The 237222-nt window shown below is 38.9% G+C and overlaps 3 protein-coding genes across 10 annotated transcripts; 2 read left to right on the top strand and 1 right to left on the bottom strand.

The window, feature by feature from the left end:
- Positions 1-2796: 2796 nt before the first annotated feature.
- On the bottom strand, positions 2797-15469 carry COMMD6 (COMM domain containing 6). The gene is made up of 7 exons (XM_071549959.1): positions 15379-15469; positions 14829-14887; positions 14148-14213; positions 13912-13988; positions 12472-12640; positions 11244-11396; positions 2797-10220 (listed from the first exon to the last, which is right to left on the bottom strand). The coding sequence occupies exons 1-7, from the start codon at positions 15425-15427 to the stop codon at positions 10170-10172; spliced, it is 624 nt and encodes a 207-aa protein (XP_071406060.1). The 5' UTR covers positions 15428-15469; the 3' UTR covers positions 2797-10169.
- Positions 15470-19602: 4133 nt separating this feature from the next.
- Positions 19603-60446, top strand: UCHL3 (ubiquitin C-terminal hydrolase L3). Of its 2 annotated transcripts, XM_071549944.1 has the most exons (9): positions 19603-19753; positions 19980-19991; positions 29186-29314; positions 32421-32577; positions 32937-33022; positions 34112-34159; positions 56368-56443; positions 58922-58980; positions 60220-60446. In XM_071549944.1, exons 1-9 carry the CDS (start codon positions 19712-19714, stop codon positions 60301-60303), a joined length of 693 nt encoding a protein of 230 aa, XP_071406045.1. In that variant the 5' UTR covers positions 19603-19711; the 3' UTR covers positions 60304-60446. The 2 variants fall into 2 exon arrangements, with proteins under 2 accessions (XP_071406045.1, XP_071406052.1); XM_071549951.1 differs by lacking the exon at positions 19980-19991.
- A 5894-nt stretch (positions 60447-66340) lies between these two features.
- On the top strand, positions 66341-202103 carry LMO7 (LIM domain 7). 7 transcript variants are annotated; one of them, XM_071549904.1, is made up of 34 exons: positions 66341-66490; positions 108155-108225; positions 111647-111716; positions 130235-130341; positions 157720-157750; positions 158151-158264; positions 158718-158916; positions 160072-160324; positions 161420-161707; positions 161977-162171; positions 162631-163347; positions 164882-164911; positions 167202-167319; positions 168422-168564; positions 169836-170277; positions 170995-171321; positions 174306-174420; positions 179887-180048; positions 181432-181616; positions 182280-182340; positions 183565-183606; positions 185526-185551; positions 185863-185967; positions 187773-187865; positions 189235-189605; positions 191309-191374; positions 191678-191743; positions 193443-193495; positions 195118-195337; positions 196219-196491; positions 197805-197913; positions 199600-199702; positions 200216-200262; positions 201994-202082. In XM_071549904.1, the coding sequence occupies exons 1-33, from the start codon at positions 66353-66355 to the stop codon at positions 200239-200241; spliced, it is 5319 nt and encodes a 1772-aa protein (XP_071406005.1). In that variant the 5' UTR covers positions 66341-66352; the 3' UTR covers positions 200242-200262; positions 201994-202082. The 7 variants fall into 7 exon arrangements, with proteins under 7 accessions (XP_071406005.1, XP_071405989.1, XP_071406012.1 ...); XM_071549888.1 differs by lacking the exon at positions 183565-183606 and adding an exon at positions 183355-183411 and having other exon boundaries at positions 66342-66490; XM_071549911.1 differs by lacking the exon at positions 200216-200262 and having other exon boundaries at positions 66344-66490; positions 201994-202103.
- The last annotated feature ends 35119 nt before the right edge of the window (positions 202104-237222 follow it).

Below are 237222 nucleotides of genomic sequence, written 5' to 3'. Positions count from 1 at the left end.
TTTTGGTTTATCAGTTGTAATTTTCAGTTTTAAAAATCTGGTTTGGTAAGACCTCAAATACATCTCCTCTCATGGCATCCTACAAGCCTTAAGAGACATCCTACAATGTCCCTTGGGACAAGAGAGCTAATGCAAAAAGTCTTATGTAGGCTGAACAGCAGCTAAAGCCAGACTGGCACTGCCTTTCTAAGCTATTTTCAAACACTTTAATATCTGCACTGTGTTGTTGTACAGTAGATTTTACAACCAGGGTGATTAGAAGAATAATGGCCAAATTTTTTAGATCACAAACCTAAAAAATTTCTTGTCCCTCACTCTGCACAGTTAGCATTAACCTTTGGCTGAGAATGGTCCTTGAGATTTTGTGCTCCACCATTGCAGGATGACAATTTGGGAGCCACTAGGATCCTCTTAACAGTGCACCTGGGAGAAAGACACATTTGGCTGCTTCTGGCAGCAATGCTGGCACTGGATTAATGCTGCAGTGAGCTGCTCCTTTTCTGCCAATTCAGTTCTGTGAGCCGCCTCTAATTTAAGTGACAGCACTCACAGAGATAGCACTGCTGGTGCAAAGGAAGCGGGAATGCCTGCTCACGGGTGAAGAGGGCAGCGAGGCTACTCACCCCTTTTGGGAACGGTTGGTTAGACAATTCATCTAGAGCGTGAAGCCGAAATTCAGTCACTTGAGCGCAGAGACCAATTTAACCTACCAGGGAAGCGAACTAAACACTGGGATTGCACTACAGCAGTGACAAAACCCCCTCATACATTATTTTGCAATGGTTTTAGGCAGGATAATCATTAAATGGCTCCAATGAAGCAGCCCAAGGGAAGAGGCTGCAACAGACTGGATAGCTGCAGCTGCTTACCAACACCATCTCCAACACTATTAGATCCCGTTTATGTTTGTATACAACCTACCAAACCCAGTTTGCAGCCAGCCACTTAGGCTTTCAGGTGCTATGGCAATACAAATAATTAATAATAATCAGGAAACTTGAAGACAATCATGTGAATACAATAAAAAATACCAAAAAGAGGCTGAAATTCTTCTAAGGAATCACAGATCCATTGATGTTCTTGCATCATTCAGATGGAAAAAGAAGCCTTGAAGATGCTACAGAGCAGTGTTTTCAGCCGTTAAGGATGCACGTCAATTTTTACAAATTACCAGGTAGAACTGAAATTCCAAAATGTGAAAAATGAATGTGAAATTCTTCAATTGTCAACATTGTGCCTGTTCAGTAAAGCTGTTTAATTTCTCCTCCAGCTTGGTGATTTGCTTAGTATGGTATGAGATCTGGTTATTTTGACCTAATTTATTTTTATTATTTAATTCTTTATACAAATCCCTTTTAAGATGAAATTATATAAACTCTACCACTAATATTTTAACTACCTTCAAAATCAAATTCTCAGATATTAATACAAAGTTTTCATGCTTTCTTCTCGCTTCAGCTTTTTGTCTCTCTGAATCGATTCTTCATAGTAATCCCTTTTAGCTGTACAGTAATTTTATCCGTTTACTCATTTATCCTTTAATCTGCCTAATATTTTTTATCCCCCCATCTCATTAATAGTGTTTCATTAGAAAGTCCTTTTGTTACATAACTTTTCTCCATGAAGTTGGTTCTCTTTTCTCATTTCAGTTGTAAGATTTTATTCACCTTTAAGTTAAAAATTCCTGGTTTCTCCCATTTTGAGCACTGTATTCCTGTTCCCATGACATCTGACATGCCTCTCATGTACTTTCTAGTGTTTAAAATTAAAATGGTAACAAGACCATCTTTCTCTAATTTTTTGCACAATATAGTTGGGAATTAGCCTGAACTATATAGTCATTATAGCTCAGTAAATGGGAATCAGAAACTCCGGAACAAAGAAGAAAGCAACTTTCCATGGCCCTTATCCACAGAGCTTTGAAAATGTATGTCTGTTCATAATAAAAGAGCAGCTTCTGTCCACGTCAACCCAGATGGAAAGAAGTGTAAATGTGGCACCCATGCCAGAGACATAACAGACAAAGTCTGTGATGAGAGGCCACAATTTTTTAATACTTTCTTTTTTTTATTATTATCTTTGGCCAAGCTTCTTGAAACAAATTGTAAAATTCAGAGGGAACACTGTATTGGAAGACATGAAGTACTGTGCATAGTAATTACCATAGCATGGGCTGCAAGTGCGTGCTCAGTTGGTCAGAGAAAACCAACTACCTACTCAGTCAGACTTTTCTGAATTGTTGATAACCTGCCATTATTTTTTGTTGAATAGACATCAGATTCAAAATCTCTTCAGGTATGTTATTGAAGTGACTAAATACAGATACAGTTAACTAAATGTAAGTAAATGCTTCTGAACATTTTGGATTTGATTAACTTGTCAGTGGAGTACTACCTGTAAGGATTATTTAAAAAAAAACCAAACGTGTAGGTTCATTTCCTTGATTGTATCTGGATCTTCAGTTCATATTCAGTGTTAAAGGATTTAGACCTGCAAAATGGTAAGCAACTACAGCTCTCAGCAATTTCTTAAGCAGCAGAGACCTCATCATCTCACATGATCAGACTCCTAATTGCCAGTAATTATCCATCGCCTTAAGCTTTCTAGCCACAATTTTAATTGCAGAAAAAATATTAAGTTATTAGAGGAGCTGTAGGCTTGACTTCACAATCCCATATTTATGCATAACTTCAATCACCTTGGACTATTATTTCAGTAATATGCCATATAGTTGGAATTGCTTCTCATTCTATTTCTTTTCTAAGAATGATCTCAGCTGTCTGGAATTTCAAGATCCATTTCCATATTTGCAGTATTTGTAACAAGTCAAATTTTATTATACTTTCAGATCACCTTTTTGTAGGTTCCAAGATACAGCCATTTTTACTTTAAAAAACCATTTAATTAATTTAAATTACCCAGTCTTATTTGAAGACTGTAATGAAATGACTTTTGGAAATACAATTGAAGCATTAGCAAGTAAGTTCAGTAGACTGGACATATTACCAAGGCTTGAAATTTCAGCTAGAGAAATTCTGGTGTGTCTCCTCTTTTAGGTGCATAAAAAACCCTCACTAGAAATTATGAAACTTACATATTTTGAAGGACGTATAGATATTAAAACAGTTTAAAATGCAGTGTCAAATGTTTGACTAAGACATATTGGTCTTACAGAGACACATCAATAGCAGGAGACTCTCGCTGCATTTTGTACACAATAAAAGGGATGAAAAATTAATTTGATGGGGGGGTTGGTTTTGTTTTTTTCTTCTGATATTAATCTTTCTTGATGGTAATGACAGATTAGAATTTGTTCTGCCAATAAGACCCACTCCAAAACAGATTTAGGGGAACTGGAATGAGCAAAGTTTGTAAGGTAATAATCCCTAGGTATAAGATCATAAACAGCTCTAGAACTTATGGCAACTTGCCACATTTTATGTCTCTGTTCAGTGTATTGTTATTCAATTTAATGTAGCACCTGTTAAGAGAGACAGTGCATTGAAATATTACATTTCTCTTCAAAGAAGACAAATTTGACTGTGGAAAGATTCTTGGTTTGGTAATTTTTTCATGTAACAGCCATACCATGACACTTTTCAGCATAGAAGACTTTGAATCCAGTGAAGAACCACAATGCATTTCATTTAAGTTTTAATCTCGAGTCCTGTGCACATACATGTGATCATAGCATCTTTCCAGGTGGGAACATTTTTAATTTTGGGGGATTTCTTTGTTCCTTTTTTTGTTTGTTTTTTAATATAGCTCCTCCCCCCCCCCCAAAAAAAGTATCAGATCATCTTACTAAAATCCCTGTTGTCAAGATAATACAGTTTCATGGCTGTGAGCAACTCAGATCAGTTGCAAAGCCAGTTACTGCAGGAGATAGAGTGACTTCTGCAACAAGAACGCCCCTATTCCAAGTTATTTCTGCTTTTATATAAAGGAGCCATTTACTTCCCTAGCATTCCCCAACCACTGCAGTAACAGTAACATACAAGTAAGAGAAAAAAATGAGGAAGAACAGTGTTAAGTACTGCAGCTGCTGGAGTCTACTGCTCTCCCTGACAGTGCCTACTACATCTACCTCATCTTATGGTTTGGAAGGGAACCTGGTCCCCTCCAACTCTCCAGCAATGGAAACTAAGACAGAATTTCTTGCCATTGCCAAAGCTAAAAGGAACATCTGATATTATTCCACAAATATATTATTACAAACGATGAACCACAGACTAGAAAGATTAGCAAATCTGCAGCAGAGTGCAGAAATAACACAGACAAGATGCTTTTGAAGACAAGTACTTCAAAGGGCACAAATTATGTCTATTCAAGAGGAAAATGCAAATACCATTAAGACTTCGACATCACTATTAAAATGTTATTGCAACTTCACAACTTGGTACTGTATGCCTGGTAAGAGAAGGTATAGCTTACCATGAACAGGGCACTCATAAGCCCAACACCATACCAAAAATGGTGCCAGTCTAGTCTAGCTGCCAAAAACAAACAAAAAGAACAGATGGGAACCCCTTAATCCTCTTTCTCATCGTCCTTGACTCTCTCCTAGGTAAATCAACATATGTTGCCTTGATTCTGTTGCCTGCAGAGCATCTCTTGTCTTCCCACATTCCCAACTGCAACAAGCAGCATGGTACAGAATCCTGGTGATTCATTCAAGACATGCATTTACGTTCCTCTACTTATTTTAAATGTAAACTTTAGCACCACTCTCAAGCTTCATGTGTGGCTGCAATATCCAGTGCTTCCCAGTTCAGAAGCATCACTGGGAAGGAAACCTATCTTGTTTTAATTTGGCCAAGCTCTCAGATTAATATTTTTTACAAAAATCTGTAGACTGCCACAGACACAGCAGTGATGACATGCTAACAGAAAAATTCTTTGCAGCTTCAGTAGTACCAAGAACACCTGATTTTTCAGATTTAGAGGTAATTCTCAGGGGAATTAAGCACCCTGGGCCACTTTCAGTGGCAGAGAAGTGTATTCCTAAATGTAGCATAAAGACACTGGTAACTCGGCTGCATAACAAAATAGGGAAGAAGGATTTTAGAGGGGTCAAATTGCATGAAAACCTTGGACAGAGAAATGCAAATGCTTATTCTTTGAAGATACAGATTTAGAAAAGCTCTTAGATGTATGAAAAGGGAAAAAGCAAAATGAAAGTAGGCCCCAAATGCAACATGATACTATTAAAAGAACAAGCCATAATGCAGAAACATTAGTATAATTAAATTACTGTTTTAACCTGCTGCAAATATACAATGGTGTGTATTCTGTTATCATTAAAGTGCTGAATGTTTTTTATGTCACTGGAAATCCTTATGCTCATCCTTTTAATAATTAAAACAGAAGTTAGAGTGTTTCCATACAATGTAAGAAGTATGATGGAAGTTACGGTGACATCAATGCATACAGCTCCAAGCAACACAGGAGAGAAAACCAGAAGTGCTTATCCCAATTGCCAGACGTGCTCTCAAAGGATTGCTGTGTAGCAAGACTCTATGAAGCACTGCCACCTGGTGACCGATGCTATGACGAAGTCCCCTGGAAATAGTACCTTGAACAGATACATTGTATGATATAGTAAATTTCCCTTACTGTTCCAAAGCTCAGTATGTGAAGTATGAAACTGACATTGAAACTTCCAGTTTATATAAACATAACAATATTTGTAATGTAAACACTGAGAGAGTATTTGGAAACTATGACACTTAGGCATATCAAACAGAAACGGTTCTCAAATTAGGGCAACTAGACCATAATTAGCCATGGCAGGTCAATGAATTATAGGGAAGAGAAAACCCAGAACCACTACAATTTGTCTTCATGGAGACGATCAGCAATCTCAGCTTCCTCGCTGCCTCAATGACACAAAGTCATACATAATTGACATAACCCAATAACTTGGTTGAAATGACAGGTCATTTCTTCACCATCACTCAGAAAAGCCTTGGAAACAATTATCAGGATGTCTTTCAAAGGTATGAGTACTGAGCATCGTCCTTCCAACTTGCATGCTTCCTCATGTGCTTGGGGTAGAATTAATTGCTAGTATGGGGCTGTTCTGGATTTATGCTGGAAAGAGTATGGATAACATTACAGATGATTTTGTTGTTGCTGAGCAGGGCTCACACAGAGCCAAGGCCTTTTCTGCTTCTCACCTCATCCCACCACCAAGGAGGCTGGAGGCGTGTAGGCTGGGAGGGGACACAACCAGGGCAGCTGACCCCAACTTACCCAAGGGATATCCCAGGCTGTATGACATCATGCTCAGTATATAAGGGGGGGGGGAGAAGAAGGGAGAACATTTGGAGTGACGGTGTTTGTATTCCCAAGTAACCATTACAGGAAGGCAGCCTGGCTTTTCTGGAGACAACTGAACACATACATGCCTGCCCATGGGAACTGGTGAATGAATTTCTGGTTTGGCTTTGCTTGTATGCACAGCTTTTCCTTTACCTGTTGAACTGTCTTTATCTCAATACGTAAGTTTTCTCACTTTTCTGACTCTCTCCCCTATCCCATAGGAGGGGAGTGAGCGAGTAGCTGCGTGGTGCTTGAGCTGGGATTAGACCACACCACCTCCTGCGCTAAAGAACTAAGAGTAGACCTGGATAAATAGGTATGGACAGAGCTGCACAGTAAAAGCAAAGGTGAAGGAAGTATTTGGACAAAATTTCCCTGTGACAGGCAAATCCAGTAATGAACTGGCTGAGCCTTAGGAAGGTAGCAGCATACCATGCAAGTTCAGGTAAAGGCACTTGGGTCAGGTACTGGTCTGCACAAATCCAGCTTCCTAATGAAGCAAATGCCCAGCAAGCTAGCAGCCAGGCCAACAGGCATAGAACTCCTAAAAATCTGTCTGGAAAACGAGCCCCTACCATGATCAAGCACAGAATCCTGGACAGAATAGAGGCTGCTCAATTTTAAGTGCCCGCCCTCCATCTCCATTATAGAGATGAGGCATCTTTTTGCTGCAGGTAGATCAAATGACTCAAGCACTTTAGTATATTACTCTAGTATCTGCAAGGGCTACCCAGAACCACCCTGGCATGCCCCTGCAAAGGCGTGGAAATTACCCTCTCATTATACCTAGTTAGGAGGGTAATAAAACATTGAAATATAACAGGGAACAGAGCAAACAAGAAAAAGAAACATTCTTTCCCCAGTTTATCATCTCTCTGTTTTTAATTGGTCCAAGGTAATGTATCTTCAGGTGTTCAAATAGAGTGCAAAGGCTTGAAAAGGGGAACTTAAAAAAAATCAGAGCTGGGGCTCACAGTGAACAAGAAGGTTACATACCTTTACAATGTGGTTAAAGAAAGGCAGTACAATTTTACTTGGATCATGACTAGGCCAAAGTGTGCAGAAGCTAAATATATAAAAGACTAGTGCATAGACATACTGCATCTGTTTGTGCACTCTGCTGTACAGCATTCTACAAAGTATCTTTCTGCAAGTGGGCTGATGTGATTGAAATGAATGCAAAAACAAAGAGTCGTGTGATGAAGGCAACAGTCATTGCTAGGACATTCCTTCATTATTTCCTCCCCTGTGTTTGTTGACTGTCCAAGACCCTACTCCCCTTCCTTCCTCTTGCTCTGTTCTAGGCAAATGTTGAAAAAAATAAAATGTTTACTTGTTTCCTAAATACAGTTAAGGAAATCATTTAAATGCAATCTCATGCAAAATTCCATTAATCTTGTATGTCCTCTGTCTTTTCCTGGTTCAATACAACATTCTGTCTAGCTCTGAGTAATTGATACAAATAGTCCTTGCATCCTGCAGTTACCCATCAGCTCCTTGGTACCCCATCACAAAGAAAGACTGCATATGTCTGAACTCCATCCTGATAGTCATAGCCTGGTCCTGCACTTTACTCTGTTACAGTATTTACATGACAGACTTCTATGCACTAGGTTTAAAACAAAATACAGACCATCTTTGTTAGCTACATGTTTAATGACTGTTTGTGGACTTAGAAAAATATTCATATTATACAGTTTTTTATTAATCTGATTTCTGCACAGATAGACAAACAGCTTGTTTGAACATGTTAGTATTGCTACCCTGGAAACTGATAGGTTTTTAGCTTGGTTTCTTTTAATGAAGTACTTAATTCTTCCATTACTCATTATAGGAGTTCCCACTGATAGTGATCAGGACATATCTCAAAAGTTTGAGGACACAGCCAACTTTAAATCGTAACTCCTCTGAAAATTCTCAGACAGTAAATTGGTGTAGCACACATGTCCAAGTATCTTCCAGACAGAATTACAAACATGCAGTAGTTCAGGGACATTTAAAAAAACATTTATCAGTATTTCTAGGATATCTGACTTGACAAAATGTAAGTTACAGTTTATAAAGGCTGACAACTTGCTCCTCTTCCTGATGGACCAAGCAAAAAAGTGGAATTTTCTTTTTTACCTTCCAGCATATACCAAATTGTTAAGACATGATTAATTAAATCTTCTTTTCCATTCAGTTCCAATGAAGGCACAAGTACTTCTAGCTATATAAAGAATTTATGTGCATTAGAGCACATGGGAAGTATTTGTAAGGCTCCAGCTTTACTAAAAAAAAGCTTACTCTTTTTCTGGAACTTTTGCATTGATGTAAGACAATTTATTCACTAAGCCAAAACCAATGTTTTCCAATTATAGCAGCCTTACACTCCAGTTTTTTCAAATCAAAAAACCAACAACAAAAAATCAGCTGCTCACATCACTTTTCCATACACAGAGAGGATTTATTTACCCTATGTTCATCCCTGAGCCCTTGCAGACAGACAAGGGAAGAAGCAAACATGAAGTTTGTTCCCATTACCATTTCATGACATTCTATTCAGAGGGTCCCAGAAAAGACCAATCTGCTCTCCCCAGCTACAAAGCAAACACCTCAGACTTCAAGCAGCATGAAGAAAAAAGTATGATCCAGATCAATGGCCAGCTGAAAACTTTTGTTAAAGCTAACACTGTTCCACTTATAAATAAGCAACTCCCAGTACTGTTTTTATGCACCATGCATAATACCCAAATAGTGGGGGTGAAAATCCTTTCTTTCCTGAAAGGACTGCTGCATGCACAATGTGCTACAGTTTATGTTATAGCACAAAAGGGCAGGCATAACCATTATCAATACTTTTCTGCCAGCTTTTAAAAAAGTTAATGAAAAAAAAATTGAGTTAGGAAGGTGTATGTTCTCCCTTTTAAGGGGGCCTGAAATCACTTGAGGATCTTTCAGTGTGGTCCTTTCCCTGATGTACCTGACTAACACTTCAGCCTGAATTTTCAAGTTTCTTCTTGACTTTTCTAGTTCAGAACTTGGAGTGAGGAAACTACAGCAATATTCTAATTAGAAAGCAGAATGAAAGCATCAAGCAGAATGCCACAGAGTAATACTGGATGAAATAAAAAGCAAAAACATATTAAAATACTTTTGAATTGAATTTGCCTTTCTACCTTTATGTAAAATTAGCCTCTGGGCTTCAATTCACAGAATAAGTGTTGGGTCTCTGGAAAAACTTAATGCATTAACTCAGTTTTTAGAAGCCTAGCTGGTGAGAAATAAATATTTGAAATAAACAAGCTGTTAGGACAAGTTCATTCTCCAGTTATTAAAGAGTGGAAACCAGGTTTGCAAATACCTGCAGCTTGATGATGCTATTCCTCAAGAATAACTGTATGCTTGTTACACGTAACTTCGTATTCTTTTAATATGTAATACCATTGTTGAGTCCAAGTGCATCCCAGTTTTACAGACAAAAGCGTTACCATGAGATTTACACTTCTCTCTGTATCTTCCTAGTCAACATTTTCAGGTGTCGTTCTGCACTACAGAGTTCAGTGTGTAGTTTCTCACTTGAGGGTATTAGAAAGTCTGCAAGGATGCTTCTCCATACACATCCTGATCTTCTGTCTACCAGGATGAACAAAGCTGAACATGATTTCACAAACACTCCAGAGCTGGCTTCAAGAAATCAAAAGCAAAGAAATCTTCACTGCAATGCAAGGATGGTGCTGACCAATTCCTGTCAAACAGACAAGGATACATACCTTGCTGAACAATGGCACTTTATTCCCTGTGCAGAACAGAAAGTTTCCTTGATCTAACTTTGTCCAAAATTGCACTGTAAATAGAAGTTCTCTTCAAACTGTTTCAAGAACAGATGCCATTTCCTTGAACTGTCTGAAAAAGTTCTAAAAAGCAAAAATTAAGATAAATTTCAGTTCCTTGTAGAAAAGCTTGAACAGCAGTTCAAATTAGCCTGTTAGACAAAAAGCACTATCCTTATTTCTCACATTCCCCGTTTTCTCCAGTTACAATGTGCAACTAGAACTGAAAGTTTCTTTCATTTTTGTGGGCTGGTTGGCATTTGGGCACATTAACTACTAACTCTACAAAGGTGATACCTTATTTTCATGGGCTTGCCTATTAATATGAAGAGATGCTAGGAAAGAAAAATACAAAGTAGCTCTCACACCATGAGAAAATAAAATTAACATTCCCTTCTCACACTAATGTTTCTACTCCCAGGTAAATTAATCCAAACTTCTCAAATGTAGCATTCATTTCCTATAGCAGCTGAAAAGAAAATTATTAAATAGGTTTCAACCAGAATGAATACATTTCACAACACCAAAGGATTCATAATATCCTTGTCAAATTTCTGCCAATCCAACTCCAAAGATCTATTTATTTTACTTTTAAAAGATATTCTAGGTGATGCATTGTTCCTTTAACAGGAATGACAACACAAGTGCCACGTGTATGCAAAATTAAATAAATTCATAGATGAAGACATAGCAATGAAGAGTCAGTGATGACAAAGCAGACTGATCTCCATTCCTCCAAATGTTAGGCTTAAGCCAAGTTTTAGATTTTGAGGCTGGGAAACAGTTCCAAAGAATAAGAATATTCTATCAATTTTTAATAAGCCATAATGATAGCTGAAACGATCTGAAAAATGTTATGTCTTTACTTGTTAGTTTATTTGTAAGAGAACAGATTAATTACTACTAAATTAACATTTCTGGATAAGCAATACGGAACTATATACTGTGAAGTATTTAGCTGCTGTGTCTTAAATAGTTAGTTAATGCTTCATCTTTGCATGACTGTATTAGAAAACAAGCAACAGAAACGTATGGGTAACAGTTCCTGCCTCACAACATCTCACTGTTATTTTTAAGAGACTGAGTCAAGTAACACTCTCTACAGACCTTGAACTGTGGGATTGTCATTTCAAAAGACTTGTCTGTTATTTGTCCTGAAGGATCTGCCATGGTTAGTGTCACTGTGACATACGGGTACTTCAGAGACCTGCAGGTGTCCGAGCTCATCGCAACTCCCAGTCTCCATTTCATATCCACAAACTGCCAAGACAAAAATCAGTGGAAACAGTGTCAAAGAAAGAGATTTACCCTACCATTGCTATTCAGTTGGAGGGATGTTTCACAGACAATATAGGATGTCTAGAGTTCTTACCCAAATGGAAAGCAAACATACATATTCAGATATTACTGTGAATACAAAACCATCTGCCTGTCCTTTTAATGGTGAAAAAATAAGCAATTTTGTAAGTTATTTCACTTAATCTGTTTTCCTGTACAGTCAATAGTCAAGTACACTGTACTTAAAATTCTAGTAAGAGGAGCTTAAGGCACACAGTTCACCCAGGTTATACACATGAACACTTTTGTCATGTTTTCATTCTTTTTTAGAAGTTTCTAAGTCAGAAACAGTTTCTAGGTCTAAATCAAAGAAGTTATAATAGCAATAATGGAGAAAAATTATGGCATCTTATAACCGTGTTTTAGATAAGTCAAAGTACATAATAAATATATTTCAAACAGGTAAGTTACAAGTTTTAGCCTTTTGTGAAGATAGCCTTCACAAGGTTACTATAGACCTCATGCAAAGATTTTGGTTTTTTCCTCATTCTAAAGTCTTTTAAACTGTTGTTAGAAAAACAGATCTTAAAATGCAAATACACTGCTATTTTTTCAAGAAAAAAACTATGCTGGAAATTGACAGAAAGTATCTTTAAAAATAATGTCTAAACTTAAAGAAGATAAAGAACAACCAACCAAGTGCTAGTGTTATCAACTTTAAAGAACAATTTCCATTACATTTAAAACAGATTTACAAAAACAGCCAATACAACTGTCTGCCAGACTGACTGCCACTTACCCTCCCTAATAGTACTACAAAGCATTGATTTTTATAACAGTATGAAATGCGACTTTATCATCCAGACAGTAACACTAGAAAACTGTTCAGCACGTAGACAACCTTCATTGCTTATGCTGCTTTATCTGGATAGATATTTGGCAACATGTACACACACGGGTCGGAAAGCTTTCAGCAGCCAAGACAACATACACAAGACGGCACTGACACTTCTGATGTATTCACAGTCAGTTCAACTGCACTTGGTCATTTAGTTACCTGCCCCACAGTGGCCATATTTCTTGCATCTTCTGACATAGTAATGGATTTGCCCTGCTCATTCCATACGTGACGAATAACTTGAAGTGCATGTTTTGGCAACGTGCTGACTGCACTGCCCAAGGTGGTGATGAGTTCTTCTGTAGAGAGATTGTTTCTGGCTGCTGTGCTGTAGGTATACCCAGAGAACTCTGCATCAGTGTCATTCCAGACAAATTTAATAACATTTCTCACCTCACCCCAAATAGCAATTGTTATTTCTGCCTTACGTGTACTTTAAAATATTTTGGCAGTCTGAGATGATTTTTTTCAGAATGTTACTAATCTTTTGCATCCATGTGCAAAAAACGTGACTTTAATATGTCTTAGTACACAATGCCAGCTTTACTGGGCCTGCACAACACCCAGCATTAAAACAAACATAACCACAGCCTCCAAATGCTGTAGCAACAGAAAGAAGGCATAATTCAGTGAGAGATGTATGCATAGAGCAGTTAAACAATATTATTACTTTAGAAACAAGGCAATTTAATTAAACAGTCAGGAAATGTCACTTAAGTATCACTAAAAGGCAAGTGAGAACTTCTAGGTCACAATATAATTGGTGCTAACAGGAGTCAACTGATGCCATAAACTCTCAACTGAAAAGGCAGCAAGTCTAGAAGAAAGTTGCCAATAGATTTCCTCCAGAGAAGGAGGTAAAAAAAAATATTCCTTGTCTACGTTTGTTCATGCAGGTCCACTCCTCTTAGAAGAGACATTAATAGAAGACAAAGTGAGTTAATCCTTCAAGTAGCACCGTCTAATATCATTTAAGGCCTTCTATTTTATAGATAGAGAAGTAGTATTTTAAATTTGTACTGGTATTATTTTCTTCAGTTGTATTAATGTTACATAAAATCTTTTGATACTGAATATTAAAAGAACAAGACCTTGAAAATTTTATCTGAAAATAGAAAAACTTAGAGCAACACAACAACTGAAAATACCCCTAAAAACTCTACTCATGACAGAGTGCAACATTATAAGCTGTGTGTCCTTCAAACAGGTACAAAGGCCAGTTTCTGATTTCCAAGAAACAACAAGCTTTAAAAACGCACTTCTCCCAAGCAAAGGCCCAGCTGACTTAGCTTTAAAAGTGAGCTTAACTTCCTCCATTTTGCCACTAGTTCTAAAACTTGCAGACAAGATCCTGGAACAATTTCCTCTCTTTGTTTTTTTTTATTACACAAAGTGATACTATGTATTAAGTAACTATGTGATTTTAAGGACACAAACTAAGCCTAGAGTTCTTTTTTGTGTCCTGAGACCTACAAACTTTTGCCCTTTTCCCAAATCTGTTCATTTTATACCCACATTTGATGTATCTTTTTAATACTATTAATGAGCTGGGGTAGGGGGCAGAAAGACATGTTAAAAAGAAAATTATTTTGTGCTTACCTAAATAGAAAGGAAAGAATGTTAGCTATTTTTGCCAGGTCACCAATGTATATCTCAATCCCTGATGTTTGCATTCTCTAGAAACAGAATGTTCAAACAGTTACAAATAATAAATGACACATTAATAAAAGCCTCTTTGCATACACAAAAAAATCCCTACATTGACTTGGGGATTGTATCCTTAAAAGCATATACAGCTACTGTACTTGCTTACAAGTACCAGTATCCCAACTTACCTGACACAATTCAGCTGTATTTACACCCGGGATCTTATGGCTCAGGTGCTGAATTATTTGGTCACACTGTGAAGAAAATATGTTTGAAGACATTCTTAATGCATATTTTAATACACAAAACAAAGCTAGTTCAGATACTTGGGCAATTACAAAACAAAAAAGAAAACTGGTTAGTACAAAAATGGACAACAGGAGGATGCTTTTTTAAAGAGTGAAGAATAAAGACTGCAGAGTGAAGAATAAAGAATAAAGTAATTGAAGTGGCTGATTTTAAAATTACATCAAATCCGAGAAAAGAAAATAAACTCAATCAGGAGTTTAAATTTCTACCTCACTGGCTATTGCTACTTAAATAGACGATTTTCACATTAATTGAACAGTCATCCTATTCAAGTGTACACTATGATAACCAAACCGAATGTATTTTAGGCAACCTTGATATATCATTTAGATGACAGGTGAAAATAGATTATTAAAAATATTCAGTGATAAAAACATATGTATGAGGCAATTCCATTGCTCTTAGCAGGCCTGGTCCCCTTTATCAGTTATGTAAGTCAGGCTACCACATGCATAAGATACCCTTTGCAACAGCCAAAAGCCAGGAGAGCTTTAACAAAAATGCTTCCCAGGACCAGAGTGCCAGAAGCACTTCCACATCCCGTTTATGGCCCTGCTTACCAGCTCTGCGAAAAGGTCTTGAGGTATTAAATTAATCTTATCTGCTGCACCAGCAGCACCTGAAAAACACAAGCAGTGGCGAATCAGAAACAAATACTTAATGGATTACAGTAATAAACCTCCTCTTTCTCAGAAAAGTCCCTAGGCCATCATACATACAATTACCTACATTGGATTTAATTAATTTGAACCTAAATTTTACAGAAAAACAAAAGCCCTCCCCATAGCCCACCTGCCCCTCAGTTCACACCCCGTCCTTTCAGCCCTGTTCCCTCAGCCCCCACATCCAGCTCCCCACATCCAGACCCCAAAATCAGTCCTCCTGCCCTCAGCCCCCCACATCCACCCACCCCTCCTTTCAGCCCCTCATCCAGCCCCTCACATCCAGTCCTCCATATCCAGCCCCCCCCATATCCAGCCCCCCCGTCCTCTCAGCCCCACCATATCCAGCCCCCCCCATATCCAGCCCCCCGCTCCTCTCAGTCCCCCCCCCCCCCGCTCTCAGCCCCCCATATCCAGCCCCCACCCCCTCCAGCCCCTCAGCCCTCACCCAGTGCCCCCAGCGCCCGCGCGAGCGCCCCCGCGGACCCGGCGGCCATGGCACCGCGCGCCCGCCGCCCCAGCCGCCGCTTCCGCCACACAGCGCTCGCTGCGCTGATTGGCTCCGAGCGCTGCCAGAGTGAGGGCGGGCCGGCGACGCCGTCCCCATTGGCTGCGGCGCAGGGCGCACGCGCCGTTCCCGCCCCGGGCGGGCGCTCTCGCGTTGGTGGCGCGGGAAACGGGACCGGCCGCAGGGAGAGCCACGCGCGGAAGGGCCGGGAAAGGCCATCTTCGGTCACGCCTGGATGGCGCAGCAAGCTGTTCGCCGACTGCGGTTTATTGGCAAGGCTTTCGTGGTGCTCGTTGTTATAGGCTCAGCTACTCAAATCACCCAATCATAGAATGTTAAGGGTTGGAAGAGGCCTTATCATCCAGTCCCAACCCCCCTTGCACACCTTTCACACCTTTCACTAGCCCAAGTTGCTCAAAACCCTATCCAATATGGCCTTGAACACTGCCAGGGATGAGGTGTCCACAGCCTCTTTGTGCAGCCTGTTCCAGTGTCTCACCACCCTCATGGTAAAGAATTTCTTCCTCATATTTACTCTAAACTTACACTCTTGCAGTTTGTACCCATTACTCCCTACCCATCACTACAGTTCCTGCAGAAGAGTCACTTTCTGTCTTCTCTGTAGGGCACCTTCAGATACTCTAAGGTTGCTATGAGGCTGAGGGAGCTGGGGTTGTTTAGCCTGGAGAAGAGGAGGCTCAGAGGTGACCTCATCACTGTCTATAACTACCTGAAGGGAAGTTCTAGCCAGGTGGGGGCTGGTCTCTTCTCCCAGGCACTCAGCAATAGGACAAGGGGGCACGGGCTTAAGCTCTGCCAGGGGAAATTTAAGTTGGATATCAGAAAAAAATTCTTTCCAGAGAGAGTAATCAGGCATTGGAATGAGCTGCCCAGAGAGGTGGTGGATTCACCATCCCTAGAGATTTTTAAACACAGATTGGACGTGGCGCTGAGTGCCATGATCTAGTAAATGGACTGGAGTTGGACCAAGGGTTGGACTCGATGATCTTGGAGGTCTTTTCCAACCCAATCGATTCTATGATTCTATGATTCTATATTCAATCAGCACTTCATATTGATCTTAACTGAATTAGGTTTGGTATGTGGCTGGAGTACTAAGGCAACAGTGATTCTTCACCAGTTTCACTTTTAAAAATAATATTTTTACACTTCTCTAGTAATCAGTTTTATTTTTAACTTTATACAGTAATGTTAAAATCTCAGTAGATCTAATCTGAGACTGTGACAGAGTTGTGAAACATAATACACAGTAGTGCTGACTAGTTTAAAATTACGTATTTTCAACTATTATTAATGAAAGAATCTAGAGTATATTCCAGGAAAAGAGTATTATGGAACATAATTGTGTTTATGAGCTTTATACATTTATGGCCTGTCTGACCTTGGCCTCTCCCTTCTAAAGAATCTAATTAAGTGTTCAAATGATTTTGAGTAGTGTGTGTTTTTATGACCTCATGGTTGTCAAAACACTAGCAATGTATGCACCACTAAGATTTGTCTCTGATACCAAGGACTTGACTGTTTAACAATCTCTTTTTTCTTGAATTACGTAACTCTATTACATAGGTTGTTTTTAGAGAACTTCACATTTTATATTAGAATTGTATTCAGTCTCTCAGTAGTGCCTTTAGCACTATGACTAATATTTGTTACGGTACTTTTTTTTCTTTCTCTCTCCAAGATGTAGAGATGAATGCAAAGTTTAATAGCTTGGTGTTTTGCTAATTGCAAAATCTTTTGCTGAAATTTGAAGTTATTTTTGGGTTATTTTCATCAACATGGAAAGATGCTTTTAATTCTTCGAATATGGAACTGAAGGTGGTAAAGTACAGAGTGATTTCAGCTTATCTGCTCATCTACAGTGTTAAACTGTGTATCCTTAGAAAATTCTGCCTTTTGGAAGTGTGTTCTATGAAGTTTCTCATGGCAGAGAACAGAGATGCAGACTATGATGGTAATCTGGCAGTACAGACCCATCTATTAGAGAAGGACCGAGAACTTCATATGAAGAGACACTTAGTATAGAAACTAGAAGACAAATGTCATGAGCTACAAGTAGACTGGATAGAGACATGCTACAGTATTGTTGATAGGACAAAGCAGAAGCTTCAGGCATGTAGCATCACCATAGTCCTGCTAAGTGATTACAGGGGGCAAAATAAAATAAAAACTTCATTAGGTAATGTCTTTGGTTAGTAAACTTAACCTTTACAGAAGGGGATGTAATTTGCATCACAACTCTCTAAAGAACTACATCAAGTTCTTCAAAAGGCTCTTTAGGCAGACAGGAGAAAGTGTATCTGTGAACTGGGTTCCTCCAGTGCCTGGACACTATCTCCAACACCCTGACCTTCTGGCCTCCTGGCACTTGGATACTCCCAGGTACCACAGTTCCCAGAGACACCATCTACTCCTCATGCTGCATTCCTTTCTTCTCTTACAGCACCCTGACCAGCCTGTGAGCTGGCACAGTTCATGGTTTTCCTGCACCCCAGATGTAAATGCATGCTCAGGCACCTACTTCCTGCTGCCTCAGCTTTTTGTGCTCATAGGCCGGGCAGCCTGGGAGGCCCAGCTCACAGGCTTCTACAAAAACCTTGTCTGAATGTCTGCCTCTGGAACACAAGATGCTGTGCAAGTGCTGCAAGGGGCCACACAGGTCAGCTGCAGGCTGTAGAGAGTTGTGGGCAGCAGCAGTAAGGGAGGGCTGGGGCTGAGAAATCACAGTCAGTTGGGTTGGAAAAGACCTCTGAGATGATCAAGTCCAACCTGTGACCAAACACCACCATGACAACTAGACTATGGCACTAACTACCATGTCCAGTCTTTCCTTAAACCCCTCCAGGGATGTGACTCCATTACCTCATTGGACAGCTCATTGCAATGTCTAATTACACCTTCTGTGAAGAAATTCCTCCTAATGTTTAACCTAAACATCCCCTCACACAGCTTAAGACCCTGTCCTTTTGGCCTGTTGCTAGTTTTCTGGGAGAAGAGGCTGACACCCACCTTGCATTGTGTCAGGCAGTTGTAGAGAGCAGTAAGGTCCCTGCTCTACTCTAGCCTAAAAAAACCCAGTTCTCTCAGCCACTCCTCATAGGAGATGTGCTCCAGACCCTTCACAAACTTCATTGCTCTTCTCTGGACCTCTTCCAGCACTTCAACATCCTTCCTAAATTGAGGGGCCCAGAACTGCACAGAGTACTCAAGGTGCAGACTCACCAGTTCCCTGATCGGTTCCTTCATTTTTAGCCTTTCTGAATTGAAAGAAGGCACAACACTAAATCTGGTGTGTGTCCATATATAAAATGTCATTACACTCTATATGCCAGGTATATATTACACTACGATTCATCTTAGCCAAAAGGCCAAGAAATGCCATGTTTACAGTCCTGATATGGGAAGTATGAGGGGATTTCCGGCTTTAGAAGAGAAATGCCATTTTTAATCAAGTTTACAATCATTTTCAGCAGGTGACCACCCGGGTCCTTACTGCTACAGCGATTGAAATCTTCTCAGGTGAGGGGAAGAGGTGGAGCAGGCACTGATCTCTCTTTTGTCTGGTAACCAGTGACAGGACCCGAGGGAACGGCCTGAAGTTGTGTCAGGGTAGATGTAGGTGAGATATTAGAAAAAGGGTTTTCAGCCAGAGGGTGGTTGGGCACTGGAACAGGCTCCCCGGGGAAGCTGTCACGGCAGACAATGCTCTCAGGCACATGGTGTAACTCCTTGGATGTCCTGTACAGGGCCAGGATTTGGACTCAGTGATCCCTGTGGGTCCCTTCCAGCTCAGAACATTCTGTGATTCTGTGATGTAGGGGGAGCTCACTGTGACTGGCGCTCCCGGCTCTGCCCCCGACATCGCGCCGCGGGGGCGCCCCCTGGTGGCTGCTGCGCGCCCCACAGGCCCCGGCGGCGCGGCGGGCGAGGCACCACCCCTTGCCCCGCTGGGAGAACCCATTGCCGGGGGGAGACGAGACGGTCCGGAGCGGGAGATCTGCCGGGCACCGCCGCCAGGAGCACCGGGGACGGCTAGCGGTCAGCGCCGTGAGCGCCGCCTCGGCCGGCGCTGCGGGGCGGCGTGGAGGTGCGGGCGCGTTCCCGAGGGTTGTTTGCTGCTCGGCACACCCACCCCTTGCCGGCGCTGCGCGGTGGCGCGGCCCCGGGTCAGGATGGGGCGCGGCGCGGGAGGCGCTGTCAGAGGCGCGCTGTGAGTTCGGCCCAGCCACGCACCGCAACCGCCGCCGCTGCCATGGAGCCCCATCGCTGGCTGCCCCTGGAGGCCAACCCCGACGTGAGTGCCCGGCCTGGGCGGTGAGAGAGCTGCCATGGGCGCGGGAGGGCTGCCCGCTCGACAGGCAGCCTGCTGGGGGTGGGCGGCACGATGACGGAGGGCAGAGGGCTCGGGGATGGGCCGGGCTCGGCATCGCCGCCTCGGGGATGTCAGGGTACGGGAGACGTCTTAGCCCGTACATCCGACTGGAGTCTTAACTCGCTTTTGTTTTCTGCTTTCTTTGCAGGTCACGAATCAGGTAAGCACCTTTTATTTGAGGTAACCTTTAGTGTCTCTGCAGATTTGGGTCGTCTCCTCTCGTTTTCATGTATTAAAGGCTCCTGCTTCTCCAGGGAGAGTGCCCCCTTCCTCCCTTAGGCGTGTCTGCGCTCAGTCTTCTCCTGTTAGATGGTACTGAAACCTCTCACGTAAAGATACTATATGAAAGGAAAAAAACCCAAAAAGCCACCAATGTAAAGAGAATAGTTATGGTCTGGCTATTAGTGTAATGAAGTCGCTGATGTCTTTCGAGGTGGGTTTTACTGAACTAATTAATGATTAAAACATATATTTAACACGTGCTGGTTGTGGGCATGTACATGATGGTTTTGTTCATGTTTATGGACCTTGCGTCACTCTGTCCTAGTCTCATTCTTCTTCAACCGACAGTAGGAAATAATGTCATTTTACTATAGGTGCACTTTGCCGCTTAGGCATGACTATATTTGCCTGATTTGTTGCTGTTTTTGTTAGTGTGGTAGAACTTGCATTAGAGGAGGCTTTTTCTAGTCCACAAAACAATGCTCGCCCTACTTAAGCTCTGAATGGAAGGAAATCACACATATTCCAACCCTGCATCATGTTCTCAGTGATAATTTTGAGCATCTGTAACAAGGACTCGAGATCAGATATTGATTTCATCAGGCCCATTGATAATGTTAAAGATGGTGTTTAAGCCAAAAGGCTCAGAAGCTTGCAACAGTAAAATCACATTGTTAAAACTATATTGGCTAAATATTTTGGAAACTGGAAATTTTTCTGTGTGAAGAATGGGCTTGTTTAGGTTTTTTGTTGTAGTTGCCTGTTATGTACAAAGTGCATCTGCAGGAGAGGAAAGGGTTATTTGATGCTGGGTCATTTCCTAGAGCAAATAATTTTACAATTCTTACAGTATTGCTGCTGTGGAGCAATTTGAAAAGTTTGTAATTCCAGTCTCCTCAGTTAAAATTGGCAGCCTTTCCTAGGAGATCTTCTTGAAAATGTGCTATGATTTCTTAATGTTTCTTGGTTTTCTTTTGTTTTTCTTTTTTTTTTAATTTTGAAATTTGAAGCCTGAATTCCAGTTTGGAAGAAAATAAGTGTGAATAAATGACTAGTAGAATTTCAAATTCTCTAACTTTTTTTGACCTTCCAGATGCTGAGGTGAGCTTATCATGGTACAAATCAAGTTGTCAGCTGTAAAGTAGAAATTGAGGAGGAAAAACTAATGACTTTTGTTTAATCTGAAATATATCACTATGTTTTTATGTTATACGGAGAAAATTCTAGAAGAACGTTAACTGAACAGTTCTACATGTGTTCAGAATCCATCTTTCTTGTCCATTCGCTTTTCATTGGTGATGGATGATATCTCTCAGTTGTGCATGATTATGGATTATAGGAATTTGTACTCCAGAAGTAATTTCTTGTTAATATTCCTGTGTAGAAAAGGCCACTTGCAACCAGTTAGACTTTCTGTGCAGTCTTAACTGAGCAGATGTTATTATCTAGACTGACAGATGTACATTTAAAGAAAAAAAAGGTTGAGAATTGAATATGAATGCACCTGGCCTTATTAGTAGTTGTTGTTTTAATCTCATCAGTACGGGAGTGAGCTGTGTAGCAATAGAGCTGTTAGTCACAAGTTACTCATATCCTGCTTAAGTTTAGACCAATGATAATAGTAATTTGAGATTCAAATGAAGTTGCAAACCCATTTTTAGAAAATTCTGTTAAGGGATGTCTGCAAGGACAGACATTTTTTGCAGTACTCTGTGCTGTGCCTTGTGAAATAGTCCAGAATTCTTTAGGATTAAAAAAACCCAGTCATATGCATCTACAACTAATGTTTGTGTCTGGTAGTTTAATACATGCTAAGTGTGGTAGTGAATTCTTAAAACAAATTCCAATGGCCTGTAAAATGCATGGCTTTTTAAGTATTAGATTGTAGTTAGAAATCTCATTACAATTTAACAAATGCTTAGGCTGTTTTCATTATTATAGCAATCACTTTATTCTTTTTTTAATACTAACTAAAAAAGAAATGTATTAAATGCAGGTTCAGTTGCTTTTAGTATGTTCTTACCATACTATGTGTTCTGTAGCAATGACACATAAGTTCTATATTTGAGGATTTCAGTCTTTGTGGTAGAAATTCAGGCAATAGAGAAGAACTGGTATTTCTCAGTTACAGGGTATGTGAAATCTTTCAAAAAATATCAAAAGTTTGGCTGTATTGAGGGTGTTTATATTATAATGCAAGTCTAGGAATTTCTAAGTGCTTAGTGTGTATAGAACCTCTCTTTTGCCTATGTGCTAAAATGACTTAAAGCCTCAGAAAGTGGCTGGTGAGGATAAAGAGGAATATTATCTGTTAAGTTTTAAAGATTTCCAGTGGCAATGACTCTCTTGGAATACCACAGCCGTGTATCTCTAGTTCCTTTTCAAGAAAGAATGTACCACAGTTAAATGTACTACACAGTGGTAATTGTAATGAGTCAAGTCAGTAGTTAAAGGTACCATACAGTGCTAATGTAATTGTCACAGTACTTGTTTTTTTCTCCTTCACTTCTACAGTCTGACAGAATAAATTGTTGTCCACCTCTGGTAGAGAATGAGTTGATGATTCAGTATTTATAAACCTTCACTTTGTGTACAGTGATGACAGGGAATAGTTTCTTCTCTTTGATCTTCAGCTGGGGGGGTCTGCCATGACCAGTGCTGCCCTTCTGAATCTCTTCAAAGTGGGAGTCTTTCCCCACTAATGGGAGAGAGAAGACAAGAAAATTGTGTTTATCTGCTCGCTGTTTACCACATTATGCTTGTATGTCTGTGTATCTTGTTCTCAATTTCTTCTACCACCCCAAAAAAACACAAAACAGATGGCGTGCAAATCTTTTGAGTGAAAAGATGAGAACACAAGGTAATTGTTCTTCATCATGATGTTGCTTCAGTCTGGCTTGCAACCCACAATTGATTGCCTGGCAAGTGTGGATAAACAAAAAAGTAGTATTGGTGGATATCTTTCTTGATCTCCCACCTTTTTTCATGCTCTTCCTATTCTTCATCTCACGCATTTTAAGAAATATCCTCACTTCCTGGGTAAGGTACCATTTCAGGTCCTGCCTTCATTATGTCCAGATAAGGGTAGAGTAGTTCACTGCATCTGATTAGTGCCCAGACAGAGGCTTCAGGTAGCTCAGACATAAACTACTGAGAGTTGGCTGTGGCTTGGGTTTCTCTTGTTCCTCAGGGCAAGAACTTCCTGGTTCTCAGTTACCTTCCAACATCATTTTCAGGCCTTTGATTCTCCGTTTTTGGGGTTGTCCTTTTTTTTTTTTTTAAGCCATTAAGGTATTGAGAGTCACCCACATAAAGAGATTTATTTTAGCCCATGAACACCCTTGACAGCTGTGATTTTGAAGTTATAGGGCAATAAAGATCACAAAACATAGAATAAATGGCAGAAACTGGATGCGGTGTCTTCACCCATTATGGAACATGTATCCTCAGGGTGTTAGGCAAATGCAGAGATTAATTCAGTATCTCAGAAACAGACTTTACTCTTCCTAAAAGGTCTTCCCATTTCTGAACTCTGAAATGCTGCCCCACAAGCATTCCCAAAGGAAAGCTGCACTGATCAAAGTAATGGAAAATGCAGTGCACACGGTTCCTGAAGTGCGTTGGGAAACAGTACTTGTAGATGAACTACTGTGTTGGAGTGAAAGGATGTCAGATATGAAGAAACACAGATGTCCTTCTGCAAATGCTTAGTTAAACTGGGTTTTTTTTCAGGTGAGGGAGTGGAGTTTAAGTGTTCAGTGGTAAGCAGAATGAAAACAGTGCAGATAGTGTGCATGCTTGGAAAACAGCCTGTTGTTATGGGTGTAGCCTCAGAAAGTGGAAAACTAGGACTGTATGTGTGTCTTTCTGTAAAGACAACACCTCAGAGAGCCTTCCACAGAGCCAGCAAAGGGAGACTGGTGGGGCTGTGGGACAGCACAGCAAATACTAAGCACAAGGAGAAATATGAAGGGATTGTAGATGTCCGCTGTGAGACCACTCCATAAATGGCTTCTTCCAGTTTAAAATACCTCTAGCTATGTAACTTTCTTGCTGAGTTTAACTAGATAGATATGTTGCAAAGGGAAAATTGTAACTTGTTTTGGGGTTTAGAGTATTACATGAATAGTTGGAAGGTTGACATATTTATCTTTGTATGTTCTTCAGTAATTGAAAACTAAAAAACCCACATATTTAATTTCTCTATTTGTAGTTGCCACTTCTGTCCTTTTCTTAGGCTCTTTATTGCCTGGTTTCTTAGTTCTTTTAAGTAGGAAACACTGTCTTGAAGATAGAATGGGATGCTACAGAGTGGAAAACATGTGACAGTTGTTTATGCCATACATTAATCCTGTTGCACTGAAAATGCTGTTCCCCACTTCCATATTTTGTTTCTGAAAGGACCAGCAGTTGTTGTTATAGTAAAGCTGTAAAAAAGAAATATGTATAATAGCTTATTTAGAAGAGTGGATTGGTCCAGCTTATCCCTGTTATGAATAACTTTTTAGATTATGGAAACAGGTCTCTTAAGTGTTTTTCACAGTATAACATGGTATCCTGCTTTGAACCAGTGGCACAGTAGCTGCATCTCAGAACTCTGTTGGAAGCATTCTAAAGCTCTTTCTCACTGGGATGGTTTTGAAGGAAGCCTGGGTCAGCTGGTGTCTTGGGTTGAGCTGGCAAAAACGCCAACTGCCCAACACAGAATCAGAGCTTCCCTCCCGCTCTCCAAGAAAAGCAAGGAAAGGGAAAAAACCCCTTCAAACTAGGTTTATGCTTAAACTAACTATATATATTTATACAGAAAAGAGAAAATTAAAAGAAACTACAATACACACACAAATTAGAAATAACAAGAAATAACTTTTCACTCCCCAGTGAACACAAATCCCACCATTCTAACTACAAATTACTTTAGAGAAGTCAATTCTCCAGAGACAAGCTTAAGCACAGAGAAAAACTAAGAACAAACATTTTACTTCCCTAAGATAACACGGTGGTGAGCCGGTGCTCTGGGCTTGGTCCTCCCATCCCTGCTGGGATGGCACGGTGTGTCCTCCTAGGACCAGAGCTGTGAAGGAACTGACCAAGCCACTCCTACACTGGCTCTTACCCCCTTTGAGATGATGTCGGAATATAGTATGGAATACCGCTGGCTAGAAGAAGTCAGCTGTCAGCTAGCTCAGCCCAGCTCAAATCAGCTGACAGTCCCAGGCCTACCCTGAAATCTAAAACCTAAATTTAGGCCTACTTAGCTAAACCCATAACAGCTGGTTAGTCCAGTTTTGTGAGTGCTTTGCGTTGCTGCCTCTGGGATGCTCTGGGTCAATGTATATGGCAGTGCCTGGACATACTGTGTATTAAGTTTTGAAACTGCTCTATGGATATATTAAAAATATGTACCTCTCATTGTGAAAAACAGGCACTAACTATAAGGCTCTATTGCTCTTTTAGACACCCTAAAGAAAGAAACACAATTGAAATGATAAGTATTCTGTAGGTGTACATTTTCTCACATTTTTGTTGATTTTGATGTTGAAAGTGTTCTTTCTCCCTCTTTTGTTGCAAATTTTGAAAAACAAATCAGTGATGGTGATAAATGGGCTGTATTCTTTGAACTTCGTTATGAGGTCCTAAAATAGAGAGCTGGAGGATATTAAGGAATTTGTAATAAATCTTGAATTTCCCAAGGAAGTCTATTATAATGGAGCATCTCTTGTTTGAGCAAGATCATATTGTGGCCATCCTAAGTGAGGAGTAGGTGGTAAAGAAGAATAATGCACTTCATGTAAATTCCAGCCATATGTTTGCTCCTGGTATGCTGTTTGACCTCCTGTACAGAACTAAAGTTTCTACAGCTCCTGCATGTGACTGATGTGATGCATTCTGTAAGATTTATTGAAAAATGAATCCTTCTTTTTAATGCCATAAATATTATGATAAAAGAATGAAGAAATATATCCTTATAATGCCCTAACAATAAAATATTGTTTGGGTGGTTTCCTTATTTTTAGAAAGCAATTTCACTTCAGAAACAGACTTGGTTTTGTTATATGCCTCTGGGAGTAGTGTATAAAGAATTGAAAGGAAAATATTGTGCATTTATTTTTTAATATAGATTATTTAATAAGAATAGGATACTTTAAAGCATGAGTATCAGTTACATTTTACTCAGTACCTTACTGCTTTTTAGAGAAAAAGATTAGCTTTAATTCAATACAGTGGCAAAAATTCTTACACTTTAATGAAAAAGTTAGAAAATATTGTCTGATTGGTTTATTTAGATGTAGTCCTTCCAATTTCCTAAAGCCATAGCACACTTTGGTTTTGCATAACAAAGTGTTAATTGTAGTTTTGTTGTGATACAGTGATGCTTTAATCCACTGAGCAGAAGTACAATAAAATATAGACTTTGTTGGTGTCTTGGTTTGCCTTTGTGCTTAGAAGAGAATTACAATGGTTGGTTCTTCCAACAGAAGCTCTTTGACTTTTGCATGTGAGTGTCTGAAAATGTTTGTGCATTTTGCCCAGCTTTATGTTTACACAGTTCCAACTTGTATACAAACACCTCAGTAAAATGTGGAAAACTCAAAGTCTTCAGTATGATGCCTTAGTATTTAGAATGTAACTTTCGTGAAATATTTGCAGATGGTGTGTAAATTTAATTGCACTTAAATTTCCAAGTCCTGTTTTGTTTCGATTTCTGTCTTCACTTTGTTTTTACATGCAGGTGACTAAGTAGAAAAGCACATTGCTATTCTAGACAATACTAAAGTTGTGCATTTACTGCTTCAGAAGTTTTCTGTTAAAATAAATTGCATCCTTATGTTGTCTTACCCCACTTACCTTTTCCACATCTCCACAAACCCACTGATCAAACCTTCCAGCTGTCTCTGCAATTGTATTGGCAGTAGTATTGTTAACTGCTGAAGTCAAGTCACCTGTGTTGCCTTTGTCCACTGGGTTTCCCTTCTACTTTTGAGGTTCTTTAAAAATCAATAAATGAGCACAAACACTTTTTCTATTTTTTAAATTGAATAATTTTCATTAACTTAAAAGATACGTGGTGTACCTCAAAATAGAATAGTGTATTAAAGGTAACTGCTCTGTGCTTCTTTCAATGCTTAACACTTATTAGCTTGAAATAGTGGTACTAAAAGTGAAAACAGTATAGGTTATACCACATGCTGCATAAGTAACGTGCCTAAATGTTCTTATTTTAATTTTACTATAAACCAACATTTAGACATGCAGATTTGCAGTTTGTTGCCATTTATAACAGAAATAGGTAGGCTGGAAGTGACCTTTTGAGTTCTCCAGATCAACCATGCTCTGTTCCAAACAGATTCTCAGCAACTTGTCAGGTTCTGAATTGCTCAAAAGATAGAGACTCCACAGCTTCATGGGCAATACTTTATCATGTTTGTTATTTTTAAAATTTATCTTTAAATGTCTTCTTTATCAAGTTCAAATTTACCTGTGTTTCAGCCTGTTTCTCATTGTCTTACGTGCTCTGCTGAGATGATTCCTTCATCATCTCTGCACTCTCCCTTAGTTATTTAAAAACAGTAATAATCAGGTGAAGAAGGGCCTTCTGGAATACTGTGGGAAAAGAGAAATTCATAGGAAGTGCAGATAAGGGGTGTGTGTAAAGTAATTTCAGAACTGGCTTTCTGATAATAGTTAGCTGGACCAGTGAAAAACCAGGAATTGTTTTTCAGGAAGGTATTTTAAAACAGCAGGAAAAGAGACAACCAAAAACATGACAACAATCAGTGAAAATAAAGTTCTGAAACAGTTAATACTAGATACAGATGTGTGTGTAGGGGGGTTGTATTATTCTTCCTGAGCTCCTGTAAGACTTCTGTAATACAGCCAAGTATTTTTTTAATTTTCTAAGGTAAATACTCAAAGACCTATAAATTAGGAATAATCAGCAGTGTCTGAAAAAGAGAATCTGAGACTCTCTTGGGCAGATTTAGAGAAATATAAAGCTGCTATTATAGGCTATCTTGAGTACATAATATCAGTGAGTTAAGAGAAGTTAAGCAGCTGAATGTGAGTGAGCCCTCAAAGTACCGTAACTGTTCCTTCCAGTAGAATAAAATTGTTTGGGTCGTCGCTGAATAATTGGAACACAAAGCAGCTGAGGTCTCTCCCTGTAAGTCACACTGTCTAAAAAGCATGGAGAGCTGCCTGCTGTCCTAAAGCAGGAATGATTTCGCCAGTGGGCTAGTGGGTGTGTCACTACCTGCTGCCTGCCTAACTCCTTTTTGTACCAAAATCTTTTTCTGGCCTTGGAAAGAGCTGGAAAAGGACTGAAAGAGGAGGGAAATGGAGTTGTTAATGTAACTTACCAAAATTGAAGCTGTTGCTTTTAACATTTCTTTTTCTGATCTTCCTGTGTCACATCTAATACGGATTTTTGTCCCTCTAAAGAACTTTACCTGGTTCCTAACAACTTGGTTTAGTTCCTACAAAATTTCTTCTCTCTGACCTTGCTGAATACAGGCTTGCCTTCTTTTTACCCATTCAGAACACAGTTTGCAAAAGATTACGTATCTGGCTGTTACTGACTCAATTTCATCTTCTTTGTTTGCATGTATCCACATTAATAATTAGCTCCATATGTTTGTTTTAAGAAATCTTCCCATCCTGACATCTGTTGCTTGTCTGTTACCCAACTGTCAGTCTCCTACACAGGGGCTTATGCTGCACAGTTTTCAACGTCTACTTAATAATTTTTAGAAGAATATTTTGATCTTTTTTTCCCAGGCCTCAGCGAAACCCTCTTGATACACAGAGTGGTATCTTCTTTGCCTGTTTTGGGTCTTTCCTTAGTATTTTATTTTTGTTTTATGATTGTACAGTAAAGGTGTTAGGCTCATTGTGTGTTAAGATCACTGCTTGTCAGACTAAGCCTATGCTCTTGCTCTTCTCTGTAGTGCTAACCATCGCTTTTTGTCATCACTCTCATAGTTTACTAGGAGTCATAATTTCTTAGATTGTAAAGTTTCTAGGTGACATTGTAACCCCACATCCATTTCATATTGTGAGTATTCCATAACGCTTCTGAACAGATACGCTTATGAATGTACTTATTTAATATTATGCTATTCTTTTCTTTTTCAGTTCCTCAGGCAGTTGGGTATACATCCTGACTGGCAATTCGTAGATGTTTATGGTATGGAACCAGAACTGCTCAGCATGGTTCCAAGACCTGTATGTGCAGTCCTACTTCTCTTTCCAATAACAGAAAAGGTAAATGTTTATTTTATAATCAGTTAATTGCTTCTGTTGTAAATGAAATGGGAATCAATAGTTTGAATCTTGTCCTTTGGTGCCATAATAGAATCAGGATGAGACTGATGCCTTATTCAAGAGCCTTCTTAATTAAAAATAATGAAACAGAATGCTTCCTTCAAAACCTTCTTTTGAGAACCTTATATGTATATTGCTGATTTTTCAAATTGGAATGGGAAAAGCTAATATACAAGCACAGAAAAATATACCTCATGTTTTCCTTTTGCAGACAATTTAAGCCTTTTTTTGTAATATGCACTGTGAAATGGCTCAATTCCTACTTATAGCAGAAACCTGCAATACCATAAGCAAAATGAGAGATAGAGTCCAGGGTGCAGGACTCTTATGAAATGCAACTCCTTTTTGAGTTTTCATCCTGTTACACTGACCAGGTTTCAGTCTACTTTCAGTTCAGTCATCAGTACTGATACGGCTTTTGCTTCTTGGAAAGATGGGGCACATTTCTACGATGAAAGAGCATTTCCACGCCTTCTTTCTCTGTCTTATACTTAGAAACTGATTTGGTTAAGCATGCAAGTCTGCTTATTTTGTGTCATCATATGCTTTTACATAGTGTTATTCACACTGATCTTTCAATTCATAAAAACCTTACCTTACGTGATTGTGATAAGGTCAACCAGAAAGTTTAAAGGGATCCTGCTCAAACTTAATTCTTGTAGTATGTTGCTCAAAAAGAACATGTGGTTTACAAGGGCAAACCACTTAGCCATTAAAGTTTAGCTTCTACAACAAAATATGCTTAAATAGAGAAAAGAGTGACAGGTCAGTCTTGTTACACATTAGGTCCTGTAAACTTCTGCATTCTGAGTTTCTCCTAAACAGCTATGCAGGCAATCCTTTTCAAGCTTTATTTCAGCCACCTTGGTAGTTTTGAGCTTAAGGAAGCTCTTAACTTGCCTGTCTTCAGGAATTGTCCTTTCTGTCACCTTTGAGACATTGTTTTGTGTGCTGTAGTTTGTGTCTGGCTTCTTGAGCTGCAGGTTTGAGCTCTTTGCATGACTGTCACTTTTGTCTCCCTGCTTATGCAAACCTTCTTTTTTTGGATCGTGTTGTGGGAGCATCATCCTGTGGGAAAGAACAACCTTTGTCTTTTTTACAGGAGGTGTATCCAATTTCATTGTAAAGAAGCATATGACTAACAAAACCGGAGAAGAAACATATGCTCTGTTGCATCAATCAATTGAATTTGACCACCAGCCAAATATTCAGCATGTTAATCCTAAAACACAAGGGACATGAGTTTTTCTGTCAACTGTTTAGCCTGAGTGTATGAAGGCTGGATCTTTCATGTGAAGTCCAATGTTCTGAAGCTTTTGTTGTTCTGTGTGAACTCCACAAGACCCTTGAGCATTATTTTGTATTTCTGGAGTAGTTTTCTGCTCCTTAACCTCCCTTTCAAAATGGCCTGTAGTAGTATGCTTTTATTTAAATTTATTATTTATTTATGTTTTTTGGCTTTGTCTACATTTATGAAAGGGCCTCTTAATTAATTATGCTGCCTTTGTAAACACTTCTAACATGTCTGTTCTTCTGTCTGAAGTTCCATCGTTTCATGTTGGCTGTATGTCAGTTTTCTCAAACTTGCTTTAAGGGCAAGATGCTCTTGTTAGCATACAGATAATTTTAGGGTTGTTGTCCAGTTTAAAGGTGCATGACTTTCCTAGTCTGCATTGTTCATTGTAGGCAAAGTGAATACTGCGAGTGTTGGCCATTTTGAACATGGTCTAATGTATATAAATCATGGAGTAGCTCAGGTTAGGAGATGATCTGCTCTACCTCTTGAGGTGATGTGGCTTACCCTTTGCTCAAAATTCTATTTTTGGTATTCTCAGCATTTATATATTTAATTTTTGCCATGGAGTTTATTTTGGTTGGCAGACAATGAATGGTTTATGAATATTGTTTACCTTCTCTACTCTGAGCTTTTTGTCCAATTAAGCTTTATGAAATTTTAATCTCAATTAAGCCTACTTTTGTTAACTTGTTAGGTAAGTGGTGCCAAATTAAAATGCTTTGTAATGGTCTTGCTATTACTTAGACTCTTCAAAACATGTAGTCGAGCTGCAAGCGTGGAATAAGATGCTGGAATAATTTCTTGCCTTTGTTTGTCACTGATGGTAAATAGAGTCAGCGGGAAATTTCTCATGCCTTTTCAGAGGGAGTTCCTGGATAAGATTCTACATTCATATTTTACTTCTGTCATGCTTGTATAAATGCCCCATCTACTTCAGTGGTTTTTTGTCTGCAAAAGTACCTAGTAAAAAAGGCAAAGGAGGAAGCATTGTCTGGAACATTTGAGGATTTCTTTCTTTTTCTGTTTGAAATTAAAAAAACCAACCAAACAAAAAATCAAACAAAAACCAAAACCAAACAAATCCAACAAAGAAAAACCCCAGCCCTCCCCCAAAAGAACGAACAAATCACAGCCAACAAAAAACCCCAACAAAACACAAAAACAACACACTGTTGGGCAGCAAAATTATGATCTTTATAAAACAAATACTTAATTTAGTTTGACTAAACAATCTGCTTTTTTTACTACATTTACTTCATGAATATGGCTTTTGAAGGGCTTGTTTTGGCACCAGAGCTGTTATATAAATCTTATTTTATGAACCTGGGAAAAATTAAATGTAACAATGGAACTTTTAAGAATGCTTCATGATGATTAATCACCTGAAGTGTTATGATTTTCTTGATAGCACTTTAGACCTATGTCTTTAAAAAGCTTTTTGGTGAATTGAAGACAAATGATGACAGGTGCTGAGATCAAGCAAATATTTTAAATATTTTTGAAGTTATGTAAGATAACACGTATTTCAGAATGATGTTTCAAGTGTGATGGTTTTTTGGCTATTGTCGAGGGATTGGTGTAAGAAACAATATAGAGCTGTTCAGTTGAGTAAATTGACAAGTACTTGTTGGACCACATGTGTTAAATATTTCAAATTACAATATTAGCTGTTGCTTTGTATAAATTATTTTTGCTTGAATAATGTAGCTATTTGTGCTATTTGTTAAATGTCTTTAACTTTCTTTCTAGTATGAAACCTTCAGAACAGAAGAAGAGGAGAGAATAAAAGCTAAGGGGCAAGATGTCAAATCATCAGTGTATTTCATGAAGCAGACCATTAACAATGCTTGTGGAACAATTGGGCTAATTCATGCTATTGCAAACAACAGAGATAAAATGAACTTTGGTATGTTTTTTTAGTTGGGTTTTCTATTGGCTTTTCCTTTTTTTCCTTAACTGTGGGAAGCCATGGAGGGAAGGATACATTTTGTACTGTTTTCTCTGAATATAACCATTCATAAAGGATGAACTTTATTCCAAGTACATTTCTATCTATAATAATAAAGCCAGTATTTTATACTAATTCACAAACTAAAGCACTTGAAACATTGCAGACTGCAGCAGGTAGCAGTTCCTCTTGCAGTTAGCCTTTCGTGTCTTAAAAATACAGTATAATTCTATCTTCAAATCTTTTGTTGGATTCTGTAAGCTTTGAATGAAGGTATAATTAAAACATGACACTTACTATGTCTTTATTTTTTTAAGAAACTAATTCTTCACTGAAGAAGTTCCTAGAAGATTCATTATCTATGACTCCTGAAGAGAGGGCCAAATATCTAGAAACTTACGAAGTTAGTATGTGTTTTTACTTCTATTTAAAATGGTAAAAGAATTACTTGCATGAGCAAGTGCTGTCCACAGAACTTGACTCAGTGAGGCACCCAAACAATTTGGTTTCACGATGAGCTTGTGATCAGACAGTTGCTATGAAGAAAACCCTGCTTTGGTATTTGAAAGTATTCCTGCCTGCCCACAGCTCCATCAGCAGAATGGGTTTTGTCAATGTTCTTCATCCATATTAAGTCACTGGCTTAGTTTAAAATTACTTGGAAATGCATGAGAAATGTGTGCATAATCTTTTTTGGGGGTTCAGGATGGAGTTTAATGGTCAATTTAACCTGATCTGCTATTGCTGAAAAGGTGGTCCTTCTGCTTCCTCTTTTTATTTGTGCCTTCTAGTCATGGCTTTGGCGGTAGAGGCTCACAAAAGAGCTGATTTGGCTGAAATATGATCTCCTCCGCCCCCCCCCCCCGCCCCATACAATGAGATGAACGAGCTGGTAAAGTGCTTAGCCACATTATTAGTGCTGTTTGAAAAGATGTCACAGAGACATCTCGCCAGTGGTAGGAGAACAGCCTGGTTGCTCGTGACAGTAATGATGATCCTTTTTTAAAAAATTAAATCCTTTATGATTTCTAAACCTGAGTTCAATTTAAGCTCATTGTGAAGCCCTGAGGAATTTGAGTGTTAACATGTGGCTGAAGGAAGTAGTAACTAACACAAACAGCAAAGGATTGATGACATTTTCTGTACAAATGTGGAACACAAAATATCTGATCAGAGCTTTTGTCTACATTATTTTGACTGCTCAAGAAGTGATAGAGAAAAAGCCACTCATTTGTAGTGTTTTCTTTGTGTAAAAGTACCATTACAAACTGTCAGATATTTGATCTGGATTGACTGTAATGAAACATGAAATATTGGCCTTCCAAGATCCTTGGATGTAGAGATTATTTGTTTATTATCTTATTTATTTAATACAAGCACTGAACAAAAATAGTTAAATCTATCGTATTTGATAATATGAAGAGCATAAGTGGATCTTAAAACACTGAAAGTGTCTCATTTAAAGTCTGATTGAAATATGTTTTAATTTTAGGCTATTCGTGTCACTCATGAATCCAGTGCCCATGAAGGTCAGACTGAGGTATTCATTATTTAAAAAAGCCTTTGTTAATAACTAATTTGAGTTTTATGTAATTAACATGAGAAGAATCATATATTAAAGATTTATAGTGAAATTGAAGTTATTGCTTTGTTTGCAATCTCATGTTATGAATCCAGAATCGGGGTACAAAGTCAAATGGCATTGTTGGGGGAAAATCAAACTTGAAGCTTGGGGAGGGTTTTTTATTCATTGTGGGGTTTTGTTGGTGATGGTTGTTTGCACTGGGTTCTTCAGATCTTGCACAACGTGGAAGATCTTCTCGGGCTTCATTTCAGAGTAAAACAGACAGTAATTGTATTTTTAATGAAAGTTGATGTTGTGATGTTGCATATTTGTAGGTAAGAAACTGTAGGATCCATAGTGAATCATACAATTGGAACAAACAGTTTTTATGGGAGTCCAAAGGCTTTACTTCAGGAAAAGAAATAGTACAATACTTGGTTTGTGATTGTGTATGTGCTGTTTGTATACAATAGAAACTCAGATAAATTCTCACTAACATATATTTATAAGCATTTATGCCCCAACAGACTGTGTGATATGGAAAGTAACCTAAAAGCCAACAAAGGAAACTTAAAATAAACATAAATTTCAACATTCAACATTTTTCTTCTTCAGTTATAATAACTAAGTCTGTTTTCTGTCTTTCCTGTTCAGATTTCAGTATCTGTTCCACAAAAAAAAAAAGTCAGGTTATAGCTAGCACTGCTTTGACAAAAAGAGAAAACCTTCTGTCTTGGGCTGTGACTCCAGTGACTCATCCATTCTCTCTTTTTGAAGTACAGTAGGTGAGATTTTCTTTCTCTTGTGCAGTGTTTTCTAAACAATGCAAGAGAAAGCCAAGCAGTCCTTTCTGCTGTCCCTTACCCTGTAGGGAACTAAGAGAATTGTTTTAACTATTTTTATTACAGAATCTCAACTTCCTTTGTGGTATTTTCTTTAAAAAACCCACACCATTCTCTCTCCTTATCTCTTTCTCTAAATTAATCAAGGGTCAATATTTCAAGAAGAAGCATCAGAATAAATTTATATTTGTCTTCCTTTTCTGTGTGAGGAACTCAGATCTGGTCTGTTGTTTTTTTTTTTTAAATGAATCTTTTCTAGGTATTCTTTGCAAGCTCAGTAAGAGAGATTATTCCAGCTGGTTGATGAAAATAGAATCTTTTCCTAAGATCTTGTAAAAGAGAAACTTCTTCAGTTGTTTTTATGTACTGTGACATTCATCCGGGGAGTGGTCTGTCTATGCATTCTTCTTGCAGATCTTATGGAATATTTGGGAAAGAAAGTGCAAGGGTGCAGTGTTCTGAGAGTCCTAGTGAAGATTCAAGAAGCATCTTAAGTTATAATGGAATCTCCTAATACAGGGCAGTTCATTTCTTGAACTTCCACTAATTATTTTGTTTCCTGATCAAGATAACCACAATACAAAAGATTAATAATTGTCTGGAAAGATGAAGACATTTTTTCATAATAAAAATTTGCAAGAATTTCTTAGCAATCATGTCTAAGCACAAATATTGAATGGGTAGTTCCCTTGTCAAATATTTATTATTACATTTTATATAACTGTACCTGGAAACAATTCAATATGGATATTCCTTAGACTGGTAAAATGACTTTTTCCTGTCTTTTTGTTTCCTAAGTTGAAGTAGTACAAAGGCTGAATACGTTTCTTAGGACCATTTTTTCAGAATAGTCCTGAAAAACCATCAGCCAAGGAGGGAAGAAATAAACAAGTGGTCTTACTGCACCATCTAAGTGGCCTGGAAATCCTGTCCTACCTTATGTTAGTTAAACAGGCAGCAAGGTCTCCCCTGTCATCTGTACCCGAGGAATGCTTGACTTTAAAGTACTATTCTTTCTAAGCAAAACAAAATATGAAACATGACTATACTGAGAATTGCAATTGAGAGTTGGATTGAGTTAATTTCCTAGCCTTTTTCCTTCCATTGGTGCATTTTAAATGTCACTGTTTAGCTGTTCATGTAGTGATTGAAGGGACTTTGAAGGGACAGCATGACTTCAAAGATGCTGAAATTACCATATATAGCTTATACGAGGTGGTTGACTTGTCCTGTGGGGTAAGTTGGTAATTTCTTGCACCTTTGGAGCAAGAAAGAAGAGAATTACATTCCTGCTGCATATATTTTATTGTTACGATTACGTTCCTGAGAATTTAGATTTCCTTTGAGAGCAGTGGAAAGGAACATGGTTGCCTTCTCGTGGCTCTGTTAGGTTTTGTTCTCCTGCTGACTCCATACACTTCCCCAGTTGTCTGAACCACCAATGCATTTTGCATCAAAATCTTTCCTTTGAGTAACGTGGCTTGGTTAGTTGCTTAATGATAGTAAGTGCTGTAGCTTTGTGACCAAAAAGTTCTTTCTAGGTCTTCTACAGATTTAAAGATTATAAAACCATGCAGGCCTACTTTTTTTTAAGATGATTAACTTGGCTTGCTTACTTCATAAGAATAGCCTGCTCTGAGGATAGTTCTGTCCCTTAGATAGGTATAATGTACTACTGTCCCCTCAAATTCTTCTGAAAGTGTTCCTGAAGCTTAACTGTATGAGACAGAAGAACTTCTGAAAGTGGGATGTGTGGTAGTCAATTTTGCTGATTTGGTTAGGAAGCTTTGTAACTGCTTTCAAGATTGTGTTTCCTTCCACCATGCAAAATGCACAATCACACGGTTCAGATATAATTTTTGAAAGTTTAAAAATAGCACAGACTACAGACAGGTTGTCTTCTGATAATACTGTTTGGTTGGAAATTTTTACTATGTTCTAAAGCCTCAGATACTTGAGGATTCAGCCTTTAATGCTTCTAAGTAATGCCTTTATTTTTTGATTGCTCCTGAAAAGTCTTGCTAACTCTTCACAGCTTTTTTATAATCTTTTATAATAGTTTTTACAATATGCTAGTGGATTTTCTGCTTTTGTTTCTGTTTCATGTATGTGAGTCTTTCGAACCTCAAAATAAAGCCAGTTTAGCTAGAAATAAAAATGAGAAGAAATAGAATAAAGCAATGCTGTCTTTCTAGTATCTGTGTATTCTGTCGTCTGGTGGGTAGGATTTGTTTCTGTTTTAGGATAATCTGTAATCAGATTTTTTTTCCTAAATTCCATATGTTTTGAAGAAGAGTTCTATTTGGGGAAAAAAATACAACCCAAAAACATTTGGCAAGATATTACTTGTATTACTTCGGTTTTAATGGGCTTCTAGCTTCCAGTTGGTAATTTCTGGAAGAGGAGAGTTACGATGATCAGTGTGTTTCTGGGATGTATCATTCCTGTGTGGTCTGTTGGGATGAAGCCTTAAGATGAATTGCTAAGATGAAAGCTATAGAATGTTCTACCTTGATGGGTGCTTTAGCAGCCTTCCCAAGTTTGAGAGCTGTGATTTATCTGTCTAGTTTTACAAAAAAAGAAAAGCTGTCTTTCTTTTTTTGTCTAACTTTCAGTGTTGCACTTAAAACACTTACAGGCCATCTACAGACTGAGTTAGAACTGAGTACTCTAGAGAGGTTTTTCATAATGAATCATGTTAGTTTTTTAATGAAGTTTACTGAATTTTATTAAGCTACTTAAGTATTGTCTTAAAAATAGAAGGAGTTTTTTGTCTTTCAAGGAGCTTAAACTTTAATAACTGTTAAGATGTTTTCATTTTGGTAATTCTTTTCAAATTTGCAAATTAAAAGGGTGTTAAATTTGGTCTTATCCTTCAGGCCAGGTTTTGGACCAGGTTCTGTTGCTCCATGTCTCACTTTATTCCAGTAGAGCAAATAATTAGGTGAAGCAGCCTTATGGGTACTTCTGTGTGTGAAAAATGTAGGTCTGTTTAAAGTATTACTTTGGTAGACAGCAGTGAGATCTGGGAATGGTTCCACGGGAGAAGCATCGTGTTGGCTTCGAGGATGGCTTGATTCTGGTCATGTGTTCAAGTATCATAATGAGGGCAATTAATGTCAGACTCCTGTAACAGTCTTCTTTATGCTGCTGAAGCTTACACTTTCTCAAGTGACAGATATTTCATATCTAAAGCTGGATATGAAAAAAGGATCTAGGTCTCTACCTTAAAGCTTCATAGATCCAGCTCACTCTTTTCTGTGTGATAGCTCCTGAAAGGCAGGTATTGCTGATATTAGAGCAGGTGCCAGCTACTCAAAATCATCCTTATTCTTCCATGAGTCTTCTGCTGAGCATATACTTTTGTTTATAGTATCTATGATGTTTGAACCTGTTTCTCTGGAACCTGTTTCTTTGGAAAACTTCACACACTTTTTAAGCTGATTCTTATTTCTTCGCGCTGAGCAGTGTGAATTTTCTTGATTGTTTTGTCTTTTTTTTTATTTCTTGCTCTTTCTATGCCTCCTTCAGCAGTTCATGAGCTGCTCAAATCCTGCACTACCACACATCCTAACATTTCTGATACCCTCTTATGAAAAAACAAAAACACACCCCCCTCAAAAAACCACAGCCCTTCAAAAATATTAAAGTGCTGTACAGTTTGTGGATTTGCATTAGCCATCTCATCGACAGTGATCAGTAATGACTAAGACATGGCAATATCTGAGAGTGAAAGAGAGTAGCAATCTGTAGAAGTGATCAGGGTTAGGTTCGTAGCTAACTTTTTTTTTATTACTATCTTGGGTTTCTTTCTTTCAAAACAAAATAGTAACTATTTTAACATAAGAGATCAGAAAATCTGACGGGAATTTTTTTTGAAAATGGGAAGACATTACATGAGAGAAACATCCAGGTCTAGGGTCTTTTGCAGAGCAAATGGCCCTTTCGAATTTGGAGTTGGGGAAGAAACTTATTTTGTATACTATCTACTTATTTGCAATAATAACACAAAATTATGGTACAGTTTCCTGAGAGTGCAGGAAAGGAGGAAAGTGGAAAGGCACACGTGTTATAGAAATGAAGCAGTAGAAATTGCTTAGCTCAGTTAAACAATGAAATGCTGTGACTGGTTGAGGGAAGTTATTCCAGGTAGAAAATATTATCTGTACTGATTCCTGAACTAAATGACCTTTTTGATATGTAATATAAAAATGTCAGTAGAAGATATTTTTGTTTTTCTATCTTTGTACTGACATCTATATTCACTACTTTTGCAACTGAGCTTCATTACAGCTTAATCCTACAGTAAGGAAAATGACAAGCTATGCCACATAAAGTTCTTTTTAAAAGATAAATTGGCCTTTAATCAAGGAATTAGATCTGGAGAATAATTTGTATTAGATTTCTACATTTCTGAATAGTTTGACATGATTAACTCTTGTTTACGTGCTATTTTGGTAATAGTATCTGAAGTTTTAGCCATCTCTGTGTATCTGTGACTTGAAATCGTTGTAGATTGTCAGATTACCTGTCGTATCTTCTGTCTTCCATGAGCTCCCCAAACACCTTCCTGAAGTTGTTCCTCCTGTAGCTTTGTTGGAGCTAATGCTGGCACAGAGATGTTAAAGGCACACTCCTGGGAGGAGAGAAGAAAATTTTAAAAGACTAGACTTGTATCAGCTTTTGCTTCTGTGGGCAGCAAATACTGAAATAGTTGTGATGTTAAGTAACTGTCAGGCTGTTTGTGCAACATCAAGGTATCACTAACTGCTGACAAATGGCTTTCCATGTCACTTCTTGTTGTAAAGTTCAAATGATGGAGTGAACTTTTTATTACGTTGTGTGGTCCCCGCAGCATATGCAATCACTTTTGTGTTTGAGGTTAAAGTTTTTTTTGGACAGAGGAGTTTTAGCAAGATTTATGCATTACTGCTTAGCAGAATGTGATTTGTGGTTTTTGGGAAGTTTACTTGTTTAAGTGTTGTTACAGCATGGCTGAAAATAATATTTCAGTCAAGCAAATAAACACAAATGACACGGCCATACCTGTATTGGATATTGGTTTGGGAGTAACAAAAGCTTTTGATTTTGTCCATGGCCTCAATTTTTAGGAGACAATTAGGAGCTCTGATATTTGTATATTTTCTTTCCTCTTCCTCAGAGGGTGTTGAGAATGTGCAACTAAGTGAAATTTAACATAGAGAGTTTCAGTTATTAGTTGTTACAGTTATTAGTTGTTACAGAAGACAGAAGAAAACAGAACTTAGAATACAGTATAAAATACATCAGCTATTAAGGGGGAGACAGAAAATACTCTCTTTGGTTCTTTTTGGGTGTTTTGGTTATTTTAGTACATTTTGTACATCTATTTACCAACTGACAGCTTTGGTTACTAGAACTATACATTGAGCTAAGTGAAGTTCAGAATTGGATGAACTGAGATCCTGAATCTGAGCTGCTACTTCAAATGGAAACAACATTCTCGAACCTCATTAGACCTTTATCAAAAATACTGATGGCAGAAAAATCAGCCTTTGAAAATCAAAACTGGTTTTGACAGAGTCAAAAGTCACAAGTAAGAAGTCTCAGATGTTCACAAAAAACCTGAAATGCTTGCACACATCAGTATGTTTACTTAAGAGTTTTTGTTCACAAGTATGATGGGGAACATTTTTAACATGAATTGAAGTTGGCAGCCACTAAAAATGCTACCACAGCTTGATTTCTTCCTTAACTCAAAACATAACTGCAAACTGCAGTCTGTAAACTTGTTCAGTGTGCCTTGAGAACTATAATCTTTCTTGGAATGCGCTAAGTTAGACTTTGATCACAGTAACAGTCGTTAACGTTGGCAAGAACTAAGTAGAGTCAATGCACTCTGTTCCCAACTGCTATAAAACTTGAACTTTCAAAGATCTCTGGTTCCCTAGGTTGTTAAAATTTATTGTTAGAGAAGAAACATAAAGAGCTTCCCTTTTGCTCCTGCCAGGAGCATATGTGGTGGGATTTTGTTGTTAAATCACCCATACTCCTCAATGTTTCTTCTGAAAAATCCGTACAGTTCAAAAGAAACATTTACATCTTGGGAGAATATAAAATCAATTATATAACTGTTTCTTAGATGATTTTTGTGTAGCTTAACATTAGAGAACAAGCATGTAATCTTTCCTGTAAGGGCGGTGAAGTTACCTAAAAATGTTAGCTATGGCTTTTTCTCTTTCACAGTCTACACAGTAGAAGTGTAAAATGTGCTTACTAGAATCATGTGAAGTGTTTTCGAAATTGTACTTGGTTGGTCTGTGACTCATTGCATTGCCATGTTATCTAACGTGTCAGTGCTTGAGACATGCATTACTCTGATTTCTATACTGAGCAAATACCTAGTAAGGCGTTAATACAGTATTGCTCTGAAATGTTATTCTGGATCTTAAGCTTAACTGTTATATCTGTCTGAAGGAATTCTGATTTCTAGGATGAAACATAACTGTAGAGGATATTCGCACCCATAAAGCAACCCATGAATTTCAATAACAAGTTTATAAGAAATAAATAACAAGTGAAAGTAACAAAATGTTTCTACAGTTTTGCATCCAACATCTCTACCAATCAATTGCCAAAACTTTAGTTTTGTTTGTTTGGTGGGTTTTTCTGCATCTCTCCAATCCATAATACTTCCTGTCTGTGTTAAGAGATAGAAAGCAGCAGGGTATAGCCAAGTGTGACAGGTGATGGTTGAGTTCACACTCAGCTGCTTTCCCCCAGCTAAAAGAGAAACTGGTTTGGCTCTCCTTTTTTTTGTTTGTTTGTCCAATCAGTAATTTGTAGGGGAGAATGATAAGAATTTACAATTCTTAAGACTGGAAACATTTCACCAATATGGCTAAAGCTACACAGTGAGCTAAAACAACTTGGAGAATTGATGTTGCATTACCTAATTTTGCTCAAGGAAGCACTCTAAAAATGTAGTGTTTCATGTGCAACAAAATTTATTTAAGGCAAAAAGTCTTGTGAGGGGAAAACTATTTGAAAGAAATCTAGTTATTTTAGCTTTTGGAGAGCTTCCTAACTTGAAATTTTCAGGTTTTGCAATTCCAGTAATTTCTGATCACAGAAGTCGCCATTGTGATAATCTAGCTTGACTTTTGCCTAACATAGGCCATAGAACTTAAATCTAGGTCTTTAGAGAGAGAGAAATTATCACTAATTTTGGAAAGATATTTTTGGGGTTTTCTGATCTCACCATTTTTCTTGTCTTTACCCGTATGTCTAGTAAAGTAATGCTCTCGTGATATTGTCCATTCTTAATCATGGATTGAACTGACATGAAGAATACTGTAAACATTTTATTTTTACCAGCTGCAGAAGGACTAATTATACTTTCTGGTGCAGATGTTGATCACGTAACACATGTAGCCCAGTTTGGTTTGAAAACTGTAGTCTCCACTTAAATACATGTTAATGTTGATAATTGTAGTGTTGACAAAACAAGTAGGTCTGTGAGGACTGGAGTTTATGAACCTTAACTTCCCAAGAATTTGCATGTTGTACAGGCTTTTGTTGCATTATAGTTAGGAACAAGGTTTTTCTTGCAGTTGAAATACTCATAATGCCTCTAGTTCATGCGAATTTTGTGGTGTATTGTTGGAGATGAGTTCATGAAGCATCTTCTGCCTCTGGAATTCTTCATTTTTCAGACTTCCTCTGTCTGGCTGCTTATCTTCACATAAAACCTTAAAGGAACTTAAAATCTCTCAAGATTTCACCACCACCACCACCAAAACAGACTTGAAATGCTGTTAAAAGATTTAAAACACTTGAGAAGGAAGAGGATTTTTTTCAGGCTGTAATACATAGATTTTATTTGGATATAAAATACCTTACTAATGATAATGACTTCTAAGGAAGAAAAACACTTAGTTTTTCTAGGTCTGTAATACAGACCTTTTAAAACATCGTGTTTCATTCAATAATGAGCAATTATTTAAGCAAAACAAAAAAAAAAAGCTTCAAAAGGTGGTGGGCAAAACTGATAGATATTTAAGTGAATCCTTTCTGAATATAATCTTAAAGCTGTAATAACCCTTACATTGCAAATTTGGCTGGAAAAGTTGCACTTTTTATTGCCGCTTCAACCTTTTCCCATCTCTGCTCTGGGGTTTAGTGTATGGAAACTGTATAACAAAGTGTTTGTTGGGAGGAGTTACTGTGTGCTTATGCAACAGTGCAACTGAGCTGATGCAGAACATGTGTCAGTGCCTCTGATCCCAGGGTTGTGCCTGTGAAACAATGACCAGGACTGAAAGTATTGTATCTCCTTCCGTTTCCCAAGTTTCCAGGGATGTTGGTATGCAGTTGAAGCTAATTTGATCTCTGTCCCAGTGCCACGGGCATTTCTTTCTACAGGGTGACTGACGCAACCTCAAAACGGAGGAAAGAAGAAAGGCCCAGTCCCAGGGTAGTTTGTCAGCTGATAGGCAGGGAAGCTTCCTAAGAGGAAGGTGGCATGGACTTGCACTTTCTCCTGAGAGGATGCCCTGAACTTGAGCTTTCAGACAGACTGATTTTTGTAGTCACTATCAAGTAAATCAGTAATATATATTTCTTCTCAGAAAGAAATGGTCATGCAATACCAGATGCTGTTTTGTCATGTCAGATCTTTAGTGCATTAGTTGTGGACTGAGATACTTTGCTGGATTGGGTTCCTCAAGCAAGATGAGCAAACAGATTCCTGTTTCTGAAACCTGACAGGTTTGGGCATGAGCTAAGTCATAAGCTTCTCGGCACTATCAAACTTTGGCACTTTTAGGTGTGTGCAAAATGACAGCGCTTGGTGCCTGGCAAACTTTATATGTGATTCTTTTTACATCTTTGATTTAAGTCCCACTAGGTTTTAATAACTGGCTATATATAGGAATGAGTTTGGGATTGGGGCAGATGGTAATTGCATGAACATTTTTTTAGACCTAACTTCTTTATAATGTATTTTTTGCATTACAAACAATAAACTTAATGTGCTTACTGGTATCTATGACAATAGTATTCAATTCTATTTCAGGGCTTTTGTTTTACCACTTCAGATGTTTTACCTGTTATAATTTTCAGCACAGGAATATGGTCCTATGATCTTTTCATCTTGTGAAGTTAGACTAATTCTGTCTTCTCTGTAGTTTCTAGCTGTTAATAAGTCTTGTTTAAATAGAGTATCTCACGTTATGATTTGTCTCTCATATTTTAAATTAAATGTGAAATGTATGACTGTATCCTTTATTTAGAGATGTGTATTTAACATTAATTTCATATTAATATTGACATATAATTTGAATTTATTTGTTTTTTAATACTCAGTTGAAGACAACTTCTGTTCACATAGCTAAGCAATGCATAGAATTTTCTGGCTATTGCAGCCTTGTTAATAGCCATAATCCAGTATTAACTTTGCTTTTTCAGAATTCCTATATGCTATTTCTGAAAATTTCACCCCTAGAAATGTGAAAGTATATTTTAAATGGAGAGGAAGTTTCTCTTTGTTGATCTCACCAGGTGACCCACCAGTACAGGAAGTAAAGGACAAAAAGATTCAATGAATGGAATTTAAAATTAGGACAAATACTGACTAGACATATTAAAATATTAGTTGCCCTAAACTTCATTCTACGCTGCAAATTCAGTTTTGAAAACTAAAGTCTCTTCTGATATTGTTACATTCAGGCAAAGGGAATTTTAATATATTTGCATTATTTTAGGAATATTGGCCAGAAAACAAGTAAGTAGTGCCATCAGTAAGAATGGTAATAGTGTAGAATTGTGGTAAAAATAGTAACAAAAGTGAAAAACACTTCACAAAAAATCTTTCCCCTGTACTGTTAAACAAATCTTAAATTTGGTATTCTTTGGTCTTTTAAACGGTTTCATAGTAATTACAGATGAGTGCTAAAGGACAGGATATTTTTTTTTAGAGCAAAATATAGAGTTTAACATCTTCCAGTCAATGGAATGCATCAAAGCCAGACTAAATTCATACTCTTAGCAAGTTTTTTGGTTACATTTTTTTAATGCTGTCTCAGTTAACAGATTCTTGGAAGACTTAACAATCTTGTCTGTTTGGATGGCAGCAGCTTACAAAATTGTAAAACATACTGTAGTGTCTCTTGCCTTTTATCATGAACTGTCTAGTCAGCAAAGCTCTTAAATTAGTGCCTCACAGCAGGTTCTAATCTTACAGGTTCCTCCCTCCATGGTGAGGTCTGTGGGCTGTGAGGACTTCTAGAAGCAATGTTTTATCAGTCATCTTTTGGAACTTCCTAAGACAACCTGAGAATAAATTGTTTTAAAGCCATCTGATATGTCATCTAAACATAAAATGTCTCATTTTAGACCATTGCTTCAAGTGAAGAATATGGAAAAAAATATCAGTAGTACAGATCAATTGTAATAGCCATTAAATTCTTGTGAACTTCTCTTGTAGAAGTATAAAAGTATTGTCATTGCTAAGTTCCTCTTGATTCATGCAGCTCAGTTTTTGGACTGGAGGTTTGCTGGTTTTGTTATCTTTTATGAGGAGCTGCTGAGATATAGGGGTGGATCAGAATGACAAACCTGTGGAAAACTACTTTTGATGAACAGGTTATAAGACTTGGTAATGTTCCATGTTTATCTTTGAGCTCTACAGTTTCTACTGTACTTGATGCTTGCTCTTCGTGAAGAATTCCTAACCCTGTCTTCATTCTTTAAGGTCAGCAATAGGGGAGCAGAAAGAACCAATTCATTGTCCCACTCTTGATAGAAATAAAGAAGAAAAACTGACAAAAAATTAAGATGAGTTGCTTCAAAAATAATAAATAATACCAAGAAAGTAAATAGTTTTGATTGGCACTTATGCACTGATTAATGAGTGTATTTTTTTTTCACAACCCCTGCTAGAGTCAGTCCATTGAATGTATAATTTGGGACATAGCATAAGGAACTGCAGTTTCTGTTCTGCCTGCATAACTTTAATGGACTTGTAAGCAGCTGGCATGTCTCAGTGCAGATAAGGGGGGTATCACTGAGGGGTATGTTTGCTGGCAGGTCTCTGCAGGGATTGGTTCTAAGATCTGTGCTGTTAAACAACTCCTGTTAGTGATGGAAAACAATAACAGAGTGACCTCATTGCAGCCTTCCAAGTACCTGAAGGAAGCCTGCAAGAAAGCTGGAGAGAGACTATTTACAAGGGATGGAGTGACAGGACAAGGGGGAATAGCTTCAGACTGAAAGAGAGTGTTTAGATTAGATATTAGGAAGAAATTCTTTACTGTGAGGGTGATGAGGTGCTGGAAAAGACTGCATAGAGAAGTTCTGGATGACTAATCCCTAGAAGTGTTCAAGGCCAGGCTGGATGGGGCTCTGAGCAACCTGGTCTAGTAAAAGATGTCCCCTGCCCATGGCAGGGGAGTTGGAACTAGATCATGATCTTTAAAGTCCCTTCCAACCCAAACCATCTTATGATTCTATGATTAAAATACACACAAAAACTGATAGGCAGTGTAGAAAGATCAAGAGATAGTAAAGCACAAGGACGATCTGGATTGCCCTTTAGATTAGCTTCAAACAAAGGAGTATTCCTCTGATTCCAAATAAAAGCTATGTAATTAGCATAAAAGATAAACTTCATTTCTTGACAGAAGGTGAGGGGTTCTCTAAAAGGCTGAAGATTACATTATGCATTTTTATGTATTCTAAAAGGGAGAGTAATATTGGGTGGTTATACACTGAAGATGAGCTCCTGTTTTGACATCATGGCCAGATGAACTAATGTAATCCATTGTTCCGTGTTCATGTGATCATTAAGCAGAAAGTTTCCCTTTGCATTTAGCAAAAATGTATTTAGTAAACTGTATGAATGTGTTACTGTCTCTGTAACTGTAGGCAGGATCAATAGAATTTTTTCTGATTTTTTTCAGTAGTAAAAAAATTGTTAAGCTTGAATGTTTGTTTTTTGTTTTGTGAGTATGTCTGATTCAAAGAAAACTTCAATTTGTTTGGTCCTGTGGCCTGTGTGGGACAGAAGATCAAAACTAAATCATCACAATGGTCCTTTCTGATCTTAATATATTTACTATAACTTTGTCAGTTGGAGCTGAGAGTCATTTTTAATACTTCTGTGGTCTTTCTTCTAATAGTAACAATTTGAATGGTTTAACATAGTCCTACTGCTTCCACGGATACTAAAGGGATCCTGAGTGTTAATGGCAGTACTGCCACTGGCCTGCTATTTTAGAAGAATAGGTGAAAAACTTAGGAAGTTGCATACCTCACCACGGTAAGCTTCCCTTTTCCTTTGCTTTCCTTTTGTGTTAGACATGGAATAGTAAATAACTCTGGGCTCAGTTAAAGTAGTTACTTGATTCATTTTAAATGCCAGAGTAGCACAACCTAGCTTTCCCAAATTATCAAACTGTTGCTCACAGCTTTTGTAGCTGTAGACGAAACTGATTCATTCTCTGTTTTCAACTATTCCTTCCATGAGAGGATATTTAAATCCCTTCCCTCCTCACTTGCCAACAGTCTGTCTCTTGAATGAGTCAGTTAACTTGTGTTCATATTATGAAGTTCCCTGGGTGTGAATAACCTCTAGCTTATCTGATTATTAACTTCAGGTTTGGACAATGTCTTTGCTTATTCTCAGTGTTCTTTTGTCTTGTCATTCAAATTCAACACACTCTTGATTATAATATGTGTGGTTCCAGCAGTTAGAGGACAGTATAACTAAACAGTGGACGTTTTTGCAGTTGCCTTTTTAGCGATGTTGCTTCAAGTTTAAGTGGGCTAAGTATGTTCTTTTTTAATGTTTATGTAGTCGTCATCGTCCTCGCTGTCTTCACCACCATCCTCATCGCAGCCTCAGGTTAGCCACAGCAGAACGAAGGCTTCACCATTGTGTCACTCTGCATCCCTCTCCTGGGCCAAACGTAATCATGTAGGTCCTGCCAAGGCTACCAGTCCGTCAATCCGTCTTCGTCGTTGGCGGCCCTTGATACGCCTTCCATCTGTTGGGCTTCATTCTGTTGTAAGTGTAGTCCATCTTCAGTCTTTTCTTACTCTGACACGACTGGCCGCCTGTCATGTAGCTTCCGTCTTCAAGGCATCATTTTTTGTTGGTGTCTTTTCTCAACCATTCTTAGGATTTCTTTCTTCCTGTTTTTTTTTAATCCTTTCCCTCATGTCGGACAGCAAAAGTACATCATGCCATGCTTTGCTGTCCGAGTATTTTTGATTGAGTACACATGCCAAATCATTCTCAAAGCATAGAGGAAATTTGCCTTTCATGAAGTGGCTTGCTTTTTTTTGCCATAGGCTCCACATCCAGCCTCTTCTTTTCACCTCATCTTCATGGTCTTCCATTTGGATATGCTAAACCAGGGGGCTTCTAATTCTTTGTCACATCATATTATTTCTTCTGTGTTTGAGACCTGATTTAAGTTCTCTTATCCTAAACCTAGTCTCCTTTTCTTTCATTACGTCTTGCTTAATGGTCCCTGGGTATTACAGTAAAGATAAAATGTTTACTGTAATCCCAAGGGGCTGATTACATTTTGCTTGACATCTGCTTTATCCAGTTTGTAGGCATACATTCTGATTTAAGATGAAGACATTCTAATAAGAAAAGCTTGTCATCAAATACTTCTACATTTTTCCTTCTTCAGTCATAGAGCACAGATGTATCTTGAAAATCTGGAAAAAAAAATTAAATGCACAAATAGCCAATATTTCTAAACTGTCCTATGACCACCAACAGAAACACTGAACTGAAAGAGTCATGTAGTGGTATTTCATCCTACTTTAAAGGAGTGATCATACTTTTAGTGCACACACAAATAAAAAACCCGTCTTTATACGTAGAAGTGAATGGTCTTAAATGCAAAATTGGGACATTGATTTTATCATTCTTTGATAATGACCACATTTCACCTGTGTTACTAGAAATTCTTCACTGAGGTATGTCGATCTTTTATTGAGGCAAAATAACTATTCTGATGGTAGTTCAAATAAGTTTTTTTTCATTTAGATCTGTCTTTCCACATGTGGAAATCCTTAATGTTTTACTGCTATTAAAAATTAGTCTCAAATGCTTCCATTTCTTTATAGCTTATGTATTTTTATCCTGATAAATATCTCAAGATGAGACCTTTTCCCAGACTCTTTTCTCTTCAGTGAATAACAATTACTGTTATTAAGTATCAAGCTCTCTTATAATATTCAGAAGTATGGAACATTCTTGATGTTATCATTTGGAGCCAGTTAAATACCTTGGGATTTGAGGAGGCGTGGAGTGAAACACAGAGTTGAGTTCTCCCCAACTCACGCTTCTTCCCCTTCATTTAATATTTATTCATTATCATTGACAAACATCTGACATTTTACCTGAGGATTTTATTGTTTAGCAGAACTTGGAAAATTTTATGACATATTTCTGTAATTTGAGACTGGGTTCTTGTATGAATTTGACTTCTATATGCTTGTTGTTAGCAAAGAGAAAGGCTTGAGTTTTGTGTAACGTGCCTATCCAATAAAATTTAAGAACACACAACCTATATGTAAATTAGTTTAATATGCAGGAAACCAGACAGCATTTTTTGCAGTAAAGCTACCTTAAGTGGCTTGATAAAATTTGAATAAGGTAGTATTTATTGTCCTCTGAACAAGTAATATTAGTACAGCTCTTATCATTCTGCTAGATGTACAAAGAGCTGAATTTAACAGGGAGAGGGGAAAATATCCTGTATATTCTTTTTAATATAGAGTTGAACTTTCTTGTAGTTCTAAGTACATTTCTCCTACTAAAACATTGGCAGACAGGCAGTAGATTGTTTCAAAATGTAGAGCAAAACTCTCGGTGCTGGGAGACTCTATTTATGCTCCTTGAATAAACTCACTTTCCCTGCGTGAAAACTTTCCTTGACTTCAGTGATGTTGGCCATGGACACAGGTGCCCATCAAGCTGCTCTATCACTCCCCTCAGCAGGCCAGGGTGGGGAAAAATTAGGGTGGAAAAAGATTCATGCCAAGGTAAAAGCAATTTAATAAAGCAAAAGCTTCACATGAAAGCAAAGGAAAACAAAAGATTTATTCTCTACTTCCCATCAGCGTGCAATGTCCAGCCACCTCCTTGGAAGCAGGGCTTAAGTATGGGTAGTGGTTGGTCAGGAAGACAAATACCGTAGAAACAAATGCCCTTCCCCTTTCCCTCCTCCTTCCTATTACCTTTTATTGCTGAGCAGATGCCAGATGGTATAGGATATCCCTTTGGACAGTTTGAGTTGGCTGTCCTGGCTATGTACCCCCCCAAGATCTTGCCCACCACCAGAGTACTAATCATGGGGTTGAAGAGACAGTGCTGATGCTGTGCCAGCACTGCTTAGCAGTAGCCAAAGCACTGGTGTGTTACCAACACCTTTCCAGCAACAAATGCAAAGCACAGCACTGTGAGGGCTGCTGTGGGGAAAATGAACTCCCATCTCAGCGAGGCCCAATAAACCTATTCTAGAGTGGGTCTCCAGATGAGTTAAAAACATAGAATAGGAGAAAAAAAGTCGAAAATACTGTCCTAAAATGTTCTATAGAAATTTGATAAATTGTAGGAGATGTAGCAAATTTTAAAGCTAACATAACAACATACTTCATTAGTAATTTTGACTTTTCCTCAGTCCTTGTAATATTCTCTTATTTTTCTGGCTCCTCTGTTTTTTCAGTGTCTCTGCTTGTCTTATGTTTTGCTGCCTTTTATATGTCAAGCTAATCTCCTTATTCTATGAATCTTTCATACACTTTTCAAGTTTGAAAACATGCTCTTTGCTTTCTCCCATTCACTTTTCAGATCACACTGAAATTCCTGTTCTTTAAAGAAAAAAACAGGAAAAAATGTTTAGAGCAGCATACTACTGAATAATTCCTCTTGCTTCTGGATCTAAGATGTGTTTGTATAAGCATTCTGTATCCAGGTACTCTGATCCTTGATAGAACCTCTCTCTGAATTTCACCTTCTTGCTTGACATCCTCCCATTCAAAATCAGATGATACTGTCCAGCAGCTTGGAATTGTACCTCACCTGACACTTGTGTATTCTAGCTATGGTTGGAGACATAGAGGTAATAATAAGCTCAAGACAGCTTGTCTACCATGGCAGCAGACCAGAAAAATACACAAGGAGGCCATGCTTGGCAAAGGAACTTCTCCATTTTTGTGCCAGCACTCACAACAGATCCTCAACATCTTTCTCGTAGAAATTCTTTTTAATTATTCTGGACAAGGGATACTTTGAGCTAAATTAAGCTGTATATGTTCAACTGTGAAGCTCCAGAGCATTTCAAGTACTGTAAACTTACTGCACTATACTAAGCATGAATAGAGATATCACTGTTTTGTGAGAATAAGCCAGAAATAAGCTTGCTAAAACTTCGATCACGATTCCAGCGATCTTTAATTGCAGTACTTCAGCCAAGATTCAAATGCCTTTCGCAGTCCTACATTGTATATTTGTCCAAGCATGTTCCGTGCTGCAAAATGAAAATTACAGACGCCTAATGTACCCAATAGCAATTGCATCACTTTTTCCCCTTAACTTCAGAATTTATTGAATCTAAACCATACGTTGTGTAAACTTCAGGTTTGGATATGTTTTTCTTTGGCTTCTTGTAACTCCTTTATATAGTTAAACTCCTAAGGTTTTTTCTTCTCTTAGAGTGCAGTTACTTTCATCATGATCTTTCAATTGGTTGTATCTGAAATTCTTTATTCCTTGAGGTTCTGCAAAATGGTCTTTTCCTTATCAGTCTTTAGTGCTCTTTTTCCAGAACCCAACAGACTCTTGATGCCAGTTTCTTGACATAACACAAGTGGCATTTTTTTCCTTTCCCAGTTACTACTTGTATTTCATTCTGTTGCACACTTGTGTTACACACTAGTAAAGCATTCTACTAACTGGTTTATGAGGCTTCTTGCTTTGCACCTTTCTTTCCAAAGCAAGTGTAGGGAAACAGCAAAAATAGAAGATTTAGTTAGAAGACGTTTCCTGAAATCTGTTGTAACATTGAATCTGCTTTTATAATGTCGTCTTTCATAAATTTTAAGCAGGATGTGGTGAGGCTTGTTCAGTAGATCTGTGTAAGGAAGACAGTGTTTTTTTCCAGTTCTGGCTTTGTCCCAGGAATGCATCTTTGGGGGAAAGAAACTGGTTGCACATCAAATTTGATGAACAGTTTTGTTTTAACTTTGCAACATTTGAAGATAAAAGGATTTCAAATGCATGAAAATTGAATATTGTCTTTCAGAATGGTCTAAGTGCATTAGCAAGATAAACTGTGTAGGTAAATACATATACTTGATTGGACAGTTGATATGATTGAGCAAACAGTGATATTGAGTGTACCACTGAGTTTCTGATGTTTCAGTGCAATAAATAGAAGATTTAGTTCATGAGGAGAGTGCAATATGCAGTAGTGAAAGGTAAAATTAAAGGAATCTCTCAGTACAAGGAGTAGGAAGGGTTATGGTTTGTGTAGTAAAAACTTTTGGAAATGCCATTTTAATTACTGATTTGAGATCTGCTAGTGAAGAATAGAGTAAGAAATGGAGATGGTTCTGTTTGAATAGCATAAAGTAACAGGTATTGACCTGAGAGAAGTCAATTAAAATTGACTTCTCTCAGCAGTGAGAAATTGTTTATCATTCAATTTGAATGTCTGGGTTAGCAGAGAACCTAGTCAGATCCTCTGAAAAACTGGGACTTGGTCAATTAAGTACCTTTAATGTAGTGTCCAAAATTAGAGGGCATGACAGCCTTGACTGTCACTTTTGTTGTTAGACTGGGTTTTCATGAAGATATGCTCTGTTATTATCATTGAGCATTACCTCAGTTACTTGAGTAAAAATTACAGTGGAGATGATGTTCTCAGAACCATCACTTTGTGCACTAAACTTTTTGTATTTTTTCTCTTTAAATCAGTTCCAGGTCTTCCAGTCTTTATTTTTAAGGATGGTTTTTGTTTTGAAGAGATAAAGTGGAAAAGTGATGTCTAGTAATCATACTACCAAAACTTATTTCTTATACCACGGTTGCAACCATAACACAGGCTTCTTAAGCTGTCCAAATGCTGGTATTTGTCCTCTTTCTCTCTTTTCTGGATGGGAAAAAAAATATAAATTTCCTTCACTGTTCACTATGACTCTTCAGAAGACTTGAAAACTTTCCTTGTGGTTCATACCTGTGGTGCTTCAAATGTGCTGTCTCCTTTTGCACACTGATTTGGCTTCTAAGTAAAAAAATGTAGAGGAACAGGTCATTGCAACACTTGACTGATGTTTATGTTACTGTGGTCTTTGACAAGAGAGTAATCAAGAGAAAATCCTCTGTAACCGTTCTAAAAAATACTACCTAGAAATGAACATGCATGCAGACTTCTTAAAGCTATGTTCTCTTCTCTTAAGCATTCACACAGACACTTTATTAGAAACTTGAAAACTTGGCCAAAGGTGTAGCTTTTCAAGGAGACCACAAAAGACATATCCTTGAAGCTGACATTCCCTCTTTTTTCCATTCCTTTGAAATTTAAAATCATCTGGTTCAAGTGTTGGAATTTCCAGAGCTTCCCAGTGAAGTAAAAATTGGCCTGACTAGGCTTCTTTTCATGTGGGGTGTGTGTGTGTGTGTTGGTGCACATATGAATGTGTTGGAGTTTTTCCCTAAGGAGGGGAGGGGTGGGGGGGGGGGACTTTGAATCAGGTTCATCACATTAGGAAAGTTTAATCCAGTTACTTGTTTGCCTAAGTTATAAGCAACAGATTTTTATAATATACAGTTTTAGGTCATCATTACTATTCAGACCCTCTGTGCTTATGATTATGCAAATAGTTCTCTGTCATAATCTATTGAAATTCTAATTTTTCAAGAAATGTGACAGATCTACTTTACTACTGTCTAGTTGAGAAGAAAAGAAATCACAGGGGAAGGAGACTGCCTATGTAAGAACATGTGGTAGAAACTTAATAACGGCATGGTACTTTCATTCTCTCTCTGAGGCTGGGGAATTAAAAATATAAAAACACAACATTTCTCACAGGTTGTGGCAATAGCACAATGAAAGCATGTTATTTAGATTAGTCATGTACAAAAACTCAGCAGGTTTCTATAGAAGTCCGTCTCTAAACTCTATGAAAAGTTAATCATGCTTTTTCTGATGGCTTCCCTATCCATCTTCTTTCTGTATATGGCCTCAGCATTCCAAGCATGCCAATTGTGTCTTTCTAAAGAAAGGGTGTTAATTAGAATTTGAGAACCTAACCCTCAAAATGGTCAAAGGAGCAACTGTGTCTTGTCCTATATGTGATAAAAATCAAATCCTGAATATCTCAAAATCCTCTGAAATAGTAATAGTTTGTGCTCTTCTACTTATGTCACTTTGAGCCCAAGTAGAGTATGATCATATGCAAGGTTTTAAATGCTAAGCTGCTTCCTTCTCACTGATGTGGGCTTTTCCCTATCCCTGAAATTCCTTAAGCCCACATTTCTCAGTTGGTAGGTTTAGTTGATAAGTGAACATCTCTGAATTCATATGTCTATGAAGAGAATTAGGTGGCAATGTGGGATTTTACAAGGATGCTCGGCGTTGCCTGCCTGCACATTTTTGGAGCACAGAGATGCCTGTAAAAACTTGATTGATCAGTGGGAATAACAACAAGATGCCGTTGGTTCTTAGCTACTGTCTCATGTGGCTTTAAGGAAGTTAGGAAACCTGTGGTCCTTTGAAGTTCGCAACTGGGTTAGGCAAGTTCTTGAAGCTGCTTGGTTTTTGCTAAGCCCTGGCTCTATTTGGCCTTCTGTGAAACAAAATTATGAAAGGCCATTTCACTTAGGCTGCTTGGAGTTCTGGTGGAAAGGTCCTCTTGACCCTCATCTTCAGTGGCTGGAATGTTCTTTCTCCATTCTAGGCTGTCTGAAGCAGTGATGAAACAGGGTATTTGGGCTTTTCACACGTTAACTCATCATGGAGATAAATCTCACATGAGAATGAGAGAAGGTTGTGTGGAGTCTTGTCTTATTTTTCTCTTGTTTTTGACCTTGCTACATAGAATTTCTGTAAGCTGATGGCAGTTCTTTCATAATGCTGTGTTCTTTGGCTGCCTTGATGTATTGAAGGACTTATGGTGACTTCTTGTCCTTTGCCTTATTGTTCTGGTTGTTTGCTAAATGTCTTCAATTTATGTCATCTTTTAAAGTCTTTTCTCGTGACTTCGGGGAAAGGAACCTTTAACTCACTCTAATCTGTTTCTGGCAAATTTTTAACACTTTTCAGGTCTTTTAAAGCTAGCAGTAATTACTAGATGAAAGAAAATGGAATGAAATATATTTTCACACAAGACAGAGTCTTGATAGTCAAGAAAAACTGAGATGCTTTTTCCCATTAGCTGAAAACAGTATCATATTAAATTGTGAATTGAAGTTCAGATACAGACTGGATGGACTGATAAGGAATTAACACCATCAATTGCTATTGAACACAAGAGTAATGATGTTCCTTTTGGCTCAGAAGTTCAAAATCCACTTCTCAGTGGGTGCTAGGAGTGTGTGTTGGTGAAGCATTATGCAGTGTGTTCTGAAAAAAACTTTTGCTTGTTGTAGTTGGCAATGCAGTACTGGGTTAGATCTTTACCAACAGTAACCCTTTTTTATCTGATGTCACTTGGTGCTCTCACTACACTTCAGTCCTTTCTGGGTATGATCACTATGCTACCACTTTGAAAATTCAGTTTAGGCACTTGTGGTTTTTTTCTTTCCTCGCCACCTAAGGTGTGTGGACTGTTTCTTTTGATTCCTGGTGGAGAGAGAACAGGTTAACTCAACTGTGTTTGGTTTACGAGGTAAAAAATATTTTGACTAAGTGAATATTTTTAGTTCTAAAATACTACGGGTTCAGAGTTGAGCCCTGCATCACTTTATTATGGGAGATGGGTTAGTGAAGGTGTTGCTATTTATATGAATATCTATTTTTGATGTTAATGTATTTGAGCTGATTCTTCTTTTAATTCAGTAATGAAAAATAAAAACTTTTATGTAAAGCTATAATTGAAAATACTTCCCAATACTTTACTGCATGTATTATTATTGATCTATGTGTTGCAGGCAGCTTCATATTCCAAAATGATCTGCACTGTGAGTTCTGCCATTCTGTATAGAACCAGAATGTGCTTCTCACTTTTTATTTCTCTTGTCCGAGTATTTTGCATATTATAATGATATGTGCTCATTAATCATATTGTGATAGAAGTTTTAGTGAACACGATTTCTTTTTGTCTTGTTTTGTCTTGCAGGCACCAAGTATAGATGAAAAAGTAGACCTTCACTTTATTGCATTAGTTAATGTAGGTGGTCATCTCTATGAATTGGGTAAGAATACCTTTTTATCCACGGTCTCCATTTGTTTGAAACAAATGCAAGTAGTGATGCTGTTAACTGTCAATGTTTCAGAGAGATTTCTTGATGTTATGCAGGGCTTAGGCTTTTTTCAGCTGCATCTTAAGGTCTGGGGGTTTCTGTGAAACAATTGCAGCCTTCTCCCTATTTTTTTTTTGGTTCTACTTCCCTCAACTCCCTCCTATTAAGATAAAATGGTACAGAATACCAGACTGCCTCAAAACTTCTGTTGTCAATTATAAGGACAAGAAGCAAGAAAGAACTGATGAACACTCACAATTTCAGAGGAAACTGGTTATATTTATGTCTCTGCATTGCTTGTATTAAATCAACTGATGCTGCTTTAGAAGTGTTAGCTGTATTATTAAGTAGTGTGATACAGTTTAAACTGAAAGTAGGTAGTCAGGATACTAACAGATAGTAATACTCTGCAACTCATTTATAATAGGTTGGTCATTTTTTCCTCTATTTTTTGTGGTCACTAGACAGCTAACTGTACAACAGTAGTTTTTATTTTCTGAATTGCAGCTATTTTCTCCCTCTTCAGATTGTGTAGCACTGGAGTTTTGCTCAGATACTCTCTAATGACTCCATCTTAAATATGTTGCTGGGCAACTACATTTTGCTGCAGATTCTTCAGAAAACCAGCAAAGTAGATCAGCATTAAAAAAATGCAAGTCACTGGTCTTTCCTAGTATAATTTTTGCAATATTTTGTGATGATAACATTTTCGTCTTTTGAAAATCAACATGTAATTAAGCAATGCCTTTAACAGGTGATAACTAATCACAGCCTGGGCATAAGTGGTTTATAAGAAGTGCTTATGTTAATATTAAGTTGATCTAAGGGGGTATTATCAGGGATAAGTCATGAACAGTAGGCACACATTTCTGTGTTTTATGATGCTGCATGTCTGTCAGTGACCTAGATCAAGAAGGTAAGTACTCTAGGATGCAATATAGACGGTTTATGACTAAATTTCAAGGCATGATGGATGGCTTGGTCTTCTTTTAATGGTGTGCTGCTATTTCCATGACTCATTTTCATTGTCCATTAATTTATGCCACTTAAAATACACACTACATAGTGTGATGACCACATTTAGCTATTTTCTAGAGGTATGATGCAAGATAAAATCTATTTGAATTTTTTCCTCAAAAAAAAAGAAAATAGAAAAAGAAGAGGCATTTAGCTCTGCTGTACAGTGGAATGCCAATACTACAATTTTTTTTTGTTCTTAAAATAACTTTTCTGTGTACCAGCAGAAGGAAGCAAAAAAACCCCACCTTAAAAGTAGGAAAATTGGAGAAGGTTTTTCAGTTTATTCACTGGCTTCAGTCACTGTCGGCAGCATGTGAGCTTTGGCAGGCAGAAAATGCAAAGGAAGCACATAGATGCTAAATGCTTACAATGTTTTTGTCACAGAAAATGTGTTACTTATAGGCACATGAAATTAAAATGTTCTGAAGGTATATGTAAAAAAAAAGTCAAATCTGTTTCCTTGGCATTTTTTGAGGGTTTTGCATTGTTGTATCTTTGGTCATCATTGTTACAATAGTGAACAGTTTCTTGCTCATGCAAATCCAAAAGTTTTCCAACATCAAATCTCTTTTTAGATATGGCAAATATAGTCTGCAAGTATTGTCAACTTTGATGGCATCTTTGGGAGAGGGAAAGGTCTTTTACAAGGAGAACAGAGCCAAAAGGGATTTTGGTCTAGCAAATATTTAGGATAAGCTGACATATACTTTCATACTATTAACTCTTTGAAAGTAGCCCAAAACATATTTCTGCGAATTAAATTATTTTTACAACTCTGACAATGATTATTATATTGCAAAAAGGAGGAAAAAAACCCCTGTAGCAACTCTTTTTAAATGCTGTGAAAGTACATAATACTTAGAGCTACTGTTTGGGGTTTTTTAAATGAGAGGTATTTATTTTAAATGAGAGAAATGCTTCAGTTATTCCAGAGTTTTCAGACTGGTAGGTTTGTTACTGTGTTCTGTCATGGAGTCCCTGGTCACAGCTGTCAGAGACCACAGATGTACAGCTGTCTGTCTGGGTAAATCCATCAAGCATAGTTGAAATTTTTCTACTCTGCTGGAAAAACTTAAGTACTCTGCCAGCAGTAAAACAACAGCAACTTACAGCCTTGAAGTTTTAAAATAAAATATTATTTTCAAATAAAATATTAAAAACTATTTCATAATTTTGATTGGATTATTTTTTTAATGTAACAGCCTGTACATAGTGATACTGGTTGAAGCAGTCAGGAGTGGAGGAGAGGCCAGGGAAAAGCTTGCTGCATGTGTGATTCCTTTATGAAAAATGAGATAGCACTTTTGAAAGTGAAGTACCAAAAAATCTGTTCAAATACTTTTAACTGGGAAAATGAAGCTTTTATAAGTTTATAAATGTGTTCTTCATTCTTGCTTTGTCTTTCAACAGATGGGCGCAAGCCATTTCCAATAAACCATGGGGAAACTAGCGACGATTCTTTTTTAGAGGTAGGAGTAGAGAACTTTCTTGTCATACAAAAGTCTTGTTGCATTTCCTCAAAATGTATAAAATACATATATGAAAATACTTACATAGGTCTTGCTATATTTATGGTTGGATGTGGAATAGAGCAAGTGGAATAGTGAGACAAAATTAGTTTTACTTAGTTGTAGAAACAGATATTTTGAAACATGTAACTGACATAGTATCATAAGAGAAATGTCAGGAAGGGTGACTGTAACAGAAGAGCAGACTGACTTGTCTTCTGTGCTGAGATTTTTATATATATCCCCCTGTTCCTTTCAAGTTGTACACGAGCTGAGGTTATCAGATTGAGAACTTAAAATTTTTGATTCTCTTTCCTTTGGTTTAGTTATAGTTTGATAGGTGTCTTACTAGACAGAAGTTGATTTTCTTTCTGAGTTTTGCTAATAATCGTTCTTCTCCAGCTTCATGGCCTCTTTTTGGTGCTTCTTTGTGTCAGGAGCTGTTTAGTTGAGAAATTAATTGGAAAGGGATATGCTCAGCTGGGAGGATAAACTGTCATCCCCACAGAATGATGTAAAGTTGAACTTCAGAGGAGGCAATGCATAGATCTGACTTTTATGGTATCCAGAGTAGATTAGCATTACCAAAAAAACCCAGAAAAACTAAAAACAAAAATCCAAACCATTTTATATTTTAGTAGCATACTCTAATATCTGTAAAGTTTGCATACAATTTGTGTTTGATTGAACAGGGGAAGACATTGGATAAAGCTTTCGTTAGTTGATATGTAGCTATTTTCTGTTTTACTGATAACATGTGTTCTCCAGATTGCACCCTTAAGCTAGATGAAGGAATTACTTAAAATCTTTAAATAACTCCACACAGTTTAGATTCATCTTGAAACAAAGGAGAAATTTCTTAATGCAGCAGTAAAGGCAAACTTCAGAGATGCATTTAGAAAGTCAGACAAGCAACATGTTTGTTGCACAAAGTAATATTCAGTCAGAAAAATCATCGTTGCTAAAGTTTGGCATAAAACTTTTGCTCTTTTAAGCTGTCTTGAATAGTGGTAACTCACCTCAGAAATACAGTTTATGCAGATTTGTTACACTATTTAGTAAACTGTTATGGAAAAATCCATTTTGAGCAGAGTTTGCATAAAGCACATCTTCATATTTCAGTTGGGGGGGATTTTTTAACTTAATATGATTTAAATTGGTTTTCATTTTGTATTTTTTTGTTTTTACTTTTTTCCCTAGGATGCAATAGAAGTTTGCAAGAAATTCATGGAACGTGACCCAGAAGAATTAAGATTTAATGCAATTGCACTGTCTGCAGCTTAAAAGCTTTTTCCAGTGAGACTACTCTATTGCAATGTATTGTAACAATAAACTGTTGCCATATGTTAATAATACAAATTTTGATACTTCCCTAACATGTTGATCAATTGTAGTATCCATGGAATAAACTTTGCATTTGTCCTTGCTATATTTTGCTGCTTGTTCCTACAGCAACTTTGGGTATTTATATACAGGCATGCATTTTGTGCAAGATTTCTATGTGGTGGGTTTTTTCCCTTCTACCCTCTTTAAACTTTCAGAAATTACTCTCTGTGATATTTCATCATAATAATGATGAGCTAGTTCGGAACAGGATCATTGTTTGTATCATTCACACATAACATTCTGAGTGGAGTATATTGTATGTTAATGGGTGAAAACTTGGAATATGAGGCTATCTCCATCTATTATTTATAGTGGTGCAAGAATATTATAAGAACTTCTTCAGGTGACTCAAATGACAAAGACTTTTTTCAGTGTATTATTTATAAATAAATACATGGAAGAAAAAAGGCAGAAAAAGCACCATTCTTCCTGTTGGTGAGCACTAACATTTTAAAATTATCTTAATGTTTACATTTCGAATAAAAATTCACTTTGTTTCTCAATCTTATAATGTTAATAAATTGTCAGAAAGCTTTAGTTAAACCAATGTTTGCTATTTGTATATGTGGAAAAACAACATGGATTTTTTGCCCCAGAAAAGGCACACTAAGTAGATGAAATGATAGGACTGCAGAGGGGACACACAGGTGAATACAGCAATGTGAAGTATCTTGCCTAACTGAAATAAATGATAGAAAAGTAATAATTGTTGTAATGAATTTTTGTTTAACAAGAACAGGAACAGATTATAGATTTTAAAGTAGCTGTGATGGACACATACTTTTCTCCCCTTTAGGAATATCTTTTCTAAGTTTCTCGTGTGACATTACCGAATGCTGTGTGATACCCTTCCCCTATGCCATCCCTCCCATCCCACTTTCTTTAAGGTTAATATATTACTTAAGATCTTAAGGTACTGTTGACCAATTTCTTTACCTGAATTAGTAGCACTGTGGTTGGTTTGGGTCTGTTCTGTTGGTTTTGTTTTGGGGTGGTTTTTTTGGTTAAGCAGTCTTATACTTTAGGATTCTTGTGAAGGTTGGTTTTGGTTAATGTGCGTGTTTTTACATTTCAGAAAAACGCGCCTTATCTGTTCCTTTGAACTGGAACAATTTAGGTTTGCTTCCAGTCAAACCCACTGCCAAAGGAAGCTGAACCCTCCATGTCCCAGAGGGTGCTTTAATTCTCTATCAATTGTCATTGCAGGAAAAACAAATGGGGTTATGCCAGAAGCAGTCTGGCAGAGTTTTCCTTCTTTATAGAAAAGAAAGAGGCCTGTGAGTCTGTCTTATCACTTAAGAATATCTCTTGCACTCTAAAGAAAAAGCCGTGAGTGTCTGTCTAAAACATGTCACCTGGAGAGTCCACTAACAACAACAGTCTGTTTTCTATAAGTGAGCAGGTTGGAAAAGCGAGGGAGAAAAACAAGACTAATGAACATCTATTTTTGAACACTTTTTCACCCCAATAAAATGCAGTAACGTTAAGACTTGCTTTATGTTGCCATGCTCATTAGCAAAGCCCTGAAACTTGCTTTTAAATAAAAATCAATGGCTTTAGTAACTAAACCAGCTGCATTGTCTTCTTGCGAGTATCAGAAAAATCAAAAAAAGTTGGCACAATTGAATTGGGATATTGCATATTTTATGCTGAAGGTGACTTAGAGGATTAAATTTCAAGTAAGTCATAGTTAATATAGATAAGGCCCTTTTAGGGTAGGGAGGGTAAGGAAAGAAAGGAAGTGCAGTTCAAAGCTGTTAAACTAGCTACATCAATTGTCTATGTTAAGAAAATAGTCACACCTTACATGCTTTTCAGTGTTCAAAAGATGTAATAAATGGAGGGGCTCTGTTTTTGTGCAATTGTTTATTGCAAAATCTGTTCAGAATGGAAGCTCCTCATTGAGTATAAAAACTCATTAGACAAATGACAAAGTCTAACAAGGTTAGAGCAGTAAATTTGGGATGGAATTTTTCATGGACACAGTGGAAAAATACATCTTCAATGTAAAAACTTAAGAATTCCCACTATTTTGGCAATATGGTGGTTTTGCTCAGCATCTTCTACATAGTCCTCAAATCAGTCATCCTGCAGGGTAAGTTTTCCTTCTATTTTGTTTTATTTTCAGTATTAACTGCTGTGAACACTGCTTTGAGATACTAAAGGAAGAGCAATGCATCGGTTTTTATGCCAAACTGTATCTGCTTCCTGTGTGGTCCCTTGAAAGATTTAACTTTTGAGGGACTGCACTGCAGAAATACCATCTCACCTAACATACATGGTTACAGCCTTCCAGAGCTTGTAAGACCACACTTTGGCACAGGCATTGGTGACTATCTTGAGGAGCAGAGGAAGTAAAGGGATCTACAAGCTGCTGGAATATCCTTTTCATTAACAGAATCTGTATAACTTGGATACAAGGAGTGAGGTACAAACTTGGCGTACTTTTAAAGTTCAGCAAGGTCGTGACCAGGGGCTAAGCCCTGCGGACCACACAGTGCTTTGGCTCTGCAATACCTCAATGTCTGCACTGTTGCCTTAGCTGTGCAATCTCTGCTTATTGGTTCAAGCTCCGTGGGAAAATAACGCTGTATTTTCTAACTTGTTCAGCCCTGCCAGAGCCTTGCCAACTTTGTGTGGAGGAGCATGGCTTGGCCACAGGCACACAGTGCTGGTGACTGCTGGGAAATCCCTCTTCACCTCCTGCAGTCCAGGCCAGCCATATACATCATCTTATGGAAATGGTGCATGTAGGAGTGAAGAGATGATGCGTGCACTGCACTTATATTAATTTTAGCTGAGTGGGGTTGGTGTGCTATTAAGCACTTGGGATTGTTCAAGCTCTTTTAAGTATAGCAGTGCAAGTTTTCCCATGTTATTATAGGCATTTTGTTAAGATACTTTTAAGAATTTAATAACCAGTACAATGCACTTTCCTTTCAATCATGACTGCATGATTCAGTTAAGGAAGAAAAAGAAAGAAGTTGGTTTTTGACAGTGAAATGTAAGTTTTGGAAAATAAACACACTTAACAGCCCACATTCAGAAAATAATGCTCTTTCCTTAAAGGAAGTCTGCCTTGGTAGAAAATACATTGTGTCAAATATTTGTAGAACTCTCCTTGAAAAGAATATGATGTAACTGTTGCTTGACTTATCCCTAGGAGCACACACATATTGAAAGTGTTTATTTTTGCCAAATAGAACAGAATTATGTTTGCTACTTTTGACATCAACAATTAGCACTTGTATCTGGTATATGTAATCTTTTTCTGATGTAGGACTAACTTACCTTGTTAGTGTAAAGGAATAATAAACTGTTTTGGTTGCTCAGGCTTACAGAGATAACTTTCTGTGATAATTAACTTAAAATTGACTTTAAGAATGAAATTTGCACATTGAAACTGCTTTTTGCTTTGTGAATAACTTTGACTTAAAAGCTGCTGTGATCCATGCAGCTTTCTTAAACACTGGCTTATTCAAGTTACTTGATTACTCAAGTTACCCCTATTATTTAATCTAAGACATTAAAACCTTAATTTGTAAGAAAAATTGATTTCCCATGAAGTGAAATAAGCAACCAGAGTGAGAATCTGGAAATCTTTTTTTCAAACATGACCTCTTTTGAAACCCATTTCATTGAATTTTATTTTCAAATAAATTTAAACTTTATGGAATACTAAGTTACTTTCTCCTACTTAGGGATAAGCATTGTATTTTTAAGTGAATTGAAAAGACCATAAAGTGGAGAAAGGTTGCTATTGTTCTCTAGGACAACGTTTGGTCACCTCAGCTAATGCACACGTGTCAGCTAGCAGCAGCAGCTCATATGTGCTTCACTTAGACTTTTTTAAGCCTTTGTAGTCATGGATGCTAAATAATGAGGTGAGAGGGTTGCTTTCTGATGTTCATTCGGATTCTTCATTTGTATTTGGTCTTGTGGCTGATCTGTCTTGGAGCAGAAAAAAGGAGTAGAAAAAAAGTTCAAAATTACAGCTTTGACTATTGTTTCATTCATTGCTGGCTCTAAAGCATAGATGTCTTAAATCATGCTATAGCGAGGAGCTAAATACATAATTTCTATGCATGTGTAACTTTAATCAATGTCAAGTATCTCCCGTGGAACTCTTTCAGCCAGAGTCACTGCATTTTTCTTTCTGTGTGTAAGACTAGCAACACTGACTTCCACATACTGCAGAAACTGATGGCTAATAGTTTCTTGGTATGTTGATCTCCTAAAAATTCTCATTCCTATTCTACGAAGGTATTTTGTAGAGGAGAAATAAAATGTGTTCCCAAGTAAACATCTCAGGAGAAGCAAATTTGTCTGTAATGCAAATTTGAAGTTCTCTTTTCTCAATAGTACTTCAAAAATTACAGATGTTTTGCTGTGGGTCATAAAAGCAAAAGATACACACAGCAACTCAGTTTTAGTTATGGAGAAGACATGGAAAGAAAAATTCTTCAAGTAGGAAAGCATCATAGAATTAGAAAGGTTGAAAAAGATCTCTTAAGATCATCAAGTCCAACTGTCCAACTCACATTGCTACATTCACCACTAGTGCGACATCCACGCATTTGTTTGAACACTTCCAGGAATGGTGATTTCCCCCACATGCGTGGGCAGCCTGTGCCAGTGCTTGACCACCCCAGCCTTGAAGAAATTTTTCCTAATACCCAATCTAATCCTCCCCTGGTGCAACTTGAGGCCATTTCCTCTTGTCCTGGTGCTTGTTACCTGGAAGAAAAGAGTGAGTTCCACCTTGCCACAGCCTCGTTTCAGGTAGTTGTAGAGAACTTAAAATGTTACAATAAAATCAAGTACTTAAAAAAAAAACAAAAAAAAAACAAAACAAAACAAACAAACAAACAAAAAAAAAAAAAAAAAAACAAAAAAACAAACACCAAAATCTTACTGCTATGCATGAGCATTCCAGAAAACAGCTCTTTTCCCCGCTATTTCTTTAACTTTTCTGTTTAGCACATGCGCACTCCCGTATTGAAGGAAAAAAAAGGGGGGATTTTGCTGTGTTACTCAGCACACGATCTCTCCTGGCTCCAGTGCTTGGGTCAGGATGGGTGAACCTTTGCTGCAGCACAGCCTAATCCCAACTGCTCACCATTTGTGGTTAGCGCAGGGGCCAGAGCTCGGCACAGCACCCACTCAGGCTCAGGGGCCAAGCCGTGCTGAGACTGAGCTTTAGGTCTGAGTCTGGGATAGCATGGGGGCAGAGAAGTCACAAAGCTGCAGTGTCCTGTAGGCAGAGAAACGGCGGAAACAGAGCAATGGGCACTAGCGCGGGTGCTGTGAGCGAAGCCAGAACCGAGGGCAGGGGTGCCCGGGCAGGACGCGCGTGGGCCGAGCTGCGCGGCTCCAGCGCTGCCCGGGCATCTCTGCCTTGGCCACTTGGTGTGAAAAGCGCTCAAAACAAAGTGTGGCTCTCTCATGTCTCCCAAATCAGTGAAAAAGGCTCCCAACTTTATCCCGAAAGGGGACAGCGCTGCAGCGGAGGGTGGTGCCGCCTGCCCCGGGGCGGCGGTGCGGGGATTCGGGCTCCCGCTGCCCCAGCGGGGGTGGCGGCGGCGCAGGGCAGCCCGATCGGGCCGGCAGGTGGCCGGGCCGGGGCGGCGAGGGCCGGCCCTGAAAGGTGTGATTGTCCCCAGCTATTCCTGGTATGCGGCGGGGCGGGAGCCGGCGGGGGCGGCCTCCGCCGACCGGGAGGGCGAGGGGCGCCGCGTCCCTGCGGGACAGGAGGGAGCGCCGCTGCCACTGCCGCTGGGGTGCGGCCCCGCCCGGCCGCCCGCGGCGCCGGCGCTGCGCTACAGCCCGCGGCTCGCTCGGATTCCTGCGGCCGCGGAGCGCCAGCCCGCTCCCGGGAGGGGGAGTTCCGCGGGGAGGAGGCGGAGGGGGAGGAGACGCGCGGGGAGCGTTAAAAGGAGGCGGCTGAATGACAGCGGCTCTCCCCGCGCCCCCGCCCCGCCCGCACCGGCCGCCCCCCGCTCGCTCGCTGCTGGACATGGACGGGAGAGAGGACGCCGAGTGTGACTGCCAGGCGGCGTTTGCCGAAGCCCAGCGATGGGTAGAGGTGAGGCATCTCTCGGTGCTGCTGGGTGCCAGCCTCTCGCTGCCCCCAGGCCGGGGTCCCGCCGAGCCCCCGCTCCCGTGGGGCTGCCCTCCGTCGGGCAGCGGCTCCGGGGACGCGGCGCCGAACTTTGCTTCTTTGTCAGCAGCTGTGCGCTGCTATTTTTAGAAGGTATCGTGGCAGCTTGCAGAAATCTGTCTGAGTAGCATCGCCACCGCCCCCTCCTCACAATCAAAATTAAAGGCTGACTCGGCTGCCCTCCTATCATTAAGGCTTATAATTTCTTGCCGTCTTGTAAATTACTTCTGTAGCGCTTGCTCCGAGACAGTCTGAATTAGAGGCACTCCTTCCTGTCACGAAAGAGTTCAGGACAGAGAGCAACCTGAAATTAACACTCATTTTCTTCGCTCCTATTTTTAAACATGAAGGTCTGACTGTGCACAGCACTTAATGTAAATATCTGTGTTTCTGTATCGTTGCGCCGAGTCACACCGGTGTGGTACGTGCTAATGCCTGGGGACAGAGGCTGCTCCGAGGTGTGTACCCGAGTGTGGGTATGCTCAGGCAGTGTGCGGCTGAGCGAGCGAGGCTCATGGCGTGGAAGCTGAGAAATGTTAAAATACTTACTTAGAGTCGTGGTGTGTTTTAAAAGAGGAGCTTCAGAGTGCTGGTTTATGTATTTTTTAACGTATTAAGCTTATTTCTGTGTGCCTGTTCACTTGAGGTGAAACTTACGTTGTCAGAAGCTCTATCCCAGTAACTTTCAAAGCAGTTAAGTATTAAAAAAGAATGTTTGGTACTTTTTACTTCTCCTGTTTATAATATTGTCAAGACCTGAGTCCAGGCTTGTTTCCTCTGTAAAACAATGACATCTAGTGCTTAAAATGTTTTGAGAATTTTGAACTGAGAGCACCAAAGGCAAGAGTATCGCAAATGACCTCCACAAGTGTCACTTTTGTAAGTGTGAATGTAGGTAATTAAAGCATCCTGGCTTTCCCATATGTCAATTTTGTAAGAGCTAGCTAGCTGTGAGTTCAGGTAATTAAGGCATTCCTTTGTCACGTATACCTTTCTTGCATTGCTTTTAGTAAATTGGCAAAGCTTATTTTAAATAGTTTCATTAAGGTGATGTAATGTTGTCTTTGAAAATCCTATTTTAATGGTTTGGGGATTTGTTTTAATTATTCCTAAATTTCTTATGATACTGGCTGGTTGTACTATTCCTACAAAAAAGGTTTTGTCCTACCCTGTCAGTAGCACGTGGGAGCACTAGCAAAGCAATGTCAGTTTAAAGTGTGCACTGTTCATGTAGAAGAAAACAACAAATGCTCAACTTCCCGCCTTCTCCATGTAATTTGTGTGGCTGTCCTTGATATGTGAAAGCTGTTCTCATTTTAAAGTAACTTTTAAACTTACCCCTTGAAGAAACATTTTATTATAAAGTGAGTGACTTGAAAACCTGCAAGTATTGATAAACAGGATGTTAGGAATTCTATAATGTTAACAGCAAATATAAATATTTATTACCCTAGAGAAATAAGGTTTGCATTTCAGAAAAACTGCTGTGTTTCTCTACTCTCTACATCCAGATGGGTTAAAAAGCCAAGACTAACCATTTCCGTTGTTGTATGAGAAGAGTAATGATATTTTTAGGGCAATGAGACGTGTCCCAAGGTTTTGTGGGTCTTGGTGAAACGAAATGTTGTATACAAGATAGAGTGAAACTCGGGGAGCCCTAATGATTAAACAATTAGTTTTGAAGATGAGGCAGATATCCAAATATTTATGAACTTAAAGTTCTGATGTTTTGGTAAGGTTTTGTATGCCAGCTTCTCCCTAACATTAGAGGAGATGAAAGCATACAGACACTAGCTACTATACATTTAAAAAACAAGCCAAAATCTCTTTGTAAACTGTTACTCTTTCCCTTTGCTAATGAAATCTGTGTTAACATCTTTCTGTATTTGGACTCTGAGTCTTGAAAAACCTCAGAGGACCTGAGCTCGAACCTTGAAGCTGAGGGATTTTTGTAACAGAAATGAACAGCTGTATTTGACAGATCTCAGTGCCAGTAAAAAGCCACCCCAAAACATAAAAAATTTTCACCCTGTATGTTCTTGAAGCTCTTTATGAGAGGCAGTTGTGTCCTGGTCAGGTCCCTCTTCTGCCTGTTCTCAGGTGAATTTTCCACACTAGGGCAGCCACTGGCTGATGGGAGCTCAAACATGTGTTCCTAGTTGTAATGCCAGTCTTATGCTACAAAACCCAAAATACTGTGTTCTCTGCCCCCCAAAAAAACCCCAAAATTGAAAACCCCAACAACTTGAATAAGAGTAATAAAAACAGGAAATTGCATCTGATGCCTGTTGTTAGTTAATGAAAGACTTGATTCCTTAATTCAGATTCATGTTGGAGCATAATTTATGATAATACAGACAAGGCAGGCCTGTAGTCTTCACTGTCCAAAGACTTCTTCAAGCATGGTACCCAATCTCTTGTGTTTTGTGAATTGTGAGGGGAGACGATGGTGTTTGTTTCAGTTACACTACCTGGAGTCACTCTGGGAGACCTGGCTGTTGAGGTCAGCTACTTCTTTTCAGGAAAGATTAGTAATTTTCTGTGCAAAACTCAAGCTCTTCTCAGGTGTCCTTTATTCAGAAGCCTGTACTGGTTAGTGATGTTGACTTCTTGCATCCGAGACTTTTGGAGTCTTCTGAGCTCTGCCTGGAGCAGCTGGTGTTAGTCAAACCCACGTGCAGGCCAGCCTTTGCTTTGCACCTCAGCTGGGCAGATGGTGCATGCTGAGACCAAAGTAAAACACTGGAATGCCACAACTTAGAAACAGTTTCTCAAAGAAGAAGAAAGATGAGACCTCATTGTAGTCTACAACTTCCTCATGAGGGGGAAGAGGAGGGGCAGGCACTGATCTCTCTCTGTGGTGACCAGTTACAGGACCTGAGGGAATGGCCTGAAGTTGCGTCAGGGAAGTTTAGGTTGGATATCAGAAAGAGGTTCTTCTCCCCAAGGGTGGTTGGGCACTGGAATAGGCTCCCCAGGGAAATGGTCACAGCAGTAAGCCTGACAGAGTTCAAGAAGCATTTGGATGGTAGTCTTAGTCACATGATGTGATTCTTGGGGATGGTCTTGTGCAGGGCCAGGGGTTGGACTTGGTGATTCTTGTGGGTCCCTTCCCGCTCAGGGATTTCTATGATTCTATGAAAGGTAGAGCTGTGTTTGCCAATGCCAGAAATAGCTGGGTTAAAATTGTTTTACTGTGTTCTGTTCCATATTATAACTTAAGCAAGCCAAAAGCTGTTCCTCCAAACCAAAGCATTCTTCTCCCAGCTATTAAATATCCCAGACTGCCGACTGTTTTCCTGCCTCAAGATGTGGGAGGGCAGTCTGCCTCTCACAATCTGTAGTCCACCACGAATTTTCCTCTTGTGAATGAAGGAGAACTGTAGTCTTTCCCCCAAAACACGCTTCTCCATTTTAGGAGTGATGCCTCTCAGTGTCCTAGAGGAAAGAAGTGTGTGCTGTTTTCTTGTAAAACATCCCAACTTTTGATTCCTGTTCTGTGTCTTAAATGAACCCTCATGTTCAGGTAGATGTTTATGGTTTGAAATTGTTCGCTAAAGCAACTTGAAACCTGACCCACAAAGTCTGTAAATCTTTAGTTAGAGTGCCCTGAGGCAAATAACACTTGAATTTGTTTTTTCTCCCCTGAAGTAGTCAAATGTACAGATCCAGTCTGTGGGAGGGTGGCCAGCGAGCGTGTGCCTGAATGAATTGTTGGAGTGAAGCAGCAGAGCTGTAGGAAAGCATGTGCAGCAACCTTGAGAAATCCACTGAAGTAAAAAATAGGTGTTGGGCCAAATAGCTCTTGCAAACTATTACAGCTGCTCTTGTGAGCTGTATTTATTTCTCTAATAACTCATATAGAGTTGTTAAAGTCAGGTGTTATGAGAGCTACTACTTTCATCAGATACTGTTGTCAAGAGTGTCAGTCTCAGAGTCAGGACATGTCAGAATCAAGATTGTTTCTCACACAGACAGACTGCAGCAGAACAGAAGTCCTTCCTGGTGCTAACACTGCCCAGCATTGATGGAGAGAGGTTTCACCATTAGGATTTCTGTAGCAAGATAAGGTTTTTGTCATATTTGATAGGCAGCATGAGAGGAAGAAAGCACACCTTGTCTGAGTGGCAACCAAAGATATCTCTGCTATTCCTATCTGTCACAACCATTAAATAGGTACTGAAAAAGCCTAATTTTTCTGAATGCTGTTGTGTGTGCTGACAACTGCATGCATTATTGCATTACAATGTGCTTTTCAGAGTCCATAACTATCTTCCTTGTGATGTAAAAGTATCTGTTACATTTTGAATGTTGAAAGATTATTTGGAGACTTTTTTTTTCTTTTTCCAGGAAAAAACCCAAATTTGTGTATATATGCATACACTCTGACACACACACCTGGTCAGAAGATTGAAAAAGCAGATTTGCAAAGTAACTTGGTAGAAAGAGTCTGCTTGAGCATAAAACTTGAAACCAGGACAACTTACTGAAATCTTTTGGTTTGGATCAACAGTATAGCAGTCAAATCCAGTGAATGGTCTGACATGTGGTCACCAAATGTTTCTATTTGCTGAAACTGTTTGAAGTCTGCATTTCTACTGTATATTTTTATGGCTTCTGCAAATGCAGCAAGAGGTCTGGCAGTGATGTTTTCCCTGTATTTGCATAGAGATCTTACCTCAGTGATTATTTTGTTTTGTTTTTCCCCCAAGCATGAATCTAACTCATACAGTCTGGTATGGCAGATGGGAGGAATAACTGTAAAGAAAGAAAACTAGTCTTACTGTTCAAATCCTCTTCTTGTAGATAGCTTTATTTAAGTTGAACTAATCATTATGAAAATATTTTTCTCAGTTCTGACTAATGTGTTCTTGGATACTGTGCAGAGAGCCAGTCAATGTCCTGAATAGTGTCAGAATGAAAGATGTGTGAATAAAAAGGGAAAAATCTATGTATTTTGTTGCCTAAGCCATGTTTAATACTGGGTAATTCTGTCAAGTCATAAAACCTGGGTGGGCTGGTTTCTGGAGAACTTCTTACAGTACAACTGCCAAAGTCCTGGCTCACATCTACATAAGGGATGTATTTAATCCTCTTTTAGGTGGCTGCATCAGTATTTCATTATTATGTGTAGATTCTTGGCAATGAGTATTACATGGAATAAATCTAAGTGTATCCAATTAATATATAAATATAAATTGATACATAAATACATGTGTTGCTAAGTAAATACTGTGTGTGACTTTAAATACTATAAATAATGTTTCCAGTGCCTGCAGACTATGAAAGTGCTGTGGTAAAATGTCATATAATAGAGCTAGCAACAATGTTTTAGAGGGAGAGGGTGACTGTAATACTGTTCAGTCTGGCGGAATATTGTTGTCTCCGTTACTTTATTGTCCCCTTGCTTCCAGGCCTCAGGAAAGGTATCTGTATTGTGTTTGAGAGAAAAATGAGGCTAATTTTTCTTGGGAGTAAAATCTATTTACTGGTTTCTACAAGGTGAGTTTATGTATTTTCAAGTCTGTATTTGGAAATTCTTAGGGTGAATCAAAAGTCTGTCTTCACACAATGTATGATGGGCATGCATAGCTTTGAGCTGAGTTCACAGTGTAGTTTCCTTTATGGACAGTATCTCTTTGTAGTTTTGAGCATTGTTTTGATATTTTCCATGAAAGCACCATCTGCAGGCACTTTTAAGAGGAAGAATTAACTTGTTGACTATAGAAGTGGGTATGCTTTCTATACCAGGGAAATGCATTGCAGCTTAAGGGGATCTACAGTCAATTCTGATGGGACATTTGTATTTTTCCATTCTGAATTTTGTGGTCACCAACTACAGTTAGTTCTGGTATTACTTTTGTTCTTTTCCTCCTGTCTTTTTGATTTTTTTTTTAATTTTTGTTACTTTTTAACTGTGTCCTGATTCTTTCTGCAGTTTTGTGAGGTCATGCATTTTTTTTCTGCTCGTAATTTAGCAAGAAGGCAAGATGATACTGATTTCCACATTTACCATATTTTGCTCTGCCCCCCCCATCCTATTACTATGGGCTCCCTTTTAGCACCTTTTTCTTTGTCAGGCACTTTATTTTAGTCCCCATTTTTAAGTTTTTAATGAGCACTTGTATACAGTACATTAGACGGTGACCTTGCTGAGCTTTGGAAAACACTTGGGTTTTATTGTGCTGTAAGAACCAGATACATTCCAGCTGTTTCTTGTACCTACCACTCCTCCACTTTAAAGTTCCTTTATCCACTCCTTCAGGACATTTTTAAAAAGCAAAACAAACCCCAACCTTTTTTGCTTAACAAGTCTAATATAACTTAACTATCATTTTTTAAATGGGCTTTCCAGCTACAGCAGTTTAATGAAAACCAGCATGTGCTCTCAGACCCAGTGTACTAGAAATGCTTCTGCTGGTCTAAGGTGTGCTTGACACACCTCACTTTTTATCCAAATTACCTTAGAGGGAGTGTTTTGGGTTTTGCTGTTTTTCACATATCTGAATACTGTCAATCCAAGTGAAAATCTAACTTTAAAGGAATGTAGTGAATAAGCTGCTTTAAAATAGGTTTCGTGGTTCATGTTGTGAGCTGCTGCATGAAGTGTTATATTTAGCTTTTGTGAATAGTGCTAAATTTTTATTTTTCCAATGAAAAGAAAGATGTATGGATCTGATTCACATCATGCTAACTTCCAGTTGGATACTTAGCTGTAAAGCTTTCATTTGTGTTATACTGAATGGAGAAATCTAATTTCAACAGTGTTTTCCATTTGTAGTACAAAACATCTGGGATTATCTTAGAAGGGCACGAAGGTTATAAGACTTGCTTTTTACTTTTTGCCAGGGTGGCACATGTTGTGCAAATGTTGGCACATTTTTTTGGTACCAGCTCATGTGAAAGTTCTGAGTTTTGTTTCTGGATGTGATTCAGCTTTCAGTCATTACTATTAGAAAAGAAACACAATATACTAACTTTGGGAAATAGTTATCACTCCACTGGCCAAAAAAAGTCAAAATAATTGTAATGTAACACCACTTTGAAGGAGTTAGCTGGGTGGGGATCAGTTCAGCTATCACAGACAGTGAAATCTGTTGTTTGGGCCAAGCTGTCCTCCTACAGTAGATCCCACAACAATGTGGTTTTGTGTTAGTGCTGAGGTATTATCGCAGGAAGGTGTCATTGAAGTTCCTGTGCTTGGCCTGTGCTTCTCCTGCCTCCTTTTGTGGTGGCAGTGGTGTGTCCCACTGCTAATTTGGCTCAGGGGGTTCATCTGATGGTGGAAAATCAGCCTGTTATGTGGGATTTGGTACTTGATTGGCACCTGGGAGTCAAGATGGGGATCAGTGCTCATGCCAGGGAAGAGGTGGTGTTGGTGGAGACAGCTTTTGGTGCCAGCTCACTGTTGGGCTGTAGCTGACCAGTGGGATGAAGAGAGGCAGGCACCTGAACTTAGACAAGCCATACCTTTCCCTGGAGGCTTCTCCTCAAGTCACCTGCTTCTGCTCATTGCCTGGCTCTCTTCCTTACATGACCTGTTTACTTGGTGCCCAGTGTTGAGGTAGAAACTAGTTTCAATAACTTCTTCAGGATGAATTTCATAAGGCTTATAAATACAGTTGGAGCTGTTTTAAATAGAAGTTTCTGATCCAAAGGAGTTTCTGATCCAAAGCATTTGAAAGTATTTGATAGCTTACACACTGACTTCTGCTGTGGCAGAAGCAGTTGTGTCTCGCGGGAGCTGTGTTTGGGAGATGGTCCTTCAGGGGTATTGGGGCATTTGACCCAGCAATTCTGCAGTTGTCATCACCTGTCCTTCACAGGGGCAGTCCAGTCCCAGATCTAATCTTCAGTATTATTTGTAAATTCTTTCCTGGAATTTCTTTATTGACATTGCTATTTGTTGTTTATTTATTATTTTTTCCTTCAGGAAGGAATTTCAAAAATCTAGCTTGTGCAGTTTGATCTGAGGTTTTCCACATGTTAAAATGACCGCATCAGCTAATAAATCAAGATGTGATAAAGAACAGAAGCAAGTGTGGGATGTTTTCTATTTACATTAAGGAAATGGATGAAAAAACAGCCAGGGCACCACGGTGCTCCAAAATGCCTTTTATTCAGCTGGTAGTGGCGTAGTGTCAATTTTTTGCCAGTGGTAACTGCCTGCCTGAGTCAGTCATGATAGCACTGAGTCAATTGCTGATGCCTCCAAAATTATGACATAAGTATCCTCTTTCTGTTAGTTATTAGCTGTTTGATATTGAAGGATGCAGGATGTTAGAGCTGATGATCTTAAGTGTCTTTTCCAACCTTGACAACTCTGATTCTATGAAGCCAGATGTCAAAGTAGTTGTGGAGAAGAGGAAGAAAAATGGAGATCTGGGTTTGACACTGCAGGGTTGGAGGAGTTTTGTTGCAACACCTGTTGCACTACTTTGAAACTCCTCTTTGGAAACTATTTAAGATTAGGTAAAGCAGAGGACAAAGTTAGGCATTACTGCATTTTTGCTCTAGGGAAAACTTCTTTTCTTCCTTGTGTCACCATGCTCTGTTTGCCTAAACAGTGCCCCTGACAAAATGCATCTTTTTCGAGGCACCTGAAAACGTAATCTTAGGTGAAAATGGGCCAGACATTTGGTTGCATGATCTTTGCAAATACAAGAGGTTGTAACAAAGTGACACTGATGGTCTTAATGAACTACAAGTGTTTCACCTTTATGTGTATATCTATATATATCTATTTATATATTTTCTTTTAAAAGGCACATAGGCATTCTCATTGCGGGTTCGCAGCATTCAATAAAAAAGTTGCTTGGAGTTGATCTTATTTGGATTGAGTGGAAATGGAGTGAGAATGAAGGCATAAGGTCTAGGTACAGATGGATATCTTTCACAGACATTTGCCTGATGCTGTGAAGAGAAAAAGACATCCTTGATATAATAAACATCAACTTGATGATTATTCAGGAGGGTATTGCTTCACAGCTATGAGTCTTATGTGTGGACGATTTTTTTCAAAGACAAACCCCCATTAAAATGCACAGACTGGGTTGCTCACTAATGATCCAGCTTTCATGTGTCTGATAAAATCCGAAAGTCTTCTGTGACGTTGGAGTAGGTCTTGCAAAGTAATCTCAGACTCCAGGAAGGTGTGCATGTCAGGTGTCAGTGGACAGGGCTGGGAGCTGTGCGCTATGGAGAAATGACAGAGAAGCTGGAAAGGGGTGAGGACAAATGTGCACCTAAGGTTATTTGTAAATAACTACCTTTTCCTTCTTTCTCAAGTGGATTTCTTACCCTGTAAGTATTTAAATTGTGAAATTTAGTAAAATTGACTGGCTTTTTAAGTCTGGGTTTGGGGATTTTTTTGCATTTGTTTTGCATTTAGTTACTTAAAAGATTGGGGTAATACAGTTGCAGACTGTCCTAAATTTCTGAATGTGTTATTGCACTTATTTTAATTTTTTCACTTACATATTTGTAAAATCAGTATTTCATCTGCTTTACCTACCATGAGACATGGAAGCCTACTGTTAGACCTGACTGAAAAATGCTTGTATGTCCATGCTTATGGTTCTTTTTTTGTTTTCTTCTCTTTCTTACCTCTCCAGCTAAGAATTTCTAAAATTATTGTTTATTTTTTTTATTGTGGCACCTAATATCTTGCATGAGTCCATTTTCCAGGGCAATCTTTGATCTTTCCTTGTGAAAATTGTCTCCCCTTGAAAATTATAATAAAAAGGTTAATGTTTTTCTCCTGAACATATTTGTATATACCATAATTAAGAAGGGTAATGGTATTAAAGCATGTCTGGTTCTCAATATAATGGTTAATTTTGTCAGAACACAAAATACTTAACATGCACATTTCAGCAATAAGATTTAGTCTTTGTATGCAAGCAAGTTACTTGCAAGCACCATATTGACTGGTCGCAGTAATAAAGTGTAAGATTGGAGCAGCGGTTTCCAGCATCCCAGGAGATGATCGGGAGGTTGGTGGTAATTTGGTTTCCTGTGTCTGGTGCATTGATGGGTTAGATGCAATTCAGTCGTGCAGATTTCTAGTGGTGACTCATCTGATTATTTCCCCTTTCCTCTGAGATCAGCCAAGGAGGTAGGATAGAGATGTCTCTCTGGCAGTAGAAGACATCTCTGGCATATTGCCTTTCCAGTATGGGGGAGTGAAATGTGGAAAGGATATTGGTGTGTCTCAGCTGTTTTTAAAGGTATACCAGCCTTCCTCACCTCCCTTTATTTTATTTTTTTTAAATTTCCATTACAGTGTTATCCCTAACCCAGCTGTGCTGTGGCTGTAGCTTGGCCATATCTTAAACCTTTATTTTTGCACTCTTGCACAGTATGAGAACAGATGAATCTTATGCATGCTCAGTTGAACACACATTGCTCCTGAGGAGGGGATATGGAGTTGAAAAGTGGATGTCCAGGTCCTTCTCATTTCAACCACATCACATGTTTCTCCACTCAAGAAGTGTGTGTCTTCTTTCCTCCCCTCCCCCATCCCCTGCGCTTTTTTTTTTCCTGGTGGTAGAGAATATGTGTTCCCATTTGGACAGGGTCATTTTTCTGCAGACTACTAGTGGGGGTAGATGTGATGTGCACCAATTTCACCATTTTTTTAATCTATCAATGCATATAATGTTGCTTAGGTTGCACATAGTTGTTTGAATTTTTCACAGAGATGCAGATTCAAACCTCTAAGTACTTTGACTGTGTCTGCCTACCTGATGTAGGCTGGGAATTGAAAGGAGTGTGGCTGCAGTCACACAAAAATCCATGTGAGCCTGTGTAGGTCTGGCAGGAATACCCAGAGCATTAAGCAATATAAATATCCTTTGAGATTAGGTTGCTTTGCATTAATTGCAGCCAGACGAAGTCATCATTTTCATCTAAAGAGCCGGAATATTGTTTGCTTGTTTTTTGGTTGTTTTTGTTTGTTTGTTTTGTTTTGTGAGGGAAGATTTAAGTATGAATCTTGCTTCTGTGTAACTTCTTTTATCTGTGAAGACTGTTTGCCAGAACACTAATAATGCATAGGTGAAAATTATAATGTCTGTTTGTCCCTTTTCAAGAGCTTATAGCCTTAGTTATAGGATGCAGCATCCTTACCATGAGAGGTGTCTGTTGGAGAAGCTGTTCTTGGAAAAGCTGCTTTAAACACCCTCATGTTTAGGGGTGGGTATGCGGATTTCCTTTGCCCTTTTCTTTCTGGTACTAGATGTTTAATACCACGATAGAAGAATTAAAGTCCATGTGTAAATATTAGTATTATATATCCCCTCCTATCTACTTTTAAAGTCATTTTAATCCTGTGATTTGGAAGGGAAGTAGATAACATAAGGAGGTTGCATCATGTAGTTGGGACCAGTCTGACAAACAGTATGGCATATTGAGGATCTTTGCATGCAATAAGGAGGACTTTGGGGATTGAGTGGTGTTGTAACAGCAGCAATCAAGGACTGAATACAGTTGCTCGTGCTTCTCATGTTGTCATGTTCCTTAGCAAAGTAAGAGAAGTTTTGGTCATTTTCTCAACTTCCATGAGCAGCTCCTGTTTACTGGTTCAGTTTAAATGATTGCCTCTTTTTTTAGTGCAGGCTTTATGGCCATGATGCTCTCTGGTTTTCTGCCAGGAAGAATCTGGTTTTAATCTTGAATTCTGAGCAGTGTTTTTTTGGGATATGCTCAGAAGTAGGCACAAGTTTTCAGTATGAATTAAAATGTTTGATTGTTTCCTGGATATAATTGCTAGGATGCTTTCTACTTCACACTGAATTTGACCAGGATCTTTTGCAGTAGCTCTCAGTGGTCACTCAAGCATCACCTCTGCTGTCATCATTTCATTTTGACACGGAAGTAAACTGACATGTTTTGGAATATCTACATAGGGCACTTCTCTCTATTTAACTTTTTAGCATAAAAACACAGTTTTAGTAATGACATGAAATCTTTAGTGTCCGTTGTGTAAGTACTGTTAGGTCATAGCTGTCAGGCTGGAGCTGTGGAAAAAATCTCTGAAGCAGTGACTAGTTTCAGGGAGAGAGTAGACCTTGAAGCCCCTTGCTTTTATTCATATATAGTGTCGGTGGGTGCTTGCTGATGATGCTCGTTGCAGATACCACGTGCTGCTGTCTCAGATGATGGGGAGACTGCTGCATGGGGCAAATGAGCAGCCCCATGTTCTCTCCCTGCATAGATTCATTACTCGAACCAAGTCACTCACATATATGCAGTCTGGAAATACTAGGAGTCTTTGATCTTTAAAACTTAATGTTTGAAAATGTAAATGATGTACTTCTTTTGATCTGCTTCTTAAATTAAATGGTAATTGTGAAAATTACATTTGGCAGTTTTCCACTTAAGGGTTTGTACTTTTCATTTCACACTATGTTAATTTTAAGCTGTATGTCCTTGCTGTTTTTTCATCAGTGAATTCTGGCAAGGGAGTGATCTTTGTTTCTACATGGCCTAATTATCAGCAGTGCATGTATTTCATGATTAGACCCTAATGTGCAATTCCTCTATCACTGATGCCAGGGATTGTCAGTTTTGCTTGCCTGAATGTCCATCATTAAAGCTGAGCAGTGGAAAACTAGGAGTTTGAGCTATCTGTGCTCAGGATGCGAGGCTCTGACTTGTTCACTTAAGGTGTCAGAAAATGCTTGGGCACATGCTCCAGTACAGTCTGGTGGTGGGTCTTTACAAGCATCTGCTGGCAGCAAAGTAGCAGAAGGTTTTTGTCTGCATTCTTCTATGCTCCTGGACTATTTGCTGTTGCCTTGCCAAACTACGGGCATCTTCTAATCAAAAAACTACTGGATAATGCAGAGCTCCTAAAATGTTGATGAAGCTCATGCAACATTCAGTCTTTTCCTTAGATCAGCTTTCTAGTGTGTAGTGGATTTGTCTGTTATTTAACATAAATGATGATAAAGACCTCCCTGCCTTTGTCCTGTTCCATTATGAAAGGAGACTTTGAAGTCTGAGGGCCACATCAAACTGCAGCTAGTAACTCACAAGGTTATTCAAAAACTTATCCCCATGTAATAGGTTCTTTTAAGCTCCTGTTGGTTTAATGCCAGCTAAAAATCAGCTGCTAAACTGAAATGAAGTTGTTAATTACCCCCTTAGTAAAATTACTTTGTGTACTTTTAAATTATTAATATTTGTTTAACTCTGCAGAGATTAAGTTTGCGGGGGAGAAGGTTCAAGGTGGTTAGTACTCAGTGTCTGCCACACCACCTTTTAAGAAGTACTCATGCCTGGAGGAGATTTTGTGTGTTTTTTGGTTTGGGTTGGGGTTTTTTTTGGAGCAGGCATTCTTTGCTCCATATCATAAACTGTCTGTGGAGTGGAATTTTCTGTTTTGAATATCATCGTGTGGACCTTCTATTGTAATTCATGCTACAGTACCCAAATTGGTTTTGCTTCCTATCTCTTGTTGATTTCCTTTAGAAATGTTTGCATTAAATTCGGCATCATGCTGAATTACCATATTGCTGATTTTGCTGATTTCTGTTTGTCTGTGCACTGCTGGATTTGAACATTCATCTTCAGTTATTTGCATAGGATGTTAAACAATCTGATTGCTTTAGTGGCACCCATCAGAGTTAGGAAATTTTCCAGCCGAGTTGAACAGGAACGTCTCAACTCAGACCTGCTACAGCAGCCTGCCTGTGAATATGAACTTTTTGGTTTTTTAAACACAAAATAGAGAGAAAGTATTTCCAACTGGGAATAAAAACAGCTGCCAGGGAAAATAAATTAAGTATCTTTTCTGAGGTTATGAGTATTATTTACTATGTGCTTGAATGCTTCTGTGTGACCTTTCCTCATTAAACTTTTTTTAGTAAATAATGACTTAAAACCCCCTTTCAGATAACTTTTCAAAATGAAAATGAACTCTCTTAGATTTATTTTTGGGTTTAAGTTGGAAATTGGATGCTTACATTCTTTGTCTCTTTATCCAGTTGTGGGGGATTTTGGATCATCCTTTCACAGAACTTTTCTTCCTTGGTATGTTGTCCTGGTTGAGCAGGAGGGACCAGTTGACACTGTGTGTGGGATGATCAAAGCTGTGTATTCTACCCCCTCTATGCGTTCCCCAAGGACAATGGGCCATTAGCAGCAGCTGCCCAGGGAGTCATTATCACCCTCACACTCAGCCTGAGGGGGCGGAGCTGCTAATGGGCCATCAACAGTTCAATACCCCCTGGATCCCAGAGTTAATCATAGAATCATAGAATTGATTGGGTTGGAAAAGACCTCCAAGATCATCAAGTCCAACCCTTGGTCCAACTCTAGTTCATTTACTAGATCATGGCACTCAGCGCCACGTCCAATCTGTGTTTAAAAATCTCTAGGGATGGTGAATCCACCACCTCTCTGGGCAGCCCATTCCAATGCCTGATTACTCTCTCTGGAAAGAATTTTTTCTGTTATCCAATTTCAATTTCCCCTGGCAGAGCTTAAGCCCGTGCCCCCTTGTCCTGCTGCTGAGTGCCTGGGAGAAGAGACCAGCCCCCACCTGGCTAGAACTTCCCTTCAGGTAGTTCTAGACAGTGATGAGGTCACCTCTGAGCCTCCTCTTCTCCAGGCTAAACAACCCCAGCTCCCTCAGCCTCTCCCCATAGGACTTGTGCTCCAGTCCCTTCACCAGCCTTGTTGCTCTTCTCTGGACCCGCTCCAGCACCTCAATATCCTTTCTGAACTGAGGGGCCCAGAACTGAACACAGTACTCAAGGTGTGGCCTCACCAACGCAGAGTACAGGGGAAGGATCACTTCCCTGGTCCTGCTGGTCACGCTATTTTTGATAGAGGACAGGATCCCATTGGCCTTCTTGGCCACCTGGACACACTGTTGACTCATGTTGAGCTTCCTGTCAATTAGTACTCCAAGGTCCCTTCCTGCCTGGCTGCTCTCCAGCCACTCTGTGCCCAGCCTGTAGCGCTGCAGGGGGTTGTTGTGGCCAAAGTGCAGGACCCGGCACTTGGCCTTGTTGAACTTCATCCCATTGGAATCAGCCCATCTCTCAAGTCTACCCAGATCCCTCTGCAGAGCTCTCCTGCCTTCCAGCAGGTCGACACTCCCTCCCAGCTTGGTGTCATCAGCAAATTTGCTGATGATGGACTCAATCCCCTCATCTAAATCATCAATAAAGATGTTAAACAGGACTGGACCCGATACAGACCCCTGGGGAACACCACTGGTGACTGTCTGCCAGCTGGATGCAGCTCCGTTCACCAGCACTCTCTGGGCCCGACCCTCCAGCCAGCTCTTAATCCAGGAGAGGGTACACTTGTCCAGGCCATGGGCTACCAGCTTTTTCAGGAGTATATTATGGGAGACAGTATCAAAGGCCTTGCTGAAGTCCAGATAGACCCCATCCACAGCCTTCCCCTCATCCACCAGGTGGGTCACCTGATCGTAAAAACAGATCAGGTTGGTCAGACAGGACCTGCCCCTCCTAAACCCATGCTGGCTGGGTCTAATCCCTTGTCCACCCTGAAGGTGCTGTGTGATTGCACTCATGATGAATCACCCATTGTGTGAGTCCCCGCCCGGGGGGGGGACTGGGTGCTCCCTGAGGGTACATAAGTGGTGGGTAAGAAGACTTTGGTAACTTCTCCTCAGATCCAGAGGAGCAGCAGGACCTCGACAGGAGGAGATCACCGCTCTCACCCAGACCACAGCCCTCGCCTGCACCAACAGGTTTTTCATTTCCTTTTGCTCTGTACTTGGGGGAGCCACAGGGGTCTCAGCACAAGGGCAAACAAACCCCCTTGTGTTTGTGCCCCAGAACACTGGGTTATACTGCTGGGTTTTTGTGAGTTGAAAGCAATTTCCCTTTTTTGTCAGTGTTTTTATTGTAATATTATTATTAAATTTTAGGTCTGACTTACAATCTCTCTCGTGGTGAGTTCATTTCCCCTGCTGGTTCGCCTTTAAACCAGAACATCTTTTGGTGCCCAACGTGGGGCTACGAGAGAGAAGTCAGAATTACAATTTTATTTTGTGTATTTGGATACAGAAACTCCCTGACTACCATGTTGCTTGATGTATTCATGTGGATGGTGTATCTGGGCCTGTTCATATTTTGACACATGGGGAACCATTTGCCTATTTTGATGCTCTCTTTAATACCAGGGAGAAGGATCAAAGTTGCTTCATTAATATACTATGTTTATGTTGTCATAACATCAGAAGCAGTGAATTTCATTGTGAATGTATATTCAGTCTGGTGTGCCTGTCCTGGTTTGGGTTGTTACCTCTGGGGTCTCATTAAAAATAGCACTCAGCCTGTGGGGAAAACAGGTGGAGATGGTTACTTCCACCTTTTCACCTCTGCTACAACAATCATTGAAAATATGGAGCTTCCTTTTGATGTTAGGGACAGCATAATCTTACTGTTAGTGCTGTTAGTGTTGCTTTGTCTCCTCTGTACTGTATACACCATGTTTAGGGTCAGAACTGGGCTTTCTAAGGAGGCTTACTGGAGGCCTGCCCTGGGAGCGGATGATGTTGAGTGGCACGGGAGGTGGGAAGATATGGGCCAGTATTTGGAGACCTTCTCTCCTCAAATGATCTGGAAATTCACCCCAGAACAACTGCAGGACCCTGCCAAAATGCTAAGCTATGTGAAAGGAAGATGCTCTGGTAGTCCCAGAGATGTGCAGCTCACAGCAACCTGCTGGGCCCTGGCCACTGCCTACCGCACACTGCTTGGGGTGGTACAGCATCATCAGGAGGAGGAGAAAAGGAGCAAATCCACAGGCACCATGTCCACCCAAACCACGGCTGAGCCAGAGAGGAAGAGAGATACATCAACCAGCAGCATGTCCACCCAGACCATGACTGAGCCAGAGAGGAAGAGAGATACATCAACCAGCACCATGTCCACCCAAACCATGGCCGAGTCAGATAGAAGAGACACATCAACCAGCACCATGCCCACACAAACCACAGCTGAGCCAGAGAGAAAGGGAAACAAATCAACCAGCGCCATGTCCACACAAACCATGGAGGAGCCAGAAGGACAACAGAAACCAATAGCAGTTGTCCCTGTCCAGAAAAGAAAATCAAAGACCAAATCAGTTCGTATAGCGCATGACGAGGAAGAGTCAGGGCCTTCACCTCAAGCAGAAGAAATGGAACCAGAAATAATCACCCGGTCCCTATCCCTGGGAGAGTTGCATGAGCCCCGGAGAGAGTTCACACGACAGGCAAATGAGTCCATCTTGACCTGGCTGCTTCGTATCTGGGATGCAGCAGCCAATGATACAATTCTAGACGGGAGTGAGGCAAGGCAGCTGGGATCCCTGTGTCGAGATGTTGTCATTGATCAGGGCATTGGAAAGAGACAGGAAACTCTCAGCCTCTGGCGGCAACTGTTGTCAAGCGTGAGGGAGAGATATCTTTGTAAGGAGGACCTCCACGTACAGCAAGGGCAGTGAAACACGATGGAACAAGGTATCCGGTGCTTAAGGGAATTAGCCGTACTGGAGATAATCTTTTCAGAGGATAAGAGATTCCCTAAAAGTCCAGATGGTGTCCAGTGCACATCCCAGATGTGGTTAAAATTTGCACGACTTGGGCCAGAAATGTATTCTCGCTACCTTGCAACATTGCAGTGGAGAGAGGGAGAAGACAAGGTGGGTGCATTGGTCAGCAAACTCAGGAATTATGAAGACACTGTCACTGCTCCATTACGAGCCCACGTCTCAGCTGTGGAAACAAAACTGGCTGAACTGGAAGAGAAGATTAAGGAAGGACTCTTCCATATCTCTCCAGAACAAACGAGAGTCTCTGCCATCAGAAGCAGGCGTCTTCCAGCTAAGGAGAAAGGGTACACTCCATGTGGCAATCTGTGGTTTTACCTCCATGAGCATGGAGAAGATATGAGGAAGTGGGATGGAAAACCCACCTCTTCCTTAGCAGCTCAGGTACGTGAATTGCAAAGAGGCACAACTAACACAGGGAATTCTTCAAGGTTGAAGGCTGCTCCGGTCTCTCATGGGCAAGGCTCCAGACAGTATAGGAATGATGATGCTATGCCCGACCCTCTTGAAGGAACCTCCCAGTCATATTCACAGGGAGAGCGCAGTGAGTACCATGACCAGAACTAGGGGGGCCCTGCCTCTAGCCAGGTAGGGGAGAGGGACAATCGGGACTATTGGACTGTGTGGATTCGGTGGCCTGGCACATCAGACCCACAGAAATACAAAGCTTTAGTGGACACTGGTGCACAATGCACGTTGATGCCATCAGGATACGTCGGGGCAGAATCCATCTCTATTTCTGGGGTGACAGGGGGATCCCAACAGCTGACTGTACTGGAAGCTGAAGTCAGCTTGACTGGGAAGGAATGGCATAGACACCCCATTGTGACTGGTCCAGAAGCCCCATGTATCCTTGGCATAGACTACCTGAGGAATGGGTATTTCAAAGACCCAAAGGGACTGCATTGGGCCTTTGGCATAGCTGCTGTGGAGACAGAGGAAATCAGACAGCTGAGCACCTTGCCTGGCTTCTCAGAGGACCCTTCTGCTGTGGGACTTCTGAAAGTTGAAGAACAATTGGTACCGCTGGCCACAGCCACAGTGCACCGTCGGCAATACCGCACTGACCGAGACTCTGTGACCCCCATACACAAGATGATTCGTGAGCTGGAGAGCCAAGGGGTGGTCAGCAAGACTCACTCACCCTTTAATAGCCCCATATGGCCAGTACAAAAGTCCAGTGGAGAGTGGAGGCTGACGGTGCATTACCGTGGCCTCAATGAGGTCACACCCCCCCGAGTGCCGCTGTGCCGGACATGCTGGAGCTTCAGTATGAGCTGGAGTCCAAGGCAGCCAAGTGGTATGCCACCATCGACATTGCCAATGCCTTTTTCTCCATTCCGTTGGCAGCAGAGTGCAGGCCGCAGTTCGCTTTCACCTGGAAGGGGGTGCAGTACACCTGGAATCGACTGCCCCAGGGGTGGAAACACAGTCCCACCATTTGCCATGGACTGATCCAGACTGCACTGGAAAAGGGTGAGGCTCCAGAACATCTACAGTACATCGATGACATCATTGTATGGGGGAACACAGCAGGGGAGGTTTTTGAGAAAGGAAAGAAGATAATCCAGATTCTCCTAAGAGCTGGTTTTGCCATTAAACGAAGTAAGGTCAAGGGACCTGCTCAGGAAATTCAGTTCCTAGGAGTGAAGTGGCAAGACGGGAGTCGCCAGATTCCAACAGAGGTGATCAACAAAATAGCAGCTATGTCCCCACCGACCAGCAAGAAGGAAACTCAGGCTTTCCTAGGTGCCGTGGGCTTTTGGAGGATGCATATCCCTGAGTACAGTCAGATTGTAAGCCCTCTCTACCTTGTGACACGGAAGAAGAATGATTTCCAGTGGGGCCCTGAACAACAACAAGCCTTTGAGCAGATTAAACAGGAGATTACCCATGCTGTAGCCCTTGGGCCAGTCAGGACAGGACAGGATGTGAAGAATGTGCTCTACACTGCAGCCGGGGAGAATGGCCCATCCTGGAGCCTCTGGCAGAAAGTACCTGGGGAGACTTGAGGACGACCGCTGGGATTCTGGAGTCGGGGATACAAAGGATCTGAGGCCAGCTACACCCCAACTGAGAAAGAGATCCTAGCAGCTTATGAAGGAGTTCGAGCCGCCTCAGAAGTGATTGGCACTGAGGCACAGCTCATCCTGGCACCCCGACTACCAGTGTTGGGCTGGATGTTCAAAGGAAAAGCTCCTTCTACCCATCACGCCACTGATGCCACATGGAGTAAGTGGATCGCTCTGATCACGCAGCGAACCCGGATAGGGAATCCTAATCGCCCTGGGATTTTGGAAATCATCACCAACTGGCTGGAAGGTGAGAGTTTCGGATTGTCCTCTGAAGAAGAAGAGGAGCAGGTGACACGAGCTGAGGAGGCCCCACCATATAACCAGCTGCCAGAAGAGGAGAAGCGATATGCTCTCTTCACAGATGGCTCCTGCCGCATTGTAGGGACAAGCCGGAAATGGAAAGCAGCTGTATGGAGTCCTACACGTCGAGTTGCAGAAGCAACTGAAGGACAGGGTGGATCAAGTCAGGTTGCAGAGCTGAAAGCTGTTCAGCTGGCCTTGGATATCGCTGAACGAGAGAAGTGGCCAAGACTCTACCTTTACACTGACTCGTGGATTGTGGCCAATGCTCTGTGGGGATGGCTGGGGCGTTGGAGAAAGGCCGGCTGGCAGCGCAAAGGGAAACCCATCTGGGCGGCTGAGATGTGGCAGGACATCGCTGCCCGGGTAGAGAAGCTGAGTGTGAAGGTCTGTCACGTAGATGCTCATGTACCCAAGAGCCGGGCTAATGAGGAGCATCGTAACAACGAGCAGGTGGATCTAGCTGCCAGGATTAAAGTCTCTCAGGTCGATCTGGATTGGCAGCACAAGGGAGAATTGTTTCTAGCTCGATGGGTAAGTGGTGGGTAAGAAGACTTTGGTAACTTCTCTTTGGATCCAGAGGAGCAGCAGGACTGTGACAGGAGGAGATCACCGCTCTCGCCCAGACCACAGCCCTCACCTGCACCAACAGGTTTTTCATTTCCTTTTGTTCTTTAGGGGGAGCCACAGGGGTCTCAGCACAAGGGCAAACAAACCCCCTTGGGTTTCTGCCCCAGGACACTGGGTTATACTGCTGGGTTTTTGTGAGTTGAAAGCAATTTCTCTTTTGTGTCAGTGTTTTTATTGTAATATTATTATTAAATTTTAGGTCTGACTTATAATCTTTCTCTCGTGGTGAGTTCATTTCCCCTGCTGGTTTGCCTTTAAACCAGCACATCTTTTCCTTTGGCTTCTGCATCCATTTTGATTAGGAGGACTTGTAGAATTATTAAAAAAAACCCTAATTCTTGTATATATGTGAATTAAAATTATCTAATCAAAATGTTGGGGTTGGGGGTGGAGGAGCCACAGGAGCCCCCTTTCCCCTCCTGGTGTGTGGGCAGAGACCCTCACCGGAGAGGGCTGGCTGGGAGAGGGACAATACAGCAGGACCCCTCAGCACCACTTGTGAATCTTAGGCCTCTATTGTTACTCAGGTCTCAGAGTCCTGTCAATGTGGGCAGCGCTTCTACTTTCTCTTCTTCTCGAAGCCTAATTTGAAGGTCCTGTGGCTCAAAGTGGGGGTTGATGAAACAGTGCAGTACCAATTTAAGATGTTACTTTAAAATATCAGGTGATGCTGAACTTTTTTTTCCACTGTTTTTCATAGTGATTAAACTAAATAAAAGTCAAGTTAGAGCAAGTCATTAATTAAAGTAAGGAATTTTTGAAGTCCAGATTTTTTTCTCAAACTTGAAGAACTTGAAACAAATGAACTTCATATGTGCCTAAGAGCAGATAACTTGTATTTCTGGTGAATGGTGTTGCCAGTTTTAAACCTCTCTCGCTGCTCCTTTAAGGCTAGCCCAGAACTAAATAAAATAAAGACCTTAAGCTTCAGACCAAAGCTTCGACTTCGAATGAATTGCTCAGGATGAAAAGGTAAGTAGTAGGTGTGTTCTGTTTCACAGATTTAAAAAACAAACAAACACAAAGTAGCATCTGCTGTCGGGAGTGCTTCTTTCCTGGAGCCAAACTTTCATAAACTTTCTGAAGCTCTTCACTTTTCTCCCCGTAATTTCATTTTTAGCCCTGTTTGGGGGTACTTAGAACCTCTTCAGAGTCTGAGGCTTTTCTAGAAACCAGAGCTACAGAGCTGCCATGGTCCTGTAACTCTTTGTGCAGCCACCTGTGACAGCAGGACAGCCAAGGACTTGTTATTTCCTATAAAACTCAACAGGAACAGGAATCTGATAGTACAAGTCTGTTTCCTTTTTAATCTGTGAGGCTCCCATTTGTCTTGTAACCAGAAAAATAGTTAAATAGTATTATGCTCAATTATATTCTTCTTTCCCTCCCCTCCTATTGACACTATAAGAAAAAGTTTGGCAGTGACATCTCAAGCTAAACTTGCTCCTCAGGGACTCTTATCAGAAGAAATGTAGGTATTTGTGGGAAATCTTGGAAACCAAAAGGTCCAAGCTCTAGGCTTAAAAAATTAAAAAACAGAAGCAAAAATTGCATAATATGTACCTACAGGAAGATATCAGACTTCCTTCTCAGTTTTATGATAAATAGCATATGCTGGGTTTTGGCATTAGATCTTGGAATCATGTTTAAATTAAATGCTAGTAGTTGGATGAAATGGGCTTAGACAGGCTTTACTTTGTTTTGGTGCTCTAGAGCTAATAATTTACAAATTGCTGAGCTAAGGGGCACAAATTAACGATATTCCAGCATCTTAAAGTATCCCTCACTATGTCATACTGAAAAAATGTGTATTTGGCTTTCAAATGCTATGAATTTCACCAATGTTTCATTTACGTGAAAAAAAGAAATCAGGACAGAAGTTCAGTTGGTGTTTTGCCAGTTACTTTCAGTTACTCTGTACAATGCTGTGCATTTTTGAGTAGCACAAAACTCTTTACAATGTTTGTGAAATTACTTTACTATCAAGACCTACAAAGAATTTTCTGCCACAGTATTTTTCCCATGTAGGTTTTTAAAAAGATATTTTAGCAAGCTGTTGGTATCACAAATTTACTAAAAAAAAATCACTAGCCATGAAAATCTTTACTTCTTAATCCAATTTCACTTTGTGACAAGTTTTCAGATTTGCAAAGGTAACAATGTCTTCCATTGCAGTGTATTGTGACTTTCCAAGGATTCAGAAGATAGTTTGCAGGGATTCTCAACTTGCCATTAGAGTGTTAATAAAGGCAATCTTTCATTCTCAAATCTTACCATATTCTTTCATGTTCAAACAGCTTACGTTGTTTTCAAATAGTATCGAATGTATTTTCAGAACTGTTTCATTCTACCCATTCTTTTGTTTTGGTAAGATGTGGTTTGGTTAGTTATGTTGTGCTGTTATTCCTTCACGTAGGCAAGAATATTAACAAGCTTTTTGGTTTTTTTGTTGGACATTATTTAATTTTAATTTGGTTTTTCAAAGTCAAATGAACAATGGGCCATTTACTTTGTTGACTGCAAATTCATCCTTTGACCTCTATCGATAAATCTAATACAGAGACTGACAGTCGATTTTCATAGACATATCTTTTGATACAGACACATATCAGTATGAGTTTTGCACATTTTAAAGTGTATGTGGCCTTGACTACTACAAATCTTTCTCCGAAACCTTGAAGGGCTGTTTCTGATTCATCTACCAGCTTTTAATTTTAATATTTGTGATTTTTTTTTTTTGAGATTCTGGTTCCAGCTGCTATTACTGTGAAATATTTAGTCATCAAGCCTTGGGGTTGTTTCAGCTTGCCAGGTTTCTGCTTAACCTCCCTGAATTCAGCAGTTATGTTCCACAGGACTACTGGAAGCAGCAGTGGAACTGGAATGATCCAGGCTTTCCCCTTCTCTGGCACTTGGTTTAGGCAAAGGCAGGAGAACAAGGTGTAGCAAATGTTATGTCCCCATGGCAGATCTGAGGCAGGGTTATGTGGGGGCTCTGCTGGATATTCTGTCAGTGTGTACTGAAGAGGATGGGGCAGACAACAAAAGTGGCTCTTCTCATGTTTCCACCCCTACGTTTCTCAAATGCAAACACAAATAGCACATCTTTCAGGGCTTTCTACTTTTTGTCCTGTGTGTATTCTGTTCTGACCTCTGGCAGCAAGACTGTGTTGAGTTTTTCATGTCCTTCTGAGGTGGCAAAAACTTGATTTTTCCACTTTTTTTTTAAACGTGTCTATAATGATGCCTTGAGCAGGTGGATTTATGTAGCACCTGTGACCAAAACCTATGTAATGAAGTCTAGATCTGCTTTTACTTTGAATATTCCTATTAAAAAATATGATATTTTTCTTATGTGGTTTCTGGAGGTTCTTCAAAGAAAACCCTACAGTAGTTGCAGCTATTCCCTCCACTGGTACCTGTCTCATTCCCACATAACTCTGTAATTGGAGGTGCCTGGGAGGAGCCCTTTGTCCTTCAGAACTTGTAGGTCAGTCATTTTTACTTCCTCAAGACAATCTTCCATCAAGGAATGGGAAACCAGATTTTGTTGTTGTCTGACAGTATCACATAATCTCTGTGGAAATTTAGGAAGTGCCAGTGGTGGTGCATAGGCGTCCTCAGCACCACCACCTTGCACTTTCCCAGCTCTGCAGGCATCTCCAGTGGTTCCAGGGGAGGAGGTCACTAAAGAAGCACAGGTGGATCATTAAGAGCTTCTCTAAGCAGTGTAACACTAGTAACTTTGCATATAAAGACTAATCAGTTCCTTCCTCCCCATCTCCTGTGACTAGAATTAAACAGGCCATACATAGGAATTGATTAGAGAATTTATTAGCATAAATTGGATGTGACCAGTAACGTAGTCTTTAGATTCTATTAAATCATAGTTTTCTATGCAACTTTTACCACAACATTAGTTACAGAGCCTGCTGCTTTGGTTATGTATGATACTGTAAGTGCCACTTAAACTGTGTGTCTTCAGAGTTAGCAGTTGTCCCGATCTGAGTAATTATGGGTACTTACTTGTTGGGGTGCTACTTGTGTCTGTAACCCCCCCATGGTTATACAGCTTTTCTTTTTTTTTGTTTTAACAATGTCATGTCATAGAATACATTACAGGTTTGAATTTCTGGCATGGCACTTAAGAGTATGTTTCCTAAAATAAACTTATTTATTTGTAGACATTTTTTGCATCTCATTTTTTGTATGTTTTGAGCAGTTGCTGCAAAGTACCTAATTTCCAAAACACCAAAGCTCCCCATGAAGCTCTTTGTTCTGTCTTGTCCCTTAAATCCTGGAGACACGTACATGCTTAACTAAGACTTTCCAATGGGTTTGGTATTTAGATGATGAGACTGAGCAGTAATAAGCCCTTTTATGTGAAAATTGCATATATGGCTTGAAGGAGCTTACAGGTCATGTAGTTCATCACTACTGTCTTGTAAAACTAGATATTCTTTTACCTAGACCATTCCTGGCATATCTGTCTGTCTATCTATGTAACTATCTCTATATATTTTAACCTCTTAAAAACTGGTACTTAATTTTTCTGATTAATTTTTCTTTCCTAAAAGTAACTAGTCCTCTACTACTAATACTCTTAAGCCTCTTGTTGAAGTGCAGTATGTGAAATAGCATGTACCAAACTAAGAGTGGGACAAATACTGCACCAATACAAACTGATAAATAACCACTTAAAGCAGGGGCATTGCATAAAAGTGTGTGGGGCTGACTGGCTACAAACTGACATCAAGCCTGTTATATAAAAATAAAAAGCTGCTCTTTACATGTCTGGTCTTCCTACTTTCACCTAAGTCTTTTAATTTCCTTACCTAGATAGCATTTCCATAGTCACTCTTTAAATAAAATAATGAAGTTTTTTCCCAGCTGCATAACTTCAGTTCATCTGTAGCCCACTTAGTGATTTTTCTGGTGTGTCAGACCAGTTGATTTGCCAAGGCAGGAAAGAGGAAAGGGACTTTTCAATCCAAAGTGTTACTTCCTCCCATAAAGCTATGGCTTGGTGGTGGTGGTCAATTAGCAATACTTAATGTCCTTGGAGAAACTGAGGTTGATGAGAAGAGTGAAAATGCTATTCTAGCCCTTATTATTCTGGTATCTTTCTCATGTCTTCACACATCAAAAGGAATCTTTTAATTTTTTTTTTTTTTCAGTCAGTGAGACCTTTCCAGCCCTGTGAGTTGGAGATAATTGCTAATGGCTTAGAGCATGCTCTAGAACAGACAAGAACTTTAATTAAGCAAATTCTTCCAGGCTTTGCCATCTTCAACACTTATACTCTCAGTGATTGTTTTCCTAGTCCATGGTTCTCTGAAGCATCTGCCATCACAACCATCTTTTCATTATCTATTTTTCCAGCTTCATCATGCCTGATCTGTCCTTTCTGTTTCTTCCACTATGGCTACTTTTTTTAGCTAAACTTGTCTGACTCCTTTTATTATGCTAGTTGTGAGAATTTTGTTTGCTTCTACTTTTGTGTATTGGTTTCTCAAACTTCCTGTTTAATCAAGCCTTTGGTTTAGGGTATTAAGTTTCTCATCATAGAATACAAAAGTGCACTAATGCTAGTACTTTACTGGTTTCATTGAACACTTGCCAGATTCTATAATACCCTTGAAAACAATAAATAAAGTTTTGAGACCACTTGCAGGATACTGCTGGTGATCTCGGTATAAAGAAAGCACAACTAAGGCTTCCTCCTTATATTGTCCCAAACTGTTGTCTTTATTAATAAAATTTTAGAGGAGGAAACTGAACTGTCTAAACACGCTTTATTTGAAGTAGTTCCATATTTTTAAAAAAGCAATTGTAGTGCTAAAACCAACAGGACACTTGTGGTAATCTGTATAACTCACTGTTTGGTATCCTTGCTGACAGTCTAGGTGTTTGTTACTGGATGTGCAGTAACTTTTTGAGAGTCCATTTTGGTTCAGTTTCAAGCAGATGATGGTTGCAACTGAAGGCAAAGGAAAATGTGTGAGGATGGTTATTAAAACAAGTAAAGAGGTTGTTGGGGGAGTAAACTAACAGACTGTCCTCAGGACATCTTTGCAAGGGAGTAAGGTGCTGTGCTGAGCTTTGTTGGCTGTTTGTTTTGTAGTTGCAACTGAGGATCCTTTAAGGTTCACTGGTTTTATGTGTATTATGCTGTTGCGTTTCCTGCTTTTACTTCAATAAATTTCCATATTTGTCTCAACGTAAGCAAAATCTTTAATGGTTTAAAAAACACGCCCAACATTTAACTGTATGCATGAAGGTAAAAATAAAGTTGTTGCATGCAGAACAATGAAATCTCAATTAATTTTAGTATTGCTCAGAAAGAACACAGTTGAGGGTGAAAACATACTGAAAAGAGCTGAGTAAGACTATTTCCTACCTGTAGCTCTAAAAGAGGTAGGTTCTTGGCATAAAGGTGAACTAGCTGATTTTAAATTATGGTCTCTTTCCTAGTTAAACATGAAGATTCTGAAACACTTATTTTGCACTATGCTGCTGTCTTTCTATTCCTTAACCAAAAATGTTTTCTGACAGGGAGAAATTCTTAAATTCATACTGCTTATAAATATTTGATCAAGTACTTTATCATCTCCCAAGCCAGGGGAAATCAGCAAGGCTGGCAGAAATAATACAAGCTGTACATGCAATTTTATTTTGAAATGTGACAGGCGTTAGGATGGGAAAGGAAGAGCAAATGTTGTTTTAGCATTTGTGATAAGTATAGTACAGGTTCACAAAGTAATTTTCAAGATCAGGGTCTAAGAGAAGACTTCTTATCCAGAAGGGAAAGAGAATTTTGGAAGCAGAGCATCATGATGGAGACACCCTCTGTTTCTTTTCCCCTCGGTGTGTACCTATCACTTAAAAAGTGCAGTGTGTTTCTGTCTTCAGAATTTTACAAACTGATACTGCCACTGTTCATTCAGATTTACACTTCAACTCATGTTAGTATACAGCATGTTTAGAATATGATTTCTTTGCTAACTAGTACTATCAAAATTCAGTAGACTGGTACGTAATTGAGACCTTGATAGTCTACCACAGAATGTTGTTGTAGTGAAAATGCAACTTAAACTGGAAAAAAAATGCTGCCTAAAACTAGTTGAATGAATAATTTCAGATTAGTGATAGTCTGTATATTGGTATGTGCTGGGTGGATTTCCTGGTATCTGTCATAAGAGCCTAAAACAATGCATTGAGAGAGAAAGGTGATGTTGGCACAATTTGGTAGCATACAGTGTGTGTAGCAAAGTATGTGTATTAATGTAATAAATGATGATGCTTATAATGTCAGGATGGTAGGAACATGAAGGGGAAAGAAGCTTGGGCACTTCAGTGTTGTGTTTCATGGTGTAAAATAAAATTGAATAATTTCTTCGCCCCAGATAATTTCAGATACTGAACATTTTTATTCAGCTGAGGGCAGTGTTTAAAAGAAAAAAATTGTCAAAATAAATTCCATTTTATAACAGTAGAGGTCAGAATATGTCAAGAGATAGGAGATCAGTTTTGCAGTGGCACCCAGATTCTGTATGAATTCACACTTTTTAGCAGTGCAGACTTTCAGACTGAGGCACCAGGCTTAGAGGATATTGGCCAGCATAAGATACATGAGTTTTTAGTAGCATATTCATGGTTACATGCCTTAGTTAAAAAGTCATTGTATGGATTTAACACTGTGGACTTAGCACAGGTTGGACTTGGGTTCAGGTTCATCTGGATACAGGTGTATATGTTGTATAGTACAAACAAATGCTTAAGCAAGCAAGTATCTAAAAAAATTGTTATGTGGGGACAGGAGGAAGTGGTGGGTGATATTTTTCTTTTCTGTAATGATTTCTGATGCAAGAGAACTGTTTATGAAAAGATGTGTTGCTCTCTCTATCTGTATTTTTTACCATTTAATTATAGAGAAGGCTAGAACACCTCTGCTCTAAATGTGAAAGTACTGGTATCCTCCCTCCCCACCCTGCAAATGTGCTGACATACCTGGTATGGGTCATTGTCAGACCGAGGATGTTGGGTGAGATGGACAACTAGTTTAACTCATAGGGATAATTCCTTTGTTAGTCTGTAAATATTATGCAAGTCATGTTTGAGTGCTTCAAGCTGAAGTTACAACCAACTTCTTGTTCTAATTGAAAATATTTAAGAGGACATGTGCCCAGTGAAACACATACTTTTGTGATGCCCTCAAACAAGATCAAATCTTGCATTGGAAATAGCATTGACAATACAAAGTACCATTCCTTTCTCTCTGGAATTTTGAATTAGAAAAACACCAAAGACATCATCCTGCTTTGATAAAGCAGGGACTTAATGTTAAAAGCACATCTCAGTTTTGGTTTTGTTATGATAGGGAAAGTGTCTTCAACTGCTCTACTGAGCTGTAAATAACATGGTAAAAAATTTCATGTAGAAATGGTAATCACGTAGATCAAGTAGCAGAAATTGGCATAACTTCATGCAATATGTATGGAGGAAAATGTTTAAATTGGGGGCAGTCTATGCTTTGTCCGTTGCTAGGCAAAACTTCAGACATTCTTGAAATCTGCATACCCTAGAAGACAGCTGGTCACAGAAACCATTGTGGCTCAAACCCGAAATGCCTGAAGCATCTTGCCTATGGTGGAAGAAAATCTCAGTCTTCTCGTGCGTAGATATTCTCTGTCTATGAAAAACTGCATGGATTACTGATAGTATTTCTCTGTTTAATGCATTGTTATTTTTAAAGGCAAGACAAAGTTAAACTAGAGACAAAAAATGCCCAAAGTACATGCATCTGTTTATAATCCAGAAAGTGTGTCTTTTCTGTGGTTACAAGATACCAGTATAATCCTACTAAATGAATAGAAGAGAGTAGTCTTTCAAGACTTTTTATAGCTCTGGGTAGATTTTCTAGTACGAGTTGCCTTGTGTGTATTTTCTGGGACTTTTTTAATTACTGTAGCTGTATCTTTAGGGGCAATTATATGAATATATGTGAACAAACCCAGTACAGATTGGAAACTCTGTTTTTGATACACAGGACTTACAGTCAGTGTGTGTCTCTGAGAAAGGATATATCAGCCATATGCAGGTAAGTTCTTTAATACATTACTGACTTTTTTTGTTGTTGTTGTTCAGAGGAAAACAATTTTTTGCCAGTAACATTGAGTTTTCTAATGATATAAAAAACTGGACTTTGAGGGTTCACATTTTAAATGCTTAATGGGCTGAATATGGAAACTGATATAAATTTTTGCCTCTCCCTTGCAGAATATGGAATTGTTTACAAATAGTCAGAAACATTTCTTCAAGGATGTCATAATAAATACAAGCAAATTATAATTATCTTCCATAATAAGGGAGAGATAGGCTGCGTTTGACTTGTAATTAAATCCCACCTCTGGGCAGTGTATGTAGCAACTCTGTGTAGCTGCTATGACAGTCAATCTTATCTTGGGTTCGTCTAAACACACCCAGGCAAGGAGGCAAGCACTCTGTCAAACCTGTTTGGCTCCTTAAATAATTAAATAAATGCAACTGCATTTGCAGAGGAGCAATAAAATGGCTGGAGGAAGTGCCATGCTGGAGGTGGTTGAGTAATGCTTGGGTCATATGCAATGCTGAGCCTGGATCAGAAGTGATGAGTGGTGATGTTGAAGGGGGAAATGTTAAGAGTTTGAAAGAGCAGCAGTTGTCACTCATGGCTTCCCTTCTGGACCTCCATACTCTTCACCTTAATTCTTTAATTGTAGTGCAGCAGTTATCCCTGTGTTCGTTGCAGAATAACAGTTGGCTAGTAAATGTATTTGGCTTAATAAATACTCAAATGACAAGGCCAAAATGTTTTGATAGAAAAGACATATGACTGGGCAGTGTGGTGCATAAAGACAGAACTTTTCATTTCCTGTAAATTCTTAAGTAGGGTGAAGTCCTGATTTTTGAGGTTGACGGTAGCCTGATCTCTGACTTCTGCTAGCAATGAAATTTCATTTTTGTAAAGGCACATGTATCTCAAACAGCCTAGGAGTTAGATCTTGCAGGGAAATACATATATAATTATAAATAAATGTTGAGTGCTGTTCAGGATGGCACTGTGTCTGCTGTGAGATGATAGAAGGGTCTTGAAGAAGGTGTAGCTAGAATAGGATCCTCTGAAAATCTGAAAGCTGTGTGGTCAAGCACAAGGGCATATTAATTTCAGAGTTCTCAAAGCATAAAGACTCTTGACATACTTGCTACATGTTCCTGAAGTATTCCTTTATATTTAAATATTCTAAAAGGGCAGCATTCACATTTTGGAATTGTTCAAACACCTAATCAGGGACAAATGTTGGTCAGCAGAATTTCCTGAGCCTAAACTTCTTTATTCCTTTGCCCAGACTGATATTTTGACTCCTCTAGTTGTTCTCCTGTCATCTTTTCAAATGCACGCCATCCTTTTGTGGCTCCCTTGAACTTCAATTTCCTCCATAGCCATTCTTCCTCCTCTGACTGCAATTATTTAATTTCTTTGCCAGAGGCAATTTCTTTCATCTCCTGCCAAGGAGAAGGACTGCATATAAGCACAGAACTTCTGGTCATATGTTGTACCTGCTGTCTCTCATTAGATGGTGCTGTGAAGCAGTGGCAATGGCCTCTGCCGTCCAGCAGTGTGGCACAGGATCTGTAATGCACTGTATCGCTGCAAGCCGTGGGAAAGGGAGCCTTTGAAACTCTTGCTCCCAGCATAGTAACTTAGTTCACTCTGATATCCCAATGTAATTAGTTTTTCAGATATCCCAATGTAATTATTTGTATGTGTTTATATTCAACTTCATATTTTAAAAATTCCTCATAAACATCCAGAAAAAGCTCAAAATACAATTTTTATTAGTGTCACTGTTCTATATAGCTTCTTTTGTTGCTTACCCACTCTCACGTCTTGAAACGTAAACATAGTTTAGAAAATCCACAACTACTGAACAAGAGCTTTATAATCTCATGGGGTTTTTTATTTAAACAGGTCAGATCTGTGGAGTTCTTCTAAACTAATCCTTTCCCTGAATTATTCAAACTCTAGAGTAGAGCATAATATTTCTTCAACTGAAGTTCAGTATTTTCAGTGACTTTGACCTGTTTTACTTGTACGTAACTGTCGCTAGATAATATTGAAATTTCTAAATTACATTGTTTAAGCACCGCAATTAATGCCAAGTGTCACAGTTTACTGGGAAGTGAGGTTGTGACTTTTTTCCAGACTCTGTCATGACACTAATTGGCTTTATGGTGTCTTTTGACCCTGTTAAATGTTCATTTCCGCACCATTTCTTTGCTTACCGTCCGTCTGTTGCCTTGTTAATGAGCTAAGAAAATATGGTGAACTGGCTTGAAAGCCAGTAGGTGTAGGAGAGAGATATATGTAAAAGTCAGGAGATGTGGGGACAGGAGGGAAGATGTGATGACAAGGCTGTTTGTTTCGCAAACCCCATGGGCACACAAATGGGTGTATTTGGGAGAGAGAAAGGGGGATTGTTGGTCAGTACTTTTGGCTGAAGCAGACTCAATCCACATCTCAGTATGTATATTGCTCTAAGTACCATTTCCAGAAAAGGCTGAAAAATTTGAAAAGATTGACAAGTCTCCAGTAATAACAAAAAATTACTTCCATGCATGAATAACCTCACTAAACACGCAAAAGCAATTGTATCTAAAGCATTTCCCTTTTGTGTGCACTTTCTTTTATCTGATGCCTTTTTTCTGCTCTTGCTGAATGTCATTGCAAGACCTCGTGGTTAGCTCCCTGGTTCGCTCATGGCACCGGCACTGCCCGCTGCAGAAGCACATGTATTTAAAATATATGGAAAATCAAAGTAGTAAATGCATCCAGGATCAAGGCAGTGGATTTGTAAGACAATTGTAATTTAGGGAAGAAGCATGCTCTGCTCTTGGCCATTTCATCTGGTATCTCTGTATCTCTCTGCCACTTACATAAATAATCCCAACAGGGACCTGCTTGCAAATAGCAGATTTTTAGCATGTTTTTGTTAATCAGCATAAGCAAATACACTGTTTTCTTTAGGAACCTTCCTGTAAAAATAGATGCTAGTGAACTGACAGCCTGTAATGAAACTTGCAGCATGTACACAGACCAGGAATGATATTAGTAGTAAAACCGAACTTCAGAAATACAAACATCAAAAAGCTTTTTATAGTTTGCATTTATCTTTTGTTATAAATGAACAAAATAAAAACATTTAGAGATTCAATTACAGTGAAATGGAAACATTTAAAATAGTAAATATAAAATAACAGATGAAAATGATAGACAAATGTGATTTTAGTACATCTACAGCTGAAAGTCCAAGCTTGTATTTGCTTTAATACTTTTTTTATGTTTGCCCCAGACAAATGTGATTTCTATTATCACTAATATTTTATCTGGTAATACTGCGAGTAATGCCTCTATTTGAACTAAACTTGTAAAAAAAATTGATTTTCTTTCTTGTTCACCTGAAACAAAAATGCTGCAATTGTCATAGACTTTGTTTTCCTGCTTTAGCAAAAAAATTATATGGACAGATTTTATACAGAGGTTTTTGGGGTGGAGCTTTTTTATTATTTCTGTCTGAACTTGAAGTTCTTTCTGAGGGCATGTGGCCATCCATCCCATGGGTCACGTACTGCCTGGATGCCAGGGTGCTGCATCACTGGATCTTTGGGTATGCTAAGCCTCTCAAGAATCTGCACAGAAGTCCACATGTTATCCTTCTATCTCCAGCATGCTGTGGCTCCAGCCCTTTGTCTTTCTCTGATGCTTGGAACCCCTGTTTGAGTTCACATGGTCATTTTGGTTCAGAGGATAGATAGTAGGATGTGTGAGGGAGTTATATGGAGATGGGGTTGGTTTGGGGTTTTATATATATATATGTTTAGTACTATATTAAAGCACAAATAGTCTGGATGATTGCAGGACACTTTATAAATGCATGGGCATGAGGAAGAGAGTGGGAAAGAAGGCTTTGATGCCAGTTCAGAAATGGACAGCAGGAAGATCATGGTTTTCTCCTGGACTACTCAGCCAGCCTTACAAAGCCTTCTGTGTCTTAAGTCTTCTTCCAAGTCCTCTTTTCTAAGCTGTGTTGTTGCTGGTATTTTTCTAGTCTTTTTATTTCAACATCTTGAAGGAGGTATTTAGAACGTACTGACATTCTGTCCAGGACAATCTTTTGGTATGCTTCAGGTGGACACTACATAGAAGTCCAGCTGTGACAGCTCTGCATGGATTCATTTATTTCTTGAGTGCTTATTCCCCAGCTTGGAAAACTGTTAATAACTTTAGGTCAGGTAACAAACAGTGCAGTGCAGATGATGTCGCTATTTCAGAAAAAAGAGTAAGAAATGGTGTATGGAGTGACTGACTTTAACAACGGCCAAGTTCAAAAATTGGCTAGCATGAGAATTCATATATTACAAAACGTGGTCATTAAAAGATACCTAAGCAGTGAAACTGGAATCTGCTTGTCATTTCTTCTGTTATCTCAGTTGATGACTTTTCTGGAAACCATTCCTTCATCATTCTTGTTCCTTGGGTATGCTTAACTATTTTCTATGGCAGAAGCAAACATCAAAGTGTTGTATGCCACCATTTTACTGTAAATTACTTGAAAAAGACAACTTTCACTAAAATGTTTTTTCATACTTATGGAATTCAGTGGCTGCTCTCTGCTTGTTTCAGGGGTGAACAGAATGTTTGAATGTTTTTTCATGACTTTATCCTTTTCTCTATTTAATAAGGAACATTTATGGCTAAGAAGCCAAATGCCACCATTCTTTTACCACAACCCACAGAAATACCATGGAGCTCAACTGTCAAATTTTAAAATAATAATGTTGGTCTTCTGTTCTCTTGGGAAGATGCATAAATATCCACTTTTATTTAACTAAATTTAGTTTTAAATACATATGAGAAAGTAAATGGTTAAAGTTGAAATCGGCGTGTGCCACTGAAGATGGTGGCTTTAGAGATTGTGTGCATTTAAATTGTTTATAGAATTAGTAGTTTCCCAGTAAATCAGATGTATCTATAGAATTACAATAAAATGTCAATGATTTCTTTTTTTCAGAGATGCCTAGTCATTTGAATTTCACTTTGCATTTGCAAATCTTATGTCTTACTGGTAAAACTACCTCCATCTAGCTTATGCTGCCCATATCTGCACATATTGTGATAATTTTATCACACAAGGTATTGTCTGTTGATTCTCCTAGTTTGATACCTGTCAGTATAGTCATCAGCATAAACTAGAGTGGGCTTATTCATCTTGTTTTTCTTTGTGGGATGATCTTGTTTGTGGGGGAAAGGGGAAAGCTTGACTGATTTTTATTGACCCCACATGTTTATCCTTGCTCTTTCTGTAGCATTGTTTCCCTAAGTCAGGGATTCCCTGAACTCTTGGAAGAGAAACTTCACTTCTCTCCTTTAGGTTGTGTTTCTGTATGTGATTTGACAGAAAGGCTGAAGAGGACAAAGTATAAGCAGCTTATGAGCAGAGATCTATGCTTCTCATACCTATTACACCAGTAATCATGTCCCTTCTTGCTTACCCCTTATTCATTGTTTTTTTTCATCTTTTGCAAAAATGTAGCTGTATGTTATTTCAGGAGTCTTGGCATGTTTGTCCAGCAGGCATACCACAATAAGATCCCATCATTATGTTGATGATGGAAAATAACAGTTAAGACTTTTTCAATAATCAACCATTTCCTTTTATAAATATCTGTTCTGTTTTGTTATCAAAGGCATTTTGGGCTAAGACTGAAAAATTTCCACATTTTCTGAAATGTAATAATACTTGGGGATTTTGGGGGACGGGGCTAAACAGGGGAATACAGCTTTCCATTGAGCAATAGAGTGGGAATTGCTCCAACTGAAAAACATTAGTATTGTGGATATAAAGGGGAACATTCACATGGTCCAGCATAAGTGATCGATGGCAAAATAGTAATTTTCTTCAGCCTTCTTACTTTTGCTCTGCAGTTAAGTTATATGACAGATTTATTCATAGATCTTTTTCTTCTTATCTTCGGCCACCCTAGTTCTTCTCCTCAGTGGAATCATGCCTGTCATGGATTTTAGTAATGAGGTGTGAGGATTTGAAGTTAGGAGCTTTCTTTTGTAGAAATCTAAGCTTTACTCTTTACTCTTATGCAGTTGTTAGATTGGGTAATGTCATCATTTCATTGCTGGAGAGCTGACTAGGAAAGTCTCTGTGGGCATCAGCTTCCCGAGCACTCCTTGACTGACCTCTCAGGAGTTTGTTGGACTGTGAATTAAATTGTTGATAGAAAGGGAAGATAGCAGCATGGTTCCATATTCCACAGTGACCTTAACTGCTTTGGACCTGGCATCCCTGCTGCTACCTGAAGGGAAATGCCAACAGTATTTTCCCATGGAAGGAAGAAATGAATGCCTGCTCTTTCTGTATATCCTCCTGGGGCTCAAAATTCAGGGAGGCAGATCCTCCTTGCCTCAAATATGAGCTGCTCTTTTGTACTACTTGACCTTGAGAAATTTATTCATCACTTTGGCTGGGCTGTTTGCTGCAATGCTGACATTTTTCTATGCAAATGGCTGATTTTACCATTTATGTTTAAGATTGTGTGCAGCAATACTCTAAATATGGCTTCTACCACCTGCTCTTTGGGAGGTATTTGGATAAAGCAAATTACTGCAGGAGAAAAATGTGGCAATGTTAATGTTTTTTTGGTTTGGGTTTCTAAAAAAGAGGAAGACCCAGTTGGGAACAGAAAACTGAATGGGAAGTCTGCAAAAGCCAGACAGCACAAGCTATTTCAAAGCTATCTCAAACCAAGACAACTTCAAAACATGATGGGAGCATTTCCTGGCAGCTACTGCATATGCCATTCAAAGACAAGACCATATTTTGCATGGCATTTAAATGGGGCTACAAACAGCCATGAAAGGGGGAGGCAGAACCTTGGGTAGTATGTCTGAATGCAGGAGAGGGAAACATTCTAACTGCCTTTTTTATTTTTTTATGTTGTTGTTTTCTTTTGTGGTAGACACAAAAGATAAAATCTGTCAAGCTGAGGTATGGCATGTTTCTGAAAACTGTATATAAAATGCAGTGGACTTAAAATACCATAAGTAGATGTGTTGTAAATCTGCTTCCAAGCCTGGCCAAACTGTACAGATGCCAGCAGGTTGGGAGTTGCCTGCCTGCTTGCTTGTTGGCTGGGGTGTAGCCTATGTATCAACTTGTGCATCTTACAGTAGCACTGCTGTTCTGGAGTGGTACACTGAATGAGGGTGGTTAGAGCCAAACCAGTATTGTAAATGGACGTACATAATGCTGGAATTATGTAAGGATGGAGCCATTTGCCATGTAGTCTCATCCTGATTTGTGGTAATGGGTAGGGGGAGGAGAGGCCATTGGAAAGGTAGTAACGCAGACAGGATATGTGAGGTGATCAGCTGCGGCAGGCACTGTGGCAGCAACTGGCAAGCATAGCCAAAATTCTGTGCTGGTGGGTGGAACCATTGCATCACACTTTTATCAGTGTCCCAGTTCCCCAGGGAACACAGGCAGTTCTCTCTGCAGCATGATAAACTTGGCTTTTCTTGCTGCAGGCTCTGCTGGGGACCTGAAGTTGATAAATCAGTGTACTGTCCTTGAGGTTGCCATCAGATTAATTGCTTGCCCTGTGAGATCCTGGCCTAAGCCTGCCTTCAGGCTGTCACTACCATGTGTGGTTCAGTATCTTTCTTGAATCTTCCATCCCTAGGTGTGCTTCATGCTGACGCAGGTAGCATTTCTCTCAAATTGATGCATGGGGTCCTTGCATGGTTTGAAATGGTGTAGTCTACATGGAGTTGGGGGCAGGGGAGTTCTGAATGAGGCCGAGAGAGCAGACTGAAGGGTGAGTGCCTGTACCAAGGCATCATTCAGATTACAGGCTGAGCATGACACAGTGCTGCTTGTTTCTGAGCAGCTAACACTTCTGTGATGGAGAACTGGTCAACCAGCATACCTGCATATGTGGTATGATTCTTGAATTGGATGGGGAGAGTCTAGCTTTGTTGTTTCCATCACTGCAACATTAGATTGAGAAACCTACCAGACGCTTGCACTTTGAGTTTCATATGATGGTAAACATCTACTGGACTGTGCCAGAGATGCCTTTTTGCCAAAGGCATTTAAACCAGTGTAAGCCATGGAAGCAACTTGACATGAAATCCCTTAGTATTTTTTTATTGACTGAATAGTCTTTCTAGTTTGGATAGCTTTTAATGCAAAGAAGGTCTGTTTTATGATCACCTACATTTGTCCTCTAGTATGACAAGGCGAAGAAATGTACTTAATATTAATTTTGGTACTGAGGCGTATAATTGTATGTATTCTTCTGTGCTATGTGCATTTTGTTCAGTCTGTGATGATGTTGATGTCGTGCCATCCTCAAAAGAGTTGATCTTTGGTTATTTCTTCTTGATTTATCTCCTCCTACAGGAATCAGCAAACGTGAAAATAAACTAGCCCTCTGTGTAAGCATTTTTGAAATGTCTGAATTTAAGTAAAGACTTGATTTGCATACAGTTTGAAGTCAACTGGTTGGACCTGGCAACTGTGAGTTACCAAAGTATTAAGGGACACTGTCCTTCAAAAACAAAATCAAACTGTTTTATAGCAGCAATTAAATGTGATTTTATGATTCAGACTTTAATTATGTCATTGCTCTCTTTATATAAAAAAGCAGTGAAAGAAAACTAATGCATTCAGCTAAATGAAGGAAAGAAGAGACATAATTTGAAAAGAAATGTTGTTCAAACATGGATAAAAATCACTTTTGCAAGATATTTTCTCTATTATTTGGTGGCTCATGTGGCCTAAGTGGTTGAAAAATTGTCCAAAATCAATTATGCTTATTACATAAGAGTACCACACCCAGTATAACTAGTTTTAATGAATAAACAGTGACTCAGAAATCATAGACCTAGTTTGAAGATGTAATATGTTAGGGTGGGATTCATTTTGTCTTAGGTTCTTAAAAGTGAGGGAACTCTGAGCTAATCCATGTATTTCCATTATTTTGAATGATACCTATTTCCTCTGTAGGCTTTAATTGTTACAACTGACCTTGATGCCCTGCACTGGGTATAAGCCAGGTGAAAGTTCAAGCTAAGAAAAGTTTTCAGCCTCTGTACAAAAGCAGGTTTTAAAATGGAGTACTTATTTTTGAGACATCAACAAATTTAACATGTTGTGCAATTTGGAAAATGTTTCGGTTTCAAGTGCCAGTGTTAAATTGGTCTTTGAGAATATCTTTTAATTACTTAATTATTAGTTATCCTTTGAAAGTCAATATTCGTGAAACCTAACTTGGCAGTACCGACGCTTTTATTTTAATATCAACAAAGCACGTAGTCGTCAGCATCTGTGGGTCACAAGATTGGTCTGACAGCTCCATCCTGTATATCAAATCAGTGTTGATTGCTGCAGTGGCTGCACAAATAACTTGGTCAAAATGCTTCCAGTGTAACATCATCTAATGTAATTTGAAGAGGTCTGCAAGTCTAATAGAGGCATTTTACAACCTTGTACTCAACTTGGACTCCCTTGATGTTCAAGGATGGCTTCTAGTTACCTGAGGTCATGTGCCTGAAGACTTTGTGGTAGTCACAAATGTTCCCCATACCATTTTGGAAACGGAGGTATTGGGCTTTTCCTGTGGAAAAGACCACAAGATGCCTCATGAAAACGTGAATATGCACTGCAGCATGGCACTCTTGTGTTCTTCTGGATGGGCTATGCTGAAGTTTAACTTGTCTTCAGTGACACATGCTCCTTGATTTCTTGGGAATAATTTTTCAGGAGTGTAGGCCTTAGCTACATGCTGCAGTTCTAGGACTTTTTTCCTGTTTAAAAAAAAAAAAAAAGAAGAGGAATTTCTGCTTGAAGGCAGTTTGTGGATAGAAGGCGTTGCAGCTTTGGGATGGTTTGAACTCTAGTTGAAGGAAACTTATCATCTATTGCATGAATGACTTACCATCAAACTCCCCATAAGCAGAAACCTTTGGACCCTCTAGTCCTGTAGATGTCAGTGACAACTCCAAAAGGAGAATAACTTTTGGACTCTAAGCACTGACTGGTATTTGAAACATAACCATAAAGCTTGACCTCAGTTCTACAGCCCTTATATACAGTACTTACATACAGCTGTATGACATGCAAATGTAAAGTGTGTAACTTGCAGAATGAGGGGTGTAACTTAGAATCTGTATTCCCTATTACCTAGGAAGTATAAATATTTATATTTAAACTTTCAGTGCTGTTATGTTACATTGGCTAGTTTCCTTAAAAATATTATCACTGAATACATTAATTTGGAAGCAAAATGACATATTATATTTGAGATAAGGGTAATATTCATGTTCTATGTTTTTAAGCAATTATTGAAAATTGTATTACCTAGATACCTCTACTTTTCTGTAAGAATAGACCATTGTTACAGGAATATTGTATAAAATGCAGTTTTCCCAGGGGAATCATTGTCATCCTTTGTTGTTGAAAGTTGGTGTGTGTGGTTTTTTTCTTTCCCTTAATTTTGATTTTTTTCTTATCTTGAGTTGGTGTGCCATCATTCAACCTCTGTTATTATTTGTTAAATCCTAGGAAAAAGCCTTAAAGTCAAATGAAGATTTTTGTAACATCTAATTTTGTCCTCAGTAGAGAGCTTGAACTTGCAGCATTTGAATGAAAAAAACCCCTATTACTTAAATTGTAGGATTTCTGGTGTTTAGTATATATCCCTTTTGCAATTTAGAAAAGAGTAATAGGGTCATAATGTAACAGATCATAAAAGAGCTGCATCCTCTTTGTTGCTCTTTTTACCAAGCACTGCTCATTTGTTTCATTACTAATTTCCTTAATTACTGTGGTAACCAGTAGCTTTGCTCTGGATGCACAGGTTCCATAGCATGTTTAATTGTGTGTCTGAAGTTCTGCACAGTATTGAGGATGGTCAGGATCCCCAAAAGGAGGCTCATAATCAGCTGGTGACTGAACCTGGTGACGTCTAAGCTCAAATAAATACACTTTGTAGTGTTTGATTTCTGTACTTAACTGGGATAAAACCTTTCTTTTGGACTGTTTGTAGAATATTGTCTCTTTTTCTGACTTGCATGTGGGTTATTAATCTGAGTGTTTAGAAGAAATCTGCCAAATTTGGTCTCTTAAAGGAATGTGGGCAGCGGGAGAATTTAGCAGTGACTCCAAGGGAATATAGACTTGAGTAAGAGCTGTGTTGATGATCATCTTTGAGAAGAGAGAGAGTTAATGCTAGGAGTACTGAAAATATGTAGGCAATGCTTTTGACATTGAGCGTCTCAAGTCTTTTATAAGATACTGTTCTTGTTCATCACTTTTTCACTCTGAATATAAAAGTAGTCCCATTAGTACAGTCCTGCCATTTGCCAAGTAATGGGAATTGATGTGAACATGGTAGTGCAGACTTGACGGAGTGGTTCTTTAGTCACACTGCCTTAGGTGCAAGTGGCATGAGAAAAACTCCTATTAAAGTACTTTGTGCCAGATACCATGAGTATCCATGCTGTAACATGAAGTAGGAGATAAAAAGAGCTCTGTCTTTTGCACTTCTGTGATATTTTTTTATGCTTTTCAGTGTAATTGGTATTGCTTTAGAAAATAGTAAGTATTCCCACAGAATATAGCTGAAGATTGATCTACACTAGAGGAAACTGCTTTAAGGTGTTGGATCTGACATCTTTTGACACATGAAGAACTGCCTTTTAAATACTTATTTCTTTTGAAATTAATATAAGAAAATAATAGTATGAACTAAATGCTGAATCAGTTTCTTGGTTTATTGTTTTGTTTAGATTTTTTTTTGTTTTGTTTTGGGGGTTTTTTTGATGCTACTTAGGTACTCTTGCTAGTCCTGATTTTGTGCAATTAACTCTCAATTGTTATTCTTATAGGCAGTTACTGGGAAAAGCTTTGGAGCCAAGGATTTTCGAGCAGCTCTAGAAAATGGAGTCCTGTTGTGCGAGTGAGTATGGACTTACCTATATAAACATTCTTCAGGTTAACATCAGCTGGCCTCTCTCCTTCCTGGCCTCTGAATTTTTTTTGAAATACCAAAAATACTTTTTTTTTAATACCTGTTGTTTTTCACATGAGAAGTAAAAACAGCTTTTGGACATTGTCTTTCTCGATCTACATGTGTTGTCCCACACACTTCTTTGTGTGATACTGAGAGGATCATGTTGATCCTCTGACCAGCTGATTGATTTTATTGGGTATAATGTCCATGATATCACTGGACTTTCTCTTTGGCTTGTGCAAAGTGGTGTGGCCACAGCTGGGATCAAAGCACTCGGTTACCCCTGTACCCACTGTTTGGGTTTGCTTTTTTTGTCCTCCCTCCCCAGCCCTTGAGTGTCGTTCTGTAAATCCTGAAAGCTGTCTGTGCCTATCAGAGAACTTTATACTCAGAATTTTTCTTTTTAAATGTACTACATTGCAGAAGTGAACTTTGCAAAATTGTAAATTAAAGATAACAGGCATTTAATTTCATGTGTCTATTACTTATTGCTTTCATGGTTGCATCCAACTATTCAATAGTATTGAATCTGTTGAATGTCATTTGACCTCCTTTATAAAAATATACTTAAAAAAAATCCCAGAAAGTCTATAGCATGATAAAAATAAAAATACTGGGTCTCTGCATAATGCAGAACTATGTTGTCATATATGTGAATTTTCAGTCCAGATTGCAATACTTTCTGGACTGAATTATTGTTTTCAACAGTAAACTCTGATCTTGGCTTGTTTTGGAGCACTTTCTGCAAGAAGCGTCCTTGTGCTTTTATATACTGTAGGCTTGGCAAGAATGGGACTTGTCTGGTTTCATTGCTAGACTGAGTGAGAGGTGTAAAATGTCCACTCGTCAGGTCTCATCCACATATCTGTAATTGGTTTTGTACTTACTGGAATAGGTTTCCAGGATTGGAAGTGGTGCTAATCCCATAGTATTTTAAGGAACAGCAGGTGTAAATGTCATCAGAACACCAGTGAAAGAGAAGTCTCAGGTAGAGAACTACCTGGGATGCTAGAAAAAATACCACGAATCTCGGAGCCTCTCTAAAAATCAGTTCAGCCAAGCCAACTTTCAGAAATTACTGACCAAGGTTCAGTTCTCTGAACTTTTTTTCCTATATATAATTTTTTTCCTTCTATGAATATTACTGTGTTTTCTGTCCTTGCTTTGTTTTTCGTTGGGCCCTTTGCCTATCCAGTCTTATCTTGCTAGTTACTTCTGAATTTAACTTTGTGATATGAGGAGTTAATTAACTTCCAATAATATTGTAGAGGTGGATGCTGTATCTTCATTACTTATGTGATTAAATGTTATTGAGTGTGAATGTAATAAAAATAGCTTATACTTTTAATAAGAAAGTATTTCTTCAAATATGTGTTCAGTGGAATTCGTATATTGTATTCAGATGTGACTTTGAAATAGCGTGCTTAAGAATTGACAGTTAACTGATACATCCTAATCTTCTGATATCTTAATTGCTGACACTTAGTTGGCAAAAGAATATGAGCCTCCATCTGCCAAATGCAAATCAGTTAAATTTATCTGTAATTAATAGTAATGCAAGAGAAACATCCTGTAATTTCTTCAGCTGAGCAGCTTGCCTTAGGAGGCATGCAACTTTGTTTAAAGCCAAAGATGTCTCATTATGTTGTACTAAATCACATAGCTGTTATATTAAATTCTCCTGATAATTTTAAATGTGACGTACTTGAAGTACAAAGAGGAGTGATTTTCATAGAAATTCTGTAGAAACAAAAAAGAGCAGATGGCAAAGCTTTCAGATGTCCAATTTTCTCCCAAGAAGAAAGTGCAAGGTCTTAAATAATTGAGACAAACTAGGAATTACATTGCCCTTTTCCTTGGTTCACCTGTGGCATGGCTAATTTAGTGTTCATGGATGTATTATCTCTGGAGATTGTATATTTGACTTAAACTATAGCATGTAAGACCTATACTTGCACCACATAGACCTATAGCAGTCCAGCTGGTTTGTTTGTCTTAGTGACCAAGTACACACGTGGACTGAATGATCAATAGTTGACAAAATAAAGCCTTTTACATTTTACCAAATCTCATGTGCATGCATTAGAGGAAGAAACGCACTAAAGTTTTTCTGATCATATCTGTTCTTCAATAAAATAAAGCAAATAACAATTATGCATTTGGAAGATTAAAAATAAGAAAGGGAAGGGACTCAGACTTTTTTTTTTCAATTCTATCCCAACAGATCACTATTTTTTTTTTGTGGAAGTCATCAAATGTGTTTTGTTTACTAAATAACTTAGTTCAATTGAAAAGTCTCAGGACTTGCAGCCCTTATTTTTTTGTTCAACAGGCACTTAGAAATGTATCCTCCATTCCAGTGTGTAGGGGTGAACTGTTCTTTGTGTTTATTTTCCAATTATTTTTGCTGCTTGAGATAAAAATACTTTTTCCCCACATAGAGTTTTAACTTTCAGGTCTTGTCTCTGCATTGGTGTGGATAGATCACAAAACCTTGCTGATGCTTTGTGTGGGGTCAAGGCTCTGGCCAGACAAGCAGCAACAAGAGGGAGTAAGTCAAAAATCCTCCAAGATATAGGCAGATGAAGTCTGCAGGGTGTCCTGAGGTCCCTGTTCTCTGTTGACCCTGTGGTCTCTAATTTGGTGAATGACAATACTTCCCTATCTCTGTAACTGAAAACCTGAGTAAAAAGGTGCAAGGAATCCTGTGCCTCATCCTCACTGCGGGACAAGGTATGCATTTGGACTTGTGTATTCAACAGTGTTGTATTAGTCTGTCCTATCTTCTCAGTTTTATTATGAACTTTATATAAAGACTGATATCAGCAGAATTCTGAGACTGAAAATTACTTGTACATGTAAAGTGTATGTGCCAAAACTGATTGTTGCCCACAGTATACTGAACTTGATAGCATTATGAAAACTGAGTTTATTTCTTGCCCTCACAAGAATATTAGTGCTTTCACACCAAACTCTGAACATCACTATTCTGATACATTTTTGACATCTACATCAGAACTTTTATGTGAAGAAAATCTTTAAACAGGAAATTTGAGTCTGATTATCATCACCACCCATGTAGCAGAAACATAGATCCACTTCTGCCCACACCTACCCAGGCACCTTCTTTTCTTCTTTCTCAGAAATCGCTTTGTGTATGTGTGTGTGCAACTTGTCTCATTTTTCCTTCTACAATCTGTTGTGGGTTGTCACTTCTTGAGAGTGTTAATACGTTCAGATCTAATTGGTTCAAATCATGTTAAGTTAGGACCATATGCAAAATATTTCTTAGTAAGCGTTGATGCTCATGCATCATCAAGTACAGTTGATTATGTAACAGAAAAATCATATGACTTTTTTTTTTTAGTTTGATTAACAAGATCAAACCTGGCATTGTTAAGAAGATAAATCGTCTGTCAACTCCAATTGCTGGCTTGGTAAGTAATGACATCAAATCTCCTGTCTGGGGTGTGACACAAAGTGCTTTCCGTTTTTAAGGAGCACTTTTGCCTACTGTTCTTACATTGTCTTGAGAAAAAACCCCTATGAATTTCTAAAAATTTTAGCTCCATTTTATTTTTTTTGGTTTAAAATTTTACCATTTATATGTTGTCTTAAACCACAAAGGTTACCTGATCTGTAATTCATATCTGTAACTTCAGTCATCCTGTAATTGTGTGAAACTTCATCATCCCCAAATGTATCAAGCACTGGCTTCTGTGCGCAAACCTCTGCAGTATTATTTGTCTCTATTTAAAGGCCACCATCCTATCTTATATTCCCAAGTGACTTCAGATGTCCCCTTCTTAGGGAATGGGCAGAGTAGGAAATGTTACGTGCAGTTAAAATATTTTTAGAACCTGTTTCACTCCACCCACAGCAAAGCTCCAGTTACATTAAAATAACTCTGATGCAAAGATCTCTCTTTAGTCTTCAGTTGAGATATTTGCCAATGTTTGGGCTGTAAATCACATATTTTTGGGGGATGGGGGTGGGATGTATGTAGTAATTCTTATGGGAAATTTCAAAGGTTTTCTTTATGGTGTTTGGAAAATTTGCTGCAGGATAAATTTTGTAGCCATTTAACATCAGAAACTTTTGTGGGTAGACAAATTCTTTCTTCATAATTTTTTTTTTTACTACAGACACTTTATTGGCTATTCATGTCACTAGGGGGTCTAGGTTACTCAGTCCTGTCACTGGAACTACTGGTCTCATATTAAAAGATCTGAGGTGAACAGGGACATATGCATGATTCCTGAAACAAATGGAAGATCCCACCTTATGATAAACATGCAACTCAGAGTTACCTGGTTTCTTGGTAGGAGTAGAATACAAAACTTCTCTAGCTACTTTTGTTTATATGTTTTAATGGGATGAGCCAACAGAACATTAGCTTTTGCTGGTCGACCATGTAGCTCTTTGGAGAATAAGTGTAGTTAACTTGGCTGGAGGTCATAAGATTGGGTTAAATTGCCATATATTATTGCACAAGCTGAGAACACACATTTCCGCATCAAATGAACGTAGAAAGTATTGGTTGCTTTTGTCCCAGGAAAAGCTAAGGTAGTAGGCTTGCAAATGAGACTGTTGCACGTTCTTTTCTTGTGAAGCATACAGAAAGAAATTCAAATGAAGCCAAAATAATTCTTGGGAGGACAGTACAGTTATTTGATCAGCAGTTGGATTGCCTAAATGGCCTCTAAAGTAGTTATTAGATTCAAACCAGAAAACCATAGGCTAGATTTCATTTTTGTGGTGATTTGAGCATCGTCTTGAGTCATAACTGTAAGAACTTGTTTTTATATGCAATTTTTTGTTTATTTGCAGATGCAAAAATGTGGAGTATTCATTTAGTGTGTAGTTTATATCTTACTTGTAGCGTATTATTGTTTCTTCAAGTTGTTGCTGTTTGCTACAAGTCTTCAAAAAGAAAGGAAAAGGGAGTAAAGGTGAATGATTGTTGATTTACAAGATCACTCAGTGTTATTGTTGATAAAATATGGCTTAAAGCTTGTATTTGAGAGAGCTGATGTGTTAACCTATGGAAAAGGTTTTACATAAATATTTCAGTTTCAGGAGATGGTGATTATGAGGATGATTATTGGGGTGGTTTCAGGAGATGGTGCTTATGGTGACAATAGTGGGAAGTCTGGTTTTCCCAGACTTGAGGAACCTACTCAGTTAAACCAGCTTTGAAGAGTCCAGCTTTCATCCTGGCATATAAAACTCAAACTCAAAATTATGGGAGTTTGCATTTATAAAAAAGTGAACATTGATACCTGACAGGCTCAGGATACTGTGGTTAATGAACCATAGGATTTAGAGATGGAAAGAGCTTGCTAGGGAATTAACCAGTAGGATTGCTTGCCATGTTCTGGGAATATTTTCATTGCTTGTAGGTTGCTTCTCTTACAAACATGCTTCCAGTGTTTTCTGTGGCTTCGTACGTATTCTATATACTTCTGTGGCTCTCACTTCTGTTTTCAGGATCTTTCAGTCTTGCACTGATTGCTCCCTAGGAAGCCTTAGTGAGACCTAGAAATCACACTTGGTAGGGGGACTTCTTTATTTTTCTCCTTTCATTTTTTCATTTTTTTTTAACCCAGATGGAAATTTTAACATCAAGAGACAGCAGGGGATTTTTTTGTAAAGTACAAAGAGATGCTGAAACTTTCAATTTGAGTCCAGCAAATACTATAATCTGAATATCTTCTGATCATGTTCTTTCTACAGCTTCTTCATGGTCCTCTAGACTCAGGTCCTGAAGTCCATTTTCAAAACATTTTATGCATTTATCTCTGGGTAATTACCATGCATTTTTCTCCTGATTTTTCTGGTTAAAAGAAAACAACCCCCCTGTGTTCTTGACAGTTTTGTGGCAGGCTGATTATCAGAAGGAAACAAATGCTTTGAAAGACATCTTGTTTCCCTTCCCCCTTCCCCCCCTTTTGTTTTTCTTTACCCTCCATGAATTTCTTCAGTTTTGGTTTTTGTCCCTAGGGAGTTAGTATATTTTACTTCCATATAAGTATGTCATTTAGGCATTGTGTTCATGTCAACTATTTGACAGGGTTTTTTCAGCAGTAGAGAAATACAGTGTTGAATAGCTGGTTTTGGTTGAATCTCCAGAAGGGTTTCATTATATTGTTTCTTTGATTTCATGGTTATTTTGAAAACAAATTGTTTCAGTTATATACTAAGTGAAAGCCTATAGGAATAATGAAACATTCTGTTTTATGTGGAATATTGTGTGCCATACTTTTGGTTTTGTATTGAGTTAGGATGAGGTGCTGCTTTTAATGAAGTAAATGCATTACTGATTTTTTATGTCTTATTTACTTTTATGACACCTTACTTATCATAAAATCCAGTAGGGGCTTTATATTAGCAGTATTACCTCAAATCCAAGCACATTTTAGATGACTGAAAGTAAGTCTTAGCTTTCATCTTTAGTTTGATTATACTGCTGCGTAGTGATTTTTCAGGTGTGAATTGCAGTCGTTCAGATAAAATCATGATGGAATGGAAAAATAAATACACATGTTTTGATGATTAAGTACTCAAATGAAACTTGGCATTCAGTTAACAAAAAATGCTCAATTGGTACCAGGAAGGATAAAAAAAAAGTTAGTCATCTTCTCTCCATTTTGGCATGGCATGGGAAATCTGTGCTGTAGCTTGTGTGGGAGGGTTTGTAAGAACTCTTTGGAAGGAGGGTTGGATCTGGCCATAACTTGGTATCCATTTAGAAACTTACTGCTCTAGTCCCTTCTGAGGCACATACCTCCCATGGTTTGGGTGAGATCTAGCTATCGTCTTAGCTGTATTTGCCTATTCACTTTTGTTCCAATTGGGGAAAAATGGAGCTGCTGGGGGTAAGGCAGGTCCCAGAGTGGTTGCAGGGAAGAGGTGATCAAAGGTGGGCTCTTACAGTGGTTTCCTGGACAGTGAGGTGTGCCAACTGCAGGGTGCAAAGGAGTAACTCCAGCAGTAGCTGTAGAGAGTTGCCACTTGCAGTAGGTTCATTTTTAACAGCATGTGGCAGATTTTTGGAGACAGTGATGTTCCCATAAGTGTCCTGAAGGGATTGACTTGGGAGGTTGCTGTTGTTTTCTTTAATTTTGACCATTTTTAAAAAATGCAGTTTTAAACCTTTGCACTACAATAGTTGCTAGAAAATTAAAATTTAGTTTCTGACTATATTTCCAACTGTCTAAAATACACACCTTGTGTAAAGAGCAAGGCATATATTTTCCCCAGTACAGCAGAGAGACAAGCAAACTGGTACAGAGTAGCAGTTCCTCAAGCATCTCTAAGGGGATATGGGAAGGGTAACAGAAAGGTCAGAGGATTGTGGAAGCTGAGATTTCATTATGAACAGTAGTGCAGATTGCACTTTGTCACTTAAAATCCACTTTTTCTGGTCCACACATGTGTGAAAGAGATGTTGTTTAAAGAAAATTACTCTCATTGATAAATGTCACTATATTCAGAGTCTGCAAAATGTTTTTGCTTAGAGTTCTTGGGCAATATGGATGGTGAAAATAAAATGAATGCTTAAAAAGCAAACCCCCCAAAAACCCTACTTTCTCAAAAAATACAGTTTTCAGTTTGAATCCCAGCATGTGAGATGGTTTGTTTACAATCGCATGTTGGGGAGGACATTGTGGTTCGACAACATATCCAACAAGGCTCTGCTGAGAATTTCAGAGGTGCATTTCTGGCTGCAGCGCCGTTGTTCCCCAGGAGCCTTCTGTTTGTAACTTAGTTGACTAAACACAGAGAATGATAAACTGGAGTGAAACTCACAAGACATCATGAGACAGCGAGAAGATGAATGAGATATGTATAGTTTATGCAAGCTCACCATATCTGTCAGAATAATATATTGCTCATGTGGAATAAGTGTATGCTCTTCAGCAAGGCAGAGTTTTAGTTTAAGTATGTTCCCAACTGAGACCAGGTGGTGAAGCAAAGAGTATGTCTTCTGAAGAGGGGTAGCGAGTGGAAGTCTTGCTGCTTTGCAATATACCAATTTGGTCTTCTAAGACTATCTATCTTTGCTTGCAGTTTCTGTGAGTGAAGTGGAACTGCAGTGCTTTGCACTGTGGTTGGGAAGCCTTTTCTCACATCAGAGATGTGAGGGCTGTGATCATAGGACAGGGAAGAATAAAAAGCTGTTGGGTTTTCAGAATTGTAAATGAAATGTCATTAGCACTTTTGTTTCAAGTTGGTCCATGATTTCAAACAAGTCAAGATGTTGCTAACTCAGACTGTCTCGGTGTGAGGGCTGGATGAGTATCAGCAGAAAATGTCACCTTCATAAAGTTCATCAGCTTTGACAGAGAGGGGTTTTTTTGGAATATTTGTTTCACTTTCACACAAGAGAATAAAACTTCATATCTCTAGGCAGTTCCAGATTTGAACATGTTTATCTGAAATATTGTGGAGTGGGATTTTGGGAATTAGGGTTCCCTTAGGGTGAAGAGTGTCTTAATGGTTTTCCATCAACAGGAAACATCCTTCTGACAACTGATACTCAAACATCATGGCTTCCCTTTAATGCAATGTAATATAACATCACTGTATTCTATAATGTACTTATTTAATGTGTCAGTAGGTATTAATACCACTTACACTGAGTCAACAACCTCCAACAGTGCTACTTAGATCAGTGGCATGTACCTTGTCAACAAGGGAAGTAGGGAATAATAAAGGTAAGAAGAGAGAAATATCAAAGAAAGCTACACTAAAATGAACAGGGAGATAAAGAAAGGGGTGGAGAACATAAAAAATAAAAAAATGTCTATTCCTTTGTGCCTAACACTTTGCAAACCCTGGAACCACCCTGGTACTTCCTTATCTCTTGGCATCAGGGAGAGCTGGCCAAATTTTTTTTTCTGTGGGAAAATTTTCTTGACAGGGTGGTGAGGGCTTTTTGGTGCTTTTTTTCCCCTCTTTTTTTTTCTTGTGTTGCAGGGGAATGGCATGCAGATGACATTTTGACTTTTTTTAGGACACTTTCAAAACAATTTTTCTGGTAAAATTCTTACTTGTACAGATTATTTCAGTTGTATGTTTTGTTTAGGACTTAGATACAATGTTCCTTCTCTGGATGATTTAGAATCAAATTGTTTGTGGTTTATATTTAAAGAATTTGATGGTATATGAGAGGCTTTAATACTATTTAAAATTAATTCCCTGTTTTTCAAAGCACACATACTTCCAAAGCTCATTCCTTCATGCTGAATATCCTCACTATTTTCTCTTGCTGTTCACATCCTTGTCTTCAGTATGGCCTTTATATTGGCCCATGCTTTCTGCTTCCTGTATTACACGTATATTTTAAAAATAATTATTTTTTAATCTTAAGCTCCTTCTCTTTGAATTTGACCAGTATAGGCTACATTAGTAATATAATAGTAGCTTGTCTGAGAAATTGACTGTAAGAGAACTTCATGTTCCTCTTGAAAAACAAGGAAGGGCAAATACACAAATACATGGACTAAGTTACATAAAAGTTGCTGTTGTTTGCTTTGCTTTGCTACCAAACACCAAAAAATACAGACTTAAACCTTCTGGTTGTGCAGCAACGAACAGTGTCCAAAAATGCTTGTAAGAAATAGCCTCATAAATTTTGGTCAAGATCAAACTAATGAGCTGATAAGCATTTGATGTGATGTTTGCTTGTCCAACTGTTTTTTTTAACCCTCCAGTGATGAGGCAGTATTACTTGATGTGGAGTGTTGCTATTTTTTCTGGAAGTTTAAGTCACCTTTTTGAAAAGTAACAGAACATGTAACAGCTAATGGAGTGGCCGTGAGCTCTGCCTTGAGTCCTGCCTCTGTTGCCCTCTCCTTTGCCTTACTGGGTCATGTGATTTTGATTTGTCAGTACATTCAGAGGTACAGGGTGAGTGCATATGCAACCCTACTGCTAAGAGTGAAGCTGCATTTTCACCTGGAAGCTGATTAGTCTGGTATTGCTTTTCATAAGGCAAGGCACAAGATGATAGGTGTATTTTTCTGAAAAGCTGGTAATTTCAACATGTAAACAAACATACAGAAGCATCATTGACCATTTTCTGGATGAGTTTGCTCAGCAAGTTGTTGGGGATTTCAGAAAGACAAGTCTTTTAAAAGGCTTATTACTTGACATAATCCTTACTTACATGAGTCGAAATTCTTGTTTTGCAATTGCAGTTGATGTTTCTTACAACTGAACTTCAATATATCTAAAACTAAGAGGAAGAAGGAAAAAGTAAAAGTGGGTATAGTCTGACCAAACTCCTGCCCTGCATCAAACATGCTTTCCTTTATACGTCTATACACTTAATGCAGGCTCAGGAGCATTTTGGATGACAGAAATGAGGCCAGGTTCTTCTTGTTTAATATCTCCTTTTAATGCTACAGGTAACAAAACTTCCCAGAACTGTTCTTGTTCTTTTTCTTTGGGAAGCAAGAGATTTGTGGGAAAAGAGAACCATTGTACCCATTTTTGATAAGGGTAGAAAGGAGGATCCTGTGAATGATCAACCTGTCAGCCCCACCTCTCTGCCTGGGTAAATCATGGATGAGATCCTCACTGTGCAAAGACACATGGAGGACAGGGAGGTGCTTTGGGACCACTGGTGCAGCTTCACCAAGGGCAAGTCCTGCCTGACCAACCTACTGGCTTTCTGTCATGGAGTGACTACATCAGTGGACAAGGGAAAAGCTACCAATGTCATTTATCTGGACTTTTGCAAAACCTTTGACATGGTCTTCCAAGGTATCCTTCTCTTTAAACTGGAGAGAGATGCATTTCGTGCATGGACTGTTTGGTGGTTTAGGAATTGGTTGGATAGTGGCACAGAGCAGGTAGTGGTCAATAGCTCATGTCCAGATGGGAATTAGTGATAAGTGATGTCCCTCAGAGGTTCTTATTTGGGCCAGTACTGTTGAATGTCTTCCTCAAGGCCACAGACAAAGGGACCAAGTACAACCTCAGCAAGTTTGCAGATGACAAGCTGAGTGGTGTGGTTGACATTCCTGAAGGACAGGATGCCATCCAGAAGAACCCAGACAGGCTTGAGAAGTTTTAATGAGTTTTAATAAGACCAAGTTCAGGGTACTGGACCTAGGTTGGGGCAACCCTGCAGTGTCAATACAGGATAGAACATGAAGGGATTGAGAACAGCTCTGCCAAGAAAGGCTTGGACATACTAGTGGATGAGAGGCTGAACATGAGTCAGCAATTGTGCAGTTGCAGCCCAGAAAGCCAATTGTATCTTGGACTGCATCAGAAGAAGGCTGACCAGCAGATCAAGGGAGCCCCTCTGCTCTTGTGAGACCCCACCCAGAGTACTGCATGCAGCTCTATGGTCCTCAGAATTATAAGAACATTGACTTGTTGGAGCAGGTCCAGAGGAGGGCCACAAAATTGATCAGAGGTTGGAACACCTCTCCTGTGAAGACAGGCTGAGAGTTGGGGTTGTTCAGCCTGGAAAGAGAAGGCTCTGGGTTTCAATATTTAAGGAGAGATTATAAGAAACATAAGAACAAACTTCTTAGCAGGGTCTGTTGTGATAGGACAAGGGGTAATGTTTTCAAACAAAAAGAGTATAGATTTAGACTAGATATAAGGAATACTTCTAGCTTACTGTGAGGATGTCAAGGCAGTGGAGGCTTCCCATTCAAGATCAAGTTGAATGGGGTTCTGATCAGCCTGACCTAGTTGAAGATATCCCTGTTCATAGCAGGGGGGTTGGACTAGATTGTCTTTAAGGTCCCTTCCAACCCAAATCGTTGTATGGTCCTATGTTATTAGTCTAAGAAAATATCTTTTCACCTGGTAATTGACACAGCATGGTATTTCAAATGTAGCCATCACAGTATTAAATTGCGTACCTAATGAATTTTAGTAGGATTTTGTCAGTGCTATGAACAATGCAACTGGAAATTAGTATTTGTTTCCATTGACAGCTTCTGAAAGTTCTGAATTTTGCATTACTTCAAACTCCTAAGCAGAAATTTCTTCAAGCTTTGGAACATGGTGGACAAACTAACTGTAGTATGAAGCATTTTAGAAACCTCATTGTTTTGCTTAAGAATTTAAATGAAGTCTGGCTTCTTATGCAAGAAGTTTTTAATATGTCAGATCTTTCAGTGCTTCGCAAAGATCTCTCATTGTTTCAGTTCTATATGTAAAGATAGTAGAGTGTGGTTAGTGGGAGTTTTTCTGACTTTCCTGAACTTAATCAGCAAGTCAGAGCAGGGTGGGGGTTAAATTTTGACTCTCAGTCCACTTCTCTCATAGACTTACAGTGTGAAGGGAAAAAAAAAAGGAAAATTAGCAAATGTCAGAAATAATGTAAGACCTTACAGGAATGTATATGGAACTATAAATCACTTCTGGTACACTTTCTGCTGTCTCATGGGAAAGAGGAATGTGGCTTTTATGGAAATACCTCTATTAGACAATTAAGAAAAAGAGTTGTGTGCTAGAAAGGAAGTATGTTTATTAATAGTTAGAGATGACATTGTTCTGTCGTCGTTCAATGCCTGATAGTGGGAGTATGTAATCTCGACAGTGGTTTACTGATGTTTTGTGTCCTTCTGCTTGAAAACATATGGTACATTTCAGCCTTAGCTCTGAATTTCCTTTAATTGTTTTCTGTTGCTGCCTAAACACTTTGAAATGTAGGGTGTGGGGAAAGAGAAGGTTGATGCAAACTCTTTGTGACATTTTTAGTAGCTGCTCAAGACATCAATAAGGCAGAATGAAACTCGGACTAAGGGTTGAACTTGACAGGTTTTAGGTTAGTGATGATGAAGTGAAATGTATCTACAAGGCATAAGTAGGGAGAAATTATATGGGTGCAGAAGACACCAGAAAAGGGGGTTCAGCTACTCACCTTGGCCTCTTGTTGGGGGACAGTAAATGCTGTGTCTGCTGGTTGATCTCCATGAATCAAAAGCAGTATTTTGGGATGCTTTAAATGAGATCAGGTCTTCCAGACTGCTGCTTTCAGTGTGTTACTGTGATGAGATGTCGAAATGCTAAATTAATAAATTTTAAAAAATCTTGTCAACTAACTGTAAAGTAATGATTGGCACCAAGAACTTTTTAATATGGAAAATTTTTATTCCTCCTCCTGCTCTAAACCAAAGCTCTGAGAAAGTATGACCCTTTTTGACTCAGCTTGCCAGCACTTAACAAAATACATAAATATGGTTGCCAAATAAACTGCAAATAATTTCCATTTATCAACTCAGTCAGTCTGTGGCATGCTCTGTCATTTGTGTGCTATTTTTATTTTCTTAAGTAACTGATGACTCTTTCTGTGTTTGTAAAGAAACATTCCTTCCGAACTGGAAAAAAGAAGTCAACCACGTAGAAAAAGTGCACACCTTAACTCATACTTGTGACGCTTATAATCTGATTTCTCCTGCCTTTGCTACGGAAGTGTAGATTTGAGATTTCTTGTGGCAGTCAGTGTTTATTTGTATTAAGTCTTCATAAGCTGGATGCTATCGTAGTTTTTTTCCCTTCTAGCTTGTCAGATATTTATCAATGTGCAATACTTAAAATTCATGGCATTTTTCAAAGTTAATTGCAGTGGTGATAACTTTTTCTGTGGTATTGGTGGTGGAACTGTACAGCTATGCTATTTACCCTCTGTTTGCTACAAAATCCTCATACCACATATTTTAACACCTGTCTGAACACCTCCACACCCATGTGCCTGTGCTGAATCACCCTCCTCCCGTGATGTATGTAAAAGAACTATTAAGTGTGATGCCAGCACCAAATGCTGCCAAATGCAGGGTGCTGTGCTGCTGCAGCTGGGGTGACCAAGCTTGCTTTCTGGAGGGCCTGAGGATGGAGAGGGACATGAGGAAGCCTGGAACTGATGCAGGAGTTCAAGTGAGCTGCAAGGCAGGTCATCTCCAAACCCACTCATTGATCTGGGGTGCTGGGCTTACCCTATGCTGTGGAGAAGCTTTCCCATGTAGGGCAGCAAGGATTAAATACAGTACTAAGATGCTACTCCCTTTAAGAAACAAAAGATGTCTGGCTCTTAAAGGAAGCAAAGTTAGAAAAAAGTTTCAAATTCTGTTTTAGGAATAATGAAGTACTAAATGATAGTCTAGTCATCAGGGGCTACATGAACTGAGGATCTGAGGCTCTGTTTCAAGCCCTGTGTACAGAGGGGCTGAATTTCATCTGTATCAAATTGTTACCTGTGTAAGCAAAACAAAAAAACCTTACATATACAAATAAAATGAAAAAAAAGAGGGTGGAGGAAGAAAGCCAGCTCTGCCAAAACTTTGTGTTTCAAGAACAAGAGGTCTTTGCTTTTATTACTCATTAGGCTTCAGGGGAGTTTCACCTTTAAGTGGATTACTGTCATTCCAGCTCTGTCTAGTGGGGTTACTTGGCCCTGGAGTATTTAACACACTTCTCTTCCAAAGTCTGTTTTGTATAACTTGTTTGGTGTGTAAGGCACATCACTACCTTTTTTTTTTTCTGTTTTGGTTTGTTTTTTTTTTTTTTCCCTTGACTTTGACTGAAATGCACCTAGCTGGTGGGAAGGTTAAGGCTTATCTAAACAAGGAAGTGGCCCAGGATGGTTCCTCCATACTGGCTTTCCAAACCTATACTTTCTTTACAGTAAGAATGCCTGTGAGTGGGTGAGTTCTGTTAACGAGACATGTCTGCCAGTGTTCTGTACTTTTGCCCTTCTGCATTGTAACTGGCCTTATTTGGTAGCAGTGACATCCCAGAAACACACCTGTGGTTTATAACGTGTTATTCACTCTCTCATCAATAAAAGGCTCATCGTTGCCTTAATATATTGCTTTAATGTCACAGTGAAGATATGTAGCATGGTTAGAGATATAGGCCTGGGAGGGATTTTGAGTCATTGAGGACAGCTGGCCCTTTCTTGTGTTAAGCACCTCAAAAGCTGTCAATTCAGAAGTCTTGTTTAAAAAAACAACAACAAACAAGCCATGTTAATTTATGTTGTGTGTTTTCCTTAATCCAGTTACTCTTGCTGCAGACACTGTGGAGCTCAGTGCTGCAAGAGATTGCAGGCAATGAGGTAGGCTGCGCTGACATGTCTTCTGCTGGCCCTTAGAGATGGTGGTGGACAGTGCCAGGAGCTGGGGAACAAATTTTGGGCGAGGATCCTTCAATACACACCCTGGTTTTGTAGCGGTCCATGCAGCTGCTGTCACTGCAGATGGAATTGGGGTCTGGGGCCCAGTTGGACCTTTTTATCCCAAACTAGAATGATTCTTTAACTAAGGCTGCTCCAAAATGTAGTTTCCATAATGGTTGAACCTTGAGGCTCTCAAATTACAATGGTGAAAGGGAATGTTCCTCTTCCTGGCTGATCTACAGTTATTGATACTGACAGCCCCAAGGTAACGGGAAAGTTTGTGACTAAAGTTTCATTCCTGCATTCTTGCAGCAGGAACACCTGCTTTTTGAGAGGAAAACTGCAAGTGAATCACTAAAGATTTAGTATCTTTAATCATTCATAGAGCGGGGGCAGGGAATCCCTGTGCCAAAGATCACAGTAATTTATTATTTTACCCAGTGTGGAAAAACAACGAAGGGCACACAGAGGGGAGTGGCAAAGCAATTAGCACAGTTTCTGTTCTTTGGCCAACACAGTGCTCTGTGCACTCTGTTATAGGTGGGATAATTTACTGAACAGAAGCCCTGAGGTCACTCTAAGTCAAATCATGTCTGCAGGATGATTGTTTTAATTACTATTTTTAGTTTTGAGCCCAAAATAGAGGGGAAAAAAGCAGTTTAGGTACTATATCCACTTCTTCTACTTTCAGTTGGTTGAACCCGCTAGCCTTTAGAGAGCTGTAGGAGCTGGGATCGCAATCTACAGATGGAATGAGTGGGTGATGGGCACCAAACATCCTGATGTGCAAGGCCAAGGTGGTAATGGGGAGTTCCTGGCTCTCAGGCCTGTGGTTACGCCACATGGTTGGTGTTGAGCCCTATTCTCTCCTATCCTCTCACCCCTTCTGCCCCCACCTGCAAGTGCAGCCAGAGCTAATAACCGAAACGTACCTCCAAGGAAGAGCAAGTTACCCAACTTGTTCAACGAGCTCTTGCTGTAGGTTTCTTCCTCTTACCCCAGCTCTGAATATAAACAATGTGTAGCTGTGTAGTGATGCTGCTGCAATATGTAGCTCTAAACTCTCTATTAAGCTGATTTGAGCTAACTTGAGTGGTCAATATGATGCTGTATCTATGAAAAACATTTTTGACTTTGAAAAAATACCATTTTTTAAAAATAGAAATAGTCCTAACTTAAGGGAATGAGGATGCTAATAAAGAGGGTTTGTCATGGATGCAGAGCTGAAGGAGATACAATGTAAGCTTTCAAGATGACCCAAATATCTTCATAAATGCAGTACTAAGAAAAATGTCTGTTAAATATGATGTATTCAGATGATTTTCAGCTGTAGCCAAAAAATGCATCAGTCTCTCTAAAATGTCAAAAGTTTTTGTTGCTAGGCTCTATAAGTACTTTGGTGTCTTTTTTCTTTTGAAAATTGAAAACAACTTTTGGCATCAAGTCATGGTCTGGATGGTAGTTTAATACTTCCATGCAAATGTGTTTCATAGTCCTGCAAGCCCCTTCATACTCTGAAAAAAAACGCCACCACCTTAAAAGCCTTCCCCAAAAACCACAACAATCCTCCCCCCAAAAAACCCCAAACCAAAACACCAAACAAAAAAAAATCCTCAAACAAAACTAAAACAACACACCAGCCTACCTAGAGCTTGAGTGGCAGTATAGCAGAAATAAGGGCTTTGACTGAAACAGTGGGTATTTGCAGAAGAATAGGAGACAACTTGGAGGACTGTCTTCATTTATTGGCCAATGCAGTCGGGAAGAACAGAAAAACATCATGTTAATTAAATTGTTTTTCTCCTAGTTGCCAAGTCACTTGGAAGATGTGCCATAACTTGTATGCCTAGGAGATCTCACTGTTTTTTGTGCATATATAGGGCTTTAGAGAGACAGTTAACTAGGGAGAAGACAGGCTTACCACACAGCATTACTGCACCTTAAAGAAGGCAAATGTATTTACACACTTGTTTAAATTAATATTCCTGTCTCACCCAGATAATAATGATAATGAGGGATTTATTCTTAATAAAATTGCAGCTCGAATAGACAAGCTGAATGTGATGTTGCACTGCATTTAAGTAGTCAAAATAAGGTGGTATTTATGTGGAGATCTCCTTTAATTACCTGTTAACTCCATGCTCTTTCACGTTAGAGATTTTCTTTTTTTTTTTTTTTATTTTGCATACAATACATTCCTTCTTAGGTTGGTGGTTTGGGGTTTTTTTCTTACTTAAGGTCAAATTTTTTTGACCTGCTTTGCATATTTGCTTTTTTCTTTTCTCTCACTATCCTGTTGCTCATGCTAATTCTTTTTTTCCTGTTTTCAAAGTGCTCTTTTTCCTCTGTATTTTAAGGTTTTGAGGAACCTGTGTACTTGCCCATCACCAGCACTTCACCAGTGCTCTCTTTGCCTTTATTTTCAAGCTCTTGCTCTGATGACATACATTATACACTGATTACAGGTGCAACACAGAACTACTGTCCACTGCCTTGCTTTTTACTCCTTAAAAAGTGTTATGTTTTAAGGAAAGTGTTCATATTCTAGTGTTTTCCCATACAATGACTGGCTTCTTTCATCTTTGCAGTCTGGAGGATAGTAATTGGAATGAGGAGCCATTCAGTGGTGGCCCTGCTCTTCCCACCCCATTCACCTGCTGGAGGTGCAGAGCTCTGGTTGAGCCCTCTAGCCCCTTTCCCTAGGAGCAGAGGCAGCACTGAGGAACAGCAAGGCAGGACAGGAAAGACTCAGCTCTTTCCCCTCCTCATGTCCATGAGGTTGCAGGAGTGAGAAAGGCTCCTACTCTGCTAGGATGCTGAAGAGAGGGTATGGACCAGAGTCTCATTTTCAGTATTGCCATTACATCTTGGCTCCTTCTCAGCGTTGTTTAGAGGGAGATGCTTCAGAAACAGAGGGAATGTTTTGTGCCTAGTGCTGCACCATGGGGGTCAGAAAGTCAGGAACATTGCTGAAGGTGTGCAGTATCGTTTGTCGTTTCCCCAAATGGCAGTATTTAAATTCCTGCTCATGGATGACCTGTTTCCTACTGGCAGCTCTGTCTCTCCTGCATTATGACTTTGCAGAGCTTTTGGGTGAGGTTCACTTTGAAGTTTGAGACAAAAATGAGATACTGAATGGTAATAGCTCTACCTAGTCAGCGTTCTACATTGTGTATTCACTATAAATCTGTACAGCATGTGGGAAAGTTAAGTCATGTTAGGAACATCTGAAATGCTCTTGTTGTTTCATCATGCACATCATTTGGGGAAAAAACCAGCCCTTCCCACAGTCTCATTTCAACCTCCCCACCCCCTCTCACTAGAACACTTGGAAGTAATAGTAGCATACCAGAAATTAATTACACTTGAATTTTGTGGTTTAGACTTCAGGCTTTATTTTTGTTGTGATTTAAAACCTGTAATTGTATGATGCTAGTTCCAACTTCAGATGTTCAGGGAAATGCACTGATCAATCTCTGTTAATAACATGAACAAAAATAAACCAGATTATTTTATCCCTCTTAGTTCAAGAGCTTTCTCTATTAATGGTCAGAACCTTATGCTTCCTGTAAAAATATATTTGATCTGCTTGATGATGAATCCTTGCTTTTTGGACTGGGTAACTTTCTCCTTCTGGTTTTTCTTCTCTTGTGCTGATAGGTGGCACCAGTACTGCCTCTTGTGCTTCATTTTATTGGTATAATAGAATCAAATTCTCCAGTTTTCATTGTATTGTCCCTTGTATTCCCTCATCATCATAATCCTTTTTTGTTGCAACTCCACTAATTTGAATCTTTCTTAAATTTAAAATGGCCTGTCCTCGTTTACAGAGATCAGGAACACCTTGGTGGCAGAGGAGAGTGGCGGACACAAGTATGAAGCTTTCTGCCTCAAGCGCATCACTTTGACTTTTGTCATCTGGAGATAGCTCTTGTGTGTTGTGCTTTTCCAGGCTTTTGACTTCTGAATGTTTAAAAAAGAATCACTGTTGTGAAGTGTGGTGAGATTCAGATTGCAGTATGTCCTTTGAAGCTGAAGTGGTAGCAACCATTAATCTTATTAAAGTACAGTTACATTGGTAAAACGGAATAGTGTAATGGCTTCTATATTTGAGTGCATTAATCACTGAAAAATGTTCCTGTTCACATCTCTAATGATAAATCTAATTGCAAGGTTGATAACTTGTCATTTTTTTCTACTTATTTCTGTGGTGCTATTTAAGGTTAATTTTCGTATTCATTATTCTGGTAGAGTTTAAAATGGCTGCTAGCTATTTTGAGACCTGTAGCTTTGCTGATTTACTTCAATGATTAGGAATGGTCCAGAATAACTTGGCAAGGACAGTATTTAGAAGTGCTGATCTGTTGAAATAATATATTTTTGCATCAATATTCCAGCCTGAGGAACAGCCTATTGTGTATCGTCTCTTGGGGCTCTGAGGGTCATTTCCAGGCCCTGACTGGAGAAAAGCTGGTGTTGGGGCAGTAACCTGCGAGATGGCCAACATGATCAAACTTCTGGCTTGGGAGCTGGGGGAGGGAGATTTTGAACCATGTTTTACCCTGCATGTGAGTGCCATGACTAGCTGTGTTCTGCCTCCTGTTTTATCTCCCCCTGCTTCTGAAACCATTTCTGAAGGTCTCGACTCCTGTCAGTGATGATATTCTTCGGCTGTAAGTGTTATTTGTCAGGAGGTTGTTGCTTGATAGGTTTAATCATTGAGTCACCTTCAAAATTATTTCTCTCATGTGCCAGCAAGCATCCACTGAACAGCAACTCCTCTGCTTGTTTTCATTGCTCTCAGGGTGTAGGCAGCATCTATTTCTCTAAATCTGACTCTTCCTTGTTTACCTGCACAATGTGCTCATTTTCTGCACTTCAGTTGACATAACCCATCAGTTTGGGAGTTTGCTCTGAGTTTTGGCTACAGGTCAGACCAATCAGACCATGTTGCCTTCACCAGCGTTGGTGTCATCTCAGTGTGTTACCATGCAGCTATTCATTCCATCTGTTCTACTGCTTTCTTCTTGTACATTATTTGCCAGTTTCTTGGACTCCCTAGACCCTGGAACACTGACCTGATAGTTGTTGTTTAACAAGTAGTTCTTCTTGCACTGAGACTGTAGCTTGTGGCCTCTTCCATGCAGATGAAATGATGCCTTTTCAAGTCCTCGGGGTTTTGGTACTAACATGACCTTCAAATATTAACTGAATAAAGCTGACACATATAGCCAGCTTTCCTCATGATGCATGAAAAGGGAAAAAGGGGCACTGCATGGAAAGGAAAAGTAAATACTGCTTCTGAGGGTGCATCCCGCAGCATGAAGTGCTACCTTGGCCATATGTGCAGGCAGCCCCCTGGGCACTGCAGGGACTAGTGCAAGTGCAAAGTGAAGTGGCCTGTCCTCCCTCCTTCCCAGCCCCCTCCTCTCATCTGCCACCACATCATGTGCCCCATCACTGTCATAGTGTTGCATGCCCCTGCAGAACAGCAGCCCCACAATGGCACATTGTGCATCAGGCTTTGAGGCATAACCTTCATGGTGTGAGATATTCGGGATTTTTCAGATGTGGTAACACGGAGCCTGCAGCCAGCATGGGGAATACCTTGCTCAAATATTTTCCTTGAATAAAGACGTATTTACAGACTGATAAGGAATACTAGAATCCCAGGGACCTTCAAAACAGAAGGTTGTGAGGATTCTTGGGTTTGTTTTACTTTCTAAAGTCTATATTAGAAGCAGCTGTGGTTTTTGTGACTATTTTTTAAAATAAATTTTTAATGAAGGAGTAATTGTTACATCCAGTGATAATGTCCAAAAAAGAAAAAGAAGTTTAAAGTGTATTAAATTGTTAAAGTGGAACTTTTCCATACTGTGAAACCCTGATCCCACTACCCTGACTTGCAAACCCTTAATGACAGGGCTGTGCGTAGTTTATGAATTAAGTAACTTTGTGTACGTTTTCCTTTGGCTTCCAGCTGAAGGGAGCAAGTGCGCAGAGGGCACATTCTTTTGTTGTTGATAGCATTCCGCCTTAACGAGAAGGAATTTCTTGCTTATTGCCTATTGTTTATGAAGTGGAAAGGGATCACAAGTTCTGTAATCTCTCTCTCTATATCGTTGGAATAATTACTTTTCAACATTTCCCTTGTGAGTCAGTGGATCCTGCAGCAGGTGCAGTGAGTGGGTGCTGCACCTCTATTTTGTTACAGATTGGTGTGAGGTTGGGGGAGGAGGGGGAAGGGCAGGAAGAGGAGGAACTGTAAGGAGAGCAACCCCCCCAAAAAGGCAGTAGCAGCAGCCCTGAGTACAGTTTGGTTTCTGTCTCTCCGGAGCTTTGCTCAGCAACCAAACCCAGACTCCAGGTGCAGTATTCCCTCATCAGTCTGTGAGCATAGAAACGGCGTGTCCCTCCTCTTCTTCCTCCCCTGCCAAGAGTTTCTGGGTGGTGAATGTCAGTAGCTGGAGTTATTTTTAAAGGCAAGAGGTGAGGCTTGCCGTGCAAAGCTAGGAAGAGGGCGTTTGTTTGCTGAGCAGAGCTGACATCAAAGTGGAGATTGCTGCCTACTGGCTCACAGCTGCCTTATGCCAGGTAATCTTTAACATACCCCTCAGTGCCCGTGCTCACAGCCCAGCCTGCCTGTGTGCATGTGGAAACGACCAGCGTTTATGATCCAGAAGATTGCTTTTTCAGTATTATTTTCGTGAGCTGGACTTTGACATTTAAAGGCTCGCACTAATCATCTTGCAAAACCTGCTTAGTGCTTTTAACTGAGCAACTGCTTTCTACTTCTCTTTGCAGGATAATATAAATGTTTTTCTGAAAGCGTGCGAAAATATTGGACTGAAAGAAGCTCAGCTTTTCCACCCAGGAGATCTTCAGGATTTGTCCAATCGAGTTACAGTCAAGTGAGTTTTAGTTTTTTGTTTTCTTCTTTCCCTTCTTCTCGGAGCTTTATTACAGTCTTTTTTTTTAATATTTGCCTATGGAAAATTCTTTTAATCTGGTATGAGCAGTTCTGAATACTGTAGTGAAGGTTTAAGCCTTGTTAAGAGCAGCAGTTAAGATTTGCAGAAGTGTAATTTTAAAAATTAAGTATTATTATAATACCTTACAAGCAAACTAATTGTTAATGAATATTTACAACATTCAATATGAGGTGGAAACTGTTCACATTATTTTAGACTTGGAGCAAAATTGACTTCTCTATATGCTCTGTGGTTTCCCATGTAAAATCTGAAAGACTGAGATAGTACCTCTGGTACTTAGCTGAGTGAATTTGGGGCTTAGGGACAGTGTTCCTAAAGGAGCGCTGGTCTTGCCACTCCAAATATTAATCAGGTGTTTGTCACCATATGCTGTGTCCTGTGTCAGGGGCGATATGTGTGTATGTGCCTAGAAACTACACACTGAGTTGCACAGAGGGTAACTGTTATGTTTATGGAAAAAAAGAGTTTTCTTGTGAAATAGCAGTGGTTTGGTTCTGAATATTATAGTTATAGTTAGTGTTTTAATATAAATGTGTCATGGCAAAAATCATTCTGGGGCATCTTGTTTTGTTACAGTATGAACTGTTTTTATTGTTACAAAGGGTGAATTTATTTTCTCAAAAAAAAAAAAAAAAGCTTTAGTGAGCTGGAAACCTGTCAGGTTAAATGTTAAGTATTGATTCCTGTCTTAAATTACCAGTTTTATTAAAGAGGAACGGTCAGTAATCCTTCTGTAAATACAATGAAAAAAATATTGTGAAATGACTGCTTTAATTAGAAAGAAGTCTCTTGTAGGTGGATTGGGCAGTAGCATGTTGACATGCTCTCTTCCTGGTTTCAGAATGAAAATTCATACTGTTTTGAGGTCTGATATTTGAGATGGCGATGTGTTTTCCAGTCTTTGACTCATACCCAAAACGTAATTTCTCACTAATCTGGTGTTTAGGGACTTGGCATCTTTCCAGGATGTTGGTATTCTCTCTGCCCGTTCCTACGTCATGCCAAAAGCCGGAGGGTTGGTAACCTCTGCCATGATTAAATTATCCACAAAGCCCTTGCTAAAGTTATTTTGGTGGAAGTTTGCTTGGAGGGTATAGCTGGGGAGGGTTGGAGGTGGTTAGGAGTTGGTCTTCAACAGAGTCAACAGTGACAAACCAAAACCTTGGGGAGGTCGACTTTAGCAAACTGTTGTGCAAGGTATGTTGTCCAACTCCTCCCTACATTAAACCGTGCACCCAAGTGAGGTCAGCCATGAAATTCATAAAATGTAACTGTAACCAAGAGGTTTTTAGGTCCTTTCAGCACCACCAGTTCCCTTCCCAGCTCTGTGAGCAGAGAGTAAGGCTGGAATTTGAAGTTGTCATTAGGCAACAGAGGTTTTACATCATATCTATTCAGCAATGGTCTAATTAGTGTGTTTCAAAAAAGGAGATTTCACTATTGAGTACTTCTTAGAGACAGCAATGCAGGGGGTCTGGGTTAGTCAAAAGAGCTGCCAGCCACATAACCATGCTCTTTTAATTTGTTTCAGTGTAAGTTTGATTCTCCACACATTATATATCATATGACAGTCCCACAGTGTGTGTGAAATGCTTACAGAGTAATTCAAAACTTCTGTATCTGAGCACACTGTAAAATGGTACCCTAACTTTTTGACATTTTTAGGAAGTAGAAGAGAGACAGGAGGGAAGTTTTATTCCAAGAGATGAAGGAAATAAGTTACACAAAGATAACTCTGTCCACTGAAAAGTTAATTATAGAAATAATTTGGCTACCCAGAGGGCAAGCTAGTCTTCAGAGGATTTTCAAAGAGAGCTATATATGTGTGTCAGGAGAGAAATGCTGTCTGATCAGGAATTTTATCTGATGTGTCTTTTTATTATTTAATAGAAATAAGTAGTTTCTTACATTCAATCTGAATAACAAATGTCTTCAAAATTTGTAGGATCCCAGGGCTCAGAAAAGGGATACTGTTTCATGTCTTGCTTTTGTGTTATCCTTTGTTGTTTTCATAATTAGAAGTAAATAATTTTTTGTCACAAAGAAGGTAAACTCTTTCTAAAATACTGCATTTAACTTTTGGCTTTCTGACATTCCTAAGCAAATTCATTTTGCTGCCATTACCTGAGGCTAATTGCCCACATCTTAAAACAGCTGCAATATGTTGTATGGGATAACATTAACGTGTGCCTGAAGCTGTGTGTATTTTGACATTGTAGCAGGACTGCTGTGTTCTGCTGTTACACCAGCATTAGCACATGCTTTTTATGTACCTAAAATAGATTAAATAAAAAGCTTGACAGGCTGGGATGGCAGCGAAGAGAGCAGTGGTAGAATACATGTATATATGGTCAGTGCCTGATTTGCCTTGGATGTGGAAAATAGGTAAGACGAAAGTGCTATTAAAAGGGCGGGTCCACTTCTGTTTCCAAGAAGGACATGAGACTTGTCTTCTTATGTCAGAGAAAAACCAGTCTCTCACACTGGCTGGGATGTTGTTGCAGCTCTGTCCTTGTTGCATTTTGATGTTCTGTAGACTTGTTTGGCTTATCTGACACTCCTGGTGCTGGGGAGGTCCTCAGGAGGAACACCTGCCCTTTTAAGGGGAATGAGCTCTGTGAAGAGGTGTTCCATCTGCTTCTCTTGTCTCTGCCACCTGGCAGTTAAGTGTGGTATCTTCTCCTTTTTACCTTGTGGGAAGCCATAAACCCTTAGGCAGTTGGCATCTCAGACTGCCATCCTGTCCTACCTGGCCAGTCTCAGACTGCCATCCTGTCCTTCCCAGCAGGAAAAGTTATTTTGTTCTGGTACTTTTTTCTGAGTGTGCTTGCTGCCTTCTGTACCTTTGCTGATAGCACTCCCTCTAATCAACATCACAAAGCCATTCAGAGATACCAAACTCTTTATTTGTGTGTGATGCAGTGTTCTTGTGACATCTGACTTGAGGTGAAGACCCCCATTGTTCCTCATGAACAGAATCTGTTCTGAGAAAATAATCTTTCTTATCTGGTAAGGAGGCTACAACTTTTACTTGCATTTTGTTTGCTATTGCAACTGAGATGATGCACTGCCGTGATGAAAAACCCTCCTCTATAATTGCTAGAAGTAATCTGGGACAGGAGAAGCAAGAATCCTCTTATATACCCAGACTCTCAGTTCCAAGTGATTATGTGATTATCCTTTTTGCAAAGAAAAAGCTCCTTAAAATTTTATTGTTTAGAAGTTTGTGTGAAGAGGACTGGCTAAAATTACTGGTTGCCATCCAAGCCTTGCAAACTTTATGCTTTGCCAGATCAGCAAGATTAGTAGTTGGGTGATGTGGAAGAAGTATACTGGCATGGATGGTTTCTTTTCTGCCTGTGAAAATTGGAGTGGGGATTAACGTCTGAGATTTATAGTTCAGTCTTTCTGTAAATCTGCAGAAGTTATTGTTCAATGGTATAGTACAGTCATATGTCATGTGTTTCAAAAAAAAATCATCCAGATGGACTTACTCCTCACATATTATGCTTGGCAGTCATATGCACATCATCTTGTTCAATGGCTACTTATTTGTGTAAATGCATGTGTGTCCCTCTTCAATTCATTCAGTATATTTGATTTTTTAATTTTTCTTTTTAGCCTCAGATTTTATTATTTCTAATTGAAGGAGGTGTTATTTTACAACCCAATGGTTTTTAAGTTTATTCTTTATTTGTACTAATGCAAGATTGTCTTAACAGTTCATTTGATTCTTTTTTAGTTCTGTCAAATAAGAATGTAATATGAGCTTAGTGACTCTCAGTTGTCAGCATGGTTACTATTTAAAAATGTTAAGCACTTCCTTAACCAGCTCTTTAGGGGTGACACACCCAGTTGTTCCCAGCTGTTGAAGGGTTCCTAGTAAAATCACACTATGGAGTTAAAAGTGAGAGTTCTCATAGAGAGACACTATAAACTTTAATATTGATGGAGTTTATTATTCCAATTATCAGTTTTAAAGGAGGCAGCCTGAACAATCAGATTGAGTGTAAACTCATATTTGTATTTCTTTCAAATAAATTAATTCTCCTACCTGAAAAAAAATACAATTCTGTAAAATGAGGTATCCAGCTAAAAATCTCATTAAATTCCAATAATAAATCAAAACAATGGTGTGTTAACAGATTAAGATATTAAACTAACCAAACGAAACCAACCACCACCACCATGCCCCCCCAAAATAAACCCCCAAACCAAAACACCAAAAAACCCAAACAAACCCAAAGAAACAATTCACTGCAAAATCCAAAATATCATACTTTTTTAAAGGTCCAGCCCCTGAGTTCTGATGTTGAAGTTTTACCATACTGATTTAATTCTTCAATACAAGAGCAAATTAAAATACTTGGCATCCATTAGTATTATAACTACAGTTATATTTAAAGCATGTCTTGAATTAAACTCAAAAACTGAGACCCCACCTGGAACACTGTGTCCAGCTCTAAGGCCCCCAACATAAGAAGGATGTGGACCTGCTGGAGTGAGTCCAGAGGAGGCCATGAAGATGATCAGAGGGCTGCAGCACCTCTCCTGTGAAGACAGGCTGAGGGAATTGGGTTTGTTCATCCTGGAGAAGTGAAGGCTTCAGGGAGACCTCAGAGCAGCCTTCTGGTACCTAAAGGGGGCTGCAAGAAAGAGGGAGAGGGATTTTTCACAAGGGCACATGGGATGGGACAAGGGGTAATGGCTTTAAAGTGAACGAGTGTAGATTTAGATTGAGATATTGGGAAGAAATTCTTCCTGTGAGGGTGGTGAGACACTGGAACAGGTTTCTCAGAGAAGCTGTGGATGCACCATCCCTGGAAGTGTTTGAGGCCAGGCTGGATGGGGCTTTGAGCAATCTGGTCTGGTGGAATGTGTCCCTTCCCATGACAGAGGGGATAGAACTAGATGATCTTTAAGGTTCCTTCCAACCCAACCATTCTGTGATTCTTTCTAAGGATAGCTGAAGGTATCCCATTGCCTTGCAGAACTTGGTAGTTTGATAAGACCTTCGTATTTTGCTGCTCTGTACTTTTTCATGTATTCATTATCAGTCTTGTACACTAAATGAAGTGTAAATTGTATAAAGACAAAAATAAAACCCTGTTGCAGAAGTATTGCTGAAGTGGGACTGAGTGCCTACATGAGAGAGAATAACAAATCTCTGATTTTGGTCCTGGTATTTCAAAATTCAGAGTAGCTTTTAACTTATCCATTTAATGTTTCTTTAGAACAATTTTTTCCCCGATTTTCTAAAGCAGAAAGCAATCCTGGAAAAATGTGAATGCTGTACTTTTTGTAGCATAAAGCTCTATATAACTAAAGCCAACTGGAGAGAAGTAACAACTGTTATGTTTCATGTTCATCCTTGTGTTCCTGTATTTCAGCTGAGTTTTTGAGACAGCCTCTTTATTTCAGTTCAGAGAGAATACTTTCTGAATTTAAAATACCACCAAAAACTAGTTGTTCAGAGAAGAGATGCTTTCAAAATAGAGCCTGAAAAAATGAAATTGTTCCTTGTGTAATGTGGCTGCAAGCACATACTCTGCATCTCCTGTTTCATTTGGAGCAGGATGCATTTCATCAGGTTTTCTTCTGATTATATAAGAGTCAACTATTACAGCATATGTACCACTACCTTGCACATCACTGCTTTTGTCCCTTACTAAGCAACTCTCTCCTTTTAGGGGTTGTCAGAAAGGAAGCCTTCTAGCAGGGAGTTAATCTAAACACAAAGCATCCTCTAGTACCTATCTTCTTTATCCCATAATTTAATTTACAATACCACCACTGCCTCCTTTCAGTGATGAAATTGCCTCACTTGTTCTTTTGGGTGCAACCACTAAATGTGCAGGTCTAATAGCATTCCTAAAAGTAAGAGTGAAGGAGTAGCAGAGGGGAGTTGAATGCAGATGTAACTCCTTCCAGTGCTAAGTTTAGTCCCTTAGCAAGTTCCTGATCTTGTGTTGATAACACAGAAGAAAAGTATTTCACTCTATGGTAGATACTAGATTTTAATTAGAAAAGATTTTTTTTCATAGAAGTTGATGTTTCTCATTACTTGATTGTTCTTCCTGTGTAGTCCTGGGCAATATGCTGTGTTTCCTGATTCCACTTGTGTTTCCTGCTCAGAGTGCTTTCTTTTGCAGGGTCAAAAAAGGCAAAGTGAAATTTCTGTTCTATGGGATCAATGTTAGTGCTGTTGAGTAGACCACTGAAGAAAGTAATCTTCATAGCAGCCCCTGAAATATGGTCTTTTTGAGTGGAGAACTGTCATCAGTGGCCTTAGAAATTTGTGTTTTGGAGAGGAATTTTTTGCTATACCAATATCACTCAGCTCTTTAAAGTGTCTGGCAAGTGACCTGCCTGGAAGCTGTGTTGATGACACGCTTTAGTTCTTGTATTCTATCTTGTCCTTCAGGAAGATCTGCCATATATTGTTCAAAGGAAACAGCATCAAACATCCTGAAACTAAAAAAACACAACAATGAAGGCAGAGAAAGAATGAAAGTCAATTTGTGGACAGGTAGCTCAGAACTGGTGTTTGCTGTTGATAATACTGAATTCATACTTAGGTCTTCTGCCATATCTAATATATTACAAAATTACTGCATCATGTTGAAATTTATTTTTTTCTCAAGAAGTTAGTGCTTATAATAAAAATGCATGATGGAGCCAAACCTAAATATGCTGTGCTGATTTTTCCAAGAAACATGCATTTTAGTGAGTTGAAAAACTTATTTTTAATTTGGCTTCAAAATAAAAAAAAACAATCAAAACACTCAAACACACAACATGGAACCACCCTTTCCTGCCTTTTTTTTTGTGTAGAATAGAAAGTTGTGAATTGGGTGAAAGCCAAGTACTTCAGTACAAGAAGGATGATAATACTTAGCCCAAAACTTGTACCTACATAAAATCTCCAGCTGATGCCTATGTGACTGAAAAGTCAATCACCCCAAAGGCTTGGGCATTTTAGAAACTATCTTTGAATTCATGTTGAGATGAAAAGAGTAAAAGAAAGCTTTTTGCGGTTCTTGAAAGCTGAAATGCAAGCCATTAAACCAAAACTTAATTAGAACAATGAATGATGCTTTTCCCCCATTTATATCCAGGAAAAATAACATTTTTTGCACATGTGGTTGTAATAGGCCTTTATTGTGGTGACAGTTTCCTAGTGACAGTTCCTTTGAAATGGAAAAGTACAGCACCCTCACTTCAGAATGACTCTAGAAATGTTCCTACAACTTTGTAAGTGTGTAAATTTTCTTTTGGCTATTGGCATTGTCATAGAAATGTATTAACTTCCTGGGCATAACCATATTCTAAACCTTGAAATTGCTATATTTATTTTGTTCATGATATGACTAATTTCATGATCATTCATTTCACAATTTTAGCTTTTATTAATAAGGACAATATGCAGAGATAAAGAGAATGAAAAGAGTGTGTTTTATCAGTTTAGCGAAACCGTTGTGCTTAAATGTAAAATATTCATGCTCATGTTATTACTCTGCGTAAGCTGTAAGTCACTCTAGTAAAACTGTTGTAGGTAATAAAATATGTTCCAGACTTTGGACTATGCCTGCTAGAAATTTCCCTCCAACTCTTCAGTGTAAAGTCTATAAACTGTTGGGTGTGGTGCTATTTAACCTTTCTGCTTTATCTGTGAATTTTCTGACCATTATGAAAAATGTTTAAGATTGATAATTTTTGCTGTTGAGTGATTTAACAGTTAATAATTTATACTTCCTTTATGAGATTATACTTTTGATGGTGTTTGATTTTGCCATTTATCTGTTTTGTGAAGATGATTCTGCTGTAAGCATGAAAAACCTCTATACTTGTACTTAGAAGTACACAGGAGGAGTCTGAACAAATTTGAAAAAAAAAATTATTTTGCATTAGTTGTATTGAAAGCAATTCAGGTATCTCCAGTGACACTGATTCATAGCCTTATAATGAAATTCAAATACTATTATTAGATTACAGTAGCAGTCTGCTGAATGATGTTGTTTTGTTCAAAGTCCTCATTTTTAATCCTATTACATTTTAAAAGTATTTCTGGGATAATTTTTTTTGGGGGGTGAGGGTATGAAACCATTATTAGTAAAAGCCTTTACAATACATTTTCAATGTTTGTTTGTGTTAAGAGAAGTTTCTCTAATCTTTTAGGATTCCCATGGGAATCCATTTAAACCTTAGGCATCTGCATTCATTTTAATCCCCTAACATCCCAGTATTAAAAGCAGTTTATAAAACATTACAGAATAGAGAGGAAAGGATTTTGGATGAGAAACAGTGAGTTACAAAAGAAGGTAGAGAAAATCTGAATTTTTTTGATAGTTGTTCTTTTTTCTTTCATACAGGAATGTTCTTGTGTCTGTTGGAAGTTGAAGGACTTACGAAAAGAATAAGCTTGTGTTAGTAAATATCAATTAAACAGAAGCACATATGCAAGCTTGCTATCTTATTATTTTTAATTGTATTTTACTGCTAAATTGCTGAAGATTAGTTAGTTTTTCTGCAGACAGCTCAACAGAAAGAACTTCTATATTTAAATAGTGGGGGAAGCTGACTTGAAGTTTTCCATGGATACAGGAGTTTGCCAGTGAACCATACTCTGTAAATAGAGAAAGTAAAGCTGAACAGTGTATTTATTAACACTTCTCGATCCTACTTCATACAAAGCCCTACTTTTGGCCATTTTTATTCCTGAGCTTTCAGATATTTCAATTTTAATTATTATTACTGCTTAATTGAAGCACTTGTAGTAAAAGTGGCATTAGCAGGTTTTCTGCTATAAATACTACAGAATGCAATTGGTAATGCAATAACAAATTCAAGTATTCTTATAAAGCACATTTCCACAGGGTTGCAGGGTTGTTTTCGTGTTGTCACTAAAATCAGTTAAATAAAATAATGTCTCACCACAACATGGTTAGATGATAAGAAAGGAAGGAGGGATGGAAAAGAGTGCTAGATAGCAGCCAAACTTAACCACACAAAGGCATGTTCTCTTCGTGTTTCTTTTAAATGATAGAGATGTTGTCTTTAAGAAACAAAAGGGAAAAAATACCAACAGCAAAAGAAAATCTGACTGGAGAATTGTTTTCCACACTGAACAAGCTGGATGATCAAGCTCAGGATCTCCAGCTCTGACCATTATATTGATTTCCACTCTGCTTGCTCCAGTTAATTAACATCTTTCCTGTACTACAGGACACCAAACTGGGAACAGCAGCATTATAGACATGGTGTAATAAGTGATAAAGGAAAGGGGGAGTGATTAAATCTGTCAGCCTTCTGGCCATGCTCCATTTTGTATGGCCACACATGGTTTTGTACAGCCCTGGATGCTGTTGGCCAGTGTTGCCAAGGTTTGCTGCTGGCTGATGTTCAGCCCAGCAGGACGTCCGGGCCCACGTCCTGCCCCACTCTGCAGTCACAGGAATTAGGTCCATCCCGGGAGCAGGACTTGGTCTTTGTCCTTGTTGAATGTCATATGAGGTTCCTGTAGAGCCAGTCCTCCTGCCATCCCTGCCCTCTGGCATATGTATCTCCTCCCTGCGTTCCTGTCTGCCCAGGGAGGGAGTGCAGTATCGCAAACTGACTCAGAAAGAAAAATTCTGAAAGCTGCTGCAGCCCATTGCTGGGACTAGAGTAAGAAGGTTGACTAATGCAGATGATATTTCCTCTTTCCTTTACCTTCTAGAAAAAATGTCCTGCAAATGTAAACACGTACACACCTTTGAACCCAGTATGTTCAGATAGGCATCAACTGACGTAGATTCCAATGCGTTATATGATAAAATATTTGACTGGGGTGGGGAAAGGGAGTCTTAGTTCAAAATACTTCTGCTTTTGCAAAGGCTATTAAATTACAGACAGCCACTTGTTCCCTGTGAATAACCACTGAAATACGCTTGTCAGATTTATGATGCAGTACATATTCTTTTTAACTCTGTGACCTGATGTTTGTAAGATGCCCTCAACTGTGATAATTTTCTAGGTGAGGGCTGTACTTGGTAAAACACTAGCTAAAAATGCCTGAGCTAACAGAAGGCACAGTATATTTATGGTTTGACTGAAGATGTGATGTATTTTAAACACAGTTCTTGGGAATTACTGTACAATTACACAAACTAATCCTAATCTGTCCAAATTTACCTGTGTTGACTGCTGTAGTAAACAGCTTTTAGTAGTTGTTTTCAGGTTAATTTTTTTTCAGAAATTATACTCCTTTATGAAATAGAAGAAAACTTGGATTACTTAAGTGAGAACAGGAAAATCTGAACAATTCCAATTTTATACACAAAATGATGAGTTCTGGAATAACAGGGACTGCTCAGGGCTAAGATAAAGAGGTCAGGAGTTTGTAAATCCATCTATTCAGTGTTCAGTGCCAGTCAAAAAACAATGAAAACAATAACCAATCAAAACAACCCAAAACCCCAAAGAAACAAACAAAAAACCCCAAACAAAAACCCATTTGATAATTCAGTCAAGCAATCTATAAGTGTTAAGTTTTAGCAAGTATGGAACATTTTATGCAGAGCTGTCTGAAAAGATTAATAAAATCATGTTAGGTCTCTTAATCTAGGCCAGAATCTGACTACTTCTATACCTGACCAGGTTGTGCAATCCCAGGGAAAAAGATTATAATGAATTATTAGTAATTTAACATATGAGTTTTTCATTGATCCATTTGAAATTTCAGTAAAAGTTGCATAAGAATAATAAGAATGGCTGAAAGTCTCTTGTAATAAGCTGGTACGTGTATTTGCATATACTATATTCAGCATCATTACTTAAAACCTACTTTTGCTCTAAAAAGATCAGTTAATTTAAGAGGTTTTTGTTACTGATTTTGGCACTGGAAATATAACTGTAAGATCACACATCAGATGGTTATGTAGAAGGCACGCCCACACGGGTTGAATAAGCACAGAATAAGATGTATTGGTGATGATATTCCTCTGCTATGCTTGTCCTGCAAAACCCTCTCTCTCTCTGTGCAGAACATTTTATTCTTTGAAATCTGAGCTCTCCTCTGGTTTCGAATGTTAGCTGCTGATAAGAAATCATACAAAAGTCACTGGTGATTTACTAGTATTTGCCATTTCACTGCGATATTTTCATCCTTTAAATAAGGAAATAATCTGTTGCAAAAGGATGCTTTTTTTATATAAACAATTTGTCTTTCCTGAAACATTTTCCTCTTTCAGCTGTAAACAAATTCCTTAGTTAAATTTCAGTTTTCTCTAATACCATTTGAATAATTTGAGAATATATTCAATTAGCTAGTTTGATAAATAACCTGTATAGAAATCTCCTGTTATCCAGGTAATGTAGTCAGTCTAGTGTGGTGATCATGATACAATGATGTGACTGCATTTATAAATGACGACTTCTATTTTTTTTTATTCAATCTACTATTTCAGTAATTGGATAAGATTTTAAATCTCTGAATCTGGGGTGGGTGGCACCAAACAGCACGAGTCTGGGTGTCTGAGCTTTGCTTGATTGGGTACCATGTGAGTGATGGTTGCTTAGTCACTGCTCTCAGCTGTGCACTGGGCTGCCAGCATAGGAGGACTAAGGCAGGTACTCTCTGCTTATACTGTGACAAATGTCTGGCAAAGTTGAGGTCCTGGAGTGTGTCCAGAGAGGGGCAACAAAGCTTATGAAGTGTCTGTATCATGAGTCTGATGAGGAGTGGCTTGAGGGAAGGGGGTGGTTTAGCCTGGAGAAAAGGAAGCTCAGCAGGGACTGTATTGCTCTCCACAACTACCTGAAAGGAGGCTGTAGCAAGGTGGAGGTCAGTCTCTTCTCCAAAGTAACAAGTGACAAGCTAAGAAGTGGCCTCAAGTTATGTCTGGGGAGGTTTAGATTGGATATTAGAAAAAATATCTCAGTGAAAGGGTTGAGAAACATTGGAACAGGCTGTCCAAAGAAGTAGTGGAGTCCCCACCCCTGGAGACCTTTAAAACATTGTAGATGTGGCACTCAGGAACATGGCTTAGTGGTGGACTTGGCAGTACGAGATTTATGGTTGGACTCAGTGATCTTAAGGTCTTTTCTCACCTAAACAACTCAATGATTCTGGCTTAATTATGGTGCAGGAGGGGTGGAGAAGCAGTAAACAGTGGAAATTTCTTTTTGTCACCCCTTGCCCAGGAATGTATCTGTGTAGTTTCCATCATTTAAGACATATTACTGTCTGATCAAGTCAGGGTGGAGAGAGAGGGAGAGAGAGCAAGAGAGACAGAGGAGCCTGCTTTTATCTCCTGGGGAAGGAATATTTTTGGTGGATGTGTACTGAAGGCACATGAACATTACTTACAGAAGGAGCTTTTGTTTGCAGACTTTTTGTTGGGAAAGCAAATATGTTCAAGCTCCTGTAAACTGTTTGGTCAGGCTTAATTGCATGTAGATTTTGGCATGCAACGTTTAATGAAGCATTCTTATTATTCGTGCATCTGTAGTTGCAGGAGAGACTGTCCTCCTTAAAAAGCTGAAGTAAGAAGCAGTGGAAACAGTGGAAGAAAACTACTAAACTGTGGAGTTTTTCCTACTTTTGGCCATGAGAGAGTACTCCAGCTAATTAGTTCAGGTTATTTCGGCTCTTGATAATGTGACATTTTTGTTTGTGCAATTTTAAATTATGAAGATTCCCTTCAGTTTCAGAACAAGTGTATTGAGATTTCTTTTTTTTTTACTTTACCTGTAAAAAAATTATGGAATCTGCTTTAATTGTAAATGGAGAGGGGTACAATCTTAGTTTCTAGTTCCTTGGTTGTAGGTGGTCTTCATGCCACTGCCACTGTTGTTTGGAATAGCCTTCTGGTAACTCTTTAGCTAATTTGGGATACCCGGTAAAGATGCTTTCTCGCTGTTTTCATTCTCTATTGCTCAGATGTCTCTGCCAGGCAACCTGGAAAACAAACAGCAACACCAGGTCAGCGTCAAAGAGTGCACACTTTGAAGTAGGGGGCAGATGACGGTTGTAAGAGGTTAGTCTTTGATGGAATTACAAGAGGTAGTTGTAAAGGTTTCCATGCATTTGCTTATTAAGGTGTGTAATGCCCTGATCATTACATACAAAAAAATAATTAGTGGGTAATTATAAGAAAAAATTACCTTATACCTCCCTTGGTGGTGGAGAATACAGCAGAGATGAATTCATAGTCAGAATTTGAAAGCATGTAGCTCTTTAAGTGATTGTCAATACAGCAAGATACAGGAACAAAGAGAAGAATGTAAGACAAACTGGGTATAAATTATCAACTTAAGACTTGTAGAAGAGAGAGGGCAGAAAAAGAAATTGTCTCATTAAATAAAGTGAGTTGCAGTCTATTCTAATCTTTGTATCTGTAATAAAATTAATAATTATTCAAGAAAGTCAATACTGTGCTGTTGTGTTCATTGGATAATTACATGTTTATCTTTTCATAGGGAATTGCTATTTGGTTTAACTAAAGCTCTCTTACCTATGGTGGTGCTCCCTGACCAGTCTTCAACTTCTGAAAGCACTTTGCAAGGTTTTGTTGTGTTCATGAAGCACAGGATCCTCTATGCAAGCTAAAATTAGCAAAAATAAAAGCCTTTGTGAAGGAAGTAGAATTTCAAAAGAGTTTTTATTCCTGTAAGTTGCTCTGGAATCATGATTGTGCTGGTGAATGTATTTTTGAGAGGAATTGGTATGACAGTCAAAATGAGTGCATGCAAGATTTTACAAATTGAAAATCAGCACAAGCATTAATTTAAATGTGCATTTATGTATTTTAAACAGCCTGTTTACTTCACATCCAGTCAGTTGATTTCTATGCTATCAGCATTTGTCAATGCTAATATTTCCATGTCAGTGCTTAACACAAGAATAAATTTGGGAGTGCATTTGACAACAGTCCATTTTTTCTTTTGCAAAGAATAATACCTCTGTGCTTTTAATTTATTATTCTTTTCCTGGTGCCTTCCTGTTTAGAAGCATCGCATTATTTTTGTTGGTAATTTCATTATGCAAAAAAAGTTCAAATATATTCACTGTGTACCTATCCTGTGTCAGGGTTTTTCCTTCAGGGCTTTAAGTAATAACTATGTTACTTTTAATAATATTTCAAGTAATTACATACTTGACATTCTGTCCAGAGTTCATGCAACATTTCTGGATCTCTTTCCCTAGAAGAAGCTTCCGCAGATTCTTTCCTATCTAAAAAAAAAAAAAAAAATTGGGCTGCATATTTCTACATGTATTCAATGCGCTGTTTTTCAAGCAAAGAGATTTAAATGCAGAGTGGCAGAAGACTTCATATTTATCTTCTTTCTCTTTGAAAATTAAGTATATATGTCTATTGGACTGGTTCTGAATCAGTGCCTTTTAAAAAATTAGTGTCAAACATGGCTGATTGGTTATATCATGAGCTGGTTTTGATAGTACTGATGAGGCTTGCCTAACTCACACTGCAGTATAAGCTATTTTCTTAGTATCTTAGAAAACTTGTACACTGTGCTACTCTGCCATAAATGTATTTCCTTGATGATGAAGACTGTTTTATGTCTTTGTACCTTCACTTGCTAAAAAACCGCATCTATGACAGGGACTTTTATTAAATTTATCTTAAAAATATATAGTCTGGCAGGTTAAGTGGGCCACTAATTGCATCCACACTGAAATGTGGAAAGGATAATATATTGAGCACTCCAGCTATTTTTTCATGGCCACTTTCACCTCTAGCACTATGCAGCAAGAAAGTGAAAGTACATTGCGAAACATTTTCAGTGTTGTGTGGATAACATGGTCAACAGTTTGCCATCTGGCAATGAAACTTGATAATGCTCAAGCTTATCATCCATGTTTGTTATCTGTGGGTCAAAGGTATGTTCATCCCATTCTTTTCTCCTGTCCTTTATAGTGGTTACCTTCCTGTCAAGGAACAGCTGGGTTTTGCTGAGGTTTGACAACCTATTCCTAAGGCAGTGGCAGAGACTGATATATCCTCTCCTTATTAGAAATACTACTGGATATTCTTGCACTGCTCTGACTTAATTTCCTCTTGTAGCTCTGTTAGCCTGGAGTTGCAAAGAAGGAGGGGAGACCTTGGAAATTCTTCTGAGTCTCACTGTTGCAAGGTACATGTTGGTGATGAGACATCTGAGATGACTTGCTCTGTGCTTCTTCCCCAGCTGTAATTTGTTTCAGGTCTAATTAAGTATAATCAAGAGGAGAAACATCTGATTAGTTTTACTGAACTGCCTTTTAATTTTTCATCATGTCTGGATTATCAGTCTTTATTGGGGGATGATAAAGTCGGCTTTTCACCAAATTGTAGAACAATGAATATAGTGACTGCACTGTTGCTGTTGGGATTTCTTAATCAAACAAGGCCAAAAAATTGAGATCAAGAGGGCTACTCATAAACAATTCCAATGTAACAGTTCTGAATTTAGCAATTGCTGATGCAGCATGTGCCTACTGTCCATTGGGAAGCTGAGACTTGTAGCAAACTGGTGCCATTGACATAGTTTGCAGTTTAACCATTAGTTTGATAATCTTTGCAAGGATTAAATTCACAGGGTCTTGAGACACCCTTAGTTTTCAGGCACTGTGGATTCCTAGATGGGAGTCTAGGTTTTTTTAGCCTTACTTGAGTCAAAAGGAGTGCCTGCTCTCTGTGGAGGAGGGTTGTTGGAAGAAGAATTTGTAGAATAAACTCTTCAAGAGCCCCAGGGTTACTTATGTGTTATATTGGCTCTGAAGTTTGATTGACTTCTGGGAAGGATAGCTTACAACCACCATGTGTGTTTTAAGGAGCCTAATTCTCCAGTGCTTCATCTGGCTAGAGAGTTGGTGAAATTCTGCAGATGGCTAACTGTAATTTCCAAGAGTTCATGCAAGTAGTATCTTCTTTCTCATGAGAAGGAAGATTCCTAATTTAGCAGTTACTCATGCACTCATTAAAGATGTTGGGAATACTGCCATGGCCTCACTTGGAGCAGAATCGCATCATTTTGTTCCACTCCCTCCCTACCACCAGACTTAGTTGTAATAGCTTGTTGGAGCATTTTGGTGATGTCTTAATTGGTGTATTAAGCTTTTTTTTTCCCCTCAGTCATCAGTTTTGTGATACAAATTACATACTTCATGAGTACTGGTGAAAGAGAGGTGTGAGATCATCTGTAGTTCCTTGGCTAGAGTTGTTTTCCCATATCATTAATTTTGTTCAAGCTTTTATTCTCAGACTCCTCTAACTTTACAACAGAAACTCCTAAGTGACTAATAGCACATTTGGTTTCAGTAGGTTGGGATCCTCAGAACGGATGTTAATTCTTTAACTTGAGAAGTATATGGTCTAGTATATGTATATGGTATAAGACTAGCTTAACTTTTCTCCTCCCCTCACCCATTCTTCTTTGCCTCCCACACAGGCTTTCTAACATTCTGGCAAAGCAAGTATTTGGATTTGTACCCATTCTCTCACTTTACAGTAAAGAAGCATTCATTTTTCCAACATTAAAAACTTGGCCAGGAAACCTGGCCCAAAAACCTTAATGTTTTGAGCAAATGTTTAAAAATACCCTCTGACTTGGCTGTTCTAAGTAGCTTTAAAGCACTGTTTTCTTTTGGGATGGACAAATTCTTTTCCCCCCCAAAAAATGTAATTCAAAATGCTAATAGTTATACAGTATTACTGATAGTAACAAATTGAATTTAGACATTTCATATGTTAGATAAATAAATCTGATGCCATAAAGAATCTGAACCAGAATAGTTGCATCTTTAAGGAGCTACCTTAGTTGTGGATGTTGCAGGAGCTGAGGATGGGAGGTGGGAGTTATAGCAAATATGGAAAATAATATGTACTTTTCTCACATCTTGTCTGCTCCCTAAAAGAAAATGACACATTTTTGCTTAGAGTACTACACTTTGTGAATTTTACTTGATTGTTATATCTTGGTTTTGTTTTAAATTCTGTTGCTTCTTCATGCCATGTCTTCTGGGAGAGCTGGTTCAAGGGAATACATCCTCTTCCATTATTCTTTTCTCAAAGCTTGCATAGATTAATATTTGACTTTGCATTAGTTGAAGAGCTCTCTCCTGACTCTAAATACGATTTTGCAAATGCAGACAGATCAGCAAAAGATAGGAAATAATAAAGTTCAGTTGCATTTTTTTGCCTCACTCCTTTTGGGCATATTTGCTCATCCTATGTTAGTAGAGAACTGACTTAAATAGAGAGAAGTCAGGTTTAGTCCGTGTTTCATGCTGTTGTGCTCTGTGTGATGAGTGATGATGATGTGCTCTGTGTTGCTATGGTAACACAAAGAAACACAGAGAAAATATGGCAAAATTCCAAAGAGGAAGCATTGTAATTTTTTTCAGTGCTTCTTACTTGCTCATGAAATATTTTGCCAAAATATTACTGAGAAAACCCAGTAGTTCTTTAAAGTTTTTATTCCAAATGTAGACACTAAACTACATGATTCAGTCGTGCAGTATTAATTTACTTAAGGAAAGATTCCAGTGTCACTTTGTTTCCATAATATATATTATGGAATAAGCTGCTCTTACCTTGTACCTTCTTTTTTTTTCATTTTTGCTTTGTCCATCTCTAGAAATAAATCTAAATTTTTTCCAAAGTCCTAGTTTTATGGCTCTTTCCCCAAAGCTGTGCTTTTAGTAATCCCCTGTTAAATTGCAGAAGAACAAAAAGAACATTATTTCTTTAATAATATGGCAAAAGTTGAGAATAAAAAGAGGGGCTGGCATTCACACTGCCCATATTCTATGTCCTCCTGTGCAACAATTTGGCCATACCTGCATTGGGGAATTGCTCTGGAGGAAAAAGTGAGCCATTAAAAATCTGTGAAGTGACTCCCAGGTGCTGCAAATCTCATGTAGCCCCAAAATGCAGGAGGTCTGCCTCTTCTCCAGAGGTTATCTATCCTCATGCATATACCTAGCATTTGGCTTTCCTGTGGAGATGGCACTGGAGTCGACTGAATTCCAGATTACTTCCTGTTCTTGGGCCCTGAATAGGACATCTGTAGCTTCTGCTGCTAACTCTGAGTCACCTTTGCCCTGAATTGTTTTCCCTGCATGTGTTATAACAACAGCAACTGAGCAGATACCTGTTTGGATGGGTGAAACTGGATGTTAGCACAGGCACAAACTTAACAATACCCATTGTAAGTTACTGTCAGTCACATGTTTGCTTTATCAGAGCATATGTTCATTGCCAAATATCTGATATAATTTATAGAGTATAGACTTGAGTTCTTGTTTTTTATCTACTTTGCACAGTCTGAGATATAAAATAAACCTTGCTTTTGAGTGTTATAAGCCGTGGTGGTAAACTGTTTCACTTATACACAAGGCACTTATATATCACCACCTGTTTTTGCTTGACAGAAAAATAACAAAGAATTACATTTACTAGATCTTTCCCTGGGCATGGACCAAGGGAGGAGGTTCAGTGAAGGTGGTGGTTGGGGTGTTTTTTAACTCCTCCCTGTATACAGAGGTTATAAAAATCGCTTTGTCTCTCTGAACAAGCAAATTTGACTGCCACATCCTAGCACTTCCCAGGGGACCACATCTGAATTTATCCAAATTGAACATTGTATTAATCCAGGGGGTTGAGTGTAAGAGAGTGCACAGAGGCAGTTGCTATGGAGTAGTTGGTAGGTGAAAAATTTTTCACCTTAACTTCCCTTGCAATAACTTGTTTACCCATACCTGGAGTGGGTGCAGAGGTGTCTGAGCAATGTATTGTGGGAATAAATGGGTCAGTATTGGGGTGCTGTTCTAAAAAATTACCTCTATCATCTGTGTGTGGGAAGAGGGGATGTTGAAATACTCCAGTTAGGTGCAAGAGTTGGGAGTAAAAAGGACAACACTTTTGGAAATATTTAGTAATGGCAAAGAAGCATCAGGCAGTAGAGAAAGTAAATTTTGGTTTTGTCTTGAAAAAATGCTAACTGTGAGTTGCCATGGTTGCTGCAGCTTAGCTAAAGGAAATAATAGACTCCATACCTTTTTTTTTAAATAATGCTGTTGAACTATTTTTGAGCAAACTAACAGCTGCTCGTTTTTGTGGGTTTGCATATATATCTAAAAACTTACACAATTGCACTTAATTGCCTATTTTGATACTCCCCAGATATACCAACAGTTTATTTTGGAAAGATTTCTGGCACAATTGTGTGTTCCCCATGTTGATTTCTTTTCAAATTAGTCTACAAAATTTACACAACATGGTCTAGATTAGTGTGGGAGAATGAAGGTAAGGGATCTTCAAAACTAAATGCAAGAGAAGTTAACGTAAGTGGTGACCCTGGTGATAAACAGGATGAGATCAAGGGAGGAGGAAGTATAAAATTTCAACATTTTGAGAAGATACAAGAAAGGAAGAAGGTAGAAGTGGGGTAAAATTTAATATAATCATTGTGCAAAGGTCAACTGAATTGTGTACAGGTTATAAGAAAAAAAAAGCATCAGGGAGACAGAGAGATTCAGATAAATAGAGAGATATGATGGCTATCTATCAATTTATCTAAATTACTGTGTTTATTAAAGTAGTTTTTTCTTGAGAAGCAATTCATTTCACTTATGAAATTAAAAAGTCCTCTAGAATATGAACACACTGATTTCCTTTGAGAAGTTGTATCACTTCATGTGAGCTGGGAGTCAACTGCACAACTTCTAATACTTAATAATTTTTCATAAAAGTCAATGGATGTTCTCATGCTCCTTGGCCAAAGGTTATGGCACGTGATCACTAGTCTTCAGAAATAAAAACCCTGCTATTTATTTTTGCATAGGTACTAGCCCAGACCTGAAATTTATAGACACCAGTGCAGGCAGGAGAAACATTCTAGATTTGTGCTGGAGAAACCAAGCAAACAAAAAAGTACTAGGTACATGGTTTAATTGCCTGGAATTAGTGAAGCTGCTGAGTTTTAGGAGGTTTTAGGAATGGAATAAGAAAAAGACACAAAAAGGGACCAGTCAACAAAGCTACACTAATTATAAATCTTTAGAATCATTTATGTGGGAAAAGACCTCTAAGATCGAGTCCAACTTGAGTTTTCTTAAAATAGCTTAATACTTGAGCAGGAAGATGCAGGATCCTATCAGTCTCCTCTTAGATGCAGCAACAACTTGCAGAGAATGCCCCATTCTGTTTCCTCTGCCCACCCCTCAGACAAAGGCCAAGGACAGCTCAGGATATCATCCAGGCTCCTCTGCATAGGCTTGTTCTTCTGTGGGACTTATTTTTATTTTTTATTTGACAGGCAAGCATTCTTCCCTACAAAATACTAGTTTTCTCTTTAGGAAAACCTCTGGATTAGACTGGGATATGAGGAAGCTGGCAGAGATGGACCACCCAGGGAGGGGTCGGAAAAGAGCATGAGGAAATGGATAATGTTATCCTCTGGTGTCTTGCTGGGGTTGATGCACTTTTCTAGAAGTGCCTGTTTTTGTTTTGATAAGGTATTTAAGAATGGTGTGGAAACATAATCTGTGAGATCAACAAGGAAGAGCTATGCTCAAGGGGCAGTGTGAGAGGACAGGCTCTGAAGTGATGGGAGTTGATGCATTCCCGTGGAGGGTGTTGGCTGTGTTCCCTCTCTGCCTTTCCGTTCCCGGGCATCTCTTCTCCACCCCTCAGCCCTTTCATTAGTAGGTGAGGGCACAGGGTGGGGACTGGCTGCTCAGTCGTTGAGGCCTATTGAACTTCTTACTGTCAGCCAGGGGTTTTGTGGGGACACAGAAAAAGGCTTTCTGCTGTCATTTTATACCTGACTCTGTGTGCTCTTCTAAGCACATTGGGTCCAGTGGATCTGTTGCTATGGAAAATGCACATGCTTTTTATAATCAAGTAGAAAGGTGCATTTCCAAAAGCTGTTCTCAAACTCAGCAGCCTTAACCCAACTGGTATTTCCAGTGTTCTCAGCAGTGAGCTGGAGCTCTCGGGGTTGAATATCAATTTGCTATGGATCTAAGTGCTGGAGGAATGTCCTCATGTTTCTGTACCCATGCAGCAACCACATCTTCCACTGGAGCCTTTCTATTCTCAGCAGCATGTGGGAATTCATTGAAATCCGATAGCAGCAATATTAATAGCAGTTGAGTAGGTGGCCAAAGAGACTGAAATTTAGCACAAGCTCGCTGCTGGTTGGACAGGCAGCATCTGTCTCCTTCGCAGCATACCTCGCCGAGGGTGGAGAAATCCTTTAAGTCCTACGACGTCTTCCTCTGAATCGTAAGTGAAGCTGGTCGGTGTAAAGCTGGAGTGCCTGGAGCTTGGCAAGGAGCTCGGGAGTGGTCTTGTCTTCAGTGTGCTGATCTGCTCCAGCTCCTGGGCCAGGGTATGGCTCTTCCAAATCTTTCAAATGGCATCTTGAAGGGGCAACTGCTGCCTTGGTGGATGGAAATTCAAAGGGAGAGCACCAATACTTCTTTTTAAACAGGAATATATTCAAGTCCTGTGTTTGTGAGATCTGTGGTACATACAGAGGAAGGGACAGAAAAACAGATTGGCAGCTGTTGGGGTTTCTGAAGTATTTGTCACCAAGGAGTGGGTTTGGCATTGGGCAGGGTGCATTTGTCACTGGCACATTCCTTTCTGTCAGTGGGAGTGTCCCTGTCCTTTCTTTCTTCCCGTAAATGGGTTGAGATTTGTCTTATCTCTTTGGACATGACCACATGTAGTCTTGGCAGCTAACCCTCATTTAGGGGAGGAGGATACTCTGTTCAAACTTGCTTTTTTTTTTTTAATTGTTGTTTGATACCTGTATTTAGATGTGTTTCTATATAAGAAACAGACATGTAGAAAACCACATTCTCTGAATGGGATGCTGTAAAATAATCTTCCAGAATTTTGCACAGACTTCTGGGTGTTTTGGTTTTGGTCTTGAGCTCCACCTTGTTGTTCTTCCTGGAAAATAATAAAAGTGAAGTGTCAAAGTGGATTTGACATCATGAGTTGCTAGTGGCTAGAATTTAATACATGTTAGGATGTGGGGAAACCAAACCATATAGTGTGTTAGAAATATAAAATCCAGACTACCGTGTTCATTGTTTAAAAGTTTTGGAATAAGTCAGAAATAAAAGTAGCTCTTTAAAATGCACTGCTATTTTGTAAGGATCATTTCTTATATTACTGTGGTCTGCTAGCTCCTGTAAGGTTTTTGATTATCTACAGTTAAAAAAACCCCTTAAATTTGCCATAGTGAGTAAAAACAAATACTTGCGAACTTTCCTTAGTCCTCAGAAACAGAAAGCACGGAGCACATTTGGCTGAGGTCATCACATGGGGACTGTCATGATACTGGTGTGTGGAGCAGAGTCCTCCTCCACCAGCCCCCTGCCCACTCCTCTGTCCTCTTGCCAGGGTGCTAGTGCAGTTGTATGATCATGCTCTGAAACAGACCAGCATGGTAATTTGGGGTTTGAAAATGTATATTAGGAAAAACCCAAACAAAGAAATGGGTACAGCCCTCTGGTCCTGATGGGCAGCATGGAACTGTAGAGTGATTCAGAGGTGTGTTGGCATAACCACGGGAGCAGCAAACAGGAGCGGCTGGAAGGGAAAGGGAGATCAGGAAATCCTTAAACGCAAGCTGCTGCCAAAGCCTTTGTATTGTCAGGCTAGGGCCTTGGTGACTAATTCTGCTATTTAACCTTGAGCAAACAGTGGAGCTGAGAATAAATTCCTTGAGCTGTGGCTCAGCATGCTGATCTGCTGTGCCACTTTGCTTTATTCTTGGAGAGTGGTCTTCTTTAGAGAAACATCTGTGGGTTCATGCTGTCTGTGAGTAAGTGGTGTTTGTCAGTATGTGTTGTGTTGAAATATAATGGAGGTATTTTGTCTCTAAGTATATAACAGAGGAACAAGTGAGAACTATTTCTGTCCCATTTGTCTCTTTTCTGTTTGCTGAAGGATTAATGTAGATGATATGATTTACACGGAAGGTGTTATTTCTCCACATGTGGTTATTTCACATCTTTTTTTGTCACTGTTCAACTTGGATTTATGCAGTTGTGGTTCACAATTATAATATCGCCCACGTGTTTTCTATTGCCCTTTAGACTTCTGTGCTATGTTTGGGAGATCTTTTCCAGGATGGCTAATCTTAAAGTTGTAAACTTTTGCTGAAACCAGCTGAGGTTCACATTTTGTGAATCAAGAGTTCTACTTTTACAATTTTGAAATCTCTTAGCTGGAATTTGGTATTAGGGTTTAGCAGACTTCTTTCACAGTAGCCAAATGTAGGATTGGCATTTATTTGCGTTGATGAAAATACTTTAGCAATTAGACTACCCCTTTGGTTCCTAGAATAGCTTTCATAGGACAAATATCTCTGCAAGCAGTTTGTGTGTGATTCAATGCTATAGCCTTATGTTCAAAATAGGGTGGTAACTGTCCAAAAGTATTTAAAAAGCTTAGAAGCTACATTGCGGAAGTTCTTGTGCTCCATCTTCTGAACGGTTTATTGAAATACAGTGTGAGAAACTGAGTGTTTCAGCTCTGTGTGTTTAGAGCCAGACCTGCAAAAGGGAGTGGAGGCGAGAGCAGGAGCTTGCTTTTGAATAAAACAGGTTGTCGGAGAACTTAAAGTGCCATGCCTCCTCTCCCAGCAGTGAAGAACTTGCTATGCTTGCGATTGGTACCTCTATCTGGTCCCCTACTATGAACTGTAGATGTTCAGAGATACACATAAGACCCCAGTTGAATTCTTTGCATGGGTTTAGGAGGGGCAGGTCCTGTCTGACCAACCTGATCTCTTTTTACGATCAGGTGACCCACCTGGTGGATGAGGGGATGGCTGTGGATGTGGTCTGTCTGTACTTCAGCAAGGCCTTTGACACTGTCTCCCATAATATACTCCTGGAAAAGCTGGTAGCCCATAGCCTGGACAAGTGTAGCCTCTCCTGGATTAGGAGCTGGCTGGAGGGTCGGGCCCAGAGAGTGCTGGTGAACAGAGCTGCATCCAGCTGTCGGCTGGTCACTAGTGGTGTTCCCCAGGGGTCTGTGTTGGGTCCAGTCCTGTTTAACATCTTTATTGATGATTTAGATGAGGGGATTGAGTCCATCATCAGCAAATTTGCTGATGACACCAAGCTGGGAGGGAGTGTCGACCTGCTGGAAGGCAGGAGGGCTCTGCAGAGGGATCTGGATAGACTTGAGAGATGGGCTGATTCCAATGGGATGAAGTTCAACAAGGCCAAGTGCCGGGTCCTGCACTTTGGCCACAACAACCCCCTGCAGCACTACAGGCTGGGCACAGAGTGGCTGGAGAGCAGCCAGGCAGAAAGGGACCTTGGAATACTAATTGACAGGAAGCTCAACGTGAGCCAACAGTGTGGCCAAGAAGGCCAATGGGATCCTGGCCTGTATCAAAAATAGCATGGCCAGCAGGACCAGGGAAGTGATCCTTCCCCTGTACTCTGCATTGGTGAGGCCACACCTTGAGTACTGTGTTCAGTTCTGGGCCCCTCAGTTCAGAAAAGAAAACTGAGGTGCTGGAGCGAGTCCAGAGAAGAGGAACAAGGCTGGTGAAGGGACTGGAGCACAAGTCCTATGGGGAGAGGCTGAGGGAGCTGGGGTTGTTTAGCCTGGAGAAGAGGAAGCTCAGAAGTGACCTCATCACTGTCTAGAACTACCTGAAGGGAAGTTCTAGCCAGGTTGGGGCTGGTCTCTTCTCCCAGGCACTCAGCAATAGGACAAGGGGGCACGGGCTTAAGCTCTGCCAGGGGAAATTGAAATTGGTTATCAGAAAAAAATTCTTTCCAGAGAGAGTGCTCAGGCATTGGAATGGTCTGCCCAGAGAGGTGGTGGATTCACCATCCCTAGAGATTTTTAAACGCAGATTGGACGTGACGCTGAATGCCATGATCTAGTAAATGGACTGGAGTTGGACCAAGGGTTGGACTCGATGATCTCAGAGGTCTTTTCCAACCGAATCAATTCTATGATTCTATGAAATATAAAGACAACTGAATATTATTATCCGAGATCTCAAGGAAAGCAGAAGTGAACGCCATCATGTTCAGTCACCTAGCTTTTTGGTCTACAGGAAGCTTGGCATCCTTTATGATATGGGCTCCAACTGGTTGAAGGCAGATTTCTCACTCCTTACTGGGCTGCTGAAGTTTGGGAGCAAGCTTTAAAGCATCTTTAGCAAGGGCATGCATGGTCTCTGCTTTCTAAGTGCAAACAAAGACAGAAATTCTCCTAATGAAAGGTTTTGAAGGTAAAGAATGTAAAACTTTAAAATGCTCTCTATTGGGTATGAGAAGTGTAGTGTTGGGAAATCAACCTGCCATTGCACCTTAGGTCACAGCCATAGTGTGTCCTGCAATATGGACATTGGACAAGAAGTCAGCCTACTGAAAAATTAGTCTGCAATGAAAAAAGAATAGCAATGTGTTTTGGAAGGGACTAAACAAAACCAAATGTGCAGTTATTTCACATTAAAGAAGAAGGGTTCTTCCTTGTCTGTGAAAAAGAAGTCACTGAGTACAGAACCAGAGGCATCTCTGGCATATAACATTAAGGAAGCTCCAGGCAAGGACTGTACGGGTCAGATCCACCTCAGGACTTTGTATGCCTGGTAGCCTGATTTCTTTACGATGTGGGGATGGGCAAGGCAATTACAGCTCTCAAACTAGGAAGAAAGAAGGAGGGACGATCTATGTCCCTGATGGTTGTCACATCGCATTGAGTATTACATTTCCGTGAAGAGCGCTGCTTGCACTAACCAAGCCCTGGCATCATTTCACTAACTCATAACTGTCTCGCGAATGGCTTATTCTACCTTTTTTTCTGTAACCTTTGACTAGCTTGTTCCTAAACAGGCAGCAACAGGATAGGTACTCTGGTAAATTGTTACCCTGTTATGGGACTGCACAAGCCTTTCTGCTGCTGTATGTGAAGTCTTTGCTTTTTTGTTTGAACCTCTTCACTGTGCTGCGTGTAAAGCTTACAGCTGAACCAGGTCCAAACCAACATTTGGAGCAGGTGAAAAGTTGTTTCTCAGTATTTAAGCCATTTGTACTTCCATAACTGCTGGCACTGCAGGCAGGAGTGTTGTTCAGCCTTTGTCTGCAGTTCAACCCCTGAGTATTTTCACCTGATGACTAGGTTTGTGTTACCCCACCTTTGTGAACCTCCCATTCAAAAGGTTTTTTTCTTCTTGTTCTTAAAATGAGCAGGAGGACAACAGGACCACAATGAGTATGCCTTGGTACATTTCCAAGGTGTGCTACAGACTGTGGATGTATATATAAAAGCTTACTAATAGTGATTGCATATGTTTTCAGTATTTTTTGAAACCCACGTGTTTATAAAAAAGAAACAAACCTCTCCTTCCCACCCTACAGTATCACTTTCCAGATGTCTCACTTTCAGTTTCTCCTTTTTTTGTCTGAAAAGTTTTCTTTAGTCTAAAGTGTTCTCTGTGTTTGAGGCAAATACCTTAGAAAACACTACAATCAGGGAAAAAGTTACAATTCAATCTTCTTTTGCCTGGAATTGGAGATCTGAGGTTGTTCAGTGGGAGAGAAGGATGTTTCAGGGAGACCTTACAGCAGCCTTGCATCACCTAAAGGGAGCCTACAGGAAAGCCAGAGAGGGACTTTTTATGGGGACATGTAGTGATAGGACAAGTTTAAATGACTAAACTAAAAGAGAGTGTAGGTTTAGATTAGATATTGGAAAGAAATTCTTTACTTTGAGGGTGGTGAGGCACTGGCATGGGTTGTCCAGAGAAGTTTTGGATGCTCATCCCTGGAAGTGTTCAAGACGGGGTTGGGTGGTGCTTTGAGTAAAGTGATCTAGTGGAAGGTGTCCTTGCCCATGGTGGAGAGGTTGAAACTAGATGATTTTTAAGATCCCTTCCAACCCAAATCATTGTATGATCTTCCTGGCTAATAGGGGTTTTATTTCCCAAAGTCGTCAACTTGTTTTCCCCTTCTATTTTGTTAATAACTAAATTAAAGCTATTAAAAAAGCTTAGAGCCTTTCTGTGTACTTCTCAAAACAGAATCTGTAGTAGATTGGCTAGTTGCTCACTCTGTATGTAACCATTGAAATAGTACAGAATTTTGACTATGTATTCAAAGCAAAATGTTTTTATTTCTTTTGGAACAGTCATAGTTGCATATTTTATATTGACCGCTGATTGGTCTTGAAACTTTTTAAATCTTGAATAATTAAATTTTAAGTCAGCTATTTTAAAACATTTTCCTTTCTTTTCTTTTTCTCACTCCCTGCCCTGCTGCAGACCAGAGGAAACCAACAGAAGAGTGAAAAATGTAAGACACGTCTACTTTGATGTTTTCTGAAACAATTTCACACTAATGCTGATTCATTATTTTTAAATACTTCTGTTTATGGTAATATTATGTTTACGTTATTCTTCACCTATTCATTTATCTTGCACAAATTAGTGCCATTTTATGATGATCTCTGTGGCTTACTTTGCCAAATCAGTGTAATAATTGGAAACAGTACTTACATCCGCTTACTTTACGTAATAGATGAGATGAATTGTAACACTCTCTAATTGGTTTTGCTGGTGCTCATAACTAAGACTGTAAGCAAGATTTCATTGTGTAAACATCTCTAGCAGCATGCTGAGATTCTTTGATACTGGTACATTGTATGAGAGGAAAGTAATTAAGTTTGTATTTAGTTTTGTTTGTTTCTTTTTAGGTTTTGATTACATTATACTGGCTTGGAAGAAAAGCCCAAAGTAGCCCCCATTATAATGGTCCATACCTCAATCTTAAAGCGTTTGAGAAGTTATTAGGACAAGCATTGACTAAGGTAAGGAATCCAAAAAAGGACACTAAACAAATAGTCTGAATTTTGTAGTTAAACATTACAGCATCGATTCTAAACAGTCTCTTGGGAGTTTAATTTTATTCTTAGTTTGGACAATATAGTAATGTATTTTATTTGTTTGTTTGCTATCAAGGTCCATGTGAAAGGAATGATTTTTAGCTTACATTGGTTCTTCTGCTACCCATATGATTACACCTGCTGTGATTGATGTGGTAGATTGTGAAGAGCCCAGTCTCGATTCCCTTTGACTGAGATACGAGAAATTTAAGACCTTGTATTGAATCTCCTATCCAAGATTTGTGTTGTTTTTAGGGGGTTGCATTAGTCTTTGCTGAAGTTTGTTCATGAACTCAAAATGCATTTTAAAAAATTTTGAGTTAAAACCATTTGCATCTTAAATTATTGTAAAAGACCTTTAAAAACTTACTCTCATAGGCACTTGAAGAGTCCAGCCACCTGAACAGAAGTGGCAGGGATAGTGGATACGGTGATATTTGGTACACTGACCGGGGAGAGCCCTTTTCGTCTTCAGCCAGCCATAAAAGAGACGATTCCTTCGATAGCTTGGACTCTCTTGGTTCAAGATCCTCCACAAGCTTTTCATCAGATATAACCTTGAAAGGTGGCAGTGAAGGTATGTTTTCCTCTTTAAAATTCTTGTCTTGACATGTGTTATATGAGTGTACGAGAAGACACTGTGTGAACCTAATACTTGGATGTCCCATACTTAAATTGGCTGGCAAGTCAACTTTAGTTTTGTAACTGCTGCAGCTGCATTTTGCTTATACAAATATCAGCCTTTAGCAGTTGGTAGAAACAAAGGACTGCTCACACAAATCTTCCTGGGAGGGTTTGCTGGAACTCTTGCTCTCATGGCTGCATTCGGGTGTGTGTATGTGCAGGGTTCCATAAGGGAAATTGGTAGAAAACAGATCTTGATGGGTTGACCTAAAATTCATCAGTTAACCAGTTGCAAAAGTCTCCTGCCTTGTTCCTAGGGTGCTTGTGTCAAACTTCTATGTCTTCACTTCATTTGTGAATATTGAATATTCAATGGGGTCTTCCCACCAGGTTGAAAACTGGATAGTATTTGTTACTTTTGCTAGTTTATCATGAAAGTAAAGATAACAAGAAGACAGATTGTGACATTGATTCCCTAAAGCTCTATTCTAACCTGTGTTTCTCTGCCAGTTTTGAAGTTTAATATGAACTTGTAGTCTAAATTCAAGTAATGAAGATTGTGAGCTTTTGGGTTTTGTTTCATGTGAATAAAATAAAATCACTGGGCAGAGGCCACGTGAAGCATTTCTGATCTGAGCAAAACAACGTGTTGCCGTGTTACATGTGTGACACATGCTGGTCTTCTACTGGGCATTAATCTGGTGAGATGAGCATGTTGCTATACTATTTTCTGTTAAGTTGGTTTTGTTAGTAGATTTACCTGGCAAATATTATTTAATTAAAAACTTCTGTGCTGTTTTATGTCTTTAGTCTAGAGGTTAGTGCTTTGTTTCCTGTGATAATGAAAGAATGTGATAATGAAAGAATGGAACAAATGTAGCAGGGTCATGCAAACCTAATTGAGCTTAATGGATCTTATCACAGCTTTCCCACAGACTTCTAAAAATACCTCTTCTACTGTCCTGTTAGTAGTTCAGCAAATTTGCAGCCAAAACATCTCAAATATGGAGCTAAATTTATTTTAGAAGATTTCGATCCAAGTTGTAGCTAGAAGCTTTTGTCAAGAGAATAATGTTTGTGCCTCCCCTTTTCTCCCCTTTCTTCTAAGGTTGTGACAGTGACACAGACTCGGAACTGCCTTTCAAAATGCATGACTCCCATAAAGATGACAGGTCTTACCGCAGGATTTCTGTGATTGAACCAAAACCTACCACTGACTTCAATCGCTTCTTACCCAACAAAAACAAGCAGACAGCGTATGTGCCAGCACCTTTAAGGAAAAAGAGGACAGAGAAGAATGAGGACAACAGGAGGAGCTGGGCGAGTCCAGTCTTCACTGAGTCAGATGGAACATTTTCAAGGTACTGGTGTGTGGTCCTAGTAAAGTGGGCTTTGCTTTACAATTTTTTTAAGGAAATGATTTTCAACTGCAGTTGCTGCAATACGAAGTCAAGCCTTTGATTTTCTGTATTTTAATCAGGGGAAAGTTTTGGTGTGCTTGTGTGGTTGGTTTTTGGTGTTGGTTTTTTTTTTATGTTGGTTGTTGTTGTTTAAGTAATGTTTTGAAGCTGGTCGGACTCCAGATAGAATATATTTAAATGATCTTAAATGCACTTTCATGAGAGATAGACCTATGGTTTTAGTTTCTGACCAAAGCCTTTCAAAATATGATGATGAATTTCAGTTGTCCGGCTTCTTGATGTGTACAGATGAGAATAGTGGGCAGTTCTTGGGTTTCATAGTTACCTTCGTGACTTCACTGTCTTCATTCTATTCCTGTTTTGGTCAACCTCAGTGGACATGAAACGAATCCTGTAGCTTCCTGCCAAAATAGCAGAGCAGAATGTGGGCTCACAAATCCAGCTTCCCTCCAGATGATCTATGAGTATGACAGTGGCTCTGATTCAGAAGATGAAAGAAGGCTGCCTGACGTTGTTTTGGATGACTTAGCAAATCGTAGATTTCTAGTCAAAAAGAGCCCTGTAAGCTCTGCTGCACCTGGACATCATTTTGTGTTGCGCAATGAATCTCCTAAATCTTGCTCTCAAGACAGTTATCCAGCTGGTCCACTAGCTGCAATGCTTGAACCACTGAGGTCAGAGATACTAATCCAAGATGCAGTAACTATTGCATTACCTAAATTGCAGTCCATAAATAACTCTGTAAAGTTAGTCTGCTAATCGGCATTTTAACACAGCTGATAATTTGATACGCCTTTTGTGTCAAGCGTTGTATTTTTGTCGGTGGAGATAGGATGCCGATGTAACCATTTAACTGTTTTTTTATTTTATTTTCTATTTAATATATCTTATTATTTCTGGTGCTGCAGTGATGGAATTGAGAACTAATACGCTTCATTCACAAGGCTGAACTCCCAAGCCAAAAAGCATGTCTTTTTGCATTCTTTATGTCAAGTTGCTCCTAAAATATCTTAACTGGTTGGATATTTTGAACAGTAACCAGAGGAGGCAGAGGCAGTTGGATACTAAAGAGGAAAGCAAGCCAAGAGTTAACAATCCTTCAGAATTATCTGGGTATTTTGATGAGGACGAGGAAGAAGTAGGCATCCCAAACATTGAAAAAGATGATTTCTATTTTCGCAAGCTAAGTTCTTCAGCATCAAATACAGTTGTTGCTTTTGACAAATTTCTTCCCAAGTTTTGGACTCCAGAAGAAGAATTGCTATGGAAAAAAGTCAAGAAATCCTCTTTTAAACCCTGGTATAAAGAGATTCAAGGGTTCAGGTGCGTTTTCATGCATGCCTGTTTCTCTGCTGTGTGCAAAGCCTATAAATATAGTTCTATGACTTTATTTTTATTTTTCATTTTCATTGGCAGTGTAGCAGCAGGATATATTTTATTCTTTATTCTTTTTCTTTTTTTTTTTTAAGGAAATAATTGAAATACTATTTTTGTTATACTGTTGCACTGTTGCCACTGTGAATTTTACTCAGTGAGTACACTTCATGCGTTTTTTTCCTTTCCCTCTGCTCATTCTTTTTGCTACTGTACAGTAGAAAGAAATCAGATTCTGAAGATGAGGAATTTGCTTACAAACAAAGCTTTATTGCTAATCAACCAAGACCAAGTTTTGAGTGGAACAGTAGTTGCAGAAGGGATCAGAGCTATAAGCCAACTGCTGAATATGTGGGAAGCTCATTGTCACAGATTGCAGAAGGAAAAATCTTGGAGTCTCCTGATCAGCCCAGGTTGATACTGCTGCATGAGCTGTTCTTTTGCTGCATCAAAAAGAAATGGCTGGATATGGAACGGCTAAATGAAATTAAACCACGTCCCATGATGTCGCGCTTTTTTGGTTATTACTCTTTTGCTGTTGTTGTTGGGTATTTTCCTCTTAATGTAGCTATAAGTTGCTGGTCTTCTGAAACATGTAAATGTGAAGGTATAACATGCTACGTAGGGCTACTGGCTTTTTGTGTGAGCATGTAAGTGTGATGTTTCTGAGCAGGTTAGTATACTGTGATACCTTTACGTTGGTTAACGTGTGCTGTGCTACGATCTATGGTGGTGAATGCCAACTGGTGTAGTTGTACTGCATCAGATACTGCAAGTCTAAACCAAATGTATATTGCAATACATTGTGATCTGCTTGTCTCTTGCTAGTTAATGATATTTTTACTTCCTTCCTTTTGTTTTATATGCTTCAGTCAGTTTTCGTTACTTCAGGCCCTGCAAAAATACTCTGACTACGTGTCTTCTGAAACGGAGACCAAAATTGATCCCACTTCTGGCCCTAGGCTCATAAAATGTAGAAAGAATGTTTCCTTTATACCAGGATGCAAGCAAGGAGATGAGGAAAATGGGTATCCATATCCAGATTTGGAAAATGATGACTTGTTTGTTCGGAAAACCGGTGCTTTCCATGTGAATCAAGTTGTTCTTCAAGACCCTCGGTATTTACAAAAATTCTCTGATCAAGAGCCTTCTCTAGAGGGTGAGATAATCCTGCAACCCAGAGAGGGCCAACCTGTGATTCCAGATCTGGAAAAGGATGACATGATTTTCCGTAAAGTCCTCTTTCAGAAAAAAGAGGTGCCTTTATCGGGTGCTCCCGACAAGTATCACCCAGCACTGTTTCCTGATCCGTGGAGTCTTCCAGAAGAGATCCGATCCAAATTTCTGTGTTTACTTGAAAAAAACACGACACTGGAGGAAAGAAAGAGCAATGGCAGAGTGCTGTCACCATCTTCCCACCATAAGAAGGATGATATGCTGGCCCGCAAGATTGAATCTTGGAAGGTGGGAAGCAACATCCAACCAGTCAATTTTATCCCAGGTCCATGCAGTGAAGAAGACTGGAAGAAGTGGGAAGCGATCAGGGAGGCCAGCAAAGTTAGACACAAGAAACGGCAGATGGTGGAGAGGTCAGGTTGTGTCCTGCACAGATTGCGCTTGAGTGCCGTTGAACCCTTTCCATTCAGAAAAGCCTTGTCTTGTGCTGAACCATTCAGAGTGCCAATCTGCTATTTGTTTGTGTCATCCTGGAACAAGCTTTTTATTTGCTTTGAATAAAAGCCTATGACTGCAATACCATATTTTCAACAACAGAAAAAAAAAGTTTTCTAATTTTAGGCTGCCACTTTAGAGAAAATATCATTCCTTCAAGCTCAAAGTTCTGCATAAGTTTCTTTCCATAGCTGAACAGGAGCAGTGATTATTGAAAAGACTATGAAGGCTAGAAATATTTTCTTTTTTTTTTTTTCTGAAAGTTAATAGGTAAAAACCTTTCTGACACATGTGAATTCTTTAATGACAAATTCTGGAAATAGGCATTCTGATATTCTTGCTTGCACCTAAGTATGAAAATTCTTGTAAACTGTCCTGCCACAGTTCTGAGATGATTAGATGAGGTGAAAAAAAAATAGTTTTACCTGCCCGAACTCATGGTGCATGCAAGTTGTGTGTCTATGTAATATTAAATTCCACTGTGGCATATTTTATTCTGCCAATATTTTCTCCCTCCTTTCATATAGTTCTGATTCATACTTTCCCCTAATTCTTTCCTGATATCCTCAAAATTTCTCTTGTCTTACTGAATGCTATTTCTTAACTACTTCCTAGCTCTCCCTTGAATTTTGTACTTACTGGGGGAGACTGGGGCTCCAAGTGTTTCCTTGGCTCTGAAAATACGGCATTGCAAGTTGCAGTTCTTCCAGCTGTGCATCATTACTTCGTGACTAAGACACTTCCATGTTCCAGTTGATAGTTTGATGTTGCTGCATTTAATTTTTAAGCCTAATACTGTAACAACGTGCAAGCTTCACTGAGGATTATTTTTAAAGTGCTTGAAAATATTGCACGTTTTAAAAATTCATTCAATATAATAAAATACCCATATTATAAAATACTCATATTCAGGAATACTAAAAGTCTTCTGTAATTACTCTGGATTGATTACATTCACAACTTAATTTGCTAAATTTCTATATAAGGCCTTTTATTCTTGTCCATGCCAAGTATTACTTTCATTTAGTATTAAAAATGGTGAAAGTAACAAGAAGACAGCCTCTGTAAGACATACTTCTCTTTGGGACTCAGATTGGGATTAATTTAAATTTCTTGAAATGACTCTCTTTTGAGCATCATGCTGTTCAGCAGCACTGGAATAAGTGGTTCAGAATTAATACAAAGCTCTATTCTTGTAGTATTGCTAAATCAGAAACATTGGAAACTTGAAGGCAGCCTTGTTCTGTCATTTCTGCCGAACTTGCGTATCATGCAAGCCCTGGTGTGTTTTTTGACTAGTGTCCAATTCCCAGTGTGCTGTTCCATGCTGGCTGGTTCCCAAGCTTTCAGTTTCCCCTTCACTTAGTGAAAGTGCTGGTATACTAATGGTATGAATGGTGTTATCAATATCAAGACACTGAATCTTTTCTTCTTTGGTTTCTGATTTCTCAGACTGTTTCAAAAGCTTTCTGATGAGCAAGGGTAAGTTTTACAAAAGATCATTATACCTTTTTTTTTTTTACCTCTTTACATCTTCATGCATGCACAGTAGCTAAAAACTCATGCTGAAAACAACTTGTGCATGATGCTTTGTTGTTCTGTGCTTTGGCAATTTATGTAACAAATGTAGGAGACTAAAACGTATGTGTATGACACAAGTTCTCTCTGAGGTCTAGTGTATTCAAGTTACAGTTATCAGGCACTTAAAATCAGGCTGAAAATCAGCTCTAATATTTTATTCCTGCTGAAGTGAAGTATTTCGTGTGGTATGTTTAAATTCGGCTTTAAAACATTCAAAAGTGAAAAGGAAGATTAGTAAATATTTTATTTTGAAAGCAGTATGCCTAGAACTTGAAAATAATTAACAACACAGTATTTATCATGGGATTGGTGAATGGTCTGTGGTTATTTTAAATCCTCAGGGTTACTGAATCCTCAATGGTAAATGTATTGGTTAGTGTCATGTGAACTTAGATATTTTGTACTGTGAGTCAAAGAGAAATATTTTTTCACTTACTTTTTGATGGTATGTTAATTATTTGATTATGCATGATGTTCTAATTACCTTTTTTAATGTAAATATATTTATTTGTTTACTTCTATATTTTTACCCTGAGGCAAACTTGGTAAATGACTAAACACTTCCAGAAGAAACAAGAAATGTCTCAGAAGAAGTTAGATGTTAAGGGAGGGAGACTCGGAAGACTTAAGCCACTAGTTAGATTTCTTTTAAGTCTAGACTAAATTAAAACTAACATCCTGTTCCTTGGTATGAATATACCTGTACTTAGCGTACATTGCATTTAGGTCTAGATTTTCCTGTTTTGCTCCAGGCAGATATAGTAACTCAAGACAAAGATGTGGAAACTGTAGTTGCATAAGTTTTCTTGAATTCATCTGTAACAAATTTGATAGAACTTCTATGTAGAGTTTGGTTACCCCAAACCATTTCTACATGTGGTCTAACTTAAGCATAAAAAATGAGGAAAAGAATTGTACAAGAAAAGAGTTTCTGCAATAGTGACCAGAAGATTTTTGCTAAATTTGGCACTCTTCCCATTCAGAAAATAGACGAGCAAGCAGATAGAATGAGTTAATGTCCTAGCCTTTATTTCTAGAGGCCAAAGTCCAACATCTTATGTTACCAATGAAAGTGAATTGGGCCTCTTGGGAGGAAGTGAGAGTCTGGTTTGTTAGTTCAGAGCTCTCTTGGAATGTAACAGATTAGAGCAAGGCTCTGTATGGAATCAATGTGGGTTTTAATCTGATTTTTCCATCCTATCAAGAGGTGCCATATTTTCAAGTTCTGTTAGAGCTTGATTACATCCCTCTGTTGTTCATACTTTCGGTAAATGAAAACAAAAGTATTTTTGAAAACAAACAAAACCCCTTCAGCAAAACAAACAACTTAAAGATCAAACCCCAGCATTGAACCTTATGATGAAACACCTGCATTTGATTTAGTGTCCCAGAGGCTTGTGATCAAATCTGAACAGGAGTCTTGTCCTACATTAAAATAAATGTCTTGTTATGTTTATCACTGTAGTGCAAAAGAATAAAGGGAAAACCAGCATAAAGTGGGTAGCTGTGAAGAATTTAGGTTAAAGAGAACTAATGAGTAGGAACTCATGGGGGAAACTTGTAGCTGTGTTGAAGAAATTAGTGAGAAGCTGGCTGTGTTAGCCATCCTGACTTGGATGGAAAGCATCAGGGAGGCATGGGGAGGCCTAACATAAGCTAGCAGGGCCTGTGGGATGCATGAACTGAGCATCTAGCAGTGAATCACTCTAATCCTTTGGAAACATGCATCAATAACTGATTTGATTTTATGATTAGCCTAAGGAAGGAAAGAGTGGGAGATGATAGTCTGTTAGAGGAGAGAAGGTAAAGGATGAGAATTTGGACTCAGGGAGGGAGGAAGCCTTTTATGTCAAAGAACGGAGCAAGATCAATAAAGATAGTAAGTTTAAACAGAAGTAGCAGTTGGGTATAAGGAGCATAATGTGAATGATCAGCGTTGAGCTGCTACAGGAGCTGCTTGTTCCCTTAACCTGATTTTATTTGCTCAAATGTGCAACTAATGATCTGAGTGCTGGCACTAGAGCATGTACCAGCCTTGCTCATTCAGCTGCCCATGTGTTTCCTGCTCTATTTGAAATAACACTCATGAGCACTCAGTTCTACTAATAGAAATCTCTCCCTCTCTGAAGGTTTCACGTGCATAAATGATGGCTAAGGTGTTACAAAGCTGAGTGCTGTTTTTTCTTTGTAGGAGTAAATCTTTGAATGATGTCAGTGCAGAGGAGCTGCAGTCATTGCGCAAAATCCGTTATGAAGAGCTGCAAAAGATAAAAGAACAGTTACAAGAACAGGATCTGAAGTGGCAAGAAGTAAGGACTCCTTTTCATATCTCCTTGTGTGTCCTACTTGAAGAACTGCCTTCAGTGTCCCTAGTAAACAAGCTTTGGCATGTGTGCAGCAACTCATGGGGCTGTCTTCTAAAACGATCCATCTAGTCCAATTACCAGTGGTTCTGGGGATGTCTTTTAGCGCAGAAATGAAATTATTTTAAATGTTGCCATAAATTTCTGATTAATGCTGTAGGATAATACTAGTGTGTATTATAATAAAACCTTCAGACTTCTTTTCTGTGGACATAAAGAAAATTTAGGGCATAGCTTCATGTGTTATCTGAAATTTTTGTAATTTTTTTTAATGAAATGATTGAAATGTCTAGTATTTGATCCTTTGGGAAAAGAAGGAGGAAATTATACTTCATTTGCAAATTCTTGAGGCTCCTATCCCCTAATAATTCTGTCCTAAATCCACCTTGTAAACTGTATGGTAAGTTTCCATAGTATCGTAAGGGTATCTGAAGACCTGATTTAAGTCTGTGCTTGACAATGAGTATCAACAAGAAGCTGAAATTAAGAACAAAGCACTGAAAAAGAAGTTCATAGTTTTTTGTTTAATGCATCTCAGCCGTCTTGGTCTTAGTATTGTATTCAGTACTTCCCTTAACTCAGCTCTGGAATTTCATGAACAATATTGACAGTTCATGTCATGCTTTTACAGAAATGAGGAAAATATAGAAATGCATGTTTTCAATTTAGAATTTAAGGCAAAACTCCAAAGCCTTCAACAAAGAAGTACAGATGGCATTTGTGTCAGTTTTCAAGTATGTGTCATTGGGTGAAATATTCTAGAATAAAACTGAAAATTCTAAGGGATGGAAAAAGAAGGGCAAAATTATGTGCTTTTCCACATATAGTCTAATAATTTAAATTATTAACTTAAGAAGGCAGTGAGCCTGCAATCCCAACTGAAAAATGAGAACCCCTTTATCATTTAGGGAGAAGGTACATGACAATGTGGTTTCAGTGCAGACTTGCAAATAAAATAAGGGTAATAAGTAGCATGTAATGGGATGCCTCTGCAGGTCTGTGATGTCTTGAAAAAATCTGATGGTATCCATTCATGTTATTTTAATAGGATCTAGCAAAATGGAAGAATCGTAGAAAGAGCTACACTTCAGAATTGCAAAAGAAAAAGGAAGAGAGAGAAGAAATTGAAAGGAGGGCCTCTGAAGTGTCTGGAAGGAGTACCAAGTCACTGAAAGACATGCAGCAGGAGAGGTAATGGTCCTAATGGGAGTATTATGTTGATGAACTTAAACCTGAGCATTTTTACTCCTTTGAATTCTTGAGCAGCTTTTACTGGCAAGTTGCAATTAATTCTGCAGAGATCTTGACAATTTAAGTTGCAAAATACAGTGTAGAAATCTAGGCAATTGGAGAACTGAATATGGTTTGCTAATGCAGTGTTTGCACAGAATGTTAGAACTTTGCTCCATAAATGATATTTTGCTCTGCTACCCACAAATAAATGTATTGAGAAGTTAATATTTGCATTCTCTTGAAATTGCTTAAAACAATAGTGTTAAACTGGATAGTTGCCTTTTTTATTCTTGGATAAGCTTAACTACTCATTTTTCTACCACTGCATTTGTTGATCTTTTAGCCACTCTGGATAATTACAGCCAGATTTTTAATGTATGCTACAGTGCTGTAAACTTTTACTTGATTCTCCCTTTATCCCTAATTATTCCTCTGGGTATTTAATCTCTGAAGAGTAAAAAGTGTAAACTGCACAGTACCATTTCTACTGGTGACTCTTATTCAGGTATTGATTTATTTAAAATGTATGTATGACTGAGTTGAAGGGAATGTGCATGTGGCATGTATTCATAAAAGAAATTTTAGTAAGTCTAAATCCAGAATGTCTTGGATTTCTGTGGTTTTTTTATTTATATGGAGGCAAACATGAGCTACTTGAATAGAAATACGGATGCTAATTGTATTGAATATCTGGCATAATCAGAATCTTAAAAGTGATGTGGTAAAGATTATCCAGGTACTGGATGTTCCTTTATGAGAAAAGAATAAATAGCAGAAAAAAAATAATAATCTGAACTTCAGAACACCATCTTAGTTTTGAAAATTCAGCATAATGTATTTTCATAGAGCAGTAATGTCAAGCAGAGTTACATGGTTTAGGTAGCGTTATGGGAGTATCTTCTTTCCATTCTTTCCTAAATTAAATCTGAATTTCTGAGGATATGTAACTTGAATGGCTATATAATTTTCTTGGCAAAGATACTTCTGTCATGGCAGCAGCCTGAAAATGTGACAATAGTATGCCTGAGTATTATGAGAGTGTTGAAATGGGGAGGAAGGGGAAGAAGGTAGATTTAAAAATACATGAAAATAATAATGTTTTTAAATTATGCCATTCATTTCAATTACTGGAGATGTATTTTTCATTTTATGCTCTGCCTTTAACATTCAGTAGCTAAAAGACTGTTTTTCAGTTCACTTTGGTATTCTAACAGGCTCTGTCCCCATAGGGTGGAGAGAGATGAAGACTCCTATGAGCAGCAAAAACAGGAACGCAGCTGGACATATTCACTGAACGATGATGTGTTCAGTGAAGAAAAAGCACCTTCCACATGGTCAGCAGCAAAAGATTACCTTTTGGAAGAAGATACTTCTTACAGCACTAAGGACAGCAAAACTGAATATGGCTCACAACTGCCGAAGGAGAACCTGCCAGAGAACTTGACTGCTGGAGAAGCTCCCGCTCCGCCACAGAGCCTGGCAGAGGAGCAGAGTTCACCTCTTTTGTCCACTCGCTACTCAGTGAATGCTCAAACTGGGTCAGCTCAGGTTTCAGCTTCTCTTCCGAGAACTTACCAGAAAACTGATACCTCTAGGTTAACATCTGTGGTTACACCAAGACCCTTTGGTGTCCACTCAAGAGGAATCTCATCACTTCCACGGTCGTTCACGGTAAAATTCTGCTTCATTCCTGAAGTTTGTGTAAATGTGTGGCCTTGAGTACCTGGGGGAACAGTAGAGTTTTAATGTTTTGTTGCCTTGTAAAGAATAGTCTGCTGTGTGATGAAGGCTGTGTTAATAGAGCAGGCAGTCCTGTCGTGGTTTTGAGTGTTTACTCATGTTTCTGTGTTTAAGCACACTTCTGGAATTGAAGTTAGTAACTATATTTTGTAGAATATTCTTTTCATGACTTGCAGGTCTCCTCAGTGTGCCTTACAAAAAGACTGCCACTGTTGGAGATAACTAGCTAGAGCTGAATTAACATAATTAAGTGTTAAAGACAAATCTTTCAGGTGATATGTTTCCTCTGTTGACTTTGTTGAAATTGAAATTTTATGCTAACCTAAAATTTGTCTGCTCAGTAAAGCACCGAAAAAATGAAATTGGCTTTCCCCCATTGTGTTACTATGTTGATTTTTATAGCTTTCTCCTAAATCCTTATTTGTCTCAATTTAAAAATAGTAGAAATGCAAATAATTCTAAGCAGATGACTTTTAAATCTGAAAGAATTTCAAGAAAAAAACATATGTTTCTCTTATTTGATAATGGGTACCATAACCAGAATTTGCTTGAAAGGAAAAAGTGGTTTTGTTAAATATTAAAATCACTGAAAGATTTAAAGATTTAAAAAAAAAAAACATATTTACCAAGCTGTGTTTTTTGTCCTAGATGGATGATACTCAGAAATACAACGGAGAAGTAGAAAAAGCTAAAAGAACCCAAACTTTGTTCACCAGCATCTCCTTTTCACAACCAGACTCTGCACACTCTCTCTCCACTAGTACATTCAGAAGCAGAGGTGAGAAGGAAGAGGAGGAAAAAGATGATGTTCAGTCAACACCTCCTCCTACTTCGGCATTACCTGTAAAATCCCAAGACCAAGATGTTGGAAGCAGTATTCTTAAAACCACGTATGGCATTCCTCCTGATTCTCTTTCACTTGCATCTACTGCAGAAATTGGAACTCCAACAGAGCCTGAGCATTCAAAATCCATGGTAAGTATGGAAATAATGTAATTATTTGGTGTAAATGAATGCTACAGCAGAGTAAAAGAGAAAATAAATAGTATTTCATCTAATGCAACTATTTTTCTGATTGTAAGAGGACAACTCGGAGAGCTGCTGTTTCCTTTGATTTAATTCAAGGGAAAGAGAATATTTCAAAAGAAATTGTTTCTTTTGCTGCATTTTTCCCTACCCTTCCTATGTCATGTGCTTAATTTTACTTATCATTCTAATTCAAAATAATTATTCTAAATAATATTTGATGCTTGCAAAGTTTTTTGTTATTCTCCATGTTAGCATTGTGCACACAATCAGCTATGTCAGTTAGATGAATTATCTGAGCTGCTTTAACATTTATTTGCACTTTTAAACTGGTAGAGGACAATAAAGATCAGCTTTTCCAAGGCTAGCCATAAACATTATTGTCATACTATCATTTTTTTTCCATCTGTTGTGACTTGGGCCCCTCATTTTTTTAGCTATTTACTTGAATCTAAGTAATGTTCATATTAATTTAAATCACCATCTTTTTGTGTATGTGCTTATCCAGGGGCTGAGTCTGTTCTTTTTTAAATACATGTCTTCAAATGCTGTTCCTGCAACTGATTGCATGTTTCACATGTAAAAAATGAGCAGCAATAGCTTTATTTTTTGATACCTTTCTGTGATATCTGATTATGGGGTTTATACTCCCTGACAGATTAGTTCTTTGCATTCCTGATGCTGCTGTAAAAATCAATTGTGCCACTTGGTTGGGTGTGGATCATAAGACCTTTGATACTGATTTATGAAATCACTTCCCATATATTTTTAGAAATTCACTCAATTTGAGCCATTCTTCATTCTTCTTCCTAATCACTTGTGGAAAAGGAACACATTGCACTTTAATACTCCTGATACCCTTTGGTCATTGCACTGAATTTATCTTAAATTTTTGAAACTGTGATTGCTATATAAGCAAAGAGATTGTCATCATCTTTTTGTGTGTGTGGTTTGTTTTTTTATTTGGTTTTTGTTTGTTTGTTTTGTTTTTCTTTTTTCTGTCTTGTAGCACAAACAGGCAGAGGAATTTCTTCTCATTGGTGAAAACAGATTAGATATGGGTTCTTAGAATCTCTTTTAGCATGGCAAATGAGAATAGCGTGTACTAGGTCCATATATTTTTTATGTTATTAATCATGAGATTATAAATTGTCCTTCCTACATTTGTGTAATATGGGGATTTTATTTTAAAAATAAAAATAAGAAAGCTTGTGTTGTGTTGTAACTTAACAAGCTATAACTTAAGAAATGCAAGTTCCATTTGACATGTTTGTAAATGATTGCCAGAGATGAGAGATTCAATATAGTTCACTAGTCATCAGGGCAATAACACCAGGTCTGTGGAGCACTGTTTTAGAGATGACCTATCCAAATGATGAAGTTCAGTGTACAAAGTCACATTCCTCCTCTGACAAGAGGCAGGTTGGAAGAGTTATGTTGCGATGATGGAAAAAAAACCCCAACAGTAGTAATTTCCAGGAACACACTCACATTTAAGTTTTACATGTTCTCTAGCCCAGTATGCTAACAGTTTAGTATATTCACTTTTAATATACTCACCTAGGGCCTTGAGATGTGCTAGCACCTGTGTTGTGAAGAAAATACTTTATTTCTACCCTGGGCTGTAAGGGGAGTGTTTTCCCAGGAACATTCCTGTAACATGAGACCATACCTCAGGATTACTGCCTTGCAATGTTGTTTTCTTCTCTATCCAGTACTCAGGTACTGCTGAAGCCTCCCCTGGCTGCACCTCACAGAGACTCTGGCTGGTGCATCTGCTTGTGTAGTGCTCCCTGTAACTGCCTTTTGTATCCTATCAATTTAGGAGCTTTGGGGAATTGGCATAGCTTTCTAGACTTTTAGGTATTTTAACTTAGGGAAAGTGAATCCCACCCTTCCCAAGCTTGGACAGTGACAGTGAAGTCCTCAGGACTGTCTACAGCACCCGGTACTAACCGGGGCTGACCCTGCTGAGCATCCAAGATCTGACGGGATTGGATGGCAGGGAGGCATTTAACTGCCTGGTACGGTCTCCATGTACACATTGGTGGAATATGTCTGTTTTAGCGTTGTTTGACAGAAAAAGTCTGTTTTTTCTCCTTTTTTATTACAGTGTTGATTTCATGATAATGAGAGGCATAGCATGCATTTGGGTATTTTAATTGTTTTTAATGAGTTCACATTAAAATGTTAATGTATGCAACACATTCTCATTATATAGTGTGGGGTTGAAAACAAGTGTTCCAAAATGTTTTCTCATTCAAATATTTTATTGTTTAAAGTGGTAATGTTAGGTTTTGGTTCAGATTTTGAAAGCATCTTGAAAGTCTGCCAGAATGGAAGATCTGAAATTAACTAATTTTGATATTAGTTTTATTATCTAGGGTCTTCTTTAGAAAATTCATAGCAAGCTGGTAGCATTTCACAAAGAACAAAGAGAGTCATTTTCCACTTAAGTAAACCTAGCTGCAGCATTGAGCCTAAAGGAAACTGATGATGTTCACTGTAGGATGTGCAAGAAAAAAAACAAGATTGATTGCTGTTATCTAGTATTTTCACATCTCTGATACTCTCTGAGGAGGTAGTATGTTGAACAAATTCACAGGACTATCCACGAAGAGTCACCTAGGGGTTTAATTTCCTCCAAGTTCTTAAATTTTTTAGCGTTGTGCTACAAAACATTTAAAATAATAGAAATGCAGAACAGAATATAGGTATAGAGAAAATATAAATGTAAACTGAAAACACACTTATTTGAATGAAAAGCAAATGAGTTAGTTAACTGACTTCAATACTGTTTCCTTTGTCTGTGATGCTAATAATAGATGATTAAAGTGCACATTGTGAGCAGCCTCACTTATTTAGAGGATAACCTTTCGCTCATTGAGATTCCTGTGATACCAGATACTGTAGTGTCATGTTGTATTTTTCAGGAACAGTACAGTGAAATGAGAATCAGCATAAACCAGAGACCTGGCCACAGTCGCAGCTTTGGGTTTACAACAAATTGGAGTTCTTCAGGAGCCTTTGTACAGACAGTCGAAGAAGGTAAATGTGTATTAACTGCACAAATTTTTGTTCTTATACTTAGTTTGTAGGGGCCTCCAAATTGAGGCATTTGCTGCTAAGAATGCTGGAAACATTTTAAACAATCAGGTATAGAACTGAAAAATCAGTATGTCATTTGCTAACATATTTCTGTGAATCCTCATCTCTTGAAAGAGGTTGAATTCAGAAATATCAAAAATGCTTTTTCCGAATAAAAGTCATTTCTATAACCACTGAAAAGGCACAAACATGCTTATTTGTTCACCAAACCCCTTACTGAACAGTAGTAGGGGGCAAATACAAACTTCTAATATCCAGCTAACTTTCAGCTAAGGTTAAAAGATTTCACTTAATATGATTTGTAAATACATGCAGATTAAAATTAGTTAGGAGTTAATATTCTTGTTTCAGTTTTTTCTTTCTTAGTCATGTTGAATTTTGCATCAGGTTAATGTTTTTAAGCAGTTGCAACTTCTAAATTGATTTCCAGTGCAGTTTTTTTCAATTGTTTTAATACCAAAGGAAAGCAAACATTTTTTCTTGAGATGAAACATATATAAAGTTTATTTCTAAGCTTTAAAGCTTTTCTGCAGAGAACAAGCTCAATTTTCTTAATTAAAAAAAAGACAACAAAGCACAAAGGAAACCTAAACAAACCACGTGTAATGCTTGTTTTCTGAACAGTGGTCTTTCTCATTGGCTGTAATACTTGAGGAATATTGAATTCTCCCATGTCTTCCATTTAACACAAGATCATCCTGAGAAAGGAGAAATAACTGGAAACTTCTAATTTAGTTAGTTCTTTATTATGCTTTCCAGAGGAAAAAAAACATTTAACAGCACTTAATAAGCAGTCTTAATTTTTTTTTAAATTTCAAGTTCAAGAAGTGAAGAGGCCTCTCATCACTATATCTGGGTACTTTTTAGAATTAGATTTGTGCTCCAGGATAACCCTGCTTGAGGAGGAAGAATGGATTGAATCACCCACTGTGGTTCCTTCCAGCCCAACCCGTTCTGTGATTCTGTAACTGTTAATATTCATTTTGCACAAAGAATAAACTTCCCATTTGCTTTCCTTGCTGCTAGGCTTCTGATTTAATTTTCTTCCTTGGAGGCAGGGGTCTGTTCATCTGCTCTGCTAGCTGTGAAGGAGAAATATGAGGGTAGTCAGTGTTCCTGCTGGTCATTCACAAAGGTTCCCATAGGCTCTGTCCCCAGGGAGAAGGTGAAGGCCTTATGGCTGTTGTCTTGGTTATGCTTTATTGAAATTTTAGTAAGGAAGGGACAAAGTATAGATTGAATGCAGAATGGACTGTATCTCGGTGTTCTAGTTTATAGCCTGTGTTCAACATACTTTTTTTTTTTCCAAAAACTGGTTCATGCTGTAGCCTAATTCAATTCCTGTAGCTCCCTTTAAAGGATTGAAGAATGAAAGAGGAGGATGGCCCATTGAAAGACTAAGATGTGCTTTCAGCTAGGCACTTAGGAATCTTGTGTTTCCTATTAAGGATTAATAATTGAATAACTCATGTTGGAAGGAACATTGAAAAATTACCTAGAGCAAAACACTGCTCAAAAACACTGCTCAAAAACCTGATCGGACCAGGTTGCCTTGAGCTTTTTCCCTTGTGGGTTTGAGACCTGCCAAGGATGGAAACTGCACAGCGTCCCTGGGCATTGCATAATTATTCTCTGAGAGAAAATTATCCCCACATATCCAGTAAGACCAATCTTTGTCCCAGTTTATAAACATTGTGCTGTGTTCTCCTGCCATAAATTTCTATAAAGAGCAGGCTTTCCCTTCTCAGCAACTTGGTGACTTCTCTTGGTGGGTATTGCTGGGAGAGCTTCTGTTGGGTCCCCCTGCAGCCTCTCTTCTTGAGACTGAACAAGTCCATACCCCTCAGCCTTTCCTCACAGGCCAAGTGCCCATCTCAGCACTTTACTGTTTAATTTGCCCCACTTAATTGATGTCTCCCAGTAAAACACCCAAACTGAACACAGTATTGTCAATGTGGCATAATAAGTGCAAAGGGAATGGAATAGTACTTGCCTTGATCTCTTGGTCCTGCCTAGTATTCATACAGCCACACCACTACCCCCAGCCTTACTCTCCAGTCTGGCAGCACCCAGCCTGTGCCATCACTGGGCTTAGTACATCCCAGGAGCTGGACTCTGCATTTGGCCTTACTGAACGTCAGGTTCCTGCTCTGAATGGCAGCCCTGCTCTCCAGTGTATCAGCCACCCTCTTCCTCTTGGCAAGCTTTGCAAACTTGTTGAGGGTGTGTTTGACCTTCTTTTCCTGATTATTAGTGAACATGTTGGAGAAGATAAATCCCAGGACACATCCCTGGTGAGCTCCATTTGTAACCTGCCTCCAAGATGAGAATGAGCCATTAACCACTACCCACAGAGCCTGACAACCCAGCCAGTTCTTCACCCATCTGGTCATTCTGCACTGTAGGCAAGATCATGTCAATAGCCTGATTAAAGAGAAGGTGGATGGTATCTACTGCTTTTCCCTCATCCACAGATGCAGCCAATTCATCATTAAAAATAACCACGTTGGTCAAGTGTGATTTAGGCTTGGTAATCCAAACCAACTGTTCCTAGCCACCTTTCTCTCTTCCATGATCCCTGAAAGAGCTTCAGGGATACTTCCTCTGATTATTTTGTCATCCTAACTAACTGTATGATTATCTTGAGATGATAGCCTGCATTTATCTTTTTAGGAATTATAAATGACTCTATGTTCTATATATGCTGTTCCTTAAAAAAAACAAACAGCTAAGAAAACTAGACAAAACTAACTTCTTATAAGTGTTCTCAAAAACCTGAAAAAGAGTTAAACTTATAACACATATTTCAGTGAGACCCATTTACTACATATAAAAGAAGATCGTGCTCATTTTTACAGTTTTCAATATTTACACTAAAAATTAGGTAAATGGCCTTAAAGTCATTATTCAAGACATTGTTCTGCCACCTTCTGCAGTGCCATGTAATCTTTATTGTTTCAGTCCTTTCCCTTTCAGTTTGCTTTTGCAGTAATTTTTTGAGGTTGTCTTGATGTAGGGAGTGCACGTCCGTGATCACACACTTGCAGTCACGTAGGACAAAGTAAATTTGACCCGTTACCTTCAAGTTTTATTTTCTTTGTATGATTGAGATAGTATTTATCTACTGTAATAACAACAGATAAGCATAGGTTAAAGGACATATAGGTTAAAGGACTAAGTGCATATAGAAAATGAGTATTTGATTGGTTTTGTTTTCACTGGGGACTAGTAAGAAAAGCTTTATCTTCAGGGAAACTTAAGAAAAACAGCAGTACATGTTTTATATCATAGAAATGAAATCCTTTATAGCAATATAAAGACATTATTGTTAATTCATGTAGTTTTGGAGAAGCTGGACAGAGAAATAAAATAATACAAATTTTGGCACCTGAATTTCTAGCTAGTCTCTGCAGACTTCTCTAGAGGTGAATCAGAGCAGAGGCCCAATATAGGAGCCCTGGTTTGCCCTTTTATTCACAGACTGTGAAGGAAGAGCAGCTGGCAAAGTTACATTCAAATCTGTATGGTTGGAGTATGGTCTGGACATGTCTTTGCAGTAATAGTATGGGAAGAACCATGCAGTCCTAAATTCCCTTCCTTTCATAAAACTGAGCTGAGGCATACAGTTCACACCTTTGGGCAGGGCCTTATCCCTGACAAATTATTTGAATAAAATGACCATGCCCATATTTGGTTCCTAGGGCTTGTTCTGTCTCAACAAAAACGGAGAAATTATCAGTTCTCGTGACTCTCCTTGAGCCTGAAACATTTCCTGTACCATAAGCATAAGGCTTAGTCTAGATGTGGTCAAACTATATGGTACTAAATATCACACAATTCCAAATGTTACATGATGTTGTTGAAAACAGTAACTTTAGTGTTAGTATCTTCAGTTGTATTCTAAATAGTACCTTCCATTAATAGATTAGCATCTTCCTGTCTCTTAAGGAGATGCACCTTTTTTTCCAGTTTAACTATTGCCCTTGTTTTCATCCCCCAGATGAAAACCCTACCTTTTGTTGCTTAAAAGCAATTGCTGGGGTTTGAAAATTTTACTGATAACTGCAAATGAACCTTTTAGTCCATATTTTAAGAAGAATGCAGAAAAATAAAATACGGAGCTGTGCTTTTCTACTATAGTAGCTAATGTTGCTTTTTGTTTGGTGCAGTATTAGGAAGCATAGCATTTCTTCATTTCTTAACTTTCTCACGTGGCAGGAATATTAAAGCTATCCGAATCCTTAATGGATGATCCAGATTTACAGCAGTATTTTACTAGTGAGGTAGAAGACAGTCAGTATGAAGCATATGGTGTATAAATTCTTCTGTCATATTTGTCCCCATTTGTTTCTAATAATGTAATAGAGCATTGTTCTTGGTATATTTTAAATAAGATGTGTGAATTTCACTACTCACTTTGAAAAACACTTCCATTGTGTAATTCAGATTTGTTTTATTAACATGAGGGTTTATTGTGCAGTGCTTCACTACATTTTTACTTGGCTTTTCTATTTTCTAATCTGCTAAGGGAATAATTTTAATGGAAAAACCATTCATATGTAATTCATAAAATCATACTTGGAGAAGCTGAGTTTCTCAGCTCATTCATTTTCTGACTTAAGAGAAAAAGTTTATGAACTGATCCTCTATGTTCTCTGTCTTGAGTCTAGTGATATTGCCTGCTAGCGTGTGGTAAATGAAAAAAGTGTAAAGTACAGCCTGTCTTGAAAAATATCAGTGGATTCCAAGTCCAAGCTGCCATAAAATTTGCTTTCAATAGACAAAAAAAGTAGAATCCAAAGAAGTCTAGTGAGACAGCACGCAGCAATGCCTTGAGTCCAATTACTAGTCAATTCAGAGCTAACAAACTATTTTAGCAGAGCAATAAAACAGAATGCTCTTGTCATTAGAGCCTAGAAAATGTAAATCAGCATATGAGAAAGCCAGCTTCTATTGGCATTAACAAAGTGCAGGCTGGTTTTTTGGCAAATAAGAGGATTATCCAAGGATTGGTTGAATTTCATGTAATCATTGGCTACAGACTCAAGGGTGCTGCCTCTTTCTCGCTATCCCAATTTATAATGGTGAATAGTGAAGGCAAGACTGAGCCCAGAGGTTGCTTATTAAAAGGGCTAGCCAGAATGTGGAGAGTTACAAGTCCAAAAGATGGATGCTAATAAGCAATCAAAAGATTGAAATTCATAAGTTCTGAACTGAAAAGCTACTTTGATACTGAGTTTACTGATTTTATATTGCAATTTAGTAGATTTTTCTAAGACTGTCTGAATATCCACCATTAAGCATTTCTTTGAATGATTGCTCACCTCACCCCCGCTCTAACCACAACTGTGATAAAAAAATAATTATGAATGGAGACATAATTTTATTTTTTTCTGTTTTCTGCAGGTAGCCCTGCAGCACTTTGTCAACTGCATGTAGATGATGAGATTATTGCTGTCAATGGCACAAAGGTTTCACATATGGACTCCAGTCAGTGGGAAGAAGCTATCAGCAGAGGACTAGAAACTGGAAACCTGGTCATGGATGTCAGACGATATGGAAAGAATGGTGAGTCGTTTCATCAGGCGGATACAGTATGCTCTGTAAGGCAAATAAGCTTTGTCTCTGCTGTACCTGACAGATGAGAGTCCTTATTTCCCTTACAGTAGTAATACATATCTAAGCTAAGTAGTTTGTCAGTGTGTCTGTTGCATTTTAACACAACTTGGCTTTTTTAACTACTTGTGGATTATAAATGTCTTAGCAAGCCAATCTGCAAAGCATTGAACTACTGACATCTCTCTTGTGCTGTGTCTGATTCTGAGAGGATGCACATGTGAAAAATTGTGCATCTACCACAAAAAGGAATATAACATCTTATTTCCTTCCATACCACAAGAATGAAGAGGGCCTGGTCTCTAGACCATAATAATTTTTGAAGCCTCTCTCTCTCAATGACCAGCTCCCTTTCTTCAGGGATGAAGGATCATGTGTCCCTTTCTTCAAGGGGCATTTCAAGTGATATATGAGCTTGTTGTTGGCACCTCTGTGCTATGATTTTGGCTATTGACCCAAATACTGTGATGGTGTAATCTCTTCTCTCCAAAATGGAGCTACCTGTTCTGGTTAGCATTTCCATCTTGGCTGATAGCCTTGTAACGTTTCTAGACTTGCCGTGGTTTTAATCTGGGTATCCTTTCAAAGTTCCAGAAGAACTTTTGCAGAGTTGGAAGTGTGACCAATGACGTCTTTCAAAGTATAAATACAAAACATTCTTTTAGTGGGAAGCTGGGTAGAATAAGTTACCAGAAAGTGGGTAAAAAACAATGAAGTGAGGAGGAGGCAAGAAACAAATCGCTTTACTGATCCTAGTACAACTGTAAAGTGAGATTAGTGGCAAAGAACTCATTGAATAAAATTTTCACTACTGGGAGGGGAGAAATGATGAAGTCTAAGAGAAGAATTGTGAAGGTCAAGTAGTATTCTTTGTCTTGGCCTCATCAGTTTTGCTGCTTAGTTTAGACTGCCTTTTCTTCCCAACGCTCTGTGCTTCCTGATGAGCATGGACATGAAAATGACCCTTCCCTGGATAGTGTATGAATTTCACTGTACCTTGTGTGAGTAAAGTTGTATGAATTTTCTCATTCCATACTAATGCTAATGAAATAGTTCCCAATGAATACTAACTGCTTTTTAATGTTGAGCTACTGCAGTGCATATTAGCAAATCATCTGGCAAACTTTTACCTGGCTTACGACTAACACTTGAATTTTTGGGGAAGGCGGTCTGCTCATAAATGCCCTTTTTCCTGTCTTCACAAATTCCACCTGATTTGTGTGTCTCCCTCTTCTGTTATGTGTATTTTTGTTATTTCAATGTGTTTTCACTAACTCTTGTGTTCTTTGACGTTACTGTCTGTATTAATTTCTTGATCCTCCACATACCAAAAAGATTGGGGCAAAGACCAGCCTTCCCTGCCACATGTAAGGCATAAAATCCTCAATCTCACCAGTATGGCTACCAACATTATAGGTACATCTGAAAATAAATGGATTGATGCAACATCTGGAGAACGCATTTCAAATGTTTCCAGCATATCAACAAAAAGGGATTTCTCCAACAGCCTTCAAAGTTCTGTGAGTATGTTTTTGAAAAGTAATAGGATTTGGTGGGAGGGAGAAAAAATGTAATGTTTTGGCTATGGGACATTGGAGGAAAAAAATTTGTAAATCTGATGTTCCTTAAGCAATACAAGTTAGAATACAGGACACCTCAAATATGGAGATGTAGCTATGTATGTGTTAAGGTAAATAAGCTGTTTGAAAGACTTGCTACTGTCTATTCATGAGTGGACACAGGTAAATGAAAAATACTGAAACATGGGCAAACTATATTTTAGCTAAAACATATAGAGTGTTTTTAGTTTAGAGAAGACTTTGACCTGCATTATTAATATAAATGGAAGTTGCAGCCCAAAGAACAAGCATATGTGGGCTTTCAAATTACTTGCAAATAACAACCTGCCTGTCAAGGAGCTGAAATAGGGAGATCTTGCCTTCTGGTATTTCTTGCAAACTAATGTTTTTTTATTTCAGCAGCAATTCGCAACTAGTTATTGATTCCCTCAATGTCTGCAGTTGCTTTGTTATAAAATACACTCAGGAAGTTGCAGATTGTTTTGTATCTTTGTGGAAAAAGTTTGAAGTGTTTCATGATACATGGTTCCTGTCAGGGAAGATGTGTAACTGGATAAGCTTCCACAAGTCTAATGAGCCTAAGACCTTAATTTTTTTTTCCAGGATACAGAAACAAAATTGATAAATGGAATGCAAGGAGATCTTGGCTCTAAAGAACAAAGAGGTAAACCACTGTGACTATTCATCTGCTAATTGTGTGGTTTACAAAAAGCGCAGACACTAAACCTGTCATAATTGCAAGCTTTATACAGTAGGTGAACTGAGACCTTAATGAACTGAAAGCTAGACAGATACTACCGAGATCTTGTTGCATCTAAACGGGGTGTAGTTTGCTTCCACGATGTGCTGGGCAGTTTAAGAACTGACAGCAAAGCTGTGACAAACCCCCCTGCCCCTTCATTAGTAGTTGTAAATTTACTATGTGGTAAGGGTGAAAGAGAAGAAGGCACAACATTTATTGTAATTGTTACTGCACTGTGTAGAGACTGAATCAGTATTAGTATCGATTTATTTCAGTGCCTAGGAAGAGTGTAAAGGGTATTCAACTTTTGGTATTTTTTCTCTGTATTTGAACTGTGAGGTTTCGGGATTAAGAGTTGTTTCACTATTATTATTTTACTTTTATTCCTGGAGAATGATATTGATGATTTCTGTATGAATAGTAATTGCTTACAATGCTATGGGCAGCTACATAGCCTTACTTGACAATAGTGACAGAAACCAGGTATGTATACTTCCTCATGGAACAATAATCCTTACACAGGAACTTTGTATTTCATTTGAACTTGAATACACATGGCAATTTAGGAAAGAATTCCCCGAAGATACCATCTGCTCTCTGGAAATGCCTTTCTGATATTCTGAAATGATGATTAGGCTCCTCGCTATGATACGGCATCCCAGTCAAAGAGGCTTAAATTAGACAGGGAGAATCTGAGTCCAAGTTTGACACTTGTACTGTTTTTATATTTGAGCATTTTTAGTGAGACAATGAAATACTAATCAGTATATGATGTAACCTGCTATGGTTTTACTCACTGTTTCAGAGGCTTTTTGTTTTTCTGAAGTGATGTTGCTGTAGATTGGAGGACTAGCAAGTTTCTTATCCAGTGGTTGTAATCCATAAAAAAAAGGGCACCTCATTGACTTGTTTGTATTCTTTGTATTTTGCAAATAGCATCTGAACCTATTTCTTTGAAAAACTTAAAAAGACGGTCACAATTTTTTGAACAAGGTAAACCAAAGAGCTAACATTTCATATATTTCCATGAAATTGTTCCTGCTGCACACTCTTCCTAACAAGTCTGGTGCTGGGTGCTCTACCTCTTCAGCATTGTTTGTTGCAGTTATAATGAAGCAACATAATTGATTTCCCTTCTTTTCCCAGGGTCATCAGGTTATTCTTACAATTCATGGGTCTACCTTTGTGGTAATGGGTCTTTGTGTGCTCTTTTACATCTATAGCTATTTAAATCTCTTCTATGTCCTTCATGCTTTTTTTTCACTGGGTAGAAGTAAGCAGGACAGCACTCTCTGTTCAGGTTTGCTACTACCTACAAAACAAGAATAGCGGTGAATATTCCAGCAAAGGTTTAATGAAGATCTCAGAGCTGTTGAAAAAATGTATGACTCTGGATTTGAGTTTGTCTTGAGTTGCAGCTCTGTGGTTTCCTGTAAATTGGTGGAAAAAGGCCTCTGCTGGCTTTCCATTATGTGGAGATGTCACAAGATCCCAAGAAGACAAAGATAAATTTTTAATTTAATATGCTAGCTTTTGAAGGCAAAAACTGAGGCACTCAATTTTGGTTTTGTAGGTTGCTTTTCAGTGTTTTGCATGTCACAGCTCACATACTTCACACTAATGTTGTATGTCTTATGCTGTCTTTGGGCTGTGTATGCCTTGCTGTTCTGCTGTAGCCTGAAAGAGGGAAATTCTGGCCCATTGGAAGTTCAGTTGAATTTTGTCAATGATTTGAGCAGGGCCAGGATTTTGCCTTTAGTGGTGCTGACTGCCAAAAGTGATATGTGAACTGCCACAGCATATATCTTTGTTTGTGATTCTGTTTGCTTTTAAATACTTCTGCTGTGTTGTACCTGCAGTATGGTGGTATTTTGTTGGTGATTCTTTTGTTGGTGTTGGGTTTTTTCTTTGTTTGGTGTTTATTTTATGGCTGGCTAGCAATTTGGTTTTTATTTTAATTAATTTTATAGCAATATTTGAAGTATTTCATTGTGCTTGAGGGGGAGGACAAGGTTGTATCTCTGAAGTGTACATTCAGTACAGTTATGTTATTCTTAAACTTTTGATACTTTAGCTTTACAATTACATGAAAGATTCTTCTTTGTGAACCTGTGCAGTTAAGCATAAGCTTACAAGAGTGAGAGAAGAGGGGAGCAAAGATAGGTGCTGTCTGTGCCTTCCCTGTAGCATCTGCTAGTGCAGTTGCCATAGCTCGAGCTGTTTGTCCTATTGCCACTGTAGCTGTTGAGATCTCATAATGAAGACAAGATTGTGCATATATAAAATGGACACTAGCCTGTGACTCATTAATTGTCTTTTATAGTCTAAGTTTGACCTTTTTTCCACTTCATGTGGTTCTGTTTCAGAAAACTATTGCAACTTGCTGTTTTTACGCATTTTTTAAGCTTAAATTTGGAGAGCTAGGTAACAAATACACTGTCAACAAACAAAAACAGTGATGTTGCTTGAGAAAGGATTATACTTAAATTTGTGTTTCTCCACATTTTCTTGACTTTTAATATATTAGCAGAATACATGTTGCTAACAAGCATCTTGGCACAAGGTAAAATTAAGTCAAAGTGTGATAATCTCAAATAGCATAAGGTTTGTGGTGAATGGTGACAGGTTCACTGAATTCAAGTGTGATTTTCAGAATAGAAAAGGAATAAAATTGGAAATACGTGATTTTGTGGTAGAAAAGTTGCCAGTGGATGTCTATTGGTCTTAATTTACGCCAAGGGCATTAGGTGGTTAGCTTGTCTACCTTCATTCTTGGTATTGGTTATGCTAAACAGTTGGGTTTCACAATAATAATAGGAAAAGTGTAATAAAGAGCCTCTGTATTGCCACAGTAGGCGATATACTGCTAATTCAAGCAATTGCTGATGGCACTTGTAAGCACGTGAAGCTTTTAAACAATTGTTCACATTAGTTGAACGCACCTAATAAATTCTTCTCTTGTGTAAGTTCAGTAGGGCAAGTGCAAGCATGTCTTACTAAGAAAGCAAAAATTAGTCTAAAAGTCTGACTTGCCAAAGTTACACCAGTCTTCCGGTTAGTATGTGTGGGTCTAATGGTTTCTCTTTCTTGCCTTCCAAATCTCACAGGAGGCCCAGAACCTGCAGTGCCCGATGTAAGTACTATTTATGAACTACTAACTGGTTGTATAATCTGAGTCTTTTCAAGAAGCCCACTGCTTTCTATGACCTTTTATAGTTCTTTAAAATTTTGATCAAATCAGAGAGTACTAACTGAGATTTGCTAATTTGTCATGGAATGGTTGCTCTGTGTCCATTTGAAGAAAAGGCTGATTTAGGTTCTTGTCACTATAAATTTCTAGTGTTTTTCATGGATTTTATTTTTCACTTTAACTAGTATGTTTTAAAATTTAGTGTGTTGATTACATGGAAGGGATAATATTATTTCATTTTTGTGCTACATTAGCTCCCAGTCCCATCTATTAGTGCTCCTACTCGTCGGGTTTGGGATCAAGAGGAAGAGCGAAAACGACAGGAAAAATGGCAAAAAGAGCAGGACCGTTTATTGCAGGTATAATTAATCTTCATAATCATAGGATGTCAATCTCTTGTGAGCAGCAACTGTTAGGATAGAAAAGTAACATGTGACCTCTGTTATTCTTCTTACTGATGGTCTGAGGAGACTCTCAGGTATGTTTTCTGGGCTGCACAGTTGCACACACTAGCAGTTACTCAGGAAAAAATCAAACAATGCATTAGTGAGCTTCATAAAGTCAAACCCAGAATGCTTATTCACTACAGCCAGAAGTGCTTAATCTTCACAAGACTGGTATATTCTTACTGGCAACAGAATTTAAAGGATAAGTGAAGACATAATGGGCAGAAGTCTTCACTTTTGAATATGAGTTTTATTTTTTTCCCGTTAAGAAAATTGTCTCTAGCCAGAGTTTTACCCTCAGTGAGCAATACTGCCTTATATTCATTATGAAGAGAAGGCAGCCAGTGCCATGGTTAAATGCCTGCTATAATCCTGTCATTAGCAATCAGCTAATCACTTGGAATCAACCTGGTTCCCAGGACCTCTGAGTCAGAAAGCTGAACCTGCTAATGCAAAACCACCTTGATAACTAGTTGCTAGAGTTGGAGGGGAGTTTTGCAGAGGGAAGGGGCAATATTTATCATCTTGCGATAGCACAAAAACCCCAAGCATATGTCTGTGCAAGACCTCAGCTCCATGAAGCATAAGCACATTCAATCATTTTCAGCAAGACACATCTTGCAAATTAAGTTAAAGTTTGTTATCTGAAGTCTGATGGCTAAGAAAAACCTCAGTGAACATCATTTACTCTTCACAAGCCCTCTAATTTTAAAGTTTGGTGCATTCAGCAGAAAACTGTGATGTTAAAGTACAACGTAACAACTCTGTTGCTTTTTGGATGTTCAAACTTTTGTTGTTCCTTTTAGTTTACAAACTCTGCAAGGCAATAACTGCACCTTCTTAAACTTCTCTGTGATCTCTGTTATGGTTTGGATGCTCCGTTTGATGCCTGAAGAGATGACTTTAAAGAATGTAAATCTTGGCTCCCCTTTCTTAAGAACAAACACACCTGTCTGCCATCACTTTTCTTTTTTTTTACTTCTCCTTAAGTAATAAAGTTGGCCAGAGTAATAACAATCTTTCTTTTCCCCATGATCCTAGTAATGAATTTTCAAATACACAGAAAGGAAGCAGTCTTTCTCTGCTGTTTCCAGCATCTTAAAAAGAATACTTTGAACATCATCAACTATTTTGCCTTTTCTAAGATATAAGTGGTGACCGACAAAACCACCAAAACATTCACTGTGTGCCTTGAGTAATGCTTTAAGACAGTATATTGATTTCAAATCAAATCCAGTCAGAAGACAAATTTGGAGATCCAGAAACTGGTTTTTATTTAGGTAACATTTCAAAAGACCAAGGGTTCTTACTCAAACCTAATCACTGCCTCATATTTCACTTAGTGATTACTTTAAATTTAACACAATATGGTAAATATAACGTTAAATATAATCACTCCATCTTTCCAGAAATACCTTAACTGATTTATTTTTTCCTAAATGGTGACTAAACTGGAGGATGAGATATAACAGATATGAGGTCAGTTGCTTTGAGACTGAACATGTAATAAGCTTGGATTCTGCAAAATCAATTATAGAACTCTTTTGGATTGTATTTGAGCCAGGATTTCATTGTGGCAGACCTAATGTTGTAGTGGGACTTACAGATGTTTTTACCACACTGGTCTAGTAAAAAACACATTAAATACTAGTAGTACATTTTAATGCAAAAAAATACCATGTTTCTTATTTGCATGTTTAACCAATCTAACCTAACAGGAGAAATATCAACGGGAACAAGAAAAACTGAGAGAAGAATGGCTACGAGCTAAGCAAGAAGCAGAAAAAGAGAGTTCCAAGTATTTTGATGAGGTAGGCTGTGAATAAGACTTCACTGACTAGTTTCATGAGTGCTTTTTTCCCTTATATGAGATGCATGCAAGCAGGCAAATAACTAATTTCTCTATGTCATTGATCTTCTCACTTTGGAAAAGAAACTGTTGTCTATGACTTGGTAAAAACAAGTTGCAAAAATGGGATGGAAGGAGTAAATGGGATGTTTTGAGATATGCTGAATTTGACTCTTTTCCTTATGGGTGACATAACACTAGAAATAGGTTGGCAAAAAGTTACCGTATGTATTAATTATTGTGACCAGAAATGGTAACCTTTCCTGTTTATTTACCTCCTGATGCTACTTGTTGGAATTCTGTTTCAGTACTTTATCATGAAGTGTGTTTTGTAAGTGCCTGGCTTGTTACTGACAGCCAGTTCGTCCTGTCTCTGATAAATTTACCTATCAAGTCAACTCCTGATTTCCTATCATATGTTCTAAAACGTTGAATGCATGTAGTTTCTGTAGATGCTGAATTTTGTGACTGTTGTTTATGGGAAAATGAACAAGTTTCTTTCTGAGTATGGGAACTGTCTGAGGTATCTCTTCTTTATTGCTATGTGAGTGCTACTTCAGGCATTCAAGCTAGATCAGTTGTGTTTATACAGTCATGAATAAGTAGACCATAATTTAAGGCTTAGGACTTCAATAAGAAAGCTTTTTGAGCTGTTAGAGGACTTTGTTATACAAGAATGCCAACCATTTCATGTTTTTTTCTATCATTTGAGGTTTTGATGGACCCATAAACATTATTTGTTCTCTGCAACTAAAACATCTTTTGACCACTAAAAGACCTTTTCTCATCTTTGAGAGAAGAGTCATAGGGTGCTAGATCTGAGGCTTGACTTTGAAATGGTAGGAAAATGGAGGAGAGTGGGAGGTTCCTCTACATGAGGATTCATGTGAAATTCATTGGTCTGATGAACACTTGCAGTGTATATCTTTGTGTATACACTCTTAAGTAGGTCTCAGGTTTCTAAGTCAAAACAGTAGGGAGAAATGCTGGGTATCACAAAAGGGCTTTTTTTCCATGGGTATTTAAATGGGGAAGGGATGGCTTGACATGTAAGTGGTACTTCAGAAAGCAGAATGTTTCACATAGTTGTGGCTGTGCTGCCTGTGACTCTTGGTAAGACTACTGTGTGGAATGAAGCTCTTGAGTTAGAAGAATGTGTTTGCAGGCACTCAAAACATGAAACCAAAGTACACCCAGAGTCTTGCACTGAAAGTGTTGGGGATGCTTTTTACACAGTCTTCTTTTATAGAATAAACAAATTTTTCTGGGTAAGCAACCTAGTTAAAAATAGCTCCCTTCCCTAAAAACATGATTTTTTTCCTTTCTTATAGGAGCAGACTGTTCTAACCTTAAATACGACATCCGTCACTGCTGGGGCTTCATCTGTGTCCAGCTGGAGAGCAAGCCCTGAAGCAAACGTTGCTGAGGAGCCAGAAGGAGATGGAGGAAGTGACCTGGCAGCGAGCTTGCTGCGTGAGGAAGAAGAAAGGAAACGGCTTCAGGAGGAACAGAGGATCCAGGAAGAAGCAGCCCTGCGTTTTGAGCAAGAAAGGGAACTCCAAGAGTTGGAGCTTGAGAGACAATGTAAAGAGAGGGAGCAGCAATATGCTGAGGAGCAGAGGCGACAGGCAGAGATGGAGGAACAGAGGCGGCAGGCTGAAAAGCAGAGGGAGGTGTCAGTGGAAATGCCTCAGTACCAAAGGTGTGCACTTGTGAGAGGATTTGCTCTCTCTTCCTTCTGCAAATTCAAGTGTATTTCTAATGGGAGCGTGTCTGTCCTGAATATATTAGGATATTTATGTAAGAGTCATACTGTAATCAGTCATTGCGAGATACCATAAGAGAGTCTGTCTTTCTAAAGACAGAAGGATCAGGCATAATACAGTCCTTCCTCATGAATCAAGTGCTATACTAACCCACTTCAGCTTGTTTTTTTAATGGGAAGTCTAAATACAGTAATTACAGCCAAATCAAAGATGACATGAAGCACTTAGTGTGAAGATTTTGCAAGAACTGTGCACAAACCTGTACATGACAGCCAGTAATTCAACATACAGGGCTTTCAGAGTAATGCCAAGTTAATGCTCTTTAACAAATGCATGACTGATTTTCCAGATTTCTCTCTCATTTTAATTCAACAGTGTAACAAGAAAGTTTAATTGCAATTTAACTACTGGGTTAATTTGTCAATGAGGGAAGTCATGGTATGTGAGTGAACAGATACTGACTTGCCTGGTAGAAATAGCCACTGTAGATATATTTATTCTCTCACTACCTTCTTCCCCAGCTTGGTTTAAAAAACTCCAAGCAAACCAAAAAGTTCCCCAACTATGTAGTTTACAAGTCTGTGTTCTTGCCCAGGAGGTTTCAGACAATTATCACAGGAGATCAGTCTGTCTGAAGCAGATTAAACCAATAACTTTTCCTTATTTTATGTACATTTATCTTAACTGCCTTGTGTATGACTAGCTTTGTGGTTTCTCTTGAGGTTTTTTTCCTATTCTTATATAAGTAATAAGGGGTGACTGAAGATAATGCACAGTATCAAGTCTTAGGAGAAGATAATATGATTAAAGAAACTGCACGTATTTGCAGAGGGGATGGTAAGACTCAGAGTTACTTTAGGGTTATTCTAAATGAAGGCTGCTTGTTATGCCTGCTGAGCAACGCAGAGGCCCAGTTGTTACAATGTCTGAACAGGTTTCTTCTTGGCAACTGAGCTGGGTATCTCCACAGCTTTAGCTTGACCCAGTTGCAAGGTAATAGGACTTTGTGCAGTAACTTATTTATCTGCTGTAATATCTGCATATCTAAATCCTTGATACATGCTTTAGTCCACCGGGATTTCATTGCTTTTGAGGCTAGTGCCAAAGGATGTGTTTTGCTATACATGGGTGGCTCTGCTTAACAGTAAAGGAGCAAATTCAGTAAAACAGGACTTCAATACGTGTGGTGTTGAATATTTGTTTTAAGATGTTATCCAAAGATAGGACTTGAAATCTGAAATGTTATATGAGCACCTGCAAAGGCATGATACTTGCTGCAAAGAGCGCTGAGACTAGGGCAGGCAGCTGAATAGCATTGAGTGTGGAACTTTGTGAGTTTACAAACTGTACTTACACAATTTTCTAGAATATATATGTAATTTTTAGAGAATTGCTGTGGCTGAACAAAATTACTGCCCGACTTTGAAATGGGTGAGATAATGACTGCTGTAGACTGATGCCTGTAATTTTTGTGGCATCTTAGAAGTCTTCACGGTTCTTTTTTCTCATGGATTTTAATGTTTCTAATTAACACATCTGAATTTTCTTAGTTTCCTCTCTGTATATTTACTGTTTGCTAAATTTCTATAAATTTTTTTTGTTTAATACATAATTTCTTGTATCTCTATTTTGCTTCTAGACATTATGAGCGCTATGAAGTATCAAAAACAATAGAGGATCGAGCTGGCCATCCTCTCATTGACAGGTAATATGAATCAATATGTAGGCTGAAATATCTTCAGCAATAACCATTTTGGCATACCAGTTTTACCACTTCACCAAACTGTAATTTCAGGCAGTTTTTCCAGTAACCTTTCTTTTTCTGCCTTATTTTTTGTCAGTTGTATTTCTGACTGATAAAACTAAGCCTACTTAAGACTTTAACTGGGATTTTTCCTCTAGATTTTTTTTCCCATTAAAGATCTATTTTGAATACTTGCAGTTAGGAACTATTTATATCTATGTGCTTCTTTTTCTGAACATAATGTATCTCTTTTTTTTTCAATAGGCATTACGAGCGTTACGAAGTTTCTAAAACCATTGAGGAGCACCCTGGCCAGTCATTTGCTGTCAAGTACGTATGCTACTGAATCTGTGTGCACTGTAACATCACCGTTTCTGTGTCAGAAAGCTTTTAAACTTTTAATAAACTTTATTAATGGCATCTAAATGTATGCTTTGGATTGCTGCTCTGTTTTGCAGTTTTTATGGCCTGTTTGCATATTGAAAAAAAAGCAGCCAAACTTTTGGCAAATAATACGCTGCATTGTAAGCAGCAGTTAGTGGGATTTTACTGGGAGAAAAAGAACTGTGAGGAAGTAAATATGTGCGTGGTACTAAACTTACCTGACTGGAAAATAGGTTCAGATACTGTTGTGCTTGTGACATAATGTGCTATACAAACTAAGGTGCAGTCATCCCAATCAGGGTTGTGCAACTTGAGAGAGTAAACAGGAAGGGAAGTGAGAGGCAGCAGCGTATTTATCAGGGAGATAGTAGATGTGCCACTTTTTTATGTTATGCAAGTTACTTTTAACTTACACTCTCTTACTTTGTGAAAGTATTTTCGATCACATCTAACAATAGTTCGGCAAGATGACTTCTGTGTATTTGATCAGTTTTTCTAGTTGGAGTGAGCATGCCTTTTTTTATATGAAAAGAAACTCCAAAACTTACAGGGCATAACTCAGTAGGTCTGTTACTAATGGAAGATTTAAATCTAACTTCAGAAGGTGCCTGCACTGAACAGTTACATCTTGGATGTATGTGTGAGGACGACACTCAGGTGCTGAAATCGTCCTGGGCAAGGCTTTCCTGCTTTTTAGAGTCCTTGTTTGCTACAGACAGCTGTGAAATTGTTGTATCTTCTCAAACAGAGAATAAAAATAGGTCCACAACATAAGACAGACAGTGAGAACTTAGGGGAGCAAGAAATGTGATGTAGTTCATGCATCATTTATCTATAGATAAAGGACCAGACTCCCTCAAAATGCTGTTATGCAGCCAATGCTGTATGTGTAAACACATTACTGTAGCAGCTGTGAGTTGTGACCCAGCACAAGATTTTTATTCCCTTGTGAGTTATTTTAGACTAAAAAACTGGCTGTATTACTTGAGACTAATAGTACAGCACAGAGGTGTTGCTGAAGGTCCTGCTCCGTACTATCAGAAACCCCAAATTTGCCATTTATCTTCCTTTATGTGACATTAGTTGAATGACACTTCTTGGCTAAAACTCATTAGAAAACTATACTACTGGGTATAATCAGTGAAAAATAAATTTTCCAAGAACAATTTACATGCATTGTTTGAGGAGGTCCTTTGCTTACAGTCCAGTAACAGTGCTAAAGTATGATTTAAGTTTCTCGTGAAGCCAAATAATTTATAAATCTGCTTTTGAAGTTCTTACTTCTTTGTCTGACTGTAGTCTTCACAAAGCTTCCACAGGGAAGGACTTTGATTTTTATATGTTTTTGTTGAAGAAATTACAATGGCCAGTGCCTTATAACTGAAGCACTGGGAACTTTCAGTACAAAGTTTTAAATTGTGATTACCTATTGATATCTCAATATTGACATCTCTTTTCCCCTGAATATCCTCTTGGGGTTTTTCTGAATATTTTTGTCTCTTATTTTAAATACAGCATAAGTTGCTCGTGGAAAGGATGGTGAAAAAAAAGGGGCTGTGGATCTGTGGTGTGCAATGACAAGACAATTGTCTGTGATGAGGTCTCCTGGCTAAGATAGTGAAATTAATGTTTTTTGTATCCTTAGGAATAAGTCCAAGTCGACTTCAGAACTGAATGAATTCAACACAATCAGAAATGGTGAGTATTGTTTAATTTCCATTATTTAATTTTTTTTTGGTATGGGGGAAAGAGTAGGAGAAAGAAAAATAAGATATATTACACATAGTCATCCTAAGAAAATTATAATCAGATAATTGTAAATCAGATGTGTACCATGCCCCAATTTAATGAAGTTTCAAGAGGAAGAGGAAATTCATACAGTCAACATACAAATATAGAACAAATGTGATTAACTGCTCTTTTCAAGACTGTAGCAGTGATTACAAACAGCTCTTAGATGCCTAAATTTAAAGGATTGATATTTATATGAGATTAAACCAATCATGTAGTTATATCATTGAAGATGTGTGTGCTTTTGACATACTGATTCTGTCAACAAAAAAGATCTGCACATACCAAGATGCTTATGTATTTACTACAACTGTTTGTCTTCTTAATTTTTGTTAGTGTAGGAGTAACAGAGCTAGAAGTCAGCTCTCAATATTGTCACTGTGGCTTGTGTCTTGGATTCCAGTTTATTTATATGACTTCAGTTATATTAGAGGAATGCAGATAAAGCAAATAAACAAACCAGATTTATAAATACGTTACAGTAGAAAATGCCTACAAGATAATCCTGTGGCTAAAACATGGTTAAAAAATAATCACAACTAATCAAAGAAAAGCAAATGTTGTATTAGAGGATATATTGAAGATTTGTGATGTCATTTTCCTACATTAAGGCATGGTCATTTAAACTAAAGAGCAAGTAAACATTCTCAAGAGTGTATAATGATAATATATAGCAAAAAATCCAAGATAAATCTATAGTCAGAGCAGTATTTAAAGCAATTAAAATTTCAATTCAGTGACTTATTGCTGAGTAATTTTCTTAATTAATCTTCCCATAAAAAAGAGTTACTGGATTTAGGAAATAAGAAATTGTTGCTTTCTGATACGTCAACACCTATTGGAGAAAGATGGCTTATTTGTTTCCCCTTCCAAATTTTCAACGGCCATCTATGCCATAAATCTCATTTCAACTGAGTAGCTAACACAATATCCAAATAATAAATTGTCTGAAATACTTCCTTCTCTCTTATGTATCTGTATAAGGCCAGATAAAGCCATGTTTTTAGTGCCTTGCATAAGGAAAGAGATTCTTGTAAACAGAGGCAGCTTACAGAATAAAATAGTATGACCTATTATAGGACAGGAATATATCCCGCTATTCAACTATGTGTTTTATACGTGATTCAGTTTGTATTGGAGGAAGAGTCCAAATTATGGCACTAAAAGAGATCATGCCCTTTTAAAAGTACTTATTTGTATATATATGTACAAGCAAATGTCTATGCATATACACTTAGGATGGGAAGGAAGATACTTATATGTAAGTTAAGGATTACGTAGAAGGCCACATTAATGGAAATATAATAATAATAATTATTATTATTATTATTAATACTATAATAACAATAATAATAAAAATGTATTGCCAAGTTTGATACAGGTTATGTGGCTGTAAAATGGAACTGGAGAAAGTTGTGAATATAGTGATGAACTCCAGCTTTTGGCATTCTAGCTGGAGTGCTGATAGCATGATAACTGCTTTTGTGCCTTAAGGTGTCTAGCTGAAGTTTGCACATGTTTTCACACAGGCACCCAGAGCAAGTATTCAGAGAGGTCTTGGAACATGGGTGAGTCACAGAAGAAACCTCAGAAGGAGCAAACACTGTCTGCAGCAGAGTTGGAGAGACAGCAAATCCTTCAGGAAATGAGAAAGAAAACCTCTCTGCACACGGACAGCAGCTGGATAAGGCAGCGCAGTTCCAGTGTACATAAGGAGCCCATTAGTCTATACAGCAATAGTATGAGGAGGTAGGAATCACATTAAAAATTAACTGTGTCTCTCATCTGATATTTTTGTTGGGTTATTCCGAACTTCAGCTTGTATTACAGAGCACAGAAACAAATTGTGACAGTTAAATGCTGTAAGGTAAACTGCATAGCAGCACAGATAGAAGAAAGTAGCTATATTACAGCTGGGATTAGGTATTTTTTTGCAAGTAAGAAATGTGGATATGCCCTGTAAATAATTTGGCTACTTGTTTCTTTGTTGGTATAGCGGCAATGGAAATCAATTGTGTGCCTTGTCATTGACAGATGTGCTTAAGAATTTCAGCATGACAACTTATTTTGGAAATGAATTATTATACCTAAGGAGTATACTATTTTTAACATAGAAATATGTCAGAAATTTTGATCTTTATTTTACTTTGTTTGGGGTTTTTTTGCTTTATTTAATGCATGAATATTGGATTTGTCACTTAGGAAACTGTAGAGTTATCAGTCAGGAGACTGTTTAGCTATTGGGCCAACACCTTGTACCGAGGTGATGCTATCCAGTCTGGGTGGATTGTTATTTTTGATCTGGTATCCCTTGGTGAAAACAAAAACAAACCTGGTATCTGAGGTCTGATGCTGTACTGTGGGTTTTGATACAGTTCACCCTGATAAGGCTGCAGTGAGCAATGTTTTGCTTTTATTAAGTAGTTGTTAAGTGCCACCTCTCTTTTGCCTCACCTGCTTTTCCCATGAGAACTAGGGCTAGGCACAAAGGATAACTTGCTACTCACACATTTTAAATCAGTATGTGAAGAACATTGCTCAGAGAGATCAGACAAAAAATGTCAGAATATAGCTCTTTTGCTCCAGCTGTACTGCCATTTACATTTGAGGTGCATGTACCTCTGTTACAGAGGGGAGTCTTTGGACAATCTCGATTCTTCAAGAACAAGCTCATGGAGGCACCACTCATGGCTGAACCAGTCTGCCTCCTCTTCATCTCTATCTTCTAGTCAAGATTTTAGTCGCCCGGTGTCTACTTCAAACCGAGCCTACATGTGCACTCCTTCCTCCAGTAAAGCACCTCCTGTGGCCACCTCTGCGCGAGCCCCATCCGTGTCCCAGACAGCCCCTCGGGCTCAGTCTCCCCTCTCTGCTTCCCAACCAGGGTCCCAGACACGCAACAGGTGAGTGTGTGCCCTTCTGCTGCGCAGTAGTAAACAGCGGATGTGGTGTATATGGTGGTCTACAGCAGTTTTCTTATCCATAACACTGATTAACAAGTACCTGGAGTTTTCTGGCTGGAGGGGACAGTGGAAATATAGGCTGGTATTACCTCCCTACTCCAGTCACTCACAAAATTCCATGGATCTGTCATCACTGCTTGACTTTGGTTAAAAAAACAAAGCAAGTGCAGTAATAAATCTGCAGTCTCCAAGCTGTATGTTGGTTACCAAAATGATGAATAAAAGCCCATTCCAGATGGCATTTCTGACATTTATTTTCCTCAGTTTGTTATAACACAAGATTCCTGAAACCCACGCTTTATGACCCTCATCTTTGTCTCTCCTCCCCACTTCTTGGTATGTGGTCAATATCATCTTGAGAGGCACTCAGGAATGCTTATAACCCTGGAGAATTACAGAGTGGGATGTTGGTTTTAATCGAGGAGGAGAAAACAAGAATTGCAACATATTTGGGAAAAAAAAAAGGAATTCATTTGTGGTAGAGTAGATAACTCTGCTGTTTTATGTACTTGAAACATTTTAAAAATACCTTGGGCTAAGACTACAGAGAATCATCCCCACTAAATCACGTGTTATATATAACAACAGTGAACACTACTTCACTGGCTCTTACACTCTCAGGCACTCATTGATAAGTTGATCATTTGGGGTTTTTTTTGTTGTTTTCTTATTTTAAAGTTAGGTTTTTACATTCTCTATGTAGTAAGAAAATTACCTTCTTAACCATGTTTTCCTACCTTCTCACTTCCATTTGCTGACATCTTGGTAGATCTATGAAAACTGACCTCAGTATGGCTTATGTTCAAAGAGTTAACATATTATGTCCAACACTAGCCTTTTTTTATCTAATAAGGTGCAGATGGTGGGTCTTGGCAGGGGTGTTTGCTAAAACTTAGCCTTCTGGATAGTTCCCCCCAAATAAGAATGCAGGAGCACAAACCCTGTGTTCTTCTCCAAACTTAAGACTATACATTTTATTAGTAGGAGGTATTTTATACAATGAAATATCTGTCAAGAATGTGACAGCATTTCTTAATTTGTTCCTTTGTAAATTTGATCTAAATTATAATACTTCAGCTTTCTCTTCAGATCTACTGTAAATAATATTAATTTTCAGGTTATTTTCCTCAAGCAGCCTAATAGTCCACTTTAACCCAATTGTTTTTATTTTTAATCTCAAAAAGTATTGTTAACTTTTCTTTGTCTTTTAAATCTTTTCAAGCTGGTTTTAAGGTTTTTCATTCTATATTTAGGTCAGTCAGTGGAAAGAAAATCTGTTCATACTGTAATAACGTTCTGGGCAAAGGAGCAGCCATGATCATTGAGTCTCTTGGTCTTTGTTATCATTTACATTGCTTTAAGGTGAGAGCTGGGAGTCACATCATGAAGGAACAGGAACTAATCAAGAGCACGCATGGCTACTCAGTGTTATATGCTCACAGGGGGTCTTACTAATCACCTGCTTTGCCTTCTACTCTTGACAGTGTGGTGTGTGCATATTTCCATGAGGCAGTCCTGTCTGCAGGCATTTAGCACTCAAGTCCAAAGTGTGTCTTAAATGCCGGAGCTGGCAAGTAGAGCTTTGATAAATAAAATGAGCACATTGACTGTGAGATCAAAGTTCTTCTTCAAATAGGCAGCAAAATATCAGAAGATGCTGAACCACTTCTCCCAGAGAAAGCAGCTCCTCTAACAATTGAATCATTTAATATGACCTATCCTTTCTAAGCTAATCTCAGTATAAAGTGTTCACATGGTGTTTTCCAGTAAAAGGCATATTGGCAGAGTTCAGCCTGGTTGGATAAAACCAAGAACCAAACCAGAAGCTGTGTTTAATGCTACTCAACCCTGGTCAGAATCTGGGTATATTAGTTCATATTCAGCACTGAGACATACTTACATGATTTCCCATCAGCTTGGGGCATATGCAGAGCTGGAAGAATAAATGCCTGCCTGCAAAAGATGTCAAAGCAGTCATAGTTCCCCTGCCTTTGGACCAGATGAAGAATTAGACTCTGATTTGGAGTTGCTGTTGGACTCTACTTCTTTCATGATTTCAAAAAAGGGACTTCTATGCCTGGTTCAGAACACTTGTCCTCTGTGCCCAGCTCAAGTACATCACCTGGAGTATAAAAAGGGATTGACTCAAGGCTCTTCCCAGTCCTGCCTGCTTGAACAGAAGGGACGGGATTAATCCATGGGTACTGGTCACCCTTCCCTTTCTGCAGGACATGTATTATGTGTGAGGGAGTCCACCTGTAGCTCCTAACCTACATAAGAAAATACAAAGTTTCTGTTTTTCAAATTTCTGAAGATTAACGAGCTGTTGAACAGACTGCCGTCCAAAAGATTCATTACTCAGTTAAGCAGGGAAACTATCTGTTCTTTGTAAATTCAATAAGAGGAGTGTTATGTTTTGAATTACATTCCTTCCAGATGTGGTTCATATTCACAGCAAATACATGTTTAGCCACCATAGCTAAATAGTTTAATGTTAGCATGAAAGAGTCAAGCCCCTTACGTGTTTATGCAAGAAAAATTAAATCAGCCCCATCTCTCCATATAAGAATTTGTTTTGATGATGCAAACCCAGGAAACTGGGAGTGCCTGAGTATTTGCTGCTTTGAGTGCCAAAGGACTGAGGACACCAGCAGCATATAGTGCCACATGGAAATCTGCAAGTAGCACACCCAGGTGTTCTGTGCCAAAATTACTGTTGCCATCTAGAGAACAAATTCTTTTCATGCCAAGCCAGTTTTAGTTTTCAGAGAAACCAAAGTTCAAATTAGATTTAATGAACTAATATCTAAAAATGTCTGCTTTGTTTGCTTAGTTGGTGTATCTCTGCTATTCGTTGTCCAGTCGTCGCCTTTAAATACTTTCTCAGGGTTGGTTGCATTTTGATCTACTAATCGTTACACATTTGCTTCTAGTTGATTATGAGTTTATGGTTCAAGCTTTGTTGAGCTTTATCTGAGCTGCTTTTGAACAGCATTTTTGTTTCTTAATATTTTGAAAGAAGTTGCTAATTATTCTTCTGTGGTACAGTGTGTTGCCTGTGGATGCGACCTTGGTGGATCCCGCTCTGGAGCTGAAGTTAGGATCCGAAACAACAAACTCTTCTGCAACGACTGCTATATCAGATTTAAAAGTAAGGCAATCTAACTGCAGCATGCATGACTGTATTTCTTCTCTGTGCTGTACAACCTCAAGTGTTTGCACAGCTGAGCCACTTGAGAGCTTTTATGTTTAGCTTTAAGTTGGTATATTAGTGAATAGGTTCAGCAAGGTTTGATTGCCAGTTTGTCTTTTGTGGGGTAGTCATTCCTATCTTGTAACTTGCTGGTAGCTGATTTTACCACAGTATTATTGTGCAGCTTCAAGCAAACAACATGGTATAATCGTCTTCGTTTCTTCATAGATCTGAGAAAGTGGTGTCAGGGAGTTGTCAGGTGCTAAACAGGCTTGTCTTGATAACAGAAAAGCCTTTTTGAAAAAGTGTCTACATTTTTTAAAAAAGTAGTCTGAAATATGTATTTTATTCAGTCCTAATGCATACCTGGAAAGCTATTAGTTTATCCTGTGCAGGTGGCACAAATGCTAGTTTCTTCTTGCAATGCTATTATTATTGGAATTATAGGTCTGTAATTGGTTATTCATTTAGGTACAAGTTCAGGAGGAATTGATTAACTTACAGATCTTAATTAAAAGGTGCAGTATAATTTTTTTACTTTTTATGGTTTGCAGAATTCTGATTTACTGGAGCATGATGTGAAGGCTTTGTATAGTGGTATTGAGGTCTTTTTTTCCTGCTGTCATAGATGATGGTAGACAATCTCCTAATTTTGACAAGTCTTGGAAGTGTTATATGGCTCTTTTTTATGTAGCAAATGTGGAATTCTCTAGGATGATAAAATTCAGGGAAGTGAAAGAATTTCTGAATTACTTCCTGGGAAACATGTCTTTTTTTCTTTATGAGCCCACCACATTTTTCTCACAGTGGACTGGAAGGTGCTGAAGGGAACAGGATACTCAGGCTACAGCATTTCATCAGGAATTGGGCAGCTGCTGGTTGAGAAACCTAGCCCAGAAAAAGAGAAGCTCTGCATCTGATGCTTTTGGCTTCCAGAAAGAGAAGTCTCAGAAATGATTATGTGGTGCCCAAGCTAAAACCAGAAAATCCCACACCTCATAAGTCTAACAACACGTTCACAGAGGCTAATGTTAAGTGTGAGGATGCCACTGTGATCGGTGGAAAGAGAAAGAGAATCACCCCCTTCAAGCTGGTGGAGATCCAGAGTTCTGGGTATATGTCTAAGTTAATGTTTGGGGAATGTGTCTCCTTGTTAATGGCAAGACTACACTAAAGTGACTGTGTTCCTATTTGAAGCACCCAAATTTGTGGCAGATTTACTGGAGCTTGCTCATGTTATTTTTATATCTTTTTTTTTCTTCTTTTTGAGGGGGGAAAATTGCTGGATGAGTTGGATAAGTAATTTTATCATGGATGAGTTGCTGTTTAGTCTCTCTTGGACATTACACCCCAGAAAGTCACAGCAGTGCCTTTCAGAAGCAGAGCTGATCTATGAGGAAATAGTTCTGTTCCCTTCCTTTCAGACTGTGTCTACTTGGGCCAGTGGGCACCTCAAAACATAATTGTGTGAGAGACAAGTAAATCAGGAGTTGTAAGAACTTGTAGGTACAAAATAAAGTATTTAAATAAGTGATTAGTAATTGAAATTGGCTATTTGAATAATACAAAAACCCAGCTATGCAATTACTGCAGTGAAAATATATTGGCAGCACAGCACTGGTCTGTGATGCAGATTCCTTTTTTTTTTGCAGTTGTCATTTGACATCAACCTGGCTAATTATTCATTATTTTGGAACCTGAACATATTGGCTGAAAGGCTGGATAAACTGTAGGGTTATTAATATTCACTGTGCAGTTTTGTGGTGTGATATTTTTTGCACATTTTTAGGTTAATTTAGTTGTTTTAACTTGGAACGCCGTAGTGGAACATTTATGTATTTGCAAAAGCCCACAAAGATATGAAAAAGACAATAATAAAAGTTCTTTATGTTGTCACAGGTATTTAGAAAATTTTAATTTCATTATTGAAGGGTAAATTTAGAAAAAACTGTCACTCTGTGCTAATATTAAAAACAGTTCTTAAAAACTTGGTAAAGTGCATGTTCTGTGTAATATTACTTGGCCTGAAATACTTGCTATGCTATAAGTGGATTAAACTCAAATTTGTATTGTTCATTAAATTTGGATTGCTCAATTCAGAATGTATACTTTAGTTTGTGTTACCATTTTCAATAAGTATTGGAAATACAGTTTTCTGACTGTTTTAAAATTGGAAGTTTTAATTTTTGTCGCAAAGCTTCTCCAATAACTAGACTTTACTTACAATTTCTTCTGTCTCTTCCTGACAGCTGGACAACCAACCTCCATGTGAAACAAATGAAGATATGAAACCACTGTTGCAGATAAAAGAAGAGGTGATTGCTGCTGATGTAGATCTATAAATATATATATTGTGTGTATGTGTGTTTTTTCTAAGAGTAACTCTTGCTTGTCTAGTCTTCATAGCAATACATTGTATTCTTCATATAACTATTTTTATTTATAAGAAAGTAATTGCAGTAAGGAAATATCTGGGGAAAATGCTTTCACATTTTCAGCTTTAAGTACTGAGAGCACAAGAGACAATAACTATATTTTCAGTAATAACTTCAAAGTATTTTTGAGGCTTATAATCAACTAGTTGAATTTCCAATGGTATATGAAGAGCGTATTTTGTTTCTAAGCTCTTGAAATGAGCATTAGAGAAATAGCTAATATAAATATATATTTGCAATTGCTGTCTTTATTTTTGACATATACTGAAAGCGAATTCTCTAGGTTAATATGAAGCTGCATTTAAGTGCACATAAGTGTGTTTGCTTTCCATATGCTGGTTTATAAAGTTATGTGCTTTTTTGAAATATAAATACAAAGAATAATCTGTTTGCTCAGTGGTGTTGGCATAATATTCTGTGGAATTCATTTAAGGGGAAGAGTTTTCTTTTCCCATTTGGAAAATGTAACTATCACTTTTACTTCCACAAACTGAGTGGAGAATGGTTGTTGAATTACAGTATATTTGTAAATAAAAATTCTGATGTTGCATTTATTAGAATTTTTTTTCCTTTGTCTTCGGCTAAATATGTCTAAGGTAATGTGTTGAAATATAAAAGTATTTGAATTTCATCTTGGGGGAAATACTGAAGTTGTCCACCTATATATGTGCAAGAACAATAGTTTTTGCTTTTCTCTTTTCTTTTGTAGTCAATGTCAAATTCTATGTATAGCTCTCTCATCAACCTCCTCATGCTCTTTCCCTTCAGCTTTTATTAAAAGTGGTAAGACTGCAGGCTCATGCCTGAAACACATGAAGTTAGAAGAGGTGGATGTTCCCCAAAATTTCTCTGCTGTGACTAGAAAATATATTTTGGGTTAGGTCCTGCTCCTCCTGAAAACACAGTTGGAATGTGCACTGTGTGTTTTTCAGTGGTGACTCCGAAATTGCTTTGGTCAGTGGCTTTCCCAAATCCTTTCATGCCCAGTTATGTACTCTTCTGTGTCCATATCCTTGGAAGCAGTGAGGAAAAAATGGGATGTGGATCAGAGAAACTTGGGGGAGCATTTTATGGATTAAACTGAGGAAGGAGGACAGCTGGGATGTGTAGGAGGGCTCCTGAGTTTGAGCTTGATATGTAGCACCATGAAGAGCTGCACCGAAGCTTGTAAAGCAACTTAGGGTGCTCCTTCCTCTCAGGGGATCTTGGGGGTTAATAGGAGAGTGAGCAGATTGGGAAGAGAGACTGACTGTGATAGCTGGGGACAACAAAAGAAGATTGTGCTGTTTTGGTGTAGTGGAAGAACTTCACTTGTGTGGGTCTCCTGTAACTTTTCCTGCTTGTAGCTGTGCATGCTTCCTGCTTTCCTTTGGTTTATTGAACTTTCCTCTGAATAGATGGATTCTGCCTTTATGCCAATGAACTCCCAGCTACTAAATTCTGAATTACAAAGTGCCAAACATTATTTTTAATTTTTCCTTTAAAAATGTCATAAAAGTCTAAAATGCCTCATCAACCATGCCTACCTTTGTGACTTGGCCTTGGATTTTGGTATTCAGTTAAAGTGGACTGATAAAAAAATTTAATTTGATTTTTACTGTTGTGGTAAATAATGACATGGTAGATCACAGGTGAGGACACTGGGATATGAAACCCCTAGTCCTCAAACACAAACTGTGGAGAGATAGTCACACTGCCTGCTCACACAGCTACTGGGAGCCTGGAGTCCCCTCTGCTGCTTGTGAAAAATGCTTGCTGCCCTATTCAGAATAAGAACCAAAATTAGGTGCTGTGCAGATCTGGCTCTTCATTAAGGCACATACCTGATGGAGATGGTGTGGATGAAACATAGTTTTCAGACTTCTTTTATTGCAAACAGCATCAAATTCCAGATACCCACAACCCACAGCCTCCATCACCTGCCCTGAAATATACTGAGACATAATTTTACTTTTTTGTCAAAAGTCAAAGTTTCTGAGCCTCCCAAGGCACCAGTGATTTTATCCTAGCCTATCCATGATCTCCCTCTCCCAGCATAGTGTTACACAGCAAAGCTGTAAAAAGTCAGGGATGGCCATACTGTCTTTTGCATCTTGAGCCCAGTCATGTTGCCTTGTCCCTGGGAATCATTTGTGCATGGAAATAGCCTGGTGGTGAAAAATGGAAAGAGAGGAGAAAACTCAGCAACCTGCAGTCTGCAGTGCTCCCTGACTGGTGTCCTGCAGCCTGGAGTGGGGTACTTTGATCCCGGCTGGCTTTTCCTAAGTGGTGTCAAGTACTTTCGTGTGGGCTCCCATTTCAATTTCCCACAACATGTCTGCAATGAGCAGGGTTATGTCATTAGCTTGCCTGTGAGCATGTGAGTGGGATTTCGAATGCAGTGGGCCTCAAAGAACTGAAGTTGAAAATCTTACAGAGTTGAAGCCTAGTTTCTCACCCTTGTTTCAATTCTGGTTTAAAAAAGGTTTCTTCAAATTTCCACCTGCTAATTCACATTGGCAAATGAGAGTAACAAAAATTCTTTCCTCTCTCCTTCCCTGTTCTGGAGGGGAACAGGCGGAGGAACTGACCTTATGGATGTCGTATCTGTCTGTTTTGATCCTTGCTAAAGTATTTGGAGTGTGTTGGGCTCTCAAGTTCAGTAAAACCGGTTATTAACACAAGATGGCAGTGTGCAAGTGCAGCAGTGTGTAAGTGCAATAAAAAGCCCATTCCGTGGTTGTAATCTTGTAGAAAAGGGGTTGCGTTTGCTAAATAATGCTGAAGTTGTGATGTGAGGAGAGTTGCAGAGAGAATTTCGTCGTAATCTTGGGCCTTTCTCCCCATCCGGCATGGTGGAGATGTGATGTGCAATTGAATCTGAGCAGACTTGCTGCTTTGTGGCTTTTTTGCTATTTCATTGATTAGCTGCTGCTTCAAGCAGTACTAATTAGGGACAGAGGTAAAGAGAACATATACTGTGGAGAAAAAGGAACTTCATAATTTCTGGTGGAGGTTTCTGCTGTTCAATGAAGAAGAACCAACTGCCCTCCCTCAGTACATCAGCTTCAGACATGCTGTTTAAGGTTACAGCCCTCAAATGCATGTATCTACAGGTGAGCTGTGTGCTCTGTTCTTTCCTCTCAGGTGTCTAGTGCTGCTTGGGGTGTTCTCAAGTTGTTCAGGACACCCACCTGCGGCTGGGTTGGATGTGGTGCAAGTCTGGGAGATACTTATGCAGCTGCCAGGGCAGGTTTTGCAGGATGCTGTAGTACTACTGAACCTCAACTCCCTGCAGCCGGGGGTGCAAAGGTGTGATTTCATGGGCCTGTGAGTAGGTGTTCACTGTTAGGTGAGGTGCTTGGTTGTGTAAGCTTCACTGACATTAACAGGCATGCAGACCATGGCTCACATGTAGACACCTGCATTTTTTACACACCTGTGTTTATGTGTCTTAATGCTGACTGGATTTTTCCCAAAGTAAACTCTTGATTGAAACTCTTGATTTAGCCAAATCTCCCCTATTTTCAGGCTCACAGGCTGTCAGCTAACTGATTGTGGTGTACATTTGAATATGACTTTGGAACTGAGTTGGTCTATGGATAGTGGCTCTGGCACAGAGCAATGTTTAAACAAAATGACACTTCAAAAATAGAAAATGTTTTTTGTAACTTTCAGTGTAAATTTACTGTGGGTTTTCTCTCATACATTAGAGCATACAAATCAAGCATCTTGAAGTAAAATTTGAGATATTCCTATGGTCTTAGTTTTGATGAGAATTTCTTACAGAATTTTTCTAATAGGAAGTTTCTCAGAAATTTACGTATGTGTTCACCTGTTCAGGGAAGCTTCAGTACCACAGGTGATGCTGATTAGTGGTGAGATTTATGCAGGAAGCCCATTTTTAGGCCCTCATGTCTGAATTTCCAGCTCACACTGGTACCAGAAATGATCAGAGCGAGTCCTGTTATTTTCAGTCAAGTCCTTTGCAGTTAATTCCCAAAGAGGTTCAAGTGAGAAGTTCATCACTTCCCTTAGGTGATAAAATGTTGTAAAATGTCCCACGTTGTCACTTAGGGAGGGTAAAACTGTTTGAAATCTGACAATTTGAGCAGAATGTGAAAACTGGTGCGCTTGCAGCAGTGTTTTTAAATTCCAACCAATCCTTTGTAATGGCTTAGCAAAACCTGTGCCATGGCTATAATGGAAGGCTTATTAGCAGCAGGCATAATTGCATAAAAGAGCAGCTTCATGCTGGAAGCACTTCAGCATTTTCATTTTGGCTTCATGCTTCGTGGGAGCTAGGGGCTCTGACATGAAACAACATATGAGGATGGTGTAAAGTACTTGCTCTCAAAAGGGGCATTCTAGGGTGAGTGGTAGGGCATCAGTTTATTAAATCTGAAGAATTTTTTTAATTGGTTCAACCTGCTTGAAATAAACTTGTTAATTAAGTAGCTGCTGTAGGCAACAAACACTCCAAAGACCTGCATACTGGTGCAATGGGAATTACAGGCTTCTCTGAGTTTGCCTTAATAGTCAACATTGTACAAAGAACCGAAACATTTTTTTTTTAAAGTATGTACAAGGAGTATGTGTGTACACACAGTTTCTCTTTATTGTTTGTAATAGAAGAAAGAAAGAAAAAGCTAGCATTGTTGGATGGACAGTTCTTGAACACAACCCCATGAAAGCAGGCTCGTACTTAAGTGACCTTTTGCAAGTATCTGTCCCAGAGCAAGTGTTTCTGATTCCCTGAACTGGAATTTTCTGTTGTCCACAAGTAGTCAACCAGATGTGCCATTTATGGGTGCTTTGGTTGTATATGGCTGTCTGGGGCTGGAAATTCCCAGATTTCAGGGTCAGATCTGGCTATGGCAATCATTTGGTCTGCCTATATCCCTGCAAAGATCAGAGTCTCTCATCCAGTAATTCCCATATTGAATCCACAGCTTCTGTGTGAACAGCAGTGTTCTTTGTTGGAGAAAAGCCCTGTACAGATCTGAAGTATGCAAATGATGAAAACTCTCTCACATGTCAACATAATTGTTCCAGTGGTTAATTAACAGTCTTAAAAATGTGAATTTTATTTCTAATTATTTTATTTTAATAAGCTTTCTAGCTTATGATTTTATTTTCATTCATTTAACTTGATTTAGACTCTTAGAATTGGATTAACTCTTTTTTTTCTTGTTATCTCTTAGATTGTAAATATGACTTTGATACAGTCTCCTTGTTTTGTTTTTGTTTTGTTTCTTATACTTGTATGTGAAGCCTTACTGCTCTCATCAGACAGAAAATGCAAAATTACCTTCATGGGTGGATACTGTGGATAGAAAGACCCCTCTCAGTGAATTGCAGTACAAAACACTCCTAGGAGAACATCTAGAACAGAGGAGACATAATATTGAAGAACATTTAAAAAATCTGATGCTCCATGAGAATTTATTCATGTAATGCATAGATTCAAAGAAGAGCTCATGCCTATAAGGGAATTTTCTGGCATAATTAGTAAGGCTTTGAATTGCCTTTGAGGGAATGACCATGCCTGAATTCCCTGTGTGGTTCTGCTAATTTTCCTGTCCCTGGGAATCTCTTACAGGTGCTTCCCCTGCTGATGTGTATTGGTTGGCAAGGGGACAAGATCACATTCCATTTTTATTTCTCAGCATGAAGTGTCAGCTGCAAAAATACAACTAGTTTCTCCTATGTTTGGCAGATGTTGGGAGGAGGGGTCCAACTTGTGGCTTTTCATGAAACTGTAGCTCTGTAAAGATAACAACTACTGTCTTTTGATGCCCATGTAAACATGACTCCTGCAGAGAAACATTAGTTTTACTTGCATGTGATACTTCAAGTAAAATTCTTTCCTACTGAGGTAGCTATTGCTTTTATGAGATATATATATATGTGCTGCACCTCATTATTAAAGCCAGTAGTTGTACCAGTGTGCTCCTGGATCAGAGGAGAATCCCAAAACAGTTAAAGAAAAGCCCCATTGATTGCAATGGAGGAAGTTGGTAAATGAGCAGCTTTCAGCTAGGCACAGCTACTGTCTGTTAGCAAACCACAGCCGTCTAACACAGCACACTGTAGAGTAGTAGTCATGCCTTATGCTAATCACAATACTTCTGCAAAATTTGTATTAAAAATGAGTATATATTTCTGTCAACAATTTGAATGCTTGGAAATGACAAGCAGCTATTTGGATGTTAAAAATATTTTGATGGTTTTGGCTTTTTATGAGTGGACTCAGTATTCTTTGGAGTTTTCTTTTTCCTGTGATAGTTCGTGGCATGTCTAGGACCTGCTAAACACAGGATTTTGTGTTTCCTCTCCCTCAATACTGTCTCAACTTAGGAATAAAACAGAGGTAATTCTGAACTGAAGGTCATTAGTGTCAATGTACAGAGATATTTATGTTGTCTGGAACCTTCTGTGTTACACCAATCCACTATGGTTTTGCCATCACCTAAGCCTTCCCATTTCATCTGCTTCTTCCAGTGGTTTAGTGCTAAATAGACAACAACAAGTGAGCAGATAAACACCAGTTTGGTAGTGGAAAGATGGATAGATGCTAAACAAGAGGGAATATACAGGCTACACTATCCGTATAACATCTCTGTAACGCCTTTGACTCAAAGCCAAAAAATATGCCTATTCAGAAGGACTATTTATGTAGTCTTTTAATCCTAATTTCCTTGACAAAATAATGAGTTGTTCGTAAATCTGGATTGTGTATAAAACGCCAGCTGAACGTGCTGACTTCATTAAGCTTGTGAAACCAAAGCATCCCTTCACCTAGCACTAGAGAGCATTGGAAATCCCCTTAGTTTCTCAAGGTTATGATCTTGGAAATATATCCATAAAAGTATCAACAGATGTTTGACAAGGTTGAGTGCCTGTGGGCCAGAATCAGGGGCAAGGCCAACAAGGCTGACACCCTTGTGGGTGTCTGTTACAGACCGCCCAACCAGGATGATGAAGGGGATGAACTATTCTACACGCAGCTGGCAGATGTCTCAAAATCTCCAGCCCTTGTTCTTGTGGGTGACTTTAACCTGCCAGATATCTGCTGGGAGCTTCATACTGCGGAGAAGAGGCAGTCAAGGAGGTTCCTGGAGTGTATAGAGGACAATTTCCTTCCTCAACTGGTAAATGAGCCTACCAGGGGGAAGGCCCTGCTAGACCTACTGTTTACAAACAGAGAGGGGCTGGTAGATGATGTAGTGGTTGGAGGCTGCCTGGGGCATAGTGACCATGAAATAATAGAATTTTCAGTCCTCAGGGATGTAAGGAGAGCCACCATTAAAACCTCTACCTTGGACTTCCGGAGAGCAGATTTTGGCCGATTCAAAGAACTGATTCAGAGCATACCCTGGGAAACAACCCTTAAAGGCAAGGGGGTCCAGGAGGGATGGACATGTTTTAAGAGGAAGATTTTGAATGCACAGCAGCAGGCTGTCCCAGTGTGCTGAAAGGCCAGCCGGAGGGGAAGACGGCCAGTTTGGTTAAATAGGGAGATTCTACAAGAAATCAGGGATAAAAAGAAAGTTTACAGACTATGGAAAAAAGGGCTGGCTACTTACGAAGAATTTACAGATAGAGCTAGGTCATGCAGGAAAAAAATTAGGGAAAGAAAAGTAGAATTTGAAGTAAATTTGGCTATTTCAGTTAGGGATAACAAAAAGTCCTTTTATAAATACATTAATAACAAAAGGAGGGGCAAGGAAAACCTCCATTCTCTGTTGGACTTGGAGGGAAATATAGTTAAGGAAGATGAGGAGAAGGCTGAGGTACTTAACACCTACTTTGCCTCAGTTTTCACCAGTAAGACAGGTGGCCCTCAAGACAACTGGCCTCTGGAGCTGGTAGACAGGGAGAGGGAGCTGAATACCCCTCCTGTATTCCAGGAGGATATAGTTACTGACTTACTGAGCCAGCTGGATCCTAACAAGTCTATGGGACCAGATGGGATCCATCCCAGGGTGATGAAGAAGCTGGCAGAAGAGCTTGGCAAACCGCTCTCCATCATCTTCCAACAGTCCTGGCTCTCTGGGGAGGTCCCAGATGATTGGAGGTTGGCGAATGTCACCCCAATCCACAGAAAGGGCTGCAAGCAGGACCCTGGCAACTACAGCCCTGTCAGCCTGACCTCCGTGCCTGGCAAGGTTATGGAGCAGTTCATCCTGAGTGCAATCACACAGCACCTTCAGGGTGGACAAGGGATTAGACCCAGCCAGCACGGGTTTAGGAGGGGCAGGTCCTGTCTGACCAACCTGATCTCTTTCTACGAGCAGGTGACCCACCTGGTGGATGAGGGGAAGGCTGTGGATGTGGTCTATCTGGACTTCAGCAAGGCCTTTGATACTGTCTCCCATAATATACTCCTGAAAAAGCTGGTAGCCCATGGCCTGGACAAGTGTACCCTCTCCTGGATTAAGAGCTGGCTGGAGGGTCGGGCCCAGAGAGTGCTGGTGAATGGAGCTGCATCCAGCTGGCAGACAGTCACCAGTGGTGTTCCCCAGGGGTCTGTATTGGGTCCAGTACTGTTTAACATCTATATTGATGATTTAGATGAGGGGATTGAGTCCATCATCAGCAAATTTGCTGATGACACCAAGTTGGGAGGGAGTGTCGACCTGCTGGAAGGCAGGAGGGCTCTGCAGAGGGATCTGGATAGACTTGAGAGATGGGCTGATTCCAATGGGATGAAGTTCAACAAAGCCAAATGCCGGGTCCTGCACTTTGGCCACAACAACCCCCTGCAGCGCTACAGGCTGGGCACAGAGTGGCTGGAGAGCAGCCAGGCAGAAAAGGACCTTGGAGTACTAATTGACAGGAAGCTCAACATGAGTCAACAGTGTGCCCAGGTGGCCAAGAAGGCCAATGGGATCCTATCCTGTATCAAAAATAGCATGGCCAACAGGGCCAGGGAAGTGATCCTTCCCCTGTACTCTGCATTGGTGAGGCCACACCTTGAGTACTGTGTTCAGTTCTGGGCCCCTCAGTTCAGAAAGGATATTGAGGTACTGGAGCGGGTCCAGAGAAGAGCAACAAGGCTGGTGAAGGGACTGGAGCACAAGCCCTATGGGGAGAGGCTGAGGGAGCTGGGGTTGTTTAGCCTGGAGAAGAGGAGGCTCAGAGGTGACCTCATCACTGTCTAGAACTACCTGAAGGGAAGTTATAGCCAGGTTGGGGCTGGTCTCTTCTCCCAGGCACTCAGCAATAGGACAAGAGGGCACGGGCTTAAGCTCTGCCAGGGGAAATTTAAGTTGGATATCAGAAAAAAATTCTTTCCGGAGAGAGTAATCAGGCATTGGAATGGGCTGCCCAGAGAGGTGGTGGATTCACCATCCCTAGAGATTTTTAAACACAGATTGGACGTGGCGCTGGGTGCCATGATCTAGTAAATGGACTAGAGTTGGACCAAGGGTTGGACTCGATGATCTTGGAGGTCTTTTCCAACCCAATCGATTCTATGATTCTATGTAGAATCCCAGAATATAAGGGGGGGAATGTGTATGTCTCAAACCGATTGCTGGGTGGTTGTAGAGCCAACCAAGGATTGGTAGTAGTAACCAAGGATTTTTGGTAATGCCATGCTGTGAGAAAGAGCAAAGTGTGGCTGGAGAACTGGGCCACGTGGAGATAAGGCAGGACTTTTCCAGGACAAATGTCTTTGTTCTTTGAAATAACCACAACACAACACAGTACAGTGAAGCACAGGAATGAGGCTGAGAAGTGGGCATGGACGATAGCTGGGGATCAAGATCACCAAAGACTCCCGAAGACCTCTAACCCATTTCTGGAAACGTCTAGAGGAATGGGCTATGGGCTATGCATAATAACTCATTTGCATAGAAAGCAAGAAAACCTATCTCCAGGGTGGGGAAAACCTGTCTATGAAAATGTACCCCCACCAAACCCAGGCAGCATGCCTCAGGACCCTGGATATCCCATCAGCTGGGTCGATGCTGAAACCAGAACTGGTGAGTTCTCCTTCTCTCTTTGTTATCTTACCCCTTTATCCAAAACTCATTGCCATGTTCTTACATAGTATGTCAGGGTCTGACATACCAATTTTCATACTAAGTGTATAATTTACTAATAAAACTTTATTTTTTTTCACACCATCTGACTTTTGTTGTTCCTTTTGACCACAAGCATCTAGGAATCTTGGTTGCTTCTTTTCCCATAAGGCTGGGATGTCACAATAGATAAGGGTGAAATGCTCCCGGGTCCCCCAAGAAGCAGATATTTACACTCATGGGTTTTTATAATCAAATTTTTATTTTTTTTACCTCATCAGTCCTGCTTCACTGTTTTGTTTTGTTTTGTTTTCTATGATAACAACAATGGTTGTACTGTTCAGCAAATTTATTTATCTTCTGATCAGGCCTGCTGCTGAGGCAGCAAAACAGGTGCATTTATAATGCTGTTCTCATGCATGTAGATTGACTGCAGCTCTGGTTCCCACAGAGCCTGATTGATTTTATGCAGAGAACTCAATGAACATGAGCCTGGCAGTCGGCTGCCCACCTCTTGCCTCCCATGATGAAACAGGCTCTTTGCAACAATACTACAGTTCTTTAGCATGGGAAAAACTCCCCATGCAATCCATGGGTGTGTTCAGCTGTTCAATAAACTCTGGTGACTTGTGTGAAAGGAGACCCTGAACTGCTGAAGATTTACTTCATTACTGTCCTATTAGAGTTAGGAATATGGCTCAGATCAGCAAGGCCCTTTAGTGAGGCTGAGAAGTGATAACCTCAGCTGAGCTAAATACACTAAAGGCTACATTTCTGGACAGCATTAGAAAGATTATTGTGAGCAGAACTACACTGGTTTGCCTCAGCTGGGAGTGTATACATAGTGCAGGTGAAATTGCAACTACGATGCTATTCTTGTCTCCCAAGTTTTTGTGTAGATGCTGAAGAGGTCTTGTAGAGATATCACCAGGGAGTTTTTTGGAAGCTTGAGAGAAAAACTGGAGATTTAAGAGTGATGACAAGAATGGGCTATGACTCTGTGAAGATGCTTGAATTTTGTTGGACTACAAATCTCCTCTGTGATGTTCTTGAAGCCTCTGATTTCAAACTGTCTAGTTAATGGTAATTTTTAAGTGATTAGATGGCTTTTTTCATTCTTAAAGAAAGAAAAAAATGAGACCAAGTGAGATAGTTCAATTAAAAAAAATTAACTTCTGTTGCCGTTTTTCACTAATAGAGTGTGAAGAGTCTTTGATAGATGATTACTTCACTGACAGATAGGCTTCGGCTGAATTCTTTCTTAAATAATAAAATGAATCTTAGGCGATCAGCTGGTCTTGGACTCTTGAGTGATGGGTTTGTGATCCCACACTACTTTTAAAAAGAGTCTGTGGAGCGGTATTCTAATTTTTCTAATTGTATGTTTGTGAAGTGGATCTGTATAGCTGTACTGATTATTTTCCACATGAAGACTTCAGTTTCAAATTTTCCAGACATATTTGTAGCACCCATCAGCTGTTAGTAAGGTTCACTGTTAACATACCAACCTGTAAGAAAAATGTTTAAAAGGATGATAAATCTTTCTGTTTAGTCATAGATCTTAAGTTCAACCAGATCTTAAGATCTAAAGTTTTTCCTCTTTGGCATTCTGTTTCTCTGTGCAGAGGACACTTGCTGTGGGAATGGGGAAATTGCACTGCATTACATCATCTGTGTTGGTGCTAGGTTTTGGTATTCAAATCTCTTTCCAGACAAGTCCCTCCTGCATTGGCTCAGATTAGAAGGGGTGGTGTTTGTTTCCTTTCTCTGCTCATACACTAAACCCCGAATCTCTGAGACAAGTTTCAACACTTAGAAAGCAAAATGGGTAGAAAGTGGCTTTTATCTACCAGATTTTCAACACAAGACTGGGCAGATAACAACTAGTACAGATAAATGCTGGGCAAGTTCTGCTGTCACAATTCCTCTGGCATTAGAGTATGAACTTTCTGCTGGTCTGGGATTTGTGCTGTGGGTTGCATTAGGCAGGATTTGATGTGTTCACCTAGTCACTTTTGAGAGCGGAACAGCACTCTCCTGTGCCTTTTCTACACTGCTGGTTCTGGCCAAGAGTGTTGGACACAACCCATATGTGACTACTGGTGTTACCTTCTCCACAGTCATGTTCCACCACTGAAGTCATATTTTGTGTTCCTGACAGCTGAATCAGAAGAAAACTGTTGCTCATCCTCTATCAGCCTTTTCCTGTAAAGTCAGTAATAAACTGCAGGGTTTCATTTGCCAAACAGCAAACCTTGGGCCACTTGTGGCCACGCTGGAAAGGGAAACGTGGCAGTCTTGTCACTTTCCTATTGCACTGTCAGCAACACTTTGCAGCTTCAGATAGGGGTTAGGTCCCTTTGCTGCATTCAATTGCTGAGGGCAACTCTGCCCCACTGACCTTGTAATTAAGTCAAGTTGTAGGTTTCATAAATCCCCTGCTTTAAATGCAAAACATTTTTGGAATTTCCTGCTTTCCATTGGCTGTATATTTGTCTGCCACTATGCACTGGAAGTTGTTTATTTTCAGCAGAATCCACTTCTGCTGTCAGAGACTTCCAGGGAGCATTTAGAGTAATTTAGAGTTAAGGAAGTACAAACATACAACTGCTTAAACTGAAAAAGGGTAGATTTAGATTCGAGATATTCTTTACTGTGAGAGCAGTGACAGACTGGAGCAGGTTACCCAGAGAAGTTGTGGGATCCCCATCTCTGGAAGTGTTCAAGGCCAGCTTGAATGGGGCCCTGAGCAACCTGATCCAGTTGGTGTAGATTATCTTTAAGGTCCATTCCAATCCAAACCATGCCATGATTTTATGAACCATGAACTGTTTGGCAGGAGAGCTATTCATCCCTTATATCCCATCTCCAGGAAGAGCAGAAATACAGGGAACTGTATGAAGGGTTGCCTCCTGTTTTAGATGGTAATGTGGTGAGTGTGTTGGTTTATGTGAGACTGTGGTGAGTGTGACAGTATATACTGACTGCAGGAATTTGAATGAGAGCAGATCACAGAAGGAATGGGCTGGACCCATAAGAAAGAATGACAGGTTTCAATTTCACTGGTTGCAATCATTAAAAACTGTTTTCCTTATCATATATTAAACTGTTCCTTTGATCATTAAAAAAATAAATAGAATTTACAGGATAATGTCACAATGTAAAGCAATTATTTTTGCATTTTCTGACAAATGCATTGTCCTTACTTTCAGACAGGACAGGGTTAATTTTTTACAGTAGCTTGGAGGGGGTGTATCTAGGGCCTGGATATTATTCTGTATTACCTCATGACATTTCCGGGGGTGGGGGTACAGAGACTTCTCTCACTTCTGGGAGAAGAGTATTCCTTCCATCAGAGAAGACTTGGTGGATGGAGCAGTCCTGTATTTTTTACTGTCATGGGCTTTCCATGTAAATAGTTTCTTTTTGTTATATTTCTTGTTATTAATATAGTTGCTATTACTGTATGTTTTCTTATGTTATTGCTGTTTTCAGTAAATTGTTCTTACCTCAGCTCATGACCTTTGCCTTTTGTGTCTCCACTTGGAGAAGAGGCAAGGGGAAGTGATGCATAGTTTTTGTGGGTGTACTAAATTGGAGAATGTGATTCCTAAACTATGACATGCAATTAATTTTTCTTTCTAAGAGTTTGCAACCAGTTTGGTGAAAATCTTGGTCTGCTGGAGGAATATGTAATGGAAATATGGTTCATATAACATGGTGGACAACTGGATATTGATATTTATATCAATAGAGAATATCATAGATTTGATTTTTTTTGTTTTCTGGCCTGTGATAAACTCTTCTTTTTTGTATTTCAAACAAGGACACTATTTCTATAGGCCTTTTTTCTGAAGAATCCAGTTGGGAATGCCTTGGGGACAAAGTAGCTGATCCACTGGCACTAGAGTAACAAAAGGGCTGAATTGTGGAAGTTTTTATCTGAAAAATACTGAGCAGTTTTTTCTGTTTTGTGAAACAATGTTGACTTTAGGCTATACGTAATTGACACTTTATTGCCAAGATGGTGAATGTTCTCTGAAGTTGCATATCCAAGCTCTTTGTAGATTTGACCTTGCTTCCCCTGTGGCGTTTCAGGCAATGCCTCAGGCTTTGCAGACCCATGCAATGATGAAAGAATTAGAAATGCCTTTTAATTAATTTTTAATTAAAAGGAAGTAAGTGGAGAAGAAAAAAGGAGACTAATAAAAAGTTCTGCTCTGAATTGGCTTCAGCTGTTATGTTTGAGCACTACAATTGATTCAGTCTTTCTTATTCTGTTAAGAACGGGGGACAGTAATGGTCCTGTGCAAGGATAGGAGATGTATTTGATGATCCTTTTGGGTCCCTTCCAGTTGGGCGTATTCTGTGAGGACATGTGGATATTTTCTTCCATAAGTGCATGCAGACTTTGAATACTTTTGTCCCTCTGTGCTCTGATCTGATTCTAAACTCAGAAGTCCTGGATAAGAAATCCAAGCCCAAAATGGATCACAGAGTGTACTGGCCACCTATGAAAATATGAAATATTAAAATAATTTTACAAGACTGCATCCATTAACATAAACTGATAAAACTTTTTTGACATAGCATCACCTCTTCTTCACCTCTTCTTCACCCTCCAAAATCTTGTCAGCCGGCATGAATCTCATCTGTTCAGGTTCAATGTATTAAGACCATTTAATAATAAAAGTTCATGTTCTTTTCCATAAACGCCATTTAAATATATTTAGTAAATGAACTTTAAGATTATTTTTTAATTTTTTTAATTACAATATACTTAATTGCCTTTTTATGCTGAGAAACTTCAATGGAGTTAATGAGCTGCTCAGTATAATATTCAATTATGTGAACATACTAATTTCTATTTTATTTATCACCAGTCTAATTTATAATTGAATTTTGTTTTGCTTTAGGTTGAATTCAAGCAATCATCAATTATATTTCCTTTGCATTCACTTAGAATCCTAATAAGGGGAAGGGAAGCAAGCTAAGTCTTCTAAGTCATATTCAAAATACAAGTTGTTATAGATCTTATGTCATTTCTATATTATACATAGATGCCGTGTGAGACTGTCCAACTCTCACATTATTTTTTTTTATTAATTCAGATTGGTCTGTGCACATCTTAATATGATTTGTTTTGTGAGGGGTAAGGGGATGGGTGGTAGCTGCTTAGTAGACCAGAATTAATTTCTTCCTTCTCTTGATGGTTTTGGAGGCATGGTAGTTTGTCTACAGCTACTGGCATGAATAGAGTGTGTTGGTCCTTCTAATGGCATTTGTGTATTTCACAGGTCCCATGTTTATCTGCTTTGATCCCTCACAGGATAGACTGGATTGCCACAGAGTCCTTCCCATGCAGGATGCCTGGGGTGTTGCCAATGTGTGGGATGCACTAGAAGAAAAAGGGAGCTTTACAAGACAAATTCCCTGTCCCTGGCAAGATTAAGGACTGTGGCAATGCTCTTGATCTTTTCTGATAAATTTCTATGGCACATTATATAAATTTAGCTTCTGGCTGACTCTGTATATTAGCTGCTTATGCATTAACTCTTTTTCACTCTGTTTCACATTTGCTATCTAGTTGAGATCTATGTCTTGTATTCAGTTTGCTCACAGCAGCAGTTTGCTGGCCTCTTTGTAATGTGGTTGTGTCCCATGCTGAATTGGGTTTTCTGTGACCAAGCAGTCATCATTCCCCTTCATTACTTGAGGCCACCAGAATACCCCTCCCAAATATGTGTGATTACACTCAGATTGAATCCATCTTGTTTTCCAATTCATTAAATATCTTATCCCATAATAGTCTGAAGTGGATTTTTGTGACATCCCTGATTAGTCTCTTATTGCAGTTCTTCCAGTCTCAGTTCATAACACAGAAAGCCAATATTCAGATGTATTCAGAGTTTTACTAAAGCGCAATACTTTAGGAAGTCTATATTCCCTCTACCTGCTTTCTAATGGCAACTTCTATTTCTGTACATCAGATTTAATGTTTTCTTTCCAAAATGTACTCAGATGGCAAATTACATTGAGATATAAGCCAGTAAACTCTGGATATGTGTATAAATATACTCTTTTATCTTTTTCCTGTATTAGTGAAATATCTGAGCCAAATCATCATCTTGCTTCCTGACATCTTTACAAGCAAATGTCAATGACTGTTTCTCAACTTTAGGGAATTAACCCAATAATTCAAATTTATTTATTTGCTCTGTTAGGGATGATTGACAATGAAGATGTACTAAAAGTAAAATACTTGTTCTTAGATTTTATAATTTGCTTTTCAAATTGGAGAGTTGAAATAATGAAGACTTTTTAAAATCAGTCCATGAGATTCGTTCTTCAAGTACGATGTTAAGGAAACATAATAAATGCTGTTTCCTAAAATGCTCACACTTGTAAACTTGTTTCATGCCCATCACAAAGAGAAGTTGGGAGCTCAGTATTAAAACCAGAAAAGTTTCCTGTTCCCTGTTGTCCAACAATAAAGGCTTGCAGCTGTTTTTTAAAATGAGCCTACTTATATGTTCTTCATATGCAATAAGAGAATCTATTGTAAAAACTGATGGATGTGTATTTGTCAGAAAGGATCCGGTCTTTCATTATTTCAACACAAAGAGACTTTGAAAAGACACAATGATTTTCCAAGAGCAGCTTTTTCTTTATCAGGTTGAGATTAAACAGGAAATCAATCCACATCAGCCCATTTCTTTAAAAGGTAGAAGAAAATCCAAGAAAATTGAGAATTTCTTTCTACAATAGCATATTAAAAAAAAACAAACAACAAACAAACTTTTGCTCTTGCTACTTTTTTCCAAGAGTGAACTATGAATTAAAACAAAAATAGCAATTTTCCCATGCATTTTAATTTTGTAGCTGTTAATCACATAGTATGTTGTTTATCTGAAATGGGTCTTCTTTTTATTTTTAGTAGGTTGATAAGTAGTAAGTTTAACAATAGATAGTGATTTTTATTAGTTACCATGACAACATATTCTGCAAAATTGTCTTCAAGAAATACCTTTTAATTTGGCATGTCCTAAATTGTATGTTAAGTATTTTACTGTGTCTTAATGCAGTAAATGCTGCTGTATTTTACACTGTCTTATGAGTAGCATATTAAGTCATCCATGAGCTTTTTGTTTAATTTTGCAAATAGACTTGATAGACAGAGGCACTTAATTTATTAGGAATATCTATAAATGCTATTATTATTCTTATTATTTTAATTATTTTAGTCTGCTTCTACAAGTTATTTTATGTATGAATGAATCCCTACATTTCATTTTTTGTCTTCCCTGTTTCTTGATGATGAACATAATGTTCACTGAAATCCCTTGCCTTTCTTTTGAAGCAGTTGAGGCACTCTTCCCTCTTCATTCTGACAGCTGTAGTAAAAACAAATCTACTCGGCCATGGGATGCTTTTGTTTATTTGGCTGATTGACTTTCAGGCAAAGTAAACATCTGTGCCACCCAAATTTATCACAGAGAAACTCACTAAGTCTTGTGGAGGGGTTGCACCTGTGGAAAGAACAACTGATTTCTTCACAAAGTGTAAGTGCTGTGCAGATAATGTATGGATTGGTGCTCTTAGCTGCTGCCAGGCTTTTTTTTTTTTTTTTCATCCTGAAGCTGTACACAGAAAAAGATTACAAACGTGTTTAGGTATGGACTTCTCCTGGTAATGGGAATAGCTCACCCATGTCAAGAGCTCCTTTGCTATGGTGATGACTGAGCAATGGAACAGACTGCCCAGAGAGGTTATGGAGTCTGCTTCCCTGGAGGTACTCAAAAGCAATCTGGACACAATCCCGAGTAACATGCTCTGAGGGATCCTGCTTTAGCAGAGAGGCTGTGCTAGACTGGTTGGACCTTCACTGGTTCTTTTCAACCTCACCCATTCTTTGATTCTGTGAGCTATATAAAGTGCCTTTCTCAAAATATTCGTTGCTTGATACTAGTCTCCATGGAGTAGTAGAGGTTAAACCCACATGACAGTCTTTCTAGAGGAGAAATGCCTGTCTCCAGTGAAATATTTAGTGACTAATGAAAGGATACTATAAAGTCTCTAGCCTGAATCTCCAGGTCAACCTTTCTGCTGGCAGAAATCTGAGAACTGTTTGGAAAGTCTGTTGCTGGAGACACTCCGGCAGTAAGACATGAGTGGGTTGCAGCTGTCGTGCACAGATTCATGCATATCACACTGAATGGGGACTTAGAAAATGGGAGTCGTGGTGTTTTCATGGGTGTAAGAGGAAATTTCTCAGAGGGACCAGAATGAAGAAACCTATAATTTCTTCATTACCAAACAAAAAAGAAGAAAAGTAAAGCTTTTTGTTCATTGCCATCTGTCTTTTCCTGACTAATCCATCCACTAAACACAACTGCCTTTTCAAAGTGTTTATGTGCCTGCAGTGCAGGCCCACAGGCAGATTTGCTGTGCAAATCCAAATGTTCCTGGGTACAATCAGCACTTCCAACATCCCCTTGAAAAATGTGGTTAAGTGTGAAAAAGAAAAGCTTTGCAAGTGCACAGTCATTTAGTTCAGCTAAATATCTCCTAAATCTCAGGTAATAAAAGACAAATTTCATATCTACTTGGTGTTGCCTGATTCACTTCTTATAAAGGTCGGTTGCAACAATAGCTTGAAGGAAGCATATCCTCTTATGACTGATATGCTCCCAAACAGTTGACTGCTTAATCTTGGAAGTAAATTCTCTGCTCGTAAAGCCTTTATCTCATTAGTACGCAAAGCTCACCACATCTTGTTGATCACTTTCTTGAAACAATTTTGTGGTTTGTTGTGCAGAATGATGCCAGAGTTTGATAATTCATCTGTTTTCTTCTCTATTTAAAGGTTTTATTTAAACCTCATTGCCATATAGGTCTTTGTAGATCTTGCAAATAAAAAAAAAAATAATGAGCATCCACCCCCCAAAAAAAATTTTAGGGTGTGAAAATACATCATAGGGATACCACAATGGAAAAAATTTTGCCTGAGGGAAAGAGAAGGAAAAATGTATGGGTAATTGCAAAATTGTTGCTTATTTTATTTTGGAAAAGTCTTGTTTTAGCTTTACCTCAAACCTGACACAAGGAAATCATTGCATGACATGTTCATATAAGGAGTGCAAATAAAGAGATGGTGAAACTTTTATTTATGATTTCAAAAACTGTGAGAAAAGTTTCCGTCTTTTCCAGGCAAAAAGAAAGGGAAAGGAAAAAGGAAACCAAAAGAGTTCTTATACGGGTCATAATTGCTGCTTGTGCTGAAAATATGTGCAATTCTAGGTAAAAAATTGGGCTGCTCATGGCTTTTGTGCAGGGATCTCTAACTCACATCTACCTCACCCCACATCTTGCTCCATTTTTACCCCATTTGGTCAGTGTCTCACCTCTTCTGTCTAGGTGTTAAGGACCATGACCTGCAAAAGTCCTCTATGGCATTAATGAGGAAAGGTGTGCATGGGTATGAAAACAGGAGGGACAGCTGAAAGTCAGACCCAGGCCCAGTGACAGTCCCAAGAAAAGCCTGGAAAGAATTCCTCTGGATGAAAAAAGAGGACTGGAACTGTAAATAAAGAAATGCCACATTTTTAAAAAATCTAAAATAGAGAAAAAAATTAAACAGAAAAGTACTAATTTTTTAAAGCAGATTTCTGAAGGGCTTTCAGTGAAACTTCCAACAGGAGATGCAAAAATGGAGAGACAAATTTCAGAAGAGTTTGTAGACTCAGAGGTGTGCTATGAGGGAACCCACTAAGTGCTACCAACCCCTGAATTTTCTTTATCCAACACAAGCACTGTGACCACAGAGCCACTGAATATTCATGGTGATTGCTGGGTCCTGCAATTTTTTCAGAGGTCATGGCATTGTTCTCCCTTAGAAAGGAACAACTGCTGAGAAAACAAACTTTCCTGTAGTTGGGAATAGCTTTCCGATGAGCCAGGCTGTTGCTTTTTGCTGTCCGGCTTGCCTTGTATCCAGGCAAACTGCCTTTTCTCTTCTTTGCTAGTATATAGCACAGCAGTATCATGATACTGGATGTTAACACTAACTTCTAACCCACTCTGACTCCACTTTAAATTTTAACTGCTAGCCTTCAAGAGGAGAGGAATTATTTTTCTCTAGTTTTCCATCTTTGTGTCTTTTACTGTTTGCATTCTGATTTGTATATCTTTCTTTGTAAATCCTTAGATGGGTATGATAGATCTATGTTCCTTGCCTTTTTCCATGGAAAAATCCAGAAAATCCTGGATGAACTATGAGAATTTACCTTTTCTGGGCAATGCCTAGAAAACAAAACCCAGCAAGTAGCATTTATATTGTGGCATATATTTTGACATGGCTCTTATTCTTCCACTGTGCCATCAGTGCACCATCAAACATAATTTTTGCTTCAGATTGTGTGCAAACTGAGTAGTTTCACAGGAGAAAGTGTTCTACTTTCAATTCACACATCCTCCAGCATAAGTGAAATAGGCACATTGACATGGGAAAATATCTTTGAAACCTGATTTTTAATGCTTTCCTGTGAGTAAAAGGCTTCTGTGATTGCATTGTTTCTGTCTGTCAGGCTTTTGTTGGCTAATATCCATTTAACCTGGCACAGATGTGGAAATCTCAAAACAACTACATTCCTGGGGGTTTTGTGAAAATGCTGAGTGGATGAAAAAGGCCCAAATCAGTGCCTGCACTGAAAGCTTCTGATAAATAGAGGTGGATTCAGGCTCAGCTGTTACATGCACGGGCTGACATGCATAAACTAGGTGGCACTCAACCATCCTGGGTTCTTCATGGAGATATCACAGGGCTTGTGGGGATGTGGATGTGTGGCACTGGAGAGGGTTTGGGCACAGAAGCCACAAACCCATAGGCAGCCAGCAGTGGGACCCTGCTGCTGCTCATGGAAGCAGTCATTTTTGAACAGACATGGAAATAGCTTTACCGTGTATTGTAAAGTCTTGTCACATTATTTATGCTTTTCTGCCAATTTGTTTGGTTTTTTTCCCAGTCTTTTTCCCCATGTGTCACCCCAGTTTGCGTTGAAAGCTGAGAGCCTTGTTTCTGCATTCTTCACCTTAAACAACCTTGGAGACAGACGAGATAATGTCAAAAACAAATTAAAACCCTTTCAAGTAATCTGTGAAGGTGCATCTGGAAAGTATCAATGCCTATAGCTGTCTAACATCATGGCACAGCTGATGCCAACCAGAGAGAATAGAAACAGTGTTTAATCATGGTTGTGGTCACTTATTTAAATAGATATTCAAGACTGTTCCAAATTTTGCAGTGATGTTAACCTGTGTTGAAAGTACCTCCATTTGTATATAATGTGTGTTAATGAAGTGGACACATAACCTACTGTAACTCAACAGAGTCCAAAAGCAGGGGAAAAAAAAAAGAAAATATATATGGTAGTTTTTTTAATGCCCTGCCTGTAAATACTTTTTAAATATTCTTCAATGAGGTAACAAGTAGGTGACTGCTATAAACACAATCAGTGCAAACATATTTGGGAAAGGATCTTGGACACACAGAGGTTTAGTTCACTTTGGACTGAAAAGAATTTGGGACCCTCTCTTCTTCAAACAGATATTTGGTGCATTTAAACACGCTGCCAAACTGCACACTAATGTATATGTCTGCATGCCCACCCATATGTTAAGTGTCTGTGCTCCCACTACAGTCTAATGAGAGCTAATCTGTACAGTCATTTGGACTGACCAAGAGGGATAGTTATGCATTTCATCCTATACCAAATAGATAGGGTACCATTCTGTTCTTAAAATATACAAACCTAATACTGCTTAAAACAATCCTAGACATCTCAGGCATCTGCATAGACCTGTGGATGTGTGAGATGACTGATGAGACAACTCAATTGCATCCCTACGTCTGCTCACTGAACTGCTCTTCTGATCCCCTTGATTATACTGAATAGATCTCCAATAACACCAAGCGTGGGCACTTATGCAGGTATCTACCAGGAGAGGTGTGAAATTGGAGCTGACTCCTAGATTCAAATCCTAGCATCCCAACCCAGGGGTTATTGAAGTTGCTCCATGGTCATGTTAGCTGTTTTATGACTGACTACAAGAGATGTTCATGGAGACCTACCATTCATGATGATGCTGCTTCCTTTGAGGACGCACACAGAATCAGCCTAGAGGAAAACGACAACGCAGAAAGAACCGCTCCTCACCAATATCTCCAAATGAGACGTTCTGCTGTGCCTTTTGTGACCGGACTTGCCTATCCCGTATCGGCCTTTTTAGCTACCAGCATGCTTGCGGGGGTAGTGCCCTTCCCAAATCTTCGTTCGCGAAGCCTAGTCATGATGATGACAAGAGATGTTCTCAAATAAGCAAGACTCAAACTGTCTCGTGCTTCATATTGCAACCCCAAAACTTTAAACAATACCTCTGTAGCACTCAGATGTTTGTAAAAATGAAATAATATGAAGATACACTGAGCAACCAGTAAACTTCCCATGTGAGCACTCAGCGGCTCTGCTGGTAGGAACCAAATTTAAGAGATATTTAAGAGATAGTTTGTACTGAAGCACTATTTTCATGATTTCAGTTGATTCCAATCTAATTAAGTATGATTTCTCTGTATCATCTGCTTCTGCTTTTGCTGGATCTACCCTTTCTGTGACATAGCTCAGTGGTTTCCCTCTCATTTGAATGGCAACTATAGAATTTTCTTCCTGCTTTGTTATCTTGGAGATGCTCTACATAACACAGCTGCATTAAGCCATTTCAGCCAAGATTAAAAGTTACGCTACAACAAACTGTCAGAGTGAGAATGAGGAGAATGAACTTTTAATGACAACCATTAAAAATGCCACAAGAATATACAAAGTGCAGGGAGTCTCCCAAATAGAATTAGCAAACACCAGTGAGCAATCTTCAGAAGGTTTAACAGGTGAAACATTTAGGTGACACATGTAGGAATTGATTTGTTCAGGTTTTTCACCCTTTTCCTTTCAGTCCTGAGACCTCTATTTTTTTTTTTTCAGTGCTCAGTGGGGAAGATACCTTAAATAATAGGCATTACAATCCAAGGATGAGAATACATTACTTTTGGAGCAAACCTCCTTTAAGTAAGCTAGACAGGGTAAGCTAAACTAGTTACTTTTGAAAATTTAGACCTCCTACCTTTAGAAAAAATGGCGAGAAATAACTTATAGGAATGAAGACCAGCCATCCTGACATGGGAGGAACCCGGGGCTTCCATCCCTGTTGGACCAGATGTGATTGACTGGAAAGCAAACGCAAGATGGGACCTAGTGTTCATTTTTTCTTTAGTAGCTGTTGCATGAGGCTTCTCTCTTCCTCTGTAGAAGCGACAGAGGTGCTGGAGAGCACATGCTAATCCCAGGGCAACCGCTCCCCCTGCAGGAAAAAGACTGGGCTGGATGAGAAAGTGGTACAATATGCACAAAACTTGAGTGGATATGGGGGGGACACACGCAACAGAGTGACGATGACATGGCCAACAGATGTTCTACATTCAGGTCGTCCATGTAACTTCAGAATTTGCTGGAGTTGAGGTCTGAAGGCTCTGTGAGAAGCAGGTCTGTCTAAAAGAAAATGGTAAGCAGTTACAGCTGTTTTCAAACAGCATACTAACAAGGGAATCCAGTTTGTTAAGTGCTGCTCTGCTTCCTTCCAGCTACAAAGATCTCTGAAATTTGCTGTATGGTATTTATCTATTCTGGGAAAGATTTTTTTAGACCATTTCAAGAGCTGACAACTTTGGCTGTTAAGTCAGGACAACCTGTATTTTTAACGAATTCAGGCATCTTAATCTCTGAGTGTGGTCTCATACTTTCCACCGCTGATGTACTAAAAATAGTTTCAAGTTGGCTCAGTCCTGCAATTTAAAGTCAGTTGCTGGACATAAGTCTGTTTCTGTTTTTAATAAAGATTTTCTGGGCAGAAGTCTGTGCTTTTTATATTGTCTATGTAAAAATAATTCATGGGTATTTTATGGTCTATCTGACACTAATATGATATTTAATATGGAATTTTAACTTTACGGGATGGAGCAAGAGCTCTGCTTCTCAGTGTGGTTAATGAATGTTTTATCAACTTCATGAATGTATGTTTAGAGCAGATACATAAATGAACCAGGTTTTAAAATATCTCTGAATACTAACTTGTTATTTAAGTACTGTGCATACAAACTTCCATGATAGACAAAGATAGCAATGGGCTTAAACTAGGGATTTTCTTCCAATCTTTTGGTCTTGTCAGATATTAGGGCTTTTTCTGTATAGATTGCTGAGTAGTAGCTATTCATCTAGATTCTGTTCTGTTCTAGATTCTTCTGTCTCTCAGGAAAGTAAACTAAATAAATGTAGTGATGTTTTCTGGCCTCAACTACATGAACGAGTTTTAAAAAAAATCCCAAACCAGGACACATCCATTGACCCCAAATATTTAAGTCTATCAAGTTACTTTTACAATTAGAATTATATTTCTTATCAGTTTCTGACTATGAAAAAGTGAGTTATTACACATATTCACTCACAGGTGGCTATTGAGGAAGGTAAATGATTTTTTCTAAGAAAAAAAAACAGGCAGCAATTTAACTGGCTTATTTGTTTTTCTTCATAAACAGGAAAGAAAGCTAGGACCTGGTGTTTGGGGTCTTGAAGGGATCTTAAATATTCCCAATATTTACAGTAAGAACATTTTAGTAACTCAGTTTAGGTTAAAAGCTGAAATTCCCTCAGGTGCCATGAGAAGAGACATTTCCAAGAGGCAGTAGACTATTAGTTTCCATATTGTTCTGCTCATGAATCACAGGGGCAGGCTGCCAGTTCTCCTTCTTCCCCCTGCAAAAGACAACATGCAATTCTTTTCATAAACTATTCAGACTTCACTTACAATGAATATGGGAGAAATGCCTTTTCTTCTTAGAGAGTTTTTTTTCAATAAGTACTTGAAGGAGATGAAAAATTAAGAAACACATTTTCTGCTGCTGTTTCATTTCCCCCTTTTGTCCAGGCCTCAAGCAATCACTGTCATAGCAAAGCCCAGCAGCTAAGTGAGGGGCATCACTGCAAAGTTACTGCTTCTGTGTTAGGAAACTTGAAAATGGATGAGGAGCATAGAAGGATTTGCTCTGTGATCATGCAGAGGGCAATACTAACAGTGGTAGGTTGAAGCTCTTATTTCTGCTTTTAACTTTCCACTTTGAAGTACTTATCACCAACGTTAAACACAAAGATTTTAATTGCTACTTGGGCTTTAAGATTCTGGATATCTCATTTGTTTCATTCCCCACCTCTTTCTTGATTTTCACTGTTGTGTTCTTAGGTGCTAAGGTTGTAATACAGCAAACGTACTGAGATTGCAGACCAAAGGAATCTGTAGACATTACTTTGTGTGTGTTTTGAACCAGGCAATAGATAATCTCTTTGGGTTGGGACTGCAGAAATGTGCTATTTTTTTAATTGTTTCATTTACTATTATTTTATTATTATTTGTAACCAATATTGAGACTCATTGGTAATCTTATAAAGTTATCCAGGAATGGCCTAGCCTCTTAAATCCTCATGTTTAGAACAAGCAGTTCAATATGGTATTTAATATAGTTTATATTTAAATTCTGTTTTGGATTATGAGCAAAAGAAGTCTGAAAAACCTTCTCTAGCAAAACCAGGTGTTACCATGAAGCTTTTGAAATGCTATTAAAAGTTTGTTTGTTTGTTTGTTTTTACATGGATATATCTTAGAAAATTTGATAATTAAAGAATAAACACACATTAGATTATATGCTGTAATAATGGAAAGCTTAATGCACAGCTCCTTATGCCACTGAAAATCCTTTAATTGGTTTGACTAAGAGTGAAATCAACATCTTACCTGAGCAAGACTGAAGATATTACAGAGCTCTTTACTCTCCAGGCTGTGGACAGCTTGTTTTCCTTTCCTTCATTTTGCTCATTTTAGACCTCAAGGTTAGTTGCATTTTTGTTTAATATCAGTTTTGTTTTCAGGCCCTGTCTGAAGAAGCTTAGGCTGCCAAAAGTGTTGGGGAATATGTTATTTGTTTAAAATCCATCTATTTCCATAGATGTCTTAAAGCAAAGTCAACCACGCACTTCTGGTTTTCACAAAATCTAAATTCTGAGGTAGAAAATCTGAGTTGAAAAGATTCCTTTAAATCATTACTATAACTGATCCATGTTTCTTTTTCAACATACCTGATTTTAATGACTTCTCCTTGTTTAATAAATGGCTGTGAGCTTTCTGACTGCTGATGGGGAATAATCGGTTGTCTCTCTGTTTCTGCTACAGAACTGTTTTTAAGAAGGCTCACAGTAAAGCACAGTCTCATTTGTTTTCCTGCTTTTTCAGGCTCTTTTTAAATCACTTTGTCTCTGCATGTTTTTTGCCCAGCCTTAGTAATAGTGTGTTTATTTTCCTAAATATTTTTCTTTTATTTACAGTGGTGGTGTTTAATCTGTGTCTTATGGTGAGGGAGGACCTCCATGCATGGTTTCCAATGGGTCTGCAAAAGGAAACTAAGGAAAGCAGTGCACTTAAATCTAGACTATTACTGTCCCTCCTTCAGAATCTTTTCACAATCTGTATACTGAAGAAGATTTTGAACCACTGCTTACTGCAATACTCATGCTACATCCAAGCTTTTTGCTTGGGTAGGGATGACATGAAAAGCCTAACAAGCAACCGACCATCAATGCTCTGGATTTTTCTGTGTAAAGCTAGACTTATTCTACCATCCTCAATGGACCTGCAGCAATTCCCATCTAAGTACCAAGTAATTGCCAGGGATTCTTTTCTGCTGGCTATAGATGAGGAGAAAATGGGTGGCACATAAACATGGAAAACAGCTATCTGATAGACAAGATCCTATAGAGTATATGCTGGCTTCTTATTATGGTAGATTTTAGGACAGTATGTGTATACTGGCACCTTTTCTAAGTATCAGCTGCAAGATAATTGTAATCTATATTCAGCATTCTGAATCTCTGTTCAGTTGTTGTGCAGGCAACATAATAAATTCACTGTCATTGGCCTAACCCTGAGAATGATTCAAGACACTCCTTATTTTGGTATGTTAAAACACTCATGCTGATGTTAGGTTTCATACAGTTTAGTTTTGTAAATTTTTTGGATGGTTTGGATTTCTGATGCCTATTACTGAAATTTGTATATAGGATGCTTTAAACTACTCTTGTAATGGACGCACTGTAATTTCTGGATTGTAAGTCATGCCATTGGCCATTTTGCAGCAAGTAAAAACACATAATGTGAAGGACCAGAGGTCAGAACCATTATCTACAGGTTGCTGAGAAAGTGTCTTCACAGATTGCCAGACAACAGCCTAGTGTTAAAAATGTGGTATCCTGCTGTCCTGGCTTGTGTCCTAGTTCAGAAGGTGGGACCAGTTTATCACTGTGTGGGTGTGACCAAAGCTGTGTATTCTACACCTTCCATTAATTTCCTGTGAACTGTTAACAATGGACCATTTGCAGCAGCTGCCCAGGGCACATCCAACCCCTCAGGGTGTGAGCTAGGTGTGAAAGACACCTGTGAGATAAGAGCTGTGATAACTCCCCTCCAAGAAGTCATTAGCACCTTCACACCCAGCCTGAGGTGTCATGTCTGCTAATGGGCCATCAATGATTCCAAAAATACCCCATGACTCACAGATTGAGATCACCCATTGTGGAACTCCCCGCCCTGGGGGAGGTACTGGGCAGTCTCACCCCCACCCCTACCTGAACCTGAGGGGATATAATCTTGGGGGGTTTGGGACTTGGGGGACCACTCATCAGATCCTGAGGAGGATCAGAACCTTGACAGGAGGAGACCACCACTCTTGACCAGACTGCAACCATCATCTGCAGTAACAGGTTCTTCATTTCCTTTTACTTTGGGCTTGGGGGAACCACGTGGGGCTCAGCACAGGAGCTAACAAACACCATTGTGTTTGTGCCCCAGGGTGCTGGGTTATACATCTGGGTTTGTGGGTTAAAACCAATTTCTCTTTGTGCCATTGCATTTATTGTAATATTGTTATTAAATTGTAACTCTGATTTATAATCTCTTTGTGTTGGGTTCATTTCTCCTGCCGGTTTACCTTTAAACTGGCACAGCTTGTCTATTGATCTGTTTCGTTTCTTAATACAAACATACTGGAGGTGTTTTCCTTTTGCTCTGCAGGATGCAAGTCCTGCATGAGATCCAGAGGCAGGAGATGCTGGGAAAGCAAAATAGTCATTGTGCATGTTTTCCTACTGCAGAGTTCCAATGCTCTTTAAAAAGCTGTCAGAGTAGAGAAAGGGCATTTGTTAAATGTCTGTATGTCTCAACTGCCATCATAACTACTGCAAATATCAGTGCTATGGTTTTGAGGTGACAAGCAAGAAAAGATTGAATGGTATTTTATAAAATGATATATTTTCACTAAGCTGAGTCTGTCTCATGTCTTTTTTTAAGAAGTGCAGCAATCAGAATAGGACTCATCTGAATGAAAATAAGGCTACCAGAAGAATAATTTCATGCTTTTGTACTCCAAAACCTAGATTGATATTTACTGCTTTTGACATATCTTGCTCATTATTATGGTGTTTCAACCAATTCACAGTAAATTTCATGAATTAGGTGCTAAGGCCTATAAGTTCATTGATGAGTAACACTTTCAAAGCACTTGCCATGATATATGATGTACTAGACTACATTAAATTGTGAACAGGACAGTGATGAGAAGAGATTTGGAAAGCTTCAAAAGTTTTCTGCAGTCAATTTTATATTATATTTACATTAATCCATTTAAAAAATGGCTTCTTCCAAAGCCAGTGCTGGAGTAGGGAAAGATTATGAATGTTCATGCAATTTCAAAACTATTGCTGAAAAAAGCTTTTTTTCCTTTCCTTTCTTTTCAGTGTTTGCATTGCAAAACATCACTGTCTCTTGAGATAAAAAAAAAGAAAAAAGTACAAGTACCCAGTTATGTATTCTTCTCCACTCAGCTTTTTGATCTCATCTGCCTTTACCATTTTCAAAGTGCTCCAATAGGCACCCTTGAGATTGGGATTCCAGTTCTTCTTGCATTTAAAACTACTTTTCTCCATTTAAGTAATTTAGTATGTATGGATACAGCAGAACAGAGTTTAGTGCTTTGTGTATCTGTTTCTGTTTGGGGTTTCTGTTAAATGGAGAACTGTCAGGATGAATGTCTAAGTTGCCTCACCATAAAAAAAGGGAAGTAAATTGAAGTCAGGGGATTGAAGTGAATGACAGGTGAGCACGATAAGCCTGAAACAGCAGCTTAAATGAGTGACAGGGAAAGATTAAAAGATATAACTGAAGGCAACAGCCAACAACCCATAGAATCTAGGACACTAAATGACATAGAATAAGGCAATTTTGGAGGGGAAAGCAATTCAGAGAAAGTGAGAGTGAAAGAGGAGCTGCTATGGGATATCAGTGTTTTCTCCAAGAGATAAAAAAAATAACATTTTGATAATACATGATGGGGCAAGAGAGAAGAGAACAAATAGCCTCCTATCTGTCAGAGAAACAAGGAGAGTGAGAAGGCAGGAAAGTGAAGGTTTTGCAATAAAAAGAAAAGTTCAAGGGCTAAATTTTGATTCAGACTAAAATGGGATTATAGTCAGAATCGTTTGAGGAGGCAGGATTAGGTGTAGTTCAAAGGCTGAGGCATTGGAAACAACCCAGAGCTAATTTTGGATTATTTTCAGTAGTGTAGTGAGTAGCATTCATAAAGCCTCCTTCTTCCTCTGTTTTCATTGAGCAGTCTGACCATTCCATAAATCCAAAAGTAAGATTATATGTATATTTATATATATACTTTTGGTAATGCACTTGTGAAGACAAAATGTTCCACTGACACAAGTGTAACAATTGCTAAAATAGGATGCAAAGCAAGAACAGGTGACAGATTTGAGGTAAAACCGTATCCTTCAGTGCAGCTCCTTCCTTCTTTCCTGCCTAGGCCTGAGAGCACACTCTAGTAAGAAACTGAATTAACACGTTTTGGTAATATTGAAGGTAGACATGATGGACTCTGGTTTAGGCAGTTTTCTCAAAACGCATTTGGGCACAGCCTACAGAGGGCCCACACTGGAGCAGCTTATCCCGAAGGACCGCGTCTCATGGTGAGGACCCATGCCAGTGCAGTTTTTAAAGGACTGTATCACATGGGAGGGACCCCCTGCTGCAGTAGGGGAAAATTGTGAGGAGGAAGGAGCAGCAGAGAGGAGGTGTCATGAACTGATCACAAACCTCATCCTCCCATTCCCCTGTGCTGTTTGGAGAGATGGATGAGATAGAGGTATTGAAATGAATAAATGGAATTTAGCCTGTGAAAAAGAGGGAATGAGGGGAAGATGTTGTTTTAATTTTGTTTTTCTTTCACACCATCCAACTCTGTTTTAATTAGCAATGAATTAAGTTAATCTTCCTCAAGTCTGTTTTGTCCCTGGTGGTAATTGGTAAGGGATCTCCCTGTCTTTAACTCAACTCAGGAGCTTTTCCATCATACTTTCTCCTCCAACCTGTTGAGGAGCTGGACTGTGAGAGCAGCTGGGTGGGTGTCTGGCAGCTGGCGAAGATGAACCCACTACAACTATATTGCCTGCAAAATCATGTTGTGTGCCAAGAGAAGACATGGTTAGATCCTTACCTGATGAGATTTGGCAGAGGTTGCTGGATTTCGAAAGAGTGATTCTGCTAACAGAGATCCCAACCTGTGATTTTGAGTCTCACACATCCTGCAAATGGTGATGTTAGGAACGAGGTACGTGTAAAAGTTCTGATACTCACGAAGTGCAGGTTTGTGGGGTTTGGTGTGTGATTTTTTTTTTTTTGCTTGGAGCAGTAGAGATGTAGCAGAAGGCTAAACCTATCTTTGCACAGCAAATAGTCTCAGCTCTGCCCTGTAGTTATTAAACTGCCTGACCCATTCTTCTGAATAAAACTTAATACCATTCTGGAATTTGTTCTTTTCTAATTGAGCTTAGAATAAACATAGTAGGATGATACCCTTCAAAATGAAGTCCAAACAAAAAAGTGAGGAGCAATAATTTTAATTGTTCAGAAAGAGCACCTCTCCCTCCCGCCTGCCTTCTTTCAGCTTCTCCATGTATTCTTTTCCCCTTGAGATTTAAGGCACCATAAATAGAAACCTTTTGTTCCCTGGCATTATAGTTTTGTTATTGCTACTTTTCTTTAGTTGCTGCAATTCTGTATGTGTTGAACAGGTAATGGCTATTTTTTTCAGTAGGGACCTCTGAAAACTTGAAAGAAGACATGTTATAGAAAGGGGAGTCAGGCCAGTCAAATGCAGAATATATGCCAGCCATTTTAGAATACTTCTGCAGAAAAGAGCAGCAGCATCAACAAAAACCACCCCCTCTTGCTCTGCACAGTCACTGACCTCGTATTGCTTTTAAATGCTGTGTAGACTCAGGGATGAATTTGCTTGAGTATAAGAGTAGCAATTTCACTTTGAATGGGGGAAGCTACATTTCTTAATTCACCTCTGGAAGTTGTACCACGAAATAAACCTACCCTGCACACAGTAGTGTGGTAGGTCGTGTGAAGTCTAGGTTCACCTGAAATTGGGCTTCATTCACCAATTACCTTCTGAAATTTCTGACTATTGTCTTTGTGATCTTCTTCCTTGGTGTACTCAGCAAAGTGTCATGAGAACAGCAACTTTGGTAAGTGAGGACCTGATACTGTTTTTGAGAATGAGGGAATAAAAAAAATCATGTCTGGATTATGATCAGAGGTGACACATCATACAGCAGTGATAAGAGATATCCAAATCTTAACTTTGTGCTCAGTTTAATAAGAATTGCAGAAATGCCTGCAGGAGACTTCATGGTCCAAGTCATAAAAATGGATCTAGTCTATTGAACAGAGCACAATGTATGTGCTTTTAGCTTTTAAGGGATTTATATTTCCTCAACAGTATTTTAATGTTTCCATACATTCAGGCTGTCTCTAGCTGTATGGATGTTACCACCAAACTATTTGTTTCATGGTCGAGAGCTGAAAAATGTAACTGGACCCTACTAAGTAGTGGGCTGAGGCAGGGTTTGACTTAGTTTGTATGCTGAGACTAAACCAGTAACTCATTAGAGTGAGAGCATCTTAGTTTGTGGATGCAGCCTAATGGCTTATTTCTGGAGTAAGCTAGTAGGATCATTGACCAATGACTAAACTTTTAATTTATGGAAATTCCTTTGTAAAAGCATAATTAATGTGAATCTATGTAAACTAGAGTGGAAGTTTAGCCCAAGGTGCAGGAATTCCTTTACAACATTGTGGTTAATTGATTGGAGTATCCTCTCAGTTACACTGCAGTAACTCAAGTTTTCCTTCAGTAACTTAAAACAGGTGTTTGTCTCTGACATGGGTGGAGCTTCTGTTGAACAACACACTGTCCTCCAGCCCCTGGTTTTACTAATGAATTCAAGCCACAACTCTAACTTACCATTGTGAAACAAAACCATATTCACCAGAGATAATTCTAGATAATGTTCAGGCTTTTTGTTGTTGTTGTTGCTAAAGAGACGAAAGAGCTTCATGAATTTCTTTAAGGAACAATAGGAGATGTTGTTTAAATAAATGCAAATCCTCAGTAATTGAACTCAATCAGAGCCTCATGGTAATAACCTTTTCTTATAAAATCCACATACAGTGCACTTTAAAATTATTAGCTGAGGGAGGGTCCGAAAATCGCATTTCAGCATCATAAGACAGGAGCATACAGTTCAGAAACTACCTCAAAGGACTATAAACAGTAATTCAAACACCTAAGCAAACAGAATTTTCTTTTTATTCACTGTTTAAGTGTGAGTATCTGACTGTTATTAAAAGTACACTTGAATTCATTAGTATATTCAAGGTTTGTAAACCCACCCCATCACTGTTTTGGTCAGAAGGAAATTTAGCTAATGGACCTTTATGGTAGTTGACCCTGGCTGGATTCCACGTGCCCACTCACCCACTAAGGGCAGGGAGAAAGTCAGATGGAAAAAACTGATGCGTTGAGGTGACGTCATTTTACTAACACAAAAGTGAAGGCTGTGTGCTCAGAAGCAATGAAAAAAACTATATCTCAGCTAGACCCAATACAACCTTATTGGTATTCCAGCCAGAAAACATAGGGATAGAGGATTCATGCAAAACTAGCTCTTTCCAGAAGAATTTATGCAGCTTGTTTGTGCCTAGCAACTGAGACATTGCCACCAGGACCATGTTAATACCAGTGCTGTGGTAGTCCTATTACTGACTATATCTTGATTCAAACAAATGAAAGATTTCTGTGGTTGGAGTTCTAAAATGGCTATTCTTACAATTGCATTTTCAATTTAATGGGATCTGAAATCACATCACTATTTCTCCGTGACAACATATATGTCAAAAGCAAACCACAAAAACTTTTTAGCTGGCTTCAAGAAAAGAAATTAGGTACCATGCCTAGAAAAGCATTATGTACAATAAGATGGGAAGAATAACAGGAATTCAGTCCTCTTGGAAGATCTTTCTGCCTCTCAGGTATAACCAGATATTTTTCCATTTCAAGTAAATACTATGATTAGATTGTGACTGACTGTGCCAGGTGCTATTCTAATAAGTGTGAAAACACAGTTCATAGACACATTTAGAGTCAAGCTGCAAAAAACCCTGAAGTGGGAAGGTGTCATAACTTTAGTTCTGTGACACTGAGAACTATGTGATTTACCAGCCAGGGGCAATGATGAACCATAGCTACATTAATGAACAGACAGTTCACCTGTACTGTCAGTTCACTTCTCTTCAGCCAGGGTCAGAAAGTGGTCCAGGGAACAGGTCCTTGGGCTGGTCTAACAGCCTTCTGCTGCTCTTCATGCCCGCTCTTGAGTTGTCTGATGGGCAGGATTAGCAACTGGTGAAGACCAAAAGGGTCCCTGTTAATGCAGAGCCACCTCACAATGTTAGACAGCAGAACCAGGCACTGGTCCCTGAGCTGGATTAACTTTTTGAATTATCCTGCCTGCTCCAAACCATTTAGCAGCAACTTCTTGGGTATGACTGGTTCCCAGCAATTTAAGGGTAGCTAAGAAATACATGCTTGTGTACATCTATGGCTATAAAATAGCTTTCTTTGGCTCTTATACAATTCTGCACTGTGTCAGTGGGAAAAATCCACAAGTTTAGGAGTTCTATGTCATGAATAAGTCAAGGGCAGTCTTCCCCTGAGCTTTTCTCCTATGTTATCCTGTGCAAATATGCAGCAAAAAACATGTTTTTCTAGGGGGCCAGAAACCATGCAGTTAAGGCTTTAATACCAAAGATGGCACCTGTGCTTGTTCCTGCTTGCATTCACTTGCAGGATTAGCATCAGATTTATCATCCAGTGCACATAGGGGTTAAACCTTGCTTGTCTTATTGAGAGGGTTGTGTGAACTAGATGTACAGGCATATATTTCATATACTCATTGTATATAATTAAGGTATGTGCTGGTGTCCTTTTCCTTTTGCATTTTAACTTTTAAGACATCTCTGGGCTTTATAGCCTACACTTAACATGTTTTTGAGAAAGAGTCGTCTTCTCCATAAATTCCCACTTTTTTGCTTAAAGATCCACAGAACTTCACAGAGCTTAAATGACTCCTTCTGTTCTGTAGGCCTTATTTAGGTTGTGCTGGTATTGAACCCTTTGATAAACGTTTGCTTTTGAGGCAGGGATTCATTCCCCTGGGTGCAGAAATCTCAGAGTTGAATCTCTGACTGTTATCCATCCTACCAGCTACTTTTGTTTCTATGAAGGGAAGTAGGTTTTTTAAAAGGGCAATTCATAAGACCTGTGTTAAATATTCCCAGAAGACACTCTACATCATCCTAAGAAAGATATCAAAGGACATTTGGAAGAGATCTTGCTTTTCTCTATAAACTACAGAGGTAGTTGACTTACAAACTATTATTTGCTCTTCTTTCAAACATTTCAGAGTTCCAAAAT

The sequence above is a fragment of the Pithys albifrons genome, chromosome 1 (genome assembly GCF_047495875.1).
Source record: "Pithys albifrons albifrons isolate INPA30051 chromosome 1, PitAlb_v1, whole genome shotgun sequence".
NCBI lineage: Eukaryota > Metazoa > Chordata > Aves > Passeriformes > Thamnophilidae > Pithys > Pithys albifrons.
This window is presented reverse-complemented; position numbering and strand designations above follow the sequence as displayed.

Excerpts from the sequence above, each read along its gene's own strand:
- COMMD6 (XM_071549959.1), bottom strand. The coding sequence starts at position 15,427 with ATGGCCGCCGGGTCCGCGGGGGCGCTCGCGCGGGCGCTGGGGGCACTG. Across the intron at positions 14,888-15,378 it reads GCGGGCGCTGGGGGCACTGG|GTGCTGCTGGTGCAGCAGAT; the intron begins GTGAGGGCTGAG and ends TGTGTTTTTCAG. Across the intron at positions 14,214-14,828 it reads AAGACCTTTTCGCAGAGCTG|TGTGACCAAATAATTCAGCA; the intron begins GTAAGCAGGGCC and ends TTTTCTTCACAG.
- UCHL3 (XM_071549944.1), top strand. The coding sequence starts at position 19,712 with ATGGAGCCCCATCGCTGGCTGCCCCTGGAGGCCAACCCCGAC. Across the intron at positions 32,578-32,936 it reads CAGAGATAAAATGAACTTTG|AAACTAATTCTTCACTGAAG; the intron begins GTATGTTTTTTT and ends TATTTTTTTAAG. Across the intron at positions 34,160-56,367 it reads CCCATGAAGGTCAGACTGAG|GCACCAAGTATAGATGAAAA; the intron begins GTATTCATTATT and ends TTTGTCTTGCAG.
- LMO7 (XM_071549888.1), top strand. The coding sequence starts at position 66,353 with ATGACAGCGGCTCTCCCCGCGCCCCCGCCCCGCCCGCACCGGCCGCCC. Across the intron at positions 164,912-167,201 it reads AAGCTTTCTGATGAGCAAGG|GAGTAAATCTTTGAATGATG; the intron begins GTAAGTTTTACA and ends TTTTCTTTGTAG. Across the intron at positions 199,703-200,215 it reads CTGCTATATCAGATTTAAAA|GTACAAGTTCAGGAGGAATT; the intron begins GTAAGGCAATCT and ends TTATTCATTTAG.